We start from the raw sequence: 226,652 nt of genomic DNA on the forward strand, positions 1-226,652 counted from the left end.
GTCCTATCTCATTATATATCAGACTTTGATCATTTTTCTGCCTGCTCATCCCCCATGTCCATTGTTTATTTAAAAAGATCTAGGTTATTTAATTGTTCTTTACAGGTGATTTGACCATTTTGTAGAAAGTAACTAAACAGTAGTGGAAAAGGTAACATATTACTCTATACAGACAGTAATATTGTGAGGTAATATATTTCTTAAAAGTGAAAGTAACTAGTAATATGTGATATATTGCAGTTTGAAAGTAACTTGCCCAACACTGCTAGACAACAGACTGTTATAAGATAACTGTACTGTGAACAATGCAGTAACATTATGGTATGGAAGCTGTCAAGATACTGCAATTTTATTTTCTGCTACTAGTACCTTAATAGACTTCCTTAGAGGCTAATTTGCAACACATCACAACAGAACTGAACTGCAAAGTATAATGAAAACCATCTTTATTTCCTTCCCGTTAGATCCTTTTTAGACTTTCCTAGAAGTGAATTTGTCATACATTAAAACAGAACAGTGCTGCAATATAAAATGAAAATCATATTTATTTCCTATCTTTTAGACCCTTTTAAGACTTTCTTAGAGGCTAAGTTGTGACACCTTACAACAGGACCGTAACATAAATCAGGGAGATAACACATCTGTTACTTCAGACACACCTTCTTTGGCAGGTCCAGTACAACTCGAGACTTCTGACAAGCATTCCCAATCAAATGTAGTTCTAAATTACATGGCATGAAAAGTGGCAAGAGGATATAGCATCAGCTGATGTATGTAAGTGGTCTGAGCATCGTGGCTGTATGTTGCTATAAGTGAGTACCTACAAACTCCACAAAATTGTGGAGAACATCAGCCTACGAGGGATGTGTGAAGCAGTGACCAGATGTGGACTGATCTAGTTTGACTTAGGGCACAGTTTTATCATAATGAACAACATATGACCCTGCAAGAAAGTGAGACTATGTTAAACACAACAGTCTTTAACTACACCAATGAAAACCCATCCATCGTAATTCAGGATGCTGTAGAATAACTTTATCCAAGCGGTAAGACAATTCATATTCATTTCACATTTATGTGGGTGAAATCCTTTGCGTAACGTACATGACATAAGTTACCTGTGTGACATAAGCTACCTACGTTCATTACATATGTGACATAAGAGAACATATGTGATTTAAGTGAACTAACATAATAAAGTTTTCATTCTATGTCATGAAGACAAGTGCAGTTACTAGGCCTAGACTTGCCGACCCATGATTGCCTTCTTTGTGTTCCTCTCTGGTCTCAGCAGGATTATGTAACATTTGGGTCCAAACAGTGCCACCAAGAGACCAAAACTGGAGGCCAGGATGGCAAATACCTCCACTGCATCTGCATATTTGCCTGGTGAGCTGATATAAGCAGGGACAAAGGCCACCCACACAGCACAGAAGATCAGCATGCTAAAGGTAATAAGTTTGGCCTCATTGAAACTATCTGGAAGATTCCTTGCTATAAATGCAATCAGAAAACTGAGGGAAGCCAATGAGCCAATATAGCCCAGTAACACAGCAAAACCAACTGTGGACCCAACTGCACACTCATAAACAATCTTATCATTGTAGTATTGAGTGTTTTTATGAGGAGTTGGTGAGGCAGATACAATCCAGACAGTGCAGACTGCTGCCTGAACAGAAGTGAGAACAATAACTGTCCCCCTCTGCTGCAAAACACCAAACCACTTCAGGCCAGCTCCCCCTCCTGGCTTGGAGGCCTTGAACACAGCCAGAACCACCATGGTTTTTACCAGAATACATGAGACACAAAGCACAAAGCTGATCCCAAATGCTGCATGTCTCAGCTGGCATGTCCACAGTCTGGGACGACCGATAAACAGCAGTGAACACAGGAAACATAACTTAAGAGACAGCAGTAACTGGAAACTCAGTTCTGAATTGTTGGCACGTACAATGGGTGTGCTACGATGATAAATAAAGATGCCCATGACAACAGCACACATACATGTGCCCAGCAAGGAGGCAGCTGTCAAGCCCATACCCAGAGGCTCATGGTAGGAGAGAAACTCTATTTTCTTAGGAAGACAGTGGTCACGCTGGGGGCTGGACCAGAAGTCCTCAGGACAGCTGGTGCACCCCATGGCATCTATGAGAAAAGGAACAGAAATGAGATACTCTATATGTTTATATTATGTCTCAAAACTGCAATGTTTAAAGTTAAAAACCAACCTGTTTTATTGCTGATCTCCCCCTCAGAACAAGGGATGCAGTCAAAACAGCACACTGGTTCCCCTTTCTTTCTGGCCATGCGGGTACCTGGAGGACAGCTTTCACTGCATACTGAGCGGGGTGGCTATAAGGACAAAAGTAATTATCTGTTATTCTCCATTACTTTACACTGCTATAATGAGTTAACTATGGTGTGTCTGAAAAAAATGGATATAACCTGTTTTGATTCAAAGTTCCAGAAGATTTTGTCTTCATCAATTGTGAGTTCTTCACCTTTGGAAGCCGACCTCTTGACCTCACCCACATTCTGAACTTCAGTTCTTCCATCAGGGAGCCACAACCAGTTCATGACATCATAGATTGCTAAGGCATCACCATTCTCATCAAATGACACTTGATCACCAAATATTGTAGTGAAGTTGACTTTTTCCAGGTAATACACTAGCTAAACAAAGAGATGAAAAGCAGGAGAGGACAATTTCAACCACAAAGACCAAAAGGAATTAATGGGATGTCTGACCCTCCCATATTTATTTTGTTTTTTCCTCACCTATTCTAGCACTTGGCTTCAAGAAATTGCTATTTCCAACCCCGAAACTCTCACTTTTGGTGGTTGACTAGTTGGTGATGGTAAAATATTTCCGTGGTATCATGGTAAACATGGGGGTACCCAGAATACAATTATCAAACTGCATACTACACTAATGAACATATCAAAACGAGAACCTATCACTGAGCTAATAATATTAACCACTGACATCACCCAGTAGTAGATAATTTTCCTCTCACTATTTGTTCGGCACATTACAATAAGTAGTACCACTTTGCGAGAAACACTAAACTGTATGATTTAGTCATATAACAGATGAATTGTAAACTGATGTCACACCTGCCATGGCTCCAATCTTTGCAAATTGCCACAGCTGTGCCCGCTGAAAGGCCCTCTTCCTGGCTCACACTTCAGCATGTCATCAAGGGCATAGGCCAGAGCATACACAGCCTTGTACACATTATACTCTGGCCTGAGATTGGAAACGTCTAACAACTCAGTCTCCACATCCTCTAGGTTTTCTTGTCCAGTGCATAATGCTCCCCCGTCCTTCACCCAACCTGCTGGAGGTGGTGTGAATCTACATTGAAATGTGAATTCCCAAAACTGGTTTACCTGAAATATATTCAAAACAGTCTTATAAATGAATATTGTATTATTTTTGCAATTACCAGATCAGATTACACAGTTAAACTCTCACCATACTATTTCCATAGCTGTTGTTGTGGTGTAGGTCAGGAAGCATTTGTAGAAGGAATTCCCTGTAGCCTGGTATTTCTCCTCGACGGATGGCAATGCCCAGTGTGCCAGCAAGGTACGGCATGATGTCAGGTGTCTGGAGGACAGTAGTAGTTGCCCAGGCTTCACTGGCCATCCACTGCAGGCCTGTCACATTCTGCCTCACCACCTGTGTATCAAATAAAATATATAACTCCATAATGCCATGTCACTAACGTATTGTCTAGTCTTCTGAATTGTACACAGTATACACAAGTGATGTCTTACTTGTTCATACACAGATGCAATCCTGTGTTTTACACAGTATTTTATGAGCAAAGTGATGCATATCATCATAACCACAGTTTTGTGTAATTTGTCTGAGTAACTGATCGTTTGTTATTGCAACTTAAATCTTTCAATTTGATCAATAAAATAAAAAACAAGATATAATTTAGGTTGCAGTACAAGCCCAACCTCTTCCATGAGATTAATCATGTAACTGTCATGTGCAAACACAATGACCACACGAGCTGTGGATTTCTTCATCACATCCACGATCCTCCTTAGTTCATCTGGGTCATTGCCCCATGACAACACCTGTAAGTAGGCAAGACAACCTCCACCAGAGTGTGCCAGGTCAGATTGGAAGGATTGAGCAGCGTGGAGTCCATAGTCATCATCACTGACCAACAGACCTGCCCAACTCCAGCCAAAATGCTTCAGTATCTGAATCATAGCCTGCACCTAAGTGAATAAAGAGATTAGTGCACAGGCTGAAATAATCTTTCTGTGTTCAAAACATGCCAAAAAGGTTTCACTTTGTATCTTATTTAGTTATTGCATTTCAAGGAATATAACGACGTTATTTCTTGTGAATGTTTAAGTGCACATCCTTTTATGCATTTTCATTTTGTTGATGGATGGTCACCTGGAAAGCATCACTTGGAATCGTCCTAAAGAAGGATGGAAACTTTTGCCGGTCACTCAGACAGGAACATGTGGCAGAATGACTTACCTGTGAAAGATACAGACTGTACTTCCTGAACACATTCAAAGCCTTTCCCTGTTCTTTTAACTTTTAGGCAAATTGGCAAACTTACCATAGGTACTCTGTACAAACCTAAGACAGAGGAGATGGCAATAGAATGTGTTGAAAAAGCATCACCCACGATCCCTATGACTGGAGGGGTTCCTGCACAGGCCTCATCTAATATAAACTGCTCCTCTTGACCACTGACTGCGGATAATCCTGCACGAAATGCAATCCCTAGTTTGACACAGTTATCATAAAGACTGTATCCCAGAGTCACATTAGGTAGCAGCTTGGTGTTTTTGTTGATCTCTTCAATAGCAAAGGCCATGGTCTGGACCCTCCTAAATCCTAGAATATCAAAACTAAAGCAAATACCACTATTAACTATTGAAAAATGCAACATACAATAACTGTGACAACATGAACACGTTGCACAAGTACAGATTTTACAAACAATCATGTCAGTTGAATATCAACAATTACTGACAATAATTCAATATTTACAACTGTAGGAAAATTAACAGAAATACATATGACTCATGGAATTGATTTTCTCCAGTTTTTGCTTTTGCCACTTCCCTGAGAGACTTACCCGTAGCAAGTAGGTTGTTGTGGCTCGGAGGTAAAAGACAGGTCAGGAAAGACAGAGAAGAAGTGGATCCGAAATATCCCACCTAGAACCACATCTCCAGCCTTGTGCATCTCATTTAGATGGAAGTGTCCATGTAACTGGCAGGAGGAGGAATAAAGAGGGTAGGACACAACAGAAGAGAAGTAGGAATACAACAACATGAAATACATGAGCGAGAGCAATTTAATATCTAAAAATCCAAACATGACTTTCCTCCTGTTCATCCCTTTCCTGAGCCCAGTCAGTGTTATTGCTGTCAACCTCTTTTATTGACTTGCAGCATTGTTTAATCTTCAGCACCACCCAATGGGCTATAAGCAACAGTAGGAGCAGGGCCAGGAATTATTTTATTTTCAGATTGATTTTGAGTATACTAATACAAGTGGTGAAACACTATGTCTTCCCATCTATCTTTCTTTTCACTGACTTTTTCATGACAACAGACAACAGTGTTCGGGGTAACGTGTTACAAAAGCAACATGTTACAGTAATATATTTATTTTAAGGATCTACGGCCAGCACTGGGACCTACAATGTTACATATTGTTAATTTATCACTTATGACTGGTGTGCCTGCTAGTTTTAAGTCTGCTGTGGTTAAGCCTCTACTTAAGAAATAATTTTTTGACCCAGGATCTAAATAATTATAGACCAGTATCCACCCTTTCCTTCTTCTCTAAAGTCTTGGAAAGAGTTGTGTCCCACCAACTTCAGGCTACCTACTTCATGTTAATCTTCTGGAACCTTTTCAATCAGACTGTCATTCCACTGAACCTGCACTTACTAAAGTGGTTAATGACATTCTACTTACTATGGACTCAAACTCTACCTCTGTGCTTCTGTTACTGGATCTTGGCGCTGCATGTGATACCATAGATCACGGCATACTGTGAGACTGTGAGACTGACTTGAAAGTCAGTTTGGCATCTCTGGCCTGGCTCTCGCTTGGCTAAAGTCTTACCTATCGGAAAGAACACAATGTGTTTCTTATAATAATACTACTTTAATATTTATTGATATAAAGTATGGAGTTCCCCAAGGCTCTGTTCTGGCCCTTTGCTCTTCTTTTTATATATTTCACCTCTTGACCAAATTATTCACAGTTATGGAGTACATTTCCACTATGATGCGGACGCTACTCAGGTGTATGCGCCCATCAAATTTGATAAACTCTCAAATCACAAAATCAGAGAACTGCTTGTATGCGGTGAAGAAATTGATGTTAGAAAACGTCCTGCTCCTGAATTCGGATAAAACTGAGATGTTGGTCATTGGTCCTGCTCAACAGAGACACCACTTTGATCAGGTGACGGTAACTCTTGACAACTGTGTCATTTCTAAAAGTTCAATTATCAAGAATCTTGGTGTTACATCTGATTCTACCCTCTCTTTCGATCAGCACATCAAATAAATTACCAAGATTGCTTTTTACCAGCTGCGCGACATAGATAAAATTAGGTCCTTTCTGTCCACAGCAGATGCAGACATCCTGATTCATGCCTTTGTTTCATCTAGACTGGATTATTGCAATGCCTTATTTCCAGGTCTACCGTGTGAGAGCACTAAAAGTCTCCAAATGATTCAGAATACTGCAGCTAGAGTCTAAACACGTACAAGATTTTTTGATCATATTACACCAATCCCATGTCCATTGTTTATTTAAAAAGATCTAGGTTATTTAATTGTTCTTTACAGGTTATTTGACCATTTTGTAGAAAGTAACTAAACAGTAGTGGAAAAGGTAATATATTACTCTTTACAGACAGTAATATTGTGAGGTGATATATTTCTTAAAAGTGAAAGTAACTAGTAATATGTGATATATTGCAGTTTGAAAGTAACTTGCCCAACACTGCTAGACAACAGACTGTTATAAGATAACTGTACTGTGAACAATGCAGTAACATTATGGTATGGAAGTTGTCAAGTTACTGCAATTTTATTTTCTGCTACTAGCACCTTAATAGACTTCCTTAGAGGCTAATTTGCAACACATCACAACAGAACTGAACTGCAAAGTATAATGAAAACCATCTTTATTTCCTTCCTGTTAGATCCTTTTTAGACTTTCTTAGAAGTGAATTTGTCATACATTAAAACAGAACAGTGCTGCAATATAAAATGAAAATCATATTTATTTCCTATCTTTTAGACCCTTTTAAGACTTTCTTAGAGGCTAAGTTGTGACACCTTACAACAGGACCGTAACATAAATTAGGGAGATAACACATCTGTTACTTCAGACACACCTTCTTTGGCAGGTCCAGTACAACTCGAGACTTCTGACAAGCATTCCCAATCAAATGTAGTTCTAAATTACATGGCATGAAAAGTGGCAAGAGGATATAGCATCAGCTGATGTATGTAAGTGGTCTGAGCATCGTGGATGTATGTTGCTATAAGTGAGTACCTACAAACTCCACAAAATTGTGGAGAACATCAGCCTACGAGGGATGTGTGAAGCAGTGACCAGATGTGGACAGATGTAGTTTGACTTAGGTTTTATCATAGTGAACAACATATGACCCTGCAAGAAAGTGAGACTATGTTAAGCGCAACGGTCTTTAACTATGACAATGAAAACCCATCCATCGTAATTCAGGGTTGCTGTAGAAAAACTTTATCCAAGCGGTAACACATTTCATATTCATTTCACATTTATGTGGGTGAAATCTATGACATGACACAAGTTACCTGTGTGACATAAGCTGCCTACGTTCATTACGTATGTGACATAAGAGAACATATGTGATGTAAGTGAACTAACATAATAAAGTTTTCATTCTATGTCATGTAGACAACTGCAGTTACAAGGCCTGGACTTCCCGACCCATGATTGCCTTCTTTGTGTTCCTCTCTGGTCTCAGCAGGATTATGTAACATTTGGGTCCAAACAGTGCCACCAAGAGACCAAAACTGGAGGCCAGGATGGCAAATACCTCCACTGCATCTGCATATTTGCCTGGTGAGCTGATATAAGCAGGGACAAAGGCCACCCACACAGCACAGAAGATCAGCATGCTAAAGGTAATAAGTTTGGCCTCATTGAAACTATCTGGAAGATTCCTTGCTATGAATGCAATCAGAAAACTGAGGGAAGCCAATGAGCCAATATAGCCCAGTAACACAGCAAAACCAACTGTGGACCCAACTGCACACTCATAAACAATCTTATCATTGTAGTATTGAGTGTTTTTATGAGGAGTTGGGGAGGCAGATACAATCCAGGCAGTGCAGACTGCTGCCTGAACAGAAGTGAGAACAATAACTGTTCCTCTCTGCTGCAAAACACCAAACCACTTCAGGCTAGCTCCCCCTCCTGGCTTGGAGGCCTTGAACACAGCCAGAACCACCATGGTTTTTACCAGAATACATGAGACACAAAGCACAAAGCTGATCCCAAATGCTGCATGTCTCAGCTGGCATGTCCACAGTTGGGGACGACCAATAAACAGCAGTGAACACAGGAAACATAACTTAAGAGACAGCAGTAACTGGAAACTCAGTTCTGAATTGTTGGCACGTACAATGGGTGTGCTACGATGATAAATAAAGATGCCCATGACAACAGCACACATACATGTGCCCAGCAAGGAGGCAGCTGTCAAGCCCATACCCAGAGGCTCATGGAAGGAGAGAAACTCTGTTTTCTTAGGAACACAGTGGTCACGCTGGGGGCTGGACCAGAAGTCCTCAGGACAGCTGGTGCACCCCATGGCATCTATGAGAAAAGGAACAGACCTAAGATACTCTATATGTTTAAGTTATGTCTCAAAACTGCAATGTTTAAAGTTAAAAACCAACCTGTTTCATTGCTGATCTCCCCGTCAGAACAAGGGATGCAGTCAAAACAGCACACAGGTTCCCCTTTCTTTCTGGCCATGCGGGTACCTGGAGGACAGTTTTCACTGCACACTGAGCGGGGTGGCTACAGGGATAAAAGTAATTATCTGTTATTCTCCATTACTTTACACTTCTATAATGACTTAACTATGGTGTGTCTGAAAAATCACATATAACCTTTTTTGATTCAAAGTTCCAGAAGATTTTGTCTTCATCAATTGTGAGTTCTTCACCTTTGGAAGCCGACCTCTTGACCTCACCCACATTCTGAACTTCAGTTCTTCCATCAGGGAGCCACAGCCAGTTCATGACATCGTAGATTACTAAGGCATCACCATTCTCATCAAATGACACTTGATCACCAAATGTTGTAGTGAAGTTGACTCTTTCCAAGTAATACACTAGCTACATAGAGACATGAAAAACCAAAGAGGACAGATTAAACCTCAACAACCACAAACAATTCAGCTGCTCGTATTGTCTCCAGAACTCCTTCCATCAATCATATCACGCCTGTTCTTCAACAACTCCACTGGCTTCCTGTCAAATTTCGCATAGACTTTAAAATCCTGCTTCACACTTTCAAGGCCATCCACAACCTCGCCCCCCCATACCTCTCTGACCTCCTCAACATCAACATTCCCTCCCGGGCAATCAGATCAGCCTCCTCCATCAGCCTCACTGTGCCCTCTGCCCGTCTGTCCACCATGGGGTCCAGAGCCTTCAGCCGCTCTGCCCCCCGCCTCTGGAACTCCCTCCCCCCCGACATCAGGAACATTAACTCTCCATCCATCTTCAAATCCCGTCTAAAAACCTACCTCTTCAAACCCTCATACTCACTTTAATTTGTCTTCCACCCTGCAGTTTTCTGATTTTATTTTTGTTTTTTATTGCACTTATATGTGTCCTTTGCTCTTTTAAATCGTTGTTTATATGTTGTGTAAGGCAACCTTGAGTGCCCTGAAAGGCGCCTTAAATAAAATGTATTATTATTATTATTATTGTTAATTTTGGGGGTGCCTGACCCTCCTGTATTTATTTTATGTTTTCCTAACCTATTCTAACAGTCGGCATCTAGTATTTGCTTCTTCCAACCCAGATACTGTAATTGTCCGTGGTTGACTAGGTTGTTGAGGGTTACAAAATAATTCTGTGCGATCATGGTAAACATGGGATAGTATTCAATTACCAAACTCCATACCACACTTATGAACATATCAAAACAAGAACCTATCTCTGAGCTGATAATACCAACTACTGCCATCACCCAGTAGTAGGCAATTTCCTCTCACTATTTGTTCGGCACATTAAAATAGTACCACTTTGCAAGAAACACTAAACTATGTGATTTAGTCATATAACAAATGGAGTGGAAACTGATATCACACCTGCCATGGCTCCAGTCTTTGCAAACTGCCACAGCTATGCCCGCTGAAAGGCCCTCTCCCTGGCTCACACTGCAGCATGTCATCAAGGGCATAGGCCAGAGCATACACAGCCTTGTACACATTGTACTCTGGCCTGAGATTGGAAACGTCCAACAACTCAGTCTCCACATCCTCTAGCTTTTCCTGTCCAGTGCATAATGCTCCCCCAGCCTCCACCCAACCTGCTGGAGGTGGTGTGAATCTACATTGAAATGTGAATTCCCAAAACTGGTTTACCTGAAATATATTCAAAACAGTCTCATAAATGATGACTATATATTATTCTTGAAATTGCCAGATCAGATTGCACTGTTAAAGTTCTCACTATGCTATTTCCATAGCTGTTGTTGTGGTGTAGGTCAGGAAAAATTTGTAGGAGGAATTCCCTGAAGCCTGGTATTTCTCCTCGACGGATGGCAATGCCCAGTGTGCCAGCCAGGTACGGCATGAAGTCAGGGGTCTGGAGGACAGTAGCAGCTGTCCAGACTTCACTGGCCATCCACTGCAGACCTGTCACATTCTGCCTCACCACCTGTGTATCAAATAAAATATATATCTCCACAATGCCATGTCACTAAAGTACTGTCTAGTCTTCTGAATTGTACACAGTATACACAAGTGATGTCTTACGTGTTCATACACAGATGCAATCCTGTGTTTTACACAGTATTTTATGAGCAAAGTGATGCATATCATCATAACCACAGTTTTGTGTAATTTGTCTGAGTAACTGACCAAACTCTAAAACCCTGCTAACAGGGCATTTAGCAAATAAGAAGTGTAATCTATTCTAATAAATATATTTGTCACAAGCCAATATGTTATTGCAACTTCAATCTTTTAGTTTGATAAATAAAAAAAAAAAGTTAAGATGTATAACTACAACTAGGTTGTAGTTAAAGGCCAACCTCTTCCATGATGTTAATCATGAAACTCTCATGTGCAAACACAATGACCACACGAGCTGTGGATTTCTTCATCAAATCCACAATCCTCCTTAGTTCATCTGGGTCATTGTTCCATGGCAACACCTCTAAGTAGGCAAGACAACCTCCACCAGAGTGTGTCAGGTCAGATTGGAAGGACTGAGCAGCGTGGAGTCCATAGTCATCATCACTGACCAGCAGACCTGCCCAACTCCAGCCAAAACGCTTCAGTATCTGAATCATAGCCTGCACCTAAGTGAATGAAGAGATTAGTGCACAGGTTGAATAGTCTTTTTTGTGGAAAACATGCTACAAAGGGATCACATTGGATCATATTTAGTTACTGCATTTCAAGAAATATGACTGTTTTTGCTCTGTTAGCAGTTCTTTCTTATGAATGTTTAACTGCACATCCTTTTATGCATTTTCATTTTGCTGATGGATGGTCACCTGGAAAGCATCACTTGGGATCGTCCTAAAAAAGGATGGAAACTTCTGTCGGTCACTCAGACAGGAACATGTGGCAAAATAACTCACCTGTGAAAGACACAGACTGTACAGCCTGAAAACATTCAAAGCCTTTTCCGGCTCTTTTAATCTTTAAAAGTTGATTACTCTATGTTTACAACTGACATCAAACTTGAAATCATAACAAAATGATCCACTGAATTAATAGAAGGCAAACTTACCATAGGTACTCTGTACAAACCTAAGACAGAGGAGATTGCAATAGAACGTGTAGAGGAAGAATCACCCACAATCCCTATGACTGGAGGGGTTCCTGCACAGGTCTCATTTAATATAAACTGCTCCTCTTGACCACTAACTGCAGATAATCCTGCACGAAATCCAATTCCTAGTTTGACACAGTTATCGTAAAGACTGTATCCCAGAGTCACATTAGGTAGCAGCTTAGTGTTTTTGTTGATCTCATCAATAGCAAAGGCCATGGTCTGGGCCCTCCTAACTCCTACAACATCAAAACTAAAACAAATACCACTATTAACTATTGAAAAAGTTAATATACAATACCTGTGACAACATGAACACGTTGCACAAGTACAAATTTTACAAACAATTATGTCAGTGGAATTTCAACAATTACTTACAATAATTCAATAGATACAACTGTAGGAAAATTAACAGAAATACATATGACTCTTGGAATTGATTTTCTCCAGTGTTTTACTTTTGCCACTTCCCTGAGAGACTCACCCATGGCAGGTAGGCTGTTGTGGCTCGGAGGTAAAAGACAGGTCAGGAAAGACAGAGAAGAAGTGGATCCGAAATATCCCACCTAGAACCACATCTCCAGCCTTGTGCATCTCATTTAGATGAAACCGTCCCTGTAACCGGCAGGAGGAGGAATAAAGAGGGAAGGGCACAACAGAAGAGATGTAGGAATACAACAAGATGAAATACACGAGCGAGAGCAATTTAATATCTATATATCCCCACATGACTTCCCTCCTGTTCATCCCTTTTCTGAGCCCAGTCAGTTTTATTACTGTCAACCTCTTTTATTGACTTGCAGCATTGTTTAATCTTAAGCACCACCCAATGGGCTATAAGCAAGAGTAGGAGTAGGGCCTGGAATTATTTTAAATTGAGATTAATTTTGAGCATAGCAAAACAAGTGGTGGAACACTATGTCTTCCCATCTATTTTTCTTTGCACTGACTTTTGCATGACAACAGACAACAGTGTTGGGGATAACACATTACAAAAGCAACATGTTACAGTAATATATTTCTTTTAAGGATCAATGGCCAGCACTGGGACCCACAATGTTAAATATTGTTAATTTATCACTCATGACTGTGTAGGAGATACACTACTAATAAATGTAATTCATTAGTCAATTGAGATAATTTAAACACTCGTGAATCGGCGCACCACCTCCGTTCTTTTATCTCTTTGACTAATCTGGAGGAAATTAATCAAATTCGACCAGACAAGGTTAACTTGAATCGATATCAATCAATTCTAATCAATTTCAGATCAGTTCATTCAATCTCATAACTTAAGTAGTGACTTCTACACACAGTTACCATTGGTTCTCCACATTAAAACAAACCTGCACAGACAACGGCATGGGGTTAAATATATTTATTTAGCTAAATAGTTCAGAGTAAATAAATGAAATGAAAAACAAATGACAAGATTAACAGGTAACAGAAAGAAGTTGAGTCTGTAATGACTAATGTAATGAGTTTATGAGTGAAATATGTGCAGATGGTGAAATTGCAGGTTGGGTGAAAGCATTTAAATATTAAGATAATAATTGAATGCTAACGGAGCCCTAACCACATTGCTCCTAAGCTCAAAGAATCAAAATCAAAGACAAAGACATCAACTCATATTTCATACGTGTGAATCCAGCATGATGAGGGATGGTTAAGCCCACTTTATTTGAAGCATTGTCTTGTGGAGTCAGCAGGCTGCGGCTTTCGTCTCCAGCGGCCTTTCTGTCACTCAACTGCAAGCTTGCAGTCTCGGTCCAATACCCAGCTGGATGGCACTACTCATGAGCGTTGGGGGCAGAGCCGGTTCGACTGGGCAAAGGAGTCTTTCTTTTGTTGGTAACCACTCACATGGTTTCTTAAACAGCCGGTCGCCATAACGTCTTCGTAAATGATGATGGTGTTGATGAAGAGGACGAACGTGATGGTAGTATTCTTTGGTAACATGGTAACATTATGGTATGGAAGCTATCAAGATACTGAAATTTGGTTTTCTGCTACTAGCACCTTAATAGAATTCCTTAGAGGCTAATTTGCAACACATCACATCAGAACTGAACAGCAAAGTAAAATGAAAACTATCTTTATTTCCTTCCGGTTAGATCGTTTTTAGACTTTCTTAGAGGCCAAGTTGCGACACCTTAAACAGGACTGTAACATGAATTAGAGAAATAACACATATCTGTTACTTTAGACACACCTTCTTTGGCAGGACCAGTACAATTCTATACTTCTGACAAGCATTTCCAGTCAAATGTAGTTCTAAATTACATGGCATGAAAAGTGGCAAGAGGATATAGCATCAGCTGATGTATGTAAGTTGTCTGAGCGTTGTGGATGCATGTGGCTACATGCTAGTACCTACAAACTCCGCAAAATTGTGGAGAATGTCAGCCTACGAGGGATGTGTGAAGCAGTGACCAGATGTGGACTGATGTAGTTTGACTTAGGGCACAGTTTTATTATAATGAACAACATATGACCCTGAAAGTAAGTGAAACGGTGTTTAACACAACAGTCTTTAATTACACCAATGAAAACCAATCCATCGTTATATAAGATGCTGTAGAATAACTTTATCCAAGCGGTAAGACATTTCATATTCATTTCACATTATTGTGGGTGAAATCCTTTGCGTTACATACATGACATCAGTTACCTGTGTGGCATAAGCTACCTAGGTACACAATGTATTTGACATAATAGAACACATGTAATGTAAGTGAACTAAGATAATGAAGATAGAAATTAGTGAAATTGACGTTTTTTGGTATATAGAAAAAGGTTTCATTCTGTCTCGTGCAGACAAGTGCAGTTACTTGGCCTGGATTTCTCGACCTATGATTGCCTTCTTTGTGTTCCTCTCTGGTCTCAGCAGGATTATGTAACATTTGGGTCCAAACAGTGCCACCAAGAGACCAAAACTGGAGGCCAGGATGGCAAATACCTCCACTGCATCTGCATATTTGCCTGGTGAGCTGATATAAGCAGGGACAAAGGCCACCCACACAGCACAGAAGATCAGCATGCTAAAGGTAATAAGTTTGGCCTCATTGAAACTATCTGGAAGATTCCTTGCTATGAATGCAATCAGAAAACTGAGGGAAGCCAATGAGCCAATATAGCCCAGTAACACAGCAAAACCAACTGTGGACCCAACTGCACACTCATAAACAATCTTATCATTGTAGTATTGAGTGTTTTTATGAGGAGTTGGTGAGGCAGATACAACCCAGGCAGTGCAGACTGCTGCCTGCATAGAAGTGAGAACAATAACTGTTCCTCTCTGCTGGAAAACACCAAACCACTTCAGGCTAGCTCCCCCTCCTGGCTTGGAGGCCTTGAACACAGCCAGAACCACCATGGTTTTTACCAAAATACATGAGACACAAAGCACAAAGCTGATCCCAAATGCTGCATGTCTCAGCTGGCATGTCCACAGTTGGGGACGACCAATAAACAGCAGTGAACATAGGAAACATAACTTGAGAGACAGCAGTAACTGGAAACTCAGTTCTGAATTGTTGGCACGTACAATGGGTGTGCTACGATGATAAATAAAGATGCCCATGACAACAGCACACATACATGTGCCCAGCAAGGAGGCAGCTGTCAGGCCGATACCCAGAGGCTCATGGTAGGAGAGAAACTCTGTTTTCTCAGGAACACAGTGGTCACGCTGGGGGCTGGACCAGAAGTCCTCAGGACAGCTGGTGCACCCCATGGCATCTATGAGAAAAGGAACAGACCTGAGATACTCTATATGTTTAAGTTATGTCTCAAAACTGCAATGTTTAAAGTTAAAAACCAACCTGTTTCATTGCTGATCTCCCCCTCAGAACAAGGGATGCAGTCAAAACAGCACACAGGTTCCCCTTTCTTTCTGGCCATGCGGGTCCCTGGAGGACAGCTTTCACTGCACACTGAGCGGGGTGGCTACAGGGAGAAAAATAAGTATCTGTTATTCTCCATTACTTTACACTTCTTTATTACATGGCTCTATTGAATGCTGCTCTCTGATTGGTCGGTCGCTGCATTCTACGGTCTGTTATTTCTGTATAATGACCGTCATCAAGTATAACAGACCGTTGCTAGGGACGGCGCTCTGATCCGCCCCTGCAACATGTAGCAACATAAGCAAGACAGCACCGCTGTCCAGCTGCTCTCTCAGGCAGGCCTTGAAAGTCGTCAGATCATGTCTGTGACTGGACACATGAGAGCAGCTAGGGACGGCGCTCTGATCCGCACTGGCAACATATAGCAACATAAGCAAGACAGCTGGACTTTCAACGCGTTACACCAACCACAGCACGCTGTCCAGCTCGTCTCTCAGTCTCTCCTCTCTCAAGTGAAAGTGAAAGTTAAAACTTTACTGAGCGATCCTTGTCGCTGCTGAATCATTGTGGGTGATTATTTATTATTTATTTCAGTTGTAAGGCCGTGTAATAAGCGGGATAATGTATAGTTAGTCGGTTGTTATGGAGAAATAAACCCCTCCTTCGTCGGGGTTTATTTCTCCATAACAACCTCCGAACTATACATTATCCCTTACATAATGACTTAACTATGGTGTGTCTGAAAAATCACATATAACCTGTTTTGATTCAAAGTTCCAGAAGATTTTGTCTTCATCAATTGTGAGTTCGTCACCTTTGGAGGCCGACCTCTTGACCTCACCCACATTCTGAACTTCAGTTCTTCCATCAGGGAGCCACAGCCAGTTCATGACATCATAGATTGCTAAGGCATCACCATTCTCATCAAATGACACTTGATCACCAAATGTTGTAGTGAAGTTGACTTTTTCCAAGTAATACACTAGCTACATAGAGACATGAAAAACCAAAGAGGACAGATTAAACCTCAACAACCACAAACAATTCAGCTACTCGTATTGTCTCCAGAACTCCTTCCATCAATCATATCACGCCCGTTCTTCAACAACTCCACTGGCTTCCTGTCAAATTTCGCATAGACTTTAAAATCCTGCTTCACACTTTCAAGGCCATCCACAACCTCGCCCCCCCATACCTCTCTGACCTCCTCAACATCAACATTCCCTCCCGGGCACTCAGATCAGCCTCCTCCATCAGCCTCACTGTGCCCTCTGCCCGTCTGTCCACCATGGGGTCCAGAGCCTTCAGCCGCTCTGCCCCCCGCCTCTGGAACTCCCTCCCCCCCGACATCAGGAACATTAACTCTCTATCCATCTTCAAATCCCGTCTAAAAACCTACCTCTTCAAACTCTCATACTCACTTTAATTTGTCTTCCACCCTGCAGTTTTCTGATTTTATTTTTGTTTTTTATTGCACTTATATGTGTCCTTTGCTCTTTTAAATCGTTGTTCATATGTTGTGTAAGGCAACCTTGAGTGCCCTGAAAGGCGCCTTAAATAAAATGTATTATTATTATTATTGTTAATTTTTGGGGTGCCTGACCCTCCTGTATTTATTTTATGTTTTCCTAACCTATTCTAACAGTCGGCATCTAGTATTTGCTTCTTCCAACCCAGATACTGTAATTATCCGTGGTTGACTAGGTTGTTGAGGGTTACAAAATAATTCTGTGCGATCATGGTAAACATGGGATAGTATTCAATTACCAAACTCCATACCACACTTATGAACATATCAAAACAAGAACCTATCTCTGAGCTGATAATGCCAACTACTGCCATCACCCAGTAGTAGGCAATTTCCTCTCACTATTTGTTCGGCACATTAAAATAGTACCACTTTGCAAGAAACACTAAACTGTATGATTTAGTCATATAACAAGTGGAGTGGAAACTGATATCACACCTGCCATGGCTCCAGTCTTTGCAAATTGCCACAGCTATGCCCGCTGAAAGGCCCTTTCCCTGGCTCACACTGCAGCATGTCATCAAGGGCATAGGCCAGAGCATACACAGCCTTGTACACATTGTACTCTGGCCTGAGATTGGAAACGTCCAACAACTCAGTCTCCACATCCTCTAGCTTTTCCTGTCCAGTGCATAATGCTCCCCCAGCCTCCACCCAACCTGCTGGAGGTGGTGTGAATCTACATTGAAATGTGAATTCCCAAAACTGGTTTACCTGAAATATATTCAAAACAGTCTCATAAATGATGACTATATATTATTCTTGAAATTGCCAGATCAGATTGCACTGTTAAAGTTCTCACTATGCTATTTCCATAGCTGTTGTTATGGTGTAGGTCAGGACGAATTTGTAGGAGGAATTCCCTGAAGCCTGGTATTTCTCCTCGGCGGATGGCAATGCCCAGTGTGCCAGCCAGGTACGGCATTAAGTCAGGGGTCTGGAGGACAGTAGAAGCTGTCCATGCTTCACTGGCCATCCACTGCAGACCTGTCACATTCTGCCTCACCACCTGTGTATCAAATAAATTATATATCTCCACAATGCCATGTCACTAAAGTACTGTCTAGTCTTCTGAATTGTACACAGTATACACAAGTGATGTCTTACTTGTTCATACACAGATGCAATCCTGTGTTTTACACAGTATTTTATGAGCAAAGTGATGCATATCATCAAAACCACAGTTTTGTGTAATTTGTCTGAGTAACTGACCGAACTCTAAAACCCTGCTAACAGGGCATTTAGCAAATAAGAAGTGTAATCTATTCTAATAAATATATTTGTCACAAGCCAATATGTTATTGCAACTTCAATCTTTTAGTTTGATAAATTAAAAAAAAAATTAAGATGTATAACTACAACTAGGTTGTAGTTAAAGGCCAACCTCTTCCATGATGTTAATCATGAAACTCTCATGTGCAAACACAATGACCACACGAGCTGTGGATTTCTTCATCAAATCCACAATCCTCCTTAGTTCATCTGGGTCATTGTCCCATGGCAACACCTCTAAGTAGGCAAGACAACCTCCACCAGAGTGTGTCAGGTCAGATTGGAAGGATCGAGCAGCGTGGAGTCCATAGTCATCATCACTGACCAGCAGACCTGCCCAACTCCAGCCAAAACGCTTCAGTATCTGAATCACAGCCTGCACCTAAGTGAATAAAGAGATTAGTGCACAGGTTGAAATAATCTTTCTGTGGAAAACATGCTACAAAGGGATCACATTGGATCATATTTAGTTACTGCATTTCAAGAAATATAACTGTTTTTGCTCTGTAGCAGTTCTTTCTTATGAATGTTTAACTGCACATCCTTTTATACATTTTCGTTTTGCTGATGGATGGTCACCTGGAAAGCATCACTTGGGATCGTCCTAAAAAAGGATGGAAACTTCTGTCGGTCACTCAGACAGGAACATGTGGCAAAATAACTCACCTGTGAAAGACACAGACTGTACAGCCTGAAAACATTCAAAGCCTTTTCCGGCTCTTTTAATCTTTAAAAGTTGATTACTCAATGTTTACAACTGACATCAAAGTTGAAATCATATCATAATGATCCACTGAATTAATAGAAGGCAAACTTACCATAGGTACTCTGTACAAACCTAAGACAGAGGAGATGGCAATAGAACGTGTAGAGGAAGAATCACCCACAATCCCTATGACTGGAGGGGTTCCTGCACAGGTCTCATTTAATATAAACTGCTCCTCTTGACCACTGACTGCAGATAATCCTGCACGAAATCCAATTCCTAGTTTGACACAGTTATCGTAAAGACTGTATCCCAGAGTCACATTAGGTAGCAGCTTAGTGTTTTTGTTGATCTCATCAATAGCAAAGGCCATGGTCTGGGCCCTCCTAACTCCTACAACATCAAAACTAAAACAAATACCACTATTAACTATTGAAAAATTTTACATACAATAACTGTGACAACATGAACACATTGCACAAGTACACATTTTACAAACAATTATGTCAGTGGAATATCAACAATTACTTACAATAATTCAATAGATACAACTGTAGGAAAATTAACAGAAATGCATATGACTCTTGGAATTGATTTTCTCCAGTGTTTTACTTTTGCCACTTCCCTAAGAGACTCACCCATGGCAGGTAGGCTGTTGTGGCTCGGAGGTAAAAGACAGGTCAGGAAATACAGAGAAAAAGTGGATCCGAAATATCCCACCTAGAACCACATTTCCAGCCTTGTGCATCTCATTTAGATGAAACCGTCCCTGTAACCGGCAGGAGGAGGAATAAAGAGGGGAGGACACAACAGAAGAGAAGTAGGAATACGGCAACATGAAATACATGAGCGAGAGCAATTTAATATCTATATATCCCCACATGACTTCCCTCCTGTTCATCCCTTTTCTGAGCCCAGTCAGTTTTATTACTGTCAACCTCTTTTATTGACTTGCAGCATTGTTTAATCTTAAGCGCCACCCAATGGGCTATAAGCAAGAGTAGGAGTAGAGCCTGGAATTATTTTAATTTCACATTAATTTTGAGCATAGCAAAACAAGTGGTGGAACACTATGTCTTCCCATCTATTTTACTTTGCACTGACTTTTGCATGACAACAGACAACAGTGTTGGGGGGAACACATTGCAAAAGCAACATGTTACAGTAATATATTTCTTTTAAGGATCAATGGCCAGCACTGGGACCCACAATGTTAAATATTGTTAATGTATCACTCATGACTGTGTAGGAGATACACTACTAACAAATGTAATTTATTAATCACTTGAGATTAATGAAGCACTCGTGAATCGGCGCACCACCTCCGTCCTTTTATCTCTTTGACTAATCCGGAGGAAATTAATCAAATTCAACTAGACAAGGTTAACTTGAATCAATATCAATCAATTCTAATCAATTTCAGATCAGTTCATTCAATCTCATAACTTAAGTAGTGACTTCTACACACAGTTACCATTGGTTCTCCACATTAAAACAAACCTGCACAGACAACGACATAGGGTTAAATATATTTATTTAGCTAAATAGTTCAGAGTAAATAAATGAAATGAAAAACAAATGACAAGATTAACAGGTAACAGAAAGAAGTTGAGTCTGTAATGACTAATGTAATGAGTTTATGAGTGAAATATGTGCAGATGGTGAAATTGCAGGTTGGGTGAAAGCATTTAAATATTAAGAGAATAATTGAATGCTAACGGAGCCCTAACCAAATTGCTCCTAAGCTCAAAGAATCAAAATCAAAGACAAAGACACCAACTCATATTTCATACGTGTGAATCCAGCATGATGAGGGATGGTTAAGCCTACTTTATTTGAAGCATTGTCTTGTGGAGTCAGCAGGCTGCGGCTTTCGTCTCCAGCGGCCTTTCTGTCACTCAACTGCAAGCTTGCAGTCTCGGTCCAATACCCAGCTGGATGGCACTACTCATGAGCGTTGGGGGCAGAGCCGGTTCGACTGGGCAAAGGAGTCTTTCTTTTGTTGGTAACCACTCACATGGTTTCTTAAACAGCGGGTCGCCATAACGTCTTCGTAAATGATGATGGTGTTGATGAAGAGGACGAAGGTGATGGTGGTATTCTTTGGTAACATGGTAACATTATGGTATGGAAGCTATCAAGATACTGCAATTTGGTTTTCTGCTACTAGCACCTTAATAGAATTCCTTAGAGGCAAATTTGCAACACATCACATCAGAACTGAACAGCAAAGTAAAATGAAAACCATCTTTATTTCCTTCCGGTTAGATCGTTTTTAGACTTTCTTAGAGGCCAAGTTGCGACACCTTAAACAGGACTGTAACATAAATTAGAGAAATAACACATATCTGTTACTTCAGACACACCTTTGGCAGGACCAGTACAATTCTATACTTCTGACAAGCATTTCCAGTCAAATGTAGTTCTAAATTACATGGCATGAAAAGTGGCAAGAGGATATAGCATCAGCTGATGTATGTAAGTTGTCTGAGCATTGTGGATGCATGTGGCTACATGTTAGTACCTACAAACTCCGCAAAATTGTGGAGAATGTCAGCCTACGAGGGATGTGTGAAGCAGTGACCAGATGTGGACTGATGTAGTTTGACTTAGGGCACAGTTTTATTATAATGAACAACATATGACCCTGAAAGTAAGTGAAACGGTGTTTAACACAACAGTCTGTAATTACACCAATGAAAACCAATCCATCGTTATATAAGATGCTGTAGAATAACTTTATCCAAGCGGTAAGGCAGTTCATTTTCATTTCACATTATTGTGGGTGAAATCCTTTGCGTTACGTACACGACATCAGTTACCTGTGTGGCATAAGCTACCTACGTACACAATGTATTTGACATAATAGAACATATGTAATGTAAGTGAACTAAGATAATGAAGATAAAAATGAGTCAAACTGACGTTTTTTGGTATATAGAAAAAGTTTTCATTCTGTCTCATGAAGACAAGTGCAGTTACTAGGCCGGTATTTCCCGACCCATGATTGCCTTCTTTGTGTTTCTCTCTGGTCTCAGCAGGATTATGTAACATTTGGGTCCAAACAGTGCCACCAAGAGACCAAAACTGGAGGCCAGGATTGCAAATACCTCCACTGCATCTGCATATTTGCCTGGTGAGCTGATATAAGCAGGGACAAAGGCCACCCACACAGCACAGAAGATCAGCATGCTAAAGGTAATAAGTTTGGCCTCATTGAAACTACCTGGAAGATTCCTTGCTATGAATGCAATCAGAAAACTGAGGGAAGCCAATGAGCCAATATAGCCTAGTAACACAGCAAAACCAACTGTGGACCCAACTGCACACTCATAAACAATCTTATCATTGTAGTATTGAGTGTTTTTATGAGGAGTTGGTGAGGCAGATACAATCCAGGCAGTGCAGACTGCTGCCTGAACAGAAGTGAGAACAATAACTGTCCCCCTCTGCTGCAAAACACCAAACCACTTCAGGCTGGCTCCACCTCCTGGCTTGGAGGCCTTGAACACAGCCAGAACCACCATGGTTTTTACCAAAATACATGAGACACAAAGCACAAAGCTGATCCCAAATGCTGCATGTCTCAGCTGGCATGTCCACAGTCTGGGACGACCCATAAACAACAGTGAACACAGGAAACACAACTTAAGAGACAGCAGTAACTGGAAACTCAGTTCTGAATTGTTGGCACGTACTATGGGTGTGGTACGATGATAAATAAAGATGCCCATGACAACAGCACACATACATGTGCCCAGCAAGGAGGCAGCTGTCAGGCCGATACCCAGAGGCTCATGGTAGGAGAGAAACTCTATTTTCTTAGGAACACAGTGGTCACGCTGGGGGCTGGACCAGAAGTCCTCAGGACAGCTGGTGCACTCCATGGCATCTATGAGAAAAGGAACAGACCTGATATACTCTATAAGTTTATATTATGTCTCAAAACTGCAGTGATTAAAGTCAAAAACCAACCAGTTTTATTGCTGATCTTCCCCTCAGAACAAGGGATGCAGTCAAAACAGCACACAGGTTCCCCTTTCTTTCTGGCCATGCGGGTACCTCGAGGACAGCTTTCACTGCACACTGAGCGGGGTGGCTACAGGGGGAAAAATAAGCATCCGTTGTTCTCCATTACTTTACACTGCAATAATGACTTAACTATGGTGTGTCTGAAAAATCAGCTATAACCTGTTTTGATTCAAAGTTCCAGAAGATTTTGTCTTCATCAATTGTGAGTTCTTCACCTTTGGAAGCTGACCTCTTGACCTCACCCACATTATGAACTTCAGTTCTTCCATCAGGGAGCCACAACCAGTTCATGACATCATAAATTGCTAAGGCATCACCATTCTCATCAAATGACACTTGATCACCAAATGTTGTAGTGAAGTTGACTTTTTCCAAGTAATACACTAGCTACATAGAGAGATGAAAAACCAAAGAGGACAGATTAAACCTCAACAACCAAAAACAATTTTTGGGGTGCCTTTATTTTATGTTTTCCTAACCTATTCTAGCAGTCGGCGTCTAGTATTTGCTTCTTCCAACCCATATACTGTAACTGTCCGTGGTTGACTAGGTTGTTGAGGGTTGCAAAATAATTCTGTACAATCATGGTAAACATGGGATAGTATTCAATTACCAAACTCCATACCACACTTATGAACATATCAAAACAAGAACCTATCTCTAAGCTGATAATACCAACTACTGCCATCATCCAGTAGTAGGCAATTTCCTCTCACTATTTGTTCGGCACATTAAAATAGTACCACTTTGCAAGAAACACTAAACTGTATGATATAGTCATATAACAAATGGAGTGTAAACTGATATCACACCTGCCATGGCTCCAATCTTCTCAAATTGCCACAGCTGTGCCCGCTGAAAGGCCCTCTCCCTGGCTCACACTGCAGCATGTCATCAAGGGCATAGGCCAGAGCATACACAGCCTTGTACACATTATACTCTGGCCTGAGATTGGAAATGTCCAACAACTCAGTCTCCACATCCTCTAGATTTTCCTGTCCAGTACATAATGCTCCCCCAGCCTCCACCCAACCTGCTGGAGGTGGTGTGAATCTACATTGAAATGTGAATTCCCAAAACTGGTTTACCTGAAATATATTCAAAACAATCTCATAAATGATGACTATATATTATTCATGCAATTGCCAGATTAGATCGCACAGTTCAGTTCTCACTATGCTATTTCCATTGCTGTTGTTGTGTTGTATGTCAGGACTAATTTGGAGGAGGAATTCCCTGAAGCCTGGTATTTCTCCTCGACGGATGGCAATGCCCAGTGTGCCAGCAAGGTACGGCATGAGGTCGGGGGTCTGGAGGACAGTAGCAGCTGTCCAAGATTCACTGGCCATCCACTGCAGACCTGTCACATTCTGCCTCACCACCTATCAAATAACATATATAACTCCACAATGCCATGTCACTAAAGTATTGTCTAGTCTCTTAATTGTAAACAGTATACACAAGTGATGTCTTACTTGTTCATACACAGATGCAATCCTTTGTTTTACACAGTATTTTATGAGCAAAGTGATGCATATCATCATAACCACAGTTTTGTGTAATTTGTCTGAGTAACTGATTGTACTCTAAACCCTGCTAACAGGGCTTGAATCAAAAGAAGTGTAACCTATTCAAAGATACATTTGTCACAGACCAATATGTGTTTGCAACTTAAATGTTTCAGTTTGATGAATATAAACATTAAGACATGTAACTTGGGTTGTCGTTCAATCCCAACCTCTTCCATAAGGTTAATCATGTGACTCTCATGTGCAAACACAATGACCACACGAGCTGTGGATTCCTTCATCACATCCACAATCCTCTTATGTTCATCTCGGTGATCGCCCCAGGGCAAAATCTCAATGTAGGCTAGACAACCTCCACCAGAGTGTGCCAGGTCAGATTGGAAGGACTGAGCAGCATGGAGTCCATAGTCATCATCACTGACCAACAGACCTGCCCAACTCCAGCCAAAACGCTTCAGTATCTGAATCATAGCCTGCACCTAAGTGAATAAAGAGATTAGTGCACAGGCTGGAGAACATGCTGAACAGTTTTTATATTGGATCATATTTAGTTATTGCATTTTTGGGAAAATAATTGTTGTTGCAGTTTAGAGACATTTTTTCTTGTGAATGTTCAACTGCACATGCTTTCATGCATTTTCATTGTGCTGATGGATGGTCACCTGGAAAGCATCACTTGGGATCGTCCTAAAGAAGGATGGAAACTTCTGCCGGTCACTCAGACAGGAGCATGTGGCAAAATAACTCACCTGTGAAAGATACAGACTGTACATCCTGAACACATTCAAAGCCTTTTCCTGTTCTTTTAATCTTTGATGGTTACTCTATATTTACAAGTGACATTAAATATGAGATCATATCAAAATGATCCAACAGAATTACTAGAAGACAAATTGGCAAACTTACCATAGGTACTCTGTACAAACCTAAGACAGAGGAGATGGCAATAGAATGTGTTGAAAAAGCATCACCCACGATGCCTATGACTGGAGGGGTTCCTGCACAGGTCTCATCTAATATTAACTGCTCCTCTTGACCACTGACTGCGGATAATCCTGCACGAAATGCAATCCCTAGTTTGACACAGTTATCGTAAAGACTGTATCCCAGAGTCACATTAGGTAGCAGCTTGGTGTTTTTGTTGATCTCATCAATAGCAAAGGCCATGGTCTGGACCCTCCTAACTCCTAGAATATCAAAACTAAAACAAATACCACTATTAACTGTAGAAAAATTCAACATACAATAACTGTGACAACATGAACACAATGCACAAGTACACATTTTACAAACAATTATGTCATTTGAATATCAACAATTACTTACAATAATTCAATAGATGCAAATGTAGGAAAATTAACAGAAATACAAATGACTCTTGGAATTGATTTTCTCCAGTATTTTACTTTTGCCACTTCCCTGAGAGACTCACCCGTGGCAAGTAGGTTGTTGTGGCTCTGAGGTAAAAGACAGGTCAGGAAATACAGAGAAGAAGTGGATCCGAAATATCCCACCTAGAACCACATCTCCAGCCTTGTGCATCTCATTTAGATGAAACTGTCCCTGTAACCGGCAGGAGGAGGAATAAAGAGGGGAGGACACAACAGGAGAGAAGTAGGAATACAACAACATGAAATACATGAGCGAGAGCAATTTAATATCTAAAAATCCCCACATGACTTTCCTCCTGTTCATCCCTTTTCTGAGCCCAGTCAGTTGTATTGCTGTCAACCTCTTTTATTGACTTGCAGCATTATTTAATCTTCAGCACCACCCAATGGGCTATAAGCAGCAGTAGGAGCAGGGCCAGGAAATATTTTAATTCCAGATTGATTTTGAGCATACAAAGACAAGTGGTGGAACATTATGTCTTCCCATCTATTTTTCTTTGCACTGACTTTTTAATGACAACAGACAACAGTGTTGGGGGTAACACATGACAAAAGCAACATGTTACAGTAATATATTTCTTTTAAGGATCAATGGCCAGCACTGGGACCCACAATGTTAAATATTGTTAATTTATCACTTATGACTGTTGTCCCTGCTAGTTTTAAGTCTTTTAAAACCACATGTTGACCCAGGGTCTTTAAATAATTAAAGACCAGTATCCACCCTTCCCTTCTTCTCTGAAGTCTTGGAAAGAGTTGTGTCCCACCAACTTCAGGCTACCTACTTCATAATAATCTTCTGGAACCTTTTTAATCAGCCTGTCATTCCACCGAACCTGCACTTACTAAAGTGGTTAATGACATTCTACTTACTATGGACTCAAATGCTACCTCTGTGCTTCTGTTATTGGATCTTGGCGCTGCATGTGATACCATAGATCACGGCATACTGTGAGACTGTGCGACTGACTTGAAAGTCAGTTTGGCTTCTCTGGCCTGGCTGTCGCTTTGCTAAAGTCTTACCTATCGGAAATAAAAGAAATGTGAAATCGTCTATTGTCAACATCCGGGGTCTGTAGGTTGACCTACAGTCAACTAGGTTGACTACTACTGCTAGTTTGACCCCGGATGTTGATAACGGACGAGCCCGGACTCAGAGGGGAATAGCGCTAGCATATCGTAACAAAATATTGGTGAAATGAACTAGTTTCGTGGCAGATAATGAGTTATATAGAGGCTGTGTGTCGCTGCCCCGTTACTTGCATTATATGGATATATCGGCGCTACACTGGATCTAATTTCGTCCGAACAACGCCAAATGACACCAAAGTTATCTGGGTGAGTAAATGACCATATATTTTGCTAGAAAAAAGGTCCAGGTTGTAAAAAACGGTAGTTATCCTTTAAAACCATCTCAGGGCAGAGGAAACCAGACTCCCAGGCTGCCGGGGATCAGGCGTGGGTGAACGACCTGAACCTATTCTTCAATAGGTTTGACCAGACACCCACCCCTCCCCCGGTGCAGTCATCTCTGCTGCCCCCCACCACCTCTTCCATCCCCCCTGTTTCCTGCCCCATTCTCACCTCTGCCTCTCTCTCTTCTGCATTCAGCTTGCAGACTCCCCCCACTGCCCCCACTGCCCCCCCTGACATTCACCCGCCTCCCCCACCCGACACTCAGCCCCCCTGCTCCAATCTGTCCCTCTCCACTATCCAGGCGAGGAACAAACTGAGGAAGATGAAGGTGAAGAAGTCCACGGGTGCAGACGGGATCAGCTCCAGGCTCCTCAAGTCCTGTGCGGACCGGCTGTGCAGGATTGTGGAGTTCCTCTTCAACATGAGCCTGAAGCTGGGAAAAGTGCCACTGCTCTGGAAAACCTCCTGCGTGGTACCAGTACCAAAGATCCCTCACCCAAAGGACTTTAACAGCTACAGACCAGTTGCTCTCACTTCACACCTGATGAAGACCCTGGAGCGGCTGGTCCTTGTCCATCTCCGCCCTCTGGTGGGTCCTTTTATGGACCCACTCCAGTTTGCGTACCAGCCTGGCATTGGAGTGGACGACGCCATCATCTTCCTCCTGGACAGATCACTGTCCCACCTGGAAAAGCCTGGAAGCACTGTGAGGATCATGTTCTTTGATTTCTCCAGTGCTTTCAACACCATACAGCCTGCACTTTTGGGGGATAAGCTGGAGCTCTCGGGGGTGGACCAACACCTCGATTACCTCACCAACCGACCACAGTATGTGAGGACTCGGGACTGTGTGTTGGACACAGTCGTCTGCAGTACGGGGGCCCCACAGGGAACAGTCTTGGCCCCTTTCCTGTTCACCCTGTACACTGCAGACTTCTCGCACCAAACACCACACAGCCATCTACAAAAGTTCTCTGACGACTCTGCTATCGTCGGCCTCATCAGGGACGGGGACGACAGAGCCTACAGAGAACTTATTCAGGACTTCGTAGACTGGTGCCAGCGGAACCACCGCCACCTCAACGCCGGGAAGACCAAAGACCTGGTGGTGGATTTCCGCAGGTGCAAACAACCCTGCACACAGGTGAACATCCTGGGAATGGACATTGAGATGGTGACGTCATACAAGTACCTGGGAGTTCACCTGAACAATAAACTGGACTGGTCTCATCACACTGCAGCAACATACAAGAAAGGTCAGAGCAGACTCCATCTGCTGAGGAAGCTCAGGTCCTTTGGAGTGCAGGGGGCACTCCTGACAACTTTCTATGACTCTGTGGTAGCATCAGCCATTTTCTATGGTGTAGTCTGCTGGAGCAGCAGCATCTCAGCAGCAGATAGGAAGAGACTTGATAAACGTATCAAGAAGGCCAGCTTCATCCTCGGATGCCCTCTTGACCCAGTGCAGGTGGTGGGAGAGAGCAGGATGATGGACAAGCTGTCATCGCTGCTGGTGAAGGAGTCCCACCCCCTGCAGGACACTATCACAGCACTGGTCAGCTCCTTCAGCGACAGGCTGATACACCCCAAGTGTGTGAAAGAGAGGTATTGCAGGTCCTTCCTTCCTGCTGCTGTCAGAGTCTACAACCAGCACTGCTCCCAGTAGACCTCACTGTGCACTGTGCAATACAAAACTATATTCATATCCACATACTTTTTGGTTTGCACTAGTTGGACAATTTTTAATACTCATATTACTCATTGTTATTTATTGTCTGTAAATAAAAATAGCAAACTGTTCATATTATAAATACTATGTCATATTGTAAATACTAAGTTCATATTGTAAATACTGAGTTCATATTGTAAATACAATGTATATACGAGTTAATTCTATTTCTTATCTCCTTATTATATTGTTTACTTTTTACTTTTTATTATTGTTTAGTGTGACACTGTCCTTTGGCTGCTGTGACTAAGAAATGTCCCCATTTGCGGGACAAATAATGGAATTCTGATTCTGATTCTGATTCATTCGGGCTCCCTTCTGATGGACCACGGGCCCCTGGGAACATCTATCTCTCCTGCCTCCTGTTGCCTCACATATTGGCAAATCTGGATTGTCATACCCTGAGCTCTGCTGGATCATTGCTCTCCTCTGTTTTACTCTCTCCTTATATCTGTATTTCTGTAAAATGTGATGCCTCTTCATTCTGATGTAATCTACATTATAGAAGGCATAGGTCTATTTAGTTTAATATGACTAAGCCTACAATTAAAAATATTTAGTCCCATCTCATAATATATCAGACTTTGATCCTTTTTCTGCCTGATCATCCCTATGTCCAAGGCCATTTGTTTATTTAAAAAGATCTAGGTTATCTAATTGTTCATTACAGGTTATTTGACCATTTTGTAGAAAGTAACTAAAATGTAGTGGAAAAGGTAACATATTACTCTGTACAGACAGTAATATTGTGAGGTAATATATTTCTTAAAAATGAAAGTAACGAGTAATATGTGATATATTGCAGTTTGAAAGTAACTTACCCAACACTGCTAGACAACAGACTGTTATAAGATAACTGTACTGTGAACAATGCAGTAACATTATGGTATGGAAGCTGTCAGGATACTGCAATTTTATTTTCTGCCACTAGCACCTTAATAGACTTCCTTAGAGGCTAATTTGCAACACATCACAACAGAACTGAACTGCAAAGTAAAATGAAAACCATCTTTATTTCCTTCCCGTTAGATCCTTTTTAGACTTTCTTAGAAGTGAATTTGTCATATATTAAAACAGAACAGTGCTGCAATATAAAATGAAAATCATATTTATTTCCTATCTTTTAGACCCTTTTAAGACTTTCTTAGAGGCTAAGTTGTGACACCTTACAACAGGACCGTAACATAAATTAGGGAGATAACACATCTGTTACTTCAGACACACCTTCTTTGGCAGGTCCAGTACAACTCGAGACTTCTGACAAGCATTCCCAATCAAATGTAGTTCTAAATTACATGGCATGAAAAGTGGCAAGAGGATATAGCATCAGCTGATGTATGTAAGTGGTCTGAGCATTGTGGATGCATGTGGCTATATCTTAGTAGCTACAAACTCCACAGAATTGTGGAGAACATCAGCCTAGGAGGGATGTGTGAAGCAGTGACCAGATGTGGACAGATGTAGTTTGACTTAGGGCACAGTTTTATCATAATGAACAACATATGACCCTGCAAGAAAGTGAGACTATGTTAAACACAACAGTCTTTAACTACACCAATGAAAACCCATCCATCGTAATTCAGGATGCTGTAGAATAACTTTATCCAAGCGGTAAGACAATTCATATTCATTTCACATTTATGTGGGTGAAATCCTTTGCGTAACGTACATGACATAAGTTACCTGTGTGACATAAGCTGCCTATGTTCATTACATATGTGACATAAGAGAACAAATGTGATGTAAGTGAACTAACATAATAAAGTTTTCATTCTATGTCATGAAGACAAGTGCAGTTACTAGGTCTGGATTTCTCGACCCATGATTGCCTTCTTTGTGTTCCTCTCTGGTCTCAGCAGGATTATGTAACATTTGGGTCCAAACAGTGCCACCAAGAGACCAAAACTGGAGGCCAGGATGGCAAATACCTCCACTGCATCTGCATATTTGCCTGGTGAGCTGACATAAGCAGGGACAAAGGCCACCCACACAGCGCAGAAGATTAGCATGCTGAAGGTAATAAGTTTGGCCTCATTGAAACTATCTGGAAGATTCCTTGCTATGAATGCAATCAGAAAACTGAGGGAAGCCAATGAGCCAATATAGCCCAGTAACACAGCAAAACCAACTGTGGACCCAACTGCACACTCATAAACAATCTTATCATTGTAGTATTGAGTGTTTTTATGAGGAGTTGGTGAGGCAGATACAATCCAGACAGTGCAGATTGCTGCCTGAATAGAAGTGAGAACAATAACTGTCCCCCTCTGCTGCAAAACACCAAACCACTTCAGGCTAGCTCCACCTCCTGGCTTGGAGGCCTTGAACACTGCCAGAACCACCATGGTTTTTACCAGAATACATGAGACACAAAGCACAAAGCTGATCCCAAATGCTGCATGTCTCAGCTGGCATGTCCACAGTCTGGGACGACCGATAAACAGCAGTGAACACAGGAAACATAACTTAAGAGACAGCAGTAACTGGAAACTCAGTTCTGAATTGTTGGCACGTACAATGGGTGTGCTGTGATGATAAATAAAGATGCCCATGACAACAGCACACATACATGTGCCCAGCAAGGAGGCAGCTGTCAAGCCGATACCCAGAGGCTCATGGTAGGAGAGAAACTCTATTTTCTTAGGAACACAGTGGTCACGCTGGGGGCTGGACCAGAAGTCCTCATGACAGCTGGTGCACCCCATGGCATCTATGAGAAAAGGAACAGACCTGAGATACTCTATATGTTTATATTATGTCTCAAAACTGCAATGTTTAAAGTTAAAAACCAACCAGTTTTATTGCTGATCTCCCCCTCAGAACAAGGGATGCAGTCAAAACAGCACACAGGCTCCCCTTTCTTTCTGGCCATGCGGGTACCTGGAGGACAGCTTTCACTGCACACTGAGCGGGGTGGCTACAGGGTGAAAAGTAATTATCTGTTATTCTCCATTACTTCACACTGCTATAATAAGGTAACCATGGTGTGTCTGAAAAAAATTGATATAACCTGTTTTGATTCAAAGTTCCAGAAGATTTTGTCTTCATCAATTGTGAGTTCTTCACCTTTGGAAGCCGACCTCTTGACCTCACCCACATTCTGAACTTCAGTTCTTCCATCAGGGAGCCACAGCCAGTTCATGACATCATAGATTGCTAAGGCATCACCATTCTCATCAAATGACACTTGATCACCAAATTTTGTAGTGAAATTGACTTTTTCCAGGTAATACACTAGCTACATAGAGAGATGAAAAACCAATCAAAACTGCATACTACACTTATGAACATATCAAAACGAGAACCTATCACTGAGCTAATAATATTATCCACTTACGTCCCCCAGTAGTAGGTAATTTCCTCTCACTATTTGTTCGGCACATTACAATAAGTAGTACCACTTTGCAAGAAACACTAAACTGTATGATTTAGTCATATAACAGATGGAGTGTAAACTGATATCACACCTGCCATGGCTCCAATCTTTGCAAATTGCCACAGCTGTGCCCACTGAAAGGCCCTCTCCCTGGCTCACACTTCAGCATGTCATCAAGGGCATAGGCCAGAGCATACACAGCCTTGTACACATTATACTCTAGCCTGAGATTGGAAACATCCAACAACTCAGTCTCCACATCCTCTAGATTTTCCTGTCCAGTACATAATGCTCCCCCAGCCTCCACCCAACCTGCTGGAGGTGGTGTGAATTTACATTGAAATGTGAATTCCCAAAATTGGCTTACCTGAAATATGTTCAAAACAGTCTTACAAATGATGACTATATATTATTCTTGCAATTACCAGATCAAATTGCACAGTTAAACTCTCACCATACTGTTTCCATAGCTGTTGTTGTGGTGTAGGTCAGGAAGCATTTGTAGAAGGAATTCCCTGAAGCCTGGTATTTCTCCTCGACGGATGGCAATGCCAAGTGTGCCAGCCAGGTACGGCATGAGGTCAGGGGTCTGGAGGACAGTAGCAGTTGTCCAGGCTTCACTGGCCATCCACTGCAGGCCTGTCACATTCTGCCTCACCACCTGTGTGTCAAATAAAATATATAACTCCATAATGCCATGTCACTAAAGTATTGTCTAGTCTTCTGAATTGTACACAGTACGCATATCATCATAAGCACAGTTTTGTATAATTAGTCTGACTAACTAATTGTATGTTATTGCAACTTAAATCTTTCAATTTGATGAATAAAAAAAGATAAGACATATAATTTAGGTTGCAGTTCAAGCCCAACCTCTTCCATTAGGTGAATCATGTAACTGTCATTTGCAAACACAATGACTACACGAGCTGTGGATTTCTTCATCACATCCACGATCCTCCTTAGTTCATGTGTGTCATTGCTCCATGGCAACACCTGTAAGTAGGCAAGACAACCTCCACCAGAGTGTGCCAGGTCAGATTGGAAGGATTGAGCAGCGTGGAGTCCATAGTCATCATCACTGACCAGCAGACCTGCCCAACTCCAGCCAAAACGCTTCAGTATCTGAATCATAGCCTGCACCTAAGTGAATAAAGAGATTAGTGCACAGGCTGAAATGATCTTTCTGTGGAAAACATGCCAAAAAGGTTTCACATTGGATCATATTTAGTTATTGCATTTTAGGACTATAACTGTTTTTGCATTGTAGCAACGTTCTTTCTTGTGAATGTTTAAGTGCACATCCTTGTATGCATTTTCATTTTGCTAATGGATGGTCACCTGGAAAGCATCACTTGGAATCGTCCTAAAGAAGGATGGAAACTTCTGCCGGTCACTCAGACAGGAACATGTGGCAGAATGACTTACCTGTGAAAGACAGACTGTACATCCTGAAAACATTCAAAGCCTTTTCCTCTTCTTTTAACTTTTAAGCAAATTGGCAAACTTACCATAGGTACTCTGTACAAACCTAAGACAGAGGAGATGGCAATAGAATGTGTAGAAAAAGCATCACCCACAATCCCTATAACTGGAGGGGTTCCTGCACAGGCCTCATCTAATATAAACTGCTCCTCTTGACCACTGACTGCGGATAATCCTGCACGAAATGCAATCCCTAGTTTGACACAGTTATCGTAAAGACTGTATCCCAGAGTCACATTAGGTAGTATGTTGGAGTTTCTGTTGATCTCATCAATGGCAAAGGCCATGGTCTGGACCCTCCTTAATCCTACAACATCAAAACTAACACAAATACCACTATTAAGTACTGAAGAATACAACATACAATAACTGTGAAAACATGAACACAATGCACAAGTACACATTTTGCAAACAATTGTGTCAGTTGAATGTCAACAATTAATTACAATATTTCAATACAACTGTAGGGAAATTAACAGAAATACATATGACTCATGGAACTGATATTCCTCATTTTTTGCTTTTGCCGCTTCCCTGAGAGACTCACCCGTGGCAAGTAGGTTGTTGTGGCTCTGAGGTAAAAGACAGGTCAGGAAAGACAGAGAAGAAGTGGACCTGAAATATTCCACCTAGAACCACATCTCCTGCCTTGTGCGTCTCATTTAGATGAAACCGTCCCTGTAACTGGCAGGAGGAGGAATAAAGAGGGGAGGACACAACAGAAGAGAAGTAGGAATACAAAAACATGAAATACATGAGCAAGAGCAATTTAATATCTATATATCCCCACATGACTTTCCTCCTGTTCATCTCTTTCCTGAGCCCAGTCAGTGTTATTGCTGTCAACCTCTTTTATTGACTTGCAGCATTGTTTAATCTTCAGCACCACCCTATGGCCATAAGCAACAGTAGGAGCAGGGCCAGAGACAGGGACACTATGTCTTCCCATCTATTTTTCTTTGCACTGACTTTTTCATGACAACAGTGTTGGGGGCAACACATTACAAAAGCAACATGTTACAGTAATATATTTATTTTAAGGATCTATGGCCAACACTGGGACCTACAATGTTAAATATTGTTAATTTATCACTCATGACTGTTGTCCCTGCTAGTTTTAAGTTTGCTGTGGTTAAGCCTCTACTTAAGAAACCATGTTTTAGTCTATAATTATGTAGAGACCCAGGGTCTCTACATAATTATAGACTAGTATCCAACCTTCCCTTCTTCTCTAAAGTCTTGGAAAGAGTTGTGTCCAACCAACTTTCAGGTGACTTACTTCATATTAATCTTCTGGAACCTTTTCAATCAGCCTGTCATTCCACCGAAACTGCACTTACTAAAGTGGTTAATGACATTCTACTTACTATGGACTCAAACTCTACCTCTGAGCTTCTGTTACTGGATCTTGGCACTGCATTTAATACAATAGATCACGGCATACTGTGAGACTGACTTGAAAGTCAGTTCGGCATCTCTGGCCTGGCTCTCGCTTGGCTAAAGACTTACCTATCAGAAAGAACACAATGTGTTTCTTATAAAATGACTACATCAATATTCACTGATTGTTGGGACCCACAGATGAAGTCGTTCATTGTGGATTTCAAAATGGACTCTGAACTGAACTCAGTTTCCAAGAATTCGCCAGTCTTCACACCTAGGTGCAAATTCAGCTTTGAGCTACTATTGGTCAGGGTGACAGACCCCCCCATTGACCAGATAGTCAAAACTCCAGCTGCTTCCTTTGTTCTCTCTTCTCCACCTTGTTTCCCATGTGGCTGCCTGCCTTCAAGTTCTCTTCTCCTGGATTCTTCTGGGCCTAACAGCTGCTGAGAGATGCTAGCTACATTTCCAGCAGGCCCAAAGAACTTCTCACAGCAGCGATGCTTGGTCCTGCTAGTATTCAAGCATAGTTAGTGCCAGCAGCTGCAACGCAAAGTTTACCAGCTAACTACACAATCCAAGGAACACGAAGCAAGTGAGCACCAAGCTGCTATCCTTGCAAAGGAAAGGAGAGACCAGTTTCCTCCACCTGCTGTGTTTAATCAGACCTTGCACAGCAAGAACAGCACTGTTCAACATTGGAATGACAACCTTCTCCTGCTTGGCTCATCAGCCAAGGAACTACCAGCACCTTTTCTTCAAAGACTGGTAATGTTGAACTGGGCCTAGATAGCACACAGCATAGCATAGCACGGCTAAGCACAGAACTTTTTAACTCTTTTTAAAGTTGATGTTAGTTGAATTGTGCTTCACACAGACTCAGGGTGTTTGCAAGCAAATAACCATCTTCTCTAACTTGGCATCACGTGACACACACTCCCCCCGCCTGGACCATATCACACCCAAACGTGATATCAGTGAGCACATGATGTGAGCACCACCATTGTTTATTTTTTCTCTCCTATCAGTGAAACAAGTAGTGATCCACCATCTTGGACCTGAGTCCAACCCTTCGATCAGCCATCTTGTAGTCCCTTTTTATCAGCCATATTGTTTGTAGTCCTCCTTTGTCCATGCCGAGCGGCGTGGTACTTTGAACGTTAGCTACTTTGCTTTTGTTCTTCCAGACACACACACACATGCACACGCACACACACACACGCACACACACACACCTGTATATAGTACATGTTAGTTAGATTGTGTGTTTTCATACGTGTGAAATAAAATACTTTTGAACCTTCATGCTGTCTACTTAATATTGTATATTGAGTGAATGTTGCCAACCTCTACTCTGTCAAGGACTCCAAAATCCTTCGACCATTACTAGCTGTTTTGGTTGTAGTTATTAAGTTAATTATTAATCAGACTTACAAACTGACAGTTTAGTGCCTTTTTATGGGACCGATTTTGTGAATTGGTCTTTTCCCTTCTTCAAGGTTGGTGCCCCGAGGTGATCTAATGTAAATTGGATCTTATTATTTATCATCATATTTATCCCCGATAATCATTATTATTGATAGCCAAATTTAACCCAAAACTCCTTATTAATGTTGCATGAAGCACTACATGATGTAAAGTATGGAGTTCCCCAAGGCTCTTCTCTGGTCCTTTGCTCTTGTCTTTATATATTTAACTTCTTAGCCAAATTATTCACAGATATGGAATACATTTCCACTGCTATGCGGATGATACTTAGCTATATGTGCGAATAAAAGCTGATGAAAACTCTCAAATCACAAAATTAGGGACCTGCTTGTATGCGGTGAAGAAATGGATGTCAGAAAACGTCCTGCTCCTGAATTTGGATAAAACTGAGATGTTGGTCATTGGCCCTGCTCAACAGAGACACCACTTTGATCAGGTTACGGTAACTCTTGACAACTGTTATTTCTCAAAGTTCAACTGTCAACAATCTTGGTGTTACATTTGATTCTACCCTCTCTTTCAATCAGCACATCAAAGAACTTACAAAGATCACTTTTTACCACCTGCGCAAATAAAATTAGGTCCTTCCTGTCCACAGCTGATGCAGAGATCGCTATTCATGCCCTCATTTTGTCTACACTGGATTATTGCAATGCATTTTTGGGGGGTCTACCGCGTGAGAGCACTAAAAGTCTTCAAATGGTTCAGAATGCTTCAGCTAGAGTCTTAACACATACAAGAAATGTTGATCATATTAAACCAATCCTAGCCTACTGCATTGGCTCCAAATTCATGTCAGATCAGACTTTAAGGTGCTGCTGGTGACAGACAAAACTGTACATGGTCTTGGCCCATCATACATGTCTGATCTCATTATACAACTATATTCCACCTCTGGCATTATGTTCTCAGAATTCAGCTGGCTGCAGGACTTTTTGCCGCTGTGCCCCCTTTCTCTGGAATAACCTCCCAGCTGACATCAGACAATTTGGCTCTATTGAGGCCTTTAAAACTCAAAATTTACTTCTTTGACTTAACCTTATTTATTCCTTGACTTAGACTGCTAGCCTCTTAAGTGGGTTGGTCTCAGTCTCAATGAGTCTCTTACCTTTAGTATTAGAATACACATTGTCCCGCCAACGAGAAACAATCTGTTTATTCTGATTAACACTGCATTTCTCTAATTTTAGTTTTTTTGTTTTCTGTTCCCATAAGCTGCTATACAGGTTATTTGGCCATTTTGTAGAAAGTAACTAAAAAGTAGTGGAATAGCTAACATATTACTCCATACAGACAGTAATATTGTAGGGTAATATAATTCTAGAATATGAAAGTAACTAGGAATATGTAATATGTTGCAGTTTGAAAGTAACTTGCCCAACACTGCCAGACAACAGACTGTTATTAGATAACTGTACTGTGAACAGTGCAGTAACATTATGGTATGGAAGCTGTCAAGATACTGCAACTTTATTTTCTGTAACTAGCACCTTAATAGACTTCTTTAGTAAAGACACTAACTACACTTCCTGCGAAGTAAGATGAAAACCATCTTTATTTCCTTCCCATTAAATCAGAACAGTACTGCAAAATAAAATTAAAACCATCTTTATTTTCTACCTGTTAGTTCCTTTTAAGACTTTCTCAGAGGCTAAGTTGCGACACCTTACAATAGGACTGAAACATACATCAGAGAGATAACAGATATCTGTTACTTCAGACACACCTTCTTTGGCAGGTCCAGTACAATTCTATACTTCTGACAAGCATTTCCAGTCAAATGTACTGTAGTTCTAAATTACATGGCATGAAAAGTGGCAAGAGGATAAATCATCAGCAGATGTATGTAAGTGGTCTGAGCATTGTGGATGCATGTGGCTATATCTTAGTAGCTACAAACTCCACAAAATTGTGGAGAACATTAGTCTACAATGGATGTGTGAAGCAGTGTCAATTTGATGTTTTTTTGTAAATGTTTTCATTCTATCTCATGAAGACAAGTGCAGTTACTAGGCCTGTATTTCCCGACCCATGATTGCCTTCTTTGTGTTCCTTTCTGGTCTCAGCAGGATTATGTAACATTTGGGTCCAAACAGTGCCACCAAGAGACCAAAACTGGAGGCCAGGATGGCAAATACCTCGACTGCATCTGCATATTTGCCTGGTGAGCTGATATAAGCAGGGACAAAGGCCACCCACACAGCGCAGAAGATCAGCATGCTGAAGGTAATAAGTTTGGCCTCATTGAAACTATCTGGAAGATTCCTTGCTATGAATGCAATCAGAAAACTGAGGGAAGCCAATGAGGCAATATAGCCCAGTAACACAGCAAAACCAACTGTGGACCCAACTGCACACTCATAAACAATCTTATCATTGTAGTATTGCGTGTTTTTATGAGGAGTTGGTGAGGAAGATACAAGCCAAGCAGTGCAGATTGCTGCCTGAACAGAAGTGAGAACAATAACTGTTCCTCTCTGCTGCAAAACACCAAACCACTTCAGGCTTGCTCCCCCTCCCGGCTTGGAGGCCTTGAACACAGCCAGAACCACCATGGTTTTTACCAGAATACATGAGACACAAAGCACAAAGCTGATCCCAAATGCTGCATGTCTCAGCTGGCATGTCCACAGTCTGGGACGACCGATAAACAACAGTGAACACAGGAAACATAACTTTAGAGACAGCAGTAACTGGAAACTCAGTTCTGAATTGTTGGCACGTACTATGGGTGTGGTATGATGATAAATAAAGATGCCCATGACAACAGCAGACATAAATGTGCCCAGCAAGGAGGCAACTGTCAAGCCGATACCCAGAGGCTCATGGTAGGAGAGAAACTCTATTTTCTTAGGAAGACAGTGGTCACGCTGGGGGCTGGACCAGAAGTCCTCAGGACAGCTGGTGCACCCCATGGCATCTATGAGAAAAGGAACAGACCTGAGATACTCTATATGTTTATATTATGTCTCAAAACTGCAATGTTTAAAGTTAAAAACCAACCAGTTTCATTGCTGATCTCCCCCTCAGAACAAGGGATGCAGTCAAAACAGCACACAGGTTCCCCTTTCTTTCTGGCCATGCGCGTACCTGGAGGACAGCTTTCACTGCACACTGAGCGGGGTGGCTACAGGGAGAAAAATAAGTATCTGTTATTCTCCATTACTTTACACTGCTATAATCAGTTATCCATGGTGTGTCTGAAAAATCAGATATAACCTTTTTTGATTCAAAGTTCCAGAAGATTTTGTCTTCATCAATTGTGAATTCTTCACCTTTGGAAGCCGACCTCTTGACCTCACCCACATTCTGAACTTCAGTTCTTCCATCAGGGAGCCACAGCCAGTTCATGACATCATAAATTGCTAAGGCATCACCATTCTCATCAAATGACACTTGATCACCAAATGTTGTAGTGAAGTTGACTTTTTCCAAGTAATACACTAGCTACATAGAGAGATGAAAAACCAAAGAGGACAGATTAAACCTCAACAACCAAAGACAATACTTGGGATGCCTGAACCTCCTGTATTTATTTTATGTTTTCCTAACCTATTCTAGCAGTCGGCATCTAGTATTTGCTTCTTCCAACCCATATGTAACTCTCCGTGGTTGACTAGGTTGTTGAGGTTTACAAAATAATTCTGTGTGATCATGGTAAACATGGGAAACCCAGTATTCAATTACCAAACTCCATACTACACTTATGAACATATCGAAACAAGAACCTATCTCTGAGCTGATAATACCAACTACTGCCATCACCCAATAGTAGGTAATTTCCTCTCACTATTTTGCACCTTACAATTAGTAGTACCGCTTGGCAAGAAACACTAAACTGTATGATTTAGTCATATAACAAATGAAGTGTAAACTGATATCACACCTGCCAAGGCTCCAATCTTTGCAATTTGCCACAGCTGTGCCTGCTGAAAGGCCCTCTCCCTGGCTCACATTGCAGCATGTCATCAAGGGCATAGGCCAGAGCATACACAGCCTTGTACACATTGTACTCTGGCCTGAGATTGGAAACGTCTAACAACTCAGTCTCCACTTCCTCTAGATTTTCCTGTCCAGTGCATAATGGTCCCCCAGCCTCCACCCAACCTGCTGGAGGTGGTGTAAATCTACATTGAAATGTGAATTCCCAAAACTGGTTTACCTGAAATATATTCAAAACAGTCTTATAAATGATGACTATATATTATTCTTGCTATTGCCAGATCAGATCGCACACTTAAGTTCTCACTATGCTATTTCCATAGCTGGTGTCATGTTGTATGTCAGGACGAATTTGTAGGAGGAATTCCCTGAAGCCTGGTATTTCTCCTCGACGGATGGCAATGCCCAGTGTGCCAGCCAGGTACGGCATGAAGTCAGGGGTCTGGAGGACAGTAGAAGCTGTCCAAGATTCACTCGCCATCCACTGCAGGCCTGTCACATTCTGCCTCACCACCTGTGTATCAAATAACATATATAACTCCACAATGCCATGTCACTAAAGTATTGTCTAGTCTCTGAATTGTAAACAGTACACACAAGTGATGTCTCACTTGTTCATACACCGATGCAATCCTGCGTTTTACACAGTATTTTATGAGCAAATTGATGCATATCATAACCACAGTTTGTGTAATTTGTCTGAGTAACTGATTGTACTCTAAAACCCTGCTAACAGGGCTTGAACAAAAAGAGGTGTAACCTATTCAAAGATATATTTGTCACAGACCAATATGTGTTTGCAACTTAAATGTTTCAGTTTGATGAATATAAACATTAAGACATGTAACTTGGCTACAATTGTAAATTGGGTTGTCGTTCAATCCCAACCTCTTCCATGAGGTTAATCATGTGACTCTCATGTGCAAACACAATGACCACACGAGCTGTGGATTCCTTCATCACATCCACAATCCTCCTATTTTCATCTGGGTGATCGCCCCAGGGCAAAATCTCAATGTAGGCTAGACAACCTCCACCAGAGTGTGCCAGGTCAGATTGGAAGGATCGAGCAGCGTGGAGTCCATAGTCATCATCACTGACCAGCAGACCTGCCCAACTCCAGCCAAAACGCTTCAGTATCTGAATCATAGCCTGCACCTAAGTGAATACAGAGATTAGTGCACAGGCTGGAGAACATGCTGAACAGTTTTTATATTGGATCATATTTAGTTATTGCATTTTTGGGAAAATAATTACTGTTGTAGTTTAGAGACATTTTTTTCTTGTGAATGTTTAACTGCACATGCTTTTATGCATTTTCATTTTGCTGATGGACGGTCACCTGGAAAGCATCACTTGGGATCATCCTGAAGAAGGATGGAAACTTCTGCCGGTCACTCAGACAGGAACATGTGGCAAAATGGCTCACCTGTGGAAGACACAGACTGTACATCCTGAAAACATTCCAAGCCTTTTCTGGCTCTTTTAATCTTTAAACGTTGATTTCTTAATGTTTACAACTGACATCAAACTTATAATCATATCAAAATGATCGACTGCTGGATTAACAGAAGGCAAACCGGAAAACTTACCATAGGTACTCTGTACAAACCTAAGACAGAGGAGATGGCAATAGAACGTGTAGAAGAAGAATCACCCACAATCCCTATGACTGGAGGGGTTCCTGCACAGGTCTCATCTAATAAAAACTGCTCCTCTTGACCACTGACTGCGGATAATCCTGCACGAAATCCAATTCCTAGATTGGCACAGTTATCGTAAAGACTGTATCCCAGAGTCACATTAGGTAGCAGCTTGGTGTTTTTGTTGATCTCATCAATAGCAAAGGCCATGGTCTGAGCCCTCCTAACTCCTAGAATATCAAAACTAACACAAATACCACTATTAACTATTGAAAAATACAACATACAGTAACTATGACAACATGAACACATTGCACAAGTACAAATTTTACAAACAATGATGGCAGTTATTTACAATAATTAAATAGATACAACTGTAGGAAAAAAGTAACATGTTAAAATAGCATAGCATCTTTCAGAGTAATATTTGATATGCAGAAATAGAAATGATTCATGGAACTGATTTTACCCAGCTTCGATTTTTTGCTGCTACGCTGACAGACTCACCCCTGGCAGGTAGGTTGTTGTGGCTCTGAGGTAAAAGACAGGTCAGGAAAGACAGAGAAGAAGTGGACCTGAAATATCCCACCTAGAACCACATCTCCAGCCTTGTGCATCTCATTTAGATGAAACTGTCCCTGTAACCGGCAGACGGAGGAATAAAGAGGGGAGGACACAACAGAAGATAAGTAGGGATACAACAACATGACATACACGAGCGAGAGCAATTTAATATCTATATATCCCCACATGACTTTCCTCCTGTTCATCTCTTTTCTGAGCCCAGTCAGCTTTATTGCAGTCAAGCTGTTTTATTGACTTGTAACAATGTTCAATCTTAAGCACCACCCAATTGGCTATAAGCAAGAGTCGGGGCAGGGCCCAAAATTATTGTAATTTTAGATTGATTTTGAGCATACTAAGACAAGTGGTGGAACACTATGTCTTCCCATCTACATTACTCTGCACTGTCTTTTTGATGGAGGGCTATATTGTACATATATGGTTGGCACACAGTAACTTGGATGATGATAGATATGATCTACTACTACCGTATGTACCGGACCTTGGTCTATCTAATTTGTAATGTTGGGAATTTGAGAAAGACCATGCAATTACATATTAAGTACAATGTCATATCAGATCCGAAATATACAGTCCCCAGAAAAAATGTTTTTCCACAAGTGAAAAAATGTTTTTTCTCAAGTGAAACAACGTTTATCTCACAAGTGATTTTTTTTTTTTTTTTTTTTCAGAAGTTTCACATGAAGAAAGTGCATATTTCTGGTAAGAAATTATAGAAAACGAGTTGTGTCTGAGATGGAGGTTTGAAAACATTCTTTATTAATTCTGCAATTTACGTTGTCCTTTGGCAGCACAAGGACAGTGAAGATCCAATGCATCCATCAGCAAAACGCACAAGTGTCAGCGCAGTATTTATTTGTTTACAGCCATCAGACTGACTGCTTCACATGCCACATTATGCACAACAATCAGTGGTATCCCTCAGCCTTGGATATCATTTGAAAATGGAAGTTTGATAGGTGAACACTATTCATTTCAGTCTAGTTACTGTGAACTTGGCCTGCATCATGATTAGGACTCACAATGAGAATATGGAGTGTAGCAATTCTGTGAGAGCTGTGAGGGCTTTCGTAAATCATACAATCCTGAGGACTGGGGAGACTGTGGAGAACGTCAGCCTACGAAGGATGTGTGAAGTGGTGACCACATGTTTGGGATGCTCTGGATCGGCGAATACGACAGCGTGTTCCAGTTCCTGCCAATATCCAGCAACTTCGCACAGGAGTGGACCAACATTCCACAGGCCACAATCAACAACCTGATCAACTCTATGCGAAGGAGATGTGTTGCACTGCATGAGGCAAATGGTGTTCACACCAGATACTGACTGATTTTTTGACCCTCCCCAATGAAGCAAAACTGCACATTTCAGAGTGGCCTTTTATTGTGGCCAGCCTAAGGCACACCTGTGCAATGACCATGCTGTCTAATCAGCATCTTGATATGCCACACCTGTGAGGTGGGATGGATTATCTCGGCAAAGGAGAAGTGCTCACTAACACAGATTTAGACAGATTTGTTTTTGCTCCCATTTTTCATGAGCTGAACTCAAAGATCCAAAACATTTTCTATATACACAAAAGAACATTTCCCACAAATATTGTTCACAAAAGTGTTGCGTTTATATTTTTGTTCAGTGTAGTTATGTCACGTAATGCGTTACAATCCGCATTACAGACCAAACTGAAGCATTTATTGTTGTTTTTTTAAGAATCCCTCCACACCACCCATGACAGCAACCTTCTGCCACTGGAAAAAAAACAAACTCTGTGTGACAGAAATTAGCCATATTTTGCAGGCCTCATGATGAAGCCTAATACTCTGAGTGCACTTTAATTTACATCCTTGAATCACATATGCCCATGCATTCCTTGTTCTGTGAACTATAATCAAAAGGCATTGAAAAATATTTTTTTGTCATTTATTGACTTGCCGCATTGTTTAATCTTAAAGGAATAGTTCACTCTAGAATGAAATTCAGTCATTACCGGTATTTACATCCTGCTGTGAGTTTCAAAGTTTCAAATCACTAGTGCAGGCAGATCGCTCTTGTGTTTGTGTGTCACTCAGTCGCTCACAGCAGGATGTAAATACCGGTGTGTATCTATCGCGAGTCTCGTTGATCTTGTCTGGCATGGCTTCCGTAGTGCATTCGGCTGTTAGGGAGACTCGCGTGCATGCGGGAGCGTGCCTCCAGGCAAATATAGTATAGTGACTGTTTAGGCTGGAAAAATGTACTAAATGACGTCATTTCGAGGTAACTCTGGATGTCGCCACTTCAGGACACTTGGATTGCAGCGGACGAGCAGTATGGAAGAATATTACAAAGTTTTTGTGTAGTTTTATGGACCTTTTCGTCTCGGATGGCATTTATGCTCGTTATATGGATTATTGCTGCCGGAGGGTTGCACTTTGAGGAATAAGAAACTACACCGGACTTCTACTCAGCATGAGGGTGAGTCGATAATGACTACATTTCGTTCTAGAGTGAACTATTCCTTTAAGCACCACCCAATGGGCTATAAGCAAGAGTCGGGGCAGGGCCTAAAGTTATAGTGCTGTCAGATTGATTTTGAGCATACTAAGGCAAGTGGTGAAACACTATGTCTTCCCATCTATTTTTCCTTGCACTGACTTTTTCATGACAACAGTCATGAAAAAGTCAAGTGTTGGGGTAACGTGTTACAAAAGCAACATGTTACAGTCGTATATTTCTTTTAAGGATCTATGGCCAGCACTGGGACCTACAATGTTAAATATTGTTAATGTATCATTCATGACTGGCGTCCCTGCTAGTTTTAAGTCTGCTGTGGTTAAGCCTCTACCTGAGAAACCACATGTTGACCCAGGGTCTTTAAATAATTATAGACCAGTATCCAACCTTCCCTTCTTCTCTGAAGTCTTGAAAAGAGTTGTGTCCCACCAACTTTCAGGCTACCTACTTCATAATAATCTTCTGGAACCTTTTTAATCAGCCTGTCATTCCACCGAAACTGCACTTACTAAAGTGGTTAATGACATTCTACTTACTATAATAATAATAATAATAATAATAATAATAATAATAATAATAATACACTTAATCTATATAGAACCTTTCAGGATACCCAAGGATGCTTAGGGACGGATCTACTAAAGGTTTGTGTGTATTAAAACGTGTGCAAACTCCTTGCACACGCAAAAAATTGTACAAACCGATTTACTAACAGTGCGCAAAAAGGGTTGCGTCTGTCAAAGGTGCAAAATAGCGCGTCTGCATCCAGTTAGTAAGTTTGCAGCAATGAATGTGCAATATGGGGCGTTTACACGCAATTGTGCGTGTTCTGGGTGGAGAAAATGTAAATATATTAATTTAGAAACTGCGTCTATATTTAACACGTCTCAAAGGGAGGTGCAAACGGTTTGTATGCGTAATTGCGCACACATGGCTGCCGTTATTGTTGCAAGAAGGAGACGCCGAGAACGCATTTTCACCCTCATTTTTGGGATGAATGAGGAAATTATAATTAGAACATATCGCTTATCCAGCCTTGCCATTTTGGAGCTGTTGGAGGATTTCAGAGCAGATTGCACCTGCTCTTCAACACTGGTCAGAGGCATCTCATCCACGATGCCCCCGCCTGTTTTATTTGCAGACCTTTTATTATACGGCAATTTTTCTTTTGTTATGTTACTACCTACAAACTCTACAAAATTGTGGTGAACATCAGCCTACGAGGGATGTGTGAAGCAATGACCAGATATGGACTGATGTAGTTTGACAATTTTATCATGATGAACAACATATGACCCGCCAAGAAAGTGAAACCATGTTAAACACAACAGTCTTTAATTACACCAATGAAAACCAATCCATCGTTATATAAGATGCTGTAGAATAACTAAAAGACATTTCATGTTCACTTCACATTCTTGTGGGTGAAATCCTTTGCGCAACGTACATAAGTTACCTGTGTGACATAAGCTACCTACGTACATTACGTACATGTATATGACATAAGTGTGTGACGTATGTGAACTTACATAATAAAGATAAAATAAGTCAAATTGACGTTTTTTTTGTATTGTATATAGAAAAAGGCTTCAGTCTGTCTCATGCAGACAAGTGCAGTTACTTGGCCTGGATTTCTCGACCCATGATTGCCTTCTTTGTGTTCCTCTCTGGTCTCAGCAGGATTATGTAACATTTGGGTCCAAACAGTGCCACCAAGAGACCAAAACTGGAGGCCAGGATGGCAAATACCTCCACTGCATCTGCATATTTGCCTGGTGAGCTGACATAAGCAGGGACAAAGGCCACCCACACAGCACAGAAGATCAGCATACTGAAAGTGATGAGTTTGGCCTCATTGAAACTATCTGGAAGATTCCTTGCTATGAATGCAATCAGAAAACTGAGGGTGGACAGAAGGCCAATATAGCCCAGTAACACAGCAAAACCAATTGTGGACCCAACTGCACACTCGTAAACAATCTTATCATTGTAGTATTGCATGTTTTTATGAGGAGTTGGGGAGGCAGATACAATCCAGGCAGTGCAGACTGCTGCCTGAATAGAAGTGAGACCAACAACTGTTCCTCTCTGCTGCAAAACACCAAACCACTTCAGGCTAGCTCCCCCTCCTGGCTTGGAGGCCCTGAACACTGCCAGAACCACCATGGTTTTTACCAAAATACATGAGACACAAAGCACAAAGCTGATCCCAAATGCTGCATGTCTCAGCTGGCATGTCCACAGTCTGGGATGACCAATAAACAGCAGTGAACACAGGAAACACAACTTAAGAGACAGCAGTAACTGGAAACTCAGTTCTGAATTGTTGGCACGTACTATGGGTGTGGTATGATGATAAATAAAGATGCCCATGACAACAGCAGACATACATGTGCCCAGCAAGGAGGCAACTGTCAAGCCGATACCCAGAGGCTCATGGAAGGAGAGAAACTCTATTTTCTTAGGAACACAGTGGTCACGCTGGGGGCTGGACCAGAAGTCCTCAGGACAGCTGGTGCACCCCATGGCATCTATGAGAAAAGGAACAGACCTAGGATACTCTATATGTTTATATTGTGTCTCAAAACTGCAATGTTTAAAGTTAAAAACCAACCAGTTTCATTGCTGATCTCCCCCTCAGAACAAGGGATGCAGTCAAAACAGCACACAGGTTCCCCTTTCTTTCTGGCCATGCGGGTACCTGGAGGACAGCCTTCACTGCACACTGAGCGGGGTGGCTACAGGGAGAAAAGTAATTATCTGTTATTCTCCATTACTTTACACTGCTATAATGAGTTATCCATGGTGTGTCTGAAAAATCCAATATAACCTTTTTTGATTCAAAGTTCCAGAAGATTTTGTCTTCATCAATTGTGAGTTCGTCACCTTTGGAAGCCGACCTCTTGACCTCACCCACATTCTGAACTTCAGTTCTTCCATCAGGGAGCCACAGCCAGTTCATGACATCATAGATTGCTAAGGCATCACCATTCTCATCAAATGACACTTGATCACCAAATGTTGTAGTGAAGTTGACTTTTTCCAAGTAATGCACTAGCTACATAGAGAGATGAAAAACCAAACAGGACAGATTAAACCTCAACAACCAAAAACAATACTTGGGATGCCTGAACCTCCTGTATTTATTTTATGTTTTCCTAACCTATTCTAGCAGTCGGCATCTAGTATTTGCTTCTTCCAACCCATATACTGTAACTGTCCGTGGTTGACTAGGTTGTTGAGGGTTACAAAATACTTCTGTGCGATCATGGTAAACATGGGATACCCAGTATTCAATTACCAAACTCCATACCACACTTATGAACATATCAAAACAAGAACCTATCTCTGAGCTGATAATACCAACTACTGCCATCACCCAGTAGTAGGCAATTTCCTCTCACTATTTGTTAGGCACATTACAATAAGTAGTACCACTTTGCAAGAAACACTAAACTGTATGATTTAGTCATATAACAGATGGAGTGTAAACTGATATCACACCTGCCATGGCTCCAATCTTTGCAAATTGCCACAGCTGTGCCCGCTGAAAGGCCCTCTCCCTGGCTCACACTGCAGCATGTCATCAAGGGCATAGGCCAGAGCATACACAGCCTTGTACACATTATACTCTGGCCTGAGATTGGAAATGTCCAACAACTCAGTCTCCACATCCTCTAGATTTTCCTGTCCAGTACATAATGCTCCCCCAGCCTCCACCCAACCTGCTGGAGGTGGTGTGAATCTACATTGAAATGTGAATTCCCAAAACTGGTTTACCTGAAATATATTCAAAACAATCTCATAAATGATGACTATATATTATTCTTGCAATTGCCAGATCAGATAGCACAGTTCAGTTCTCACTATGCTCTTTCCATTGCTGTTGTTGTGTTGTATGTCAGGATGAATTTGTAGAAGGAATTCCCTGAAGCCTGGTATTTCTCCTCGACGGATGGCAATGCCCAGTGTGCCAGCAAGGTACGGCATTAAGTCAGGGGTCTGGAGGACAGTAGCAGCTGTCCAGGCTTCACTGGCCATCCACTGCAGGCCTGTCACATTCTGCCTCACCACCTGTGTATCAAATAACATATATAACTCCCCAATCCCATGTCACTAAAGTATTGTCTAGTCTCTGAATTGTAAACAGTACACACAAGTGATGTCTTACTTGTTCATACACAGATGCAATCCTTTGTTTTACACAGTATTTTATGAGCAAAGTGATGCATATCATCATAACCACAGTTTTGTGTGATTTGTCTGACTAAATGATAGTACTCTAAAACCTTGCTAACAGGGCATTGGACAAAAAGAGGTGTAAACTATTCAAAGATATTTTTGTCACAGACCAACATGTGTTTGCAACTTAAATCTTTCAGTTTGATGAATATAAACATTAAGACATGTAAATTGGGTTGTTGTTCAATCCCAACCTCTTCCATAAGGTTAATCATGTGACTCTCATGTGCAAACACAATGACCACACGAGCTGTGGATTCCTTCATCACATCCACAATCCTCCTATTTTCATCTGGGTGATCGCCCCAGGTCAAAATCTCAATGTAGGCGAGACAACCTCCACCAGAGTGTGCCAGGTCAGATTGGAAGGATCGAGCAGCGTGGAGTCCATAGTCATCATCACTGACCAGCAGACCTGCCCAAGTCCAGCCAAAACGCTTCAGTATCTGAATCATAGCCTGCACCTAAGTGAATACAGAGATTAGTGCACAGGCTGGAGAACATGCTGAACAGTTTTTATATTGGATCATATTTAGTTATCGCATTTTTGGGAAAATAATTGTTTTTGCAGTTTAGAGACGTTTTTTCATAATATTCAACTGCACATGCTTTCATGCATTTTCATTGTGCTGATGGATGGTCACCTGGAAAGCATCACTTGGGATCGTCCTAAAGAAGGATGGGAACTTCTGCCGGTCACTCAGACAGGAACATGTGGCAAAATAACTCACCTGTGAAAGACACAGACTGTACATCCTGAAAACATTCAAAGCCTTTTCCTGCTCTTTTAATCTTTAAATGCTGATTTCTTAATGTTTACAACTGACATCAAACTTGAAATCATATCAAAATGATCCACTGAATTAACAGAAGGCAAACCAGAAAACTTACCATTGGTACTCTGTACAAACCTAAGACAGAGGAGATGGCAATAGAACGTGTAGAAGAAGAATCACCCACAATCCCTATGACTGGAGGGGTTCCTGCACAGGTCTCATCTAATATAAACTGCTCCTCTTGACCACTGACTGCGGATAATCCTGCACGAAATCCAATTCCTAATTTGGCACAGTTATCGTAAAGACTGTATCCCAGAGTCACATTAGGTAGCAGCTTGGTGTTTTTGTTGATCTCATCAATAGCAAATGCCATGGTCTGAGCCCTCCTAAATCCTAGAATATCAAAACTAACACAAATACCACTATTAACTATTGAAAAATACAACATACAGTAACTGTGACAACATGAACACATTGCACAAGTACAAATTTTACAAACAATTATGGCAGTTATTTACAATAATTAAATAGATACAACTGTAGGAAAAAAGTAACATGTTAAAATAGCATAGCATCTTTCAGAGTAATATTTGATATGCAGAAATAGAAATGATTCATGGAATTGATTTTCCCCAGCTTCGATTCTTTGCTGCTACGCTGACAGACTCACCCCTGGCAGGTAGGTTGTTGTGGCTCTGAGGTAAAAGACAGGTCAGGAAAGACAGAGAAGAAGTGGACTTGAAATATCCCACCTAGAACGACATCTCCAGCCTTGTGCATCTCATTTAGATGAAACTGTCCCTGTAAACGGCAGGAGGAGGAATAAAGAGGGGAGGACACAGCAGAAGAGAAGTAGGAACACAACAACATGACATACACGAGCGAGAGCAATTTAATATATCCCCACATGACTTTCTTCCTGTTCATCTCTTTTCTGAGCCCAGTCAGCTTTATTGCAGTCAACCTGTTTTATTGACTTGTAACAATGTTTAATCTTAAGCACCACCCAATGGGCTATAAGCAAAATTAGGGGCAGGGCCCAAAATTATTGTAATTTTAGATTGATTTTGAGCATACTAAGACAAGTGGTGGAACAATATGTCTTCCCATCTACTTTACTTTGCACTGTCTTTTTGATGGAGGGCTATATTGTACATATATGGTTGGCACACAGTAATTTGGATGATAGTAGATATGATCAGTTCTGTAGAAAAGTATGTGCAAGACAGGTTAACCTATCAGACCTTTGTCTATCTAATTTGCAATGTTGGGAATTTGCGAAAGACCACGCGATTACATAAATACAATGTCATATCAGATCCGATATATATACAGTCCCCAGAAAAAATGTTTTTTTCACAAGTTTCACATGAAGAAAGTGCATATTTCTGGTAAGAAATGATAGAAAACATGTTGGCCCTCATTTATCAAATGAACGTACGGGAGAAAACTGTGCGTACGACCATTTCCACGCAAGCTTCGGCATTTATTAATTTGGACGTGAGCGGAAGCTACGATTAGCTCTCACGTCAGGTCTGAGCTCGTGTACGCAAATCTGAGTCTGTGGATTTGCGGTGCAGCACAGCAAAATCTGTCTGAGTCTGAAAATAATTATTAAACAAACCTCAGCTGTCATGAAGCATAAGCAGCCACATATTTAGAACAGATCAAAACGGATTCTTAAAACGAATAAAACAAAATAAAAAATATATTAATTTTAAAAAAAGGCCACGTTTTTACTGATACCACTTTTTTGTAAAATAAAACAATATGATAGGCTAAATAGCCTACATGACAACTAATTATTGCACATTAAAATTTGAAATAATAATACAAAAAGGTAATTTTATGAGCTTGCTGGGTTTCCGAATGTGGTTGGAGCAATTGATTGCACTCATGTGCGTCTGAAGGCACCATCCATGAATGATTACGCATTCATCAATCGCAAAAACTACCACTCGATAAATGTACAGGTAATTTGTGATGCCAAGCTATCACTTTTAAACGTGGTGGCCAGGTGGCCGGGGACACACACACGATTCTTTTATATTTCAAAACAGCTGTGTTGGCGCGCGGCTGCAGGAGGGCGCACTGCAGAGCCAAAATCATCTCCTCGGTAAGTAGCTACCCTAGATAAATTGCATTAAACTAAACAAGGTATCAGATGATGAACATTTTGGTGTGGTTCTTCTAGGTGACAAGGGTTATCCTCTAACGGAATACCTAATAACCCCGCTGGCAAACCCTGCTACAGAGCAGGAACGCAGATTCAAAAGTGCGCACACACGCACACGGGTCACAGTGGAGCGCTGCTTCGGGTTGCTGAAGGGCAGGTGGCTCTGTCTCGGACCAGCAGGGGGAACGCTGCTGTATACCCCAGAGAAAGTGTGCGATATTATTTTGGCCTGTTCAGTTTTGCACAACATTGCATTAGTGAATGGAGTGCCTTTTGATGTGCCGGCGCAGCCAGGTGAGCCAATGCCCATTTGTCGCTCCATCTCGGAAAAGTTTCTTTTCTTGCCAGTGTTTCTACATGTTTGACCTCAGTGGGCGAGGCCTCTGAACCAGGAATATTTAAGGGCGTAACATGTTAATGACGATCGAATTCAGCCGCCGTATTTATCAAGACCCGATCATTCGTACGCTGGGATTGATCAGATACGAATGTTTCTTAAATCACACGTGTGTCCTGTCGTAAGACCAATTCTGCGCTCAGATCTGCACCTGTTTTCACGCAAGATTGATAAATGAGGGCCGTTGTGTCTGAGATGGAGGTTTGAAAACATTATTTATTAATTCTGCAATTTACATTGTCCTTTGGCAGCACAAGGACAGTGAAGATCCAATGCATCCATCAGCAAAACGCACAAGTGTCAGCGCAGTATTTATTTGTTTACAGCGATCAGACTGACTGCTTCACATGCCAAATTATGCACAACAATCAGTGGTATCCCTCAGCCTTGGATATCATTTGAAAATGGAAGTTTGATAGGTGAACACTATTCATTGAAGTCTAGTTACTGTGAACTCGGCCTGCATCATGATTAGGACTCACAATGAGAATATGGAGTGTAGCGATTCTGTCAGAGCTGTCACTGACTTTATTTACAGGCTTTCGTAAATCATACAATCCTGAGGACTGGGGAGACTGTGGAGAACGTCAGCCTACGAAGGATGTGTAAAGTGGTGACCAGATCTCTAAGCTGTGAGACATTTCATATTCATTTCATATTCTCGTGGGCCAAATCCTTTACATAACATACATGACATAAATTACCTATGTGACATAATTTACCTACATGTTGTAAGTGAACTTACATAATAATGTTAAAATAAGTCAAGTTGACATATTTGTATACAGAAAAAGTATTCATTCTGTCTCATGAAGATAAGTGCAGTTATTATGTTTGGATTTCCCGACCCATGATTGCTTTCTTTGTGTTCATCTCTGGTCTCAGCAGGATTATGTAACATTTGGGTCCAAACAGGGCCAGCAAGAGGCCAAAACTGGAGGCCAGGATGGCAAACACCTCCACTGCATCTGCATATTTGCCTGGTGAGCTGATATAAGCAGGGACAAATGCCACCCACACAGCACAGAAGATCAGCATGCTGAAAGTGATGAGTTTGGCCTCATTGAAAGTATCTGGAAGATTCCTTGCTATAAATGCGATCAGAAAACTGAGTAAAGCCAATGAGCCAATATAACCCAGTAACACAGCAAAACCAACTGTGGACCCAACTGCACACTCATAAACAATCTTATCATTGTTGTATTGAGTGTTTTTATGAGGTGTTGGTGAGGCAGATACAAGCCAGGCTGTGCAGACTGCTGCCTGAACAGAAGTGAGAACAATAACTGTCCCTCTCTGCTGCAAAATACCGAACCACTTGAGACTGGCTCCATCTCCTGGCTTGGAGGCCTTGAACACAGCCAGAACCACCATGGTTTTTACCAGAATACATGAGACACAAAGCACAAAGCTGACCCCAAATGCTGCATGTCTCAGCTGACATGTCCACAGTCTGGGACGACCAATAAACAGCAGTGAACACAGGAAACATAACTTAAGAGACAGCAGTAACTGGAAACTCAGTTCTGAATTGTTGGCACGTACTATAGGTGTGGTGCGATTATAGATAAAGATGCCCAGGACAACAGCACACATACATGTGCCCAGCAATGAGGTTGCTGTCAAGCAGATACCCAGAGGCTCATGGTAGGAGAGAAACTCTGTTTTCTTAGGGACACAGTGGTCACGCTGGGGGCTGGACCAGAAGTCCTCGGGACAGCTGGTGCACTTCATGGAGTCTATGAGAAAAGGAACCGACTTGTGATATATTGCTGTTTCCACACTACAATGTTTAAAACTAAATACCAACCAGTCTCATTACTGATCTTCCCCTCAGAGCAAGGGATGCAGTCAAAACAGCACACAGGTTTCCCTTTCTTTCTGGCCATGCGGGTACCTGGAGGACAGCTTTCACTGCACACTGAGCGGGGTGGCTATAGGGATAAAAAAATAAAAAATCTGTTATTATACACTATTTTACATTGTTGTAATGAGTTATCCATCAAGTGTCTAAAAAAATCAGAAGCAACCTTTTTTGATTCAAAGTTCCAGAAGATTTTGTCTTCATCAATTGTGAGTTCGTCACCTTTGGAAGCCGACCTCTTGACCTCACCCACATTCTGAACTTCAGTTCTTCCATCAGGGAGCCACAGCCAGTTCATGACATCATAGATTGGTAAGGCATCACCATTTTCATCAAATGACACTTGATCACCATATGGTGTGGTGAAGTTGACCTTTTGCAAGTAATACACTAACTATGAATATAAGAATAAGGAAGAGAGAAAAAGATTAAGATATAGATTAAAAAACAATTCTAAATGACCATGTTGATGAGGATTCAAGTATCAAACTGTGAATTTTACTCATGAACAGATGAACATATTAATAATTCCAACAAAATCTTTCCTTTTGAAGTAAAGACACACTTGTATAGAAGCTCTGAGAGGCAAGTAAGAGCAAAAATTCTGGTGATCCATTTTCAATGTCTTCGAAGGCATTGATGTTTTCTTCCAGGTGAATGCCAGCACCAATCAAAATACATTTCCAGCCTACAGGAAGACATGATGATAATTTTACATAACTTAAAATGCACAATATGTGTACCTTGTTTAGAGTGCATAGAGAAGAAAGAAGAAAACATGAATGCTTCATTCTCCTTTTAGAACATGGTGTATTGGTGTAGTTCAACGTCTTGTGGCCAACACTAGTATTACATTAAACAAACACCTTTTTAACCTCAAATTTTGTCCCCTCCTTTCACAGATGGAAATAAAAAGGAAACCTAGAAAACTGATCATGGTAAAGCTTGTTTTTCTCATCTGGCAAAACGTATTCCTTACTCAATGAACAAAATTAAACAAAATTATCATGGTAAAAAACTTTTTCTCTTTCTCTTAAGTCATAAGCAGGAGGAGAGGAAACAATTTCGATCTGAATAAGAAATCTGATCACAAGATTTTTTTTTTTTTCTAACTTGCCTCTCAGGGCTTCTGTACATTTCTGGATAACTAGTGACAAGGTATTTTGTGTCTGAACACACAATGCTATCTACTGCTATCACCCAGCAGTAGGAAAAATCTGATTTTGTGATTTAAACAGAGTGTGAACTGATGTCACACCTGCCATGGCTCCAGTCTTTGTAAATTGCCACAGCTGTGCCCGCTGAAAGGCCCTCTCCCTGGCTCACACTGCAGCATGTCATCGAGGGCATAGGCCAGAGCATACACAGCCTTGTACACATTATACTCTGGCCTGAGATTGGAAATGTCCAACAACTCACTCTCCACATCCTCTAGATTTTCCTGTCCAGTACATAATGCTCCCCCAGCCTCCACCCAGCCTGCTGAAGGTGGTGCAAATCTACACTGAAATGTGTATTCCCAAAACAGTTTCACCTGCAATGCAACCAGCATTTAAACAGAAATAAAAATAAAATTATTCTTAGACTTTGTCATCAGTTTATAAGATTAAACTCTCACCATGCTATTTCCATAGCTGTTGTTGTGGTTTAGGTCAGGACGTATTCGTAGCAGGAATTCCCTGAGCCCTGGTATTTCTCCTCGACGGATGGCAATGCCCAGTGTGCCAGCCAGGTACTGTATGAGGTGGGGAGTCTGAAACACGGCAGCTGCTATCCAGGCTTCACTGGCAATCCACTGCAGACCTGTCACATTTTGTCTCACCACCTGTGTATTGAACCAACTATATAAATGAATCCTGCTATACCACTTTAGTAATGCCTTATTATATGCAGTTTATATGCTTGTCTTAGTCACTGATACACAGGTACAATCCTGTGTTTTACACAGTTATATGAGCAAAGTGATGGATATCATCATGTCTGGAAATTAGTGTAACGGGGGTGAGTAAATGATCTCACTCTGAAACCCTGCTAAAAGCATCCTTAACTAATGAGTTAAATCAAACTAAATCTATTTTTTCTCAACCCGATACGTTGTTGTAAACTGATTCTCTCAGTTTGACAATCAAAACATTAAGTTGTGGAATTAAATTGTGTCATATCTAAGTTTTATTTCAAGCACAAACCTCTTCCATGAGGTTAATCATGTGACTCTCATGTGCAAACACAATGACCACACGAGCTGTGGATTTCTTCATCACATCCACAATCCTCCTTAGTTCAGCTCGGTCATTTTCCCATGGTAAGATCTCAACGTAGGCCAGACAACCTCCACCAGACTGAACAAAGTCAGATTGGAAGGATCGAGCAGCGTGGAGTCCATAGTCATCGTCACTGACCAGCAGACCTGCCCAAGTCCAGCCAAAGTGGTTCAAAATCTGGATCATAGCACGAACCTAAGTGAGTACAGAGTGACGTGGTTAGTGTACAGACAGAAAATAAAAAAAATGCTCAACAGGTTTCACAATGAATCATGTTTAATTATTGCCTTTTAAAGATATTTTGTGTTGCATTAAAGGGAAGCTCTTTCTGAGGAATGATTAACTGCAATTCTTTTATGCATTTTCATTTTGCTGATGGATGGTCACCTGGAAAGCATCACTTGAGATCGTCCTAAAGAAGGATGGGAACTTCTGCCGGTCACTCAGACAGGAACATGTGGCAAAATAACTCACCTGTGAAAGACAAAGACTGCACATCCTGAAAACATTCAAAGCCTTTTCCAGCTCTTCTAACTTTTAATAGTTGATTGCATGTTTATAACTGACATTAAATTTGAAATCAAATCAAAATGATCCACAAAAAATATTAGATGGCAAAGTGGAAGACTTACCATAGGTAATCTGTATGGACCTAAGACAGAGGAAATGGCAATAGAACTTGTAGAAGAAGAATCACCCACGATCCCTATGACTGGAGGGTTTCCCACACAGGTCTCGTCTAATATAAACTGCTCCTCTTGACCACTGACGAGGGACATTGCTGCACGAAATCCAATCCCCAGTTTGTAGCAGTTATCATAAAGACTGTATCCCAGAGTCACATTAGGTAGCAGGTTGGCGTTTCTGTTGATCTCATCAATTGCAAAGGTCATGGTCATGGCAGCCCTGAACCCTGGAATGTCAAAACTGACAAAAAAATAAATAAATACATGTTTATATTTATATATATACATATATATATATATATGTATATACATATATATATATATATATATATATATATATATATATATACACACATTTTACGAAAGAAAAATACATGATACTACAACTTTTGAAATTAGGCCAGTTGAATATTAACAATTATATATATATATATATATATATATATTTAAAACGTAATTAAAACGATTTAAGAAAAACATAAATGCTAAATATCATTCTTCCAGAGTAATATTTAATTTGCAGAATTACAACCACAAATGCAACAGATTTTCCCCAGCTGCTTCCCTGACAAACTCACCCATAGCAGGTAGGCTGTTGTGGCTCTGAGGTAAAAGACAGGTCAGGAAAGAGAGAAAAGAAGTTGATCTCAAACAGCCCACCTAGAACCACATCTCCAGCTTTGTGCATCCCATTAAGATGAAACTGTCCCTGTAACTGGCAGGAGGAGGAATAAAGAGGGGAGGACACAACAGAAGAGAAGTAGGAATACAACAACATGAAATACATGAGCGAGAGCAATTTAATATCTAAAAATCCCCACATGATCCCCTCCTGTTCATCCCTGTTCATCCCTTTTCTGAGCCCAGTCAGTGTTATTGCTGTCAACCTCTTTTATTGACTTGCAGCATTGTTTAATCTTAAACACCACCCAATGGGGAATAAGCAAAAGTAGAGGCAGGGCCTAGAATTATCGTAATTTCAGATTGATTTTGAGCATACTAAGACAAGTGGTGGAACAATATGTCTTCCCATCTATTTTTCTTTGCACTGACTTTTTGATGGAGGGCTATATTGTACATAAGTGGTTGGCACACAATCATTTTGATGATAGTAGATATGATCAGTTCTGTAGAAAAGTGTGGGCAAGACATGTTAACCTATTAGACTTTTGTCTATCAAATTTGCAGAGATTTGTTGAGAATTTGAGAAGAGAAGTATCATACAATTACAAATCAAATACAATGCCATATCAGATCCGAAATATATTAGTTAGACACTTGGGTCGGTTGGTTCAACAACTCACAAGTGGCCCTAATGACTCTGAAACTCAGAGTTCACACGTGACCTTAATGATTCTGTAAGGACACTCCCACACAGGGTTTAAAGCCTGCAACTCACTTCCAATTAGGTAGAACTGAAGAAGCCTCTTGGATGAGAGGTGAAACGACTTCAAGAAACTGAAACAAGTCCAGTTGCCTATGACATAGCACTTAGAACTACCATGACCTGGATGACTGAGAACCTTCATCATTAGCTAGACGCTATTTTACCCCTGTTGTGAGGTACTATAATGCTACCAACATATAATAACAGCGGCTTTATCAGACCACATAGACTGTTATTTGATAAATGTAATGCCATATTAAAAAAGGTCAGACAAAACACAGATCAGATTGGGCTTTATTTAACATAGTTTTACCTTCTTACAAATACACACACTCAAACCACATATCATATCATCAAATATCATTACTGATCACAGAAATTGTAATTGTTTATTATCTATATATTTGCCTATCATGTCTTCGTATATCTCTTGTTTTCTTCTTGTTGTCGTTGTTTTGATGTGGTTTGACACCTCCACTGCATCTGCATATTTGCCTGGTGAGCTGATATAAGCAGGGACAAAGGCAACCCACACAGTGCAGAAGATCAACATGCTGAAAGTGATGAGTTTGGCCTCATTAAAAGTAGAAGTTGCTATGAATGCAATCAGAAATCTTATCATTGTAGTATTGAGTGTTTTTATGAGGAGTTGGGGAGGCAGATACAATCCAAGAACCATAACTGTCCCTGTCTGCTGCAAAACACCAAAACACTTCAGGCTGGCTCAACTTCCTGGCTTGGAGGCCTTGAATACAGCCATAACCACCATGGTTTTTACCAAAATACATGAGACACAAAGCACTTTTCAGGCTATCAACTAACACTGATGAAAACCCATCTGTGATAATAGCAGATGCTGTAGAATAACTTTATCTAAGCGGGAAGACATTTCATATTCATTTCATATTCTCCTGGGTGAAAGTTCTATACATTACATACAAACCCCAATTCCAATGAAGTTGGGACATTGTGTAAAATGGCATTGTCTTGCTGAAATAGGCAGGGACGTCCCTGAAAAAGACGTTGCTTTGACGGCAGCAGATGTTGCTCCAAAACCTGTATGTACCTTTTGAGCATTAATGGTGCCTTCACAGATGTGCAAGTTACCCATGCCATGGGCACTAACGCACCCCAATACATTCACAGATGCTGGCTTTTGAACTTTGCACTGATAACAATCTGGATGGTCCTTTTCCTCTTTGGCCCAGAGGACACGACGTCCATGATTTCCAAAAACAATATGAAATGTGGACTCATCAGACCACAGCACACTTTTCCACTTTGCGTCAGTCCATCTTAGATGAGCTCGGGCCCACAGAAAGCGGCAGCGTTTCTGGGTGTTGTTGATATATGGCTTTTGCTTTGCATGGTAGAGTTTTAACTTGCACTTGTAGATGTAGCAAAGAACTGTGTTAAATGACAATGGTTTTCCAAAGTGTTCCTGAGCCCACGTGGTAATATCCTTTACAGAAAAATTTTTTTTTTTTAATACAGTGCCGCCTGAGGGATCGAAGGTCATGGGCATTCAATGTTGGTTTTCGGCCTTGCCGCTTACATGCAGAGATTTCTCCAGATTCTCTGAATCTTTTGATGATGGACTGTAGATGATGAAATCCCTAAATTTCCTTGCAATTGTACGTTGTTCTTAAACTGTTGGACTATTTGCTCACGCAGTTGTTCACAACGTGGTGAACCTCGCCTCATCCTTGCTTGTGAATGACTAAGCCTTTTGGGTATGCTCCTTTTATACCCAATCATGACACTCATCTGTTTCCAATTAACCTGTTCACCTGTGGAATGTTCCAAACAGGTGTTTATGAGCATTCCTCAACTTTCCCAGTCTTTAATGCCCCTGTCCCGGCTTTTTTGGAACGTGTTGCAGGCATCAAATTCAAAATGAGTTAATATTTGCAAAAAAACCAATAAAGTTTATCAGTTTGAACATTAAATATATTGTCTTTGTAGTGTATTCAATTGAATATAGGTTGAAAAGGATTTGAAAATCATTGTATTCTGTTTTTATTTACGTTTTACACAAAGTCCCAACTTCAGTGGAATTGGGGTTTGTACATGACATAAGTTACAAACGTGACATAAGTGAACTTCAGTATTAATGTTAAAATAAGTCAAACTGACATATATTTGTATTGTATACAGAAAAAGTTTTCATTCTGTCTCATGAAGATAAGTGCAGTTACTAGGTCTGGATTCCCCGACCCATGATTGCTTTCTTTGTGTTCCTCTCTGGTCTCAGCAGGATTATGTAACATTTGGGTCCAAACAGTGCCACCAAGAGACCAAAACTGGAGGCCAGGATGGCAAATACCTCCACTGCATCTGCATATTTGCCTGGTGAGCTGATATAAGCAGGGACGAAGGCCACCCACACAGCACAGAAGATCAGCATGCTGAAAGTGATGAGTTTGGCCTCATTGAAAGTATCTGGAAGATTCCTTGCTATAAATGCAATTAGAAAACTGAGTAAAGCCAATAAACCAATATAGCCTAGTAACACTGCAAAACCAACTGTGGACCCAACTGCACACTCATAAACAATCTTATCATTGTGGTATTGAGAGTTTTTATGAGGAGTTGGGGAGGCAGATACAATCCAGGCAGTGCAGACTGCTGCCTGAATAGAAGTGAGAACAATAACTGTTCCTCTCTGCTGCAAAACACCAAACCACTTCAGGCTAGCTCCACCTCCTGGCTTGGAGGCCTTGAACACAGCCAGAACCACCATGGTTTTTACCAAAATACATGAGACACAAAGCACAAAGCTGATCCCAAATGCTGCATGTCTCAGCTGGCATGTCCACAGTCTGGGACGACCAATAAACAGCAGTGAACACAGGAAACATAACTTAAGAGACAGCAGTAACTGGAAACTCAGTTCTGAATTGTTGGCACGTACTATTGGTGTGCTGTGATGATAAATAAAGATGCCCAGGATGATAGCACACATACATGTGCCCAGCAAGGAGGCAGCTGTCAAGCCGATACCCAGAGGCTCATGGTAGGAGAGAAACTCTGTTTTCTTAGGAACACAGTGGTCACGCTGGGGGCTGGACCAGAAGTCCTCAGGACAGCTGGTGCACCCCATGGCATCTATGAGAAAAGGAACAGACCTGATATACTCTATATGTTCATATTGTGTCTCAAAACTGCAATGTTTAAAGTTAAAAACCAACCAGTTTTATTGCTGATCTCCCCCTCAGAACAAGGGATGCAGTCAAAACAGCACACAGGTTCCCCTTTCTTTCTGGCCATGCGGGTACCTGGAGGACAGCTTTCACTGCACACTGAGCGGGGTGGCTATAGGGAGAAAAGTAGATATCTATCATTATACACAACTTTACACTGCTATAATGAGTTATCCACAGAGTGTCAGAAATAACCTGTTTTGATTCAAAGTTCCAGAAGATTTTGTCTTCATTAATTGTGAGTTCTTCACCTTTGGAAGCCGACCTCTTGACCTCACCCACATTCTGAACTTCAGTTCTTCCATCAGGGAGCCACAGCCAGTTCATGACATCATAGATTGCTAAGGCATCACCGTTCTCATCAAATGACACTTGATCACCAAATGTTGTAGTGAAGTTGACTTTTTCCAAGTAATACACTAGCTACATAGAGAGATGAAAAACGATGATGAAAAACCAAAGAGGACAGATTAACCCTCCAAGACCTAGAACAATTTTTGGGACGCCTGACCCTTCTGTATTTATTTTATTTTTTCCTAACCTATTCCAGCAGTCGGCATCTAGTATTTGCTTCTTCCAACCCAGATACTGTCACTGCCAGTGGCTGACTAGGTTGTTGTTGTTACAAAATATTTCTATATGATGTGATCATGTTAACATGGGGGTACCCACTAATCAATTTTCTAACTGCATACTACACTTATGAACATATCAAAACAAGAATCTATTACTGAGCTGATAATACTAACCACTGCCATCACCCAGTAGTAGGTAATTTCCTCTCACTATTTGTTAGGCACATTACAATTAGTAGTACCACTTTGCAAGAAACATGAAACCCCATGATTTAGTCATATAACAGATGGAGTGTAAACTGATACCACACCTGCCATGGCTCCAGTCTTTTCAAACTGCCACAGCTGTGCCCGCTGAAAGGCCCTCTCCCTGGCTCACACTGCAGCATGTCATCAAGGGCATAGGCCAGAGCATACACAGCCTTGTACACATTATACTCTGGCCTGAGATCGGAAACGTCCAACAACTCAGTCTCCATATCCTCTAGATTTTCCTGTCCAGTACATAATGTTCCCCCAGCCTCCACCCAACCTGCTGGAGGTGGTGTGAATTTACATTGAAATGTGAATTCCCAAAATTGGCTTACCTGAAATACATTCAAAACAGTCTTACAAATGATGACTATCTATTTTTCCTGCATTACCAGATCAGATTGCACAGTAAAACTCTCACTATGCTATTTCCATAGCTGTTGTTATGGTGTAGGTCAGGACGAATTTGTAGGAGGAATTCCCTGAAGCCTGGTATTTCTCCTCGGCGGATTGCAATGCCCAGTGTGCCAGCCAGGTACGGCATGAAGTCAGGGGTCTGGAGGACAGTAGAAGCTGTCCAGGCTTCACTGGCCATCCACTGCAGGCCTGTCACATTCTGCCTCACCACCTGTGTATCAAATAAAATCTGTAACTCTACAATGCCACGTCACTAAAGTACTGTCTTCTGAATTGTACGCAGTACCGAAAGTGATGTCTTACTTGTTCATACACAGATACAATCATTTGTTTTACACAGTATTATGAGCAAAGTGATGCATATCATAACCAAAGTTGTGTGTAATTTGTCCGAGTAACTAGTCGTACGCTAAAACCCTGCTAACAGGGAATTTGACAAATATGAAGTGTTAAGTATTAAAATAAATGTATTTGTTACAGTTATTGCAACTTAAATCTTTCAGTTTGATAAATTTAAAATAATTAAGACATATAACTTTGGCTGCAGTTCAAGCCCAACCTCTTCCATGAGGTTAATCATATAACTCTCATGTGCAAACACAATGACCACACGAGCTGTGGATTTCTTCATCACATCCACGATCCTCCTTAGTTCATCTGGGTCATTGCTCCATGGCAACACCTGTAAGTAGGCAAGACAACCTCCACCAGACTGAGCCAGGTCAGATTGGAAGGATCGAGCAGCGTGGAGTCCATAGTCATCATCACTGACCAGCAGACCTGCCCAACTCCAGCCAAAACGCTTCAGTATCTGAATCATAGCCTGCACCTAAGTTAATACAGAGATTAGTGCACAGGCTGAAATAATCTCTCTGTGGAAAACATGCTAAATGTTTTCACATTGGATCATATTTAGTTATTGTATTTCAAGGAATATAACTGTTTTTGCAGTGTAGAGACGTTCTTTCTTGTGAATGTTTAACTGCACATCCTTTCATGCATTTTCATTTTGCTGATGGATGGTCACCTGGAAAGCATCACTTGGGATCGTCCTAAAGAAGGATGGAAACTTCTGCCGGTCACTCAGACAGGAACATGTGGCAAAATGACTCACCTGTAAAAGACACAGAATGTACAGCCTGAAAACATTCAAAGCCTTTTACAGCTCTTTTATTCTTTGATGGTAAGTTTATGTTTACAAGTGACATTAAATCTGAGATCATATCAAAATGATCCAATAGAATTAATAGAAGGAAAATTGGCAAACTTACCATAGGTACTCTGTACAAACCTAAGACAGAGGAGATGGCAATAGAATGTGTAGAAGAAGCATCGCCCACAACCCCTACGACTGGAGGGGTTCCCGCACAGGTCTCATCTAATATAACCTGCTCCTCTTGACCACTGACTGCGGATAATCCTGCACGAAATGCAATCCCTAGTTTGACACAATGATCATAAAGACTGTATCCCAGAGTCACATTAGGTAGCAGGTTGGAGTTTCTGTTGATCTCATCAATAGCAAAGGCCATGGTCTGGACCCTCCTAAATCCTACAACATCAAAGCTAACACAAATACCACTATTAACTATTAAAAAAAACAGCATACAATAATTGTGACAACATGAACACATTGCACAAGTACACATTTTACAATCATGGCAGTTGAATATGAACAATTATTTACAATAATTAAATAGATACAACTTAGGAAAAAGTAACATGTTTAAAATAGCATGCATGCAAAATCTAATTCTTTCAGAGTAATATTTGATTAATAGAAATACATATGACGCTTGGAATTGATTTTTGCCACTTCCCCGAGAGACTCACCCGTAGCAAGTAGGCTGTTGTGGCTCTGAGGTAAAAGACAGATCAGGAAACACAGAGAAGAAGTGGACCTGAAATATCCCACCTAGAACCACATCTCCAGCCTTGTGCATCCCGTTAAGATGAAACTGTCCCTGTAACCGGCAGACGGAGGAATAAAGAGGGGAGGACGCAGCAGAAGAGAAGTAGGAATACAACAACATGACATACATGAGCAAGAGCAATTTAATATCTATATATCCCCACATGACTTTCCTCCTGGTCATCTCTTTCCTGAGCCCAGTCAGTGTTATTGCTGTCAACCTCTTTTATTGACTTGCAGCATTGTTTAATGTTTAGCACCATCCAATGGGCTATAAGCAAATATAGGGGCAGGGCCTGGAATTATTTTAATTTCAGATTGATTTTGAGCATACTAAGACAAGTGGTGGAACATTATGTATTCCCATCTATTTATCTATTTTCTTCTTCTGTCTTTTTGATGGAGAGCTACATTGTATGTGGTTGAAAACAAGCACTGAAAGGTAGTATGTATTGCAGTGCTCCAGCTCATCAGCATCTACAGAACTTCTGCCTTTTCAGGCTAAATTTTGGGGAAGTGTGCCTAAAATGATTCCCACAACATCAAGAGTATTTCCATGAAACATATTAGTATTTGTTTTTAATATCCCTGTGTTGACATCATACAGCCGACCTTCAAAAAAGAGCTACAATAAGTTCATGCACGATGAATATGAATTACTTTTAGATGAAGTGTTTCTTTTCTTGAACTTTAAAGTCATTCAGGTTAAATTATGAGGGTACCCAGATAGAAGATTTGACCAGACAACCTCACCCAGCCGGCATACAGGGTGGAATGATGGCACTTGGACGGTCCACAAAGAGCGGACTGAGTAAACCACAACTGGCCCAAGTCTGGGGTAGATCCAGCCCCTGCTTTTGGCAGGCCATAGCATTGCCAGGACCGGACTGCCCAAGTGCCGTCATTCCACACGGTATGTGGGCCAGGTGAAAGTATCTGGTGTGGGCCACAACAATTTTGCTATCTGGGTAAAATCTGTGTTCATTATTAAAACATTTGAATAACAACCACTGATAGCTGGACTGGTGGCAAACATTATGGAAGTTTTAGCAACTACTGTAAGTTTTGGAAACATACTCAACAAATAACTGGCAAAACAAAGAAACATGACTCTCCAGTGTACTCTGGCCCATCACACAGTGGTTTAGGTGCCAATGTGTTTGTGAGAAGGAAGTGTCATCTCATGGGGACATCCAAAATAATGAATGGAGCTCGAATGGGCATGTTTACTGTGAAAGGTAGCTGGAAAAAAGGCTCGAAACTGAATACCAGCCAAAGAGCCTCCAATTCTGAACGACTGAGACTGTTCATTAAAAATTTAGTTAATTTACTTTGAGAGTGTTTCTCTTTTCTGATATAGCAAATCTGGTGGTGTTGTGAAATTAAAAAAAACAAAACATTCCAGCAGATGATTTGATGACATTATTTTATTGAATAAAATTTGAATTCATCACTGCATCTTTTCCTGTCTTCAGCTTGCACTAATTTCATCTCATTCACACATTTCACCCATATGCATTATTGTCATTGAGTCATTTGAGAATAAAAAATACACCAGCCTTGCTCATTGGAATTATATTCACGCACTGTTTCAGTTAATGTAAAGTGATGTGGCATTGCTGAATTTTTGTTTTTGGACTGTTCAGGGAATTCAAAATGACAAAGAGATAAAAGACTCCAGTCTTATTTTGCTGATGTTAAATGGAACAAAGGTTATACATTGTAACTCCGGTTCTATGGTGTAAAGCAAAGAATGTTAACCTTGTGACAGTGCCATTGCAAGTCATTACATGACATGCTTTTTTGCTTGTATATCTTGTATATAGTATTCATTCTGTTTCAAATAATTAAGTGGAGTCTTTATGACTTTGTGGTTCCCCGACCCATGATTGCTTTCTTTGTGTTCATCTCTGGTCTCAGCAGGATTATGTAACATTTGGGTCCAAACAGTGCCAGCAAGAGACCAAAACTGGAGGCCAGGATGGCAAATACCTCCACTGCATCTGCATATTTGCCTGGTGAGCTGATATAAGCAGGGACGAAGGCCACCCATACAGCACAGAAGATAAGCATGCTAAAAGTGATGAGTTTGGCCTCATTGAAAGTATCTGGAAGATTCCTTGCTATAAATGCAATCAGAAAACTGAGGGTGGACAGAAGGCCAATATAGCCCAGTAACACCGCAAAACCAATTGTGGACCCAACTGCACACTCATAAACAATCTTATCATTGTTGTATTGAGTGTTTTTATGAGGAGTTGGGGAGGCAGATACAATCCAGGCAGTGCAGATAGCTGCCTGAATAGAGGTAAGAACCATAACTGTTCCTCTCTGCTGCAAAACACCAAACCACTTCAGACTGGCTCCACCTCCTGGCTTGGAGGCCTTGAACACAGCCAGAACCACCATGGTTTTTACCAAAATACATGAGACACAAAGCACAAAGCTGATCCCAAATGCTGCATGTCTCAGCTGGCATGTCCACAGTCTGGGACGACCAATAAACAGCAGTGAACACAGGAAACATAACTTAAGTGACATCAAGAGCAGGAAACTCAGCTCTGAATTGTTAGCACGTACCATAGGGGTGCTGTGATGATAGATAAAGATGCCCAGGACAACAGCACACATACATGTGCCAAGTAATGAGGTTACTGTCAAGCAGATACCCAGAGGCTCATGGTAGGAGAGGAACTCTGTTTTCTTAGGAACACAGTGGTCACGCTTGGGACTGGACCAGAAGTCCTCTAGACAACTGGTGCACTCCATGGAGTCTATGAAAAAAGGAAAAGACTTGAGATATATCTATATTTCCACACTACAATGTTTAAAACTAAATACCAACCAGTCTCATTACTGATCTTTCCCTCAGAACAAAGGATGCAGTCAAAACAGCACACAGGTTCTCCTTTCTTTCTGGCCATGCGGGTACCTGGAGGACAGCTTTCACTGCACACTGACCGCGGTGGCTATAAGGAGAAAAATAAATATCTGTAAATATACATGACACTGCTTTCATGATGATTTTCATTATCTATGAAGTCTCTGAAAAAATAACCTTTTGTGATTTTAAGTTCCAGAAGATTTTATCTTCATCAATTGTGAGTTCTTCACCATTGAAGGCCGACCTCTTGACCTCACCCACATTCTGCAGTTTTGTTGTTCCATCAGGGAGCTGCAGCCAGTTCATGATATCATATATTGGTAATGCATCGCCATTTTCATTAAATGACACTTGATCACCAAATGAGGTGGTGAAGTTGACCTTTTGCAAATAATGCAGAACCTGTATATCAGAATAAAGGAGAGAGGAAGACTTTTCTTAACATATGAACACAGCGGTACCTAGTGTTTAATAATAAAACTTCATATGTTGCTAAACAAACATTTTTCTATACCTCCTGACAAGATATTGTTATCCCCAACCAGTAATACTGGTGGGGGAAATGTTTTCAACTATGTGAGGAACTTATGATTATTTTTATACACCTCAGGAAATACTAAAGCACATGATTAAGTCATACAAACAGGTGGAGTGTAAAGTTGATATTACACCTGCCATGGCTCCAGTCTTTGCAAATTGCCACAGCTGTGCCCACTGAAAGGCCCTCTCCCTGGCTCACACTGCAGCATGTCATCAAGGGCATAGGCCAGAGCATACACAGCCTTGTACACATTATACTCTGGCCTGAGATTGGAAACATCCAACAATTCAGTCTCTACATCCTCTAGATTTTCCTGTCCAGTGCATAATGCTCCCCCAGCCTCCACCCAACCTGCTGCAGGTGGTGCAAATCTACATTGAAATGTATATTCCCAAAACAGTTTCACCTGAAATGCATTTAGAACTTGTTAAGTTAACAGTTAAACATGTTAAGAGAAATGATAAACAAAAACAGAAAAACAAACAAAGTATTATTCTTGTTATTTCCAATCTTATTAGATTGTAAGGGTTAAACGCTCACTATGTTATTTCCATAGCTGTTGTTGTGGTGTAGGTCAGGACGTATTTGTAGCAGGAATTCCCTGAGCCCTGGTATTTCTCCTCGACGGATGGCGATGCCTAGTATGCCAGCCAGGTATGGCATGAGATGAGGTGACTGAAATGCTGTAGCTGCTATCCAGGATTCACTTGCAATCCACTGCAGACCTGTCACATTCTGCCTCAGCACCTGTGCATCATATAAAATATATAAGTTTACAGGTTTACACACTATGAGCAAAGTGTTGCATATCATCATAACTGTTAAGTGGAATTGGTGAGTACACAATTCCTGCTAAAAGCACCTTCGACTAGTAAATTTAATTTAATTAAATCTATTTCTATAGCCCAATGCATTATTATAACTTAAATCTTTCAGTTTGATGAATAAAACCTTAAGATCCATAACTACATTCAGTTATAATTAAGTTATATTTCAAGCCCAACCTCTTCCATGAGGTTAATCATGTTACTCTCATGTGCAAACCCGATGACCACACGAGCTGTGGATTTCCTCATCACATCCACAATCTTCCTTAGTTCAGCTCGGTCATTTTCCCAGGGTAAGATCTCAACGTAAGCCAGACAACCTCTACCAGACCGAACAAAGTCAGATTGGAAGGATCGAGCAGCGTGGAGTCCATAGTCATCATCACTGACCAGCAGACCTGCCCAACTCCAGCCAAAGTGGTTCAGAATCTGAATCATGGCACGCACCTAAGAGAGTAAAGAGTGAACTGGTTAGTGCACAGACAGAAAACATTAAACATTTATTGGAAAACATGCAATACAGGTTTCACAATAAATCATGTTTAAATATTGCCCTTTCCAAGATTTTTTTTTGTTTTTGCATTGAAGGGACGTTTTTTCTGAGGAATGATTATTTGCAACTCTTGCTAAAAATGTTTCACATTGGATGAATTATTGAATTTTAAAGACACTAATTGCTGTTGTAGTGTAGAGACGTTCTTCCTTGTGAATGTTTAACTGCAAATGCTGTTATGCATCTTCATTGTGGCGACAGATGGTCACCTGGAAAGCATCACTTGGGATCGTCCTAAAGAAGGATGGAAACTTCTGCCGGTCACTCAGACAGGAACATGTGGCAAAATAACTCACCTGTGAAAGACATTGTGTACATCCTGAAAACATTCAAGGCCTTTACCAGCTCTTTTGACTTTTAAAAGTTAAAGACTACATTTTTACAATTGACATTATCTGGACATAAAGTCAAAATTATCAACAATAATTATAATTTGGGAAAGCGGAAAACTTACCATTGGTACACTGTATGAACCTATGACAGAGGAGATGGCAATAGAACTTGTAGAAGAAGAATCACCCACAATCCCTATGACTGGAGGGGTTCCTGCACAGGTCTCATCTAGTATAAACTGCTCCTCTTGACCACTGATTAGTGACATTGCTGCACGAAATCCTATCTGTAATTTGTAGCAGTTATCATAAAGACTGTATCCCAGAGTCACATTAGGTAGCAGGTTGGAGTTTCTGTTGATCTCATCAATTGCAAAGGTCATAGTCATGGCAGTCCTGAACCCTGGAATGTAAAAACTAACAAAAAACAGTACAACTTTTTGCAATTGATAAATACATGATACAGTGTCTGACAACTACAGCGTTTGAAAACAATTAATCGAGTTGAATATTAACAGTTAAAATGCTTAAATAATACTGTGAAAACAACTAATTTGTTTAAAATAGCATACATGCTGAATCTCATTCTTCCAGAGTAATATTTAATTTGTAGAAATACATTCTACAAATGTGACTTACCTTTCCCCGCTTCTATTTTTTACTGTTTCCCTGACAAACTCACCCATAGCAGGTAGGCTGTTGTGGCTCTGAGGTAAAAGACAGGTCAGGAAAGAGAGAAAAGAAGTTGATCTCAAACAGCCCACCTAGAACCACATCTCCAGCTTTGTGCATCCCATTAAGATGAAACTGTCCCTGTAGCTGACAGGATGAGGAATAAAGAGAGGAGGACACAGCAGAAGATAAATAGGAATACGACATGAAATACATGAGCGAGAGCAATCTAATATCTAAAAATCCCCACATGACTTTCCTCCTGTTCATCCCTTTCCTGAGCCCAGTCAGTTTTATTGCTGTCAACCTCTTTTATTGACTTGCAGCATTGTTTAATCTTAAGCACCACCCAATGGGCTATAAGCAAGAGTCGGGCAGGGATTAAAATGAATTTCATTTGAGATTGATCTAGACCACATCAGACATTTGGTGAATCAATATGGCTTCTGATCCATTTTTTCTTTACACTGTCTGTTTGATTTAGGGCTATATTATAAATCAGTGAGGTTAGGCTATGGAAGCTGCCAATAGTTTTATTTTCTGCTTTGAGCACCTTAATAGACCTTCTTAGAGGTTATTGCAACACATTACAACAGAACGGGACAGAAAAATAAACAAACACAAAAAAATCTTTATTTCCTACCTGGTAGACCATTATTGAACTTTCTCAGAGGATACATTGTCACACATTACAACAGAACAGTACCGCAAAATGAAATAAGAAACATCTTTATTTCCTTCCTGTTAGACCCTTATGAGCCTTTCTTTGGGGTTAATTTGCAACACATTACAGCAGAAATGTACCACAATATAAAACAAAAAATCATCTTTATTTTCTACATGTTCAACCGTTATTAGACTTTCTTAGAGGCTAATTTGCGACACCTTACAACAGGACTGTAACATAAATTAGACAGATATCACATATCTGCTACTTGAGACACACCTTCTTTGGCTAGTCCAGTACAATTTTATACTCCTCACAAGCATTTCCAGTCAAATGCAGTTCAGAAGTACATGACATGAAACGTGGCAAGAGGATATAGCATCAACTGATGTATGGCAAGAGGCCATACATCACCTACAGGATGTAAGCAAACTTCTATTATGATGTTAAAATAAGTAAAGTTGACATATTTTTTTATTGTATACAGAAAAGGTATTCATTCTGTCTCATGAAAACAAGTGCAGTTATTATGTTTGGATTTCCCGACCCATGATTGCTTTCCTTGTGTTCATCTCTGGTCTCAGCAGGATTATGTAACATTTGGGTCCAAAGAGTGCCAGCAACAGACCAAAACTGGAGGCCAGGATGGCAAACACCTCCACTGCATCTGCATATTTGCCTGGTGAGCTGATATAAGCAGGGACAAAGGCCACCCACACAGCACAGAAGATCAGCATGCTGAAAGTGATGAGTTTGGCCTCATTGAAACTATCTGGAAGATTCCTTGCTATAAATGCAATCAGAATGCTGAGGATAGACAGAAAGCCAATATAGCCCAGTAACACTGCAAAACCAACTGTGGACCCAACTGCACACTCATAAACAATCTTATCATTGTAGTATTGAGTGTTTTTCTGAGGAGTTGGTGAGGCAGATACAATCCAGGCAGTGCAGATTGCTGCCTGAATAGAAGTGAGAACAATAACTACCCCTCTCTGCTGCATTGCACCAAACCACTTCAGGCTTGCTCCTCCTCCTGGCTTGGAGGCCTTGAACACAGCCAGAACCACCATGGTTTTAACCAAAATACATGAGACACAAAGCACAAAGCTGATCCCAAATGCTGCATGTCTCAGTTGGCATGTCCACAGTCTGGGGCGACCAATAAACAGTAGTGAACAAAGGAAACATAACTTAAGGGACAGCAGTAACTGGAAACTCAGCTCTGAATTGTTGGCGCGTACCATAGGTGTGCTTAGATGATAGGCGAAGATCCCCAGGACGATAGCACAGATAGATGTGCCAAGCAATGAGCCAGCTGTCAAGCAGATACCCAGAGGCTCATGGAAGGACAGAAACTCTGTTTTCTTAGGAACACAGTGGTCACGCTGGGGACTGGACCAGAAGTCCCCAGGACAACTGGTGCACTCCATGGAGTCTATAAAGAAAGAAACAGATATGAGATATTTATATTTCCACACTACGATGTTTAACACTAAATACCAACCAGTCTCATTGCTGATCTTTCCCTCAGAACAAGGGATGCAGTCAAAACAGCACACAGGTTCCCCTTTCTTTCTGGCCATGCGGGTACCTGGAGGACAGCTTTCACTGCACACTGAGCGGGGTGGCTATAAGGAGAGAAATAAGAGTCTGTCATTATACACTACTTTACAGTGCTTTCATGAGTTATCCATGAGGTGTCTGAAAAATCAGAAGTAACCTTTTTGGATTCAAAGTTCCAGAAGATTTTATCTTCATCAATTGTGAGTTCTTCACCTTTGAAGGCCGACCTCTTGACCTCACCCACATTCTGCAGTTTTGTTGTTCCATCAGGGAGCTGCAGCCTATTCATGATATCATATATTGGTAAGGCATCACCATTCTCATCAAATGAAACTTGATCACCAAATGATGTGGTGAAGTTGACCTTTTGCAAATAATGCAGAAGCTATGAATATCAGAATAAGGGTGAGAGGAAAGCCAAAGAAGACAGATTTAATAAAATAATTTCATGTTAACATATGAACACAACGGTACCTGGTATTCAATAATAAAAACTTCATATGATACTTAAAAACATTTTTCTATACCTTGTGACAAGATATTGTTATCCCTAACCTGATAATACTGGTGGGGAAAATGTCTTCAACTATGTGCGGAACTTGTGATTAGTGATTTCATATCTCTGGATTTAATCCTTTACCCTATACACCTCAGGAAATACTAAAGCACATGATTAAGTCATATAAACAGGTGGAGTGTAAAGTTGATATTACACCTGCCATGGCTCCAGTCTTTGCAAACTGCCACAGCTGTGCCCACTGAAAGGCCCTCTCCCTGGCTCACACTGCAGCATGTCATCAAGGGCATAGGCCAGAGCATACACAGCCTTGTACACATTATACTCTGGCCTGAGATTTGAAACTTCCAACAACTCAGTCTCTACATCCTCTAGATTTTCCTGTCCAGTGCATAATGCTCCCCCATCCTCCACCCAACCTGCTGGAGGTGGTGCAAATCTACATTGAAATGTATATTCCCAAAACAGTTTCACCTGAAATGCATTTAAAATGTGTTAACAGTTAACAGTTAAACATGTTAACAGATATATAAAACACTGTATTATTCCTGCAATTTGTCATCTAATTGGGAGGGTTAAACTCTCACTATGTTATTTCCATAGCTGTTGTTGTGGTGTAGGTCAGGACGTATTTGTAGCAGGAATTCCCTGAGCCCTGGTATTTCTCCTCGACGGATGGCGATGCCTAGTATGCCAGCCAGGTATGGCATGAGATGGGGGGTCTGAAATACAGTAACTGCTGTCCAGGATTCACTTGCAATCCACTGCAGACCTGTTACATTCTGCCTCAGAGCCTGTGCATCATATCAAATATATAGGTTCACAGGTTTACACACTATGAGCAAAGTGTTGCATATCATCATAACTGGAATTCAGTGGAATTGGTGTGAGTACACAATCCCTGCTAAAAGCATCTTCAACTAGTACATTTAATGAAATGAAATCTATTTCTATAGCCCAATGCATTATTGTAACTTAACTCTTTCAGTTTGATGAATAAAACATTAAGATCCATAACCACATTCAGTTATAATTAAGTTATATTTCAAGCCCAACCTCTTCCATGAGGTCAATCATGTTACTCCCATGCGCAAACCCAATGACCACACGAGCTGTGGATTTCTTCATCACATCCACAATCCTACTTAGTTCAGCTCGGTCATTTTCCCAGGGTAAGATCTCAACGTAAGCCAGACAACCTCCACCAGACTGAACAAAGTCAGATTGGAAGGATCGAGCAGCGTGGAGTCCATAGTCATCGTCACTGACCAGCAGACCTGCCCAAGTCCAGCCAAAGTGGTTCAGAATCTGAATCATGGCACGGACCTAAGAGAGTAAAGAGTGAACTGGTTAGTGCACAGACAGAAAAACAAAAATACTGGAAAACATGCAAAACAGGTTTCACAATAAATCATGTTTAAATATTGCCCTTTCAAAGATATTTCTTTTTTTCTTGCGTTAAAGGGACGTTTTTTCTGATGAATGATTATTTGCAACTCTTGCTAAAAATGTTTCACATTGGATGACATTTGATTATTGCATTTAAAGAATCTAATTGCTGTTGCAGTGTAGAGACGTTCTTTCTTGTGAATGTTTAACTGAAAATGCTGTTATGCATTTTCATTGTGGCTACAGATGGTCACCTGGAAAGCATCACTTGGGATTGTCCTAAAGAAAGATGGAAACTTCTGCCGGTCACTCAGACAGGAACATGTGGCAAAATAACTCACCTGTGAAAGACACATACTGCACATCCTGAAAACATTCAAGGCCTTTACCAGCTCTTTTGACTTTTTAAAGTTAAAGACCACATTTTTAGAATTGACACTAAACTTGACATAAAGTCAAAATGTTCAACAACAATTATTAGACTGGAATGTGAGGAACTTACCATTGGTACTCTGTAAGAACCTGTGACATAGGCGATGGCAATAGAACTTGTAGAAAAAGAATCACCCACAATCCCTATGACTGGAGGGGTTCCTGCACAGCTCTCATCTAGTATAAACTGCTCCTCTTGACCACTGATGAGTGACATTGCTGCACGAAATCCTATCTGTAGTTTGTAGCAGTTATCAAAAAGACTGTATCCCAGAGTCACATTAGGTAGCAGGTTGGAGTTTCTGTTGATCTCATCAATTGCAAAGGTCATAGTCATGGCAGCCCTGAACCCTTGAATGTAAAAACTAACAAAAAACAATACAACTTATTGCAATTCATAAATACATTACATTGTCTGACAACTGCAGCTTTTGAAAATCAATCCAATAGAATATTAACAGTTATTAAAAATAATTAATACAGTGAAAATACGTAAATTGTCTAAAATAGCATTAATGCTGAATCTCATTCTTCCAGAGTAATATTCAATTTGCAGAAATGCATTCTACAAATGTGACTGGTTTTCCACAGCTTCTATTTTCTAATGTTTACCTGACAAACTCACCCATGGCAGGTAGGCTGTTGTGGCTCTGAAGTAAAAGACAGGTCAGGAAAGAGAGAAAAGAAGTGGATGTCAAATATCCCACCTAGAACCACATCTCCAGCTTTGTGTATCCCATTTAGATGAAACTGTCCCTGTAACTGGCAGGACGAGGAATAAAGAGGGGAGGACACAGCAGAAGAAAAGTAGGAATACAACAACATGAAATACATGAGCGAGAGCAATCTAATATATAAAAATCCCCACATGACTTTCGTCCTGTTCATCCCTTTCCTGAGCCCAGTCAGTTTTATTGCTGTCAACTCCTTTTATTGACTTGCAGCATTGTTTAATCTTAAGCACCACCCAATGGGCTATAAGCAAGAGTCGGGCAGGGATTAAAATGAATTTCATTTGAGATTGATCAAGACCACACTAAGACATTTGGTGAATCAATATGGCTTCTGATCCATTTTTTCTTTGCACTGTCTGTTTGATTGAGGGCTATATTATAAATCAGTAAGGTTAGGCTATGGAAGCTGCCAATAATTTTATTTACTGCTTTTAGCAACTTAATAGACCTTCATAGAGGTTATTACAACAGAACAGCAAAATAATCAAAAAAAAAAATCTTTATTTCCTACCTGGTAGACCCTTATTAAACTTTCTCAGAGGATACATTGTCACACATTACAACAGAACAGTACCGCAAAATAAAATAAGAAACATCTTTATTTCCTTCCTGTTAGACCCTTATGAGCCTTTCTTTGAGGTTAATTTGCAACACATTACAGCAAAACTGTACCACAATATAAAACAAAAAAGTCATCTTTCTTTTCTTCATGTTCAACCATTATTAGACTTTCTTAGAGGCTAATTTGCGACACCTTACAACAGGACTGTAACATAAATTAGAGAGATATCACATATCTGCTACTTGAGACACACCTTCTTTGGCTAGTCCAGTACAATTTTATTCTTCTGAACTGCATTTGACTGGAAATGCTTGTCAGAAGTACGTGACATGAAACGTGGCAAGAGGATATAGCATCAACTGATGTGTATAAGTGGTCTGAGCATCGTGGATGCATGTGGCTATATGTTAGTACCTACACACTCCACAAAACTGTGGAGAACATCAGCCTACGAGAGATGTGTAAAGTAGTGACCAGATATGGACCAATGTGGTTTGACTGACTCTATAATTCCACTGGATGCATGTCCATTGCGGAACGGCTCCGGTGCGGTTTTGCTCCATCGTCCGTCATCCGGAAAGCCCTATCGGCTGCGTTGGAAATAAAGAGACAAATCCAAGCACTTCTTCTAATCCTTCGTTGGGAACACTTGTTGTTGTTGTGATAATAACACATACGAACTGCAGACGCGCGTGATTATGTAGTTATCGTGGGAACTCCTCGGTCCCACAACTCCAGCTGTCCGGCAGTGCTGTGCAGTGCCGGACTCGAAACACAGCCGGTGGGGGTTGCCGGACAACGGAGCAAGACCGTACCAGAGGTCCGCAAACAGACATGCATCCAGTAGAATTGTGGAGTTAGGCCACCTCCTCTGTTCAAAGATGGTTGTTCCAGTTTGACATAGATGGATTCCTTTACTCCTTTTTCAAACCACCTGTCTTCTCTGGCCAAGATGTTTACATTGTTGTCCTCAAAGGAACGATTTTTCTCCTTCAGATGTAAGTGGACAGCAGAGTCTTGACCTGAGGAGTTGGCCATCCTGTGTTGCGCCATTTGCTTATGAAGAAGTTGTCTTGTCTCCCCAATTTACAAATCTGTGCATTCCTGCCTGCATTGAACAGCATAAACTACATTACTCTGTTTATGCCTGGGTGTTTTGTCCTTAGGATGGACAAGTCTCTGCCTCAGTGTGTTGGTAGGTTTAAAGTGAACCGGGATATGATGTTTATTAAAGATCCTCCTGAGTTTCTCAGTTGTTCCTGCGACATAGGGAATGACAATGTTGTTACGTTTTCTCGTCTCCTCCTCTCTGTCTGCTCTGGATCTTTTAGCGGTTTTGACAAAGGTCCAGTTTGGGTAGCCACAGGTTTTAAATGCTCCCCTGATGTGCTCGTGTTCCTTCTCCTTCCCCTCTGACTTAGTGGGCACGGTCTCAGCCCAATGGTTTATGGTTCTGATGACCCCCAGCTTGTGACCCAGTGAGTGATGAGAGTCGAACAGCAAGTACTAATCTGTGTGTGTACATTTTCTGTACACCTCAATGTTGAGGCTTCTGTCTTCTCCAATGTCTACTGCACACTCCAAGAAGGGCTATCAACTAATTTAAATCAAAATCCATCCATGATAATAGCAGATGCTTTAGCATAACTTAAGCAGTAAGACACTTCATATTCGTTTCATTTTTCTCCTGGGCAAAGTCCTATACGTTACATACATGACATACATTACCTACGGGATGTAAGCGAACTTCAATAATGATGTAAAAATAAGTAAAGTTGACATATTTTATATTGTATACAGAAAAGGTATTCATTCTGTCTCTTGCAAACAAGTGCAGTTATTATGTTTGGATTCCCCGACCCATGATTGCTTTCCTTGTGTTCATCTCTGGTCTCAGCAGGATTATGTAACATTTGGGTCCAAAGAGTGCCAGCAAGAGACCAAAACTGGAGGCCAGGATGGCAAACACCTCCACTGCATCTGCATATTTGCCTGGTGAGCTGATATAAGCAGGGACAAAGGCCACCCACACAGCACAGAAGATCAGCATGCTGAAAGTGATGAGTTTGGCCTCATTGAAAGTATCTGGAAGATTTCTTGCTATAAATGCAATCAGAATGCTGAGGATAGACAGAAAGCCAATATAGCCCAGTAACACTGCAAAGCCTACTGTGGACCCAACTGCACACTCATAAACAATCTTATCGTTGTTGTATTGAGTGTTTTTATGAGGAGTTGGTGAGGCAGATACAATCCAGGCAGTGCAGATTGCTGCCTGCATAGAAGTGAGAACAATAACTGTTCCCCTCTGCTGCAAAACACCAAACCACTTCAGGCTGGCTCCTCCTCCTGGCTTGGAGGCCTTGAACACAGCCAGAACCACCATGGTTTTAACCAAAATACACGAGACACAAAGCACAAAGCTGATCCCAAATGCTGCATGTCTCAGCTGGCATGTCCACAGTCTGGGACGACCAATAAACAGCAGTGAACAAAGGAAACATAACTTAAGGGACAGCAGTAACTGAAAACTCAGTTCTGAATTGTTGGCACGTACCATAGGTGTGCTTCGATGATAGGTGAAGATCCCCAGGACGATAGCACATATAGATGTGCCAAGCAATGAGCCAGCTGTCAAGCAGATACCCAGAGGCTCATGGAAGGACAGAAACTCTGTTTTCTTAGGAACACAGTGGTCACGCTGGGGACTGGACCAGAAGTCCCCAGGACAACTGGTGCACTCCATGGAGTCTATGAAAAAAGGAACCGACATGAGATATATTTATATTTCAACACTACAATGTTTAACACTAAATACTAACCAGTCTCATTGCTGATCTTTCCCTCAGAACAAGGGATGCAGTCAAAACAGCACACAGGTTCTCCTTTCTTACTGGCCATGCGGGTACCTGGAGGACAGCTTTCACTGCACACTGAGCGGGGTGGCTATAAGGAGAGAAATAGGAGTCTGTCATTATACACTACTTTACAGTACTTTCATGAGTTATCCATGAGGTGTCTGAAAAAACAGATATAACCTTTTTAGATTCAAAGTTCCAGAAGATTTTATCTTCATCAATTGTGAGTTCTTCACCTTTGAAGGCCGACCTCTTGACCTCACCCACATTCTGCAGTTTTGTTGTTCCATCAGGGAGCTGCAGCCTATTTATGATATCATATATTGGTAAGGCATCACCATTCTCATCAAATGAAACTTGATCACCAAATGATGTGGTGAAGTTGACCTTTTGCAAATAATGCAGAAGCTATGAATATCAGAATAAGGGTGAGAGGAAAGCCAAAGAAGACAGATTTTAAAAAAAAGAGTTTCATGGTGACATATGAACACAGCGGTACCTGGTATTCAATAATAAAAACTTTTTTTCTATACCTTGTGACAAGATATTGTTATCCCTAACCTGATAATACTGGTGGGGAAAATGTCTTCAACTATGTGAGGAACTTGTGATTAGTGATTTCATATCTCTGGATTTAATCCTTTACCCTATACACCTCAGGAAATACTAAAGCACATGATTAAGTCATACAAACAGGTGGAGTGTAAAGTGATATCACACCTGCCATGGCTCCAGTCTTTGCAAACTGCCACAGCTGTGCCCACTGAAAGGCCCTCTCCCTGGCTCACACTGCAGCATGTCATCAAGGGCATAGGCCAGAGCATACACAGCCTTGTACACATTATACTCTGGCCTGAGATTGGAAATGTCCAACAACTCAGTCTCTACATCCTCTAGATTTTCCTGTCCAGTGCATAATGCTCCCCCATCCTCCACCCAACCTGCTGGAGGTGGTGCAAATCTACATTGAAAGGTATATTCCCAAAACAGTTTCACCTGAAATGCATTTAAAACGTGTTAACAGTTAAACATGTTAACAGAAATATAAAACACTGTACTATTCCTGCAATTTGTCATCAAATTGGGAGGGTTAAACTCTCACTACGTTATTTCCATAGCTGTTGTTGTGGTGTAGGTCCGGACGTATTTGTAGCAGGAATTCCCTGAGCCCTGGTATTTCTCCTCGACGGATGGCGATGCCTAGTATGCCAGCCAGGTATGGCATGAGATGGGGGTACTGAAATATAGTAACTGCTGTCCAGGATTCACTTGCAATCCACTGCAGACCTGTCACATTCTGCCTCAGAGCCTGTGCATCATATAAAATATATAGGTCTACAGGTTTACAAACTATGAGCAAAGTGTTGCATAAAATCATAACTGGAGTTCAGTGGAATTGGTGAGTACACAATCCCTGCTAAAAGCATCTTCAACTAGTACATTTAATTTAATTAAATCTATTTCTGTAGCCCAATGCATTATTGTAACTTAAACTCTCTGTTTGATGAATAAAACATTAAGATCCATACCTACATTCAGTTATAATTAAGTTAAATTTCAAGCCCAACCTCTTCCATGACGTCAATCATGTTGCTCTCATGTGCAAACCCAATGACCACACGAGCTGTGGATTTCTTCATCACATCCACAATCCTCCTAAGTTCAGCTCGGTCATTTTCCCAGGGTAAGATCTCAAAGTAGGCCAGACAACCTGCACCAGACCGAACAAAGTCAGATTGGAAGGATCGAGCAGCGTTGAGTCCATAGTCATCGTCACTGACCAGCAGACCTGCCCAAGTCCAGCCAAAGTGGTTCAGAATCTGAATCATGGCACGGACCTAAGAGAGTAAAGAGTGAACTGGTTTCAGAAAAACAAAAATACTGGAAAACATGCAAAACAGGTTTCACAATAAATCATGTTTAAATATTGCCCTTTCAAAGATATTTCTTTTTTTCTTGCGTTAAAGGGACGTTTTTTTGATATATCATTTTTTGTAACTCTTGCTAAAAATGTTTCACATTGGATGACATTTGATTATTGCATTTTAAATAATCTAATTGCCGTTGCAGTGTAGAGACGTTCTTTCTTGTGAATGTTTAACTGCAAATGCTGTTATGCATTTTCATTGTGGCTACAGATGGTCACCTGGAAAGCATCACTTGGGATTGTCCTAAAGAAAGATGGAAACTTCTGCCGGTCACTCAGACAGGAACATGTGGCAAAATAACTCACCTGTGAAAGACACATACTGTACATCCTGAAAACATTCAAGGCCTTTACCAGCTCTTTTGACTTTTTAAAGTTAAAGACCACATTTTTAGAATTGACATTAAACTTGACATAAAGTCAAAATTATCAACAACAATTATTAGACTGGAATGTGAGGAACTTACCATTGGTACTCTGTAAGAACCTGTGACATAGGCGATGGCAATAGAACTTGTAGAAAAAGAATCACCCACAATCCCTATGACTGGAGGGGTTCCTACACAGCTCTCATCTAGTATAAACTGCTCCTCTTGACCACTAATGAGTGACATTGCTGCACGAAATCCTATCTGTAGTTTGTAGCAGTTATCAAAAAGACTGTATCCCAGAGTCACATTAGGTAGCAGGTTGGAGTTTCTGTTGATCTCATCAATTGCAAAGGTCATAGTCATGGCAGCCCTGAACCCTGGAATGTAAAAACTAACAAAAAACAATACAACTTTTTGCAATTCATAAATAAATTACATTGTCTGAAAACTGCAGCTTTTGAAAATCAATCCAGTAGAATAGTAACAGTTATTAAAATACTTAATTAATACAGTGAAAATAAGTAAATTGTTTAAAATAGCTTTAATGCTGAATCTCATTGTTCCAGAGTAATATTCAATCTGCAGAAATGCTTTCTACAAATTTGACTGGTTTTCCACAGCTTCTATTTTCTAATGTTTTCCTGATAAACTCACCCATAGCAAGTAGGCTGTTGTGGCTCTGAGGTAAAAGACAGGTCAGGAAAGAAAGAAAAGAAGTTGATCTCAAATATCCCACCTAGAACCACATCTCCAGCTTTGTGTATCCCATTTAGATGAAACTGTCCCTGTAACTGGCAGGATGAGGAATAAAGAGGGGAGGACACAGCAGAAGAGAAGTAGGAATACAACAACATGAAATACATGAGCGAGAGCAATCTAATATATAAAAATCCCCACATGACTTTCGTCCTGTTCATCCCTTTCCTGAGCCCAGTCAGTTTTATTGCTGTCAACCTCTTTTATTGACTTGCAGCATTGTTTAATCTTAAGCACCACCCAATGGGGTATAAGCAAGAGTCGGGCAGGGATTGAAATTGATTTCATTTGAGATTGATCAAGACCACACTAAGACATTTGGTGAATCAATATGGCTTCTGATCCATTTTTTCTTTGCACTGTCTGTTTGATTGAGGGCTATATTATAAATCAGTAAGGTTAGGCTATGGAAGCTGCCAATAATTTTATTTTCTGCTTTTAGCACCTTAATAGACCTTCTGAGAGGTGATTGCAACACATTACAACAGAACGGGACAGAAAAATAAACAAACACAAAAAAATCTTTATTTCCTACCTGGTAGACCCTTATTAAACTTTCTCAGAGGATACATTGTCACACATTACAACAGAACAGTACCGCAAAATAAAATAAGAAACATCTTTGTTTCCTTCCTGTTAGACCCTTATGAGCCTTTCTTTGAGGTTAATTTGCAACACATTACAGCAAAACTGTACCACAATATAAAACAAAAAATCATCTTTATTTTCTACATGTTCAACCGTTATTAGACTTTCTTAGAGGCTAATTTGCGGCACCTTACAACAGGACTGTAACATAAATTAGAGAGATATCACATAGCTGCTACTTGAGACACACCTTCTTTGGCTAGTCCAGTACAATTTTATTCTTCTGAACTGCATTTGACTTGAAATGCTTGTCAGGAGTACGTGACATGAAATGTGGCAAGAGGATATAGCATCAACTGATGTGTATAAGTGGTCTGAGCATCGTGGATGCATGTGGCTATATGTTAGTACCTACACACTCCACAAAACTGTGGAGAACATCAGCCTACAAGAGATGTGTAAAGTAGTGACCAGATATGGACCAATGTGGTTTGACTGACTCTATAATTCCACTGGATGCATGTCCATTGCGGAACGGCTCCGGTGCGGTTTTGCTCCATCGTCCGTCATCCGGAAAGCCCTATCGGCTGCGTTGGAAATAAAGAGACAAATCCAAGCACTTCTTCTAATCCTTCATTGGGAACACTTATTGTTGTTGTGATAATAACACATACGAACTGCAGACGCGCGTGATTATGTAATTATCGCGGGAACTCCTCGGTCCCACAACTCCAGCTATCTGGCAGTGCTGTGCAGTGCCGGACTCGAAACACAGCCGGTGGGGGTTGCCGGACAACGGAGCAAGACCGTACCAGAGGTCCGTAAACAGACATGCATCCAGTAGAATTGTGGAGTTAAGCCACCTCCTCTGTTCAAAGATGGTTGTTCCAGTTTGACAAAAATGGATTCCTTTACTTCTTTTTCAAACCACCTGTCTTCTCTGGCCAAGATGTTTACACTGTTGTCCTCAAAGGAAAGATTTTTCTCCTTCAGATGTAAGTGGACAGCAGAGTCTTGACCTGAGGAGTTGGCCCTCCTGTGTTGTGCCATTTGTTTATGGAGAGGTTGTCTTGACTCCCCAATGTACAAATCTGTGCATTCCTGGCTGTATTGAACACTATAAACTACATTACTCCGTTTATGCCTCAGTGTGTTGTTAGGTTTAAAGTGAACCGGGATATGATGTTTATTAACGATCCTCCTGAGTTTCTCAGATGTTCCTGCCACATAGGGAATGACAATGTTGTTACGTTTTCTCGTCTCCTCCTCTCTGTCTGCTCTGGATCTTTTAGCGGTTTTGACAAAGGTCCAGTTTGGGTAGCCACAGGTTTTAAGTGCTCCCCTGATGTGCTCGTGTTCCTTCTCCTTCCCCTCTGACTTAGTGGGCACGGTCTCAGCCCAATGGTTTAGGGTTCTGATGACCCCCAGCTTGTGACCCAGTGAGTGATGAGAGTCGAACAGCAAGTACTGATATGTGTGTGTACATTTTCTGTACACCTCAATGTTGAGGCTTCTGTCTTCTTCAATGTGTACTGCACAGTCCAAGAAGGGCTATCAAGTAATTTAAATGAAAATCCATACATGATAATAGGAGATTCTTTAGCATAACTTAAGCCATAAGACATTTCATATTTGTTTCATTTTTCTCCTGGGCAAAGTCTTATAAGTTAGATACATGAGATACATTACATACGGGATGTAAGCGAACTTCCATAATGATGTTAAAATAAGTAAAGTTGACATATTTTATATTGTATACAGAAAAGTTATTCATTCTGTCTCTTGAAAACAAGTGCAGTTATTATGTTTGGATTCCCCGACCCATGATTGCTTTCCTTGTGTTCATCTCTGGTCTCAGCAGGATTATGTAACATTTGGGTCCAAAGAGTGCCAGCAAGAGACCAAAACTGGAGGCCAGGATGGCAAACACCTCCACTGCATCTGCATATTTGCCTGGTGAGCTGATATAAGCAGGGACAAAGGCCACCCACACAGCACAGAAGATCAGCATGCTGAAAGTGATGAGTTTGGCCTCATTGAAAGTATCTGGAAGATTCCTTGCTATAAATGCAATCAGAATGCTGAGGATAGACAGAAAGCCAATATAGCCCAGTAACACTGCAAAACCAACTGTGGACCCAACTGCACACTCATAAACAATCTTATCATTGTAGTATTGAGTGTTTTTCTGAGGAGTTGGTGAGGCAGATACAATCCAAGCAGTGCAGATTGCTGCCTGCATAGAAGTGAGAACAATAACTACCCCTCTCTGCTGCAACACACCAAACCACTTCAGGCTGGCTCCTCCTCCTGGCTTGGAGGCCTTGAACACAGCCAGAACCACCATGGTTTTAACCAAAATACATGAGACACAAAGCACAAAGCTGATCCCAAATGCTGCATGTCTCAGCTGGCATGTCCACAGTCTGGGACGACCAATAAACAGCAGTGAGCAAAGGAAACATAACTTAAGGGACAGCAGTAACTGGAAACTCAGTTCTGAATTGTTGGCACGGACCATAGGTGTGCTTCGATGATAGGTGAAGATCCCCAGGACGATAGCACAGATAGATGTGCCAAGTAATGAGCCAGCTGTCAAGCAGATACCCAGAGGCTCATGGAAGGACAGAAACTCTGTTTTCTTAGGAACACAGTGGTCACGCTGGGGGCTGGACCAGAAGTCCCCTGTACAACTGGTGCACTCCATGGAGTCTATAAAGAAAGGGACAGATATGAGATATATTTATATTTCCACACTACAATGTTTAACACTAAATACCAACCGGTCTCATTGCTGATCTTTCCCTCAGAACAAGGGATGCAGTCAAAACAGCACACAGGTTTCCCTTTCTTTCTGGCCATACGGGTACCTGGAGGACAGCTTTCACTGCACACTGACCGCGGTGGCTATAAGAAGAAAAATATGGGTCCGTCATTTTACACTACTTTACAGTGCTTTCATGAGTTATCCATGAGGTGTCTGAAAAATCAGAAGTAACCTTTTTGGATTCAAAGTTCCAGAAGATTTTATCTTCATCAATTGTGAGTTCTTCACCTTTGAAGGCCGACCTCTTGACCTCACCCACATTCTGCAGTTTTGTTGTTCCATCAGGGAGCTGCAGCCAGTTCATGATATCATATATTGGTAAGGCATCACCATTCTCATCAAATGAAACTTGATCACCAAATGATGTAGTGAAGTTGACCTTTTGCAAATAATGCAGGAGCTATGAATATCAGAATAAGGGTGAGAGGAAAGCCAAAGAAGACAGATTTAATAAAATAATTTCATGTCAACATATGAACACAGCGGTACCTGGTATTCAATAATAAAAACTTCATATGATACTTACAAACATTTTTCTATACATCGTGACAAGATATTGTTATCCCTAATCTGATAATGCTGGTGAGGAAAATGTTTTCAACTATGTGAGGAACTTGTGATTAGTGATTTCATATCTCTGGATTTAATCCTTTACCCTATACACCTCAGGAAATACTAAAGCACATGATTAAGTCATACAAACAGGCGGAGTGTAAAGTGATATCACACCTGCCATGGCTCCAGTCTTTGCAAACTGCCACAGCTGTGCCCACTGAAAGGCCCTCTCCCTGGCTCACACTGCAGCATGTCATCAAGGGCATAGGCCAGAGCATACACAGCCTTATACACATTATACTCTGGCCTGAGATTGGAAACTTCCAACAACTCAGTCTCTACATCCTCTAGATTTTCCTGTCCAGTGCATAATGCTCCCCCATCCTCCACCCAACCTGCTGGAGGTGGTGCAAATCTACATTGGAATGTGAATTCCCAAAATAGTTTCACCTGAAATGCATTTAAAACGTGTTAACAGTTAAACATGTTAACAGAAATATAAAACACTGCATTATTCCAGCAATTTGTCATCAGATTGGAAGGGGGTTAAACTCTCACTATGTTATTTCCATAGCTGTTGTTGTGGTGTAGGTCAGGACGTATTTGTAGCAGGAATTCCCTGAGCCCTGGTATTTCTCCTCGACGGATGGCGATGCCTAGTATGCCAGCCAGGTACGGCATGAGATGGGGGGTCTGAAATACAGTAACTGCTATCCAGGATTCACTTGCAATCCACTGCAGACCTGTCACATTCTGCCTCAGCACCTGTGCATCATATAAAATATATAAGTTTACAGGTTTACACACTATGAGCAAAGTGTTGCATATCATCATAACTGTTAAGTGGAATTGGTGAGTACACAATTCCTGCTAAAAGCACCTTCGACTAGTAAATCTAATTTAATGAAATCTATTTCTATAGCCCAATGTATTACTTTTACTTAACTCTTTCAGTTTGATGAATAAAACATTAAGATCCATAACCACATTCAGTTATAATTATGTTATATTTCAAGCCCAACCTCTTCCATGAGGTTAATCATGTAACTCTCATGTGCAAACCCAATGACCACACGAGCTGTGGATTTCTTCATCACATCCACAATCCTCCTTAGTTCAGCTCGGTCATTTTCCCAGGGTAAGATCTCAACGTAGGCCAGACAACCTGCACCAGACTGAACAAAGTCAGATTGGAAGGATCGAGCAGCGTGGAGTCCATAGTCATCATCACTGACCAGCAGACCTGCCCAAGTCCAGCCAAAGTGGTTCAGAATCTGAATCATAGCACGGACCTAAGAGAGTAAAGAGTGAACTGGTTAGTGCACAGACAGAAAACATTAAACATTTATTGGAAAACATGCAATACAGGTTTCACAATAAATCATGTTTAAATATTGCCTTTTCAAAGTTTTTTTGGTTTGTTTTTGCATTGAAGGGACGTTTTTTTCTGAAGAATGATTATTTCCAACTCTTGCTAAAAATGTTTCACATTGGATGACATTTGATTATTGCATTTTAAAGAATCTAATTGCCGTTGCAGTGTAGAGATGTTCTTTCTTGTGAATGTTTAACTGTTATGCATCTTCATTGTGGCGTTAGATGGTCACCTGGAAAGCATCACTTGGGATCGTCCTAAAGAAAGATGGAAACTTCTGTCGGTCACTCAGACAGGAACATGTGGCAAAATAACTCACCTGTGAAAGACACATACTGTATATTCTGAAAATATTCAAGGCCTTTACCAGCTCTTTTGACTTTTTAAAGTTAAAGACTACATTTTTAGAATTGACATTATCTGGACATAAAGCCAAAATGATCAACAACAATTATTAGACTGGAATGTGAGGAACTTACCATTGGTACTCTGTAAGAACCTGTGACATAGGCGATGGCAATAGAACTTGTAGAAAAAGAATCACCCACAATCCCTATGACTGGAGGGGTTCCTACACAGGTCTCATCCAGTATAAACTGCTCCTCTTGACCACTGATGAGTGACATTGCTGCACGAAATCCTATCTGTAGTTTGTAGCAGTTATCATAAAGACTGTATCCCAGAGTCACATTAGGTAGCAGGTTGGAGTTTCTGTTGATCTCATCAATTGCAAAGGTCATAGTCATGGCAGTCCTGAACCCTAAAATTAAAAAACTAACAAAAAACAATACAACTTTTTGCAATTCAAAAATAAATGACAGTGTCTGACAACTACAGCTTTTGAAAACCAATCCAGTAGAATATTAACAGTTATTAAAATACTTAATTAATACTGTGAAAGTAAGTAAATTGTTTAAAATAGCATTAATGCTGAATCTCATTCTTCCAGAGTAATATTCAATTTGCAGAAATGCTTTCTACAAATGTGACAGGTTTTCCACAGCTTCTATTTTCTAATGTTTTCCTGACAAACTCACCCATGGCAGGTAGGCTGTTGTGGCTCTGAAGTAAAAGACAGGTCAGGAAAGAGAGAAAAGAAGTGGATCTCAAATATCCCACCTAGAACCACATCTCCAGCTTTGTGTATCCCATTTAGATGAAACTGTCCCTGTAACTGGCAGGATGAGGAATAAAGAGGGGAGGACACAGCAGAAGAGAAGTAGGAATACAACAACATGAAATACATGAGCGAGAGCAATCTAATATATAAAAATCCCCACATGACTTTCGTCCTGTTCATCCCTTTCCTGAGCCCAGTCAGTGTTATTGCTGTCAACCTCTTTTATTGACTTGCAGCATTTTTTAATCTTAAGCACCACCCAATGGGGTATAAGCAAGAGTCGGGCAGGGATTGAAATTGATTTCATTTGAGATTGATCTAGACCACACTAAGACATTTGGTGAATCAATATGGCTTCTGATCCATTTTTTCTTTGCACTGTCTGTTTGATTGAGGGATATATTATAAATCAGTAAGGTTAGGCTATGGAAGCTGCCAAGAATTTTATTTTCTGCTTTTAGCACCTTAATAGACCTTCTGAGAGGTGATTGCAACACATTACAACAGAACGGGACAGCAAAATAAACTTAAAAAACATCTTTATTTCCTACCTGGTAGACCCTTATTAAACTTTCTCAGAGGATAAATTGTCACACATTACAACAGAACAGTACCGCACAATAAAATAAGAAACATCTTTATTTCCTTCGTGTTAGACCCTCATGAGACTTTCTTTGAGGTTAATTTGCAACACATTACAGCAGAACTGTACCACAATATAAAACAAAAAATCATCTTTATTTACTACATGTTCGACCCTTATCAGACTTTCTTAGAGGCTAATTTGCGGCACCTTACAACAGGACTGTAACATAAATTAGAGAGATATCACATAGCTGCTACTTGAGACACACCTTCTTTGGCTAGTCCAGTACAATTTTATACTTCTGACAAGCATTTCCAGTCAAATGCAGTTCAGAAGTACATGACATGAAACGTGGCAAGAGGATATAGCATCAACTGATGTATGTAAGTGGTCTGAGCATCGTGGATGCATGTGGCTATATGTTAGTACCTACACACCCCAGAAAACTGTGGAGATCATCAGCCTACGAGAGATGTGTAAAGTAGTGACCAGATATGGACCAATGTGGTTTGACTGATTCTATAATTCCACTGGATGCATGTCCATTGTTGAACGGCTCTGGTACGGTTTTGCTCCGTCATCTGGAAACCTCCACCGGCTGTGTTTGAAAAAAAAAAAGGGACAAATCCAAGCACTTCTTCTAATCCTTCATTTTAATAACACATACGAACTGCAGACGCGCTTGATTATGTAATTATCGTGGGAACTCCTCGGTCCCACAATTCCAACTATCTGGCAGTGCTGCGCCGTGCCGGACTCGAAACGCAGCCGGTGGGGGGTGCCGGACAACAGAGCAAGACCGTACCGGAGGTCCGTAAACAGACGTGCATCCAGTGGAATTCTAGCGTTAAGCCACCTCCTCTGTTCAAAGATGGTTGTTCCAGTTTGACATAGATGGAGTCCTTTACTCCTTTTTCAAACCATCTGTCTTTTCTGGCCAAGATGTTTACACTGTTGTCCTCAAAGGAAAGATTTTTCTCCTTCAGATGTAAGTGGACAGCAGAGTCTTGACCTGAGGAGTTGGCCCTCCTGTGTTGTGCCATTCGCTTGTGGAGAGGTTGTCTTGTCTCCCCAATGTACAAATCTGTGCATTCCTGCCTGCATTGAACACTATAAACTACATTACTCTGTTTATGCCTCAGTGTGTTGGTAGGTTTAAAGTGAACCAGGATATGATGTTTATTAAAGATCCTCCTGAGTTTCTCAGTTGTTCCCGCAACATAGGGAATGACGATGTTCTTACGTTTTCTCGTCTCCTCCTCTCTGTCTGCTCTGGATCTTTTAGCGGTTTTGACAAAGGTCCAGTTTGGGTAGCCACAGGTTTTAAGTGCTCCCCTGATGTGCTCGTGTTCCTTCTCCTTCCCCTCTGACTTAGTGGGCACGGTCTCAGCCCAGTGGTTTAGGGTTCTGATGACCCCCAGCTTGTGACCCAGTGAGTGATGAGAGTCGAACAGCAAGTACTGATCTGTGTGTGTAGGTTTTCTGTACACCTCAATGTTGAGGCTTCTATCTTCTTCAATGTCTACTGCACACTCCAAGAAGGGCTATCAACTAATTTAAATGAAAATCCATCTATGATAATAGCAGATGCTTTAGCATAACTTAAGCCATAAGACACTTTATATTCGTCTCATTTTTCTCCTGGACAAAGTCCTATACGTCACATACACGAGATACATTACCTACGGGATGTAATCAAACTTCCATTATGATGTTAAAATAAGTAAAGTTGACATATTTTATATTGTATACAGAAAAGTTATTCATTCTGTTTCATGAAAACAAGTGCAGTTATTATGTTTGGATTTCCCGACCCATGATTGCTTTCCTTGTGTTCATCTCTGGTCTCAGCAGGATTATGTAACATTTGGGTCCAAAGAGTGCCAGCAAGAGACCAAAACTGGAGGCCAGGATGGCAAACACCTCCACTGCATCTGCATATTTGCCTGGTGAGCTGATATAAGCAGGGACAAAGGCCACCCACACAGCACAGAAGATCAGCATGCTGAAAGTAATGAGTTTGGCCTCATTGAAACTATCTGGAAGATTCCTTGCTATAAATGCAATCAGAAAGCTGAGGATAGACAGAAAGCCAATATAGCCCAGTAACACTGCAAAACCAACTGTGGACCCAACTGCACACTCATAAACAATCTTATCATTGTAGTATTGAGTGTTTTTCTGAGGAGTTGGGGAGGCAGATACAATCCAGGCAGTGCAGATTGCTGCCTGCATAGAAGTGAGAACAATAACTACCCCTCTCTGCTGCAACACACCAAACCACTTCAGGCTGGCTCCTCCTCCTGGCTTGGAGGCCTTGAACACAGCCAGAACCACCATGGTTTTTACCAAAATACATGAGACACAAAGCACAAAGCTGATCCCAAATGCTGCATGTCTCAGTTGGCATGTCCACAGTCTGGGACGACCAATAAACAGCAGTGAACAAAGGAAACATAACTTAAGGGACAGCAGTAACTGGAAACTCAGTTCTGAATTGTTGGCGCGTACCATAGGTGTGCTTCGATGACAGGCGAAGATCCCTAGGACGATAGCACAGATAGATGTGCCAAGCAATGAGCCAGCTGTCAAGCAGATACCCAGAGGCTCATGGAAGGACAGAAACTCTGTCTTCTTAGGAACACAGTGGTCACGCTGAGGGCTGGACCAGAAGTCCCCTGGACAACTGGTGCACTCCATGGAGTCTATAAAGAAAGGAACAGATATGAGATATATTTATATTTCCACACTACAATGTTTAACACTAAATACCAACCGGTCTCATTGCTGATCTTTCCCTCAGAACAAGGGATGCAGTCAAAACAGCACACAGGTTCCCCTTTCTTTCTGGCCATGCGGGTACCTGGAGTACAGCTTTCACTGCACACTGAGTGGGGTGGCTATAAGGAGAGAAATAAGAGTCTGTCATTAAACACTACTTTACAGTACTTTCATGAGTTATCCATGAGGTGTCTGAAAAAACAGATATAACCTTTTTAGATTCAAAGTTCCAGAAGATTTTATCTTCATCAATTGTGAGTTCTTCACCTTTGAAGGCCGACCTCTTGACCTCACCCACATTCTGCAGTTTTGTTGTTCCATCAGGGAGCTGCAGCCAGTTCATGATATCATATATTGGTAAGGCATCACCATTCTCATCAAATGAAACTTGATCACCAAATGATGTAGTGAAGTTGACCTTTTGCAAATAATGCAGAAGCTATGAATATCAGAATAAGGGTGAGAGGAAAACCAAAGAAGACAGATTTAAAAAAAGAATTTTGTGTTAACATATGAACACAGCGGTACCTGGTATTCAATGATAAAAACGTTTTTTCTATACCTCATGACAAGATATTGTTATCCCTAACCTGATAATACTGTTGGGGAAAATGTCTTCAACTATGTGAGGAACTTGTGATTAGTGATTTCATATCTCTGGATTTAATCCTTTACCCTATACACCTCAGGAAATACTAAAGCACATGATTAAGTCATACAAACAGATGGAGTGTAAACTGATATCACACCTGCCATGGCTCCAGTCTTTGCAAACTGCCACAGCTGTGCCCGCTGAAAGGCCCTCTCCCTGGCTCACACTGCACCATGTCATCAAGGGCATAGGCCAGAGCATACACAGCCTTGTACACATTATACTCTGGCCTGAGATTGGAAACGTCCAACAACTCAGTCTCTACATCCTCTAGATTTTCCTGTCCAGTGCATAAAGCTCCCCCATCCTCCACCCAACGTGCTGGAGGTGGTGCAAATCTACATTGGAATGTGAATTCCCAAAACAGTTTCACCTGAAATGCATTTAAAACGTGTTAACAGTTAAACATGTTAACAGAAATATAAAACACTGTATTATTCCTGCAATTTGTCATCAAATTGGAAGGGTTAAACTCTCACTACGTTATTTCCATAGCTGTTGTTGTGGTGTAGGTCAGGACGTATTTGTAGCAGGAATTCCCTGAGCCCTGGTATTTCTCCTCGACGGATGGCGATGCCTAGTATGCCAGCCAGGTACGGCATGAGATGGGGGGTCTGAAATAGAGGAACTGCTGTCCAGGTTTCACTTGCAATCCACTGCAGACCTGTCACATTCTGCCTCAGAACCTGTGCATCATATAAAATATATAGGTTTACAGGTTTACACACTATGAGCAAAGTGTTGCATAAAATCATAACTGGAGTTCAGTGGAATTGGTGAGTACACAATCCCTGCTAAAAGTATCTTCAACTAGTACATTTAATTCAATTAAATCTATTTCTATAGCCCAATGCATTATTGTAACTTAAATCTTTCAGTTTGATGAATAAAACCTAAGATCCATAACTACATTCAGTTATAATTAAGTTATATTTCAAGCCCAACCTCTTCCATGAGGTCAATCATGTTACTCTCATGTGCAAACCCAATGACCACACGAGCTGTGGATTTCTTCATCACATCCACAATCCTCCTTAGTTCAGCTCGGTCATTTTCCCATGGTAAGATCTCAACGTAAGCCAGACAACCTGCACCAGACTGAACAAAGTCAGATTGGAAGGATCGAGCAGCGTGGAGTCCATAGTCATCATCACTGACCAGCAGACCTGCCCAAGTCCAGCCAAAGTGGTTCAGAATCTGAATCATAGCACGGACCTAAGAGAGTAAAGAGTGAAGTGGTTAGTGCACAGACAGAATATAGATATCTATATCTATATATATATATGTATTAGGGGTGTGCAGAGCAGCCGATATTTGTATCTGTATTTGTATTTGTTGAGGTGGGGAAAAGTATTTGTATTTGTGTTTGTATTCGAGTAAAATTCAAAATACGCTTAAAAATATAATTTTTTTTGAGTTACACTTTTTTTTTCGTTATAGTGTAAGTATTCTTTAATTATGCAATGAACATGTAACAAGGAATGTCATTGAAAAGAAAATAACATAACAGCCATTACCTCATCCATGGTTAAACCAACAACTAATAAAATATCATTGTGAACATTATGAACCCCACCACCACCCGTCCTTGTTGGAGGACGTTGAACAGACAGAATAAAAAAAAATAATACTTAAAAGAACTGTTCTTTCTAATGCACAGAGCTCCAAGAACTAAACTTGATCTGTAAATAATATGACATAGTAGCCTATAGCTAACGGTCATTATGCTTCTGGCCTCTACCTGGTCTTTTTACTAAACTTAACCAACTCCTTTCTTCATTGCCTAAAACCCAACCAAAGCACCGAGCAAAGAATTTTTTTTTCTCTCCTGGTCTGCTGTCAGCAGGGTCGCCGGCTGCAGCAGCCTCGCGCCCGTGAAGTGGGCTCAAGCCGCGTCAAAACACCGCTGTTCCGCCCCCCCCCCGCCCCCGCAGCTGTCCATGGTGCTGCTGAACCAGGTGACGTTGTTTACACTCTGCGTTGTGGCTTGTCTGTGAAACGCGCGCTGCTCAGGGACTGGGCAGATCTGTCCCACTTGCTTTGTCCCTCACTCCGTTGGGAGATCTTCCACAGAGTAAAAGAAATACACATTGTTTCTCTCCCTGGCTCCGCTCGAGCGCGGCTGAACGCGGCTCGAGCCCACTTCACGGGCGCGAGGCTGCTGCAGCCGGCGACCCTGCTGACAGCAGACGGGGGAGAAAAAAAATTCTTTGCTCGGTGCTTTGGTTGGGTTTTAGGCAATGAAGAAAGGAGTTGGTTAAGTTTAGTAAAAAGACCAGGTAGAGGCCAGAAGCATAATGACCGATAGCTATAGGCTACTATGTCATATTATTTACAGATCAAGTTTAGTTCTTGGAGCTCTGTGCATTAGAAAGAACAGTTCTTTTAAGTATTATTTGTTTTTATTCTGTCTGTTCAACGTCCTCCAACAAGGACGGGTGGTGGTATATATATGAATATTGGAAAACATGCAAAACAGGTTTCACAATAAATCATGTTTAAATATTGCCCTTTCAAAGATTTATTTTTTTTCCTTGCATTGAAGGGACGTTTTTTCTGAGGAATGATTATTTGCAACTCTTGCAAAAATGTTTCACATTGGGTGACATTTGATTATTGCATTTTAAATAATCTAATTGCCGTTGCAGTGTAGAGACGTTCTGAATGTTTAACTGCAAATGCTGTTATGCATTTTCATTGTGGCTACAGATGGTCACCTGGAAAGCATCACTTGGGATCGTCCTAAAGAAGGATGGAAACTTCTGCCAGTCACTCAGACAGGAACATGTGGCAAAATAACTCACCTGTGAAAGACAAATACTGTATATTCTGAAAATATTCAAGGCCTTTACCAGCTCTTTTGACTTTTTAAAGTTAAAGACTACATTTTTAGAATTGACATTAAACTTGACATAAAGTCAAAATGATCAACAACAATTATTAGACTGGAATGTGAGGAACTTACCATTGGTACTCTGTAAGAACCTGTGACATAGGCGATGGCAATAGAACTTGTAGAAAAAGAATCACCCACAATCCCTATGACTGGAGGGGTTCCTGCACAGGTCTCATCCAGTATAAACTGCTCTTCTTGACCACTGACGAGGGACATTGCTGCACGAAATCCTATCTGTAGTTTGTAGCAGTTATCATAAAGACTGTATCCCAGAGTCACATTAGGTAGCAGGTTGGAGTTTCTGTTGATCTCATCAATTGCAAAGGTCATAGTCATGGCAGCCCTGAACCCTGGAATGTAAAAACTAACAAAAAACAATGCAACTTTTTGCAATTCATAAATAAATGACATCGTCTGAAAACTGCAGCTTTTGAAAATCAATGCAGTCGAATATTAAAAGTTATTAAAATACTTAATTAACACTGTGCAAATAAGTAAATTGTTTAAAATAGCATTAATGCTGAATCTCATTGTTCCAGAGTAATATTCAATTTGCAGAAATGCATTCTACAAATGTGACTGGTTTTCCACAGCTTCTATTTTCTAATGTTTACCTGACAAACTCACCCATAGCAGGTAGGCTGTTGTGGCTCTGAGGTAAAAGACAGGTCAGGAAAGAAAGAAAAGAAGTTGATCTCAAATATCCCACCTAGAACCACATCTCCAGCTTTGTGTATCCCATTTAGATGAAACTGTCCCTGTAACTGGCAGGAGGAGGAATAAAGAGGGGAGGACACAGCAGAAGAGAAGTAGGAATACAACAACATGAAATACATGAGCGAGAGCAATTTAATATCTAAAAATCCCCACATGACTTTCCTCCTGTTCATCCCTTTCCTAAGCCCAGTCAGTTTTATTGCTGTCAACCTCTTTTATTGACTTGCAGCATTGTTTAATCTTAAGCACCACCCAATGGGGTATAAGCAAGAGTCGGGCAGGGATTAAAATGAATTTCATTTGAGATTGATCTAGACCACACTAAGACATTTGGTTAATCAATATGGTTTCTGATCCATTTTTTCTTTGCACTGTCTGTTTGATTGAGGGCTATATTATAAATCAGTAAGGTTACGCTATGGAAGCTGCTAAGAACTTTATTTTCCACTATTAGCACCTTAATAAACCTTCTCAGATGTTATTGCAACACATTACAACAGAACGGGACAGCAAAATAAACTAAAAAAACATCTTTATTTCCTACCTCGTAGACCCTTATGACCCTTTCTTTGAGGTTAATTTGCAACACATTACAGCAGAACTGTACCGCAATATAAAACAAAAAAAACATAGTTACTTTCTACATGTTCAACCCTTATTAGACTTTCTTAGATACTAATTTGTGACACCTTACAACAGGACTGTAACATAAATTAGAGAGATATCACATATCTGCTACTTGAGACACACCTTCTTTTTCTGGTCCAGTACAATTCTATACTTCTGACAAGCATTTCCAGTCAAACGTAGCTCCAAAATACATGACATGAAACGTGACAAGAGGATATAGCATCAGCTGATCCGAGTTCTGAGCATTGTGGATGCATGTGGCTATATGTTAGTACCTACTGTACAAACTCCACAGGACTGTGTAGAACATCAGCCTACGAGGGATGTGTGAAGTAGTGACCAGATGTGGACCGATGTGGTTTGACTTAGGGCACAGTTTTACCATAATGAACAACCTGTGGCCCTGCTAGAAAGAGAAACTATGTTGTACACAACAGGCTTTAATTAACACCAATGAAAACCCATCCACTGTAATATTAGCAGCTGTAGATTAACTTTATCTAAGCGGTAAGACATTTCATATTTATTTTGTATTCTTGTGGGCGAAATTCTATATGTTTTGTATGTGACGTGAGCTACCTACATAAGAGAATATATGCAATGTTAGTAAACTTACATATGTCAAAATGAGTCAAGTTTACGTTTTTTTGTATACAGAAAAAAGGCTTCATTCTGTCTCATGAAGATAAGTGCAGTTACTAGGCCTGGATTTCTCGACCCATGATTGCCTTCCTTGTGTTCATCTCTGGTCTCAGCAGGATTATGTAACATTTGGGTCCAAAGAGTGCCAGCAAGAGACCAAAACTGGAGGCCAGGATTGCAAATACCTCTACTGCATCTGCATATTTGCCTGGTGAGCTGACATAAGCAGGGACAAATGCCACCCACACAGCACAGAAGATCAGCATACTGAAGGTGATGAGTTTGGCCTCATTGAAACTATCTGGAAGATTCCTTGCTATGAATGCAATCAGAAAGCTGAGGATAGACAGAAAGCCAATATAGCCCAGTAACACTGCAAAACCAACTGTGGACCCAACTACACACTCATAAACTATCTTGTCATGGTTATATTGAATGTTTTTATGAGGAGTTGGTGAGGCAGAGACAAGCCAGGCAGTGCAGATTGCTGCCTGGACAGAAGTGAGAACCAAAACTGTCCCTCTCTGCTGCAAAACACCAAACCACTTCAGACTGGCTCCACCTCCTGGCTTGGAGGCCTTGAACACAGCCAGAACCACCATGGTTTTTACCAAAATACATGAGACACAAAGCACAAAGCTGATCCCAAATGCTGCATGTCTCAGCTGGCATGTCCACAGTCTGGGACGACCAATAAACAGCAGTGAACACAGGAAACACAACTTAAGTGACACCAAGAGCAGGAAACTCAGTTCTGAATTGTTGGCACGTACTATAGGTGTGCTATGGTGATAGATAAAGATGCCCAGGACAACAGCACACATACATGTGCCAAGCAATGAGGTTGCTGTCAAGCAGAAACCCAGAGGCTCATGGTAGGACAGAAACTCTGTTTTCTTAGGAGCACAGCGGTCACGCTGGGGGCTGGACCAGAAGTCCTCAGGACAGCTGGTGCACTCCATGGAGTCTATGAGAAAAGGAAAATACCTGAGATACTCTATATGTTTATATTGTGTCTCAAAACTGCAATGTTTCAAGTTAAACCAACCAGTTTTATTGCTGATCTTCCCCTCAGAACAAGGGATGCAGTCAAAACAGCACACAGGTTCCCCTTTCTTTCTGGCCATGCGGGTACCTGGAGGACAGCTTTCACTGCACACTGAGCGGGGTGGCTACAGGGAGAAAAATAATTATCTGTTATTCTCCATTACTTTACACTGCTATAATGAGTTATCCATGATGTGTCTGAAAAATCAGATATAACCTTTTTTGATTCAAAGTTCCAGAAGATTTTGTCTTCATCAATTGTGAGTTCTTCACCTTTGGAAGCCGACCTCTTGACCTCACCCACATTCTGAACTTCAGTTCTTCCATCAGGGAGCCACAGCCAGTTCATGACATCATAGATTGCTAAGGCATCACCATTCTCATCAAATGACACTTGATCACCAAATGTTGTAGTGAAATTGACTTTTTCCAAGTAGTATACTAGCTATATAGAGAGATGAAAAAACAAAGAGGACAGATTAAACCTGAAAGACCAAAAGCAATTAATGGGATGTCTGACCCTCCTGTATTTATTTTGTTTTTTCCTAAACTATTCTAGCACTTGGCTTCAATAAATTGATATTTCCAACCCAGATACTGTCACTGTCAGGTGTTGACTAGGTTGTTGAGGGTTACAAAATAAATCTGTATGATGATGTTAAACATGGGGGTACCCAGTATTCAATTTTCAAACTGCATACTACACTTATGAACATATTAAAACAAGAACCTATCACTGAGATGATAATACCAACTACTGCCATCAGTAGGTAATTTCCTCTCACTATTTGTTCAGCACTGTTGGGACCCACGGATGAAATCGTTAATTGTGGATTTCAAAATGGACTCTGAACTGAACTCAATTTCCCAGAATTCCCCAGTCTTCACACCTAGGTGCAAATTCAGTTTTGAGCTACTGTTGGTCAGGGGGACAGACCCCCACTGACCAGATAGTCAAAACTCCAGCTCTTTCCTTTGTTTTCTCTCTTCTCCACCTCTCTCCCCACGGGGCTGTCTGCCCTCAAGTTTTCTTCTCCTGGATTATTCTGGACCTAACAGCTGCTTAGAGCTGCCAGTTACATTTCCAGCAGCCCAAAGAACTTCTCCTCACTGCAGCGACAGGAGATCCTGCTAGTATTCCAGATCAGTTAGCACCAGCAGCTGCAACACAAAGCTTGCTAGCTAACTCCGCAATCCGAGGAACACCAAGCAGGTTAGGACCGAGCTGCTATCCTTGCAAAGGAAAGGAGCGAACAGTTTCCTCCACCTGCTGTCTTTTATCAAACTTTGCACAGCAAGAACAGCATTGTTCAACATTGGAATCCCAACCTTCTCCTGCTTGGCTCATCAGCTGAGGAACTACCAGCACCTTTTCTTCAAAGACTGGTAACGTTGAACTGGGCCTAAATAGCATAGCACGGCTAAGCACAGGACTTTTAACTCTGGTTGATGTAATGCACATGTAATCAATATATGTGCTTGATCACTGTTTTGGTGTTATTGTGATCTCAGGTCAGGTTATTGATAGTTTGCTCTTGCTACAAGGCTAATTTGATGTTAGTTGAATTATGCTTCACACAGACTCTCTCAGGGTCTTTGCATGCAACTAACTATCTTCTGTAACCTGGTGTTACAACCCAGCACACACACACACACATGCAGGGCCTTAACACCTGGCATCACATCACACACACACACACACACACACACTCCTTCAGCCTGGAGCATATCACACCCACATCAGTGAGCACATGATGCAAGAACCACCATTGTTTCTTTGTTCTACCAGACACACACACACACCTGTATATAGGACATGTTAGTTAGTGTGTTTTCATCTTTGTGTTAAATAAAAGACTTTTTGAACCTTTATGCTGTTGATTTAATATTGTACAAGAGTGAATTTTGCCAACCTCTACTCTGTCGAGAACTCCAAAATCTTTCACCATTACATCTGTTATGGTAATTGTGGTTGTAGTTATTAAGTTAATTATTAATCAGAGTCACCAACTGACAGTTTAGTACCTTTTTATGAGAATTATTTGGTGAATTGGCTATATTTTCCCTTCTTCAAGGGTGGTGCCCCAAGGTGAACTTATGTAAATTGGATCTTATTATTTATCATAATTAATAATTATCCCTGATAATCATTCATTATTATTGATAGCCAAATTTAACCCAAAACTCCCTATTAATGTTGCGTGAAGCACTACGGAACATTACAATTAGTAGTATCGCTTTGCAAGAAACACTAAACCGTATGATTTAGTCATATAACAGGTGGAGTGTAAACTGATATCACACCTGCCATGGCTCCAGTTCTTTCAAATTGCCACAGCTGTGCCCGCTGAACGGCCCCCTCCCTGGCTCACACTGCAGCATGTCATCAAGGGCATAGGCCAGAGCATACACAGCCTTGTACACATTATACTCTGGCCTGAGATCGGAAACATCCAACAACTCAGTCTCCACATCATCTAGATTTTCCTGTCCAGTGCATAATGGTCCGCCAGCCTCCACCCAACCTGCTGGAGGTGGTGTGAATCTACATTGAAATGTGAATTCCCAAAATTGGCTTACCTGAAATATGATCAAAACAGTCTTACAAATGATGACTATATATTTTGCAATTTTGCAATTACCAGATCAGCTTTTGCGCAGTAAAAGTCTCACCATGCTATTTCCATAGCTGTTGTTGTGGTGTAGGTCAGGAAGCATTTGAAGGAGGAATTCCCTGAAGCCTGGTATTTCTCCTCGACGGATGGCAATGCCCAGTGTGCCAGCCAGGTATGGCATGAGGTCAGGGGTCTGGAGGACAGTAGCAGCTGTCCAGGCTTCACTGGCCATCCACTGCAGGCCTGTCACATTCTGCATCACCACCTGATGTGTACAGTATCATCATGACCAATGTTTTGTGTAATTTGTCTGTGTAATTCATCGTACTCTAAAACCCTGCGAACAGGGCTTTCAACAAGTGTTCAAATAAATATTTTTGTTACAGGCCGGTATGATATTGCAACTTAAATCTTTCAGTTTGATAAATAAAACACTTAAGATGTATAACTTGTTACACACACACACACACACACACACACACACATATATATATATTAACATGTTATTGTATCTTAATTATCTGACAAATAAAACATTAAGATCTATAGCTATATTCAGTTATAATTTATATTTCAAGCCCAACCTCTTCCATGAGGTTAATCATGTTTTTCTCATGTGCAAACACAATGACCACACGAGCTGTGGATTTCTTCATCACATCCACAATCCTCCTTAGTTCAGCTCGGTCATTTTCCCAGGGTAAGATCTCAACGTAGGCCAGACAACCTGCACCAGACTGAACCAGGTCAGATTGGAAGGATCGAGCGGCGTGGAATCCATAGTCATCATCACTGACCAGCAGACCTGCCCAACTCCAGCCAAAACGCTTAAGTATCTGAAGCATAGCCTGCACCTAAGTGAATACAGAGATTAGTGCACAGGCTGAAATAATCTCTCTGTGGAAAACATGTTAAAAGGGTTCATATTGGATCATATTTAGTTCATGCATTTCAAGGAATATATCTGGTTTTGCAGTGTAGAGATGTTCTTTCTTGTGAACGTTTAACTGCACATGCTCTTATGCATTTTATTTATGCTGATGGACGGTCACCTGGAAAGCATCACTTGGGATCGTCCTAAAGAAGGATGGAAACTTCTGCCGGTCACTCAGACAGGAACATGTGGCAAAATAACTCACCTGTGAAAGACACAGACTGTATATCCTGAAAACATTCAAAGCCTTTTCCAGCGCTTCTAATCATTAAAGGTTACTCCATGTTTGCAAGCAGTGTTGGGTAAGTTACTTTCACAATGCAATATACAGTATTACATATTACTAGTTACCTTCATTTCAAAGTAATATATTATGTAACAATATTACTGTCTGCATAGAGTATTATATTACTTATTACACTACTTTTTGGTTACTTTCAACAAAATGCCCCTATAACCTATATCGAACAATAGTGTAGATATTTTTAAATAAACAAATGGCCTTGGACACAGGGATGAGCAGGCAGACGAAGGATCAAAGTCTGATATATTATGAGATAGGAATAAATATTTTTAATTGTAGGCTTAGTCATATGAAACGCAGTAGACATATACCTTCTATAATGTAGCCTATGACATGACAGAAATCTATTTTTCTATGACTTTTTATCATTATCCACAGAACAAGAAATGCATGGGTTTATGTGATTCAAGAATGTAAATTAAAGTGCACTTGGAAACACATGCAGAGCCTTTATTAATAATGTCATGCGCAGTGTGGATGGATTCTTTAAAAAACAACAACACTTAACTTTGGTTGGTAACGCAGATTGTAACATGTTATGTGACATACCTGTAGTAATATATTACTGAAACATTATTAGAAACGTGTTACATTACTCCATCACCACAAAAACAAATATCACTGTCATGCGTTACTTTTGTAACTTTGTAACACGTTATACCCAACAATGTTTAGAAGTGACATCAAATGTAAGATCATATCAAAATCAAATAGGATTAATAGAAAGCAAATTGGCAAACTTACCATAGGTACTCTGTACAAACCTAAGACAGAGGAGATGGCAATAGAATTTGTAGAAGAAGAATCACCCACAATCCCTATGACTGGAGGGGTTCCAGCACAGGTCTCTTCTAATATAAACTGCTCTTCTTGACCACCGACAAGGGATATTGCTGCACGAAATGCTGTCTGTAGTTTGTAACAGTTATCATAAAGAATGTATCCCAGAGTCACATTAGGTAGCAGGTTGGAGTTTCTGTTGATCTCATCAATAGCAAAGACCATGGTCTGGACCCTCCTAAAACCTACAACATCAAAACTGAAACAAATACCACTATTGACTATTGAAAAATACAATAATGATAAGTACAATTGCATTGTAGAGACATTGCATAAATAACTAATTTACAAACAATATTGGGTGTTGAATATCAACAATTATTTACAATAATTAAATACATACAACTGTAGGAAAAAGTAACATGTTTAAAATGGCATACATGAAAAATCTAATTCCTTCAGCGTAGTATTTGATTTGCAGAAATATATATGACTCGTCGAATGGATTTTTCCATGTTTATGCTTTTGCAGCTTCCCTGAGAGACTCACCTGTGGCAGGTAGGCTGCTGTGGCTCTGAGGAAAAGGAAAGGTCAGGAAACACAGAGACAAAGTGGATCTGAAATATCCCACCTAGAACAACATCTCCAGCCATGTGCATCTCATTTAGATGAAACTGACCCTGTAACTGGCAGGAGGAGGAATAAAGAGGGGAGGACACAGCAGAAGAGAAGTAGGAATACATCAACATGAAATACATGAGTGAGAGAAAGTTGACCTCCAGAACTGCCCACATGACTCCTTTTCTGTTCATCCCTTTCTCTGAGCTGAGTCAGTTTTATTGGGATGTCTTCCCTTTTATTGACTTGCAGTCCTGTTTAATATTATGCACCACCCATTCGGGTAAAAGAAAAAGAAGGGGTGTGGCAGAAAATTTATTTAATTTGAGATGGATTTTAAGACGGAGATGGATACTAAGACATTTGGTGAAATAGTACATCTTCCCATGTGTTTTTCTGTCTGTTTGATGTAGGGCTTTTGTGTCTGTCTGGCACGCAGTAATTTACTTTTTACTAGATGTGTTCTGCATAAAACTGTGTGCAATACAGGTTGTCCAACCATTTTGTAATGTTATAGATTGCTTTTTAGAGTATCAGTCATGCATTTATATCCACACATTCATGCTTACTATAATACAGTTGAATTCTTCCAGAAAGCAAGTATTTGAGCTGACTAACATACCAAGAATTCATAGCAAAGTAGTGCTACTCAAGAAAGTCAGGTGTGGTTGTGGAGCCAATAATCATCTTTGCATGTAGATAATGGATTGCATGATTGGTTCACCACAATAGACCTGAAGGATTTCCATGTCGAGATAGCATCGGAAACCAGACAATTCCGCCATTTTGTTGAGTACAACAGATTACCATATGGATACTCCTGGCTCCCCTCACTTTCAGCAGATTTTTAGATGTAGCGCTTAAGCTGCTGCACAACCAAAGCATTTGGTTCTACTTTTACCTCGATAACCTCATTGTCATGGCCAGGTCGAAAGAGTTGGCCATGTTCCACACAGTATATCCCTGTATGTTCCCTGTATATTCTACACCTTACCAGGTTAGGGTTCACAATCAGTTAGAGGAACAGCACCTCCCCAGTCATGACAACAGTTCAAGTATCTGGACATGGTGATCCATGCAACCAGGCCATGAGTTTCTCCATCAAAACCCAGATGTAAACTGTTGATAGCATTGACTGTTATGCAGGTGTCAGGGCTCATGGCAAAAGCCCATGCACGAACATGTCCATGGATATGTTCGCCAAACAGCTGCTATTCACTATGGTTCTCTCTGATGCTATAAGATGAACCATCCTGGGGATGGCCAAGAAGGCTGCTTCATGCCTTCCCTACTCTTTGCCTCATCCCCCCCATTGCTGGAGATGATCCGTTCCTTAGTGGAACCTGTTTTTTTTGTGCTTGAGGCTTTGGTGAAGGATCCCTGTGAGCCTTTGAAGCACTCCTCTCTGAAGGTGTCATTTAGGACGTTTTTGCTGGTTGCACTGACCTTGGCAATGAGAATAAATGAGCTATGTGCCCAGTCAGTTAATGCTGCTCCATGGTCACTGCAGTGGATCTACTCTTAGACCAAACCCCTCTTTTGTTCCTTAAAACATAAGGAGCTACTTCTGCTTGAGGGTAATACAGCGGGGAGGTTTTGTTCTACACCCCATGTAGGGGACAAGGAGGCAAAACTACATCTGCTATGTTCAAGGCATGCATTGTCATGTTATGGTCAAGGCTACTTGTGCACTATGGAGTGCTATGTGTGTGTGTCGATCGAACGCAGAAATATAAGAAGGAACAAAACATTGTGATGCTTTTATCCAAAGGTTTTCTGTGCCTGTGTTGGAGTGCACAGACAGACACAGACCCAATGACCTCTGACCTAAAGATGGAAGGATTTCAAGCAAGACAATGAACAGACCAGAAGTCCAGCCTCATCCACCAACTTTGTTTGCTTATTTTAGATGTGCTCCACTGTTGATAATGTTGCATATAGATGGTGAAAACGATACAGTGGTGATGGAGTGGCCAGGAAGAAGTGCCTTGCTAGTTGACTTTGTGAGTGCATCTTCCAAGCTTATTCACCTGACCTCTCCTTGGATGTGTTTACACCTGTTTTCAGGTGTTCCATGGTGACCCAGGGAGGGTGCTGTGCAGGGTTTCTATTTTATATCATTAACCCCAGCAGTGTTAGGCCATGGTCTTACCCAGTTTCAGATGCATGTTAACTGTTTTGGGTTGGGTCCCTACTTCTCTCCTGAAGCAGGCTTGGTTATAAGTAGTGGGAGGGCCGTGGTGCCCAGCCTATAACGGGGTGGGACATAGGGGCTATGTCTGAGGATTTGCGGCAGAGTGTACATTCGTTAGGTTAACTTTGTTTCAGCCTCAGATGTATTTAGACATACCGTTCTCATTCCAAGATGTCAAATACTGACATTTTGTCACGCCCCTTGGTGTCATTGTACTATTTTTCTGTTTTTAACCTCTTGTTGGTCCCCCAACTATAGTGCAATATTATTCAGATTATTTTATTTGGTGTATACTGTAATCATTTTATAAATGTTAGCTACAATTAATTGACTGAAAATCCAGAAATAATTGTTTTTAAAAGACTGAATTGTTACATTTAATGTTTGGAAACTGAGGAGCGGAGAGGAGTTTTTTGCAATTGGGGGCATTATTTAATGGCCGAGTGTATCTTCTGGTCCACGTTTACTCCAGGCATGTCAAAAATAAATGCATACAACTCAATTAGTGTGCATAATTTATTTAGAGAATGTTACTTGCAGTTTAATGAGGTGAGGTAAGAGGTGAAGTTACACCATGAAATGTCACGAAAGCAATAATAGCTCTTCAAATGAAACTGCTACATACTTTAACTTCATTCTGGATATCTGTATAATAATTTTACATTTGAACATGCAATCTCATATAGCTTGGATAGTGACCATCTGTCCTGCTTTCTCAATATCTTAACTTTGCTTATCACTATTGACCTAATTTTTTGCCAGTATTTTTATACGTACAGTATACAGAAAAAGGATTGATTCAATCCTGTCACCGTGAAATTAAGTGTAGCTACTATGACTGGATGCCTCGACCCATGATTGCCTTCTTTGTGTTCCTCTCTGGTCTCATCAGGATTATGTAACATTTGGGTCCAAACAGTGCCCCCAAGAGACCAAAACTGGAGGCCAGGATGGCAAATACCTCCACTGCATCTGCATATTTGCCTGGTGAGCTGATATAAGCAGGGACAAAGGCCACCCACACAGCACAGAAGATCAGCATGCTAAAGGTGATAAGTTTGGCCTCATTGAAACTATCTGGAAGATTCCTTGCTATGAATGCAATCAGAAAACTGAGGGAAGCCAATGAGCCAATATAGCCCAGTAACACAGCAAAACCAAATGATGACCCAACTACACACTCATAAACAATCTTATCTTTGTAGTATTTAGTGTTTTTATGAGGAGTTGGGGAGGCACAAACAATCCAGGCAGTGCAGATTGCTGCCTGAATAGAAGTAAGAAGAACAACTGTCCCTCTCTGCTGCAAAACACCAAACCACTTCAGGCTGGCTCCACCTCCTGGCTTGGAGGCCTTGAATACAGCCAGAACCACCATGGTTTTTACCAAAATACATGAGACACAAAGCACAAAGCTGATCCCAAATACTGCATGTCTTAGTTGACATGTCCACAGTCTGGGACGACCAATAAACAGCAGTGAACACAGAAAACATAACTTAAGTGACAGCAGTAACTGGAAACTCAGTTCTGAATTGTTGGCGCGTACTATAGGTGTGGTACGATGATAGATAAAGATGCCCAGGACAACAACACACATACATGTTCCAAGCAATGAGGCTGCTGTCAAGCCAATACCCAGAGGCTCATGGTAAGACAGAAACTCTGTTTTCTTAGGAACACAGTGATTACGCTGGGCATTTGACCAGAAGTCCTCTGGACAACTGGTGCACTCCATGGCATCTATGAAATAGGAAACAGACTTGAGATACATATGTATATTATGTCTCCATACTCCAAACTGCAATGTATAAAACTAAATACCAACCAGTCTCATTACTGATCATTCCCTCGGAACAAGGGATGCAGTCAAAACAGCACACAGGTTCCCCTTTCTTTCTAGCCATGCGGGTACCTGGAGGGCAGCTCTCGCTGCACACTGACCGGGGTGGCTATAGGGAAAAAATGTATATCTGTAACGATGCACTTCTTTACACTATCATAAGTCATCCATGGGCCAAATATTAGGTGTATGAAAAATCCAATATAACCTTTTTTGATTCAAAGTTCCAGAAGATTTTGTCTTCATCAATTTTGAGTTCTTCACCTTTGGAAACCGACCTCTTGACCTCACCCACATTCTGAACTTCAGTTCTTCCATCAGGGAGCCACAGCCAGTTCATGATATCATATATTGGTAAGGCATCACCATTCTCATCAAATGACACTTTATCACCAAATGTTGTAGTGAAATTGACCTTTTGCAAGTAATACACTAACTTCATGCATGGATATAAGAATAAGGAAGACAGAGAAAAACCAGAGGACAGATTAAAATATAATTCTATATGACCATATTGAACAAATGTGTACCGAGGATTCAAAAATCAAACCACACAGTACAGTTGAATGAATATTTGAATCAGAATGAATGCTGGCATTGTACATTTCTGCAAATCATGCATTTGTTGAAACTTTTCATTTCTTTATGTGGCAACAAGTGTTCAGCCAAAAGTAACATATCACAGTAATATATTACTTACACAGTGACTGAGAATTATGTTTTATTAATATAAAATAGGATGTTGGCAATGCTTTTACAATTACTATTGTTACATTTCCCCAGAAAGCAAAACCAGAACGATAGGGGTTGCAGGTTGGGAAACTAACAAAACACTTTTCAAATCACAATCTTGGTGTCTAAAAGGTGGCGGTGGGTATTAAACTTGGCCAACACTGGTTGCAACTTTACATTTCTTTTGGTTCAAACGATCAATTTTATGTTGTGACAATGCTGTCCTTATGGTCTGGTGTGGTTTTGGCATAAAATGCCTGTGGATTAAGAATAGATCATGTTTTGGCATACCTGGTTTTGTCACCACAATCACAGCTATAAAATATCAAGTGGTTTTCTATTGTACAAAAACTCTGTCTCTAATAGTGGCACTTCACTCCACAGGAGGAGGGGAAGCCTCCACGTCCTTATATGAAAGACAGCTCATGTTCATATGATGGGAACTTGATATGACACGTATTGCAGAAATGTTGATATCATATGTATCAAACTTACAAATTCGACTTATCTTATTATCTTACAATAGCAGCATTTCATACTGGTGACTGGACTGGAAAACCTTTCACTGACCTGGTAATACTATCCATTGCTATCACCCAGTAGCAGGGAATGTCATTTAAGCTATTTGTTTGGCACATCACAACTAATACTTATGTTATCTGTATTTAATACATTACTCAATACAAGAAAACCCAAAAAACTAAAGCAGTTGATTTAGTCATATAACAGATGGAGTGTAAACTGATATCACACCTGCCATGGCTCCAGTCTTTGCAAATTGCCACAGCTGCCACCACTGAAAGGCCCTCTCCCTGGCTCACACTGCAGCATGTCATCAAGGGCATATGCCAGAGCATACACAGCCTTGTACACATTATACTCTGGCCTGAGATTGGAAATATCCAACAACTCGGTCTCCACATCCTCTAGATTTTCCTGTCCAGTGCAGAATGCTCCCCCAGCCTCCACCCAGCCTGCTAGAGGTGGTGCAAATCTACAGTGAAATGTGAATTCCCAAAACTGGTTTACCTGAAATATATTCAAAACAGTGTTATAATTGATAACTATGGGTTATTCTTGCAATTACCAGATCAGACTGCACAATTAAACTCACTATGCTATTTCCACTGCTGATGTAGTGGTGTAGGTCAGGATGTGTTCGTAAGAGGAATTCCCTGAGTCCTGGAATTTCTCCTCGACGGATGGCAATACCCAATGTTCCACCCAGGTAGGGCATGAGGTCAGGGGTCTGGAGCACAGTAGCCGTTGTCCAAGCTTCACTGGCCATCCACTGCAGGCCTGTCACATTCTGCCTCATCACCTGCATATCAAATCAAATATATAACTCTATACTGCAGTGATCTGTATCATTTAAAGTTCTGTGTAATTTGTCTGAATATTTGATCTCGGTATAAAACCCTGCTAACAGGGCAGTGAACAAATAAGAGATCTGACTCATTCAATTAAATATATTTGTCACAGTAATAATTAAGTTGTATTTCAAGCCCAACCTCTTCCATGAGGTTCATTATGTGAGTCTGATGTGCAAACACAATGACCACACGAGCTGTGGATTTCTTTATCACATCCACAATCCTTCTCAGCTCAGCTGGGTCATTACCCCATGGCAAAACCTCTAAGTAGGCAAGACAACCTCCACCAGAGTGCGCCAGGTCAGATTGGAAGGAACGAGCAGCGTGGAGTCCATAGTCATCATCACTGACCAGCAGACCTGCCCAAGTCCAGTCAAAACGGTTCAGAATCTGAATCATAGCCTGCACCTAAGTGATTACAGAGATTAGTGCACAGGCTGAAATAAGATTTCAGTGGAAAACCTGTGAGAAAAGGTTTCACAATAAATCCTATTCAATTATTGCATTTCAAGAAATATAATTTTCATTGCAGTGAAGAAACTTTCTTTTTTGTGAATGTTCAACTGCACATGCTTGTATGCAGTTTTGTTTAGCTGACAGATAGTCACCTGGAAAGCATCACTTGGAATCGTCCTAAAGAAGGATGGAAACTTCTGTTGGTCACTCAGACAGGAACATGTGGCAAAATAACTCACCTGTGAAAGACACAGACTGTACATCCTGAAAATATTCAAAGCCTTTACTGGCTCTTTTAATCTTTTAAGGTAGATTACTCCATGTTTACAACTGACATTAAATCTCAGATCAATTCAAAATGATCCAACACAATTATTAGATAATTGTTTATTAGAAAACTTACCATAGGTACTCTGTACAAACTTAAGACAGAGGAGATGGCAATGGAACGTGTAGAGGAAGAATCACCCACAATCCCTATGACTGGAGGGGTTCCTGCACAGATCTCATCTAATATAAACTGCTCCTCTTGACCACTGACGAGGTTCAATGCTGCACGAAATCCAATCCCTAGTTTGCCGCAGTTATCAAAAAGACTGTATCCCAGAGTCACATTAGGTAGCAGGTTGGAGTTTCTGTTGATCTCATCAATAGCAAAGGCCATGGTCTGGACCTGCCTGAATCCTAGAACATCAAAACTAAAACAAAAATGACCAATGTTTGGTCTTAAAATTTAACATCATATAGAAAGTGGTAGTACAAATAGGTAAGACCCTTCAATAGCTACAATTATTAAAATACTTAAATAATTAAATTGTACAAAAATGACCATGTTTAAAGTAGCATACATCCAAAATGTAAATCTTTCAGAGTAATATTTGAATTGCTGAAAAACATACAACTCATGGGATTGAATTTCCCATTTGTGCTTTTTGCTGCTCTCCTGACAGACTCACCCGTGGCAGGTAGGCTGTTGTGGCTCTGAGGTAAAAGACAGATCAGGAAAGGCAGATAAAAAGTTAATCTGAAATATCCCACCTAGAACCACATCTCCAGCTTTGTGCATCCCATTAAGATGAAAGTGTCCCTGTAACTGACAGGAAGAGGAATAAAGAGGGGAGGATACAGCAGAAGAAAAGTAGGAATAAAACAATGTGAAATACATGAGGAAGAGAAAGTTGATCTCTAAAAATGCCCACATGACTTCCTTCCTGTTTACCCTTTCTCTGAGCTGAGTCAGTTTTATTGGGATGTCTTCCCCTTTTATTGACTTGCAGTCCTGTTTATTAAAGTATGCACCACCCAGTTACGCATACGAAAAAGAAGGGCAGAAAATGCATTTGTTTTGAGATTGACTTTGTTTTGAGTATGCTAAAACATTTGTTGAAATAATACATCTATTTTTCATTGCACTTTCATTGTCTGTTTGATATAGGGCTATTGTATCTGTCTGGAACACAGTAACTTGGGTTATATTCGCTAATAAGTGTTCTGTAGAAAACTGTGTGCAAGACAGGTTACCTGACCTTTGTCTGTCCACTTTGCAATGTTGTAGATTTGCTATTTAGAGTATTTGTAATGTATTTATATCAATAATTCATTTTCACTATCATACAGTTGAATTCCTCCAGAGACCAAGTATTTGAGCTGATTAATATACCAAGAATTCAGAGCAAAGTAGAATTACTCAAGAAAGCCAGGTGTCGTTGTGGAGCCAAAACCATCTTTGCATGTGGACAGTGGATTGCATAATTGGTTCACCACAAAAGACCTGAAGCATTTCCATGTTGAGTTGGCATCTCTAGTCCGTCTACCCTCTGTGTGTAGAAGGGGCCCTGAGTTCTTTCTGTCAATCAACTTAGATAACTCTGATAACTTAATGTTATTTATCTCTGGGGCACTCCAGAAACCTTTGACCTTTAAGGCAAAAGGATATGTCAAAAAAAAAAAAAATCATTGCAGACCTGTGACGATGCTCGTGAATGTAGAGACCAAAAAATTAGTGGTCACTTCACTCAAGCAAGAGCATTAAATCAAACAATGCAGTACCTCTTTTCCAGAGTGATGAAGTCCTTCAGAGAAGATGAGCAGTCCATCTGTCGATAAACAGGATGGCAGCAGGGGGGAAACATTCACAGAGTTGGGTGGTTATCCAGTACTGCCAAATGGACTCCAAGCATATCTGGATGTAGTCTCTTGTTTCCAGGTCGCAAACAGTCCAGATGAAGCCATGTATCAAGCTGGGTTAGCTAGCAGCAGCTACAGTCTGTCCACATTGCTAATTGACCACTCACTTAGTTAACGAGCAGCTGCTTGCAGGTAACAGCACAACAAACGTCAGATGGTAATTCTCTAGCTGTGTTCAAAATCGCCCCCTATCACGGATGTAGTGCACTATATAGTGTGTTCGCAATTTTGTAGTGTTCTCCGTGGCTGATTTCATCCACTATATAGTGGATGACAAAATACCCACAATGCACTGCAAAATTGAGTGAACAAGCGATGTACACTACATTGTGCTCCCATATCCCACAATGCAATGCCGTCGTGGTTTGTCAGAGGAGAAGAAGAACCAACCTTTTTCGTAAGAAAGTAGCCGATAGCTTACGAGCTGAATAGCTACTGACCACTAACGTTAATTTGCATGCGCTAGGTATGTTACAGCTCGTGCATAACCCCGAGTATTTACAGCTCATGACGAGGGCACAAAACAGTAGCTGACAAAACCAAACTCACCACCATTGATATTTCAACAGTTTATTGACCAAGAAACACAACCGCCATGAAGAATCACATCTTTATACCATCAGGTTTGTTTACATGATGCTCGGCGTGCCCACTCACGTCACATGAGTATCTGGCGCATCTGCTGACATAACCACGTTCAGAAAATTACCAGTGTAGTGTCCGAATTCTCCTCCCGTCGTACCCTACATCGTGTACATGATGTAGTGCACTATATCATATACACAATGTAGGGGATAGGGAGTGAGTGAATGAGTGGATGATTTGGAACACAGCTTGAGTTACTCACAAAAGCATGTCCTTTTACAGATTATCTAACAGACAACTTCGGACCTCCACACAAACACATTCACTCGTTATCCCTCCTTACTCTCTTTTTTTTTCTCACACACATGCTCTCTCTGCATGTCCTTTGCACGTTAATTGACAAGCAAACCCATGTGACTCAAAATATTTCTCCAGAAAGATACTCTATCTAAGGTTGAAAGGTTTGGTCATGTGACTGACCTAATGTCCCTGGAAATGGTCGCCAATCAGGGCAACACCTGTTGTTCACTGTGGTTCTCTCTAATGCTATAAGATGAACCATCCCTGGTGATGGCCAAGAAGCCTGCTTCATGCCTTCCCTCCTCTTTGCCTCATCCCCCCTCTGCTGGAGAGAGAGAAACAATACCAGTTTATGATCATCCTACTAGCCCTGGCTCATCACTGAGCACTGTGGTACACAGGAATGACTCGGACATTGGCTGACCAACCCTGGATACCCAACAATTCTGGGAAGCTCTGTCACAGAAAATACATTTGATTGGTAGGTTGCACATCCTAAGCCAACCTTTCCAGGCTTGGCTCCCAACAGGGACACACTCACACTAGCATGTCTGTACAGGTCGCACACACCATCAAGGTGATGTCTGCCATCGTCCTTCAGTCGAATCTGGTGTTTGTGCTTGAGCCTTTGGTGAAGGATCCCTGTGAGCCTCTGAAGCACTCCTCTCTGAAGGTGTCATTTAGAACAGCTTTGCTGGTTGCACTGACCTTGGCAAAGAGAGTGAGTGAGCTATGTGCCCTTTCCAATCACCCCAGATGCATGCTGCTCCATGGTCACTGCAGTGCAACACTCTAAGACCAAAAACCCCTCACACATACACAGAGAGACCAAATAGCCTTTGACCTAAAGGAGGAAGGATGTCAAACAAGACAATGAACAGACATAGGAAGTCCAGCCCCATCCCACCAACTTTGAATAACAACTTTGGTCAAAACTATCTACCTACATGTGTAAATACATATATACACAACCAGTCAAAAGTTTGGACACGCCTTCTCATTTAGTGTTTTTTCTTTATTTTTATTATTTTCTACATTGTAGATCAATGCTAAAGACATCCAGTGATACATCCTATGAAGGAACACATATGGAATTATGTAGTAAACAAAAAAGTGTTAAACAAACCAGAATATGTTTTGTATTTAATTTTCTTCAAAGTAGCCACCTTTTGCTTTGTTGACAGCTTTGCACACTGTTGGCATTCTCCCAATCAGATCAGATTCATGAGGTAGTGACCTAGAATGGTTTTCAATTAACAGGTGTGCCTTGTCAAGAGTTAATTTGTGGAATTTCTTGGCTTCTTAATGTGTTTGAGACCATCAGTTGTGTTGTGCAGAGCTAGGGTTGGTACACAGTTCAATACAATGAATAGCCCAATTCGACTACTGTTCTAATCCATATTATGGCAAGAACCACTCAGTAAAGAAAAATAACAGTCCATCATTACTTTAAAACATGACGGTCAGTCAATCTGGAAAATATCAGGAACTTTGAATGTATCCTCATGTGCAGTCGCGAAAACCATCAAACACATGATGAAACTGGCTCTCATGAGTACCACCCCAGGAAAGCAAGACTAAGAGTTACCTCTGCTGCAGAGGTCTTTACTTGCTGGTACGACTCAGTACTGGTGAAAAGGGGTGATCTGAGTGTATGCACCTGACCTCTCCTTAGATGTTTTTACACCTGCTGTCTACAGGGCTCTACAGTTAGCCCTGGAGGGGGCTGTGCAGGGTTTTTATTGTATACCATTGACCCCAGTGGGGATAGGCCATGGTCCTACACAGTTGCAGATGCGTATTAACTGTTTTGGCTTAGGCTCATCAAGCTACATTCATCAAGCTCCACCCACAAAACCAACAGAGTCCAGTTGAGGGCAGAACATGTGTGTTCTAGAATGAAGGTTACAATATCGAAACCCTTTTTCTTTAACCACAGGGAGTGCCCTCTATCAATGTACCCTGCCGCTCCATCAATACTTGTTGAAGGGGTTGTTGGATAACAGATTGCGAAGATGCTGCCTTATGTATTGTGACACACGTTCTTGGTAGCAAAGCCCTGGTTGGCCAGCTACTCAAATGCAAATTTTCAGTGGGTGAATACATGAGTGATGGAAAGAGAGTTTTGACAATATAGTCCAGTGAAGGACTCCATCTGCATTTATAGAACCAAGCTTACCATACCGTAACCATTATATAATGGGTGAGTGTATCTTTTGGGCCATATTATCTCCAGGCAGATCAAAATTAAATGCATACAGTAATGTCAGAGGGAGTTGATTAATGTGCATAGTTTATTCAGAGAAAGTAACTTGCAGTTTAATTAGGTGAAATGTTAAGTTAAACTATGAAATGTCACAAAGGCAGTGATAGTGCTTCAAATACAACTGCTTTATACTTTAACTACATACTGGACATTTGTATAATAACTTTATCCAAGCTCTAGGAGATAACATATTTAAATTTAGTGACCATCTGCCCTGCTTTCTCAATATCGTATCTCTGCTTATAATTACTGACCTAATTTTTTTGCCTGTATTTTTATATGTATGCAGAAAAAGGATTTATTCTGTTGCATGAAAATAAGTGTTGTTATTGTGACTGGATGTTCCGACCCATAATTGCTTTCTTTGTATTCCTCTCTGGTCTCAGCAGGATTATGTAACATTTGGGTCCAAACAGTGCCCCCAAGAGACCAAAACTGGAGGCCAGTATGGCAAATACCTCTACTGCATCTGCATATTTGCCTGGTGAGCTAATATAAGCAGGGACAAAGGCCACCCACACGGCACAGAAGATCAGCATGCTGAAGGTGATAAGCTTGGCCTCATTGAAACTGTCTGGAAGATTCCTTGCTATAAATGCAATTAGGAAACTGAGGATAGCCAGTAAGCCAATATAGCCCAATAACACTGCAAAACCGACTGTGGACCCAACTATACACTCATAAACTATCTTGTCATTGTGGTATTGAGTGTTTTTATGAGGAACAGGTGAGGCAGATACAATCCAGGCAGTGCAGATTGCTGCCTGAATAGAAGTGAGAACAATAACTGTCCCTCTCTGCTGCAAAACACCAAACCACTTCAGATTGGCTCCACCTCCTGGTTTAGATGCCTTAAACACAGCCAGAACTACCATTGTTTTCACCAGGATACATGAAATGCTAAGCACAAAGCTGATCCCAAATGCTGCATGTCTCAGCTGACATGTCCACAGTCTGGGACGGCCGATAAACAGCAGTGAACAAAGAAAACATAACTTAAGTGACAGCAATAGCTGGAAACTCAACTCTGAATTGTTGGCGCGTACTACAGGTGTTCTGCGATGATAGATAAAGATGCCCAGGACAACAGCACACATACATGTGCCAAATAATGAGGCTGCTGTCAAGCCGATACCCAGAGGCTCATGGTAGGAGAGGAACTCTGTTTTCTTAGGAACACAGTGGTCACGCTGGGGGCTGGACCAGAAGTCCTCTGGACAACTGGTGCACTCCATGGAGTCTATAAAAAAAGGGACAGACTTGAGATACTTGTTTATATTATGTCTGCATACTTCAATGTTTAAAACCAAATACCAACCAGTCTCATTACTGATCTTTCCCTCAGAACAAGGGATGCAGTCAAAACAGCACAGAGGTTCCCCTTTCTTTCTGGCCATGCGGGTACCTAAAGGGCAGCTCTCGCTGCACACTGAGTGGGGTGGCTATGGGGAGAAAAATACATACCTGTAATGATAAACTATTTTACACAGTTAAAAAATATTCATGGGCAAAATAATTGGTGTCTGAAAATTATAAGTAACCTTTTTTGATTCAAAGTTCCAAAAGATTTTGTCTTCATCAATTGTGAGTTTTTCACCTCCGAAGGCCGACCTCTTGACCTCACCCACATTCAGAACTTCAATTCTTCCATCAGGGAGCCACAGCCAGTTCATGATATCGTAGATTGGTAAGGCATCACCATTCTCATCAAATGACACTTGATCACCAAATGGTGTGATGAAGTTGACCTTTTGCAAGTAATACACTAACTACATGTATGAGTGTCAGAATAGGGAAGACAGAGAAAAACAGAGGCCAGATTAATATATAATTATTTATGACCATGATGAACACAGTGGTACTAAATATTCAAAAATGTAACTGCAAATTACCCTTTAATTAATATATTAAGACATTGACCCAATCACCATTATGAATGCTGGCAGTGTACATTTCTGCAAATCAGGGATTCGTTTTAACTTTCCTTAGGTTGCAACAAGTGTTGGCACATTACAATTGATAATTATATGGCTCTGCATTTAATCCTATACTCGACTTTATTTTACTCTATACTGTTAAAAAAAACTAAAGCAGATGATTTTGTCTTATGAACAGGTGGAGTGTAAACTGATATCACACCTGCCATGGCTCCAGTCCTATTAAATTGCCACAGCTGCGCCCACTGAAAGGCCCTCTCCCTGGTGTGCACTGCAGCATGTCATCAAGGGCATATGCCAGAGCATACACAGCCTTGTATACATTATACTCTGACCTGAGGTTCAAAACGTCCAAAAACTCAGTCTCCACATCCTTTAAATCTTCTTGTCCGGTGCATAAAGCTCCCCCAGCCTTCACCCAACCTGCTGGAGGTGGTGCGAATCTGCACTGAAATGTGTATTCCCAAAACAATTTAACCTGAAATACATTTAAAACTGTTATAAATAAAGACAATATAAAGTATTATTCCTGTAATTACCAGATCAGATCAGATTGCACAGTTAAACTCTCACTATGCTATTTCCATAGCTGTTGTTGTGGTGTAGATCAGGGCGTATTTGTAGGAGGAATTCCCTTAAGCCTGGTATTTCTCCTCGACGGATGGCAATGCCCAGTGTGCCAGCCAGGTACGGCATGAGGTCAGGGGTCTGGAGGACAGTAGCAGCTGTCCAGGCTTCACTGGCCATCCACTGCAAGCCTGTCACATTCTGCCTCACCACCTGTGTATCAAATAAAATGCATAAATTCAAACTGCCTAAAAAAACTAAAGTTGTGTCTAGCCTCCTGAAAAATACACACTTCAAAAGATTGATGTCTTGTTTTTACTCAATTTTACACAGATTTAGTCTTGTGTTTTACACAATGTTATGAGCAAATTGATACATATAATCACAACTGGATTTTACTGTAATTGGTCTGAGCTCTTGATCTCATTATGAAACCCTTCTAACAGGGCATTTAACAAATAAAATATGTAACATATTCAATAAAATGTTATTGAAACTAAGTTCTCTCAATTTGACAATTAAACATTAAGATGTTTAACTATATTTAGTTATCATTAAGTTGTATTTCAAGCCCAACCTCTTCCATGAGGTTAATCATATGACTCTCATGTGCAAACACGATGACCACACGAGCTGTGGATTTCTTCATCACATCCACGATCCTCCTTAGTTCAGCCTGGTCACTTCCCCAGGGCAAAATCTCAAAGTAAGCCAGACAACCTCCACCAGAGTGTGCCAGGTCAGACTGGAAAGATCGAGCAGCGTGGAGTCCATAGTCATCATCACTGACCAGCAGACCTGCCCAAGTCCAGCCAAAGTGGTTCAGAATCTGAATCATAGCACGGACCTAAGATTAGACAGAAATTAGTGCGCAGGTTTAAGTAATCTTGTGATAATCCTCTGAATAGAAAAACATGCTTAAAAGGTTTCACATTGGATCATATTTAATTATTGCATTTTAAGGAACATAATCTTCATTGCCGTGAAGGGACTTTCTTGCTTGTGAAAGTTTCATTGCACATGCTTTCTTTTATGCTTTGTCATTGTGCTGATAGATGGTCACCTGGAAAGCATCACTTGGGATCGTCCTAAAAAAGGATGGAAACTTCTGCCGGTCACTCAGACAGGAACATGTGGCAAAATAACTCACCTGTGAAAGACACATACTATATATCTTGAAAACATTCAAAGCCTTTTTCAGCTCGATTAACATTTTAAGGCTGATTACTCCATGTTTACAACTCCAATGTTTGAAACTTACCATAGGTACTCTGTACAAACCTAAGACAGAGGAGATGGCAATAGAACGTGTAGAGGAAGAATCACCCACAATCCCTATGACTGGAGGGGTTCCTGCACAGGTCTCGTCTAATATAAACTGCTCATTTTGACCACTGACTAGGGACATTGCTGCACGAAATCCAATGCCTAGTTTGAGGCAATTATCATAAAGACTGTATCCCAGAGTCACATTAGGTAGCAGGTTGGAGTTTCTGTTGATCTCATCAATAGCAAAGGCCATGGTCTGGACCTGCCTGAATCCTAGAACATCAAAACTAACACAAAAAATACCAGCGTAGTATTATACATTATACATCATATAGTAACTGTGACAACATGAACATGTTCACAAGTACAGATATAATTATGACAGTTGAATAGCAACACTTATCATACTTAAATAAATATAACTGTACAATAAAGTAACATGATTAAAATAGCATACATGCAAACTCTTATTTTTCAAAATAATATTTGATGCGTACAAATACACATGTCTCATGGGATTGATCTCAGACTCACCCGTGGCAGGTAGGCTGTTGTGGCTCTGAGGTAAAAGACATGTCAGGAAAGACAGAGAAAAAGTGAATCTGAAATATCCCACCTAGAACCACATTTCCAGCTTTGTGCATCTCATTTAGATGAAACTTTCCCTGTAACTGGCAGGAGGAGGAATGAAGAGGGGAGGACACAACAGAAGAGAGGAAAGAATACAACAACATAAGATACATGAGCAACAGAAAGTTGATCTCTAAAACTGCCCACATGACTTTCTTCCTGTTTACCCTTTTTCTGAGCTGAGTCAGTTTTATTGTTCTGTCATCCTCTTTTATTGACTTGTAGTCATGTTTAATATTCTGCACCACCCATTAGGGTATAAGCAAAAGAAGGGGCAGGGCTAGAAGTGCATTTCATTTTAGACTGATTTCGAACTGAGCATACTGAGTGATCTGGCCAAATTACCTCTTCCTGTACATATTTGCTGGAGGGCTATTGCATCTGTCTGGCACACAGTAATTTGGGAGGTTTTGGATATGATCAGTTTTGTCGAAAAGTGTGTGCAAGACAGGTTAACCTATTAGAATTTTGTCTGTCCAATTTGCAATGTTGTAAATTTTTATTTTTCAAATATTCATATTCACACATACAGGCTCATTGACAATCAGTTGAATTATTCTAGAAAGCCAACATTTGAGCTGATTAATACACCTTGAATTCATAGCAAATTAGTCTGATTCAACAAAGTCATGTGTGGTTCTGGAGCTAAAATTGCCCCTGTACTTTAGTTTGCAGTTCAGACCCAATTTTCAATGGTGGCAGTGAAGCTCTGCTGTGATGAGATTGAGCTGGAGTTTAAAATCACTGTCTTCTTAATGGAAGATGAGCCCTCCATGTCAGCTGATGACTCACTGCAAGCACCACATGATGACCAATCCCCCATCAGTGCAGAAAGTCCTGTGGTACTGGCGGTCCACACAGCTTCTGGTGACAGGAACATAGCTGGGTCGAGTGTCCTGCCACTCTCATTTATGCATCTCTAGAGTGGTGGTGGGAGGCCTGCCTGGGCAAAGGGATGTTGCCTACGAGGAAAACCGATACAACAACCTGCTTTAAAGGATAACTTCACCAATTTTCAACTTTAATCTCTATCTATTTGAATTTGGGGTATACTGAGGGACACACCAGAGAGCCCCCTCAATGTTCTCTGTGTCTCGTTGGGGCGCCTTAAAGTCTGGCGTCCTTCGGAGAACCAGTGAACTCACTGGTACTTGGAAGAACTACAGGCCATTTGTGGTTGGATTCTCGTCTCCACCTCTGGGTATCCCATACATTCATGGGGGCATGTCAGATCGCATATAAAAAAAAAATAAAAAAAACTTATATCATGTTTTGCTTGTATGAAAATTATCCATGTGTTCAATGGCGAAAGCATCATTTTAACATGAGGGCAGAGGAGGTTACAACACTTGTTGAAGTTGTTGTCGGATAACAAAAAGGTAGGCTATGCTGTCTGACACATACTGGGTAGCCAAGCCCTGATTGGCCAGCTACACACATTTCCACTTTTCAGTGGGTGAATACATGTGATTTGAGGTTCTGACCAAGACTAAGGGCATTAATGGTGCTGTTGTAACCCTGGTTAGTTTCATAGTATTGTAATTTACAGAGCCCTTTGAATGCATTGTAATTGTTTCTCGTCTGGTGTGGGAATTTCTGAGCTTACCTGAATGCATCACCTGCAGCTCTCGGTGTGTGAGAAGGTGAGCGACAGAGAAAGGAGAAACCTCATGTAGCCGCGGAGCAAAGTGTGTTCCTTCGGCGACCAAACGTGATGATAGTTGTGAATGTTGTGATAAAACTGTCGTTAGAAAGTGAGTGTGAAGAGATACTTACCTGGTGGAAGTGAAGTCGATCCCGGGAGCAACTCCGACAGTGTTTCCTCGAGCTTTTCTGAACTATTGTGGTGAGTTAGCTGCACCGTTAGCTTGATTAGCAATATCATTCTGGTTCAGTACATAAAGAAAAAGCCAGTCAGAATAGTCAATAAATGTTTAATGGTACTGAGACATGCTTTTTGTGATGTTGTGATGATATGTTGTTATTGTGTGTTACCGTGACGAACGGTTAGCAGTTTTCCGAGCTGTTAGCTCAGCTGCGGCCTGGTAATGAGGCCGAGCATAGCTCCGTAGCTGTCGCTGTAGCTCAGACCCCAAAATGATAAAGTATTTCATATGTGTTTTATATTTTCTGTATTTGAGCTGTTTATATTCTATGTAATGAAGCTGCATTGTTTGATGTACACTGGAAGAAGTAAACAGACAGTCATTTAAGCTGATAAATAATTACGCTGCATATTATGCAGGCTGGTTTTTTTTTGAGGGAGGAGTTCTTCGGCCCAACTGTGATCCACATCACCCGCCGTTGCTGCGTGGAGGCCCTTGGTTCAACTGCAACCTGTATCACCCGCCATGCTGCATGGGCTCTTGGTTCATCGAGATCGCAGTGTGGTAGGACAAGGCTCAGTCCTGATGAGTGACATTTTAGTTGCACTTTTTTTTTTTTCTGAGATCTCAGTATTTTTGGTTTACTTTTTTATTTTTTTCCCCTTTGCAAAAAACAAACCGACAAAGGAACTTAAAGAACTGTTTTCTTGGAGGACCCTGAAAGACAATAAATAATCTGAAACAGACAACGGGAAACAGGGAAGAATAAAGACAATTGAACCCATTAAAGGGGAAAGAAACACATTTTTAATTTTTTTTTCTATACCGGCACTTACCTGGGCCAGCTAATTTTATTTCATGCTGTGAATTTAAGTTGCGTGGAAAGAACTGCATTTAATTTAATGAGTGTAAGGCTGAATATTTATGTTGAGAGAAAAATTGAACATTTAAATATATACATTTATACCACATTCTGTGTTGTGTGTTATGTGGGCTGGAGATCAGTTGCTCTTGTGCTTCAGTGCTACTGCCAGTCTCCTTACCCGAACCTAGTTGATCAGAACGAGCCTGAGAAGACTGAGAAAAAGGTTACACTGTGTAAGGGTACAACATTTTTTTATGTACTGGGTAGGGTGGTTCCATCTTGATGGGCCAAATATTCTTGATTTCTTCCACAGATTTTTAAGCGTAAACCTGGAAGCTCCTTCCTTTCCATTGAAGTGAAGTTCCCTTGTGTAACATTTGTTGCATGTGTCACTGTACTTCTCACCACCTATACTTACAAATACTTTACTAACACACAAAATGAGCACAAAAATATTATACCTGGACGATCAATGTTAATGGTAAATAACTTTAATGGAACATGTATCAATGGTCAACTACCTCTTCGCCTGTGTCATTATCAAGCCTCTCCATGAATAGTGTTAAGGTATCTTTGTGTTCACACATTAAACATTTACACAGAGTAGGGTTGTCACGATACTAAAATTTTCAACTCGATACCGATACTCAGGAAAATGTTCGATACTCGATACCATTTTCGATACCACAAGGATAAAAAAAAAGACCACAAAATTTTAAATAAATATTATATAATATTAATATTTTAAGATTATATTAACAAGAAAAATGCAAAAATAACCTCTGTTACAACATGTAACAATTAACAGAACCACACGTTAAATATTCTGGGGACTTGGCATCATATTTTCGTTGTATCGATACTTTTGAAAATGAGTATCGTATCCGGATACAACATTTTAGTATCGATATTTTTTTGAATTTCGATACTTTTGACAACCCTAACACAGAGGGAAGAATCCAATTTCTCAAAGATGCTGCAATAGATGCCAATACATTTTAACTAATTTTGTGGCCAGTTTCAAGGACCAGAACAGTCCGCGAAATGTCAAAACACTTCGGGCTCAGGTGAGCTTTCAGCTCAGATGATATTTTTTGGTATATACTGTATAATCCGATAATGGTTTATTGTACATGTCCCCTTTATACTTAAAGGATTTTTTTACAACTTGGACCTTATTTCTAGCAAAATATATGATCATTTACTCACCCGGATAACTTTGGTGTCATTTGGCGTCGTTCGTTGTTCCGGGCTCGTCTATTGTCAACATCCGGGGTCTGTAGATTGACCTACTACCTCTGACCTGGAAGATGTCGTCTCTGAGCTGCCCGCGCACCCGCGACAGCCTGGCTTGTTTACCTGTAGCTGCTACTGCTAGTTTGACCCCGGATGTTGATAACAGATGAGCCCGGACTCAGAGGGGAATAGCACTAGCGTATCGTAACAAAATATTGGTGAAATGAACTAGTTTCGTGGCAGATAATGCGTTATATAGAGACTGTGTGTCGATGCCCCGTCATTCGCAATATATGGATATATCGGCGCTACACTGGATCTAATTTCGTCCGAACGACTTCAAATGACACCAAAGTTATCTGGGTGAGTAAATGATCATATATTTTGCTAGAAATAAGGTCCAGGTTGTAAAAAACGGTAGTTATCCTTTAAGAGATGTCATAGATTTGTTACAATTGGGGGGTGCCTCGGGAGAGGTCAGTGGCGGAAGCCCTCTGGAGACCTAGCGGAAGGCCAGCGGTGAAGGCAAGGCCCTCTGGAGGCCTGGCTTGGGAGACAGCCGATGGTTGTAAGTAGGACCCAAATTCAAAACACCAGGGAGGCAGTCAGGATGAGGAACAAAAGGCAAGCTTTATTGAACAAAAGCTACCAAGAAGAGTAAAACCCCAAAATACAAAGCAGCAAGACAAAAAGTAAAACAAAGTACAGCAAAAAGCAAAGTACAAAACAGGAAAAACTCAAGGAATAAAGCAAGAAACGAAAACCAGAAAACATACCACGAGGAGACACTGGAAAACATGGTCACAGGCACAGGAGAATAACCAGGTGAATCATACTTGTGGGTTACACACGGCGGTAGTAACGCAGGACAAACTGACAAAGACAAGAGAGAGCACACAGACTACATACACACACAAGGGCTGATGACAGATGAGACACAGGTGGACACAGAAAATAGGTGGACACAGGGCATATAAAATGGTTGAATGTATCTGCAAGTCCACATCAATTAAGTTACACCATGAAATGTCACAAAGGTAACACTTTGTTGTAAGAGACTTGATATTCAGATGTCTTTATTGGGTGTTAGCCTTGCTTCTCGAAATATTGCTCCTATGATTCGATGTTCCGGCCCATGATTGCTCGTTTCGTGTTCCTCTCTGGTCTCAGCAGGAGTATGTAGCATTTAGGACCAAACAGTGCTACCAACAGGCCAAAACTGGAGGCCAGGATGGCAAAAACCTCCACTGCATCTGCATATTTGCCTGGTGAGCTGATATATGCAGGGACAAAGGCCACCCATACAGCACAGAAGATCAGCATGCTGAAGGTGATAAGTTTGGCCTCATTGAAACTATCTGGAAGATTCCTTGCTTTAAATGCAATCAGAAAACTGAGAATAGCCAGTAAGCCAATATAGCCCAGTAACACAGCAAAACCAACTATGGACCCAATTGCACATTCATAAACAATCTTATCATTGTAGTATTGAGTGTTTTTATGAGGAGTTGGGGACGCAGATACAATCCAGACAGTACAGACTGCTGCCTGAACAGAAGTGAGAACAATAACTGTGACTCTCTGTTGCAAAACACCAAACCATTTAATATTGGTTTCACCTCCTGGCTTAGAGGCCTTGAACACAGCCAGAACCACCATGGTTTTAACCAGGATGCATGAGACACAAAGCACAAAGCTGATCCCAAATGCTGCATGTCTCAGCTGACATGTCCACAGCCTGGGACGACCGATAAACAGCAGTGAACATAGGTAACATAACTTCAGTGATAGTAATAAGTGGAAACTCAGTTCTGAATTGTTGGCACGTACAACAGGTGTTTTCCTATGATAGATAAAGATGCCCAGGACAACAGCACAGACACATGTGCCAAATAATGAGGCCACTGTCAAACCGATACCCAGAGGCTCATGGTAGGAGAGAAACTCATTTTTCTTGGGAACACAGTGGTCACGTTGGGCGTTGGACCAGAAGTCCTCTGGACAACTGGTGCACTCCATGGCATCTAAGAGACAAGGAACAGACCTGAGTTACTGTACATATACTATGTATATATATTATTTCTCCAAACTCTAATGTGTAAAAAATTATACTGACCAGTCTTATTGCTGATCTTTCCTTCAGAACAAGGGATGCAGTCAAAACAGCACACAGGTTCCCCTTTCTTTCTGGCCATGCGGGTACCTGGAGGGCAGCTCTCACTGCACACTGAGCGGGGTGGCTATAGGGAGAAAAAATATTTCCCCACTGATTTACACTGCTATCATGCAGAACCCAATGGGGGCCTTGACAATCATTTTTATAGCACTACTTTTGCGTTACTTTGCCATATTTTTACATTAACTCGTAATACCTTTGCGTTCCCTCATAATACTTTTACGTTATATCGCAATACTTTTTTCCTTCTGAGCTGGGTTATTATGGATTAAACATACTGACCTCTTCAGCCTCTCTCCTGTCCTTCTGCTGCTCTTGTTTGGGTCACTCATCCTCCAGAGCTGCTCTTCACTATCAAAGTGTCTCTGGGCTTGTCACGTGGGTGGCTTAGGAAATCGACAGCTCAAGTTACCACAGTGCCGGGCTGGGCTACCCTGTCGCTACACTGCCACCCAGCCTGTCTGCTCTACCTAACAAGACAAGAGTCACTGCAGCTGCGATAGCAAAAGTGTCAGTGTGTTTACCAGCAGGGTAAGTTAGTCAGTTGTGCTGACATAGATTGAGAGGGAGGAGGATTGATGGGACCCACACACACGGCCGACTGCCTGATCTAAGTTGTCCTCCGGTGTCCAACTCCCTGGGTGCCTGGGTAGTCCCACTGTACAACTACAGGGAGGGAGTCTAGGGCTACAATTAATTAACTTGTTAATCACACCACAAAATAGACGAGAATTAGCTATCTAGCATGCCATTACCTAACTATAGGGTCAGTGGTTGTCTTGTGTTAATGGGTAGTGCATGAGGTTTTCTGGGTTGACTTGTAAAAACAAACAGCCAGCAGCAAAGCTGATGCAGTGGATTGTGAGCCATTGCCCCACCGGTAAACACACTGACACTTTGGCTGTTGCAGCTGCAGTGTCTCTGGGCTTGTTAGGTAACAGACAGGCTGGGTGGCAGAGCAGCGGCAGGGAAGTCTTGTGGCAGCCGGCCTGGCGGCTGTACCAAACAAGACCAGAGACTCTCTGGCAGTGAAGAGCAGCTCTGGATGATGAGTGAACCCGACAGGCACAGCAGAGGACCAGGAGAGAGGCTAAAGAGGTGGTGTGTTTGATCCATAATAATGTGGCTCAGATGGAATGGATGTTAAAAAGTATTACAAGGTAATGCGAAAGACGTCCTTTTTTGGTCCTAACCTTTTTTGTTTCAAACTTCCAGAAGATTTTGTCTTCATTAATTATGAGTTCTTCACCTTTGTAGGCTGACCTTTTGACCTTTCCCACATTCTGAAGTTTTGCTCTTCCATCAGGGAGCTTCAGCCAGTTCATGATATCATATATTGGTAAGGCATCACCATTCTCATCAAATGATAATTGATCACCAACTGATGTGGTGAAGTTGACCTTTTGCAAATAATGAAGTAGCTATGAATATCACAATAAGGGAGAGGAAAAACAAAGAGGACAGATTAAAAAAATATTTTATGTGAACATATCTTTTGTCATCTCATATCTCTGTATTCAATCATATACCCTATTCACTTCAAGAAATACTAAAGCCTATGATTAAGTCATATAAACAGATGATGTGAACTCATATTACACCTGCCATGGCTCCAGTCTGTCCCTAACATGATAACACTATCCACAGCAATCACCAAGTGGTTGTGAAAATCCTTCAACATTCTGAGCCACTTCACAATTAGTGATCTCTTATCTCTATATCTAATCCTATACTTTATACACTTCACCAAACACCAAAAGCATATTATTACGTCATGTAAATAGATGGAGTGTAAAGTGATATCACACCTGCCATGGCTCTAGTTTTTGCAAATTGCCACAGCTGTGTCCGCTGAAAGGCCCTCTTCCTGGCTCACACTGCAGCATGTCATCAAGGGCATAGGCCAGAGCATACACAGCCTTGTACACATTATACTCTGGTCTGAGGTTTGAAACATCCAGAAACTCAGTTTCTATATCCTCTAGATTTTCCTGTCCAGTGCATAATGGTTCCCCATCCTCCACCCAACCTGCTGGAGTCGGAGTGAAGCTACACTGAAATGTATATTCCCAAAACAGTTTCACCTGAAATATATTTAAAACTTAATTAAAAGTTAAACATGTTAACAGAAATGTAACAATATATTATTCTTGAAATTTGTCATCTGATTGTTATGGTTAAATTCTCACTATGTTATTTCCATAGCGGTTGTTGTGGTGTTGATCAGGACGTATTTGTAGGAGGAATTCCCTGAGCCCTGGTATTTCTCCTCGACGGATGGCAATGCCTAATATGCCAGGCAGGTACGGCATGAGATGGGGGTTCTGAAAAACAGTAGCTGCTATCCAGGCTTCACTGGCAATCCACTGCAGGCCTGTCATATTCTGCCTCACCACCTGTGCATCATATAAAATATATAACTCTATACTGCCGCGTCATACAATACAAAGGTTACTTATTTATACACAGGTACAGTTCAATGTGTTACACACTAGTTAAAGAGAACCTTTAACTAATAAATTAAATTAAGTTAAAAACAATTTGGCCCAACATGTTATTGTATCTTAATTATCTGACAAGTAAAACATTAAGATCTATAGCTATATTCAGTTATAATTTGTATTTCAAGCCCAACCTCTTCCATGAGGTTAACCATGTGACTCTCATGTGCAAACACAATGACCACACGAGCTGTGGATTTCTTCATCACATTCACAATCCTCCTTATTTCAGCTGGGTCATTACCCCAGGGCAAAACGTTTAAGTAGGCAAGACAACCTCCACCAGAGTGAGCCAGGTGAGATTGGAAAGCTCTAGCAGCGTGAAGTCCATAGTCATCATCACTGACTAGCAGACCTGCCCAAGTCCAGCCAAAGTGGTTAAGAATCTGGATCATAGCCTGCACCTAAGAGAATACACAGTGGAGAGATTAATGCACAGGCTGAAATACTCTTTCTATAGAAAACATATGTAACAGGATTTCAAAATGCATCATGTTTAATTATTGCCTTTAAATTAGTTTTTTTCATTGCAGTAAAGAGACATTCTTTCCTTGAATGTTCAACCTGCTTTATCGCCCAAGGCCAGAACCTCTAAGTAGGTGCTTTATTTTATATGTTTATATGTTTAACTTTATATGTTTAACTTTGCCAGTAGATGGTCACCTGGAAAGCATCACTTGGGATCGTCCTAAAAAAGGATGGAAACCTTTCCCGGTTACTCAGACAGGAGCATGTGGCAAAATAACTCACCTGTGAATGACACAGATTGTACATCCTGAAAACATTTAAAGCTCGATTACTACATGTTTAAAATTGACCTTAAATCTGAGATCAATTAAAAATTATCCAAAACCATTAGTAGATTGAAGGCGGAAAACTTACCATAGGTACTCTGTACAAACCTAAGACAGAGGAGATGGCAATAGAACGTGTAGAAGAAGGATCACCCACAATCCCCATAACTGGAGGGGTCCCTACACAGGTCTCGTCTAATATAAACTGCTCCTCTTGACCACTGACTAGGGATAACGCTGCACGGAATCCAATCCCTAGTTTGACACAGATATCGTAAAGACTGTATCCCAGAGTCACATTAGGTAGCAGGTTGGTGCTTTTGTTGATCTCATCAATAGCAAAGACCATGGTCTGGGCCTGCCTGAATCCTAGAATATCAAAACTAACACAAAAAATACCACTTTTTGTCAGTGATACAGAAGCTGTGCCACCAGACTGTACCAGCAGACTTCAGGGCTTCTTTCATCCCCAGCAATCCACCATAAAAAAACAGTTTTATCTTTATGTTTTATCTGACCCAATTACTGGCATTAAGAATAATGATAACAAAAAGAAAAGAAATACACAATCTTTCCCAATTCACAATTTTTTCGCTGATGGTCTAAACTGAGACCGTTTCATGACCACTTAAATGTTCTTTGTAGTACATGTCAGTATAACTGTGCAAAAAAAGTAGAACATGGCATAAATGTAATTCTTTCAGAGTAATATTTCACCATAAAGATAGATTCTACCAATGAAATAGATTTTTTGCTGTTTGGCTGACAAACTCACCTGTGGCAGGTAGGCTGTTGTGGCTCTGAGGTAAAAGACATGTCAGGAAAGACAGAAACAAAGTGCATCCCAAACAGCCCACCTAGAACTACATCTCCAGCTTTGTGCATCCCACTTAGATGAAACTGTCCTTGTGACCGGCAGGAGGAGGGATAAAGAGGGGAGGATGCAACAGAAGAAAAGTACGAATACAACAACATGTAAAACATATGCAAGAGCAATTTGGTATCTAAATATGTCCACATGACCTTCCTCCTGTGCACCCCTTTTCTGAGCCCAGTCATCAAGTTTTATTGCTCTTGACCTCATTTATTGACTTGCAGCTTTCTTTAATCTTAAGCACCACCCATTAGGGTACAAGCAAAAGTATGGGCAGGGCCTAAAATTATTCTGTACTAGGCAGAATTAATCTGTACACTGGCGATAACATTTCTGCCTGGCCATTTTTCCCAACCCCATTCTAAGTTGTGGATGACCATTATGGTTGAAGTCAATTCAAACTGGCATAACATACATATTATTGTTTTTTTGTTTTTTTCGTAGCATAATAAGTGGAACTCAAATTTATGTTAAATTGTAGACAATGTAGATACACTCTGTTACTTTCCATCTTCCAAATAATTCTACAGTTTGATTAACTGAGCAGATACATGTATTAGAAAAGCCACTTTGTACTCAGTATAATCCAAAATTTGTGAACACATCTCCAAGCACATACAAGCGCATACAAGCAGGTAAGTACAACATAGTAAATGTATGTCTATAATTACAGGCAGAAACCTGTAACTCACCGTATTTAATAGAGAGTGCATGTATGTACCCTTAAACTTACAATATGTGTTGGAATTGATGGTAGGGCAGGTGTGGTTAATAGAAATGAATAATTATTGATAGTAAATATTAAAAATAAATGTATCCAAATTAATAAAAAATAATAATCAAATCATTAAAACAGGGCACCACCCTCGAATCACGGACCAATAACCAGACCAAAAACAGTCTCAAAAGAAGGGTGTGTGTGTGTGTGTGTGAGTGTGAGAGAGACAAAGAAAGAGCCAAGATGGCCGACGCGATCTCTTGAAAGATGACGTCACAGATGACTTTAGCTCCACAGAGTGGAGAGGCTCAAATCAGCTTGTGATGAGCACAAAGAAAAAAAAGCAACAAACAGTGTAAAACTCGCAGCACATAGGACAAGTGGTAAAATTTGAGGTTGACAAATTTGGATGGGGAATGTCCAAGGGTATCTGGTGGACATCAGGATGGTGGCAATGGGAAAGTGTGAATGTGGCTGGAACGCGGGACAAAGAAGCACTTTATGACATTTGATGGTTGGAAATTCATTTGAGGCAATATAAAAATCAGTTGTAAGTTTAACCTACACCATGAAAGTCAGAAAGGCAAAACAAACATTTGAAGTGCGAGTGCTTTATGATTTAACTGTAACCTGAAACAAACAACAACTTGAGTGGAAGCATTTTCACATACAGTATGATCTAAGTGAAAAGAGTTTACATATCAGTCACAATTATGTGGCATCAACATTGCTAGAATTTACTGTTTTCAGTTGTTGTATTGTGTAAAGAAAAGGTATTCATTCTGTCCATTAAATTAAATGCCGCTATTATGGCTGGAAGCTACGACCCATAATTGCTTTCTTTGTGTTCCTCTCTGGTCTAAGAAGGAGTATGTAACATTTGGGTCCAAATAGTGCCACCAAGAGGCCAAAACTGGAGGCCAGGATTGCAAATACCTCCACTGCATCTGCATATTTGCCTGGTGAGCTGATATAAGCAGGGACAAAGGCCACCCACACAGCACAGAAGATCAGCATGCTGAAAGTAATGAGTTTGGCCTCATTGAAACTATCTGGAAGATTCCTTGCTATGAATGCAATCAGAAAACTGAGGATAGCCAGTGAGCCAATATAACCCAGTAACACAGCAAAACCAACTGTGGACCCAACTGCACACTCATAAACAATCTTGTCATTGTGGTATTGAGTGTTTTTATAAGGTGTTGGGGAGGCAGATACAATCCAGGCAGTGCAGATTGCGGCCTGAATAAAAGTAAGGACAATAACTGTCCCTCTCTGCTGCATTGCACCAAACCACTTCAGGCTGGCTCCACCTCCTGGCTTGGAGGCCTTGAACACAGCCAGAACCACCATGGTTTTAACCAGGATGCATGAGACACAAAGCACAAAGCTGATCCCAAATGCTGCATGTCTCAGCTGGCATGTCCACAGCCTGGGACGGCCGATAAACAGCAATGAACACAGGAAACATAACTTAAGAGACAGCAGTAACTGGAAACTCAGTTCTGAATTGTTGGCACGTACTATAGGTGTGCTTCGATGATAGATAAAGATGCCCAGGACAACAGCACATACACATGTGCCCAGCAATGAGGTTGCTGTCAAGCAGATACCCAGAGGCTCACTGTAGGAGAGAAACTCTGTTTTCTTTGGAACACAGTGGTCATGCTGGGGGCTGGACCAGAAGTTCTCTGGGCAACTGGTGCACTCTATGGAGTCTATGAAAAAAGGAACAGTCTTGAAATATATTTATATTTCCACACTACAATGTTTAAAACTAAATACCAACCAGTCTCATTACTGATCTTCCCCTCAGAACAAGGGATGCAGTCAAAACAGCACACAGGTTCCCCTTTCTTTCTGGCCATGCGGGTACCTGGAGGACAGCTTTCACTGCACACTGACCGCGGTGGCTATAGGGAGAAAAGTAAATATGTTATTCTTCATCACTTTACAGTGCAATAATGAGTTATCCATGAGGTATATGAAACGTCAGAACTAACCTTTTTTGATTCAAAGTTCCAGAAGATTTTATCTTCATCAATTGTGAGTTCTTCACCTTTGAAGGCCGACCTCTTAACCTCACCCACATTCTGCAGTTTTGTTGTTCCATCAGGGAGCTGCAGCCAGTTCATGATATCATAAATTGGTAAGGCATCACCATTCTCATCAAATGACACTTGATCACCAAATGATGTGGTGAAGTTGACCTTTTGCAAATAATGCAGAAGCTATGAATATCAGAAGAGAGAGAGGAAAACCAAAGAAGACAAATTAAAAAATCACAATTTTATGTGAACATATGAGCACAGTAATACCTAGGGTGCAATAATGAAACTTCATAAACATTTCTCTATACCTCGTGACAAGATATTTTTGTCCCTAACATGATAACACTATCAACAGCAATCACCAAGTGGTTGTGAAAATCCTTCAACATTCTGAGGCACTTCACAATTAGTGATTTCTTATCTCTATATTTAATCCTATACTTTATACACTTCAAGAAATACAAAAGCATATTATTACGTCATGTAAATAGATGGAGTGTAAACTGATATCACACCTGCCATGGCTCTAGTTTTTGCAAATTGCCACAGCTGCGCCCGCTGAAAGGCCCTCTCCCTGGCTCACACTGCAGCATGTCATCAAGGGCATAGGCCAGAGCATACACAGCCTTGTACACATTATACTCTGGCCTGAGATTGGAAATGTCCAACAACTCAGTCTCCACATCCTCTAGATTTTCCTGTCCAGTGCATAATGCTCCCCCAGCCTCCATCCAACCTGCTGGAGGTGGTGCAAATCTACATTGAATTGTATATTCCCAAAACAGTTTCACCTGAAATGCATTTAAAACATGTTAACAGTTAATAGTTAAACATGTTAACAGAAATAAAACAATATATCATTCTTGAAATTTGTCATCAGATTGGAAGGTTAAACTCTCACTATGCTATTTCCATAGCTGTTGTTGTGTTGTTGATCAGGACGTATTTGTAGGAGGAATTCCCTGAGTCCTGGTATTTCTCCTCGACGGATGGCAATGCCTAGTATGCCTGCCAGGTGTGACATGAGGTTCGGGGTCTGGAACGCAGTAGCTGCTATCCAGGCTTCACTGGCAATCCATTGCAGGCCTGTCACATTCTGCCTCAGCACCTGTGCATCATATAAAATATATAACTCCATACTGCCATTACAGTAAAGTAGTTTCTCATGCTACAAAGTTTTCTCATTTATACAAAGGTTTACACACTTTGAGCAAAGTGCTGCGTATCAGCACAGGTGGAGTTCGGCTTAACTGGTGGGAGTACATGTTATCACTGAAACCCTGCTAAGAGCACCCTGAAACAATAGATTTAATTCAGTGAAATCTATTTTTACAGCCCCATACGTTTTTTTACGTAAATTGTCTCAGTTTGGCATATAAAACATCAAGATCCATAACTATATTAAACTAAAATTAAGTGGTATTTCAAGCCCAACCTCTTCCATGAGGTTAATCATGTGACTCTCATGTGCAAACACAATGACGACACGAGCTGTGGATTTCTTCATCACATCCACAATCCTCCTTGTTTCATCTGGGTGATCGCCATGAGGCAAAACCTCTACGTAGGCTAGACAACCTCCACCAGAGTGTGCCAGGTCAGATTGGAAGGATCGAGCAGCGTGGAGTCCGTAGTCATCATCACTGACCAGCAGACCTGCCCATGTCCAGTCAAAGTGGTTAAGAATCTGAATCATAGCACGCACCTTAGTGAATACAGAGATTAGTGCACAGGTTGAAATAAAAGGTTAAAAGCTTCAAAATGGATCATGTTTAATTATTGTGTTTTAAAGGAATTAATTTTTCATTGCAGTGAATGATCGCAATGGACAGCACTAATGTATATTTTTTTAACAATATTTTTTTTTCAGGTTTGCTATACTATACTATATACAGTATATGATAGTTATTCACCTGGAAAGCATCACTTGGGATCGTCCTAAAGAAGGATGGAAACTTTTGCCGGTCACTCAGACAGGAACATGTGGCAAAATAACTCACCTGTGAAAGACAAAGAAACTACATCCTGAATCATTTGAATCCTTTAATCTTTTCAGGTTGATTCCTCCAAGTTCACAACTGACATGAAATTTGAAAAAATAATTTTTGGATGGCAAAGTGAAAAACTTACCATTGGTACTCTGTACAAACCTAAGACAGAGGAGATGGCAATAGAACTTGTAGAAGAAGGATCACCCACAATCCCTATGACTGGAGGGTTTCCTACACAGGTCTCGTCTAATACAAACTGCTCCTCTTGACCACTGACTAGAGACATTGCAGCAGGAAATCCTATCCGTAGTTTGATGCAGTTATCATAAAGACTGTATCCCAGAGTCACATTAGGTAGCAGGTTGGAGTTTCTATTGATCTCATCAATAGCAAAGACCATGGTCTGGGCCTGCCTGAATCCTAGAATATCAAAGCTAAACCAAAAAAGCACCACTGTTTATCATTAAAATATTCAACGTTACTGTTTCAACAGTACATGTTGCACAACTACAGTAGGGGAGTCGGACAACCACAACTTCCATAATACTTACAGCTACCACAAGGGACTTTAATTTTGAGAAACTGCAGAAAAGTTCAATATTTAAAATGGCAAATAGACAACATAACTATTTCAGAGGAATATTTGATGATTCAATATACACTAGATACCTGGAATTAATTCTCTGCAGTTTCTGCTTTTTGCTATTTCATTCACAGAGACTCACCCATGGCAGGTAGGCTGTTGTGGTTCTGAGGTAAAAGACATGTCAGGAAAGACAGAAAAGAAGTGCATCCCAAATAGCCCACCTAGAAGCACATCTCCAGCCTTGTGCATACCATTAAGATGAAAGTGTCCCTGTAACCGGCACACAGCAGAAGCAAAGTAGGAATACAACAATATGAAATACATGAACATGAGCAATTTAATATCTAAATATGCCCGCATGACTTTCCTCTTGTTCATCCCTTCTCTGAGCCCAGTCATCAAGTTTTATCGCTGTTGACCTCCTTTATTGACTTGAAGCTTTGTTAAATCTTATGCACCACCTATTGGTGTATAAGCAAAAGTATGGGCAGGGCCTAATATGAGTCTGTATTAAGGCAGAATTCATCTGTGAATAATGAAACTTGTTAAGAAAGAGTAATTCAGCCTGCGCACTAATCTCTGTATTCACTTCGGTTCAGATTCTGAACACTTTGACTGGACTTGGGCAGGTCTGCTGGTCAGTGATGATGACCATGGACTCCACACTGCTTAATCCTTCCAATCTGACCGGGCACACTCTGGTGCAGGTTGTCTTGCACGATCACCCAGCTGAATTAAGTTGAATAATGAATGCAATGTTTGAGGTCGGCATAAAAATTGCATAACAGTCATGTGTTTTAAATCATTCTGCAATTTAATACCTCGGCAGATAAGCTGGGCTCTATGCCAGGAGTGAGCGAGACATCAACTTACTGATTCACATCACTAGGATCTACAGCAAAGACATCAGAATGTCATTCAGACTAGATAAGTGTGGTCAGATGGTATTGAAGAGAGGGAAGATGATCAGAACTGAAAGGGTTGAACTACCAGAAGGCTACACAGCAGATGTAGACAGCTACAAGTACCTTGGGGTCCCGCAAGCAAATTGCAACCATGAGGAGGGCATAATAAGCTGGCCAAAGGAGGAGATAGAGGTCACTGATATCAAGACAAGGAAGCTCCTCACAATGCATATATATATATGTGTATATATATATATATATATATATATATATATATATATATATATATATATATATATATACACATATATATATATATATATATATACATATATATATATATATGACACTGTAAAATTTCATCTAAACTCACCAAATTGAATTCATCAAATTCGAAAATCATCCCTGAGTGTGTTGAATTCACACAATCATTAACACAGTTGAAGCAAATGGTGAAATAATAAATCTCCCCATCAACTTTTTCACTGTGTTTGATGGATATCTATTGTATCTGTTTGGCACTTAGTTACTTATTAAATAATAGATATGATCAGTTCTCCAGAAACATGCATCCAATGTAGGTTAACGATTAGGCCTTTGTCTAAATTACAATGTCGTAGATTTACTCATTACAGTGCTCGTTCAATATTCATATTCATGCTAACATGAATACAATCATACTGCATACAAGTATACAACATTGTAAATGTACATCTATTACAGACGGAAACCTGTAAAGAAGTTGTCTGTTTTTGTAACCAAATTTCCATATGTTAAGTCTCATAAGTTCATAGTTGTAAATTTGTCGACATACATCTCCCACTCTGTTCACCCAGGAGGTGAAGTTATGCTGAGGTCATACTCAGGGTGACAGGCTTCTGTGGATGCAGAGGTTTCTCATCCCCTCCTTACACCGTATCTTGGTCATAGAGGAACAGCTGTATTGAGCAGCTTGGGAAATGTGCTGTCTCCCAAGTATCAAAGGTCACATTCTTGTTCCTCTAGCACATAACCTACATGAGACGTACTGGCTCCATGATCCAAACTCCAAATTTGTTGAACCTGAAAATTTGTGTGTTGTAAGGTTTTGCCAAGTAGGTGTAGGCAGAGCTGGGAGGGACAGTCGTGTCAGAGCCTGTCAGCTTTGGGGGAAATTAAATTCATATAACAATGTGAAATGAACCAATAGAGTCTGCATAATTTGTTCAGAGAAGTAATGAACAGTTTAATCAGTTGTGAGGTTAACTTACACCATGGAAAGTCACGAAAGCAAGAGCACTATTTCCTGCCTGGATCCCTGCCTTGTTAATCTTAACATCGATACCATTATCCTACTTTTCTGGCTGTATTTTTGTAATGTGTATAGAAAAGACTTAATTTGTCTTGTGAAATTAAGTACAGTTATGACTGGATGCCCCGTCCCATGATTGCTTTCTTTGTGTTCCTCTCTGGTCTTATGAGGATTATGTAGCATTTTGGTCCAAACAGTGCTACCAAGAGACCAAAGCTGGAGGCCAGGATGGCAAATACCTCCACTGCATCTGCATATTTTCTCGGTGAGCTGATATAAGCAGGGACAAAGGCCACCCACACAGCACAAAAGATCAGCATGCTGAAAGTGATGAGTTTGGCTTCATTGAAACTATCTGGAAGATTCCTTGCTATAAATGCAATCAGAAAACTAAGGATAGCCAAGAAGCCAATATAGCCCAGTAACACAGTAAAACCGATGGTGGACCCAACTATACACTCATAAATGATTTTGTCATTGTGGTATTGAGTGTTTTTATGAGGAACAGGTGAGGCAGATACAATCCAGGCAGTGCAGATTGCTGCCTGAATAGAAGTAAGAACAACAACTGTCCCTCTCTGTTGCAAAACACCAAACCACTTCAGGCTGGCTCCACCTCCTGGCTTGGAGGCCTTGAATACAGCCATAACCACCATGGTTTTAACCAAAATACATGAGACACAAAGCACAAAGCTGATCCCAAACACTGCATGTCTCAGCTGGCATGTCCACAGCCTGGGACGGCCGATAAACAGCAGCGAACACAGGAAACATAACTTAAGGGACAGCAATAGCTGGAAACTCAGTTCTGAATTGTTGGCACGTACTATAGGTGTTCTGCGATGATAGATGAAGATGCCCAGGGCAACAGCGCACATGCATGTGCCCAGCAATGAGGCAGCTGTCAAGCAGATACCCAGAGGCTCATGGTAGGAGAGAAACTCTGTCTTCTTCGGAACACAGTGGTCACGCTGGGGGCTGGACCAGAAGTCCTCTGGACAACTGGTGCACTCCATGGAGTCTATGAAAATAGAGAAACTCTTGAGATGCATGTTTATGTCTCCAAACTGCAATGTTTGAAATTAAATACCAACTGGTTTTATTGCTGATCTTCCCCTCAGAACAAGGGATGCAGTCAAAACAGCACACGGGTTCCCCTTTCTTTCTGGCCATGCGGGTACCCGGAGGACAGCTTTCACTGCACACTGACCGAGGTGGCTATAGGGAGAAAAGTAAATATGTTATTCTTCATCACTTTACAGTGCAATAATTAGTTATCCATGAGGTATATGAAACGTCAGAACTAACCTTTTTTGATTCAAAGTTCCAAAAGATTTTATCTTGATTAATTGTGAGTTCTTCACCTTTGGAAGCCGACCTCTTAACCTCACCCACATTCTGAACTTTAGTTCTTCCATCAGGGAGCCACAGCCAGTTCATGACATCATATATTGGCAAGGCATCACCATTCTCATCAAATGAAACTTGATCACCAAATGGTGTGGTGAAGTTGATCTTTTCCAGGTAATACACAAGCTTATTATATCAGAAAAACGGAGATAGGAAAACCAAAGATGGCAGATTAAAAAAGAATGTAATGGTGAACACGGGTAGTACTACACATGAACTCATTACTGACCTGATAATACTATCCACTCATCCATCATCCAGCTGTAGGGGAAAACCTTTCAACTATTTTCTCTGCACTTGCTCATTAGTGATCTGCAGTGTTGGGCAAGTTACTTTCAAAATGTAATATATTAAATATTACTAGTTACCTTCATTTTAAAGTAATATATATTACATTACAATATTACTGTCTGCATAGAGTAATATATTACTTATTACACTACTTTTTTAGTTTCAACAAAATGCCCAGGCAAGGATCAAAGTCTGATATATTATTTAATAGGAATAAGTATTTTTAATTATAGGCTTAGTCATATTAAAGATAATAGACCTATACCTTCTATAATGTAGCCTATAATGACATGACGAGACAGAAATCTCTTTTTCAATGCCTTTTAATTTTAGTCCACAGAACAAGGAATATGTGATTCAAGAATGTAAATTTAAGTGTACTCGGAGGAAGAGGCTTCATCATGAGGCCTACGAAATACAGCTCATTTCAGTCATGTAGAGACACGGATTGTAACGCGTTACATGACATAACTGTCGTAATATATTACTGAGATATTATTAGTAACACGTTATATTACTCCGTTACCGCTAAAATTAGTATATTACTGTAACATGTTGCTTTTGTAACCCTAACCCCCAACACTGGTTATCAGTTTATTTTATCCCTGTTTTTAATTCCATACCCTAAACACCACTTTGCAGGAAATACTTAACCATATGATTTAGTCATAAAACAGATGGAGCGTAAACTGATATCACACCTGCCATGGCTCCAGTCCTTTTAAATTGCCACAGCTGTGCCCGCTGAAAGGCCCTCTCCCTGGCTCACACTGCAGCATGTCATCAAGGGCATAGGCCAGAGCATACACAGCCTTGTACACATTGTACTCAGGCCTGAGGTTTGAAATGTCCAAAAACTCATTCTCCACATCCTCCAGATCTTCCTTTCCTTTGCATAATGCTCCGCCAGACTCTACCCAACCTGCTGGAGGTGGTGTGAATCTACAGTGAAATGTGAATTCCCAAAACTGGTTAACCTGAAATATATTCAAAATAGTGTTATAATTGATGACTAAGTATTAATCTTGCAAATAATAGAACAAATTGCACAGTTAAACTCTCACTATGCTATTTCCATAGCTGTTGTTGTGTTGTAGGTCAGGGCGAATCTTTAGGAGGTATTCCCTGAGCCCTGGTATTTCTCCTCGGCGGATGGCAATTCCCAGTGTGCCAGCCAGGTATGGCATTAGATTGGAGGTCTGGAGCACAGTAGCTGCTGTCCAAGCTTCACTGGCCATCCACTGCAGGCCTGTCACATTCTGCCTCACCACCTGCGTATAAAATAAATTAATTCATACTGCTATGACACTAAATTAGTGTCTCGTCTTTCACGAATTTGATATCTTGTCTCGTATGGGGATGCAATCTTTTACACAGTTTTAATATCAAAACGATGCATATCATCACAACTGAATACCTGATCTCATTCTTAAACCCTTAACAGGGCAGTCAACACTGAGGTTTATAGGACAATAAGAGGTTTTACTTATTAAAAGAAATATACAGTATATTTGTCAAAGGGGAATATATCATCGCAACTTAGATCTTTCAGTTCGAAAGGTAAAACATTAGGATGCATAATGATATTCATTTATTTTTAAGTCATATTTTTGAGCCCAACCTCTTCCATGAGGTTAATCATATGGCTCTCATGTGCAAACACAATGACCACACGAGCTGTGGATTTCTTCATCACATCCACAATCCTCCTTAGTTCAGCTTGGTCAGTTCCCCAGGGCAAAATCTCAAAGTAGGCCAGACAACCTCCACCAGACTGAGCCAGGTCAGATTGGAAGGATCGAGCAGCATGGAGTCCATAGTCATCGTCGCTGACCAATAGACCTGCCCAACTCCAGCCAAAGTGGTTCAAAATCTGAATCATAGCACGAACCTAAGTGAGTAAAGAATGAAGGGATTAGTGCACAGGTCGCAATAATCTTTCAGTGGAAAACCTGCTAAACAGGTTCAACAGTGGACCTTGTTGGGTTCTTGGCTCTCAGGTTTGTTATTGGAGACCCAACAAAAAAGATTTCTCTACAACTCTTTTATGCATTTTAATTTTGCTGATGGATGGTCACCTGGAAAGCATCACTTGGGATCGTCCTAAAGAAGGATGGAAACTTCTGCCGGTCACTCAGACAGGAACATGTGGCAAAATAACTCACCTGTGAAAGACACAGACTGTACATCCTGAAAACATTCAAAGCCTTTTCAAGCTCTGTTAACATTTTAAGGTCAATCCTCCATGTTTACAACTGACAGTGAATTTGAAATAACATCAAAATGATCCAGAAGAATTATTAGATTGAAAGGCGGAAAACTTACCATAGGTACTCTGTACAAACCTAAGACAGAGGAGATGGCAATAGAACGTGTAGAAGAAGAATCACCCACAATCCCTATGACTGGAGGGGTTCCTACACAGGTCTCGTCTAATATAAACTGCTCTTCTTGACCACTGACTAAGGATAACGCTGCACGGAATCCAATCCCCAGTTTGACACAGTTATCGTAAAGACTGTATCCCAGAGTCACATTAGGTAGCAGGTTGGAGTTTCTGTTAATCTCATCAATAGCAAAGACCATGGTCTGGGCCTGCCTGAATCCTAGAATATCAAAACTAACACAAAAAGTACCACTGTTCAGTATTGATGAATACAACATGCAGTAAGTGTGACAATATGAACATGTTGCACAATTACAGATTTTACAATTAAGACAGCTGAATAACAACAATTATTAAATTAAATTAAAGTGTGCAAATAAATAAAATATTTAAAATGGCATAAATACAAAATGTAGTTCTTTCACAGTAATTGCTTATTATTATAAATGCATTCAGGCAATGGTAAAGATTTTGCCCAGTTTCTGCTTTTGCTGTTTCCCTGATAAACTCACCCATGGCAGGTAGGCTGTTGTGGCTCTGAGGTAAAGGACAGGTCAGGAAAGACAGAAAAAAAGTGGATCTCAAACAGCCCACCTAGAACCACATCTCCAGCTTTGTGCAGCCCATTTAGATTAAACTGTCCCTGTAACAGGCAGGAGGAGGAATAAAGAGGGGAGGACACAGCACCAGAGAAGTAGGAATACAACAACATGAAATACATAAGCAAGAGAAAGTTGATCTCCAAATATGCCCACATGACTCCCCTCTTGTTACCCCTTTTCAGAGCCCAGTTTGATAGCTGTTAACCTCTTTTATTGACTTGCAGTATTGTTTAATCTTATGCACCACCCATTGGACTATTGGGGTATAAGCAAAAATAGGGGCAGGGCCTGTAATGCATTTCATTTGTAAATAATTTTGTGTAGAGGCAGAATTAATTTCAGCATTTTTGATAACATCTCAGGCCATGTGAGCAAAATTTCCAACCCAAATTTTTGTTTTTGGATGATGAATGATTGGGGCATTGTGGAATATGAATTACAATCATATTATGTGTTTATTATCATATGTTTTTAGTCACAAATAATTTGACTTTGATGTGTACGTTATGTTAAGTAGATAGAGTCGACCATCCAGTAAAGCATCTACTTGCATTGTTGTAAAAAGCATGTTTTCTTCAGATATGCTCTGCAATCTAAAACGAAAGAAAATCAGAAGAGCTACTTTGTGCTGAGTATATTTCCAAATTTGAACTAAACTTGACAATTTGAACTCACAAAATGCAATTAGCTGTAAGTCTGTGGCTTTCACTACCAAACATCAACAAAGTCTTTTTAAGTGTCCACTAGATGGTAGCAACATACTAATACAATTTGGAAATAATACATATTTTCTGCACTACTTTACACTGCTATAATGAGTTATACATGGGGTCTGAAAAAATCAGAAGTAATCTTTTTGGATTCAGAGCTCCAGAATATTTTGTCTTCATCAACTGTGAGTTCTTCACCCTTGAAAGCTGACCTCTTGATCTCACCCACATCCTTAACTGTAGCTCTTCCATCAGGGAAATTATTAGGGAGTTGGGTCTTGTTGATGAATGTAAGTTATGATGACTTAATTTTGAGACAATAAAGGCATCCTGGTAAACATGTTCAGTGACTTTAATTTAAAAAAGATTTAATTTTGTAAAGTTGGGTGTAAAAACTGGCCTGTTGGTATATTTTCTAGTTTTCTGTAAATTGTTCTTTTATTTGTTTCTTTTTTTTGTTTGTTTTTTTACTTTGATATGATAATGTCCAGAAATTAATTGATACTCAGATAACATTCTCAACTGAATTCCAAAAAAGCACAACTGGAATTCATATTTGCAGTTGATGTCATCACCCTAGCACCAAATCTAGTAATCATCAAAATTATTATGTTTTTAAATTTATATTTTAAGTATTTTCAAGTGAAAAGAAAAAGTTAGTGCTGCTGCCAATTATGTTTGTAATATTTGATTGGACAGTCACATGCTTAAGTTCACGAGAATTCTATGGTCACCTTCACCATGTTGTGGGATTGCAGAATTGTTCATGCAGTTAAAAATGTAAATAAAAATTTAATATTTCAAATCAAGGAGAATGTCAAAATTAAATAATCAGACAAAAACAGCATTATTAATGTAAAATCTTTAATCGACATTTTGTGCTAAAATTATAATTTTGTGGTGCCTCGAGCCATGATAGCTTTCTTTGTGTTCTTCTCTGGTTTCATCAGGATAATGTAACATTTGGGTCCAAACAGTGCCACCAAGAGACCAAAACTGGAGGCCAGGATGGCAAATACCTCCACCGCATCTGCATATTTGCCTGGTGAGTTGACATATGCAGGGACAAAGGCCACCCACACAGCACAGAAGATCAGCATGCTGAAAGTGATGAGTTTGGCCTCATTAAAGTTGTCTGGAAGATTCCTTGCCAGAAATGCTAACAGGAAGCTAAGGATAGCCAGTAAGCCAATGTAACCCATTAGCACTGCAAAACCAACTGTGGATCCAACTACACACTCATAAACTATCTTGTCATTGTGGTATTGAGTGTTTTTATGAGGCTCTGGTGAAGCAGAGACAATCCAAGCAGTGCAGATTGCTGCCTGAATGCAAGTAAGAGCTAAAACGGTTCCTCTTTGCTGCACAGCACCAAACCACTTGAGGATGGCTCCACCTCCTGGCTTGGAGGCCTTGAACACAGCAAGAACCACCATGGTTTTAACTAAAATGCATGAGACAGAAAGCACAAAGCTGATCCCAAACGCTGCATGTCTCAGCTGGCATGTCCACAGTCTAGGGTAGCCAATAAACAGCAGTGAGCACAGGAAACATAGCTTAAGTGACACCAAGAGCAGGAAACTCAGTTCTGAATTGTTGGCACGTACTATAGGTGTACTACGGTGATAGGTGAAGATGGCCAGGACAACAGCACAGATAAATGTGCCAAGCAATGAGGTGATTGTCAAGCAGATACCCAGAGGCTCATGGTAGGAGAGAAACTCTGTTTTCTTAGGAACACAGTGGTCACGCTGAGGGCTGGACCATAAGTCCTCTGGACAACTGGTGCACTCCATGGAGTCTGACATAAAGGGGAAAATGGTGAGATATTCATCCATCAAGTAAAACATTAAATAAAAATAAGTACCCACCAGTTTTATTGCTGATCTTTCCCTCAGAACAAGGGATGCAGTCAAAACAGCACACAGGTTCCCCTTTCTTTCTGGCCATCCGAGTACCCGGAGGACAGCTCTTGCTGCACACTGATTGAGGTGGCTGCAGGGAGAAAAGTACATTTTTCAGTTCATATTGTTAAAAACTGCAGATATACTGTGTGCAGTCCAAAGAAAGGAGACATGTCTGAAAAAGCAGAAATAACCTTGTTGGATTCAAAGTTCCAGAAGATTTTATTTTCAAGAATTGTGAGTTCTTCACCTTTGAAGGCCGACTTCTTAACCTCACCCACATTTTGAACTTGAGTACTTCCATCAGGGAGCCACAGCCAGTTCATGACATCATAGATCGGTAATGCATCACCATTCTCATCAAATGATACTTCATCGCCAAATGCCGTCGTGTAGTTGACCTTTTGCAAATAATGTACAAGCTAGAAAAAAATGATAGAAATAATGAAGAAAATTAGATAAGGACAGAGACAGTCCCCATACAAACAGAGGTTTATCTTACCGTTTAAATGATCTGCAACAAAATCATGACATTTTCATTTATGTCTTACTGGTTTAATACCATGAGTCAGTCATCATATTCACAAAACAAAAAGGGAATGTGTTAAATCCTGGGACCTCTAGTATTAAATGTAAAATAAAATGAACATATTACTTTTGAAAGTATATCATAAATCCATAGCCAGCGCACCAATGACACTTTGACAAAATGTGTCTTTTTAGACAATATTAACAAAACTACATTCAGTATGTACCTCAAGGTGAAGCAGCTTTTTTGAAAACATAAACAGGTGGAGTGTAAATTGATATCACACCTGCCATGGCTCCAGTTTTTGCAAAGTGGCACAGCTGTGCCCACTGAAAGGCCCTCTCCCTGGCTCACACTGCAGCATGTCATCAAGGGCATAGGCCAAAGCATACACAGCCTTGTACACATTGTACTCAGGCCTGAGGTTAGAGAGATCCAAAAACTCAGTCTCCACCCTTTCAATATCTTCTTGTCCAGTGCAGAGTGCTCCGCTAGCTTCCACCCATCCTGCTGGGTCAAATTTACATTGAAACGTGTATTCCCAAAACTGTCTCACCTGAAATATATTGAAGTTATTATTAATAGAAATACCATGATATTATTCTTCCAATTTTAGATCAAATCATAAGACTGAACTCTTACCATGCTATTTACATAGTTGCCATTGTCATTTTGGTCGGGACGTATTTGTAAGAGGAATTCCCTGAGCCCTGGTATTTCTCCTCGGCGGATGGCAATGCCCAATGTGCCGCCCAGGTATGGCATTAGACGAGGTGTCTGAAGCACAGTAGCTGTTGTCAAAGCTTCACTGGCTATCCACTGCTGGCCTGTCACATTCTGCCTCATCACCTGTGTAAAGCATTATAGAAAATGTATGTTTCAGACCTCTGTTGGAAAAATACAGTGCACTTTGTAGAAAATATTGTTTAGTCTATTATGCAGCTAATTTTTAAGGCATGTAAGTGTAGATGTTGAAAATACTAGTTAACAATAGGGTTTGCGTATGGTTTTGTAAGTTAATAAAAAAGAGCAGTTATTATAAAGCAAACAGTGTATTAATTTAATTTAACATGACAACAATCCAACTGGAATTGAAATTTGCTTTTGCAAATCACTTTGGTTTGATGGAAAATGATGATTCATAAAAAAGTGGAGATTACATTCTGGTTAGACAAACAAATGATAATAATAGAAAAAAAAAGAAAACAAGAAATGTCATCATGGTAGGTTTCTGACAATCATAGATTTCTAAACTATATTACATCTAAATTCCAACCTCTTCCATTAGATGCGTCATGTGGATTTCATGTGCAAACACCATGACAACACGAGCTGTTGATGTCTTTATCATATGCACAATCCTCTGTAGTTCACTTGCATCACTGTCCCAGGGTAAAACCTCTAAGTAGGCCAGACAACCTCCACCAGACTGAACCAGGTCAGACTGGAAGGATCGAGCAACATGGAGTCCATAGTCGTCATCACTGACCAGCAGGCCGACCCAAGTCCAGTCAAAGTGTTTCAGAATCTGAATCATAGCACGCACCTAAGTGGATATATTGTTGTGAAGGGATTATTGCACAGACACATATATTATTTCAAATGGATGTGCAACCTACCTTAATTCATATACATTATATATTCAAATGTGTTTCACAATTGATAATAATATTAGTTTGAAGGGATAAGTGCATAGTCTAAATTATCTTTAAGCAGCATAAAATTAACTTTAAACAGTGTAACTTTTTTTTTAAAGATCGTACTATTCAATATAAGTTTCCAATGGAATCAGGGTTACTTAAGCTTGTTAAGAATTGAAATGATTGTCTCATTAAGACCATATTTTACATGCTGGTTGCCCTTCCTGTGAAACCTTTTTTGCTGTTCCTAATTTTGCAAATGACGTTTCACCTGAAATGCATCACTTGGGATTGTTCGATAAAAGGATGGAAACCGTTGCCGATCACTCAGACAGGAACATGTGGCAAAATAACTCACCTATGAAGAAACAAATGCACACAACTGATCTCAGAGTCAACTCAGACCCAGTCAAAATACCTCATATTACTTATTCAAATAGTCATATTTCAACAATGTTAAAGATGAAGATAATTTATAAATGTACATTAAAAATACAACAGAAAATGGACAGAAAAAGACAGAAAACTTACAATGGGCATTTTGTATAAACCCAGTACATTGGCCATGGCAATAGAAAATGTTGAATAGTGATCACCCACAATCCCCAGGATTGGAGGTCTCCCTAAACAGTTCTCCTGAAGCAGAAATTGCTCCTCTCGGCCACTTGCCAGTGATAAAGCACCACTGAATCCAACAACAAGTGCTCCACAGTTATCATAAAGACTGTATCCCAGAGTCACATTAGGTAGCAGATTGGAGTTGTTGTTGATCTCATCGATAGCAAAGGCCATGGTCATGGCATGCCTGAACCCTAGAGTGTCAAAACTAACACATAAAATATCACTATTAACCAGCAAACGTAAAATGGCACTGTAAGAAATGTGAGAACACTGTAAGAGTAGATATATATCAACATCAGCTTTTTTGTTATTTAGAAGTATTACTACAGATGTCAGGAAAAGCTATTACTTATGTCACCATGTCCCTTACCATAAATAATCTGAAAAGGCAGCATAATTTGCACAGATTAATGCTGTCTGCTGTATATGTGTCAAACTTACCCTTGGCAGCTGGGCTGTTGTGGCTCTGTGGTAAATGTCAGCTCAGGGAAGACAGAGGTGTAGTGGACCTCAAACAGCCCACCTAGAACCACATCGCCAGGCTTGTGCATTTCATTAAGATCAAATTTTCTTTGTAAATTGCAAGATATGGATAAAGGGGATGATGCAGAGCATAAAGAGGAGAACGAGAAGAAGAGAAAGATAAGGTAAATGCGAAAGAAGAAATATGAGTCAAGAAAAGCTCCCATAACTGCCCTCCTCCTCCTTTTACAACCGTTCATCATACACAGTTACTTCAATTTATATACAGGGCTTGCCTCTTTTACATCCCCCATGAGGCTATGGGGGCAGAACATGATATAGATACAAATCTTTGTCATTTTAACTGAAAATATATTTTACAAAGCTCTATGCCTTATCAGGAAGTATTTTAAGCTAATAAAAGCCAGGAAACATATTTCATATTTTGTGCAGCAGTTTAATGACAATCTTCTTTTCTTATAGTGACAAATTGAAGTGTATTTTGTTTGATTGTTTGTCTACCATAGTCTGACTATACCTCTTGGTAAGGCATGATCTTGCTGTACTTTAACCATGTTTTAGCCAGGAATGGTGTTCTTCCAGAAATAAAGTAATTCTTATATGGCACCATGTGGTGTTGATATAGTGTTATCAAGACCTTAAGCAAGATGAGTTAACTTCATGTTAAAAGTTTCAGTCAGTGTAAAATTTTACTTAACTGAATATATGGTGTACCTGAATTGTCTTACTTATGTCATAATTGCAGTGTGGAAACCTAAGGGGACACGTCAACCAGATGTGTGATGCTTGCAGGCAAGTGGGCTGGGAGCAGGACGGGCAGAGCAGCAGATGTCAGGCAGATGACCTGGGGGCAATGCAGCGGCTGAGAAGGAAACCACAGGCAAATGACCAGGGGGCAAGACCAGGGCTGACCAGGAGGAAGGGCCAAAGTATTGAAGAGATTTAGGCAAAGGCCTGGGTGCAGGCAATGCAGATAGAGCCACTCTGGAGTCCTGTGACCTAAACTGAACCACTCTGGAGGATGGGCAGCAGGACAACCTGACAGGCTGAGCTGCTCCTGAGGAAGGGCAGGAGGCATGCAGAGCTGCTCTGGAGGACTACCTGGAGGCTGGTTGTGTAGACAAGCAGGTGAGGAGGTGGAGTCAGGGAAGCAGCTGACAGCTGCAGCTCCGGAACTGGCAACTGCTGCGGCTGATAGATGGCAGGTGTGTAGGGAAACACAGATCCAGGACCTAGGACAGTGATTGGCAAGACAGAATGAGAATTGAGAAAATTGGAAATTTGAAAGAAGAAACTAAAAGCCAAAGTAGATTAGAATGTTATCTAGCCCTAAAAAGTGATTATGAATTAGCAGAATATCTCTCTACTGTCAGAGATAGAAAGCAGAGACAGATCCTCACCAAGTACAGGCTCAGTGACCACAAACTGACAATCGGAACAGGAAGACACAAAAAAACATGGAAACCAAAAGAAAATAGAACATGTGGTCACTGCTCGACAGGTGAGGTTGAGACAGAGATGCACTTTCTCCTACAATGTAAGGCATTCAACGAAACCAGGAACATTTATTTTAATAAATTCAATTCGGTAATCTCAGAGTTCAAAGAGCTGAACAACATATCAAAATTAAAAATACTCCTTGGAGAGGGAGATAGGGCATACCCTGCTGCCCAATATGTGTCAACATGCCACAACCTGAGGGACAGTGAGTGACGGACACACGCACACTGTATATACTGTATATATAATTAATGTAAATCAATCTTGGTGTCGTGTTTGTCTTGTTATTTGTTGTGTTCTGTCCAAGTGTTTAAACATATGCTTGGCAAAATTGTTGTTAAACTTTCATGTCAATAAAGCCCCCTTTGAATTGAATTGAAAACAATTGAGAATCAGAATTCCTTTATTTGTCCTGCAAATGGGGAAATTTCTTTGTCACAGCAGCCAAAGGACAGTAATTAAAATAAACAATAATAAAAAGTAAAAATAAACAATATAATAAAAAAATAAGAAATAGAATTGACCCGTATATACATAATATTTAACAAAATTGCATTATATGGAGTTGATATTGTGCTGTTTGTCCAAAATCCAACAACTCTATTCATAGTATCATACATATGCCCAATGTTTTAGCAGCTCTTCCAGTAGTCATGTAAGTTCAATGTGGACGAGTCATGTTTTTTTTTTTTTGACTCATACTATGGTGTGTCCAAAATTTAAGTGGATTGTTTGTTGTATTTGGATAGGTAAGCATTGATTTTAATGTCAGACTTGCTAAATTACATATGAAAATATATTTAATAATAATAATATTTTTAATCTCCCCATTGCTCTCTTCTTATTTGGAGAAAGTAGCATCCTAAAAATTGGAATACCTGTTTTAACAACACACATGGTATTGTTTTTTACTTTCACCTTTTTACTCTGATGGAAATTGAGGAAATGCCTTTGACAGTCTTAAATCCCACGATATGTGATCAGACTAAATAAGACAGGCAATAATCAGAGTCTGTTTGACACAAATGCTTGTTTTTTGCTTCCAGTTTCTTCTGAATTTATTCTTGACAGCATAAAACATTTCTGAAGTTAAAAAGTAGATTACGTCTCTGTTATATATTGGCCATTTCAATGGCAAATCAAGACTCAATGAATGAAAAATACATATTGGTTTGGACAAGTTGATCATTTTACTATACATAAATGTGTTTTTTATGACTTGCTTGTACCTCGACCCATGATTGCCTTCTTTGTGTTCCTCTCTGGTCTCAACAGGATTATGAAACATTTGGGTCCAAACAGTGCCACCAAGAGACCAAAACTGGAGGCCAGGATGGCAAATACCTCCACTGCGTCTGCATATTTGCCTGGTGAGTTGACATAAGCAGGGACAAAGGCCACCCACACAGCACAGAAGATCAGCATGCTGAAAGTGATGAGTTTGGCCTCATTAAAGTTGTCTGGAAGATTCCTTGCCAGAAATGCTAACAGGAAGCTAAGGATAGCTAATAAGCCAATGTAGCCTAATAACACAGCAAAACCAACTGTGGACCCAACTACACACTCATAAACTATCTTGTCATTGTGGTATTGTGTGTTTTTATGGGGAGCTGGTGAGGCAGAGACAAGCCAGGCAGTGCAGATTGCTGCCTGGATAGAAGTAAGAACCATAACTGTCCCTCTCTGCTGCATTGCCCCATACCACTTCAGACTATCTCCCCCTCCTGGCTTGGAGGCCTTGAACACAGCCAGAACCACCATGGTTTTCACCAAAATACATGAGACAGAAAGCACAAAGCTGATCCCAAATGCTGCATGTCTTAACTGGCATGTCCACAGTCTGGGGTGGCCAATAAAAAGCAGTGAGCACAGGAAACATAACTTGAGAGACACCAAGAGCAGGAAACTCAGTTCTGAATTGTTGGCGCGTACTATAGGTGTACTACGATGATAGGTGAAGATGGCCAGGACAACAGCACAGACAAATGTGCCAAGCAAGGAGGTGGTTGTCAAACAGATACCTAAAGGCTCATGGTAGGAGAGAAACTCTGTTTTCTTAGGAACACAGTGGTCACGTTGGGGGCTGGACCAGAAGTCCTCTGGACAACTGGTGCACTCCATGGAGTCTGACAAAATGGGAAATGTGGTGAGACAAATCCTTGCTGTACCGGGGGTGACATCCTCTGCAATATTCATATATGCTCAAAATGCCCCCAATATCTGCACTTCACGCATTAAATAATGCATAGATTTCAGTTTCAATGATTATTGGTATGATTGTAGTTTATAATTTCTTAAATATGGTATAATTTACAATTAAGGAGGAAAAGGTAAAAGTAGAAGCAGGGCAATGTAATACAATACACCATTAAACATTATTGTAAGTAAGAATAATAATAAGAAAAGTTCAGTTCAACTTGACTTCATTGTTACAGCCTTGTGTAGTATATATACAGTATATAATTCCGTAAAATTAAATAAAATATTGAAGCATGAACACCAACCAGTCTTATTGCTGATCTTTCCCTCAGAACAAGGGATGCAATCAAAACAGCACACAGGTTGCCCCTTTTTTCTGGCCATACGGGTACCTGGAGGACAGCTCTCACTGCACACTGACCGGGGTGGCTATAGGGCGAAAACTTAATCTGTAACTCTATATTATTATACACTGCTAAGATTTACAGTCCAAAAAGAAGAGGTGTCAGAAAAAGCAGAAATAACCTGTTTTGATTCAAAGTTCCAGAAGATTTTGTCTTCATCAATTGTGAGTTCTTCACCTTTGGAAGCCGACCTCTTGACCTCACCCACATTCTGAACTTTAGTTCTTCCATCAGGGAGCCACAGCCAGTTCATGACATCATAGATCGGTAAGGCATCACCATTCTCATCAAATGACACTTTATCACCAAATGGTGTGGTGAAGTTGACCTTTTGCAAATAATGTACAAGCTACAAATGGATAATAGACATAAACATGACTTAAGGTTAAGAGATGTGAATAACTCATACTGAAGAAAAAATGTGGTTTATCTAACTGTGAAAGGATACATCATTACATGTTAATCTTTCTGATGTCTTTTTAACTATTGAACCCTCAAGATAATCAGGCTGTCATCTAACTAGTTTATTAGCATTAGCCTGTCATCAATTTAGTATGCACTTCAGGTGTAGTACCTATCATAAAACATAAACAGGTGGAGTGTAAATTGATATCACACCTGCCATGGCTCCAGTGTTTGCAAAGTGGCACAGCTGTGCCCGCTAAAAGGCCCTCTCCCTGGCTCACACTGCAGCATGTCATCAAGGGCATAGGCCAGAGCATACACAGCCTTGTACACATTGTACTCAGGCCTGAGGTTAGAAAGATCCAAAAACTCAGTCTTCACACTTTTAAAATCTTCCTGTCCAGTGCAGAGTGCTCCCCCAGCTTCCGCCCAACCTGCTGGATCAAATCTACACTGAAATGTAGATTCCCAAAACTGTCTAACCTGAAATATAGTGTATTATAAAGTCAATATTGACAGAAATTACAATTTATTTATTACCGCAATCATAGTAAGAATAATATTCTTACTATTATTGTGGTTGTTTTTAAAGATCTGATTGTCAAATCAAATACTTACCATGTCATTTCCATAAATGTTTTCATTTTGGTCAGGGCGCATTTGTAAGATGAATTCCCGGAATCCTGGTATTTCTCCTCGGCGGATGGCGATGCCCAGTGTGCCACTCAGGTATGGCATGAGACGAGGTGTCTGGTACACAGTAGCTGTTGTCCAAGCTTCACTTGCTATCCACTGCTGGCCTGTCAAATTTTGCCTCACCACCTGTGTATAGCATTATATTAAAATATATATTAAATATTAATATATAATATATATTAATATAGTTATATATATTAAAATTATGTTTGAAATCTGTTAAAAAATACCATTTGTCTACAAAAATTCCCCATGACTCATGTCACATAAAACATCATGGATTTCGAAATCACAATACATTTAAATGTATCCTCTTCCATTAGTTAATTCAAGTGGTTCTCATGTGCAAACATGACTACATGAGCTGTTGATGTCTTTATCAAATTTACAATCCTCTAAAACACTTCTCACTGCTGTATTATTCAGTTAAATCTGCTTGTCACAGGGAAATATGTTACTGTAACTTAAATCTTTCAGTTTGAGAAATAAAACATAAAGCTGTACAGTAATATGATGTCATAATTAAGTTCTAATTCAAGCCCAACCTCTTCCATTAGATTAATCAAGAGGCTCTCATGTGCAAACACCATGACTACACGAGCTGTAGATTTCTTCATCACATCTACAATCCTCTTGAGTTCACTTGGGTCACTGTCCCAAGTCAAAACCTCTAAGTAGGCCAGACATCCGCCACCAGTCTGAACCAGGTCGGATTGGAAGGATTGGGCAACGTGGAGTCCATAGTCATCATCACTGACCAGCAGGCCGACCCAAGTCCAGCCAAAGTGCTTCAGAATCTGAATCATCGCACGCACCTAATTGCATATATTGGTGTGAAGGGATTAGTGTTAAAGACAACCATACCATTAACTTCAGCTTCCATAAATTGCATTATTTACAATAGAAATACAGTTAATTAATCCCATAAAAAGAAAAGATTTGTGTCATGAGGGCCAATTTCTACAACCTTGCTGTACTGCCTGAAACAGACAAAATTTGAAGCTCTCAACTTGGTATTAGGGATTCACCTGGAAGGCGTCACTTGGGATTGTTCTAAAGAAGGATGGAAACCGCTTCCGATCACTCAAACAGGAACATGTGGCAAAATAACTCACCTATAAAGAAACATACAGTATAAACCCAAGGTAGCGATCACATTGTCAAAACATTTTTATAGTTAAATGTGTCAATTAAAGAGATGGTATTAATTTAGATACAGCGCATAAAAGTTCATTTTGTTTTGACAAAAGGTATAAGATTGGAAACTTACAATGGGCATTTCGTATAAACCTAGCACACTAGAGATGGCAATAGAAGATGTAGAGAATGAATCACCCACAATGCCCAGGACTGGAGGGCTCCCTACACAGTTCTGCTGAAGCAGAAACTGCTCCTCGCGGCCACTTGCCAGTGATAATGCACCACTGAATCCAATAACAAGTGCACCACAATTGTCATATAGACTGTATCCCAGAGTCACATTAGGTAGCAGATTGGAGTTGTTGATCTCATTAATAGCAAAGGCCATGCTCATGGCTTGCCTGAACCCTAGAGTGTCAAAGCTAACACAGAAAGTATCACTATTAACTAAAAAGTAATATGTCTGTATGAGAACTGGGTACATATACACAAAAGACTAAACGTATGTTTACGACATATGACACAGTTACAAAAAATATATATATTTACATATGTTACAATTATGTTATAATTATGTTACAAATATTATATATCAAAAAAGCATAATTTAAACTGTCATGGAAAATTAAATGACTCATCTTTCATAAGCATTTAAGCACAAAGAAACTTTGAGAAACAATGAATACTCTATAGTGAATGAAAATACTGAATGATGAGACAGCACAATTTGTACAGATACATGCTATCTGTGGTGTAGCCTATGTGTGTGACTCTTACCCTTTGCAGCTTGGCTGTTGAGGCTCCATGGTAAATGTCTGCTCTGGGAAGACAGAACTGTAGTGGACCTCAAACAGCCCACCTATAACCACATCACCAGGCTTGTGCATTTCATTAAGGTAAAACTTTCTCCGTAATTTACAAGATGAAGGAAAAGTGGAAGATGCAGAGCATAAAGGGGCAAAATAGAAAAAAGAAAAGATAAGGTAGATGCACAAAAGGAAATATATGCCAATTAAAGCTCCCATAACTGCTCTCCTCCCTTCACAACCTTTTCTATTGTTCATGCGAGGATACTTAATTTTATATGCCAGGGCTATGTCATTCCATTTGCATGCTTTCCATTGTTGTTCAATCATTCACATCACCCATCAGGCCATGGGCTGGGGGCAGGACTTAAAACACATATCAACTTAATTAACTTAATACAACATAGAAAAGTCAAGGTTCAATGCGATGCCTGATCAAGTGTTTCAGCAAATATGAGTCACAAACAATATTATATATTTTGGCAAGCGCTTGCATTTTAACTGCTTTTTTGTGTTCTTAATTATTTATTTACCTACCCAGTTACAGGTACATGTTAACTTGGTTGGGTAGTGCTCCCTACTCCCTACTGGAGTGGTACTGTTGTAAGAATTGGGAGAAGTGGCGAGTCCAGCAGAGGCCGGAGCCTGTGTGAGATAAAACAAAAGCTATGATATGGTAGTTCTGTGAGAACAAGCAGAGCCCTTTAACGATGGACCTTGCTGAACTTACACAGTTTGCTGAAGGGGTAGTAGAAAAGTAGTTATTGGCCTGATTGCCTTATGTATGGTGACACATATACTTAGCTAGGACTACACACTTGTACATTTTCAGTGGGCAAATGTGTGTGTGATTGATGAGTCCATTAAAAGTTTTGTGCTTATAGAATTAAGGTTACCATAACATACCTTCCATACTTCTTGTGGCGTTGTCTCTTAGTATGTGGAAAGTAACTTCGTGAAATTTAAACAACCACAACACACAACAGTCATATAAAACTGTTATAATGTCATTATCAGTGTAAACTGAGGGAAGGCAAAGCCAACTAAATTTTACTGAATATGATTAGGCAAAAGGAAGGCAATAACACATTAATAATCTGTTTCACACTTTCACAAAGACTTTTTATTGTTTCCAGTTTCTTCTGAATTTATTCTATACATTGTAATTATTTCTGAAGTAAAATACCATTTAACTTATTTGTTATATATTTACCAATCCAAGGGCATGTCACAAATTGCATATTGGTTTAGACTAGACTATAAATTTGTCGTACCGCGACCCATGATTGCCTTCTTTGTGTTCATCTCTGGTCGAAATAGGATTATGAAACATTTGGGTCCAAAGAGTGCCACCAAGAGGCCAAAACTGGAGGCCAGGATGGCAAACACCTCAACTGCATCTGCATATTTGCCTGGTGAGTTGACATAAGCAGGGACAAAGGCCACCCACACAGCACAGAAGATCAGCATACTGAAAGTGATGAGTTTGGCCTCATTAAAGTTGTCTGGAAGGTTCCTTGCCAGAAATGCTAACAGGAAGCTGAGGATAGCCAGTAAGCCAATGTAACCCAGTAACACTGCAAAACCAACTGTGGACCCAACTACACACTCATAAACTATCTTGTCATTGTGGTACTGAGTGTTTTTATGAGGAGCTGGTGAGGCAGAGACAAGCCAAGCAGTGCAGATTGCTGCCTGGATAGAAGTGAGAACAATAACTGTTCCTCTCTGCTGCATTGCACCAAACCACTTCAGACTGTCTCCCCCTCCTGGCTTGGAGGCCTTGAACACAGCAAGAACCACCATGGTTTTAACCAAAATACATGAGACACAAAGCACAAAGCTGATCCCAAATGCTGCATGTCTTAACTGGCATGTCCACAGCCTGGGACGGCCAATAAACAGCAGTGAACAGAGAAAGCATAGCTTAAGTGACACCAAAAGTAGGAAACTCAGTTCTGAATTGTTGGCGCGTACAATGGGTGTATGAAGATGATAGGTGAAGATGCCCAGGACAACAGCACAGACACATGTGCCCAGCAATGAAGTGGTTGTCAAACAGATACCCAGAGGCTCATGGAAGGAGAGAAACTCTGTTTTCTTAGCAATGCACTGGTCACGTCGGGGGCTGGACCAGAAGTCCTCAGGACAACTGGTGCAATCCATGGAGTCTGAAAAAAAAAGGAAAGATGGTATTGTAGATCCTTACTGAAGTAAAGATACAAGTTTATGTCCTTAGTAAAATAATATATTAAAGCATAAACACCCACCAGTCTTATTGCTGATCTTTCCCTCAGAACAAGGGATGCAGTCAAAACAGCACACAGGTTCCCCCTTTTTCCTGGCAATGCGGGTACCTGGAGGACAGCTCTCACTGCACACTGAGCGGGGTGGCTATCGGGAAAAAACTTAATCTGTAACTCTATATTATTATCTACAATCCAAAACAAGCATAGGTGTCTGACATAGCATAACCTTGTTTGATTCAAAGTTCCAGAAGATTTTGTCCTCATCAATTGTGAGTTCTTCACCTTTGAAGGCCGACCTTTTGACCTCACCCACATTCTGAACTTTAGTTCTTCCATCAGGGAGCCACAGCCAGTTCATGACATCATAGATCGGTAAGGCATCACCATTCTCATCAAATGACACTTGATCACCAAATGGTGTGGTGAAGTTCACCTGTTGCAAATAATTTACAAGCTATAGGTGGATTATAAACATGAAAATAAACAGCAGCTGTCTTCAAAACATAAAAGGTGGAGTGTAAATTGATAACGCACCTGCCATGGCTCCAGTGTTTGCACAGTTGAACAGCTGTGTCCACTGAAAGGCCCTCTCCCTGGCTTACACTGCAGTATGTCATCAAGTGCATGTGCCAGTGCATACACAGCTTTATAAATATTATACTCAGGCCTGAGATTAGAAACATCCAAAAACTCAGACTCCACACTTTCAATATCTTCCTCTCCAGTGCAAAGAGCACCCCCAGCTTCCAACCAGCTAGATGGATCAAATTTACATTGGAACATGTATTCCCAAAAATGTCTCACCTGAAATACATTAGTAATAAGTCATTATTAACAGAAATTACAATGTATTATTCGTGGAATTTTAGATTAGATTAGATTAAGATAAAATTTACCATGCTATTTCCATAGCTGCCACTGTGATTGTGGTCGGGACGTATTTGTAAGAGGAATTCCCTGAACCCTGGTATTTCACCTCGGCGGACGGCGATGCTTAGTGTGCCGCTAAGGTATGGCATAAGACGGGGTGTCTGTAGCAGAGCAGCTGCTGTCCAAGCTTCACTTGCTATCCACTGCTGCCCTGTAACATTCTGCCTCACCACCTATATTGAGCATTATATAAAATATGTTTTAGATTTCTGTTGAAATGTGCTGTTGAAATTGTCATTCGCTTTTGACAAATATTCTTTTGCTTACAACAATTAAGTATTAATTATGTACTAAGTGCAAGACGTCCAATTTGACATAGGTAAAGTTAAATACTATATGTATCGTCTGCATATGTTCAAAAAGAAGTCCTCATGATGTAAGGTAGATAACCACTTCGTATCGTTTCATACATAATAGGTGGTTTGAGCTTACAACAAGATTAACTTTTAAACAAGTTACTATAAGTTAAGAATTAGAATCATTTATCATGATACATTTTTTAAAATAATGGATTTCTATCCTCGTCCATTTGCTTATTCATGTCTTTTTCAAATATACAATTCTCTAAATCCTGGCTCACAACAGAAGGATGTATTCGCTATGAAATCACAATGCAATGTGTTACCGTGACTAAATCTTTCAGTTCGACATATACAAAGTTGTATAATAACATTAAGTTATAATTAAGTTCTATTTCAAGCCCAACCTCTTCCATGAGGTTAATTGTGTGACCCTCATGTGCAAACACCATGACAACACGAGCTGTGGATTTCTTCATCATATCCACAATTCTCCTTAGTTTAACTGGTTCACTGTCCCTGGGCAAAACCTCTAAGTAAGCCAGACAACCTTCGCCAGAGTCTGCCAGGTCAGATTGGAAGGATTGGGCAACATGGAATCCATAGTCGTCATCACTGACAAGCAAGCCGACCCAAGTCCAGCCAAAGTGTTTCAGAATCTGAATCATAGCACGCACCTAAGTGAATATATTGTTGTGAAGGGATTAGTGCATTGACAAGTATATTCTCATAAAGTGACTTATAACACTAACTTAAATTAATTCAGCTGAAATTATTATTTACATATGCTTCACAATGGAATCACAATTAATTAATGCTATTAAGAGAAAAGTAAAGGTTTGTGTCATGAGGGACAATTTCTACAAGCTTGCTGTACTGCCTGAAACAGGCAAAGTTTGCATTTTAAACTTGGAAATAGTCATTCACCTGGAAAGCATCACTTGGGATTGTTCTAAAGAAGGATGGAAACCGTTTCCGATCACTCAGGCAGGAACATGTGGAAAAATAACTGACCTACAAAGTAATATACAGTTTAAACTCAAGTTACCCATGTCACTGATAACAATAATATATCACTTTTGTAAATGGCATACATTCAAATGCAGTACAAAGAAGTCCAACAATACAAATGTAGGAGATAAAAAACTTACAATGGGCATTTTGTATAAACCTAGCACACCGGAGATGGCAATAGAAGATGTAGAGAATGAATCACCCACAATGCCCAGGACTGGAGGGCTCCCTACACAGTTCTGCTGAAGCAGAAACTGCTCCTCGCGGCCACTTGCCAGTGATAATGCACCACTGAATCCAATAACAAGTGCACCACAATTGTCATATAGACTGTATCCCAGAGTCACATTACGTAGCAGATTGGAGTTGTTGTTGATCTCATTAATAGCAAAGGCCATGCTCATGGCTTGCCTGAACCCTAGAGTATCAAAGCTAACACACAAAGTATCACTATTAACTAAAAAGTAATATGGCTGTATGAGAACTGGGTACATTATACACAAAGACTAAACCTATGTTTATTATACATTTCAGATTTGCAATAATATGCTTTTTAATGGATGTAATATTTATTTCAAAAAGCATCACTTAAACTGTCACGAGAAGTTAAAATACGGAAATGTTCTACCTTTCAAAAGGTTGATGCTGTCTGCTGTGTGTGTGACTCTTACCCTTTGCAGCTTGCCTGTTGTGGCTCCATGGTAAATGTCTGCTCAGGAAAGACAGAGGTGTAGTGGACCTCAAACAGCCCACCTAGAACCACATCGCCAGGCTTGTGCATTTCATTAAGATCAAACTTTCTCCATAGTTTACAGGATGAGGGAAAAGAGGAATAGGCAGTGTATGAAGTTGAGAAGGAGAAAAAAAACAAGGTAAGGTATTGACATAAGATGAAATGTGTAATAAGAAAAGCTCCCATGCCTGCCCTCCTCCCTTCACAACTGTTTGTATTCTTCATACAGGGTTACTTAATTTTATAAGCAGGGCTATGTCATCACCTTTGCATGCTTTCTGTCGCTGTTAAATCATGTTCACCACCCATCAGGGCAAGGGCTACAGGGGCAGGGTAATACACATGTAAACTTAATTGAGTTGATGCAACACACACACACACACACACACACACACACACACACACACACACACACACACACAGTTTATATTTAATGCTATTCCATATCAGCAAGAATTTAAGCAAAGCATAACTCACCTTTTAGTCTTTTCTCAGGTAAGCAACATGTTTTTTCTTTTTCTATATATCGTTTATTCTTTATTTCTCTTGGTATGACACACCCCATATATTTCATTAATAAAACTTGATATTTGTACCATATGTTTGTTGGGTAGTAATGATGAAAGACATAACTAGTACTTTAACATGTTTTAGCCAGAAAAGATGTTTTTCCGAAATGATATTGAGTTTTGTATCTTTGATGTGGTGTAGCTATGTATTACCATCAAGCTTAGGCACAATTAGTTAGAATGTATTATAATTATTATTAGGACGCAATTATTAGAACTTATTATTTGATGTTAGAAGTTTAAAACACAAAATGTAAAACTTTATTTACCACATGACAGAGCCAATATGCTTTCCAAGACAAACCTTAAATGGTTTGGAATATGTGAAATAAATGTGTGGTATATTCATATTTGTCTTCAAAATCTAAGGGAGTGTAGGTTTTTCATTGAATTTTCTATAGAATATAAAGTATTTAATGTTTGCTTCAATTTGATAAATCAGACCAATTGGCCTGGGAACAAAAAATGACAAACTTGCATTATATGCAGATGACAATTTGCTGTTGTTTAAAATCCCAAAACTCAAAATTGTTTACATGAAATATGAGTATTTTCTTGAAAGCATAAGCTAGTTCTGTTCTATTTTCACACAGGCCCCACACTCTACTGGCCTCTTTGGGTATAGCACTGCTCCAATCAAACACACATCTACTGAAAATTTGCGTTTGACACTAGCTAGCCAATAAGGGAATGGCTATCGAGTCTGTGTCTCACTATACATAAGGCAGTAAGGCCATTATCCTATTTTTCTTCAGCAATGGCAGGTTTTCCACTAATTTGATTTCCCCTTGAATGGAGTCAGAGCATCCAGAAGTTTGTCAGGTACCTTCATTCCCCAGCCTAGCCCTTTCCATTTCAGGTGCCTCAGATGAGAACACACAGAGGGCAGCAACCTACAGCTGCCGCCCATTGTGGACTGCAGAATGCTTCCCAAGATGAGATGCTCGCAGTGATACTTCACTGTGATGTTCCGCAGAGATGAAATTGAGCCAGGGACTGAAACTGTTGACTTTCAAGAGGCGCAAGCACTGCATGGTGACCATTGCCCCATCAGTGCAGGAGGACCTCCAGTAAAAAAGGGGCAAAAATTAATCAAGAATCTGTTTCACACAAACACTTTTTATTGTTTTTAGTTTCTTCTGAATTCATTATTTACAGTAAAAACATTTCTGAAATTAAATAGCAGGTTAACTATTTGACAAATATAGGCAGTTTCAAAAGTGTTTCACTGCTGAATGAATTGAAAATAGATATTGGTTTCAACTACTTGAACTTTTTATTGTAAAATGTCTTTTATGACTTTGTGGTACCTCGACCCATGATTGCATTCTTTGTGTTTCTCTCTGGTCTCAACAGGATTATAAAGCATTTTGGTCCAAAGAGTGCCACCAAGAGGCCAAAACTGGAGGCCAAAATAGCAAATACCTCCACTGCATCTGCATATTTACCTGGTGAGTTGACATAAGCAGGGACAAAGGCCACCCACACAGCACAGAAGATCAGCATGCTGAAAGTGATGAGTTTGGCCTCATTAAAGTTGTCTGGAAGGTTCCTTGCCAGAAATGCTAACAGGAAGCTAAGGGTAGCCAGTAAGCCAATGTAACCCAGTAACACTGCAAAACCAACTGTGGACCCAACTACACACTCATAAACTATCTTGTCATTGTGGTATTGAGTGTTTTTATGGGGAGCTGGTGAGGAAGAGACAAGCCAGGCAGTGCAGATTGCTGCCTGAATAGAAGTAAGAACCATAACTGTTCCTCTCTGCTGCATTGCACCAAACCACTTGAGACTGTCTCCACCTCCTGGTTTGGAGGCCTTGAACACAGCCAGAACCACCATGGTTTTCACCAAAATACAGGAGACACAAAGCACAAAGCTGATCCCAAATGCTGCATGTCTTAGCTGGCATGTCCACAGCCTGGGACGGCCGATAAACAGCAGTGAACAGAGAAAGCATAACTTGAGTGACACCAAGAGTAGGAAACTCAGTTCTGAATTGTTGGCGCGTACTATGGGTGTACTACGATGATAGGTGAAGATGGCCAGGACAACAGCACAAATAAATGTGCCCAGCAATGAAGTGGTTGTCAAACAGATACCCAGAGGCTCATGGTAGGAGAGAAACTCTGTTTTCTTAGGAACACAGTGGTCACGCTGGGGGCTGGACCAGAAGTCCTCAGGACAGCTGGTGCACTCCATGGAGTCTGGAAAGCAGGTGAGAAAGATCCTTGCTTTAGTATACAGTTGTTATCCTTAAAGTAAAATAATATATTGAAATATGAACACCCACCAGTCGTATTGCTGATTTTTCCCTCAGAACAAGGGATGCAGTCAAAACAGCACACAGGTTCTCCTTTCTTTCTGGCCATGCGGGTACCTGGAGGACAGCTTTCACTGCACACTGAGCGGGGTGGCTACAGGGAGAAAACTTAATCTGTAACTCTATATTATTATCTACAATCCAAAACAATGACAGGTGTCTTAAAAAGCAGAAATGACCTTGTTTGATTCAAAGTTCCAGAAGATTTTATCTTCATCAATTGTGAGTTCTTCACCTTTGGAAGCCGACCTCTTGACCTCACCCACATTTTGAATTTTAGTTCTTCCATCAGGGAGCCACAGCCAGTTCATGACATCATAGATCGGTAAGGCATCACCATTCTCATCAAATGAGACTTGATCACCAAATGATGTGGTAAAATTGACCTGTTGCAAATAATTTACAATCTACAGATGGATTATAAACATATAAATAAGAAGATTAGCAATACTCTACCCAAACAGAGATGTATCAAATTATTAAAAGATTTACTACAATATCAAGGCACTTTAATCTTTCTTTTATCTTTTTATCTTAGTATTGAGACAACCTAAAATGTATGCTGATATTTTGTTTAGCAGGTATTTTTCAAATGTAAATAGGTGGAGTGTAAATTGATATCACACCTGCCATGGCTTGAGTGTTTGCAAAGTGGCACAGCTGTGTCCACTGAAAGGCCCTCTCCCTGGCTCACACTGCAGCATGTCATCAAGGGCATAGGCCAGAGCATACACAGCCTTGTAAACATTGTACTCTGGCCTTAGGTTAGAAAGATCCAAAAACTCAGTCTTCACACTTTCAATATCTTCCTTACCAGTACACCGTGTTCCACCAGCTTCCACCCAACCTGCTGGGTCAAATTTACATTGAAACGTGTATTCCCAAAACTGTCTCACCTGAAATGTAGTGTATTATATAGTCACATTTGACAGAAATAACATTATTATTATTATTATTATTATTATTATTATCATCATTATTAATTAATTAACTTCATATGGTAAAATTGAAATCTCACCATGTTATTTCTATAGTTACCGTTGTCATTTTGGTCAGGACGCATTTGTAGGAGGAATTCCCTGAACCCTGTTATTTCTCCTCGCCGGATGGCTATGCCCAGTGTGCCGCTCAGGTACGGCATGAGCCGGGGTGTTTGTAGCACAGCAGCTGATGTCCAAGCTTCGCTTGCTATCCACTGCTGGCCTGTCACATTCTGCCTCACAACCTGTGTAGAGCATTGTATATAATATATGTTTTAGACTTTTGTTTCAAAAAGACATTCTGCTTCATAGCAAATATTTATTTGTCTATAACAATTATTCTCTATGGCATGCAATGCAAGATGTCCAATTTAATATAGAGTCTGCATGCTGTGTATGTTAAAAACTGTAGTCAATGAACTCTACTTGTCACAATACAATATGTTACTGTAACTGATTGGTAAAAGATAAGGTTGTATTATAATATTAAATTCCAATAAAGTTCTATTTCAAGCCCAACCTCTTCCATGAGATGAATCATGAGACCCTCATGTGCGAACACCATGACCACACGAGCTGTGGATTTCTTTATCACATCCACAATCATCTTTAGTCCTGCTTGGTCATTATCCCAAGGCAAAACCTCTAAGTAAGCCAGACAACCTCCACCAGACTGAGTCAGGTCTGATTTGAAGGATTGGGCAACATGGAGTCCATAGTCATCATCACTGACCAGCAGGCCAACCCAAGTCCAGCCAAAGCGTTTCAGAATCTGAATCATAGCACGCACCTAAGTGAATATATTGTTGTGAAGGGATTAGTACAAAGATGAGTATTTTCTCTTGTAATGACATACCACTAACTTAAATTATTGCAGCATAGATTATATAATTAAAATGTTTCCCAATTTTTACAAGCTTGCCGTACTGCTTGAAACAAACATAGTTTGTAGTTGTCAACTCGGTGACTCACCTGGAAAGCATCACTTGGGATTGTTCTGAAGAAGGATGGAAACTGCTTCTGATCACTCAAACAGGAACACGTGGCAAAATAACTCACCTACAATGAAGCATACAATATTAATTAATGTCGACCCATTCAAAATGTGTTCATGTTTCAGCAATCACTTTTAAAATGGCTTTTATTCAAGTTCAGTAGATACAAGTCAACAATACAAAAAATAGGAAATAGGAAACTTACAATGGGCATTTTGTATAAACCTAGCACACTGGAGATGGCAATAGAAGATGTAGAGAATGAATCACCCACAATGCCCAAGACTGGAGGGCTCCCTACACAGTTCTGCTGAAGCAGAAACTGTCTCTCTCGACCACTTGCCAGTGATAATGCACCACTGAATCCAATAACAAGTGCACCACAGTTATCATAAAGACTGTATCCAAGAGTCACATTAGGGAGCAGATTAGAATTGTTGTTGATCTCATCAATAGCATAGACCATGGTCATGGCTTGCCTCAACCCTGGAATGTCAAAGCTAAAACACAAAATATTATTTTTAACTAAAAAGTAATATGGCTTTGTAAAATCTGGGTAGAAATACAAAACACTAAACCTGTGTCATTTGCATATTACACAGTGACAATGACATATATTTTATGGATGGATTTTACTATTCGAAAAGCATCACTTAAACTGTCACAAGATTACTAATGTTTCATAAGTATTTCTGCACAGTGATGTTTTCTTCCTTGAATTAATTATCTGTTTAGACAGCACATTTTGCACAGATTAGTGTTGTCTGCTGTATGTGTCTGAAACTTACCCTTTGCAGCTTGCCTGCTCTGGCTCCGAGGTAAATGTCTGCTCAGGGAAGACAGAGCTGTAGTGGACCTCAAACAGCCCACCGAGAACCACATCGCCAGGTTTGTGCATTTCATTAAGATTAAACCTTCCCCATAATTTACAAGATGACGGAAAAGAGGAAGAAGCAAAGCAAAAAGCGGAGGAAGAGAAAAGAAACAAGATAAAGTAGATACAAACATATGTGTCAATAAAAGCTCCCATAACTGCCCTCCTCCCTTCACAGCTATTTCTTTTCTTCATACAAGTTTACTTAATTTATATGCAGGGCTTGGTCATCCCCTTTGCACCATTTGTCATGATGTTTCATCATTCACACCAGCCATTTGTGTATGGGCTAAGGGGGAAGGACATAATACACATATAAAGTAATTTATGTCATAATAACATGGAAAAGTTAACGTAAAATTCTTTGCCATGTCAAAACGTTTTTCAACAAATATAATCCACAAACCATATGAAATCCATGGTGTCAGTTATTTAAATAGATTTCACAATTGGTTGATTTTATTTTGCCAGATTTACACCTGGCCAGGGACTATAGACAAAAAATAGCGTCTTGGCTAATTCTGCCATGTTTGCCATTATGTTCATATGCACTGTCCCTGAGAAATTAAGCGACAAAAAAATACTTGCATTGAGTCCGTTGCAGTCCTTTTGTACTCCTTTTCTGTCAGTTGCTCAAGATTTTTTGTTTCTCTTTTTTTTTGTAATTGTATGTTAATTCTCTTGCTATTCCTCATTAGATTTTGCCAATAAAAATGTATATCTGTACCATGTGTATGTTGGGTAGTTTCATACGGAGACCCTTGAGGGTCATATCGGGAATAGTTTTCGTGGCTAGCTAGGGCATACAGGCTAGCTGTCTGCTGCCACCGGGCTGCACTGTCACTGCTCCGCCACCCAGCCTATTTACCATAGGTAGAGCAGACAGGCTGTGTGAAGAGTGGCTCCGGAGGACGAATGACCTCAACAGGAACAGCAGAGGTCCAGGGGAGAGGCTGAAGAGGTCTGTGTGCTTGATCCATAACAATGTGGCTCAGAGGAACTGAATGGAAGAAATGTATGTGAGGGAACGCAAAATATTTCCTGAAAAAAAATCCCCAGTATGAGCTTGAGGGGGCCCCTTAGTTTCACATCATCTTCTTGTAATGCTTGAAGGTGTGGATCATAATCGACTTACCCATAACCATATTTTGTTCCGGGCTGGGGTTCAATAGAGATTTGTCTTAGCTTAACTTAAGCTGGTGCTGATGCTTCCTGCTGCTTTTCTCGACTTTAGGCATTCCTTAGTTACATGGAATAAGGCTGAAAGTGAGGCAAAGCTTTTCAAGGTCTTCAAAATCCATTAGAATGTCATCAGGCAAGAAATGGGCAATAACACAGAATCAGTTTCACATAAACATTTCTTTATTGCTTTGAGTCCCTCTTAATTTATTATTTACAGTGAAAACATTCCTGAAGTTAAACAGCAGGTTACTTGTTTTTTATACTGTACATTGGAAAGTTCATGGAAGGTATCTATTGAATTAATGTAGAATATTCGTCCAAACAAGTTGATCATTTTCCTGTAACTGTTACTTTTATGACTTGGTGGTGCCCCGGCCCATGATTGCTTTCTTTGTGTTTCTCTCTGGTCTGAGCAGGATTATGTAACATTTTGGTCCAAATAGTGCCAACAAGAGGCCAAAACTGGAGGCCAAGATAGCAAATACCTCCACCGCATCTGCATATTTGCCTGGAGAGTTGACATAAGCAGGCACAAAGGCCACCCACACAGCACAGAAGATAAGCATACTAAAAGTGATGAGTTTGGCCTCATTAAAGTTGTCTGGAAGGTTCCTTGCCAGAAATGCTAACAGGAAGCTAAGGGTTGCTAGTAGGCCAATATAACCTAATAACACAGCAAAACCAACTGTGGACCCAACTATACACTCGTAAACTATCTTATCATTGTGGTATTGAGTGTTTTTATGGGGAGCTGGTGAGGAAGAGACAAGCCAAGCAGTGCAGATTGCTGCCTGAATAGAAGTAAGAACAATAACTGTCCCCCTCTGCTGCACTGTACCAAACCACTTCAGACTGGCTCCCCCTCCTGGCTTGGAGGCCTTAAAAACAGCCAGAACCACCATGGTTTTAACCAAAATACATGAGACAGAAAGCACAAAGCTGATCCCAAATGCTGCATGTCTCAGCTGGCACGTCCACAGTCTGGGGCGGCCGATAAAGAGCAGTGAACACAGAAAGCATAGCTTAAGTGACACCAAGAGCAGGAAACTCAGTTCTGAATTATTAGCGCGTACCATAGGTGTTTGTCGGTGATAGGTAAAGATGCCCAGGGTGATAACACAGAAAAATGTGCCCAGCAACGATGCAGCTGTCAAGCAGATACCCAGAGGCTCATGGTATGAGAGAAACTCTGTCTTCTTAGGAACACAGTGGTCACGCTGGGTGCTGGACCAGAAGTCCTCTGGACAACTGGTGCACTCCATAGAGTCTATGAAAAAGGGGAAGATGATGAGGTACATTCTTGGTGTACAATCTCTTTAACATAAAAGAAAAACTTTGAACATGAGCACCCACCAGTTTTATTACTGATCTTTCCCTCAGAACAGGGGATGCAGTCAAAACAGCACACAGGTTCCCCCTTTTTTCTGGCCATGCGGGTACCTGGAGGACAGCTCTCACTGCAAACTGACTGGGGTGGCTATAGGGAGAAAAATAAATCTGTAACTCCACATTATTATTGACTGCTAAGATCTACAGTGAACAACTGGGGAAGTTGTCTGAAAAGCAAAACTGACCTTGTTCAATTCAAAATTCCAGAAGATTTTGTCCTCATCAATTGTGAGTTCTTCACCTTTGTGGTCAGATCTCTTGACCTCACCCACATTCTGAACTTTAGTTCTTCCATCAGGGAGCCACAGCCAGTTGACAATATCATAGATTGGTAAGGCATCACCATTCTCATCAAATGACACTTGATCACCAAATGGTGTGGTGAAGTTGACCTTTTGCAAGTAATGTACAAGCTACAATTGGATGATATAAATTAAAATAAACGGATAATGAGTGCAGTAGAGTCCAGCCGAAGGGAGGTTTATCCAACTGTTTAAACGATTAGCAACAAAATCAGGACCTTTTGTTATCTTTTCAAAGATAAACATCAGTATTGAGACAGCCTGAATTTCAGTCTGTTTTTTGTCTAACTAGCTCTTTTTATTCTACTCTTTGCAATGATAATAATTTACTTTTGAAGGAAAGCAGTTAAATTAATAGCTGGAATACCAATGTCATTTTTACAAAATGTGGGTTTTTTTTTCATACTAATACTTTCAGAATCAAAATTAAAGTCAGTACAAGGTATGTACCTCAAAGTGTAGCGGCTGTTTTCAAAACATAAAAAGGTGGAGTGTAAATTGATATCACACCTGCCATGGCTCCAGTGTTTGCAAAGTAGCACAGCTGTGCCCGCTAAAAGGCCCTCTCCCTGGCTCACACTGCAGCATGTCACTGAGCGCATAGGCCAGAGCATACACAGCTTTGTAAATATTATACTCAGGCCTGAGGTTAGAGAGATCCAAAAACTCAGTCTCCACACTTTCAATATCTTCCTCTCCAGTGCACAGTGCTCCTCCAGCTTCCAACCAACCTGCTGGAGGTGGTACAAATCTACACTGAAATGTGTATTCCCAAAACTGCCTCACCTAAAAAGTAGTGTATGGAAAAAAAAAATAATGGTAGAGATTACAAAATAACATTAGTTAAGATACATTTTTAAGATTGAAGTCTTACCATACTATTTCCATTGTCATGGTCAGGATGCATTTGTAATAGGAATTCCCTGAGCCCTGGTATTTCTCCTCGGCGGATGGCAATGCCCAGTGTGCCGCTCAGGTATGGCATGAGACGGGCTGTTTGGAGCACAGCAGCTGATGTCCAAGCTTCACTTGCAATCCACTGCCGGCCAGTCACATTCTGCCTCATCACCTGAGTAAAACATATGAGACAAGCTATCTAATCTATCTGTAAACTAAGACAAAGAAGCAATCATTATAATTGCATTTTTTCATGCATAATACATAATTTGGGGCTCTCTCAAAATGCATAACTGAAGTTGACAACAAGCTTCCATTTGTTGGTAAGGTTCCCTTTATCACCCAACAAATATATAATATATAATGATATAATTATTAGAATAATTTATTACACTTTTCACTCTTTATGAGTTGTCCATTCAAACCCACTAATATACAAATAGTACAAGCACAATTCACATGTACACATGTAACATCTTCAATTTGACCTGATGACATTTTTCAGGGAGCTGAAATTTTATTTTATTGATTAAAACTGATGATCATTCATATGCTTTTGTTGAGATGTTGTCATTCGTAAAATCATAGATTTCTAAGTTATATTTAACTCCAACCTCTTCCATTAGATGAATCATGTGGAACTCATGTGCAAACACCATTACCACACGAGCCGTGGATGTCTTTATCAAATGTACAATCCTCCTGAGTTCACTTGGGTCACTGTCCCAGGGTAAAACCTCTAAGTAGGCCAGACAACCTCCACCAGACTGAGCAAGGTCAGATTGGAAGGATCGAGCAACATGGAGTCCATAGTCGTCATCACTGACCAGCAGGCCGACCCAAGTCCAACCAAAGTGCTTTAATATCTGAATCATAGCACGCACCTAAGTGAATGGTGTGAAGGGATAATTGAACAGAAAATAATATTATTTTAAAATTGCATACACAACAAACCAATACAAGGTATACAATTTATATTTTAAAGCTTCACAATGGAGTCTCAATTAATTAATCCTATTAAGAGAAAAGAAAAGGTTTTGGTCATGACGTCATCACTTCTACAAGCTTGCTGTACTGCCTGAAACAAACATATATAGTTTGCAAATCTCAATTTAGTGATTCACCTGGAAAGCATCACTTGGAATTGTTCTAAAGAAGGATGGAAACCGTTGCCGATCACTCAGGCATGAACATGTGGAAAAATAACTTACCTATAAGGAAACATACAGTAGAAACTGTCATGTAACTCAGACACCAATGGAGATTTTTATATTATTTCAATAATTTATTAAAGATAGCAAAAATGCAACACAAGAAAAGATATGACAGGAAACTTACAATTGGCATTTTGTATAAACCTAGCACATTTGAGGTAGCAATAGAAAACGTAGAGGGGGAATCACCCACAATCCCCAGGACTGGAGGGCTCCCTACACAGTTCTGCTGAAGCAGAAACTGCTCCTCTCGGCCGCTTGCCAGTGATAATCCAGCACTGAATCCAACAACAAGTGCACCACAGTTGTCATATAGACTGTATCCCAGAGTCACATTAGGTAGCAGATTGGAGCTTTTGTTGATTTCATCAATAGTAAAGGCCATGGTCATGGCATGCCTGAACCCTAGAGTGTCAAAGCTAACACACAAAGTATCACTATTAACCACTAAAATGCAATATGGCATCATGGGAACTAAGTAGATTTGTACAAAAAAAATAAAATAAAATATCTACAGTTGTATTAATAACAATACACAATCACAATAGTGTACTTTATATAGATGTATTTTAACATTTCAAAAGCATTGCTAAACTGTCACAAAAAGCTAAATTGAATTTTTAATTGGAATTTCAGCACAGTAGGTTGTATTCCTTACCCTTTGCAACTGGGCTGTTGTGGCTCTGAGGTAAATGTCCACTCGGGAAAAACAGAGCTGTAGTGGACCTCAAACAGCCCACCTAGAACCACATCGCCCGGTTTGTGCATTTCGATATGATAAAACTTTCTCCATAACTGACAGGATAAGGGAAAAGAGGAAGATGCAGAACAGAAGGAAGAGATGGAAAAAAGGAGGACATACCAGCCAAGAAAAGCTCCCATAACTGCCCTCCTCCCTCACAACTGGTGTCACAACGGTTTCTATTTGTCATAAGAGGTTACTTCATTTTATAAGCATGCGGGGCTATGTCATCCTCTTTGCATTCTTTCCGTCATTGTTATACTTTTCAATGACCCAAGAGAGCTGAAACTGCCAAAAAAAAGATAGAATAAATGGCTTGATAAATAAAATGAAATATACCATGAATCCACTAAAGTAATATTAAAATAAATGCAGGTATTAATTAATTCATTAAAATTGACTTAAATTGATATTTCTGTTTGCCTTTGCTCCTGTATTTATTTACTTTCCTTATTAACTGTATTTTCCTTTTCATTAATTTATTAATTTTAAAAAATATTCATTTATTTTCAAGTTTTTATTGGTGTGTGAGTTTCTGTATTATTTTCTCCTTGCATTTTTCCCCTAATGATTTCCAAAAACATATTCATTTCTCTGATTTCTTTTTAAATTTCCCTATGCCTTTCTGCCTCATTATACAAGTTTCAGTCACAAATTATCATCTTTTTCTTCAGAAATCAAAGGGGATTGTGGTCCACATAATTAGAAAGGTTATATTAAGAATAATGTCTTTGTAAGTATTTGAATAGTATAAATACATTTACCACTCCTTGTTTAGCTAGTCAAATTGTATTTACTGCAGAGATTGTCTGGTTACGAAACCCTTCATGAATGTAACACCAAACTGCTGCATCAAAACAATTTTATTTCTCTTAACGCTGAAAAAACACAAGTGATAGTATTGTGGGGAAATACCCATTTGTAGTGCTTACAAAGTGTAGGTTTCAAAGGTTAGAAAAAAAATGCTTTAGGCTTTTGGGATTTCATGCTGTTCAAGCTTTCACGGAATTGTTTGTCATATTGGGATCCCTTATAGAGGTCTGCAACCCGACCTGAGACCTACAGAACCTGAGGCCTGACCTCGGGCGAGGGCCCGGGTCGGGCCAGGCTCCGTGCTCTCTCTCTCTCTCTGTCAGCCATGGAAGAACTGAGGCACAAGATAGCGAAAGGGGAGCTAATTAAAATCCCAAACGAGAATGGGGAAACTAGTCTGTTGGAGTACTTTGACTTGACTGTCGAGAGTAACACCAGAGAGTAGACAGGAAATGTGCTTCATTGCCAAGATTTTAAAATATGATAGCATGAAGACCGGGACATCCTCCCTCCTTTGGGTTTAGACTCAAATGTTGCGCTACAGTCGGGCTTATTGTCGGGTCAGGCCTCTACGTCATGAGCAGTTCATGGGCACAGGCTTAATTTTTCATCCCTAAATGTTTCCCTTAATGTGTCAGACTGGTTTAAATGAATTACGAATATTAATCTTAAAAGCATAAGATGGCGTTGATTCCTCTCACTGCTTTTCACTTACTTCAGTTAAAGTAGCTACCAAAAAGTTGAAATGGTAATTCATGGGGAACCTGTTTGGATGACTACAAAAGTCACATAAAAAGTGGTTTCATTTCATCGGTGAGATTTAGTCAGGTGTACACCCAGGCAAAGCCTTTAATAGACACAAGGGCAATGAAGTAAGAATTTGTTTCACACACAAAAACATTTATTTCCTGCAGTTTGTTTTTAATCTCTTTTCTCAAATATCAAAGTTAAAAAGCAGGTTACTTATTTGTTATATATTGGCCATCCCATGAGCAAATCACTACTGAATGACTGGTTCAGACCAGTTGATCATGTTACTTCAACTGTTGCTTTTATGACTTGGTGGTACCTCGACCCATGATTGCCTTCTTTGTATTCCTCTCTGGTCTCAGCAGGATAATGAAACATTTGGGTCCAAACAGTGCCACCAAGAGACCAAAACTGGAGGCCAGGATGGCAAATACTTCCACCGCATCTGCATATTTGCCTGGTGAGTTGACATAAGCAGGGACAAAGGCCACCCACACAGCACAGAAGATCAGCATGCTGAATGTGATGAGTTTGGCCTCATTAAAGTTGTCTGGCAGATTCCTCGCCAGAAATGCTAACAGGAAGCTAAGGGTTGCTAGTAAGCCAATGTAACCCAGTAACACTGCAAAACCAACCGTGGACCCAACTACACATTCATAAACTATCTTGTCATTGTGGTATTGAGTGTTTTTATGGGGAGCTGGTGAGGCAGAGACAAGCCAAGCAGTGCAGATTGCTGCCTGGATAGCAGTAAGAACCATAACTGTCCCTCTCTGCTGCATTGCACCAAACCACTTGAGACTGGCTCCCCCTCCTGGCTTGGAGGCCTTGAACACAGCCAGAACCACCATGGTTTTAACCAAAATGCACGAGACTGAGAGCACAAAGCTGATCCCAAATGCTGCGTGTCTTAACTGGCATGTCCACAGCCTGGGGTGGCCAATAAACAGCAGTGAGCACAGGAAACATAACTTGAGAGACACCAAGAGCAGGAAACTCAGTTCTGAATTATTTGCGCGTACCATAGGTGTGCTGCGATGATAGGTGAAGATGCCCAGGACAACAGCACAGAAAAATGTCCCCAGTAACGAGGTGGTTGTCAAGCAGATTCCCAGAGGCTCATGGTAGGAGAGATACTCTGTTTTCTTTGAAACACAGTGGTCATGCTGGGTAGTGGACCAGAAGTCCTCTGGACAACTGGTGCACTCCATGGAGTCTGTGAAAATAGGGAAATCTTGAGATATATCTTTATTCATACCTCCAAGCATCACTGTTTTAAACTGTATACTAACCAGTCTCATTACTGATTTTTCCCTCAGAACAAGGGATGCAGTCAAAACAGCACACAGGTTCCCCTTTCTTTCTGGCCATGCGGGTACCTGGAAGACAGCTTTCACTGCACACTGAGCGGGGTGGCTGTCGGGAGAAAAATAAATATCTGTTATTCTACACTACTTTGCACTGCTACAGTGTAGGGAGAACAATAAAATTGTAACTCCATATCATTGTACACTGCTCAGATCTACAGTCCAAAATAAAGGTTTTCTGAAAAATCAAATATAACCTTTTTTGATTCGAAATTCCAGAAGATTTTGTCTTCATCAATTGTGAGTTCTTCACCTTTGAAGGCCGACCTCTTAACCTGACCCACATTCTGAACTTTAGTTCTTCCATCAGGGAGCCACAGCCAGTTCATGATATCGTAGATTGGTAAGGCATCACCATTCTCATCAAATGACACTTGATCACCAAATGGTGTGGTGAAGTTGACCTTTTGCAGGTAATTTAAAACCTATAAATGGATTGCAGGAATATTGAAGAAAAAATTATAATGACTGTGATATATCTGGACTCCACCCAGACCCTTTTTTAAAAAATGTTTTTAAAGTTTTATCTCATTATTAAGACACCCTGAAATTCAGACTGTTGTTTTTTCTGGTTTAATAGCAATTGATGTCTAACAAAATAGGAAAGTGTTTTCTCCTGCTATGCTGGATTAAATATTTTTCTTTTAGGAAAAAATAATGGAATCAGTATCCAGTTTACCAATTTTGGTTATAATATTCTTTACTTACAAAACAACATTCAGTAAGGACCTCAGGGTGTTGCAGCTTTTTTTCAAAACATAAACAGGTGGAGTGTAAATTGATATCACACCTGCCATTGTTCCAGTGTTTGCAAAGTGGCACAGCTGTGCTTGCTGAAAGGCCCTCTCCCTGGCTCACACTGCAGCATGTCATCAAGGGCATAGGCCAGAGCATACACAGCTTTGTAAATATTATACTCAGGCCTGAGGTTAGAAAGATCCAAAAACTCAGTCTCCATACTTTCAATATCTTCCCCTCCAGTGCAGAGAGCACCACCAGCTTCAACCCAACCTGCTGGAGGTGGTGCAAATCTACACTGAAATGTGGATTCCCAAAACTGCCTCACCTGAAATGTAGTGTATAATAAAGTCAATATTATCAGCAATTACAATATATTATTAATTATTGATCGTTAATATTTATCTTTTTTTTTCTATCAAATTGTACCGTTAACCTCAGATGTACACTTTTTGTCATATGTGACTTGTTCTTTATATCATTCCAGTTATCATGACTTTGTCAATCAGTTTGTTCCTAATGATTTCATAATATATCATTTTATGTTTTTTTTATTATTGCTTTTTAAAAATACCAATGTGTTGGGGTCAAAAGCACCCAGTTTCACTAATGAAGTTTTAATTGATGGAACTATGTATTGATTCATTAATTAATTGAAGGGTCCCAGGTGGAGTAGGGGTCCTCTGTCAGTCATATTGTAGGAGACAGACACGGATGCAGCAGACAGTTTAGAAAGGGGCAACGCTTGAAGGACTGTGGGATGATATCAATTATTTTATAGGGAGGTCAAAATGACACTGGCTAGCTTCAACATATAACTATTACATAAGTAATGTTTACATGTAAGAACTGACAACTATATGATACCACAATCTAAAATGTGTATTCAATAAAAGTATTTATTTTGATTTGACACGATATGCAAATTAACTCCTCAACTATTTATTTTACATTTTGTTATTACGGTTGTTTTTACAGTGCTTTATTCTTTGGTCATCCTTCTAAATATGTTTGTAGACTGAGGGCTGAACTCTTACCATGCTATTTCCATAGTTGCTACTATCAATTTGGTCAGGACGTATCTGTAAGAGGAATTCCTTGAATCCTGGTAATTCTCCTCGGCGGATGGCGATGCCCAGTGTGCCGCCCAGGTACGGCATGAGGCGGGGGGTCTGCAGCACAGCCGCTGTTGTCAAGGCTTCACTTGCTATCCACTGCCGGCCTGTCACATTCTGCCTCACCACCTGTGTATAGCAATATAAAATATATGTTTCAGACTTTTGTTGCAAAAAGTAGTGTGCTTTTTGACAAATATTTGTACTCCTCTGTTTAGCTTTTTTTAATGTCATATAAGCACAGATCTAAACAAGTTATCGGGAGCAAAATGATTTAACAATCTAAGAAAAAGATGCATTCGCTGTAAAGTAAGGTAAATTCTCTTTTTTTCATACATAATGGATTTGATTTGGCCTGCATGAAAATGCATAATTTAAGTTTATAACTATTTTTTGTACTTATTTTTTGTTAGCTTCACTTTATAACCTTTAATTTAATTTTATTAGAATAACGTTTTATTCCTTTTACTGTTAAGGACTGGTCCTTTCATGCCAGAACACTGATGGGAACTTGATGCTGTATTTAAATATTTCAAGTTACAGCAAACTCTTCTACAGCCTGAAATCTTTGACATCTACTCAGGTAACAATATCAAACAATATGGCCTGATGAAGAGCTAACTGGAACTGAAATTCGCTGTTGTAGATCATTTTGCTTGATTGAAAGTGATGATTATTGACAAGATTTTGCTAGAGAATGAAGACACAAACACACCAAAAATTCATCATATTTCTTGAATCATGTATTTCTAAATTACATTATATTTAATTCCAACCTCATCCATTAGATGCATCATGTGGAACTCATGTGCGAACACCATGATCACACGAGCCGTCGATGTCCTTATCAAATGTACAATCCTCCTGAGTTCACTTGGGTCACTGTCCCAGGGTAAAACCTCTAAGTAGGCCAGACAACCTCCACCAGACTGAACCAGGTCAGATTGGAAGGATCGAGCAACATGGAGTCCATAGTCGTCATCACTGACCAGCAGGCCGACCCAAGTCCAACCAAAGTGCTTTAATATCTGAATCATAGCACGCACCTAAGTGGATATTTATTATTTCAATTTGATGTGCAACCTACCTTAATTCACATACATTATATATTCAAATGCATTTCACAATTGAATCACAAGTAATTAATCCCATTAAAAGAAAGGTTTGGTGTCTTCGTGACAATTTCTACAAGCTTGCTGTACTGCATGAAACTTACATAGTTTGCAGTTTTCAACTTGGTAATAGTGACTCACCTGGAAAGCATCACTTGGGATTGTTCTAAAGAAGGATGGAAACCGTTGCCGATCACTCAGACAGGAACATGTGGAGAAATAACTCACCTACAGAGAAACATACAGTATAAACTCAAGTCAGACCCAGTCAAAGTAAGATAATGTTTCAGCAGTGAATCATTTTTTAATATGGACTAAATTTATGTAGCATAAATACAAATGCAACCATCTAAATGAGAAGGGTAAATAAACTTACAATGGGCATTTTGAATAAACCTAGCACAATGGAGGTAGCAATTGAAAATGTAGAGTAGGAATCACCCACAATCCCCAGGACAGGAGGGCTCCCTACACAGTTCTGCTTAAGCAGAAACTGCTCCTCGCGGCCACTTGCCAGTGATAATCCAGCACTGAATCCAACAACAAGTGCACCACAGTTATCATAAAGACTGTATCCCAGAGTCACATTAGGTAGCAGATTGAAGTTTTTGTTGATCTCATCAATAGTAAAGGCCATGCTCATGGCATGCCTGAACCCTAGAGTGTCAAAGCTAACACACAAAATATCACTATTAACCACTAAAGCGTAATTTCCTCTGTGAAAACTCAATAAATACAGAATAAAAGATTGCAAAATATCACATGAAAATGTATATTATCCATAAGCACATCCATCAGCACAGTAACATGTTCTTCCTTACCCTTTGCACCTGGGCTGTTCTGGCTCTGAGGTAAATGTCCACTCAGGGAAGACAGAGCTGTAGTGGACCTCAAACAAACCACCTAGAATCAAATCACCAGGCTTGTGCATTTCATTAAGGTGAAACTTTCTTCGTAACTTACAAGATAAGGGAACAGAGGAAGATGCAGAGGGTACAGAGGAGGAATAGAAAAAAAACAAGATATGGTACAGAGACAAGAGGAAATGTATTTTGGGAAAAGCTCCCATGACTGCACTCCTCCTTCCACAACTGCTTGTATTTTTCATACAATGTCACGTCATTTTATATGCACAGCTATGACATCCCCTTTGCGTCCTCTCCATCACTGTTTAAACATTTACACCACCCATCAGGGCACAGGCTATGTGGGCAGAACATAATACACATACACAAACAATACTAGTATAACATAAAATAAAAAGTGTAAAAGAAAAAAAAATGTCAGTAAATAGAAACCATGAACCATAGTGTATAGTTTGTAAATCACTTTAATGTTTGTTGTTAATAGACCCTTAATTAATATTACACCATGCAAGACCTGTCCCATACAAATAATCTTATTTCTCTTAGAGCTGATAAAATAAATGTGATATTATTGAGTGGAAATACTTGCAAAAAAACAAAACAACATTTTACAGTGTGGATTTTACAACAATGGTGACATAGTTGTCCTATCTCCTTATTTCTGTTTGCTCACTCACAGATGACACTCATCATAAAGGTATCAATCCGGGAATTAAAAGTCACAAAATCACTTTTTATGCAGATTGCATTTTGCTCTTTGTCAAAGATGCAAAAACTCTATACATGATGTAATTATCTAGATGCTCATCTGGTGTCAATTTAATAGCAACTTGGATGATCCCAGCATTTGCCTTTCAGGCTGTCTTATTATTATATTGCCTTATTTGAATATATAAACATTTCCCTAAATGTGTCAGACCAAATTAAATTAGTATGTTTTCTAGAAAACATATAAGGTCATTCTGATGCTGCCCACTACTGTTTGTCTCACTTTGGGGACAGTAGCTTTGAAACAGTTCTGTCAGGGAACCTGTTGAGACAGCTACAAGACTCACATAAAGTCACATAAAGATTAAGTCCGGTGTTTACTTGCCATTTACAGCAAAGAGATTTCTGAATTTAGAAAGCATGTTACTTATATGTTATACATTGGCCAATTTAATGGCTGATCTCTACTGAATGATTGCAAAATACATATTGTTCAGGCTAAGTGATGATTTTATTGTTAGCATTACTTTCATCATTTAGTGGTGGATCGACCCATGATTGCTTTCTTTGTGTTCCTCTCTGGTCTCAGCAGGATTATGTAACATTTGGGTCCAAACAATGCCACCAGGAGGCCAAAACTGGAGGCCAGGATAGCGAATACTTCCACTGCATCTGCATATTTGCCTGGTGAGTTGACATAAGCAGGGACAAAGGCCACCCACACAGCACAGAAGATCAGCATGCTGAATGTGATGAGTTTGGCCTCATTAAAGTTGTCTGGGAGGTTCCTTGCCAGAAATGCTAACAAGAAGCTTAGGGTAGCCAGTAAGCCAATGTAACCCAGTAACACTGCAAAACCAACTGTGGATCCAACCACACACTCATAAACTATCTTGTCATTGTGGTATTGAGTGTTTTTATGAGGAGTTGGTGAGGCAGAGACAAGCCAAGCAGTGCAGATTGCTGCCTGGATAGAAGTAAGAACCATAACTGTCCCTCTCTGCTGCATTGCACCAAACCACTTTAGGCTAGCTCCCCCTCCTGGCTTAGAGGCCTTGAACACAGCCAGAACCACCATGGTTTTTACCAAAATACATGAGACACAAAGCACAAAGCTGATCCCAAATGCTGCATGTCTCAGTTGGCAAGTCCACAGTTTGGGATGGCCAATAAACAGCAGTGAACAAAGAAAACATAATTTAAGTGACACCAGGAGCAGGAAACTCAGTTCTGAATTGTTGGCACGTACAATGGGTGTACTGCGATGATAGGTGAAGATGCCCAGGACAACAGCACAGACAAATGTACCTAGCAATGAGGCAGTTGTCAAGCAGATTCCCAGAGGCTCATGGTAGGAGAGAAATTCTGTTTTCTTAGGAACACAGTGGTCACGCTGAGGGCTGGACCAGAAGTCCTCTGGACAGCTGGTACACTCCATGGAGTCTGAAAACACGGGAATTTCCTTTTAGCATATTTCCCCCTTTTTTCCCCGTGCCCTTTTGTTGCTATTACAGCAACAAGGACATCACCCCTCCCACCTTTAAACACTGTCATTGATGTGCAATTGGGCACCACTACCGGGGATAGAATCTGCAGTGCTGGGCATGTGGCTTCCCTCAACACCAACTGAGCACCCACAGTGGATTACAGTACTGAAAACTAATTGATGCTCCACAACAAATCATTACATTTTTAATTGATACCAACCAGTTGCATTGCTGACCTTTCCCTCAGAGCAAGGGATGCAGTCAAAACAGCACATAGGCTGTCCTCTTTTCCTGGCCATGCGGGTCCCTGGGGGGCAGCTCTCGCTGCAAACTGACCTGGGTGGCTAGAGGGAAAGCATAATGAAAAGAAATCACTGTTATCTACAACATTTGATGCGGCTACTGAACGCTATACTAAAGCAAATACAACAATAATAAGAAGTAACCTCTTGTAATTCAAAGTTCCAGAAGATTTTGTCTTCATCAATTGTGAGTTCATCACCTTTGGAAATAGACTTTTTAACCTCACCCACATTCTGAACTTTAGTTCTTCCATCAGGGAGTTGCAGCCAGTTCATGATATCATAGATTGGTAAGGCATCACCATTCTCATCAAAAGACACTTGATCACCAATTGGTGTGGTGAAGTTGACCTTTTCAAGGTAATACATAAGCTGCAAATGGGAGAGATACAACAGGCTCATATTGTGCAGTGTTCCTGGTCGGGAATCTGTTTGCATGTTTTTGACTAAATATATCCACTGATTACATTTCTTCTCAGATGGAGTCTCCACTTCAAGTCACCTGAGGACACCGCTGATATATGCATGGCAACAGTGTGATGTGCACACTGTCTTTTCATATGGCTCTATCTTTTGTTTGTGATGGGCTTCCTTTTAAGGGTCTTTACTTGCTGGTATGACTCAGGACTGATGGAAAGGTGGGGTGGAAGTGACCTCGTCTTAGATGTTTTTACAACTGCTTGCCCATGCTCTATGGTGACCCAGGGAGAAGGGCGTGCGGCGTGTCTGTTTTATGGTGTTGAACTCTCCAGGGTTAGGCCATGGTCCCACCCAGTTCCAGGAGTGTGTTAAGTGGGTTGGGTTGGGCTCCCTATTTCTGCTCTGAAGTAGTTACAGTTGTAATAAGTTGGAGAACTGTGGTGCCTAACTTCTAGCTGTTCAAGATCAGTGGGTAAGTTCTGAGGACATGTCACAGTAGAGTGTACATTCATTGGGCTCCACCCACTGTACCCACTGATAGAATGAAGGTTACGATCTGGTAACCCTCATTCTATAACACAGGCGGAGCCTTTTACATATGGATGCTGCCGCTCTTAGACTGCTTGCTGAAGGGGTTATCTGATGGCAGACTACAGAAACACTGCATCATGTACTGTGACACATTTAGTCTGTAGCAAAGTTGTTGTTGGCAGGCTACATACAAGGAAATTTCAGTGGACAAATACATGTGTGTGATTGGAGAGAAGCAATATCCATAGAGTCCAGTAGAGGGCTCCAGCTATACTTAAATAACTTGGGTTACCATATCGTAAGCTTCATTCTCAAAGAATTGACATTAAACTTAAAGAATGTTAATAGCAGGCATAATTCTAATTACTTAACATAATGGTTTTTTCCGTGATGAGCCACTCTAAAAAATGAAATCAGTAAGTACCTCTAGGTGTAGCAGCTATATTCAAAACATTAACAGGAGTGTTAATTGATCTCACACCTGCCATGGATCCAGTCTTTGCAAAGTAGCACAGCTGTGCCGTCTGAAAGGCCCTCTCCCAGGTACACAGTGAAGCATGTCATTGAGGGCATATGCCAGAGCATACACAGCCTTGTAAATATTATACTCTGGCCTGAGTTCTGATGCATCCAAATAGTCAGTCTCCACATTCTCTAGATCCTCCTGTCCAGTGCATAATGCTCCCCCAGATTCCACCCAACCTGCTGGAGGGGGTGCAAATCTACACTGAAAGGTGAATTCCCAAAACTGCCTCACCTGAAATGCATATAAAATCCCTTGATAACATATCATATCAATATAGTCTTCTGGCTATTTGTTTGAGCGAAGGGTTTAACTCTCACCATGCTGTTTTCATAGTCATTGCTGTGGTGCTGGTCAGGATTAATTCTTAACAGGAAGTCCCTGAGTCCTGGTATTTTTCCACAACGGATAGCGATGCCCAGTGTGCCAGCCAGATATGGCATGAAGGCAGTGGTATGAAGTCCCTCAACTAATGTCCAAGCTTCACTGGCGATCCACTGCAGGCCTGTTACGTTCTGCCTCACCACCTGTGTATGGCATTAAAAATATCGCCTGTGAAACAATGACAGTCTACTTTGTAGTATGTAATACATAACAAATGAATGTACATAACAATTTTCTGGTATAGTTATTTTCTTTAGTTAGAAAAGCACGGACATGATTACATTTTTCACAGCAAGGTGGTTCATTTAAATCACCATCTACATATTTTGATCTGTATTCAAACGCAAGTGAGTTATAGAAAAAGAGGTACAAAGAGCATAGGATTGGTAAATGTAGAACACAGGTATACAGATGAACATAGGTACGTGTATAAATGTTGCATAATTTAAATTTTGGGCAAGAATATATAGTTTAGCCACACCAAAGTTCTTTTCATGCAAAATTTGAAGAAAAAAAAAAACAATCACAGAATCAGGTGTGATTACGTGAATTTATGTTAAGAAAGAAAGAAAAAATCATGGAATCATGCTTTGGATTGAGGTCTCTTGAAATTTTATCTTTTTTTCTCAATGGGGAATTCCTTGTAAAATAAAACAAATAAATAAAGATATATCATTGCATTTTTCATCCCCCAACCTCCTTCATGAGTTGAGTCATCTGCATCTGATGTGCAAACACAATCACCACACGAGCTGTGGATTTTGTCATCACATCCACAATCCTCTTATATTCATTTGGATCATTGCCCCAGGGCAAAATCTCTGAGTAGGCCAGACATCCTCCACCTGACTGAGCCAGGTCGGATTGGAAGGATCGGGCAGCGTGGAGTCCATAGTCATCATCACTGACCAGCAAGCCGACCCAAGTCCAGCCAAAGTGTTTCAGAATCTGAATCATAGCACGCACCTAAGTGAATCCAGAGTGGAGGGATTAGAGTTCAGTCTAAAATATTCCTTGAGTGGAACTTAATACGTATGGCACTTGTCTAATAATGCGATCATAATTAATTAATACCATTGTGTTTGAATCCCTAAATATGTATTTTGTTTATAAATGATGCACAGAGTAATTATATTTTATACACACAAGATTGGCAGGACTAGTTTCAGGTTTACTGTACTTGAGACATATATGTAGTTATTAATTTGGTGATAGTGTTTCACCTGGAACGCATCACTTGGGATTGTTCTGAAGAAGGATGGATACCTTTGCCGATCACTCAGACAAGAACATGTGGCAAAATAACTCACCTATAATGAAACACATATAATGCACACAGGTTGCGCATCTCATGTGAGTTAGTAGAAACATTCAATATATTTCGCTCATTTTAAAAATAATTAATCAATTCAAATATAGCACTTGAAAAGCAAACAAGAACTTAAAGACACTAAACTTACAATGGGCAGTTTGAATAAACCCAGAACATTGGAGGTGGCGATAGAAAAAGTTGAGAATGGATCCCCCACAATCCCCATAACTGTAGGGGTCCCTAAACAGTTCTCCTGAAGGAGAAACTGCTCCTCTCGGCCACTTGCCAATGACAACGCAGCACTGAAACCAATACCAAGTGTAGCACAGTTGTCATATAGACTGTATCCCAGAGTCACATTAGGTAGCAGATTGGAGTTTTTGTTGATCTCATCAATGGTAAAGGCCATGGTCATGGCATGCCTGAACCCTGGAGGGTCAAAGCTAACACACAAAGTATCACTATTAACCACTTAAATGTAAGTGTATTTTGTGCATGTTGTCTGCTACATGTGTGAGACTTACCCTTGGCAGCTGGGCTGACGTGGCTCTGCAGTGAAGGTTAGCTCAGGGAAGACAGAGGTGTAGTGGACCTCAAACAGCCCACCTAGAATCACATCACCGGCCTTGTGTATCCCATTAAGATGAAACTGCCTCCGTAATTTACAAGATGGGGAAAGATCGGAAGACTCAGAGAAGAAAAAAGAGGAAGAACGCAAGATCAGATAGACACATAAGAACAAATATTTGACAAGAAAGGCCCCCATAACTGCCCTCCTCCTTTTGCTCCTGTATGTTATCTTCAGGTACTTTTATACTGCAGGGCTACGTCATCTCCTTTCGTCAATGTTTAATTGTTTACACCACCGTTCAAGGATTGGGCAGCAAGGAAGGATGGGCATAATATGCGGTACATTTCAAAGAATACTGTCCCAAATTATGCCACCTAACTAGGTATTAAGGCATATGTATGCCCTAAACCATATTACATATATTGTGAATGACTCTCATGTACATGGTCTTCTGCAATGAGAATCAATAGCCCATTTTGACTCGTTGTCTATAAAATACTAGAATCGGGTTAGTGTGTTAATGATTGTCAATATGGCAATTGTGCTTTTAAGATCACATTCATAGATGATGAAAAACTGAATTGAAAAATAAATAATTGCAAAACAATTACAACAGCACCTCCTTTGTACCCGTAAACCTTTTTAACAGCTTCAAAATCATTTTGATGGTACAGTGTCTTGTAATAGGGTAAATGGTGTCTCTGTCTCAGCCATGAGTTTTGTTTGTAATTAGCACCTACACTACATCTGACAAAGAATGACAGACCTGGGATTTGTATTTAAGACAGTGGTGTAGCGCTCAGAAACTGTGGGGTGCGCCAAATTGCACAAAAGGCCAATACATAATGTTGCTTTAAATTCTTACCTTCATAATAAATGTGGTTGGCATGAGGAAGTGTTAAAAATTGAAATGAGACAATTTGCTATTTGCTGTTATTTATTTATTTTTTTAAATGGCCACATAAAAAACAATATGCGGTGTACATTAATAGTACACTTCAAATTCAGTACCGATTCAGTAATCCAGACTACTGACCTGGTAAACCTACAGTAGGAGCTAAATGTTTTGGTTTTTTTTAAAAGCAAAAGCAAAAAGGAAATGGGGAATGGGGAAATTAGATAAAATAAATATTTGTAATTTTTTTCTCAAATATTGATTTTTGCGAACACATGAAGGGTCTTACTTAAATCTCACTACGTCTATAAAAGCCTGACCGCTGAGATCACATTAGTTTGAGCAACTGCAACTGTCATTTTTTTTAAATTTTCCATCTTTAAGATTAACTAACCCTAACCCTAACCCTTTAACATAGTTTTTGAGTATGTCAAATCCCCAGGAATGTATTCAGCCAAAATAGGCAATGATGAAAATGACAAAAAAACAACAGAAATCTGAGTTCTTAAATAATGTTTAAGTATATATTCTAGTTTAATTTTTACAATTACAAAGGTTGCTTATTGTGTGTCATTTCATGAGCATATCACTGTTGAAACAAATACAGGCAAAAATACAGAAAAAAATACACAATAAATACATACGTAATGAAACTAATTACATTTACCGGAGTTAGTTTTATGTTTTGGTAGTGCCCCGACCCATGATTGCTTTCTTTGTATTTCTCTCTGGTCTCAGCAGTATAATGAAACATTTGGGTCCAAACAGTGCCACCAAGAGACCAAAACTGGAGGCCAGGATGGCAAATACCTCCACCGCATCTGCATATTTGCCTGGTGAGTTGACATAAGCAGGGACAAAGGCCACCCACACAGCACAGAAGATCAGCATGCTGAAAGTGATGAGTTTGGCTTCATTAAAGTTGTCTGGAAGATTCCTAGCCAGAAATGCTAACAGGAAGCTAAGGATAGCCAGTAAGCCAATGTAACCCAGTAACACTGCAAAACCAATTGTAGACCCGGCTACACACTCATAAACTATCTTATCATTGTGGTATTGAGTGTTTTTATGAGGAGCTGGTGAGGAAGAGACAAGCCAAGCAGTGCAGACTGCTACTTGGATTGACGTAAGAGCCAAAACTGTCCCTCTCTGCTGCATTGCACCAAACCACTTCAGACTGGTTCCACCCCCAGGCTTGGAGGCCTTGAACACAGCTACAACAACAACGGTTTTCACCAGAATGCAAGAGACACACAGCACAAAGCTGATCCCAAATGCTGCATGTCTTAGCTGGCATGTCCACAGTCTGGGACGGCCGATAAACAGTAGTGAGCACAGGAAACATAACTTAAGTGACACCAAGAGCAGGAAACTCAGTTCTGAATTGTTGGCGCGTACCATAGGTGTGCTGCGATGATAGGTGAAGATGCCCAGGACGATAGCACAGACAAATGTGCCCAGCAATGAAGCAACTGTCAAGCAGATACCCAGAGGCTCATGATAGGAGAGAAACTCTATTTTCTTAGGAACACAGTGGTCACGCTGGGGGCTGGACCAGAAGTCCTCTGGACAACTGGTGCACTCCATGGAGTCTGAAAACAAGGGAAGAATTATATATATTTTTTTATTTCCCCATCCTTTCTCTTGCCTTTGAGTTTCTATTGAAACAACAAAAACATCATCCCTCCCACCTTTAAACACTTTCATTGCTGTACAATTGGGCACCACACAGTTTCTGCAGTAGTAGGCATGTGCTTTCCCTAAACACCAAGTGGGCACCCACAGTGGGTTACATTCCTGAATACAAATTATTACTCCACAACAAATCATCACATTTTTAATTGATACCAACCAGTTTCATTGCTGATCTTTCCTTCAGAGCAAGGGATGCAGTCAAAACAGCACATAGGCTGTCCCCTTTTCCTGGCTGTGCGGGTACCTGGGGGACAGCTCTCACTGCAAATGGACTGGGGTGGCTGCAAGGATTGTCAGGGTTATATCATGGTTACTCTACACTGTGTTTTTGTTATTGTGTCAACTGTACTAAAGTAAAGGCGACAATAAACAGAAGTAACCTGTTTGGAGTTAAAGTTCCAGAAGATTTTGTCTTCATCAATTGTGAGTTCTTCACCTTTGAAGGCCGACCTCTTGACCTCACCCACATTCTGAACTTTAGTTCTTCCATCAGGGAGCCACAGCCAGTTCATGATATCATAGATCGGTAAGGCATCACCATTCTCATCAAAAGACACTTGATCACCAAATGATGCGGTAAAGTTGACTTTTTCCAAGTAATGCATGAGCTACAAAGGGTTATAATACATATGAATACTATATCTCAAGAGGCAGTAGCTGTTTTCAAAAAAACTAAATAGGTTGAGTGTACACTGATATCACACCTGCCATGGCTCCAATCCCTGCAAAACAGCACAGCTGTTTCCACTGAAAGGCCCTCTCCCTGGCTCACACTGCAACATGTCACCAAGGGCATAGGCCAGAGCATACACAGCTTTGTAAATGTTATACTCAGGCCTGAGATTGGAAACATCCAAAAACTCAGTCTCCACATTCTCCAGGTCTTCATCACCAGTGCATAGTGCTGCACCAGCCTCAACCCAACCTGCTGGAGGTGGTGCAAATCTACACTGAAAGGTGTTTTCCCAGAACTGCCTCACCTGAAAAGTATTTAAAACAGTCTTAATAGAAATAACAATATATATTTTTTGTAATTACAGATCTTGTTGTAAGGTCACAATCTTACCATGCTATTTCCATTGTTATTGCTGTCATGCAGGTCAGGACGTATTCCCAACAGAAAATCCCTGAGCCCTGGTATTTCTCCCCGGCGAATGGCAATACCCAGCGTGCCACCAAGGTACGGCATGAGGCGAGGGGTCTGGAGCACAGCTGCTGCTGTCCAAGCTTCACTGGCCATCCACTGCAGGCCTGTCACATTCTGCTTCACCACCTGTTAATTGCATCTCATGAATGGTTTTTGTCTGCGTTATGTGGACTACTGTGTAGGACTGATTTAAAGGACAGTTGGTTTTAACATTTAGAAATATAGGATTTCTAGAAAACATAAAGAATTGTTGAGGTTAGAGTGCAGTTCTTCAGACCATGATCATGAATGTAAATGAACAATTGATGTTTAGGAAGAATTCATCAGTGTGGTCCACCAGCTCTTAGGTTGACTCAAGAAGCATTATATTTATTCATGCACAGTGAAGTTTTAAATAATCGTTTTTCTCAGTGTTCTGATTTTATAAATCTGTCATCATAATCAAATGTGGTGTGTATATAGATACCTCTTCCATGAGTTGAATCATGTGGATCTGATGTGCAAACACGATGACCACACGAGCTGTGGATTTCTTCATCACTTCGACGATCCTCTTTAGTTCAGCTGGGTTGTCACCCCAGGGCAAAATCTCTGAGTAGGCCAGACAACCTCCACGAGACTGAGTCAAGTCTGATTGAAAGGATCGGGCAACGTGGAGTCCATAATCATCATCACTCACCAGCAGACCGGCCCAGGTCCAGCCAAAGCGTTTTAGAATCTGAATCATGGCACGAACCTTGAATACAGAGTGAAGTGTAAAGGTTGTAGTCAGTGGAAACTTACTTATCCATGTCTCACACTTGATCCCATTACACTCTTTCTTCTAAATCCATCTTGCTTACATGTACTTTTCTGCACAAGACAAAAGATTTCTTTGATTGAGGGTTATTATTTTTTGATGCTCACTACACTTCCTTTGAAAAGTATTTTGTGTTTGTTACCTGGAAAGCATCACTTGGGATTGTTCTAAAGAAAGATGGAAACCTCTGGCGATCACTCAGGCAGGAACATGTGGCAAAATAACTCACCTATAAAGAAATATACATTGTACACCCATATTGTGCATTTCATGCAAGTCAGTAGAAATCATTTAAAAAGTCTAAAATAAAGAACATATCTGCCTACTCAATAAATGCTTGTTGGAGAAGCTGGACTTGAGATTTAAAGAATATGCCATATATCCTCTTATTTAAAACAGTTCATTCAAATACAGCACATCTATAGCACAGGTCAGATTGAAGGAAGGAAACTTACAATGGGCAATTTGAATAAACCTATCACATCAGAGGTTGCAATAGAAAATGTCGAGAAGGAATCACCCACAATCCCTAGGACTGGAGGGGTCCCCAAACAGTTCTCCTGAAGCAAAAACTGCTCCTCTTGACCACTTGCCAGTGACAATGCAGCACTAAATCCAATTACAAGTGTAGCACAGTTGTCATAAAGACTGTATCCCAGAGTCACATTAGGTAGCAGATCGGAGTTCTTGTTGATCTCATCAATAGCAAAGGCCATCGTCATGGCATGCCTGAATCCTGGAGGGTCAAAGCTAACACACAATGTATCACCATTAATCGCTAAAAAGCAGCATATTCTAACTGATAATCTCCACAGATCCGTGCTTTCTGCTGCATGAGTGTGAGACTTACCCTTGGCAGCTGAGCTGGTTTGGCTCTGATGTGAATGTCAATTCAGGGAAGACAGAGGTGTAGTGGACTTCAAACAGCCCACCCAGAATCACATCACCAGGCTTGTGCATCCCATTCAGATAAAACTTTTTTCTTACTTTACAAGATGAGAAAAGAGGGGAAGGCTCTGACATGAAAAGGAAGGAAGGGAAAAAAATCAAGATCAGATAGACATACAAGAACAGAAATGAGTCTAGAAATGCTCCCATTACTGTCCTCCTCCCTCTACCAGATTCTTACCTTCATGCATGGTTACTTAATTTTATATGCAGGGCAATGTCATCTCCTGTGGTGGTTTTCGTCATCGTCTCACACCACCCATAAGGGCATAAGTTGTCGTGCGGGGGGTGGGTATACATGTCTAAAAGTAGTTGTAAAGACAGAATACTATTACATAATTTATGTGCTGTACTGTTTTTCATTTTTTATCTGAATAACATTTTTTGTACAAAAAAATAGGGTCCTTTAGTCACACAGATGCAAATCCGGGGCATCCCCCTTGTCTCGATACCAACTTCCAACGAACAGGAAGCCAAACAATTGGTTGGCTACTCGGGGGGGTGTTCTCTGATGATTCTGTAATGGTGTCTTATTAACAAACACAGGCCACCACACTTTGTATCGGACACATTTCCGGTCCATTTTGCAGGTCTTTTCCCAGTGTTGATACCACAGGCAGTCAAGCAATAAATACTCCTATTGTTCACTGACCCCTACATGGTTTGTGGCAGCCTCATGTCATCAGTGTGCTTAGCAACCTTCACAAGGTTAAAGCTCCCGCTCCTGACAAAGCATGTGACAATATAAACGTGCTCCTCTATGACGAGTGGTCAAGCCTTAACATGGCTCCCTGTGCACATAGAACTAGAGTTACATGTACATGTGTAGCCTATATTTTCTATTCTTCTTTTTCATGATATATACCAGTAACTCTGATTTTTTTTATTTTTTTTATGCATTTGCTGTTATGATTCATGTTACCATATGGTATGATGCTATTAGGATCCTGTTCTGGGTTATAGTGGCATCCATTTAAACTCCAGAGCTGTAATTTCTGTCATACAGTCTCTGAGTTTGACATGTCCACTAGGTGGTAGCAGCAACGTTTACACTATACCTGTTGGCACCTTGCATTTGGGAATTAGGCAGATAGCATACAGTATGCAAGACAAGAAATGTAACCTAACTAGATATTTTATTGCTCAGTGAATGCTTTACTAAAACTACATGCAAATTTAATTTTGACTGGATGTCAGTCAAACATGCATGCATTCTTCTAAATTGTATAAATGTTGTGACTTACTTTAACACAAATCGGACTGAGCAACACTACCTTATCAAATTCAAATGCACTCAATCAGGCTAAATATAATATAAATATAATACACTGTATACATACTACAACAACAACAACAACTACTACTACTACTACTACTACTACTACTACTAATAATAATAATAATAAAAATAATAATAAACAGTTTTCTTTATAAAAAAATTCACATATACATACACACATATATAATCAGAATGTAGAGAAGCTGAACTTTAAAGGTGCACTATGTAGTTTTGCAAAAAGAAATTCAAACTCAGAATTTTTATATTTACAATATGAATGAGGTTATAATAAAAACTCAGAAATATTTATCTTCTCCATAACTGAATAAACAAGCCTAAGGTCCCCAGAACACTGTTTGAAGCTAGAAAAGTGGCAGGGTCCGCCAAATATAAACAAAGTAAAACAGCATGAAATTGTGTTGTCTTTTAAGGTCGGTTTGTTTATTGAGTTTATTGGGTCATGAAAACGAAGAGATTTTATTTATTTTGTTTGTTTAGGCATTTTTAAAAAATCAGTCAACGAAGATCTTTCTGTTCTGATTAACTTTACCTTTAAAAATGAACTCACCAGACACTTTTAATAAAGCATTATTATGGATTTTTACTGGATATTATTTTCAAAGATATCATAGCGGATCAATATGTCTTGTGATTTATTTAAAACAACCCATTAAAGCTTTAATATTTTTACAAAGTAAAGACCATATAAGGGTAGGACAAAATTAGGAAGATTTACAATGGTGACTTGGAAGAGAAAGAGACAGGATCATGGATAGAAGTGGTTTGGAGGGCATCCTCTCTCTGGTGTACAGTAAGCTGACGTACAGGAGAAGGAGGGAAGCTTTGTCTGAAAATCTATATAAGCCAGTGAAAACACAAATACAGTATGCCCACAAACATACACTTGAGGGATGAAGAGCTCGGCTTTACTTATTGGCCTGATCCTGCCTCTGAGTTTGTGTGAGCTGAACTCAGCTCTGAAACAAAGCACTGGGCTTACAGAGGAAAGGACTGGTGCTGGGGTCAGCACTGAGGCCTCATCTGTGAAATGTAAACTACAGGGTACCACTCGTCTACCTGCATTCTCATTGGATGGTGACTACATTATCGGGGGTGTTTTCTCAATACACTACTACATGCACACAGTGAAGCACAACTACACCACCATGCCTGAGCCACCAAGGTGCACAGGGAGGTTAGTAAGAGGGAGAGCCTGTGGATAATGGGATGTATGTTGAAAGTGTTTTGTTTTGTGTATGTTTATAATCATGCTGAAAAACAAAATAATTTGGGCATTAAAAATTAAGGTATTATTTACAAGAGAGTGACTATATGAAAAAAAAAATATATATAGCTTGAACTGAAAATATGGGTGTGTTTAAAAAACCGGGATTATTAACAAAAAAAACCTTTTGAATAAGTTTACGATTCATTCGTGCATTAATATTCCTGTAAATATTGGACTGATATATAATCCTGTGTTTTGAATTCTGGCAGACAGTAACTTATGACTGTGACGTATATTTGCTTTTCTCGTTTATTGTGTTTTTTCTGCTGAAATTGTGAATTGTCCTCATCATGTCAATTTGAACAGTGACATGATTGTCTGTGTGCAGCATGGACTCTCGTGAACTGCGCTTCTCACGCGCAATGGTCTTCGCCATCGATGAGATTAACAACAGCACAGAGCTGCTGCCAGGCATCAAACTCGGTTATCAGATCCACGACTCGTGCGCCTCAGTGCCCGTGGCGGTGCAAGTGGCATCCCAGTTTTCAAATGGCCTGGACCCTGTACTTTACACCGACGACAACTGCTCGCAAGCTGGTATGGTGATGGCTATTGTCGGTGAGTCTGGATCAACGCCATCCATCAGCATGTCGCGCATCCTCGGGTCCTTTAACATTCCTCAGGTAAATATTTAGAATTCCTGCAAACTATGTGTTTAATGTCCAGCGCTGATTTTTCGTCGGTCCTGTTAAATAATTACAATGCTGAATTCTTTTAGGTGAGCCACTTTGCCACTTGTGCGTGCCTGTCTGACAAGCAGCAGTACCCGAATTTCTTCAGAACAATCCCCAGTGACCAGTTCCAGGCTGACGCGCTGGCCAAGCTTATAAAACACTTTGGCTGGACTTGGATAGGTGCTGTCCGGTCGGATTCGGACTATGGCAATAATGGCATGGCGTCTTTCCTGCAGGCAGCACAGAAGGAGGGGATCTGTGTTGAATACTCTGAATCTTTCTATCGGACCCACCCACGTAGCAGGATCCAGAGAGTAGCTGACGTTATCCGCAGGTATCTAAATTACTGATTGTGCCTTTGTATTTTTTCCCCTGTACTTCTGCAAAACCACATGCAATGTTTGGTGTATATATATATATATATATATATATATATATATATATATGGAATTATATGGATACTATTATTATTATTATTATCATCATATCTGTTTCATGATGATTATTTCTCTTATATTTGTCAGATACTTTTGTTATGTTAAGAAAGAAGTAGAAAACACCATAAAACGCAGGTATCTGTTTGTTTGTTTGTTTGTTTGTTTTAACTATCCTGATACTTATATTTGTATAATATGATTCATTTAAATGTCTCTTCAGGTCAACAGCTGTGGTTATTGTGGCATTTGTGGCCTCTGGAGACATGAGGATCTTGCTGCAGGAGCTGTCGCACAAACCTCCTCCACCTCGCCAGTGGATAGGCAGTGAGTCCTGGGTAACTGACCCAGATATGCTGAGGTTCAACTTCTGTGCTGGAGCCATTGGATTCGGCATTGAGCAATCTGTCATCCCAGGTCTGAGAGAGTTCTTACTGGATATGTCTCCTATGGAAGTGGCTGCCTCTCCATTGCTTACTGAGTTCTGGGAGGATGCGTTCAACTGCAGGCTGGAAAAAAGTGAGAAATTTGTTTTGATTTTTTATTTTTTTTTTATGGAGATGACACTCACAGTCGGGTGCTTGTGTTGTTTTGTTTATTGTCTGTCCGAGAGGAACTTCCCCTGCAAAAAAGTTATCAGCTGCTTTAAGGTCAGATCAAACCCCAGATTTCTATTGAGAGGAAAATCTATTATTGATACAACAAAGACATGAGGCGGACATAATTGAAAAGATTGTCAAGTGAGAATATTCACAGAATTTACACCAGGGGTCAAACTCAAATGAGCTGTGAGCCACTGCTGGTATTGTTATCTAATAGGAGGGCCACTTCAGCATTTCAGCACTATAAAGTGTTATTTCTATGATGAACAGAATAATACTAAAATGCAAATGCCATTTTGTATAATTTTTAAAAACATTTTTACAGTAAGTTTAGTGCAAGGTTTACTTAAAAAAAGTTATTCATATGGACAAACGTTTTGCACTAATAAATGCAATCCCTGAATACATTTGTACTTATTATATTTTCTTCATACATAACCAAAACCATACACTGACAATTTCTTCTATTAAGGCCCAGAAGTGGTAGTGCTGTAAACTCGTGGACCTGATGTAATTGATGCATTTGAGGACAACAGACATGAAATGTTCAAATTTCAAGCATTTGTTGCACAGTGTCTGTTGATGTATATGCATATTCGTTCTCAATTTTTCTTCCGACCAGCGCTACCAGTCGATTATTTTGCCTGTCATGGATGGGGCTCCATCAGTGGTAATGCCTACCAGTCTGTTCAACAGCAAACCAACTCACTCAATTGCGCCGCACAGCTGCTGAAATATAACTTTAGCTGTGGTACGGCCATGCATTGGACACAAACTCAGCAACTAATCTGTCATCTCAAATTTGTCATTTATACCCGTAAAGAAAATGTCTACCTGTGCTTTGTCGGGCCGGTCTGTGCTTTCATCAAGTGCCACAGAGTATGCAGTGAAACCTCAGGCTTTGTAACATAACAGTTCATAAATGTCACTATGTAACTCGTTAATCTGCTCTGCCACTGTGTTTGCCGATAGAGAGATATTGTTAAACAAGCTCTTCTTTTGTGGACATAGGATATCAGCAACTTGCAACATGTAATCCTTCAGAAACGGCCATTCGGTGAATGGCTTTCCTGCTCTGGCGATTAATTCACTCACCACAAAACTTACTTGAACTGCATCATAAAGACAGGATTTCCACTGAACTCCACAAAAAAATTAGGAATATCTTGAAACTGTCTTCGTTCATCATCCACTTTTCTTTTTGGTTTGGAAAGAGACATCTTTGGTTTTCACAGCCAAACAACTGTACTCTGATTAAGCTCTCTACTCATCTAAAACTGCACGGACACATGCAAGCACCTTTACATATTTTGCATTATATGAAATTCATTGTATAAAATACAATTGGGTTTTTTATTTCAATTGCATATGAAGGGGTCGTTTAAATTGGTGTGAAACAACTAAAGAAACAATTAAATTTAAAAAAGGCCAGATTACATTACATTTTTGACATCAGGATGCAGGCCAGATGGAGGGGGAGGGCAGGCCAGGTTGGCCCGGGGGCTGGGAGTTTTGACCCACTTCATCCCCCTTTGAAGATTTTGTATGAAACTAGCTTAAGTGGTTTCACAAAGCCAACACTTTAATGAACATTACTGATCATCTGATCTGTGTTAATGTGAGTTAGTATACATGAAGGTTAAAAAACAAAACAAAAACAAGGACAAGCACAAACTGAAATAGCAGCTATTTAAAAGAAAATAAAGGCATGTCTGCGAAACAGTGCTTTGAATCAGAATGGAAAGCCTTTGTCAAAGTCAAAAAATACCTTCCTCTGTTTCTGTATGCTTTTAGATGCAGCCATAGATGAGAGAGTGTGTGATGGAACTGAAGACATACAAACGCTCCAGCGCCCGTACACTGACACATCTCAGCTCAGAGTCACTAACATGGCGTACAAGGCTGTTTATGCAATAGCTCATGCCATTCATAATGCAGTGTGTCAGGACACACATTCTACAGCTCAGTGTGACAAATTCACCCGGATAGAGTCCAAACAGGTCAGTCGTAATGAGTAAGTTAACACTCCAATGTGTTTGTTTCCACCGTTATTTCACTTTTATTATAAATAAAATTAATTTGTTAACTACACTTTGCATGTTTTCCTTTCTTTCCCTCATTGTCTTACTTGATCCTCACAGGTTCTTACTCAACTGAAGAAACTGAATTTTTCCAAAAATGGTTATGATGTGTCATTTGATGCCAACGGGGATCCTGTTGCCAGATACGAACTGGTTAACTGGCAAAAAAGTGAGAGTGGCAGCATTGAGATGGTGACAGTAGGGCACTATGATGCATCACTGCCAGTGGGACAGGAGTTCCGCATCAACAGGAACCTCACCTGGGTGGATGGTACCACACAAGTAAGGAACCCAAAGGGAGTTATTTAACAAATTAATATTTCAAATTTAATGATCTCAAAACAGAGAACAAAAATTCTTCATACTGTGCTAAAATATTTTCAAAAATACAAATAATATGACACTTGAGTCATCTGAGATAGACAAACCAAGTCGGTATCTTCAAAAGCTTTAATATTTTCAGGAAGAGAAAGTGTTTCCTTGCTGAGCTGTGGCAGAGGCAATAGTAACAAAAATAAGGAATTTGAATGACATAACTAAGTGTGGAAGATAACCACTAGATGTGTCTAACTCTGACTGTTGGAGCCTCATTTTAACTTCACCTGACCTTTAAAAGATCTAAAATGAGTGCTGTGGATTTGCTGCCCTGAAGTTACCTGAAATGGCTGTAGGAAGGGATTTCTTCACAGCCAGTATTAGCAAGACTAATCCTTACAAAAAAAAGACAAACTTTTAAATGTTTATTTCTCATGTGCCAGGTGCCTGTGTCAGTGTGCAGTGACAGCTGTCCTCTAGGAACTCGTAAAGTGCTGCAGAAAGGAAAACCCATCTGCTGTTATGATTGTATTCCGTGTCCTGAAGGAAAGATTAGCAATAATACAGGTGATATTATTGTTTGTTTGTGATTCATGTAGAATATTGAGTATACCACCACTAAAAGACATTTTTTATGTATTGTTTCAGATTCCACTGATTGTTTCCCGTGCCCCAAGGAGTTCTGGCCTAATGCAGAGAGAGACACTTGTTTCCCCAAGCCTGTAGAGTTTCTTTCCTTTGACGAGGTCCTAGGAATCATCCTGGCTGCATTCTCAGTTGGTGGTGCCTGTCTTGCCTTCATAACAGCAGCTGTGTTCTTTCGTCACAGGACATCCCCAATTGTCAGGGCCAACAACTCTGAGCTGAGCTTCCTGCTGCTCTTCTCCCTGACTCTATGTTTCTTATGTTCATTGACTTTCATTGGAGCACCCTCTGATTGGTCCTGCATGCTGCGCCACACAGCGTTTGGGATCACCTTCGTCCTCTGCATCTCTTGTGTTCTTGGAAAAACAATAGTAGTGCTAATGGCCTTCAAAGCTACACTCCCAGGTAGTAATGTTATGAAATGGTTTGGTCCTCCACAGCAAAGGATGACTGTGGTGTCTTTCACGTTTATTCAAGTTTTAATATGTGCTATTTGGCTCGGTCTTAGTCCCCCCTTTCCTATGAAAAACCTTACTATATATAAGGAGAGAATCATCCTGGAGTGTGCATTAGGATCAGCTATTGGGTTCTGGGTTGTACTTGGGTACATAGGCCTACTGGCTGGATTTTGCTTAGTGTTAGCTGCCCTAGCACGGAAACTACCTGATAATTTTAATGAAGCCAAGCTGATCACCTTCAGCATGCTGATATTCTGTGCAGTCTGGATCACCTTTATCCCAGCGTATGTCAGCTCTCCTGGGAAATTTACTGTGGCTGTGGAGATATTTGCTATTCTGGCCTCCAGTTTTGGACTGATACTGTGTATATTTGCTCCAAAGTGTTTCATTATATTGTTTAAGCCAGAGAAGAACACCAAGAAACATTTAATGAATAAAAATCAATCCTAAGACATCTGAGATTTTAAAATTGTTAAGATGGCAAAATTAAACTGACTGAATTGTAATGTTAAATACTCTTGTTGCTACAGTTCCCCCCCAATGGCAGTGACTCCCACAGCAGGACAAGGGCTTCTGTCACACTGCCAGAACTACTCAGGATGGGCCAAAGAACTTGACAAAAAGCTCAAGGTGTTGACCCACAATCTAAATTCCCCAGATCAAAAAGAGTACAACAATGCATTTGTTTCATTCGACAGGTTTTAACCTAGGCAGTTCAGGAAGAGGGAAATTACAGGACTCAAACTGATCAAACTAGTTCTAAGATTAAAAGTTGCATTGTTTTTCCCCCCTTTTTTTCCTCTTCTGTTTAAATCATGAAACTTAGAACAATGCAGAATAATTATAAAGTGTTTTAATTTTTTCAAATTGTTTTAACAAATTTCACTTCCAAGATTTACAGGTCAGGCATAGGAAAGGTAAATGTCAGGCCACCTGGCACTTCACATGCAACACAATCTTCAATTAAATTAATACAATATTTACATTTAAAGGCTATTTATTTTCTATATGTCAGTGTTGTGTTTTGAATATATTTTTATTAGCTTTTTTCATGACAAATGTCATTGAAATGTGATTAAATCACATAAAGACTCCTTTGAATCTGAGAGTTTGTTCAAGTTTATATTCACATATATGTAATATGTGTTAAAACAACGCACTCAAAAGGTATAAGAGGAGGACAAAATTATTATGATATGGTATTTACAATAGTTACTTGACAAGAGAGGAAAAGAGACAGGGACTCTTAATAAAAGAAACTCTACATGTGGCTAAAAAGTTGAAGAGTTCATCAAACACCAAGGGCATCCTCTCTCTGATGTATAGTTGGCTGACAGAGAGTAGGAGGAGGGAAGCTTTTGTCTGTAAAATCTATATAAACCAGTGGAAACACACACACAGTCTGCTCACGTGCAGACACTTGAGTGATGGAAATCTCCGCTCTCTTTATTGGCCTGATCTTGTCTCTGAGTTTGTGTGAGCTGAACTCAGCTCTGAAACAAAGCACTGGGCTTACAGAGGAAAGGACTGGTGCTAGGGTCAGCAGTGAGGCCTCATCTGTGAAATGTAAACTCCAGGGTACCACTCGTCTACCTGCATTCTCAATGGATGGTGACTATGTTATTGGTGGTGTTTTTGCCATTCACCACTACACACACAGACCGGTGCATAATTACACCACCATGCCTGAGCCACTAAAGTGCACAGGGAGGTTAGTAAGAGGGCAAAGTGGTGGATAAGAGGATGTTATACTATATGGGGTTAGAAATGTTTTACTTTGTATGATGTTTCAAAGGTTTTGTCTAATATTTAGAACTTTTGCAAATGTGTTTTATTACCAGAATAAATAAATTAAGCCATTTTGGATCGATATGTTGACTATTTTTAAATATGTGCATTATGGACTGATATCTAATCCTGTGTTTTGAATTATGCTGGTCACTCTGTGATGTACATTTTGTTCACAGATGCAGTGCAGCCATCAGTGATAATTCCCATGAACAACAGTTCTGCTTAATTGTGTCTTTTCTGTTAAAACTAGATTTGAACAATTAAATTAGTTTCTTTGTGCAGCATTGACTCTCGTGAACTGCGCTTCTCGCGTGCAATGGTCTTCGCCATCGAGGAGATTAACAACAGCACAGAGCTGCTGCCAGGGATCAAACTTGGTTATGAGATCCACGACTCGTGCAGCACAGTGCCTGTGGCAATGCATGTGACATTACAGCTCTCAAATGGCCTGGACCCTGTGTTTTACACTGGTGACAATTGCTCACAATTTGGTTTGGTGATGGCTATTGTTGGCGAGTCTGAATCTACGCAATCTATCAGCATGTCGCGCATCATCGGGCCCTTCAACATTCCTCTAGTAAATATTATGAATTTGTTTCAAACTATTTCTTCAGTGTCAGCCAGTGCTGATTTTTTTTTCTTTCCTGTAAATTTATTACAATGCTGAATTCTTTCAGGTGAGCCACTTTGCCACTTGTGCATGCCTGTCTGATAAGCAGCAGTACCCAAATTTCTTCAGAACAATCCCCAGTGACCAGTTCCTGGCTGATGCACTGGCCAAGCTGCTGAAACACTTTGGCTGGACTTGGATAGGTGCTGTCCGGTCAGATTCAGACTATGGCAATAATGGCATGGCATCTTTCCTGAAGGCAGCACAGAAGGAGGGGATCTGTGTTGAATACTCTGAATCTTTACATCGGACCGACCCACGTAGCAGAATACAGAGAGTAGCTGACGTTATCCGCAGGTTTCTGCTTCACTGATTGTGCTTTTGTTGCCTGTGCTGTCACTGAACATCTCAACACAAAACCACAAAAAACATGTAATGTTCAAACATAAGACTGGAGACTATTTGATTATCTTATTGGCAAATTGGGAATGTAGGCCTATATTTCTTCATGAAGTTTGTTCTATTACATGATGAGACCAATACTCTATATTCAACACAAAAGATAATAATATGCAAGTAGTCTTTCTCTATAATATTTATTATTTTATTAATCAGGTAGCCTAACTCATTTTTCTTTATCTTAAGAATCTTGACAATGTTTTTGCATAATATAATGCTTACTATGATGTCCCTGCAGGTCGACAGCTGTGGTTATTGTGGCATTTACATACTCTCCAGAATTAACACTCCTGCTGGAAGAGCTGTCGCTCAAGCCTTCTGCACCTCGCCAGTGGATAGGCGGTTACTGGCCAACTAACCGAGAAATGCTGAAGTTCAACTTCTGTGCCGGAGCCATTGGATTTGGCATTCAAACATCTGTCAACCCAGGTCTAAGAGAATTCTTGCTGGATCTGTCTCCAACTAAAGTGGCTGCCTCTCCAGTGCTCACTGAGTTCTGGGAGGATGCGTTCAACTGCAGGATGGAAGAAAGTGAGAAAGTTGTACATTGCTGACATTCATAGTCCGGTCCATGTGGTTGTGTTTCGTTGATTGTCTGTTTGAGGGGGCCTCCTGTGTTAAAATGTAAGCAGCTTCTTTAAGATCGAACCCCACTTTTCTGTTGAGAGGGAAATCTACTGACATCAAAAGAACACAATGGACATATTTTTTCATTTATAATTGTGACTAATTATGTTATTATATCTTTTGGCAAAAACTAAAATAGTTTCTTATATAAAAGAAAATAGATAAAAACAGTTGGCCCTACTTTTAAGTCTATTTTTTTGCATTTATTAGAACAATATTGATACACACTGTGGAATCACCAAACTCTTAAAAATGCACCACAATGGCCCCTGGGCTCTTAGTACTGTATTGTATTTTCATTTCTTTGATTTTCTTTTATTTTCTTTTAATTATTTTTTCTGGAGATGGGTCGTTTGTCTATTCAGATAACAGCATTACTCTTCTATATATATTTAGACGTTTGAAGAATAACTTTGCGAGAACAGTACAAGTTGTAATTCCAATTACATTTAAGTAGTACTATATAAGTTTCTACACCGTATATTTTGTGGTTGAAATAAATGAAGAGGAAAGCAAAAAAGAATTTTACACTCATCAGAAAGAATTATATTCTCAGGACATTTATATCATTACTTTTTCATTATTTATTTTCACTCATTAAAACAGCTGAGGTCAGTATGTAATTAATTAAAAAGTTGTGGACATTTTTTGCCTTTTGGACTTCACATCATAACATCTGATTACCGATCTGTGTAAACTGCACTTGGTATACATAACCGCCAACACAGCATGAATCAGCTTGAGGAAAGTAGACAAAAGCATGTCTGCAAAATTGTATGTAACATAAGCATTTCTTATGAATAAATCTGAAAAATATAGATACACTAGTTCAAGGCATTGTTGACAATTTAAATAAAAAATATAAATCATGAATTAAAAATAATCATAGTAAAATCATACATATTGTCAAAGCTAAAATCATGTTCCCCTTCCTTTATGTGCTTTTAGATGCAGCCAAAGAAGAAACTGTGTGTGATGGAACTGAAGACATACAGATGCTACAGAGCCCGTACACTGACACATCTCAGCTCAGAGGCACTAACACAGTGTACAAGGCTGTTTATGCAATAGCACATGCCATTCATAGTGCAGCATGTGAGGACGCAAATTCTACAGCTCAGTGTGACATATTCACTAGGATGGAGTCTGACCAGGTCAATGAAAGTGATCACATGAACATAACCAATGTCATGTTGCCACGATAATGTAATTTCTTAAATTTAGGTTAATGTTTTCCCTTCTCTACCTCCTTGTCTAACTTTACTTATCGACAAAGGTTCTTAACCAGCTCAAGAAAGTGAATTTTTCCCAAAATGGTTATGATGTGTCATTTGATGTCAATGGGGATCCTGTGGCCAGATACGACCTGGTTAACTGGCAACAAAGTGAGAGTGGCAGCATTGAGATGGTGACAGTAGGGCTTTATGATGCATCACTGCCGGAGGGCCAGCAGTTCCGCATCAACAGGAATCTCACTTGGAAGGACGGTGGCAAACATGTAAGGAGCCCAACAGCAATAATCTAATACATTAGAATTTCAAATCTGGTGATCTGAAAGGGTACGAAATTTGACATCGTAAAATGCACATGGATCGCTCTGGGGTTTGGGTAAGGGTACGAAGAGACCGGCTAAAACTAAAATGAAAGGACAAGCTAGAACGATACAGTGACATAGGCTGGTCAGCGCTGGAGGAAGGGCAGTAGGACAACTGGATGGGCGAAGCTACTAGAAGCTGAATAAATTGGCAAAACTGGCAGTAAAGGCAGTACCTCTCACAGGTCCCTGCCAGAGGCCAGTGGCAAAGATGGAAATCCTGTGAATGCCGTGAAGGAGAGTCTACGAAGGCAGATCCCCTCTGCGGGCCAGCCACAAAGACTGACACCTAACAGACTAGACACTGATGGGCCGGGGGCTAGAATAGTGCAGGTTAGTTAATTGTGAGAAGAGGAGGTTGCAGTGACTTGCTGTTTTGGCCAGCATAAATGTTGCCACCATGGTGCAAATTAGCTTACTGAAGGCTCTCAAACTGATTTTTAATGTATTTGTATATGTAGAAATATAGTCGACAGCAAGCACTGTGACAGAAGGGCCTTTTTCTATGAACAAGAGTAATTGTTACTGCAAGAAAATATTTGCAATACACATATTGGTATTTGATGAGTTAAACTGTTTAAAGAGTCTCTTGAAAATGTGTAATCCAATCCTTTTATTCAAGGACCTGCATGGCACGCCAGAATATGTGTGAGTTTGTTTGTATGTATGTATGTGCCAGGTGCCTGTGTCAGTGTGCAGTGAAAGCTGTCCTCCAGGAACTCGCAAAGTGCTTCAGAAAGGAAAACCCATCTGCTGCCAGACTGTATACCGTGTCCTGAGGGAGAGATTAGCAATACTACAGGTATGTTTGTCTTTCTTTCTTTCTTTCTTTTTCTCTCTTTTTTTTTTTTTAAGACATGTCTACAACATCAACTTTATTACTGCTAAAAGCCCTCTCCTATTCATTTCAGATTCCCCCGATTGTTTCCCTTGCCCCAAGGAGTTCTGGCCTAACGCAGAGAGAGACACTTGTTTCCCCAAGCCTGTAGAGTTTCTTTCCTTTGACGAGGTCCTAGGAATCATCCTGGCTGCATTCTCAGTTGGTGGTGCCTGTCTTGCCATTGTAACAATGGCTATCTTCTTTCGTCACAGGACATCCCCAATTGTCCGGGCCAACAACTCTGAGCTGAGCTTCCTGCTGCTCTTCTCCCTGACTCTATGTTTCTTATGTTCATTAACTTTCATTGGAGCACCCTCCGATTGGTCCTGCAGGCTACGCCACACAGCGTTTGGGATCACCTTCGTCCTCTGTATGTCTTGTGTTCTTGGGAAAACTATAGTCGTGTTAATGGCCTTCAAAGCTACCCTCCCAGGTAGTAATGTTATGAAATGGTTCGGCCCTTTACAGCAAAGGATAACTGTAGTATCTTTCACATTTATTCAAGTTTTAATATGTACTATTTGGTTGTGTCTTAGTCCTCCTTTTCGATTGGAAAACCTAACTATAGATAAGGAGAGAATCATCCTAGAGTGTGCATTAGGATCAGCTATTGGGTTCTGGGTTGTACTTGGGTACATAGGCTTACTGGCTCTCTTTTGCTTAGTGTTAGCTGTCCTAGCCCGGAAACTACCTGATAATTTTAACGAGGCCAAGCTGATCACCTTCAGCATGCTGATATTTTGTGCAGTCTGGATCACCTTTATCCCAGCGTATGTCAGCTCTCCTGGTAAATTTACCGTGGCTGTGGAGATATTTGCTATTCTGGCCTCCAGTTTTGGACTGATACTGTGTATATTTGCTCCAAAGTGTTACATCATATTGTTAAAGCCAGAGAAGAACACCAAGAAACATTTAATGAATAAAAACCAATCCTAAAACATCTGAGGTTATGAAATTGTTAAGGTAGCAATATACAGTCTAGAGCAGACCTATTCAACTGGACCGTGTGCCAATTGCAGCCCTTTAACCACTTCATTCTGGCTTTTGATCATCCTGTTAGTTAGCTGTTTAACCAACTCCATGGTGATGCCTCTTGCTCAGGAGAGAAATACTTTTGTTTCATTCGAAAATGTATACCCAGGCTTTTAAAAAATAGGAAAATTACATGGATGTAACTGATAACCTACATCTAAGATTAAAAGATGCATGTTATCAAAACACAAAGGTGGAGGAAATGTGGGAAGGTGGGAAAAGTGTTTTAAATTGTTCAAGTTGTTGTAATACATTTGACTTCCAAGCTTTGCAAGTCAGGCATCAGGATGTAAAAGTTCACCTTTTTTCAAATCGCTTCTCATTATCTATCGATTTTTCCGTGTGGGTCGCGGGGATGTTACCGCTTTATCCCCTTTTTCAGGGTGTTGCAGGGGTTACTGGAGCCAATCCCAGTTTCTCTATGGGCGAAGGCCAGGGTACGCCCCTGGACGAGTCGCCAGCTCATCGCAGGGCCTTATCTGATATAAGAGCCCCCCACACAAGGTGCCATCTGCATATCAGGAGCAATTTTGGGGTTCAGTATCTTGCTTAAGGATACTTCGACATGTAGCTCAGTTCCGCCCAGGGGAGCCGGGATTCGAAACCAGCGACCTTCTGATCGCTAGTCACCTGCTCTACCCACTGAGCCACAGCCGCCCCCCAAATTTTTCAAATGTGGCACTTGTAAAAACAGTAGTTGAATACAGTGCATATTCAGCACAGTCTATTTTTTGTCGTTTTGCGCAAAAATGTTAAAATAGCTCAATAAAGTCTTAATTATCTTAAAAAAAAATGTGTGGAACTGACTTTTGTGTTTCAAATGAATCATAGTGGAACAAAAGTTCTGGTGATTTATTTAAAATATGATTAAATCACAGCAAAGACACATTTAAGGTGTGAATTTATTCAAGTTACCATTTATATATATATATATATATATATATGGAGGCCTGATAGGGGGACGACCAGAGATATGACAGTGTTTTGGGGGATGACCCAGAAGTTGAGGATACTGTTGAAACCAATGTTAAGGGTTGGACCTCTCATAAGGGCCTTGCCAGAGGCCAGGGAGGAAGGCAGGAAGCCAATGGAGGTTGGGGTGGACGTTTGCAACAAATCCAGAGCCCCTCTAGAGGTCAGGCCTGTGACCAGTGGCGAAGATGGAACTGCATGGAGGCCAGTAACGTAGGCTGGACCACTCTGGTGTATGGCAACATTGCTGGAGAATAGGACTTGAGTCTGGCAGCTGGAGTGTGGGACATAGGCTACAGAACTGAAGGACGGTGACAGGGTAGCAGGACTGGAGGCAGGTGATAGGGAGACTGGCAGGTGAGTCGGTGGAGCCAGGGAAGCAGGAAGTTGCATAGATACCGTGACAGGGGTTTGCTGTAGCACAGCAACTGAGGATGGCTGCAGCACAGAAACTAGTGACTGCTGAAACTCTGCCTCAGTTGGTTGCCAAAGCACAGGAACAGGATATATCTGCCAAAGGGATTTGCTGTTCTGGAACTGAAGATTTCTGCAACTCGGGAACTGACAGTAGCTGCTGACCACTGCAGCACTTCTGACTGAGTGCCAGTGGAACTGATGCTCTGGAAAGTCTGACTTTGGATCATCAGTCACGGCTGAAGTCTGGGAGGTCTGGCTATTGGTTGGCAGGGGCTGTCAAATGAGATTCAGGGTGCTCTGGCTGATTGTTGGATGTGATGGTCAACTGAGGCCTTGAAGTAGGCCAAGCCATCAACTAGGAACCAGAGGTTCTAGTCCAAGCAACCGTTAGGGAATAGGGAACAGGCATTGGCTGGGCTGCCGACCAGAAACCAGGGGTTGGTATTAGTTATAAGAGCAGGGACAGCTGTGGCCGGGGGCCACCAACTGGGGACCATGAACAGATGTTGGCCTGACTGTTGATGGGGAACTAGCAGCAGGTTGGCCAGAAGGGCTAGAAGGAAGATGTTGGCTGGACCGCTGACTGGGAACCATGAGCAGATGTTGGCTGGTTGCCAACAGGGAACCAGGAACAGTTTTGGTGACAGCCAATTCATACTCACGAACAAGGCAGGCATCAAACCAAGGAACTTGACAAATATTTAACTCAAACCCAGAAACAGCCTTTGGACTTAATGAGGTGTAAGCTGAACAAGGAGCAAGAGAGGCATCGGGTGGCCCAAGAACCGGAGAGATGTTGACCGACCCCAGAACTGACGGGATGTTGGGAGAAACCCCCGACTCAGAAACAGACAGACAGAGTGTAGATCATGGCATTGATGAATAGAGGCTCTGGGTCTCTGGGCAACAGCGGCTCAGGCTCACTGGGCTGCAGGACCTAGGTTCTGGGCAGCTAGGTGCTAGGTGACAGATCAGTGTGCATTAGGATCAGCTATTGGGTACTGGGCTGTACTCAGGTACATAGGCCTACTGGCTGGATTTTGCTTAGTATTAACTGCCCTAGCACAGAAATTACCTGAGAATTTTAATGAAGCCAAGCTGATCACCTTCAGCATGCTGATATTCTGTGCAGTCTGGATCACCTTTATCCCAGCGTATGTCAGCTCTCCTGGTAAATTTACTGTGGCTGTGGAGATATTTGCTATTCTGGCCTCCAGTTTTGGACTGATACTGTGTATATTTGCTCCAAAGTGTTTCATCATATTGTTCAAGCCAGAGAAGAACACCAAGAAACATTTAATGAACAAAAATCAATCCTGAGACAACTTTTTTAAACTTAGGTTTTAAAATTGTAAAATATAATAATTATTAAATAATTATTTGAAAGATTTGTCATCATTATTAACATTATTTAGACGGTCGGGATGCTCCTATTGGTCAATTTCTTGGTCAATTTTCCCATCCAATGGGGGGGTGCTTTTTTCAAATCTTTCTCAGATCGTAGACCATCGCTTTATGATGGCAATATTAAACTGACTGACATATAATGGTAAATACTTTATAATTGCTACATGCTCTTGCTACATCTTGTAACAATACATCGTTCTGCTGGCAAACCTTGGGTCCTGGCATTCATGTGGATGAGACCTCACATACATCACACTCCCAAACATTGTCGTAGTCAAGCCCCCCCCCCCATTGGCAACGGTTGAACCCCAATTGCAGTGACTCTCACAGCAGGACAAGGGGTTCTGTCACACTACCAGAACTACTCAGGATGGGCCAAAGAACTTGACAAAAAGCTCAGGCCACCCAGGCTGTTTAAGAAGAGGGAAATTACAAGACTCAAACTGATCAAACTAGTTCTAAGATTAAAAATTGCATTGTTTTTTCCCCTGTTCTTTTGAACATGCAATGTTTCTTTTTAAAATCAGAAAACTACTAAACAATGCAGAAAAATGATAGTGTTTTAAATTTTTTAAATTGTTTTAATTTAAAAATTCCAAGAATCATGGGTCAGGCATAGGGAATGTAAAAGTCAGGACACTTGGCACCTCATATGCACCACAATCTTCAATTAAGTGAATAAAATATTTACATTTAAAGGCTATTTATTTTGGTGAAGTTGGTGGACTCCACCAACACTGTTTACAGAGGAGGTGGGGAGCTGTTGACCTCGACTGGGGATATCATCGGGCGGTGGAAGGAATACTTCGAGGATCTCCTCAATCCCACTGACACGCCTTCCATAGAGGAAGCAGAGGCTGGGGACTCGGAGGTTGATACATTCATCACCCGGGCCGAGGTCACCGGGGCTGGATTAGATCTGCCCTGAGTACCTCAAGTCTCTGGATGTTGTGAGGCTGTCTTGGCTGACACGTCTCTGCAACATCGCGTGGCAGTTGGGGACAGTGCCTCTGGACTGGCAGACCGGGGTGGTGGTCCCTCTATTCAAAAAGGGGGACCGGAGGGTGTGTTCCAACTACCGGGGGATCACACTCCTCAGCCTCCCTGGTAAAGTCTATTCCAGGGTACTGGAGAGGAGAATTCGGCCGATAGTCAAATCTCGGATTCAGGAGGAACAATGCGGTTTTCGTCCTGGCTGTGGAACACTGGACCAGCTCTATAGCCTCCGCAGGGTGCTCGAGGGTTCATGGGAGTTTGCCCAACCAGTCCACATGTGTTTTGTGGACTTGGAGAAGGCATTCGACCGTGTCCCTCGTGGCATTCTGTGGGAGGTGCTTCAGGAGTACTGGGTCGGGGGCCCTCTGCTAAGGGCTGTACGGTCCCTGTACGACCGGAGCAGGAGCCTGGTTTGCATTGCCAGCAGTAAGTCAGACCTGTTCCCGGTGCATGTTGGACTCCGGCAGGGCTGCCCTTTGTCACCGGTTCTGTTCATTATTTTTATGGACATAATTTCTAGGCGCAGTCATGGGCTGGAGGGGATCTGGTTCGGGAGCCACAGGATTTCATCTCTGCTTTTTGCGGATGATATTGTCTTGTTGGCTCCTTCGAGCCAGGACATCCAGCATGTCCTGGGGCGGTTTGCAGCCGAGTGTGAAGCAGCTGGGATGAGAATCGGCACCTCCAAGTCCGAGGCCATGGTTCTCGACCGGAAAAAGGTGGCTTGCTCCCTCTGGGTTGGGGGAGAGTTCCTGCCTCAAGTGGAGGAGTTCAAGTATCTTGGAGTCTTGTTCACGAGTGAGGGAAGGATGGAGCGCAATGTTGATCCCTTAGAGATAGGGTGAAGAGCTCCGCCACATGGGAGGAGATCGGAGTAGAGCCGCTGCTCCTCCACATTGAGAGGAGCCAGCTGAGGTGGCTTGGGCATCTGTATCGGATGCCCCCTGGACGCCTCCCACAGGAGGTGTTCCAGGCATGCCCCACCGGGAGGAGGAGACCCCGAGGAAGACCCAGGACACGCTGGAGTGACTATGTCACCCGGCTGGCCTGGGAAAGCCTTGGGATCCTCCCGGAGGAGCTGGAGGAAGTGTCCAGGGAGAGGGAAGTCTGGGTGTCCCTGCTCAGACAGCTGCCCCCGCGACCCGGCCCCGGATAAGCGGTAGAGAATGGATGCATGGATGGATGGATGACTATTTACTTTCTATATGTCAGTGTTGTGTTTTGAATGTATTTTTATTATCTTTTTTAATGACAATTGTCATTGAAATATGATTAAATCACATATAAAAAAACATTGAAGGTGAGAGTTTATTCCATTTCATATGCATATATATGTAATATGTGTCAAAACAATGCACTCAGAATATATAAGAGGAGGACAAAATTATCATGATATTTGGTATTTACAATAGTTACTTGACAAGAGAGGAAAACAGACAGGGACTTTTAATGGAAGAAACTCTACATGTGGCTAAAAAGTTGAAGAGTTCATCAAACACCAAGGGGCATCCTCTATCTGATGTATAGTTGGCTGACAGAGAGTAGGAGGAGGGAAGCTGTTGTCTGTAAAATCTATATAAACCAGTGGAAACACACACACAGTCTGCTCACGTGCAGACACTTGAGTGATGGAAATCTCTGCTCTCTTTATTTGCCTGATCTTGTCTCTGAGTTTGTGTGAGCTGAACTCAGCTCTGAAACAAAGCACTGGGCTTACAGAGGAAAGGACTGGTGCTGGGGTCAGCAGTGGGGCCTCATCTGTGAAATGTAAACTCCAGGGTACCACTCGTCTACCTGCATTCTCAATGGATGGTGACTATGTTATTGGTGGTGTTTTTGCCCTTCATCACTACACACACAGACGGGTGCATAATTACACCACCATGCCTGAGCCACTAAAGTGCACAGGGAGGTTAGTAAGAGGGCTAGAGGGTTAGAAATGTTTTACTTTGTATGATGTTTCAAAGCTTTTGTCTAATATTTAAAACTTTTGCAAATGTATGACTCATTACCAGAATAAGAAAAAAAATTAAGTCATTTTGGATCGATATGTTGACTATTTTTAAATATGTGCATTATGGGCTGATATCTAATCCTGTGTTTTGAAATATGCTGGTCACTCTGTGATGTACATTTTGTTTACAGATGCAGTGCAGCCATCAGTGATAATTCCCATGAACAGCAGTTCTGCTTGTGTCTTTTCTGTTAAAACTTGATTTGAACAATTAAATTAGTTTCTTTGTGCAGCATTGACTCTCGTGAACTGCGCTTCTCGCTTGCAATGGTCTTCGCCATAGAGGAGATTAACAACAGCACAGAGCTGCTGCCAGGGATCAAACTTGGTTATGAGATCCACGACTCGTGCACCACAGTGCCTGTGGCGATGCATGCAACATTTCAGCTTTCAAATGGCCTGGACCCTGTGTTTTACACTGGTGATAATTGCTCACAATCTGGTATGGTGATGGCTATTATTGGCGAGTCCGAGTCTACACAATGTATCAGCATGTCGCGCATCATTGGGCCCTTCAACATTCCTCAAGTAAATATTATGAATTTGTTTCAAACTATTTCTTCAGTGTCTGCCAGTTCTGCCTTTTATTTTTTTCTTTCCTGTAAATTCATTACAATGCTGAATTCTTTTAGGTGAGTCACTTTGCCACTTGTGTATGCCTGTCTGATAAGCAGCAGTACCCAAATTTCTTGAGAACAATGCCCAGTGACCTGTTCCTGGCTGATGCACTGGCCAAGCTGCTGAAAAACTTTGGCTGGACTTGGATAGGTGCTTTCCGGTCAGATTCCGACTATGGCAATTATGGCATGGCATCTTTCCTGCGGGCAGCACAGAAGGAGGGGATCTGTGTTGAATACTCTGAATCTTTACATCGGACCGACCCACGTAGCAGAATACAGAGAGTAGCTGACGTTATCCGCAGGTTTCTGCATCACTGATTGTACTTTTGTTACCTGTGCTGTCACTGAACATCTCCACACAAAACCACAAAAAACATGTAATGTTCAAACATAAGACTGGAGACTATTTGATTATCTTAGTGGCAAATTGGGAATGTAGGCCTATATTTCTTCATCAAGTTTGTTCTATTACATGATGAGACAAATACTCTATATTCAACACAAAAGATAATTTGCAAGTAGCCTTATTTTATTAATCAGGTAGCCTAACTCTCATTTTTCTTTATCTTAAGAATCTTGATAATGTTTTGGTTTAATATAATATTTACTATGATGTCCCTGCAGGTCGAAAGCTGTGGTTATTGTGGCTATTTCAGCCACTGCAGAAATAACACTCCTGCTGGGAGAGCTGTCGCTCACGCCTTCTCCACCTCGCCAGTGGATAGGCACTCACTGGCCTACTAACCAAGAACTGCTGAAGTTCAGCTTCTTTGCCGGAACCGTTGGATTTGGCATTCAAGCATCTGTCATCCCAGGTCTAAGAGAATTCTTGCTTGATCTGTCTCCAGCTAAGGTGGCTGCCTCTCCAGTGCTCACTGAGTTCTGGGAGGATGCGTTCAACTGCACGATGGAAAAAAGTGAGAAATTTGTGCAAAGTTGACATTCATAGTCTGGTCTATGTGGTTGTGTTTTGTTGATTGTCTGTTTGAGGGGGCCTCCTATGTTAAAATGTAAGCAGCTTCTTTAAGATCAAACCCCAGTTTTCTGTTGAGAGGGAAATCTACTGACATCAAAAGAACACAATGGACATATTTTATCCTTCATAAGTGTGACTAATTATGTTATTATATCTTTTGGCAAAAACTAAAAGAGTTTCTTATATAAAAGAAAAATAGATAAAAACAGTTGGCCCTACTTTTAAGTCTATTTTTTATATTTATTAGAATAATATTGATACACACTGTGGAATCACCAAACTCTTAAAAATGCACCACAATGACCCCTGGGCTCTTAGTACTGTATTGTATTTTCATTTCTTTGATTGTCTTTTCTTTTCTTTTCTTTTCTTTTCTTTTCTTTATCTTTTCTGGAGGTGGGTCGTTTGTCGATTCAGATAACAGCATTATTCTTCAATTTATATTTAGACGTTTGAAGAATAACTTTGCTAGAACAGCACACATTTTAATTCCAATAACATTTAAGTAGAACTATATGAGTTTCTACAAGGTGTGTTTTTTGTTTGAAATAAATGAAAAGGAAAGCAAAAAAACAATGTACACTCATTATAAAGAATTATATTACATTCTCAAATCATTCATTGATTTGCACTCATTAAAAGAGCTGAGGTCAGTATATCATTAATTAAAAAGTTGTGGACATTTTTTTTGCCTTTTGGACTTCACATCATAACACCTGATTACTGATCTGTGTTAACTGGACTTGGTATACATAACCGCCAACACACCTTGAATCAGCTCGAGGAAAGTAGACAAAATCACGTCTGCAAAATTGTATCTAAAATAAGCATTTCTTATGAATAAATCTGAAAAAATATAGATACGCATGTTTCAAGGCATTGTTGACGGTTTAAATAAATGATAGAAATCATGAATTAAAGATAATCATAGTAAAATCATACATATTGTCAAAGCTAAAAACATGTTCCCCTTCCTTTATGTGCTTTTAGATTCAGCCAAAGGAGAAACTGTGTGTGATGGAACTGAAGACATACAGATGCTACAGAGCTCGTACACTGACACATCTCAGCTCAGAGTCACTAGCACAGCGTACAAGGCTGTTTATGCAATAGCACATGCCATTCATAGTGCAGCATGTGAGGATGCAAATTATACAGCTCAGTGTGACAAATTCAGTAGGATGGATTCTGACCAGGTCAATGAACATGATTACATGAACATAACCAATGTCATGCTACCACGATAATGTAATTCATGAAATTAGGTTAACGTTTTCCCTTCTCTACCTCCTTGTCTAGCTTTACTTATCCTCACAGGTTCTTAGCCATCTTAAAAAAGTGAATTTTTCCCAAAATGGTCATGATGTGTCATTTGATGTCAATGGGGATCCTGTGGCCAGATACGACCTGATTAACTGGCAACAAAGTGAGAGTGGCAGCATTGAGATGGTGACAGTAGGGCACTATGATGCATCACTGCCGGAGGGCCAGGAGTTCAGCTTCAACAGGAATCTCACTTGGATGGATGGTGGCAAACATGTAAGGAGCCCAACAGCAATAATCTAATACATTAGAATTTCAAATTTGGTGATCTAAAAGGGTACGAAATTTGACACCGGAAAATGCAGATGGATCGCTCTGTGGTTTGGGTAAGGGGACGAAAAGACGGGCTAAAACTAAAATGAAAGGACGAGCTAGAATGATACAGTGACATAGGCTGGTCAGCGCTGGAGGAAGGGCAGTAGGATAACGAGATGGGTGAAGCTACTAGAAGCTGAATAAATTGGCAAAACCGGCAGTAAAGGCAGTACCTCTCATAGGACCCTGCCAGAGACCAGTGGCAAAGATAGAAATCGTCTCAATGGCGTGAAGGAGAGTCTATGAAGGCGGATCCCCTCTGCAGGCCAGAGACAAAGACTGACACCTAACAGACTGGACACGAACAGGCTGGGGGCTAGAATGGTGCAGGTTAGCTAATTGTGAGAAGAGGAGGCTGCAGTGACTTGCTGTTTTGGCCAGAATGCTTGTTGCCACCATGGTGCAAATTAGCTGACTGAACGATTGCATACTGTTATTTAATATATTTGTATATGTAGAAATATAGTAGACAGTAAGCACTGTTACAGAAGGGCCATTTTCTATGAACAAGAATAACTGTTACTGGAAGAAAATAACAATTGCAATACACATATTGGCGTTTGACTATTGTTTAAAGAGGATCTTAAAAATGTGTAATCCAATCCTTTTATTGAAGGACCTGCATGGCACACCAGAATATGTGTGTTTGTTTGTATGTATGTATGTGCCAGGTGCCTGTGTCAGTGTGCAGTGAAAGCTGTCCTCCAGGAACTCGTAAAGTGCTTCAGAAAGGAAAACCCATCTGCTGTTATGACTGTATACCATGTCCTGAGGGAGAGATTAGCAATACTACAGGTATGGTTTTTTTTTTTTCTTCCTTTTTTTTTTAAAGACATGTCTACAACATCAACTTTATTACTGCTAAAAGCTCTCTCCTATTCATTTCAGATTCCCCTGATTGTTTCCCTTGCCCCAAGGAGTATTGGCCTAATGCAGAGAGAGACACTTGTTTACCCAAGCCTGTAGAGTTTCTTTCCTTTGACGAGGTCCTAGGAATCATCCTGGCTGCATTCTCAGTTGCTGGTGCCTGTCTTGCCATTGTAACAACGGCTATCTTCTTTTGTCACAGGACATCCCCAATTGTCAGGGCCAACAACTCTGAGCTGAGCTTTCTGCTGCTCTTCTCCCTGACTCTATGTTTCTTATGTTCATTAACTTTCATTGGAGCACCCTCTGATTGGTCCTGCAGGCTACGCCACACAGCATTTGCGATCACCTTCGTCCTCTGTATGTCTTGTGTTCTTGGGAAAACCATAGTCGTGTTAATGGCCTTCAAAGCTACACTCCCAGGTAGTAATGTCATGAAATGGTTCGGCCCTCTACAGCAAAGGATAACTGTAGTATCTTTCACATTTATTCAAGTTTTAATATGTACTATTTGGTTGTGTCTTAGTCCTCCTTTTCGATTTGAAAACCTAACTATATATAAAGAGAGAATCATCCTAGAGTGTGCATTAGGATCAGCTATTGGGTTCTGGGCTGTACTCGGGTACATAGGCCTACTGGCTGGATTTTGCTTAGTGTTAGCTGTCCTAGCCCGGAAACTACCTGATAATTTTAACGAGGCCAAACTGATCACCTTCAGCATGCTGATATTTTGTGCAGTCTGGATCACCTTTATCCCAGCGTATGTCAGCTCTCCTGGGAAATTTACTGTGGCTGTGGAGATATTTGCTATTCTGGCTTCCAGTTTTGGACTGATACTGTGTATATTTGCTCCAAAGTGTTACATCATATTGTTTAAGCCAGAGAAGAACACCAAGAAACATTTAATGAATAAAAACTAATCCTAAGAAATCTGAAGTTTTAAAATTGTTAAGATGGCAACATTAAACCGACTGACATATAATGTTAAATACTCTTGTTGCTACATGCTCTTGCAACATCTTCTTACATTGCATTGTTCTGCTGGCAAACCTTGAGTCCTGGCATTCATGTGAATGAGACCTCACATACATAACAATCTCCAAACATTGTGGCAGTCAAGGCCCCCCCATTAGCAACAGTTGTCCCCCAATGGCAGTGACTCTCACAGCAGGACAAGGGGTGCTGTCACACTGCCAGAACTACTCAGGATGGGCCAAAGAACTTGACAAAAAGCTCAAGGTGTTGACCCAGAATCCAAATTCCCCAGATCAAAAAGAGTACAACAATGCGTTTGTTTCATTCGAAAGGTTTTAACCTAGGCAGTTTAGGAAGAGGGAATTTGCAAGACTCAAACTGATCAGCTAGTTCTAAGATTAAAAGTTGAATTGTTCTTTCCCCGTTTTTTCCCCTCTCCTGTTTAAATCATAAAACTTTAAACAATGCAGAAAAATGATGAAGTGTTTTAAATTTTTCAAATTGTTATAACAAATTTAAATTCCAACATTTGCGGGTCAGGCATAGGGAATGTAAAAGTCAGGCCACTTGGCACTTCACTTGCAACATAATCTTCAATTAAATGAATACAATATTTACATTTAAAGGCTATTTATTTTCTATATTTCAGTGTTGTGTTTTGAATATCTTTTTATTATCATTTTTTTTTTACAACAATTGTCATTGAAATGTGATTAAATCACATAAAAAACCCATTGAATGTGAGAGTTAATTCAAGTTTATATGCATATGTATGTAATATGCGTTAAAACAACGCACTCAAAAGATGTGAGAGGAGGACAAAATTATTATGATATCTGGTATTTACAATAGTTACTTGACAAGAGAGGAATAGAGACAGGGACTCTTAATGGAAGAAACTCTACATGTGGCTAAAAAGTTGAAGACTTCATCAAAGACCAAGGGCATCCTCTATCTGATGTATAGTTGGCTGACAGAGAGTAGGAGGAGGGAAGCTTTTGTCTGTAAAATCTATATAAACCAGTGGAAACACACACACAGTCTGCTCACATGCAGAAACTTGTGTGATGGAAATCTCTGCTCTCTTTATTGGCCTGATCTTGTCTCTGAGTTTGTGTGAGCTGAACTCAGCTCTGAAACAAAGCACTGGGCTTACAGAGGAAAGGACTGGTGCTAGGGTCAGCAGTGAGGCCTCATCAGTGAAATGTAAACTCCAGGGTACCACTCGTCTACCTGCATTCTCAATGGATGGTGACTATGTTATTGGTGGTGTTTTTGCCATTCACCACTACACGCACAGACCGGTGCATAATTACACCACCATGCCTGAGCCACTAAAGTGCACAGGGAGGTTAGTAAGAGGGCAAAGTAGTGGATAAGAGGATTTTATACTATATGGGGTTAGAAATGTTTTGCTTTGTATGATCTTTCAAAGCTTTTGTATAATATTTAAAACTTCTGCAAATGTATGTTTCATTACCAGGATAAGAAAAAAACTTAAGCCATTTTTGATCGACATGTTACTGTTTTTAAATATGTGCATTATAGACTGATATCTAATCCTGTGTGTAGAATTATGCTGGTCACTCTGTGATGTAAATTTTGTTCACAGATGCAGTGCAGCCATCAGTGATAATTCCCATGAACAACAGTTCTGCTAAATTGTGTCTTTTCTGTTAAAACTAGATTTGAACAATTAAATTAGTTTCTTTGTGCAGCATTGACTCTCGTGAACTGCGCTTTTCGCGTGCAATGATCTTCGCCATCGAGGAGATTAACAACAGCACAGAGCTGCTGCCAGGGATCAAACTTGGTTATGAGATCCACGACTCATGCACCACAGTGCCTGTGGCAATGCATGTGACATTCCAGCTTTCAAATGGCCTGGACCCTGTGTTTTACACTGGTGACAATTGCTCACAATCTGGTATGGTGATGGCTGTTATTGGCGAGTCTGAGTCCACGCAGTCTATCAGCATGTCGCGCATTATCGGGCCCTTCAACATTCCTCTAGTAAATATTATGAATTTATTTCAAACTATTTCTTCAGTGTCAGCCAGTGCTGATTTTTTTCTTTCTTTCCTGTAAATTCATCACAATGCTAAATTCTTTCAGGTGAGCCACTTCGCCACTTGTGCATGCCTGTCTGATAAGCAGTACTACCCGAATTTCTTCAGAACAATCCCCAGTGACCAGTTCCTGGCTGATGCACTGGCCAAGCTGCTGAAACGCTTTGGCTGGACTTGGATAGGTGCTGTCCGGTCAGATTCAGACTATGGCAATAATGGCATGGCATCTTTCCTGAAGGCAGCACAGAAGGAGGGGATCTGTGTTGAATACTCTGAATCTTTACGTCGGACCGACCCACGTAGCAGAATACAGAGAGTAGCTGACGTTATCCGCAGGTTTCTGCATCACTGATTGTGCTTTTGTTGCCTGTGCTGTCACTGAACATCTCCACACAAAACCACAAAAAACATGTTGTGTTCAAACATAAAACTGCAGACTATTAGTGGCAAATTGGGAATGTAGGCCTTTATTTTTTCATCAAGTTTGTTCTATTACATGATAAGACCAATACTCTATATTCAACACATAAGATAATAATTTGCAAGTAGTCTTTCTCTATCATATTTATCATTTTATTAATCAGGTAGCCTAACTCTCATTTTTCTTTATCTTAAGAATCTTGATAATGTTTTGGTATAATATGATATTTACTATAATGTCCCTGCAGGTCGACAGCTTTGGTTGTTGTGGAATATTCAGCCTCTGCAGAATTAACTCTCCTGCTGGGAGAGCTGTCGCTCAAGCCTTCTCCACCTCGCCAGTGGATAGGCAGTTACTGGGTAACTAACCGAGAAATGCTGAAGTTCAACTTCTGTGTCGGAGCCATTGGATTTGCCATTCAAAAATCTGTCAACCCAGGTCTAAGAGAATTCTTGCTAGATCTGTCTCCAACTAAAGTGGCTGCCTCTCCAGTGCTCACTGAGTTCTGGGAGGATGCGTTCAACTGCAGGCTGGGAAAAAGTGAGAAATTTGTGCAAAGATGACATTCATAGTCTGGTCCATGTGGTTGTGTTTTGTTGATTGTCTGTTTGAGGGGGCCTCCTATGTTAAAATGTAAGCAGCTTCTTTGAGATCAAACCCCAGTTTTCCGTTGAGAGGGAAATCTACTGATACCAAAAGAACACAATGGACATATTTTTTTCCTTTATAAGTGTGACTAATCATGTACTTATATCTTTTGGCAAAAATTTAAAGAGTTTCTTGTACAAAAGAAAACAGATAAAAACAGTTGGCCCTACTTTTAAGTGTATTCTTTACATTTATTAGAACAATATTGATACACACTGTGGAATCACCAAACTCTTAAAAATGAACCACTATGGCCCCTGGGCTCTTAGTACTGTATTGTATTTGCATTTCTTTTATTTTATTTTAATTTATTTTATTCAACTTTTTGGGAGGTGGGTCATTTGTCGATTCAGATAACAGCATTACTCTTCTATTTATATTTAGACATTTGAAGAATAACTTTGCTAGAACAGTGCACATTTTAATCCCAATTACATTTAAGCAGTATCATGAGTTTCTACAAGGTGTGTTTTGTGATTGAAATAAATGAAAGGAAAGCAAAAAAGAATTTAACACTCATTCTAAAGAATTATCTTAAATTCACAGAATATTTATTTATTTACACTCATTAAAACAGCTGAGGTCAGTATGTAATTACTTAAAAAGTTGTGGACATTTTTTTGCCTTTTGGACTTCACATTATAACGTCTGATTACTGATCTCGGTTAACTGGACTTGGTATAGATAACTGCCAACACAGCATGAATCAGCTCGAGGAAAGTAGACGAAAGCATGTCTGCAAAATTGTATGTAAAATAAGCATTTCTTATAAATAAATCTGAAAAATATAGATACGCATGTTTCTAGGCATTGTTGACAGTTTAAATAACAAATAGAAATCATGAATTAAAAATAATCATAGTAAAATCATGCATATTGTCAAAGCTAAAAACATGTTCCCCTTCCTTTGTGTGCTTTTAGATGCAGCCAAAGAAGAAACTGTGTGTGATGGAACTGAAGACATACAGACGCTACAGAGCTCGTACGCTGACACATCTCAGCTCAGAGGCACTAACACAGTGTACAAGGCTGTTTATGCAATAGCACATGCCATTCATAGTGCAGCATGTGAGGACGCAAATTATACAGCTCAGTGTGACAAATTCAGTAGGATGGAGTCTGACCAGGTCAATGTACATGATTACATGAATATAACCAATGTCATGTTACCACGATCATGTAATTTATAAAATGTAGGTTAATGTTTTCCCTTCTCTACCTCCTTGACTAACAAAGGTTCTTAACCAGCTCAAGAAAGTGAAATTTTCCCAAAACGGTTATGATGTGTCATTTGATGTCAATGGGGATCCTGTGGCCAGATACGACCTGGTTAACTGGCAACAAAGTGAGAGTGGCAGCATTGAGATGGTGACAGTAGGGCTTTATGATGCATCACTGCCGGAGGGCCAGGAGTTCAGCATCAACAGGAATCTCACTTGGATGGATGGTGGCAAAGATGTAAGGAGCCCAACAGCAATAATCTAATACATCTATAATTTCAAATTTGGTGATCTAAAAGGGTACAAAATGTGACGATGGAAAATGCAGATGGATTGCTCTGGGGTTTGGGTAAGGGGACGATGAGACTGGCTAAAACTAAAATGAAAGGACGAGCCATAATGATACAGTGACATAGGCTGGTCAGCGCTGGAGGAAGGGCAGTAGGACTACCGGATGGGCGAAGCTACTAGAAGCTGAGTAAATTGGCAAAACTGGCAGTAAAGGCAGTACCTCTCACAGGACCCTGCCAGAGACCAGTGGCAAAGGCGGAAATCCTCTGAATGCCGGGAAGGAGAATCTACAAAGGCAGATCCCCTCTGGAGGCCAGAGACAAAGACTGACACCTAACAGACTGGACACTGACAGGCTAGGGGCTAGAGTAGTGCAGGTTAGCTGATTGTGAGAAGAGGAGGCTGCAGTGACTTGCTGTTTTGGCCAGCATGCTTGTTGCCGCCATGGTGCAAATTGGCCGACTGAAGGCTTGCATACCGATATTTAATATATTTGCATATGTAGACATATATTAGACAGTGAGCATTGTGACAGAAGGTCCTTTTACTATGAACAAGAGTAATTGTTACTGGAAGAAAATAACAATTGCCAGTGTTGGGGAAGCTACTTTGCAAGCATAGCTTGTAAAACTACATGTAGTTCAGCCTGGCAGTAGTTTGAACAAACTACATTTCCACCCCTGGAGAAATGTAGTTTGTAAAACTACTGCTAAAAAAAGTAGCTTTAGCAACTACTTATACTCATTATACTCATTTAACTCTTAACTCTTCAACTTAAATGAATAAACATATGGTGTATATGAAAAAAAAATATAATAGCCTACAAAAAATTCACATGCCAGCAGAAATATGCCTCTCAACTCAAGTTTTATTCTTTAAAGAACAAAAGCTGACATTTTTGGTCAACATCACAGGAACTTCAGAGGCACTGACACTTACGCACTAGAACTAGATGCCAGGGCAGAATTGCTTGTTGACATGACACATGAGCAGTCTCAGACAGTTTTTATCAGACAGCCGGTTCCATTTGGCACTAAAAACATCTTTACCAACACTAAAAAGCCATCTATATCCAACATGTACATGCTCAAATATGGCCATGGTTGGGCTGGCGCATTCGGGGGCGCATTGGGGGTAGCGGGAGAGTTGTCCATGACGTACTTGTGCCATATGAGCACTGCCTTCCTTGGCACAAAGACCCACACACTCAAATGCTTCACTCTGTGAAGCATTTGAGTGCTGCCAGGGCAAGCCAATCAGAGGCAGCATTGGCTTAGCATGTCATGTGGCTTTTTTCAAAGAAAAATAAAATAAAATTTATACTATATAGGTCTTTTTTTATAAAAAAAAATATTTCATGTTATTGGCCAAAATTGTAGTTTGTAAATTGAGTAGTTAAACTCCCTCGTTAAAATGACCCAAAAAGTAGTTGAAATATTTGATGCAGCACAAAATATGAATGTAGTTTAACTACCCGCAAGTTACAGCAAATTGTAGTTAAGCTATGTAGTTCAACTACATGTAGTTTAAGTCTCCCCAACACTGACAATTGCAATACACATATTGGCATTTGACTCTTGTTTAAAGACGATCTTGAAAATGTGTAATCCAATCCTTTTATTCAAGGACCTGCATGGCACACCAGAATATGTGTGAGTTTGTTTGTTTGTATGTATGTGCCAGGTGCCTGTGTCAGTGTGCAGTGAAAGCTGTCCTCCAGGAACTCGCAAAGTGCTTCAGAAAGGAAGACCCATATGCTGTTATGACTGTATACCATGTCCTGAGGGAGAGATTAGCAATACTACAGGTATGGTTTTTTTTCTTTTCTTCCTTTTTTTATTATTTTTTTTTTCAGATATGTCTTCAACATCAACTTTATTACTGCTAAAAGCTCTCTCCTATTCATTTCAGATTCCCCCGATTGTTTCCCTTGCCCCAAGGAGTTCTGGCCTAATGCAGAGAGAGACACTTGTTTCCCCAAGCCTGTAGAGTTTCTTTCCTTTGACGAGGTCCTAGGAATCATCCTGGCTGCATTCTCAGTTGGTGGTGCCTGTCTTGCCATTGTAACAATGGCTATCTTCTTTCGTCACAGGACATCCCCGATTGTCAGGGCCAACAACTCTGAGCTGAGCTTTCTGCTGCTCTTCTCCCTGACTCTATGTTTCTTATGTTCATTAACTTTCATTGGAGCACCCTCTGATTGGTCCTGCAGGCTGCGGCACACAGCGTTTGGGATCACCTTCGTCCTCTGTATGTCTTGTGTTCTTGGGAAAACTATAGTCGTGTTAATGGCCTTCAAAGCTACACTCCCAGGTAGTAATGTCATGAAATGGTTCGGCCCTCTACAGCAAAGGATAACTGTAGTATCTTTCACGTTTATTCAAGTTTTAATATGTACTATTTGGTTGTGTCTTAGTCCTCCTTTTCGATTTGAAAACTTAACTATATATAAAGAGAGAATCATCCTAGAGTGTGCATTAGGATCAGCTATTGGGTTCTGGGTTGTACTTGGGTACATAGGCTTACTGGCTCTCTTTTGCTTAGTGTTAGCTGTCCTAGCCCGGAAACTACCTGATAATTTTAACGAGGCCAAGCTGATCACCTTCAGCATGCTGATATTCTGTGCAGTCTGGATCACATTTATCCCAGCATATGTCAGCTCTCCTGGTAAATTTACTGTGGCTGTGGAGATATTTGCTATTCTGGCCTCCAGTTTTGGACTGATACTGTGTATATTTGCTCCAAAGTGTTACATCATATTGTTTAAACCAGAGAAGAACACCAAGAAACATTTAATGAATAAAAACCAATCCTAAGACATCTGAGGTTTTAAAATTGTTAAGATGGCCACATTAAACCGACAGACATATAATGTTAAATACTCTTGTTGCTACATGCTCTTTCTACATCTTGGTACAAGGCATTGTTCTGCTGGCAAACCTTGGGTCCTGGCATTCATATGGATGAGACCTCACATACATCACACTCACAAACATTGTTGCAGTCAAGGCCCCCCCATTAGCAACGGTTCTCCCCCAATGGCAGAAGGACAAGAGGTTCTGTCACACTGCCAGAACTACTCAGGATGGGCCAAAGAACTTGACAAAAAGCTCAAGGTGTTGACCCAGAATCCAAATTCCCCAGATCAAAAAGAGTAGGAAACATGCTTTTACTTAATTTGAAAGGTTTTAACCTATCCTGTTTAGGAAGAGGGAAATTACACGACTCAAACTGATCAAACTAGTTCTAAGATTAAAGGTTGCATTGTTTTTTCCCCTGTACATGCAATGTTTCTTTTTGAATCAGAAAACTACTACTACTTCAGTTTTGAGTATCATTTTATTATCTTTTTTCTAGGGCTGGGCAAGTTAACTCGTTATTATCGCGTCAACTCATTAATTAATTAACGCCACAATTATTTTATCGCGCATTAGCACAGGTTTTATTATTTATTTTATTATTGTAAAAGTCTGTTGCTCATAGGCTTTTATTTTGTATAAGTATGTTGCTGACTGCTGCGGAACCGGCATTCCCATGCTCTTACTGTGATGAAAACAGACGAGAGACATTATGCTGAAACGTGCGCGGGACACTTTACTGAAGTTGCACAGCAGTGGAATGTGTCAAATAAAGTCACCACAGTTAGCACAGATAATGCACGAAATATGATCGCTGCTGCAAGACAACTGCCTTCTGATCATGTCCCCTGTTTCGCGCACAGTCTCCAGCGTTCTGTCACAGTATCTCTGCATAACAGTGCGTTTGACAATGTCCTGGCCAAGTGCAGAAAAGTCGTGGGGCACTTTAAACACCATCTCTCCCGGGTGATGGAGAGCTCAGATGATGACCCTGCCTATGTGGCCAAGTTCAAGCCTACATTCAGAAAAGACCTGGAGACACGCAAGGAAAATGCCAACATTGCATATCTGAAGATTGCTACTGCATTGGATCCTAGA

At 40.5% G+C, this 226,652-nt stretch overlaps 31 protein-coding genes across 31 annotated transcripts; 4 read left to right on the top strand and 27 right to left on the bottom strand.

The window, feature by feature from the left end:
- Nucleotides 1–1,240: 1,240 nt before the first annotated feature.
- Nucleotides 1,241–6,036, bottom strand: LOC311255784 (extracellular calcium-sensing receptor-like; the record flags this gene model as incomplete). The annotated part of the gene is made up of 10 exons (XM_084350434.1): nucleotides 1,241–2,145; nucleotides 2,229–2,352; nucleotides 2,446–2,673; nucleotides 3,118–3,393; nucleotides 3,479–3,685; nucleotides 3,973–4,242; nucleotides 4,427–4,513; nucleotides 4,599–4,893; nucleotides 5,124–5,260; nucleotides 5,974–6,036. 10 exons carry the CDS (start codon nucleotides 6,034–6,036, stop codon nucleotides 1,241–1,243), a joined length of 2,592 nt encoding a protein of 863 aa, XP_084206560.1.
- Nucleotides 6,037–7,969: 1,933 nt separating this feature from the next.
- Nucleotides 7,970–12,818, bottom strand: LOC311255785 (extracellular calcium-sensing receptor-like; the record flags this gene model as incomplete). Its single annotated transcript, XM_084350435.1, has 9 exons — nucleotides 7,970–8,883; nucleotides 8,967–9,090; nucleotides 9,183–9,410; nucleotides 10,394–10,669; nucleotides 10,758–10,964; nucleotides 11,341–11,610; nucleotides 11,809–11,895; nucleotides 12,048–12,342; nucleotides 12,574–12,818. The coding sequence occupies 9 exons, from the start codon at nucleotides 12,816–12,818 to the stop codon at nucleotides 7,970–7,972; spliced, it is 2,646 nt and encodes an 881-aa protein (XP_084206561.1).
- Nucleotides 12,819–14,916: 2,098 nt separating this feature from the next.
- Nucleotides 14,917–20,290, bottom strand: LOC311255786 (extracellular calcium-sensing receptor-like; the record flags this gene model as incomplete). The annotated part of the gene is made up of 9 exons (XM_084350436.1): nucleotides 14,917–15,830; nucleotides 15,914–16,037; nucleotides 16,696–16,923; nucleotides 17,904–18,179; nucleotides 18,268–18,474; nucleotides 18,850–19,119; nucleotides 19,317–19,403; nucleotides 19,556–19,850; nucleotides 20,082–20,290. 9 exons carry the CDS (start codon nucleotides 20,288–20,290, stop codon nucleotides 14,917–14,919), a joined length of 2,610 nt encoding a protein of 869 aa, XP_084206562.1.
- Nucleotides 20,291–22,424: 2,134 nt separating this feature from the next.
- LOC311256469 (extracellular calcium-sensing receptor-like) lies at nucleotides 22,425–26,561 on the bottom strand (the record flags this gene model as incomplete). Its single annotated transcript, XM_084351551.1, has 9 exons — nucleotides 26,437–26,561; nucleotides 25,911–26,205; nucleotides 25,667–25,753; nucleotides 25,214–25,483; nucleotides 24,651–24,857; nucleotides 24,288–24,563; nucleotides 23,635–23,862; nucleotides 23,419–23,542; nucleotides 22,425–23,335 (listed from the first exon to the last, which is right to left on the bottom strand). Exons 1-9 carry the CDS (start codon nucleotides 26,544–26,546, stop codon nucleotides 22,425–22,427), a joined length of 2,508 nt encoding a protein of 835 aa, XP_084207677.1. The 5' UTR covers nucleotides 26,547–26,561.
- A 4,778-nt stretch (nucleotides 26,562–31,339) lies between these two features.
- On the bottom strand, nucleotides 31,340–37,674 carry LOC311255787 (extracellular calcium-sensing receptor-like; the record flags this gene model as incomplete). The annotated part of the gene is made up of 10 exons (XM_084350437.1): nucleotides 31,340–32,250; nucleotides 32,334–32,457; nucleotides 32,551–32,778; nucleotides 33,008–33,283; nucleotides 33,371–33,577; nucleotides 33,790–34,059; nucleotides 34,258–34,344; nucleotides 34,428–34,722; nucleotides 34,949–35,085; nucleotides 37,597–37,674. 10 exons carry the CDS (start codon nucleotides 37,672–37,674, stop codon nucleotides 31,340–31,342), a joined length of 2,613 nt encoding a protein of 870 aa, XP_084206563.1.
- Nucleotides 37,675–39,281: 1,607 nt separating this feature from the next.
- Nucleotides 39,282–43,564, bottom strand: LOC311255788 (extracellular calcium-sensing receptor-like; the record flags this gene model as incomplete). The annotated part of the gene is made up of 9 exons (XM_084350438.1): nucleotides 39,282–40,192; nucleotides 40,276–40,399; nucleotides 40,492–40,719; nucleotides 41,159–41,434; nucleotides 41,522–41,728; nucleotides 42,103–42,372; nucleotides 42,557–42,643; nucleotides 42,807–43,101; nucleotides 43,365–43,564. The coding sequence occupies 9 exons, from the start codon at nucleotides 43,562–43,564 to the stop codon at nucleotides 39,282–39,284; spliced, it is 2,598 nt and encodes an 865-aa protein (XP_084206564.1).
- Nucleotides 43,565–47,553: 3,989 nt separating this feature from the next.
- LOC311256471 (extracellular calcium-sensing receptor-like) lies at nucleotides 47,554–51,803 on the bottom strand (the record flags this gene model as incomplete). Its single annotated transcript, XM_084351553.1, has 9 exons — nucleotides 51,628–51,803; nucleotides 51,070–51,364; nucleotides 50,823–50,909; nucleotides 50,373–50,642; nucleotides 49,804–50,010; nucleotides 49,441–49,716; nucleotides 48,767–48,994; nucleotides 48,551–48,674; nucleotides 47,554–48,467 (listed from the first exon to the last, which is right to left on the bottom strand). The coding sequence occupies exons 1-9, from the start codon at nucleotides 51,735–51,737 to the stop codon at nucleotides 47,554–47,556; spliced, it is 2,511 nt and encodes an 836-aa protein (XP_084207679.1). The 5' UTR covers nucleotides 51,738–51,803.
- A 2,555-nt stretch (nucleotides 51,804–54,358) lies between these two features.
- On the bottom strand, nucleotides 54,359–59,032 carry LOC311255789 (extracellular calcium-sensing receptor-like; the record flags this gene model as incomplete). Its single annotated transcript, XM_084350439.1, has 9 exons — nucleotides 58,920–59,032; nucleotides 58,288–58,582; nucleotides 58,043–58,129; nucleotides 57,581–57,850; nucleotides 57,013–57,219; nucleotides 56,653–56,928; nucleotides 55,561–55,788; nucleotides 55,341–55,464; nucleotides 54,359–55,269 (listed from the first exon to the last, which is right to left on the bottom strand). Exons 1-9 carry the CDS (start codon nucleotides 59,027–59,029, stop codon nucleotides 54,359–54,361), a joined length of 2,508 nt encoding a protein of 835 aa, XP_084206565.1. The 5' UTR covers nucleotides 59,030–59,032.
- A 2,893-nt stretch (nucleotides 59,033–61,925) lies between these two features.
- Nucleotides 61,926–72,103, bottom strand: LOC311255790 (uncharacterized protein; the record flags this gene model as incomplete). The annotated part of the gene is made up of 18 exons (XM_084350440.1): nucleotides 61,926–62,836; nucleotides 62,920–63,043; nucleotides 63,127–63,354; nucleotides 63,818–64,093; nucleotides 64,180–64,386; nucleotides 64,735–65,004; nucleotides 65,203–65,289; nucleotides 65,447–65,741; nucleotides 66,009–66,278; nucleotides 67,955–68,861; nucleotides 68,933–69,056; nucleotides 69,146–69,373; nucleotides 69,643–69,918; nucleotides 70,053–70,259; nucleotides 70,517–70,786; nucleotides 71,102–71,188; nucleotides 71,347–71,641; nucleotides 71,907–72,103. 18 exons carry the CDS (start codon nucleotides 72,101–72,103, stop codon nucleotides 61,926–61,928), a joined length of 5,259 nt encoding a protein of 1,752 aa, XP_084206566.1.
- Nucleotides 72,104–73,090: 987 nt separating this feature from the next.
- Nucleotides 73,091–77,235, bottom strand: LOC311255791 (extracellular calcium-sensing receptor-like; the record flags this gene model as incomplete). Its single annotated transcript, XM_084350441.1, has 8 exons — nucleotides 77,093–77,235; nucleotides 76,538–76,832; nucleotides 76,290–76,376; nucleotides 75,703–75,972; nucleotides 75,234–75,440; nucleotides 74,845–75,120; nucleotides 74,287–74,514; nucleotides 73,091–74,194 (listed from the first exon to the last, which is right to left on the bottom strand). The coding sequence occupies exons 2-8, from the start codon at nucleotides 76,802–76,804 to the stop codon at nucleotides 73,091–73,093; spliced, it is 2,439 nt and encodes an 812-aa protein (XP_084206567.1). The 5' UTR covers nucleotides 76,805–76,832; nucleotides 77,093–77,235.
- Nucleotides 77,236–79,603: 2,368 nt separating this feature from the next.
- Nucleotides 79,604–83,761, bottom strand: LOC311255792 (extracellular calcium-sensing receptor-like; the record flags this gene model as incomplete). The annotated part of the gene is made up of 9 exons (XM_084350442.1): nucleotides 83,574–83,761; nucleotides 83,016–83,310; nucleotides 82,768–82,854; nucleotides 82,190–82,459; nucleotides 81,724–81,930; nucleotides 81,342–81,617; nucleotides 80,802–81,029; nucleotides 80,586–80,709; nucleotides 79,604–80,514 (listed from the first exon to the last, which is right to left on the bottom strand). Exons 2-9 carry the CDS (start codon nucleotides 83,280–83,282, stop codon nucleotides 79,604–79,606), a joined length of 2,370 nt encoding a protein of 789 aa, XP_084206568.1. The 5' UTR covers nucleotides 83,283–83,310; nucleotides 83,574–83,761.
- Nucleotides 83,762–86,064: 2,303 nt separating this feature from the next.
- On the bottom strand, nucleotides 86,065–89,766 carry LOC311255794 (extracellular calcium-sensing receptor-like; the record flags this gene model as incomplete). Its single annotated transcript, XM_084350444.1, has 8 exons — nucleotides 86,065–86,975; nucleotides 87,047–87,170; nucleotides 87,263–87,490; nucleotides 87,820–88,095; nucleotides 88,204–88,410; nucleotides 88,668–88,937; nucleotides 89,253–89,339; nucleotides 89,500–89,766. 8 exons carry the CDS (start codon nucleotides 89,764–89,766, stop codon nucleotides 86,065–86,067), a joined length of 2,370 nt encoding a protein of 789 aa, XP_084206570.1.
- A 2,754-nt stretch (nucleotides 89,767–92,520) lies between these two features.
- Nucleotides 92,521–97,891, bottom strand: LOC311255795 (extracellular calcium-sensing receptor-like; the record flags this gene model as incomplete). The annotated part of the gene is made up of 9 exons (XM_084350445.1): nucleotides 92,521–93,431; nucleotides 93,503–93,626; nucleotides 93,719–93,946; nucleotides 94,257–94,532; nucleotides 94,639–94,845; nucleotides 95,105–95,374; nucleotides 96,877–96,963; nucleotides 97,125–97,419; nucleotides 97,683–97,891. The coding sequence occupies 9 exons, from the start codon at nucleotides 97,889–97,891 to the stop codon at nucleotides 92,521–92,523; spliced, it is 2,607 nt and encodes an 868-aa protein (XP_084206571.1).
- A 1,209-nt stretch (nucleotides 97,892–99,100) lies between these two features.
- On the bottom strand, nucleotides 99,101–105,518 carry LOC311255796 (extracellular calcium-sensing receptor-like; the record flags this gene model as incomplete). Its single annotated transcript, XM_084350446.1, has 9 exons — nucleotides 99,101–100,216; nucleotides 100,309–100,536; nucleotides 102,396–102,671; nucleotides 102,765–102,971; nucleotides 103,291–103,560; nucleotides 103,759–103,845; nucleotides 104,689–104,983; nucleotides 105,274–105,298; nucleotides 105,404–105,518. 9 exons carry the CDS (start codon nucleotides 105,516–105,518, stop codon nucleotides 99,101–99,103), a joined length of 2,619 nt encoding a protein of 872 aa, XP_084206572.1.
- A 2,850-nt stretch (nucleotides 105,519–108,368) lies between these two features.
- On the bottom strand, nucleotides 108,369–113,141 carry LOC311255797 (extracellular calcium-sensing receptor-like; the record flags this gene model as incomplete). Its single annotated transcript, XM_084350447.1, has 9 exons — nucleotides 108,369–109,279; nucleotides 109,365–109,488; nucleotides 109,588–109,815; nucleotides 110,865–111,140; nucleotides 111,226–111,432; nucleotides 111,623–111,892; nucleotides 112,093–112,179; nucleotides 112,344–112,638; nucleotides 112,897–113,141. The coding sequence occupies 9 exons, from the start codon at nucleotides 113,139–113,141 to the stop codon at nucleotides 108,369–108,371; spliced, it is 2,643 nt and encodes an 880-aa protein (XP_084206573.1).
- A 4,463-nt stretch (nucleotides 113,142–117,604) lies between these two features.
- On the bottom strand, nucleotides 117,605–121,830 carry LOC311255798 (extracellular calcium-sensing receptor-like; the record flags this gene model as incomplete). Its single annotated transcript, XM_084350448.1, has 9 exons — nucleotides 117,605–118,518; nucleotides 118,597–118,720; nucleotides 118,820–119,047; nucleotides 119,418–119,693; nucleotides 119,789–119,995; nucleotides 120,360–120,629; nucleotides 120,846–120,932; nucleotides 121,044–121,338; nucleotides 121,586–121,830. 9 exons carry the CDS (start codon nucleotides 121,828–121,830, stop codon nucleotides 117,605–117,607), a joined length of 2,646 nt encoding a protein of 881 aa, XP_084206574.1.
- A 4,891-nt stretch (nucleotides 121,831–126,721) lies between these two features.
- Nucleotides 126,722–131,428, bottom strand: LOC311255799 (extracellular calcium-sensing receptor-like; the record flags this gene model as incomplete). Its single annotated transcript, XM_084350449.1, has 6 exons — nucleotides 126,722–127,632; nucleotides 127,725–127,848; nucleotides 128,978–129,205; nucleotides 130,420–130,689; nucleotides 130,949–131,035; nucleotides 131,168–131,428. The coding sequence occupies 6 exons, from the start codon at nucleotides 131,426–131,428 to the stop codon at nucleotides 126,722–126,724; spliced, it is 1,881 nt and encodes a 626-aa protein (XP_084206575.1).
- Nucleotides 131,429–133,478: 2,050 nt separating this feature from the next.
- Nucleotides 133,479–137,575, bottom strand: LOC311255800 (extracellular calcium-sensing receptor-like; the record flags this gene model as incomplete). Its single annotated transcript, XM_084350450.1, has 9 exons — nucleotides 137,439–137,575; nucleotides 136,853–137,147; nucleotides 136,636–136,722; nucleotides 136,158–136,427; nucleotides 135,624–135,830; nucleotides 135,238–135,513; nucleotides 134,675–134,902; nucleotides 134,461–134,584; nucleotides 133,479–134,389 (listed from the first exon to the last, which is right to left on the bottom strand). The coding sequence occupies exons 1-9, from the start codon at nucleotides 137,546–137,548 to the stop codon at nucleotides 133,479–133,481; spliced, it is 2,508 nt and encodes an 835-aa protein (XP_084206576.1). The 5' UTR covers nucleotides 137,549–137,575.
- A 1,932-nt stretch (nucleotides 137,576–139,507) lies between these two features.
- On the bottom strand, nucleotides 139,508–143,797 carry LOC311256468 (extracellular calcium-sensing receptor-like). The gene is made up of 8 exons (XM_084351550.1): nucleotides 143,522–143,797; nucleotides 143,275–143,361; nucleotides 142,818–143,087; nucleotides 142,261–142,467; nucleotides 141,898–142,173; nucleotides 140,804–141,031; nucleotides 140,590–140,713; nucleotides 139,508–140,516 (listed from the first exon to the last, which is right to left on the bottom strand). The coding sequence occupies exons 1-8, from the start codon at nucleotides 143,780–143,782 to the stop codon at nucleotides 139,606–139,608; spliced, it is 2,364 nt and encodes a 787-aa protein (XP_084207676.1). The 5' UTR covers nucleotides 143,783–143,797; the 3' UTR covers nucleotides 139,508–139,605.
- Nucleotides 143,798–145,781: 1,984 nt separating this feature from the next.
- LOC311255801 (extracellular calcium-sensing receptor-like) lies at nucleotides 145,782–150,154 on the bottom strand (the record flags this gene model as incomplete). Its single annotated transcript, XM_084350451.1, has 9 exons — nucleotides 150,030–150,154; nucleotides 149,499–149,793; nucleotides 149,239–149,325; nucleotides 148,604–148,873; nucleotides 147,970–148,176; nucleotides 147,614–147,883; nucleotides 146,993–147,220; nucleotides 146,766–146,889; nucleotides 145,782–146,695 (listed from the first exon to the last, which is right to left on the bottom strand). The coding sequence occupies exons 1-9, from the start codon at nucleotides 150,137–150,139 to the stop codon at nucleotides 145,782–145,784; spliced, it is 2,505 nt and encodes an 834-aa protein (XP_084206577.1). The 5' UTR covers nucleotides 150,140–150,154.
- Nucleotides 150,155–151,070: 916 nt separating this feature from the next.
- LOC311255802 (extracellular calcium-sensing receptor-like) lies at nucleotides 151,071–157,338 on the bottom strand (the record flags this gene model as incomplete). Its single annotated transcript, XM_084350452.1, has 10 exons — nucleotides 157,193–157,338; nucleotides 156,546–156,837; nucleotides 156,304–156,390; nucleotides 155,821–156,090; nucleotides 155,198–155,401; nucleotides 154,793–155,062; nucleotides 154,296–154,523; nucleotides 154,076–154,199; nucleotides 152,795–153,697; nucleotides 151,071–151,303 (listed from the first exon to the last, which is right to left on the bottom strand). Exons 1-10 carry the CDS (start codon nucleotides 157,300–157,302, stop codon nucleotides 151,071–151,073), a joined length of 2,721 nt encoding a protein of 906 aa, XP_084206578.1. The 5' UTR covers nucleotides 157,303–157,338.
- Nucleotides 157,339–158,478: 1,140 nt separating this feature from the next.
- Nucleotides 158,479–162,638, bottom strand: LOC311255803 (extracellular calcium-sensing receptor-like; the record flags this gene model as incomplete). Its single annotated transcript, XM_084350453.1, has 9 exons — nucleotides 162,385–162,638; nucleotides 161,851–162,145; nucleotides 161,627–161,713; nucleotides 161,107–161,376; nucleotides 160,367–160,573; nucleotides 160,005–160,274; nucleotides 159,697–159,924; nucleotides 159,492–159,615; nucleotides 158,479–159,392 (listed from the first exon to the last, which is right to left on the bottom strand). The coding sequence occupies exons 1-9, from the start codon at nucleotides 162,630–162,632 to the stop codon at nucleotides 158,479–158,481; spliced, it is 2,643 nt and encodes an 880-aa protein (XP_084206579.1). The 5' UTR covers nucleotides 162,633–162,638.
- A 1,616-nt stretch (nucleotides 162,639–164,254) lies between these two features.
- Nucleotides 164,255–168,343, bottom strand: LOC311255805 (extracellular calcium-sensing receptor-like; the record flags this gene model as incomplete). Its single annotated transcript, XM_084350455.1, has 9 exons — nucleotides 164,255–165,222; nucleotides 165,309–165,432; nucleotides 165,518–165,745; nucleotides 165,965–166,234; nucleotides 166,357–166,563; nucleotides 166,839–167,108; nucleotides 167,291–167,377; nucleotides 167,519–167,813; nucleotides 168,102–168,343. The coding sequence occupies 9 exons, from the start codon at nucleotides 168,341–168,343 to the stop codon at nucleotides 164,309–164,311; spliced, it is 2,637 nt and encodes an 878-aa protein (XP_084206581.1). The 3' UTR covers nucleotides 164,255–164,308.
- Nucleotides 168,344–169,722: 1,379 nt separating this feature from the next.
- LOC311255806 (extracellular calcium-sensing receptor-like) lies at nucleotides 169,723–173,939 on the bottom strand (the record flags this gene model as incomplete). Its single annotated transcript, XM_084350456.1, has 9 exons — nucleotides 169,723–170,636; nucleotides 170,723–170,846; nucleotides 170,944–171,171; nucleotides 171,571–171,846; nucleotides 171,935–172,129; nucleotides 172,572–172,841; nucleotides 173,082–173,168; nucleotides 173,296–173,590; nucleotides 173,830–173,939. 9 exons carry the CDS (start codon nucleotides 173,937–173,939, stop codon nucleotides 169,723–169,725), a joined length of 2,499 nt encoding a protein of 832 aa, XP_084206582.1.
- A 1,839-nt stretch (nucleotides 173,940–175,778) lies between these two features.
- LOC311255807 (extracellular calcium-sensing receptor-like) lies at nucleotides 175,779–181,000 on the bottom strand (the record flags this gene model as incomplete). The annotated part of the gene is made up of 10 exons (XM_084350457.1): nucleotides 175,779–176,692; nucleotides 176,769–176,892; nucleotides 177,041–177,268; nucleotides 177,634–177,909; nucleotides 178,619–178,825; nucleotides 179,473–179,742; nucleotides 179,950–180,036; nucleotides 180,185–180,479; nucleotides 180,630–180,766; nucleotides 180,992–181,000. The coding sequence occupies 10 exons, from the start codon at nucleotides 180,998–181,000 to the stop codon at nucleotides 175,779–175,781; spliced, it is 2,547 nt and encodes an 848-aa protein (XP_084206583.1).
- A 914-nt stretch (nucleotides 181,001–181,914) lies between these two features.
- LOC311256472 (extracellular calcium-sensing receptor-like) lies at nucleotides 181,915–186,996 on the bottom strand (the record flags this gene model as incomplete). Its single annotated transcript, XM_084351554.1, has 9 exons — nucleotides 186,866–186,996; nucleotides 186,490–186,784; nucleotides 186,253–186,339; nucleotides 185,726–185,995; nucleotides 184,966–185,172; nucleotides 184,604–184,879; nucleotides 183,316–183,543; nucleotides 183,090–183,213; nucleotides 181,915–182,825 (listed from the first exon to the last, which is right to left on the bottom strand). Exons 2-9 carry the CDS (start codon nucleotides 186,754–186,756, stop codon nucleotides 181,915–181,917), a joined length of 2,370 nt encoding a protein of 789 aa, XP_084207680.1. The 5' UTR covers nucleotides 186,757–186,784; nucleotides 186,866–186,996.
- A 1,489-nt stretch (nucleotides 186,997–188,485) lies between these two features.
- On the bottom strand, nucleotides 188,486–192,420 carry LOC311255808 (extracellular calcium-sensing receptor-like; the record flags this gene model as incomplete). Its single annotated transcript, XM_084350458.1, has 9 exons — nucleotides 192,299–192,420; nucleotides 191,904–192,198; nucleotides 191,591–191,677; nucleotides 191,116–191,385; nucleotides 190,569–190,775; nucleotides 190,207–190,482; nucleotides 189,883–190,110; nucleotides 189,660–189,783; nucleotides 188,486–189,399 (listed from the first exon to the last, which is right to left on the bottom strand). The coding sequence occupies exons 1-9, from the start codon at nucleotides 192,406–192,408 to the stop codon at nucleotides 188,486–188,488; spliced, it is 2,511 nt and encodes an 836-aa protein (XP_084206584.1). The 5' UTR covers nucleotides 192,409–192,420.
- A 2,872-nt stretch (nucleotides 192,421–195,292) lies between these two features.
- On the top strand, nucleotides 195,293–200,636 carry LOC311256460 (extracellular calcium-sensing receptor-like; the record flags this gene model as incomplete). Its single annotated transcript, XM_084351542.1, has 7 exons — nucleotides 195,293–195,586; nucleotides 195,682–195,971; nucleotides 196,295–196,590; nucleotides 198,468–198,673; nucleotides 198,815–199,036; nucleotides 199,513–199,636; nucleotides 199,718–200,636. The coding sequence occupies 7 exons, from the start codon at nucleotides 195,293–195,295 to the stop codon at nucleotides 200,620–200,622; spliced, it is 2,337 nt and encodes a 778-aa protein (XP_084207668.1). The 3' UTR covers nucleotides 200,623–200,636.
- Nucleotides 200,637–201,579: 943 nt separating this feature from the next.
- On the top strand, nucleotides 201,580–207,069 carry LOC311256456 (extracellular calcium-sensing receptor-like; the record flags this gene model as incomplete). The annotated part of the gene is given in 9 exon segments (XM_084351537.1): nucleotides 201,580–201,883; nucleotides 202,246–202,540; nucleotides 202,641–202,930; nucleotides 203,271–203,563; nucleotides 204,608–204,813; nucleotides 204,936–205,157; nucleotides 205,933–206,008; nucleotides 206,011–206,055; nucleotides 206,165–207,069. Coding segments are annotated over 9 exon segments (2,616 nt in total). The 5' UTR covers nucleotides 201,580–201,599.
- Nucleotides 207,070–212,720: 5,651 nt separating this feature from the next.
- LOC311256480 (extracellular calcium-sensing receptor-like) lies at nucleotides 212,721–225,512 on the top strand (the record flags this gene model as incomplete). Its single annotated transcript, XM_084351562.1, has 8 exons — nucleotides 212,721–212,869; nucleotides 219,766–220,060; nucleotides 220,163–220,452; nucleotides 220,785–221,077; nucleotides 222,107–222,312; nucleotides 222,422–222,643; nucleotides 224,380–224,503; nucleotides 224,608–225,512. The coding sequence occupies exons 1-8, from the start codon at nucleotides 212,763–212,765 to the stop codon at nucleotides 225,510–225,512; spliced, it is 2,442 nt and encodes an 813-aa protein (XP_084207688.1). The 5' UTR covers nucleotides 212,721–212,762.
- On the top strand, nucleotides 213,221–217,992 carry LOC311256495 (extracellular calcium-sensing receptor-like; the record flags this gene model as incomplete). Its single annotated transcript, XM_084351576.1, has 7 exons — nucleotides 213,221–213,499; nucleotides 213,604–213,893; nucleotides 214,216–214,508; nucleotides 215,558–215,763; nucleotides 215,885–216,106; nucleotides 216,877–217,000; nucleotides 217,094–217,992. The coding sequence occupies exons 1-7, from the start codon at nucleotides 213,239–213,241 to the stop codon at nucleotides 217,990–217,992; spliced, it is 2,295 nt and encodes a 764-aa protein (XP_084207702.1). The 5' UTR covers nucleotides 213,221–213,238.
- Nucleotides 225,513–226,652: the final 1,140 nt, after the last annotated feature.

This window comes from Pagrus pagrus (assembly GCF_965226575.1).
Source record: "Pagrus pagrus genome assembly, chromosome: 4".
Classification (NCBI taxonomy): domain Eukaryota; kingdom Metazoa; phylum Chordata; class Actinopteri; order Spariformes; family Sparidae; genus Pagrus; species Pagrus pagrus.

What these genes read in the sequence shown, in the direction of transcription:
- LOC311256468 (XM_084351550.1), bottom strand. Translation starts at nt 143,782, where the DNA reads ATGGTCTTTGCTATTGATGAGATTAACAGAAACTCCAACCTGCTACCT. An exon ending in AAGGACTGGAGCCATGGCAG is followed by an intron (nt 141,032 to 141,897) that starts GTGTGATATCAG and finishes TGATATAATAAG; the next exon opens with CTTGTGTATTACCTGGAAAA. An exon ending in GGAACTTTGAATCAAAAAAG is followed by an intron (nt 140,714 to 140,803) that starts GTTAGTTCTGAC and finishes TTCTCCCTATAG; the next exon opens with CCACCTCGGTCAGTGTGCAG.